We start from the raw sequence: 288,358 nt of genomic DNA, 5'->3' as shown, positions 1-288,358 counted from the left end.
TATTTTAAGTAGTGCAAGTAGGCTACGTTACATAACATACGTAATATATGTAATTTACTGAAGTTATGTCATTTTAACCCAAAACACAATCTTTTACTAAACCTAAACAAATAGTTTTGTAGCCTAAACCTAAGTGACGCCAAGGAGTCGTATATGTGATGAGCTGCATTACAATGTAGAAGTGTTTATATTTAACCTCTTTGCTTGGCAGCGTTTTGGCCTTTTCTTAAATCCACTGGCCTTTTGTAGTGTTAAAGTCTTATCTCTGGATCCACAAACTGGCTTGGAATTGAATTCTGACAAAAACAAATTCTATTAACAGTCTCTCCTTTTGCTCTGTGTGTCTCTCTCGGCTTTAGTAGGCTGTTATCTCCAAAAGAGATTAAGGCAGAAAAAGGCAAAAACAAAAGGAGTCTTTTTTTGGAAGCAACAGCTTCGTACACAACTTCAGGCGACACAACATCCCTGGGTCCTTGTTGAGGAACACGCTGCAGGGCAGCCGGATAAACCATGTCTTTCATTACTTCAGACCAGAACGCTGAGCGCCAGTGAGCATCAGCAGCTCTCCTTCTTCCCAATCAGCCCTCTTGCGAGTGAATGACAAAACCCTGCAGATGGGCAGCTGTAACCCCGGAGCGGAATTAGTTCGAGCTCAGCTAGCACTTAGACCGAACAAGCAATATAACGGGTTCAAATGGGAGGAGCGGGGGAGTTTGGGGGTTGGCTGGCGGTTGGTGTGGTGAAGATGCGTGCAGGGTAATCACAGAAACTCATGGGGGGATTGGAGGGTTGGTGTCAGATGCTAAGACATACGCAGACATGATGGGTACTGAAAGCAGGGCAGCTTGTAAGCACATTTGATCCTCGGCGAGGCTGTGTCAGATCAAGGAGGGGGGGGTCAGGCTCTTGATTGGCAGCTGATAAGAAAGATGTGATGTGTGTGTGAATGACTGTTTAATTTAAATCTGTTGGTTTATCATCCTCTCTGTCTTAAGGTCTTTGCACACCAAGTCTGTGTTTTTCGTAGTTTTTAATCTGTCATCTGATAAAAATATGCACAGACACCTTGCACACTGATGGATTTTATTATTCACAAAACGTGCAGTATAAGACTAAACTGAATTAATTACGTGGGTGCGATGGATAGCTCGAGTCCCTAACGGGACTAATGAATGAATGACATTAGCATGAAGCTGTCGTTTAGCTGCCGAGAGCACAATCCATACCGTCTGATGTTTCCTACATCCTTTTGTTCTGCAACCATCCTCGATTCCAAGCTGCTCTGCAATCACCTGCCACAATCTACCTTTAAATTCCACATCTCTGTCTTCTTTTATCTCTTTATCGCAAAGTGGTTCGTGCTGGGAGACGAAGTGAATGTTTAACATGCCAGTTTGGATGATGACTTTTGCACGGACGGTGGTCAAACAACCCTCTCTTGCCTTCTGACGGATGCGAAAAAACGCAGATAATCGAACCTGTTCCGATAACCTTAATGACGAACTAAGGTTTCGGAGCCGGTGTGTAAACGTGATCGACACAACGTGAGGTCTTATTTATTTTTAAACGCGCGACGAAAAACACAGACTTGGTGTGTAAAGGCCTTTACTCTTAAGCTTTTTTATACTTTTTAAAAAGTCAGCTGAGCATTTCATGGTCTTTTCCAGCGATGCCGTGCTTCATATTCACACTATACCTCACGTCACACCTGGGAGTCACAGAGTTAACTTGAACTGACAGTTTACACGGCCATTTAATAACAGGGAATGTTTCAGCCCCCTGGCTTTCATGAAACCAATTTAAGTCAAACCTGTGCTGACGTGGCAAAACAAGGTTTTAATAAATTGTTTGTAATTACTAAAAGTTAACATTCACTTTCAACAGCAGCATAATTAAAAACCCAGAGGAGGGTTTCATCCTCCCACGGAGCATTTAAATTACACTAAGGGGGACCTGACCCGTGTAATGTTCTCCAGGAGAAGTTAAAGTAACCTGAATAACAGCCTGAGAGAGAGAAGCTGGAGAAAGGCACTGGAATTTGTTCAATGTAATGTACAGCCGGAGAGATGCTTGTGTAAATGTCACAGGTCCATCACCTGTGAGTAAGGTGCATGTAGAAGTTGGGTGTACAAGCAAAAAGAAATCCACTGCTATGTACCTGAGGTGGGAGAGAATGGCAAAAAGTCAGGTTAAAGCAAGCTTTGCTTTTTAAACCATGTTGAATATACAGGACTAGTGTTTAATTGAAAATAGCTCACATAGATCGCTGTGTAAACATGATACTGATTAAAAAGTGGGAGAGAAATTATGTGGAAAAGAGTGATGGGAAACTTAATCGAGTGAATTTCAGATTTTTTTATTTCTTTTTTTGTGTATTTATTTATTTACAAATGTGCATATATATGATGGACTCCAGATGGATATTTTAATTGAGCACATTCAAGGTATGTCTTTATTTTTTACTAAGTTCAAGGCATTTCTAATGAATGTAAAAGAGTGGAAATAAACACATTTATTTATGGGTAGACGGGGCAGACAGCAAAAACAAACATGGAGAATACGAATACGCCATGCTAGGGATTCAAAGATATTGCTGCTTTTTGAAACAGATGATGCATAAACTAATGAGAAAAACTCTTCAGATATGTGAACCATATCTTGCCATACATTTTTTTTTTAGGTAACTTTTTTTGTAGAAGGATGAAGGGAGTTGTGCTAGCCAAGAGGCTATATGAATAATGTAGGTTATTAGCTACCTGTACAGTAGCCTACCTGACAAACCAACCGTGATTGCAGTTATTAATTCAAATGAAAGTATGCAAGAAAAGTTTTTTTCTCTTCCTGGTTTGCTTCCACGTTGTGTAGCCCACGACATATTAAAAGCGCCCAGTGGCATTTTCTTCTACACAAACAAAATGTATGTTCATTCAGTGTTTCTCACCAAAATGCATTGTGTGTATCTCATACCAGCAGTCTTCTTCTTCTCCTGCCTGTTACCGCCACCCACTATCGATTGCCAGAATAGCAGGAAACCAGCGGCAAGATGTTAATTGCATGACCTGCATGCTCATAGAAAATAGAACGCATTCGTACAAACATTGCTCCATTATGCTGCTGGTGGTCTAAAACTCAACAGTCTCAATTCAATAGGCTACCGATGCCTCTACATGACCTACGTAAGTAAACGAGACCATCATCAAGAATATTGGTTATTTCTATATAGTTATTCTTAATGCCTGGAGCCAACACCACGCTGCTGGAGACCCAGGCCGTATTGCTGGGCCTGCTGGGGGGGGAGGGAGACACAGGAGAACCAGAACCAGGACTGTACGGGGCAGACTGTCAGACCCTGCTGCAGTAAAATGAGAGGTTTTCTAAAGGGAATCTGGTGCTCGGAAACACTACCGCTTTTACCACCAAAATCAACACAAAATGAACGTTCGTCATCAGCGGCGCCGAAGTGAGTTTTGAAGTGAGGAGGCCTGCTTTGGATGACATAAAATGCAGTGGTTCCTACAGGATTTTGAGAGATTGTGGTGGGTGACCTCGGACCCTCTAAGAGGGTCGCGGGCATGCTCCCCCGGAAGAACATTTTGTACATATTAAAGTTAGATGCATCAACCTGGAGCACTTTGGGGCTAGATCTATGAAGAACTTGGTGCTCTAGTGAATAATTTAATCATAAAGGTTTTATGGATATGAATGCTGATGGCAAAAAGTCACACAGCATAAGCATGGTAAAAGAGATGGGGCCTCCGCAGCGAGAACTCAACGGCCCCGGGCAGCAGCGAGGTCCGGGCGAAGAGTGCTGTTAAACTCACCGTCGGGCCTTTCAAAGCAGACCTAGAGTCGGTCGCAGCACACCGGACGATGCGCCCGGCGAGGGACAGCCCACCAGTTGAGAAGTGTAAAAAATATTTTGAGTTCATTATGAAACTGTAGCGAGCTGGATGTCAGATGATTTTGATTTAATTTGAATTAGGCTACACAATGGTTGATTATGATTGGATAAAGATCCACAGAACACTCTGCTCCGCCAAATTGCTAAATGTGGATAAATATATTATTCAGTGCCTTTTTAATTGCGCCTCAACCTCATGTTTACACACGTATTGTCGAGAAGAAAAAAATATAGACATGAAGCGTAAATAAACGCTTCAGTTATGGTTTCGTGAGACACAGATGAGACGGAGCCGTGCAGACAGCTGCTGCACAGATTAAAATGAGAGCGTATATCTGTAGAATAAAAAACCCTTCTGACACCCTCCAGTCTTGACATGCACAGGGTGGACGGGAATGATTGAAATGTCTTTTTTACCATGTTGCAATATAGGGGCATATGCGGGGATACAGTGATTAACAACCTTAAAAAGTGGGACATGACCCTTGGCCCCACCCCTGCTTCCAGCGTCAATGTTCCTCGTAGTAGCTTTAATATAAAAAAATACAAAGAGTGCCAATGGTCTTATAGACATGTTTCTGGATTTTTCTTTTGCAGTACCGTAGTTGACCACTGCGTCAAATCGGGAGGAAGGTTGACTCCATAGCGCATTGTCTCCAGCTCTCTTAATACCTCCATTCTCTGGGTATACTCTGCCATCTTTGTTGTGGAACGAGCATGCGAGTTCTCTTGCCTCTCGCTGAAGTATAGGGAGACAACGAAGAGAAGCTGCACAGATTTAACAGTATCGAATAAGGAAGGGTTATTCTAGTATCCAGCTGGGAGGTCTCTGGCGGAAACTGATCATGATCCGTTCTGTGTGCCGAGTAAAGATTTGACGAGCTGTGTTGTGCTGATAACTGATTAGAGCTGGTGAAAGGTGACACTACGCCTGTGTAGGTCAGTGTGTAGGGAAAGACACAAATACCACGGGGGTCCTCCGTACTTAACATGTTTGTACCGAGAAGTACGGGAAGGTACTCTGGATGAAACACATCTGCTGAACAAAAGAGGTCAAGTGCATATGTGCGTGTCTCAATGCAAATACGTGTGCCTGCGTGCACATGGGAAGTGTATCAGTGAGTTAGTTTATCTGTATGAGCAAGCACCTGCCCTCGCAATGCGCCAGCCCTTCACAGTTCGCTGCCTCCTTCCAGCTAATTTCCATCCAGAGGCGTCAAAGCAGAGTCTTGATTATGCTCCATAACAAAGTGAAAAACAGCCGTAATTTACACTCGAGGCTTCCCTGCTGCGAATCATTATCTGCATTCGTAGCATTACACCAAAGGTCACGCTGATTTCTTCAGTCACATGCAGACAGACACACTCCTCCAAATGGGTCACAGAGATTAATCTTCTCCCACTTCCTCATCCACGTCGGTCGCCTCCTTTTGTTGAGCACAAGTGAAGAGCAGAAATTAAAGGCTGCTATCTCCCCCGCTCTGCAATACAACTGGAAGGTGGTTAGTTCTTTCTCTGTAATTGAATTTCCCCTGGGCAGTCAAAGTCCTTTAAACCAGGCCTTTGATTCTTCCATCAACATTGGTGACAGTGTCAAAGGAAAATGGGTAAAAAGAAGGGCCGTGTAGTCTTTTCCTCCGGTTCAAAGGAGTGATCAGAGCCTCCACTTTCTGTGTGATAAATGTGAGGTGTTTGAAATGTTATGGCCCCGGATTTACACAACTCAGCCGGTGCTTCATAACACTTATTACTCTGAAATCCTGATTTATATCTGTTTTCAGGGCACCTCAAGAATGTTTTTGACATTTTCTCTGAGACGAGTGCAAAGAACATTTGGAAACAAATTACTTTATCTCACCTCTCTGGCATTTCCTTCAAGCGGAGGATTCATGACTGAATGCAAGGTCAAAATACATTATTTAAATGTAAAATTGCTTTCTAACACGCTGACAATCTGCTGTGAGTACCGCGGAGTCAACACAAAACAACAGCTGTTTCCCGACTGCTACATTTTACGTGCATTTTACATACTTGTAATTTTGACATACACTGTAAAAAAAACTGCAATTTTACAGAATTTTACTTGTTTATTTTACAGTATTTATTTGGGCACACCAGCTGCCAGAAAATGGCAGTTTTATTTATTTATTTATTATCATAGTGTACGACGACTACAGTGATTCATAAACTGGGGGTCAGGATCCCCAACACACTTTATTCTTTTTTATTCTTTATTATATTCTTTTCCTTTATACTTTTTTCACTTTATTTTTTGGCATCAAAACCACAATAGTTAGGTTTAGGCAAAAAGCTACATGGTTGGGCTTTAAACTACTACTACATTTGTACAGTGAAAATTAAACTGAACTGGACACGAACAAACAGCTGATTGTAACGTGAAAGCCAACCCACCCCCCGTTGCCCGCCTGGTGTCTGTCTTTAAACTACGTCACCACACTACCACCGCACTTTCTCGGAGCATTTACTATTGCCACGGATGGGTTTACATTGTAATTAATGGAATGCCCGGCCGTGACAAAGCCAAACGGATCACAACACAAGCCTGAGGGGCAGAGCTGGATTAATGTAACCCACTAGAAGGCCCCTAAAGGCCCCAATTCCCCCTACTCCCTGTATACATCATAGTCTGTATATAAGAAGTGGACGTAGTCACCGTGACGTCACCCACTTGTTTTTGGACTACTGTTCTGAAGCCTTGAGTTCGGCATATTGGCCGTCACCATCTTGGTTTTTTGGAACCAGAAGTGACATGAAAGGGTGGAGCAAACAATATGTTACAATTAACTTCCATGAACTGAAAACACACTGTGAAAGGGTTAAAGTTGTAGAGACGAACACACGGATAACTCCCAGACCGGACAACGCCGTGGTAGCGACCTGTCAATCACAAGGTAGCCATGCCCTAAAACATCCCCTGCTTTATGGTCTATGACTCTAAATGGGACCATCATTTACTAAATGAACATCATGCTGTATTGAAGAAGACTTGAAACTAGTGATTGAGACCATAAACTCATGTTTACAATGTTTACTGAGGTAATAAATCAAGTGAGAAGTTCATTTTCTCATAGACTTCTATACAATCAGACTTCTTTGCAACCAGAGGAGTCGCCCCCTGCTGGCTATTAGAAAGAATGCAAGTTTAAGGTTCATCCACTTTGGCTTCACTTTTCAGACCTGAAGGTTGCCCACTGGTAAACTTACAGTATTGTGTAGATATTCTGTTGCCTTCATAGTATGAGTATATGAATGATAGTGAGAACACACACATTTCTGCCAAAGTTAGAACAGCTTTGGTTTATTTCAGACTACTCAGAATATGGAGGCAGCTAATGTTTCTGTCAGGTAGGTGGCTTAGGTTATAGGGAAAGTAGATGACAAATGCACCACTTCTCTCTCAGTCTCACCCATCTCACTTCATTCAGCGGTGCAGAGGTTCATAGTGAGATCTGACCAGTTAGAATGCAGTTTAATCAATGACTCCACTCCACATTAATCTCAGCTAATGTCAGAGAGGCTGGCAATAAAAAATGTATAATGTGCCTCGCTGGCCTCACACAATCTCCATTCTCGGCTTCATTAAGTGGAAAAAAAGAGATATAATTCTCATATAGTGGAAATAGGATTTTGATGAGGGATAGCAAATGTTTTTGATAGAAATCACTGGCGATGCTTTAGGCAAGCAAACAGAACGGGTTTTCTATTTGGTGCCCTGCGATGTCAATCTCTTGGGTGACCAAGAATCACATCGGATTGATACTAACTCTTTCTTCTCGCATGCTCGCAGGGTGTTTTTTGCTTGCTTGAATAATTCAGGAATATTTCATCCTCAACTCCCTTTAAATGTAATCAAGCCAGGCTGTAATTATATCCTTCGGAGGACCTTTCAACATACCTTCCAGGCACTTATTGGGAATTTGCATTTGTAATTGCTCGCTCTCTTCCCGCTGTGCTCTGCTGATTTGCAGAATAGCAATAAACAAAACATGTCTTCCAGTGCTTCCAACAGGAAATCAATAGGGAATCCTTCCTTTTAATCATCTGATACTTTGATTGGAAAGAAAAGCAGTTTAATTTTCCAACCGTGGAGCCTCAGCCAGACCGAGCCTCAGTAACCAAAATTCAGGTTTGGTCCTCATAAAAAAACAATAATCCATTAATCAGCAGCCATTTGTCATGTTGAAGTGTCCTTGAGCAAGAGCAATGAACCTTCTCCTCCTCGCTGAGCGAGTTTCCCTTCAGGGCATCAGCTCCTTCTGTGACCAGTTGCTCAACGGTCAACACATTTCGAATCCAAGTCCGTCAAGTTAATGAGCAGGAAAGAATATCGACTCAGTCATTATGATGATCGGCCGACAAATTCTGTCTTGGTAAATCTATATATCTAATGGCGTTTTTGGCGTTAGGCTACTGTTAAAAAGTGACATTTCTAAACAAGACACCAGGCAGAGAGAGTCTTTAGAGCCATGTATTAAAAATGACGTGATGTGCAGACACAGTCTAATGCTAAATACGCCATCAATGGGCAGAAGTACAGCACATTGGAAGCTCTGAACAAATCAGAGATGAGCTACTCTGTGCTGAGAGAACCATCACCAACATCAGACATGTCACTTTGTGGGGGTTCTGTGTGGCATGTTTTCGCCTGTCCACACATATCCAAATTGTTCTAACTACGCGGGGTGGGGTCGGAGAAAATGGGGAACTTTGAGGAGCTTTGAGAATGTCGGCTTGCCGCGAGGAGAAACACGCATGGAGTATAAGAGATCCAAACGTTTCCTCGTCACGATTCCACGTCAGCTCATGTACGTGTATGCGGCCTTCCTTGCGGAAAGCATAACCAAAGCTTAATAGTTAATAGTACAGTTTAAAACAACCAACCCGGAATCTCAAGTACCGCACTAATTTGCCTCCTGCTGTTTTCTGTTCTGATCATGGTGACTACGGTTGGTAAAGTCAAATACAGTAGCTCCAAGTAGCCAGCAAAAGTCGCCACAATGAGAAAAAAAACGCGAATGATGTTGGACGCTTTTCTGCTCTGAGTTAAATTTTTCTCAACTGGATGTGTTCAGGGCGCATCCATCTGTAAAAACAGCGCTAAAAGTGGCACTAGACACTTCACTCTCATTGAAAACAATTTTAAAAAGACGGCCCAGGCTGATAAAAAGTGCTACGTCGGATCGGGGCCTAAAACAATTGAATATATTTGACTTCAGAAGGCAAGTATATGACATCTAAGTTCCAAGGTTAAACTGGGAGCAGACCAGTAACCACACTAGTCAAATGAGTGTTGGGTAAAAAACTAAACGAGATCTATGCTACACATTAAACAACAATATTTAAGCAGTTAAAAGAGAATTACTAATGTAAGAACTGCAGCATAATTCAATAGAATGTCCCCATAGATATCCAGATCTGCTTCTATTCAAGTTAAATCAAATAGCTGTACAACACATGGCTTCCATTCACATCCCTCACATTTCATTTTAAGGAAAGCTAAGTATTCAACAAGCACATCCTCTTTTGAAACAACAAACTAAGTATTTAATTGGATTTTGCTCATTATCATCTCTTATTTTTCATCCTCCCCTTTTCTCTCTGTCTGGCATCTTGGAAATAAAGAGCATTAAATTACCTCGAGGTCCATTTCTCTCCACAGCAGGCTGCAGCTGATGCGTACGGAGCGAGGGGGGACAGGCTGGCTAACCGCTGGGTGATGTGTGGTTTATGGATGACTTATTCTGCGGCTCTCGGGGAGTCTGTGTCTAAGTGTAGCTCCTTAAGGCCCGAATTACCCCTCTGAACCACTAATCAATTTGGAGAGGGAGGGAAAATTAACACAAGGCTCATTTTTACACTCACAAAACAAATCCAAGCTAAACCTGCAGGTTTGAAGGTTTAAAACAACAACAAAAAAATCCATATATGCGCAACACCAGCCTTTTGCAAAGAAGAACATGCTGTTGTGTTGAATTTACCCTATCCTAACTGTTGATAATTCATCATATAAAGATAAATTTGCATGTCAGGTTACTGATCGCAACCAGCGGCAATTACACCCGGGTACAGAAGTGTGTGAACGTCTTCTCTGACCTGTATAAATCATATCCTGTGGCTGGCATATTTAAAGTATTATCGTGCCATAATGAAATATTCAAATGCGGCCTGCCTGCCTCCAGCACGATGGAGCAGGTAAGTCTGTAATGATGACATAACGGCCTGGGAGGAATAAATGGGATTCATAGGAAATGAATCAGAGTCTCCGGGACTCTCGGTGTGACTGATGAGGCCAGAAAGTGGGTCAGAACCACAGGTTGGTTGGCTGCACAACTGGGCCGAGCCACAACGCCCGGGGCAACGAAGGAGAGTCTGTGCTCTTGCGAAAATGGCGCTCCCTACGCCGTTTCCCTCATTAGCATCACTGATTCTTCTGTTCTTTTCTTCGTCTAAAGAGACCAGAGAGAGAGAGAGTGAAAGTCTGAATGAACACCGACCCTTTAAAAACTTGGATCTTTAATAAATTCTCGGATCTCTTTTAAACCTGTACGTTCATGGAGGCGGACGGTGAGGGAAGAATACCTGACAGCAGAAAGTGGTCTCACTAAGATAAACCAATAAGTGACTCATGCATTAAACATGGGCTGCTCAGTTTGGAAGTGGCGTCCCTGAGAGTTAAGGCTTTTAAAGGAACTCATTCCTATTTTAATCACACTGGAGGTTCAATTAATCATTGCACGGTTTAAGGGTGAAATTGATGAATATTCAGTTGCCAAGTGAAACGACTTCTGACCCCGGCTACTTGCGTTGGTTTTAATCATATTCTTGCATATTTACGCTTCACCCGACGGTTGTAATCTCTGAGGAGTGGCGTCATACCACTCCAAGGTTGCTTTTTTTTTTATTTGCGAGACATGTTGGTCTGTTTTCATGGGATAAAAAAAACATCTGAAAATAGAAAATGTGACAGCTCTATTTTTGGAAACAAAGAGGCATGAAAGTAGAATAAAGGAACTTGGCAGCCTTGTGCATATTCATCCTCTGCTCTGTGTGGTCGGAGGACCCTGGAGGCTTCTGGAGAGACGAATAAGAGTATATCCAAGTCTCTGAGAGACGAGACAAATGGCTCTTTAACCAGATGCCGGCCGTGATGTGTGTTTTATGAGGTTCATTAAAATAGCTGACAGTGAATTATCTGGTAATGCCAGTGACATACACAGTTTCACTTGCCACTTCTTTTCTTTGACAGGGAGTTTCTTCATTGGTAACACCCATACAGAACATAAAGACATTTTACAACCCAATCCTTAACAATCCCATAACCACGCATTGTGCGTACCCAGCCTGGTCTCCTGAAAAATTGCGTTCCCATACAACAAACAGCATTTGCAATTACATTTCAAGGGGACATATTTTCTCCTGGAGTACATTTGTATTTGACGTATCAGAAATCTTTTTGATCAAAGTCTGTGTAGGGAGGAGTTCGGAGTGGATGGATGGATGGGTCAAACACGTGACTTTCACCCAGGAGACCTGTGTTTGTGTCCTGTGTGAAACCAAAAGTACTTATTCAACCCAAAACATGATATTTTACTAAACCTATCCAAGTATAATTGTTGCTTAAACCTAAACGTAATTGAGAAGGCAGTTTCGAATCGGCCACAAGTGGTTAAAACACTATAACGTCGATATTCACGTTTGTAGAAATGTTGATATGAAACTTATTTTTTGTTCACAAACGTCGAGATTCGACATATTTGTGTTTTGCAGCAACGTACAATGCCAACATTTTGTACTGGCAACTGTGTTGGCTCACTGTTCCACAGTCAGTGAAAATGGAGACAAGGAAATACACAAGTCAAGTGGCTTTTAGACAATTTTAATCCAACTGTCAAATAAAGTAATTCCCCAGCTCTTTGCCTCCTCATTTCCTCTCATCTCTCTGCTGTCAGCTGTCTAATAACAGCATAAAATGCCCTAAAAATGTATTTATTTATTCATTCATTTATTATCTTTAACGTATCAGAGGCTGATTATTTTATTTTTTAAATATTCTTTAAGATTTAAGTTATATTTCTGTAAGTGTAATCACAGAGGATACGACTCAGTTCAGCTACCCCTGAAAAACATTTATTCGGACATCCAAACAATGATTAACACTACAGGTATTGCCCTAGAAATCCAATTACAACTGTCTTTTTATTTCTTCTTATTACTTACTAACTTACTTATTATTATTTTATTACTTCAAGTTACATCTGGGTCAAACGTCAAACCTGCAGGTCTACCCAGATAACCCACCCACGTATGTATGCACTGTATTCATGAAGTTGAACTGGAATGTGCGATGTGACACGAGAAGAGCAACGGAGAAGTCATACAGAATGAGAATTTATGATGTAAAGAAAGCACTGGAAGGTTATCTGTTTGTTGAAATAAAAAAAACGTAAAGCTTGCTGTATGTCCTTCGCCTCTTGGTTGCAAAAGATATATCTAATGGAGTGCTCTCAATTGCACAAAGAAGTGTTTACATTCTCTAGAGTTTTTTTTTGTCTTTATTGAAAAAAAGAGTTGATGTGCTAAATGGGTTATGGAAACATCTCTGCCGAATAAGTTCTGATGTAAAGAACATTTAAGTCACATGACTGGTCAGCTGTTTCTGCTGTCGGCGTCTTCCTGGATATATGTTTATATTGTGTTCATCTCCACACAACATGAAACATGGCCAATACTAGCTGACATGAAACAACAGTTAAAACTTGCCTAATCTAAACTAATTCCTGAAGACCTCTCTTCATTCTCCTCTCGTAGATGGTTAGATCGGCCAAGCCAACTTGTTTTGTTTCTTGTTTATTCGCTCCAAACCAGTTAATGGAAACCCAATTTGAATTTCTTCTTTGCAACATCTCAAAAGTTTGCTTAAAATTCACTTGACAATCGAACAGAAACACGACTAAAGAGACCCACGTTTTTTTTTTTTGTTTCAGACCTTGAGTAATCAGACACAGAATAATGTTATAAACACTTTAATGCCCATTTAAAAGTGGTTTTCTGTCACAGTCTCTACATGAAACACTTAAAAGAGATTACAATGACATAATGATTACCATGGACAAGTACCCAAAATGTCCATGAGAGACTGTTTGTTAGGATAAATAATGTCAGAAGGGCCAGTTCTTCTGCTGAAGCGTGTCAGAGTGACATAAAGGACACACTATTGAACAAGGTACACGGACTATTAGACCGAAGGCCACAGTCCAGGACATAAATGAGACAACAGACTTTCCGTCACCATTCATATCATTGTAATTGTGTGAAGCCATTCAATTTTCAGCTCTGATGGACTTTCGAATGGATGTTTACCCTGCGCTTTATTTGTATTTGAGAGCATTTTCTGACCACTTGGGTTTAAATACGATATGTCCAAGTGAATCAGGCAGCACGCCGCAAGGCTGCAGCTGTAAGCGAGACTTTTAATAATGGCAGAATAGAATAAAAATACACAGGATTTAATGTTTTTATCTTATAGGCAAAGTAAATGACAAGCTAAATAGACAGTCACATGTGAGTGGTCTCCTCCGACAAAATGGACGGACATTGATCTGCCCTGTTATGGATGAATAAGGGTCGCACTAATCTGCTTACACGCGCTATCGCCCCCGCTGATTAACCAGGGATTAAATATGCACCGGGTTGCACGGTCCTGCACAAGAACATTTTAGCGGGTCACTTTTTTTAAGAGCCGAGCTGAGTATCTCCAGACAGCAATTTGGCGCTTTAGCTCCCCTGGCCACGCTGGCTGAGAAATTAAAGAGCCGGGCGGCTGAACGCTGAAACATTAACAGAGGATCCTCTGAGTGTCTCGCTGGCTGCCAGACACCCTGAAATGCAGATGAGCCCATATGGCTGGAAGTGTGCGGATCCTCAACCAGGACAGGATGGCAGGATGGAGAACACAGAGAGTGGAACAAATACACAGACATCCACTCTACAGGACTTCATGCTCAGCTCCAAAATTTCCACTCGTATCCGAATTCTTCCTGTGACTGTCCATTTCTATTCCAGGAAGCAAACCATAGCCGAGACCAATATGAGCTGACAGCGATGTTGAAAAGGCTCAGAGAGACACTAATGGAAGATGTCATATTTGTTTTTGGACCTACACGTCTTACTGCTTATTTCAAGCACATTTTTGGTTTCACTGCGAGTACACACTCTCTAGGGTTTGGTTGAATTGAGGAATCTCCACTTGAGCATTCTCTCTGTTTCCTGCATCTTGTTCCAGAGCCATGGGCGCCGAAGTAGGGGCGGCCAAGGAGCCATTGGCCAATGTCAACGGCGACCAATAACAGTGCGTTATCCCCACGTGACAACCATGTACGTCTCCACCCATGTAGATAAAGGTTGACATGTTAGGGGCGTATGCTAGCGGCTGTTCTCACCGTTGATCTAGCAACAACTTTGCATTTAGAAATCCCCAGACAATCGGTAGAGATCTCCGATTGTCTGGTATCGCGAGACTGAGGTTAGGAAACTAAAATATTTGGTTGAGGAATTGGGGAAATATTGTGGGTAATGTCCTAAAAAAGGAGCCAACATTACTGGAACATAACATTACTTTCCACTTTGCTACATAAAGGACATATTACTTCCTGCACTGGCAATGATTGCTGCCATTGGATGTAAATTGGATGCACCACAGAATTGTCCAATGGGAACATAATGTTTTACTGATACTGCACTAAGATACTTCAGGTTCTGATTTTAATCTAAATATTTGTGTTATCTGGGTGGGAAATTGTAAAAAAAACAAACGTTATTTAAATGCATTTTCTCTATGCTCTGATCAGATTTGCATTACTTGGAAAAAACAATTCGAAGTGCAACACCTTCAGCTTCAGTGTGAGCGCAGCCGGAGAGAGTCAGAGTGGCAGAACAGCCTGTCGAAAATAAAGTTGTGCTGCACAGGAGAGGATCTGCTGCCCCTGGACACTGTGACGTGTCCGCTCCAGTTCCTGCGTTAAACACTAGTGGCAGAAGTGTATGTGTGTGCGTAGATCTGTGTTAGTGTGTCTGTTTGTGTTAGCGTCCACATGCGTGTGTCTTCACGCACTTGTGGGCCATGTGCATGTGACCCCCTCCTGTTGGTGTGTATGAGTTTGTGTTTGTGTAGGTGATGGAGAGTCCACTCCAGCGGGAAGGCAGAAGGAAATGCATCACTCTAAATAACAGTGCTTAGAGTTGGCAGCGAGGGAGGGAAGGGTTGCCGAGCCTTAGGGGGATAGTAGACGGACAAATGCATCACATGCTCTTTCCACAGTATCCACAGACGGCAACCTTTTTGCTCATGTAAAGACGATAATGAATCAGAGCCGAGATGGATGTCGGCGCGAGCCACTTCCCCTTCGCCCTGCTCTCCAGCCCAGCAGGTGGTCTCCAGCTTGCGCCTGGTTTGTCTCTTGGCCCTCGCTGTAGCATGAGTCATTGCCCTTAACATGAAGAGCAAGACAGATGAAGTCAGGGCGCATACATACGAGCATGCACTAACAAACACACATCCACAGCGCCTCCCCCCCTCCCCCCCATCGCCTCCTCAGAACACAGCTGCTCCCAGAGGAGCTGAGGGTTTCTAGAAGCTGCTTCTCGTCTGCAGCCGCTGAATTTCAAGAAACGAGAGATGAATAAATAGAAAATCAATGGGGCTTCATGGTGCGAGGATGCAGGCCTATTTTCCCAATTAGGGCAAATGTTGCTCCTCGTCAGTGGTGCATATCAGCCCTTTTTGAGCCACCTGACATTCAACACAAGGCCTTTGATGTGTCCAGGTCTGGGTTAGGGTTTGTTCGATAGTGGATTCAGTTTAGCTCTGGACAATATTAGGTAACATCTTAATATTTAAAGGGCCAGTGTGTAATATTTAGGGGCATCTATTGGCAGAAATGGAATATAAGTTTGTTTTCATTAGCGTATAATGACATGAAAATAAGAAAATTGTGTTTTCGTTAGCTTAGAATGAGCCGTTTATATCTACATAGGGAGAGGGACTTCTTCACGGAGCCGACCCCCATGTTTCCACCATTCACGTTTTTGCGTCAGCCACCGTAGTTCTCCTACACGCTTGGCACACGGTAGAAGTTTCTGTTGGTTGCAATCCGCAACCTCACCGCTAGATGCCGCCAGATCTTACACGCTACACCTTTAAGTTAAGCTTTGGACAATTTTAAGTAGCAATATGTATAAATATTTTAATATCTAAGAAATTAAACTCAAAATATATGATATATGATTCATTGGCCAAGAGATGTGTCCTCTCAAAGTAGTGCTGTGATGTTGGATTTTACAGGGACTGTGATAAATGCAAATGCAGATCCCACTGTTCTGATTGCAGAAAAAAGTAAACTTTTTTTACTCAGATTTTATGAAGCTTATGCGTAAATTCAGTCAGGATGACTAGGGGTGCAATCTCATTCATTCTCATTCATTCTGGGTCTCTCTTTCATGGGCTATTAATATGTCAGCTGATTATGGGCGTCTTTCTTTTCAGTGACCAATCAGATCTTGCCATATCTCCCTAAACCAATCACATTGCTGCTGTCAAAAGTTTAAAAACCGTTCTCCTCTATTCTGTTTTCAGTGTGAGCATTCAGCACAAACGGATGCGACCTTCCACCACCCCATCACCTCCAGATTCATCACATCAGAGTAATCCTGCTCCACTTCATTCATCGGATCTGCATCAATCTTCACTAGTAGATCACCAGTGTCTAGACCCGGGGGAATAATCCTACATCCTACTACAGCCTCACTTCCCCCTTATTATTTCACATTGGGTCTAAATCGCAAAAAGAATGTTACTATTCATAATTCGTGCACTTTGTAATAAATCACCATTCAATTCATATGAGTCTCTCCTGATTTTATGCATACGGTGGTGTATTCTTTATTCTATGACAGTTTCCCAAAAATTAGATTAAAAAATCTCAATATATCGCCTTGCTTACAGTATCGCAATATATCGCAATATATTGAATCTTAACCCCTGTATCGTGATACGTATCGTATCGCCAGATTCTTGCCAATACACAGCCCTATTATATGATATGATATTTAAAGAACATTGCTCTTTCTGTTCAAAATAAAGAGGACAGACATCCATACAACTCAAAACTTCTAGTAATTGTTTTTACCAATATGCGTGGAATATTAATATTCTATAATTTCATGTCATAACCGAAATCATTGGTTGAAAAACTAAAATGGAGCAAATATAAATAATAAATTGCTGACAGTGAAAATGGTGTGCGTTATTTCATCAGCCCAGTCTCATGGCGTATGCATGACGGTAATTTGTGAGTCACTTTGTGTGCGATAACAACTCCTTTGTTGCTTTTGGCATGTCACATGTACGCCGTGTAGTCTGTACTGACTGCAATGCAAATGCATCTGCACGAATATGCTACGCTCAGAGCTAGTGACGTAGAATAAAAAGTGACAGAGACTGCTTACAGTGTGCGGGAACTGCCACCGTTACCATAGTTTTGTTGACTAAACATAATCGCCACTATTTTATGGTAACAATATGGCGTATAAATGACGTGAAAAGCCTAAAATGTCCTTTAAATGTGTTATTTATACGCCTTCCCATGAGATCGGGTTGAATTCATACATGTTGGGTGATGTATGGTAGTGTGCTACATCAGAACAGTATGGAAGTGTTATTTCAAAAAACATCCCTTTCCCTGGGATTACAGATCAGCTTGAATAGCTTCTTCTGCTTTAAAGCACCATATGTGAGGGGACTCACTCTAAATTGGCACTGACAAACAATGTCACTGGGGATTCGATTGAGTGAATAATGGAGAAAAAAAAAGATACCTTTCCATTGCCTTTTTTTGTGAAAGTCACTCTGGAAACTTTCCTTGGGAAGAGCAAACTTTGAAATTCAAATGTACCATGGTGGCTGTGTAACAACGCCGTGCGAGAACAATCTCTAAGCACAGGCAGAGACTAGACAGCATGGCAGCTTCCGTCTTCAAATGCTGCCAAAATAATTGAAAGGAGTCCCTCTGAGGACAGATCATCAAATGTTTGTTTTTTACGTGATCTGCGAACGTCGCCAGCTTTAAAGTGGCCTTGACAGGAGCGGGGAGAACACTCCTGTTTTTCCATCTGTGATGCAAAAGGCAGTTCAAATGGCTGCTAAAACACGGCAAATAGCGCACGCGGCGCCGTTGCTCAAAACGGTCCCGAAGCACATCTCTTCAACCGCTCCCAGCTGAGAAACAGTGCACGAGCTTCTGGCCTAATTTCAGGTGGAGTACACTGCAAACGGGCCCATTTTCTGTTTGTAAAGAAGCCCAGATATTCCCCTTCTCCTCAAGGGCTCTTGTGCTACAGCAATAGCAGCATGTGTTTGAACGGCGGCATTACGGCTGTTTTTTAAGAGTCAATTGAAGACGCCCATCAAGGCTAACTACTTGTAATGAAGGCCGTTTCTTCCACCCGGCTTCTGAGAATCCGGCTGTAATCGAAGCTGAAATTGCATTGTTTTGTGCTGCAGTGGTTTTCAAGTTGACTGGGCTCGCTGAACAATGAAGTCATCAAGTGAGCATTACACTTTATAAGAAATCCTTCCAAAAGTGATCTCTTCTTAGGCCGCTGCTCAGTACAGTGGCCATTTAACTCCATGCCATTTCAAATCCAATATGAACCATGTGACTAATAAGCCTCGTTCCCCTTGTCATCCTGGGATAGAGATATGAAAATGACTCAGAATTATTGCTGGTATTTTCATTATAACTGTGTCAATAATGACTAAACCTCGATGACGGCTACACAGAGCCTCAATAAGACACACAGCACTGTCAAGATAGCATTACAAGTTCTCTTGAATTACTTGAAATATGACCAAAGCTGACACACACACACACACACACACACAGTATGCTTCGAAACCTATAGTGGTATCTAGCCATGCAGATCATTTTGTTTGCATTTGTCCAGGTTTTGAGGTATCCACCTCTGAGATTTCTCATCAATACAATGAAGATTAATGGGACTTTATTTATGGTGCTCACAGCATTGAGGAATTACATTTTAAAAAACTCAACAGCAATGTGTCTTTCCCTATATGAAAACTATTGACAGCATGTTGTGTGGATTATCCAGCGTGATGGAAACACTGTTTATTCGAAAGAGAATTAAGTCAATTGGATTGAACTTGGACATCTATCAGGATAATCCACTCCGTCTCAACACTGCTTTCCAGGGTCCACATATTAAAAACAAGCAATAAAACATATTGAATAATAATAATATCAGTCTGCACAGTCTGTCAATCAGGATTTCTGTTTGTATTCAAAGGCCTATAATGTTCCATATAGTGGCTCCATAATAGGTGAGGTGTCGCCCCATGGGACAAAAATATGTAAAGTAGTCAATGGCGAGGGACAAATATGTTTTGATCCTGTTTGAATTGTGCCATGAATCTCACATATGATGAATTTCAATTTAAAATATAATTTTACAAGTCAAGAAAGTCTTAGTTTGTCATAGTACCATTTAGTTTTGCGTGAAACCTGCTTAGTGAACTACATCTCTTGTCTTGCACAATGTACATCACCAACACCAACATGGCCGTTTCCTTTGCACATGTCACTTCCAGAACGAGGGAAAAAGTATAGAAAGAGTTGAAATTCCCTACAAGTCGAAGCAAAAGAACAAGTAAGACCCGTTGCTTGAGTGAGTACACAAATAGCTTCAGTGAGAGAGAAAGTTATGACGTCACTTATGCGACGTTTGGTTGTGTAGTCTCTCTAATTATGTATTTTCACAGTCTTATACTTCAACAGGTTTTGCAGTCAGTGCAATCAGTTTTAACAGATCGCTTGGTTTTATCGTGCAGTATTAGTACAGGTTTCTTCTTCTTTCTATCTTTAGTGTTCACATCTAAATAGAATCAATATCATCGACACAATAAAACACAGACCTACAGCAGAAAAATGGAAATTCATAGCAAGTATACATTTACAAATGTGCAAGCGTGCAAGGGAAGTGCAAAGAGTGCAGCCAGAGTGCTATATATTGAGCATATTAATAGCACCTGGGATGGAAGAGACGTGGAATCTTTTAGTCCTCCTAACGGGGCCCTGAAACGACGTCCTGAGAGCAGAAGCTTAAACTCCCTCAGGAGTGGATGGTCCTGGCTGTACAATATAGCATCAGTCCTCCTAAGGACCTGCTTGTTGTGCAGTAAATGTCCAAGCGCCTGACGCCTCCCTGAAATCTTACTGGCATTTGCACTTGTTTTAATTTGCCTGTTTTTATTTGCTCATTTCTTAACTTTGTTGTAAAGCACCCCTGTATGAAAGGTGCTATAAAAATAAAGTTTAATGATGAGTAAGTAAATAAATTTATAGAATAAGTGTAAACTTGAACTCGAACTCAACCACTGCATTTTCAGGAATATTTTAAGCCATTTTTTTTGTATTTAATCATCAAGTAGCGCGATATTTCCACTCTCTTGCCTTGTCCTTTCCTCATGTGGACACATTGGGAATGTCATCATACAAACAAAACCATAGGTTAAATGTTAATTTAACATGCCGATTATTGTTTCCCCCTTGCAGTACCATGGATAGCGTCACTCGGCTTTGACAACGGACTTCTGTCTGATTGAGCAGAGGCAGAGATATATAGACCAGAGGTCGGAATATATATAATTATTATAGCAGTTGTGTTATAACAGGGGCAATATGATGTATGGATTTTATTTTATTTTTCAAGACAGTTACTTAAGTTCTGTCCACAATGGTGTCAGCCTGACGAAATTCCAAGTAGGATCGAAACATAGTCATTAATAAAATTTGTGACAGGGAGTATAGTGTGCATCCGTTTTTTCCTTATTGACACAATGGTGTCAGTAGCATCCATTTGCAGGAGTTTGTCAGTCATCCTATAGTCTTTCAGAGTCTGGCCTGTCATAAATCCTGCTGCTCTGTTCATTCACTTCCATTCTATTGAGTTGAGGCTGAAAACTGACAGAAAAAAATCTCAAATCCTGGGCAAATAACACCAAATCAATTAGCTATCTGCATGTCCAACTAGAAGTCAGTGAGAACGTGTTTTATTGTAATTTAAATGAGCCAAAGCTCTCCGTTGAACACCAGCTTGACACACAAAAAGCTCTTTGTTATAGAGTCTCATGCTTTCAATTAGTTTAATCAGTTGATTCGAGGTGACTGTCCGCTGCCCCGGCAATTAATGAGAGAGGTCTCAAGAGCTGCTGAGGCAGATCCCGAGGCAGAGCTGTCCACTTTATCTTAGCTTATATAGAAACACAGAGCTCAGACAATGATTTAGTGCCAGGGCTGCTATGAAAGGTCACAGCTATTCATATTACAGTGATAGACCTCCCATAAGACCGCCGTATACTGTAACAATGAGTAACATGAGCGACTGTTGCTTTTTCATCAGCTCGCTCACAGCTGCCTGAAGGTGCGACTGAAGCCACGGTACAGTTCAGCACGGTGTGTGTGTGTGTGTGTGTGTGTGTGTGTGTGTGTGTGTTTAAAATGAGTGTGTGTGTGTTTTAAATGAGTTGATTATAAAGTCTTTGATTACTGTAAACCCAGTTTTCGGAAAAGATGATTGACAGCTCAAAATTAGAACAAATTATTACACCGCTTTGTTGTTTTGATTGCCAAGTGAGCGCATGCTGAGGAACAGACTAAATCCAAAATTAAAGTCTTGGTGATTTTGTTGATTTGGCTTCAAATTAACAGCCAACATCCCACATTGCATTACAGTAAGCAAAAATAAAACGACATGGGAAAAAATTGGCGTTCGAAAGCGTCATTGCACACTGAACTAAAAATACAAACAAAATTTTGTGGAAAAACAAAACAATTATAATATATTATCAAATGCGTGCAGGGTATTTGGGATTTTTGGTCATGTACAGGCTAATGGAGTAATTTTGGCTTTGACAAAAATAGAAAAATTTATTTGTTTCAAAGTTTTACAAGAAGTTTGGTCCTTTGAAAAACATCATTCCCACCAAAAACACTGAAAATGGAAAAGATAAAAATTCTAATTTACCAAACCAACTCTGAAAAACTGCTTTGGTTAGAGGCAGCACTTCATTGCTAATTTACATTTATGTTGCTATGTCTAAAACTTTTCATTAGAAATTACTATAATTAGCTTTTTAACAAGCTGCATCGTGTACAGATACATTTTGTGGAATGTGGTTTTTAGTCACGTGCCAGCAGGTCAAAGTTTTCACCAGGCGCCAAATTTTGAGTCTTAAAAGTGCCTTAAACTTGCATTATTTCTAATCGCCAGCAGGGGGCGGCTCCTCTGGTTGCAAAGAGAAGTCTGATTGTATAGAAGTCTATGAGAAAATGAGCCTACTTCTCACTTGATTTATTACCTCAGTAAACATTTTAAACATGAGTTTATGGTCTCAATCGCTAGTTTCAAGTCTTCTTCAATACAGCTTGATGTTCATTTAGTAAATTATGGTCCCATTCAGAGTCAAATAGACTATAAAGCAGGGGATGCTTTAGAGGCATGGCTACCTTGTGATTGACAGGTCGCTGCTACAGCGTTGTCCGGTCTGGGTGTTGTTTGCATTTTTGTCTTAGAACTTTAACCCTTTAACAGTGGGTTTTCAGTCCATGAAAGTTAATTGTAACAATTTGGTCACCTAAAATTGTCTTATTCAGCGTTCGGTTATACTTAGGTCCACCCTCTCGTGTCACTTCTGGTTCCAAAACACCAAGATGATGACGGCAAAAATGCTGAACTCAAGGCTTCAAAACTGTAGTCCACAAACCAATGGATGACATCACGGTGATACGTCCACTTCTTGGTTTTTACTCTTAAACTTACTGATGTGACAACAGCCAATGATTAATTAATTATTAATCAAAAATTTTAACTTTAAGTTCAACCATGTAAAACATACATTTAGAGTATATTTTTAGAGAATAGAGAATATTTTTAGAGTCAAATAGACCATAAAGCAGGGGATGCTTTGGGGCATGCTACCTTGTGATTGACAGGTTGCTACCACGGCGTTGTCCGGTCTGGGAGTTGTCTGTGTTTTCGTCTTAGAACTTTAAACCTTATACAGTGTGTTTTCAGTTCATGAAAGTTAACATTAACATTTTTGGTCACCTAAAAATGTGTCATTCAGCGTTTGGTTGTGCCTAGCTCCACCCTCTCGTGTCACTTCTGGTTGCAAAAAACAAGATGACGACGGACAAAATGACAAACTTGAGGCTTCAAAATCGTATATACAGTCTATGGCTTTCACTTATCCTGTCCATGGTTCCCAGAGGATGAATCCTGATGACTTCGGTGATCCCATGACTTTTCCTCTAGAGCTGCCATGAGGTTGACATTTGTGGTTTTCAGTGAAATGTCTTAACAAGTATTGGATGGATTGTCATGGACTTTAGTACAGACCTTTGTATCCCCCTCAGGATGAACTGTAATAACGTTTGGTGATCCTGACTTTTCATCTAGTGCCGTCATCAGGTTAGGTTTTCACTATATAGCATGCTGTCTTTAGTATTTAGCTCAAAGCACAGCCTCACAGAGGCACAGCTCGGCTGTAGACTCTTCTTAAGGCTCCAGTTGGTTTTCCAGTTGTATCTTTTCTGAAAATGTATGAATGAATTTAGGATCACTGTAACTTAAACTAATTTTGGAATATAAATGTCTATGTGATTACTGCTAATTCATTATTTAACCAGTAACCTCGTTCTTAAAGTACAACAATGACACACCTAGTCTCTTTATAATATATGAGATCCAAAGATCACACCTCAGGAGAACTGCACAGCCCAGTTCTTGGAAAAACAACAAGCAGGACTAGTAACCAAGACACAGCGGTACCTGATCCAAGCCATATTATTTTCATGCTGAGAAACCAATTATCTGACCTGGCCTGTCAGCTCCGTTACGTCATTTGTTCATTTTTTCTCAGGGATATTTTTTTCTCGTTCGTTTCTGTGTTAGTGTCCGTCAGGTACGTGGACTCAACAGGGCGTAGATTTGATGGCGACCTGCGCTGCGATCCCACCTTGCTAACAATCCTCCTGTTTTTACATGGGAACCAGAATATACTGAATTTCTGACTCACACTGTTTAATGAGGCACTCCATGGACAGTCTGGGAGAAGGAAAAAGAGACTCTGTAATGTGGAGACCACCCATGGATTCCTGGGTACAGCCAGTCACTGCTACAGTGGAGAAATACCATGACTCATTTTTAATGTATTCTTTTCTACCTTGTTTTGGTTTGATACAGTAATTTCAATTAATTACGTGATTTCCTTGTAATGTAAATTTGTTTTCCAATAACTCAAAATAGCAACTAAAAACTAAAATATAAAAAACTAAAGACCATCTTGAAATTGGATTACACCAGCCACAATGCCAAATCGGGTGTAAACTGGGGGGGACAATCCCCACTTCCTACCTTTCGACCTCGGTTCTGAAAGGTGAAGCCAATACGGAAGTGCCTTAAACTTGCATTGTCTCTAATAGCCAGCAGGGGGCGACTCCTCTGGTTGCAAAACAGAAGTCTGATTGCATAGAAGTCTATGAGAAAATGAGCCTACTTCTGACTTGATTTATTACCTCAGTAAACATTGTAAACATGAGTTTTTGGTCTCAATCGCTAGTTTCAAGTCTTCTTCAATACAGCATGAAGTTCATTTAGTCAATTATGGTCCCATTTAGAGTCAAATAGACCATAAAGCAGGGGATGCTTTAGGACGTGGCTACCTTGTGATTGACAGGTCACTACCTCGGCGTTGTCCGGTCCGGGAGTTGTCCGTGTTTTCTTCTTAGAACCCTTTCACAGAGTTTTCAGTTCATGAAAGTTAATTGTAACATATTAGTCGCTTAAAAATATCTTTAGTCAGTGTTTGTACATAGCTTCACCCTCCCGTGTCACTTCTGGTTCCAAAAAAACAAGAAGGCAACGGCCAAAAGCCAAGGTGGCGACAGCCAAAATGCCGAACTCGAGTCTTCAAAACCATAGTCCACAAACCAATGGGTGACGTCACGGTTACTGCATCCACTTCTTATATACAGTCTATGCGTAGTTCCCGCTACTGAAGGTGTCTCCAGGTCCACATTTTGCCATGATGACAAACAATACATGCCACACACTGTCAAGTCTGGTAATTTTACAGTAAAGGAGTCAGTTCTTCTGAAAAGTGAAGTAAAATGCTGCGTATTAGTGTAAAATACAAAGTTTCTATCCAAGCATGATGAGGCGCTGCATCATTTCATGTGCAAACTAAGCAATCTAATTTAAAAGGTTTATGAGGTTTTTTATAGTTTGTGTAAGTTTCATGATAAATGAACCATGACACCCTGTGGAATTTTCCAAACTGCATGGCTGCTCATATGAAATGAAGCCTGTTCTTTTCCCCCCTGCATTTCAGACACATTGGCTTTCTGAACACACAGGTTTTCATCTGAGAGCCTCGCAGTGCTGCCGATGCTCTTTGTGACACTAACAGATAATGCCAGCCAGGTTCAGCCATACCTGCTGGTGTTTTGTTGCAGTTTTCAAATAATTTAAAGAACAGAAAGTTCTTTAAAGATCTGTTTTCTTTCTAATTCTAGTGGACTAGAAAGCAGAGAGTCAGAGAAGAAAGAGAGACGGAGGGGGAAGGTAAAAGTGCATCTGCGCGGGGAGCCTCTTTGAAAAGTTCGACCTGTCGATTGGCAGGATGTGATGCGGGTGTGTGAGTGGCGAAGCGTGCTTCTGGGTTTTAGATAATAGCTGAACTCGGTTCTGAATCAAAGTGTAAAAGCTGCTCGCGCAGTTTTGTCGCAGGCTCAAGCTGAGAGCACTATCAGCTCAGTGCAGACACCTACACGGTCACATTCACACGTCTGCTGGCTTTGACGAATACTGCGACACTTTGTACACACACACACTTTGCTACACACGGAGAGACATTGACATCACATGATGCAGTAAACACTGTTAAGGTTTGTTGTTCCTTTTGCGTCCTTCAAAGACATGCCTCAGTTGCAAACTGTTGCATATAGTATATTACACTGCAAAAAAAAACAAGGAAACACTGTGTAATTGATAAAAAAAGTAAAAAAAGAGTTCATTGTAGTAATGAAACTTCAAGTATTCAACATCAATGTTCTAGAAACATCTTTTTTAAATTCAGCTCAGTTTAGTAGTTAATAGAACATGAATTCTTAAAGGTCCCATATCGTGCTCATTTTCAGGTTCATACTTGTATTTTGTGTTTCTAATAGAACATGTTTACATGCTGTAATGTTCAAAAAACACATTATTTTCCTCGTACTGTCTGCCTGAATATACCTGTATTTAACCTCTGTCTGAAACGCTCCGTTTTGGTGCATTTCAACGGAATTGCAACGGAATTGCGTTGCTAGGCAACAGTTTGGGTCCATGTTTACTTCCTGTCAGCTGATGTTATTTACATACATTGCAACAGGAAATAAACTGGGACACATTTAGAATGTTTATGTTTAAAACCTTGTAATGGTCTAAATATTGTATATTTGTGACATCACAAATGGACAGAACGCCTAACGGCTTGTTTCAAACGCGCAATCTCTGAGTGTATTTCTCCGTATATTGAGCCTTTTGATAGTTTAACAGTATTTATAAAGCACTTAATTGTGCTTTATAATGTAAAAGCCCTGAAAATCTCACTTTTTACAATATGGGACCTTTAAGATTTGATTTCAGGATGTTGCACTCACTTTTTTTAGAGTCAAGAATAATTTTTATCAACACTCTTCAAACTTTGTCAGCTCCAGCTAAAAAATAGATTGAATATCTAACATAGAAAAATGAAGAACACTTACCCTCAAACAAATTTTATATTGCAAATCTTAAATAAAGCAATATAACAACTTTCTTTAATTGCCCTTTTTGCAGTGTGCATTGAGAGTCAATAGACTCACTGATTAAGTTTAAGGATTTTCTTTTGGGCAACGTGTGAACCGCGTCACCTTCGGAAGGAAAGTCTTTCCCGTGCGGGAAGCGAAAGAAGGGAATGCCCTCACTTTATCACTTTCCTCTGTATCTCCCCCGTCAGATCTCACCGGGAGGCCATCTCAGACGACCCCGGACGACTGATCTATATCCCATGAAAGAGGCCGCAAAATAAATGGTATCTCCTGCTCATTTAACAGGCAGCTGAGATCGATGGCTGCCGATCAAAGATGGAGATAAAACAGGAGTGGTCAATTGCTACAGACCCTTTGATGTCGACTCAAGGTCAGCTCATTAAGGCGATGCTTTAAATTCACAGGATATGAATGTTTCTGTTGGAATTTTCAGGAAATACACATGTTGCTCTGAAATGGTACATGGTGATTGGTTGGGCCGCCATAATGAACACTCTCAGTTCAGTTAAAATTACGCTACGCTGTCAACCATCTGTGCTCGCAGGATAGATTATATACCCTGAGGCGATACCAAGATCTCAGTGCAATCAAGACTTCTTCTTACCGGCACCCTGCGAGGAGGCTCGTTTAGCCTCTGTAGAATTACCCTCATATAACATTGTGTGCGTGTTTCATCGTCATTACTTTAAATGGATTGAAAAGCATTCCGGAGAGGGTTTTCCTCTTAAAAGCTGGAAAGTTGTCCCCATTTTATGGCTTGACGTGAGTGGTTTGATGAGTGTGCTGGGAGTGAACTGACCCTCCCCGCTGCCGCGAACAAGACTCCTACCACGAAGCAGCGGAGGAGAAGCAGAAGCTGAATGTCAACGTTAATGGCACATTATCTCTGTGACATCTCATTCTGTCACAAGAGCTGATATGTGAGAGTTAAAATGCTCGAGCACAGATTTCTGTCTTGTTACAGTAAAGTAACTGAACTCCTGGGTTGCAGTCTTTATCTTCCTTTGAGCCAAATGAATGTGGCTGCCTTGGCATATAGGTCATTTGCAGTAGGGCTGGGCAATATGATGATTATATATCATCAAAACGATACAAAATGTTTATTGTATATATTTTTCTACATGGTTTCTATCGCGACATAGCATATATTTATTTCTATTTTCTCTATATTTCACTTAAATTGTTATGTTCATTTTGCACTCAAGATCTTAAAGGGACTGTTTGTAAGAATCAGAAATGCTTGTTAACAGCGACACCTGTGGCCGTGAAGTCAACGAAAGTCAGCGTCGAGCTCGCGCTTGTGCTCGCTCGACATAGACATGAACGAGCATCGCTCAAAACAGTGAGGAGACACACGTCAGCTAAAACCACAATATCACTCTATATTTCAGCTGCTTGGCAGTAATGTTAGCTGACCAGACGAAGGTTTCTCCATGAATCACTCGTTGCGGAGCTCCGTCACTTCACAAAACACGGAGAACCTCTGTTGGTCTGGAGTAGCTGCAGCATTTATTTCTGCACAAACGTCCACTGTACATTCACTAGATATTCTCGGGGCTAAACTAACTATTCTGCAGTGTGGAGTGAGCGTGCGTTCACGTCTGGAGGTGGAGCGAGACAGTGAGAACGTGCGCGGTGTGAGTGAAGGCAAGCAGGCAGCGGAGGAGAGGCTCCGGCCACACGCGAGCGTGCATATGCGAGCGGGCATGTGTCCCGACCCGGTACATTTATACGCTTAAAAAGTTACAAACACTCCCTTTACAATGAGAAAATACTCAGTGCTTTTCATTTGTTAAGTCTTTAATTCACACTGGAGGATAAAAAATAGGCTTTACCATGTGGCTATTAGACTATTTATTTATTGAATTACCGGAAAACACTACATCGCAATAGAAGATTTTAGCCATATCGCCCAGCCCTGATTTGCAGTCTTAATGTGGACTGAAAAAATCATCTTAAAAAGTACAAAAGTTCAATCATATTACAAAATCTTCAACATTTCAAGGTTATGTCTGCGTTTCTGTCATTAGTTGGAGAAACAAGAAACCAACAATATTCTTGTGGTCACTTAGAGCTGAAACCAGAGTTTCACAGTATTGCATTTCTCCCCACAGCCCAACCCTGTCTCCTACAAAACATGTTATTTATACAACGAATTGGTTTTGGTTTACATGATGGTCAGCCTCATACCTTCCTTCTTCTCCAAAGAAGATAAATTGCCAGTGCCTTTGTTTGTGTTAAACTCACTCGTTTCATCTTTCATGTTTGTCTTTCTTGACACCTGGATCACATATGATGTTAATCTACACTTCTACACACAGAGAAATGTGAATCTACAAAATCTACACCTAATGTAAATTTACATAGCTTCTCCGCAGTATGCTCTGCAGCACTTCTTGCGGTGCTGCTCATGAGTAGAGAGAGCCTGATGCTTGGCAATAATATCATTACTGCAGGCTGAGTTCTTATGTTCATATAAAGGTCAGGGTGAGAAAGCACCTCTATCATCACCAAAAGAGTTACAGTACACTCTCTGTTTGGACTGCTCGAGTGCGTCACGCCGGATTGTAGGAAAACAGCATCTTTAAGTGTGAAGAATTGTAAAGCGTGTCAAAAAAGAAAAATGTTAATGTTAGCTGTGGGGCATGCAGAGTCAGCCCCCATTACTCTTTGGCGGATACAGTAGGGGAGGTCCTGCGGTGTGATACAGGAAGCTGTGACCTTTCTAGGAAGCCCGGGCACTAAATCACTGTCTGGCCTGCAACGTTTCCATGTAGGCTAAGATAAAGTGGACAGCTCTATCCGGGGATCTGCCTCAGTGACTCCTGAGACCCATCCCATTAATTGCCGGGGCAGCAGATGCAGGGGCAGTCACCTTTGGTTAGAATAATCTGGATTTCCAGTTTAACAAAAGAGCTGACCCAACAGATTCGCCTGCACAGCTCTCTTGCTCTAAAAAGTTGTGTTCAGGAGCTACATTTTAGTGACTTTAGCACTTCCTAAAGGCTCTATACTGCCTGAATAAGTTCTCAAGTTAAATCAAAAATATATATTGTGTTTTAAAATAAACTTTTGCTTATAAGCCACAACTGAATTCCCAGACTTTGCCTCGTTCTCTGCTTCCCTACCTGGATTTGTTTACTCTGTTTGGACTGACCTTCTGCGTATGACTGCCTGGCTCTTCAGTAAAGACTTTTTGAACTTCACCTTGTGTCCTATGTCTGTTTTTGAATGTGAGTCTCTGTTCAGATCTCCATCTCAATTCTGCCCGCAGAGCCTGAAGATAAACCCAATCCTCTTGTTATACATGCATGACTGAAATGTAAGTGTCTACAAACCAGTGATTAGCGTTTTCCCCTTTATGGGCCCAATGAGGTTCTAAAAATATGGCTCTTAAATAAGGTGTTTGTTTAAAGTCAAATGCACAGCAGTATGAATTCTGTGTTGCTTTCTATTTTCAGCCGACTTTGAAGATGCAAGTGGAAACTCCCTTATTAGTGTGTGCATGGAGATCTGTGCAATAAAGCTCTATTCGTTAATTCAACATTTATAAGCACGTCACAAATGATTTAGGCGTCTCTACGTACACACAAAGGCGGGGCGGAGATTCTTTTTTATACGAGAAGGTAGGTCACCAGCAGAATGTCAGCGGAGGAACAGTGCAGCGCCATGTGTGTGTACGCTTGTGTAGCTTTAAAAAAAAAGGTCGGGCTTTGTTTTTTCACTTTCACACTACATGCATGACAAACCCGGCTTGACATCTGTGAAGGTAAATGTGCCGTGAATGCTCTCTGAATCTCCTGAGTGGCGCATGATGAAATCCCCTCATGTCTCAGGGAAGAAGTGTGTCATGTGGGTGCAGGGAGAAACAACAACCAGAGAGGTTTCTGGATTTCTTTTTTTTCACGGTGCGAGAAGCTTTGCCGAGCAAGTGCCCCATTTTATTATTACTCCTTCCGTGCACCTTTCCCGGGATTCATTGCTCAAACACATAGACTACATGGTCAAAAGTATGTCAACATCTGAACGTCACATCTATATGTAATTGTTGAACATCTCATTCCAAAACCATGGGCCATAATCTGCTGCTATAACAGCCTCCACTCTTCTGGTTTCAGGCTTTCCAACAGATGTTGGAACCTGCTCAACCACAAGAGCCTTAGTGAGGTCCAACACTGATGTTGATGGTGATCAGGTCTGGCTCACAGTCGGCATTCCAGTTCATCCCAAATGTGTTGGATGGAGTTTAGGTCACGGCTCTGTGAAGGCCAGTCAAGTTATGCCGCGCCAAACTGGAAAATAATTTCTTTATAGACTTGGCTTCGTGCACAGGGACATTGTCATGGAAAAACAGCAAAAGGGCCTTCCCCAAACTGTTGCCACAAAGTTGGAAGCAGAGGCAAGCTTGTGACCCCGTAAAACAAAGCTATGTTGTGAACTCTTCATCACAGGTTGCATATGTCTACGATTGTGAGCAGTTCAATTGTTTTTAGAGGCCAGAAAAAGTGAAGTTATCCAGTAATTTATAATAAAAAGCAAAGATTTAAAGAGTTTTTGAAGAAGAAATAGTTTGTTAGTCATCTCATGACCCTTCAGATTTATCTTGTGACCCTTTAAGGGGCCTGATCCCCAATTTGGGAACCTCTGCTCCCTTCAACCTGATATCATGGAAGGTGTATATAAACAGCACGACATTTTAAGGACATTCCGCATGTTATGATTAAGCATTTTAGACTTTTCGCGTGTCATTTAACGCCACGTCGTTACCACGAAACAGTCGCAGTTATGTTTAGGCAACAAAACCACTTAGTTAGGTTTCGGAAAAACATCATGGTTGGGCTTAAAATAACTATGTAACCTGTGTAAAATACATATGTAAACAACATAAGTACGGAAAACACGTCACAAACATCACTAACGTAACTTCAAAATAACAAAACAACACATTGGGACACGAACACCAGTCTCCTGGTTGAAAGTCGGGTGTTTCAGTTCTCTTTTGCAGGAGTAAAGGGGAATTAACAATAGCAGGCATCATTCATTAAAACCACATTTTTTTACATTATTATATACTGCATATTATAATACATAGGCCTACAATATTTGAATATTTGAATGTTTGAATGTTATTAACTGTGCCAGACTGCATTTCTCTCCCGGGTGTAATCAGTAGTGATGTCTAAAAATTCAGCTGTCACCAATAAAAAGAGAGAAAAAGACACAGTGATTAACAGTGACGTGCAGCTTTCATTTGGATCTTCCCAAAAATGATTAAAAAAGACAAACTAATTAACAACTGTCCAAGAAAATCAGAATCATGTTGAATTTTCAATCAGACTGAAGAAAAGAGAGCTCTGTTTTTTGCAGCCTGACGGAGAGTTTGGTTCGGTCCGGTCGAGGTGTTAATGACTCATTTGGAATAAAGTAAATTATTCATGCACTATTGTTCTGCATGTAAACATATCCAGTGTGCTAACAAGACATTTTCCCATTCCCATCTTCCCATCTGTGCCACAAAGAAGCCGCAAATAAGGCTTCCTACACTGACGAGGTTTCTTTGTTCTCTGAAAGGTACGTGCCAGCGTGTGATGAGCGTTTTAAGTCATCTCCATCATGTACACCATCTCCAGAGACACACACACACACGCACAGTACAGCTTATGCTTCATCTGACGGTTGTCACTTTTTATGACATTAATGGCATTATTAGCACCGCTCTGTCATAGAAGAGCGTATATTTATATAAAGCCCTTTATAGAAAAACACCACCCCTCCCTTCCTCCAGAAATATTAAAATGACTTTAACTTTGAGTGGCAGCGAATTAGCATTTTAATGTGAGTCATTTAGCTGTTATCCAGAGTGACTTACAATACGTGCGACAGTGGAAAAAGCGTCAGTTCCTGGATCATCAGACTTACACAAGAGGAAAGGGTCGAGGCAGTGGCGCTCTGACATTCCTGTAACTCTATAACGAGGGAGGGAAACATGGCTGATATGAAAGAATGGGGACAATGGATTACACATCCAGCCTACTATCTTGTAAATTGCATGAAGGAGATAAAGCAACAATCAGAGTGAAAAAAAGGAAGATTGACATAAAGACAGTTTTCAGTGAGCTGTGTATCGGTTTAGAGAGCAGAGACGGGCTGCACAAAGCAGCATCGCTGAATAGGCTTTAGCTACGCAGTTGACAGTGATGATTCAACACAAAGACGAACTGTTAAGATTGACTAACAATGTGGACGGCAGTGCTTCAAGGATGGAGAATGATGTTCTGTTCAAGACCTTCACTTGAATCCTTGTGGATCTTCTATTTGACGTGTCTAGTTAAGCACAAATTATCCAGCTCGTTCTCTTCAAATACTAAATATGCTTGGTCAGGGCCGTCGGCATTCGGTGCCAACGCACACGGCAGCCTTTAGCACTGGTATGATACGCACCAGGCGTTCCATTAATTAGAATGTAAACCCATCTGCGGCAACAGTAAACGAATGAGAAAGTGCACCGGGAGTGTGGTAACGTAGTTGAAAGAGTGAAAAGAGACACACAAGGCAGGCGGGAGATGAGGTGGATGGGTCCAACAAACACAAGGCTTCCATCCAGGAGACCGCTGTTCGTGTCCCATGCATCACGTAGTTAACAGCTGTTCGTTCGAGCCCCGTGTTCAAAACGTTCAGTGTCATTTTCATTGTATTTCGTTCCTAAACCTAACTGTAGTGGTTTTGTTGCCTCTTAAAGTGACGCCAAAGGTAACTATAGCTGGGTTTCCACCAAAAGTTGCCGGAACTTTTAGTCCCTGGAACTACTTTTCAAGGAACTAAAAGGTTCCCTAAGCCCACTGTTGTCTGTGTTTCCATAGCAGCCTAAAGAGCTGCAAAGATTTGGCAAATTAGTCCGCTGACGTATGAAAAAGCAACATGACATGTGACGTGGGCTGCTGGTGGTCACAGCGGTAAACACACTTTGGTTGGTTCTGGTGGTTTTGTTTCACTGTGACGATATGGACGCTCATCCCTGCAAGCTCCACCCCGAAAGCTCCGGTACTTCTAGGAAGTACTACCCCCTGACCAGGGCTCTTTTTGGTAAAAAGGCCCAATAAAATGTCCCCAGAACTTAATTTAGACTCTGGTCACCGCGGACAAAACACAATGACTTCCTCAAAGAGTTCCTAGCTCCAGGGTAAAGTTCCTGCGGTGGAAACGGGGCTTATAGTGGTTTTGATGCCAAAAATAAAGTGACACCAAGGGTTGTGACAAAGCGGCAGTATGTGACAAGTTGGGATGAGAACGTGTTGAATTATCGGCTTTACACATACAAAAAGAGTTTGTTATTTAATAATAAAGAAGTCCTCCAAACTAAATGACAAAAGAAGTTTATCATTTCATAGATTTACCACCAGGTTTCGTTTGGTTTAAGCACAAAAACTACTCTGTTATGGTTTGGAAAATATCTTGTTTTGGGTTTAAACAAGATATTTTCCAAGCCTGTTCCATAAAGCAAGCTTACCAACCAATAAACCAGGCTTAATTCAGTTAGTTTGACAAATTTTTTCAGATGATTCGGTTCCATAAAGCAAATTCAACATAGTTCAAGCTCAGTTACTATGGCAACTTATGCTGAGAAACTAACACAGCACAGCAATGCAGCTCTTGCATACATTAGATATGCTGCTGATTATGTATGCACAAACTAAAACACTAAGTTGTCTCTCCCTATTGCTGTTAGCTGTCACTGATGTTTCATCAGTCTTCATTGTTTCTGGATGTGCACCACCAGTACTATCTGTTGTATTAATATTGAGCTCTATTTTTCATATACAATTCTGCACTGTCATGAAGACAATCACTGACAGTCATTGCTCTACATCCAGTGGTTGGAATTCAATCTTTGAATCTTTAAAAAACAGATGAAGCAGAAATAGCACAGCAGCTGAATAGAGACCTTTCTCTGGTTTGACTTTTAAAGACACACACATACTCTATATATGAAACAGCTGGGGTTCTCTTTTCATCGTCTTTTATTTTTAGAAAAGCTGAATGCAACAGTAAATGGGTTTAATGAAGAAGAAAAAAGCTGCAATTAAGAGCTGCTGATGTTGTTAAACGCTGTAAGTAAACTGTATCTGAGAGATAGACGTTTGTTTTTATGCTGATAACTGTTGAGTTAAATTTTCTATATGATTTGCAAAACAGCAGAATGGTTTTGGTGGAGCAGTGTAGTGGATAAATTGGGTCTTGGGGAAAGATTTTTTCCTTATATTTAGTGTTATTTATTATGATTTTCGTCTTATTTATTACAATCAACTCTGTACACTGGCTGAGTATTTGATACCAGGATCAATTCTGAAAAACTTGCATCACTCTAAATTTTTCTTCTACAGTTTGTATATCTGCTCTGGCATCAGATTTGACATATTTTTTGTTTTTCAATATGGTGAGGGGAAATGATGATGCATGTTACTGGCATGCGCTCACATCGATCCGGCCCCTCTAATTCTGGAGCTCTGTGGGACATCTTATCTCTGTGGAAAGATATTCAGCCACACACTCTGAGTCATCCCCTTCCGTCTGAGCCAGAACGGGGATCAATAACCATCTATCTTATGAACAGTGAGCAAAGTTATGCATCCCGAGCAAACACACCTATTCATAACATTAACGGCAATATAGAAGATGAAGATATAGGGCTTTTCAGCATCAATGACTGAAGACATTTAGTATTACATGTTGTTTATGAAGGAGGTGGAGTCTTACATTCCTCCCAGCCGGGACGTGGTGGTTGAAATATTTTTGTGTTTCAACTTTTAAAGGACAGGTTGTGTTTTTAGTTTGAACTGTTTTTCCTCACTGTTTTACATTCTAGCGTTTTCCTTTAACTTAGTTTTTTTTTTTTTTTTTTTTTACAAATACAAATCTGGACATAAACACTGTTAATAACATGAAGTACTTCTAGAACAATATTGTGTAAAATAAAGATTTGATTTCATGAATTTTTTTAAGGGAAGACACTGAATAATTAAATATCACTGTGAAACTTCCCCAGTTGATGACTTACATTAAGAAAAAAAAAATGTTATCACAAGTTTTTTCGGTTAAATGTGCAAATGAGGCATTATATTATTAAACATGGACTAATTTGCATACATTTCCAGAACAGAAATCTGAACATTGGATAAAGCCAGGTTAAAAATTCTTAGATTTAGGTTAGAAAATACTGCCAACAGTCAAAAAAAAACAATTTTTGCCATGTTTTTAGGAATAAAATGTATAAATCATGAATGATATATGAACAAACCTCTCTGTAAAAAACTTCAGAATATAGATAGGAATGAAACTGGAAAGTTTGGTGGATGTAAGTGCTACTAAAGAAGTGGACATTTCTGGCTCAGAGTCTGAGAAAAAAATAAGAGAAAAATTGTACTACTTTGTCTATTTGCATCTGTAGAGAAATCTACAGTGGCAAATAGACAAAATAGTAAAATAAACACCTAAATGTGTATTTTTGGATGTTTTCTTTCCACTATAGTGTGAAAGAAGACATGTTCTAGAAGTGCGATGACCCCTCCGCTCCGCCAGGTGTCCCTGTGTTCGGTTGCTTGCTGCCTCTTCTTCGTGTTTTGCAGGGCGGAGTGTAGTCAGCTTCATGAGCCACACCTGGTCCGCTGTGGCTCGGAGGATATAAAGTTCACCATCCTCCCACCATCCTTGCTAACACAGCAGCTGTTCTGTTTTGTTTGCTTCAGACATTTTCACACACCCACACTGAGTACCGATTCCTGACTTTCCACGTTTGCTTTGGTCATTTGGATTCTTTTGTAAAATAATGTATTTATTACTTTTATACTCCTTCTGGTCTCCCATTGTTGTTGCATCATTTGAGCCGGGCTGTAACATAGGAGCCCCAAAATCTCAAAATTGACCAGTGTATGAAAAACTGATCTCAAGATATGTGAATGAAAATGGGTTCTACGGGTACTGTGATGTCTGGAGAGGTCGGGAGTTTTTCTCTTGGAGCTTTAGAGGTGTGGGTGCAGGCAATGAAGACAGACAGGCTTTGCTTTCCAACTTAGATTCAGTATATTCAGACTTCTCATAACAGGTCAACTTAATTCTTACAGTCAGCCGGTAGACGAAAACAAAACGTGTATTCAGAACAAAACTCTCATTCACAGTCTTCTTTGCAACACAACAAAAGACCGGCTTCTCTCTCTGTGCACCTCAAACCTTCTCTCCTTCATCTACACTATTCCCTTCCCCCACAGCTCTCCCACCGGGGCAATCAGCTCACACGATTCAGCAGGGCAGCAACCTTTGTCCTGACTGCCCTGCTGACTGTGGGTTCTGTAGACTTTGAGTGGACGCCGTGATGGGTTGTGGTCCTTGCTGCAGCCACCGGGAGGGAATAGAGATGAGCCAGGCCTGCGCAGAATCCATCACCGGCGATCGCCGTGCAACGCATGCCGGTTAGATTTGTGTCCGACTTGATGCCGACTTGTTCTGACGCCATGCACACGTGGGCAACGATAACCTCACGAGATCGAGGCAGCCGCAGTTTTTAGAGCAAGGCTCCGCAGTTGCTCTCCACCGACTGCAAAACCCAGGGCATTATGGGAAACGCCTGGCTCGCGTCTGATCAAAGAGCCGATTGGCTCTTAGTTTTGACAGCAAACACCACGTGTTGTAGAAAGTCACAACTTTCTGTGTAATAGTAATATTTAACGCTAGATTGTATTAGTCTCATGTTGTGCAATGAAGGCTTCATCTGTTAACAAACATATCTTGTGTGGTTGATAATAATAATTATTTTAATAATGAAGGTTATTTATATATAACACTTATCAAAACGAGTGCTCATTATGTGCTTTACAGGGCTAACATAAAAATAATAAAGGATAGAATCCAATGCCAGATACACGCACATTTCCACAGAGATTTACAAACAAATATAAATAAATCCCAACGTGGTCTGAAAACTACAAGTGGCCTACAGATCGGATGTAACAAGAAGTAACTTTTTCTGTGACTTCCTGTAAATTCCTTGAAGGCTGCTCGAAACGACTGGAAACTGTCCGACTTGACCGCAGCTTTTTGTCTCCGCCCCCTTGCTGCTGCCGCCTGATCTCGTCTACTTTCCAGGCGAGGCGCAGTTCATCTCGAACGAGCCTACTGTATCTCCCCTCTGTGACACAACCTCTCATGACATCACAGTACCCACAAGTCTCCCCTTTACAGACATGCCCACTTTATGATAATCACATGCAGTTTGGGGCAATAACTATGAGTGAGAGATGTTGCACAAACCACTGTCAAAAAATAAAGCTACAATGGTTTGAGATAAATCATTAAATTTATCAGGCAAAAAAAACATTCTCTGATTTCAGCCTCTTAAATGTGACAATTTAATGTGCAAACTGAGCCCGCTACAATCTCTGACAGACAGAATAGCGGCTGGGCCCGTTAAAAAGATCTCTAACTCTGATGCATGTATGCAAAAAGAGCCGCAAATCAACATTAAAGGTCCCATATTATAAAAAAGTGAGATTTTCATGTTGTTTTTTTTATTATAAGCAGGCTTAAGTCCTATAGAAATACTGTGAAAGTATTGAAACGCTCAATCCACAGGGAAATACACACAGCCCATATTCAGAAACTCAGCATTTGAAACAAGCTGTCAGGATTTCTGTCCATTTGTGATGTCACAAATGGACAATATTTAGACCCCTTTACACAGATTTAAACATAAACATTCTAAATGTGTCCCAGTTTATTCCTGGTTGCAGTGTATGTGAATGTCATCAACTGACAGGAAGCACACATGGACCCAAGCTGTTGCCTATAGCGACGCAATTCTGTTGAAATGCGCTAAAACGCATACGACAGTATGAGGAAAAAATAACATTTTTTTTTAACATTACAGCATGTAAACATGTTCTAGTAGAAACACAAATTACAAGTATGATCCTGAAAATGAGCACGATATGGGACCTTTAAAGGGGATGAAAAGGACCAAAAATAATCATGCTGGAATATCTTATTTGTCTGCTTTGTTTGGGCAGAAAAATAAAGAGCACCAAACAAGCTCGTCTTTAATGTTACCATCTGCACACGAGCCAGGAGGGTAATGTCCAAATAGGGTATCAAGTGACAGTGAAAGTAATTAAGAAAAGCTCTGAATCATCGTCATGAAACAGGTAATTGTCATTGAGCTTATAAGACACTTCCTTTCCAAAGTCACACTGTTACATCGTGACAGTAACATTGTTTACTAAATAAGTTGTTGTGCATCATTAGGCAAGAACACAATGCAGCATAATGGCAGCCATTTCAGAAGTGACACCCACATTAGGACTTAATTTATCACAATAAAGTCGCTCGGTCACAAGTGTTACATCGTTCTGCCTCACTGAGCAGATGGTTAAAAAAAAAAGAAATGAAGCATCTCCGTGAACACGCAGGAGTCTCAACAAAACTGCAGGATGTGATCCTACTGAAGGTCTCACATTCACCCGATGTAAGTTAGTAGCTGAGTCACATTATAAAAAAAGAATTCTATCACAAAGCAGTCAAATTATCTCCCATCTTCGCTGTCATTTCATTATAATTTCATCCAATTCTGCTCTCCAAAAAGGTCAAAATGATTTCAACAGGTACTGAGGCAGTAGCACAGAAATACAAAAACCCTCCAGGTGAGTCTTTTTAATTCTCAAACTCTGCATGGAAAGATGAAAGGATGCCTTTTATTCTGTGGGAGATCAACAAATCTGCCTTCAGGCAACTAACATGGGTGATTAATTATTATAATAATAACTCACTGCAATAGAAGAGCAGAGCCACGAGGTGTAAAATGAACTCCTATTGTACTATAGACACTATAGTGGAGTCATTTTTCAGGTGATGCTGCCTCTCAGTGAATGTTAAGTATAAAATGAATATTAAAATATGAAGTGAAGGCCAGAAATGTTGGTCATTACATTAAATAATAATAAATAATACATGTATGTTTCCTACAGAATGTATGCTGTGTAGTGCTTCACATTTAAAAGTTTTGGTGATATCCTGTATTTTTATTTTTGCCAACAATCCAAGGATAGACCAAAACCAACAAGAATTATTGTAAAGTGTGTTTTAATGTCTAATTATTTCTCCACACCCTAAACCTCTTTTATCTCCCCAAATTCTCACTGGAGCCTATTAATGCGCTGCTGAAAATAGTCCCCAACAAATGCACTATTTACTCCTGTTTTGAGCAACATTTGCTGAAAACAGTGATCTGCTGTTTTAGGAAATTATTTAGCCTTTTGTTGACAGTAACAAAACCACATGATAGTCCCTGGTTTCAGCTCTCTGAAAGTGACAATTTAACGCATGTCAGTGTTTTATACCATTGTAAATTCAATTTATTAAACTTGGGTTTTTCAACTGTTGATCAAACAAAACAAAAAATCCTTGAGTTCTGGAAACTTTTGATGAGAGTTTTTCACTATTGTCCTATTTTCTATGTAAGGGATAATGTACAGAGAGCTGGTCAATGTTGTGAAGTAAACCCTGACCACTAGTTACTTAAGAAATCAATAATTTGACAAAAAAATGGTCCTCCAGAGTGCGACATCAGAGCTGCGCCTATAGCAACTGTCTGCTATAAAGAAATAACAGACCAGAGAACGCCGTGATTGACCAATCAGAATCAAGTATTCAACAAAGCCGTGCAATAAAAGACAATTAATTAATAATTTCACAAAAATATTGCAGACTTGAATACCAAACATATATTATCATCTTTACATTTGGCTGTCAATGAATCATTCATTTACTAAACCATTACATTTCATTGCATCACACTGTTACTGCACCTCTAAAGGATTTACATCCACGTCCTTTCCATTAGTCCCCTCTTGGTGTTACTTTGCATTAGCTCTTACAGAAACAACAGTTCAATGGACGACCTTGAGCTTCTTGTAAATTTCCACTTTTGTGGCTTTTTTGTGTTTCCTATTAAATACCAATATTATCTAATCAACACTCAGCCGTGTTACCAAATGTTGAAGGGCAGATTTAATGAGATGAAGCCCCATACTGTTCCCATTAAAAAGCCATCATTGTTATTAAAATTTGGACATTTCTGACCTTCATCTGACATCAGACACACAGAAAATTACATTAGATTATAATACAGAGGAGGACCTAGAGACAAGACTGATCTTTTTAGGCCACACCGCAATGCAAAGGCTTAAAATATCAAGCTTTTGTTTTCATTTGACAGAACCGACTTTCCTCATCCGAATCGAATAATCTAAGCATAGAGGGTGTTGTATGCCGTACAGATTGTAAAGCCCCTTGAAGCAAATTTATTATATTAAAACATATAAATACAATTGACATAACTTGACAGAAAAAAAGAATTAAAAAAATTCTCTTTTTTGTCTACATAAGAACATTTACAGTTATAACGTTGTGTCTAATCATAAAGGAAATCAGTGAAATCACCCATCTCAAAAGGAAAAATAGTACAAAAACACAAACAATACTTTAAAACACATATTGGTGTATTTGTATGTGTGGTGAGCAGACAATGAGGCCAGTAGGAAACAGTGTGTGAAAGAATTTTAATGGCCACCAGCTCGTGACAGAGACAATCCGAGAAGCAATCTGAGATCTGAAAAGTAAAAGTAACGAGAAGTGACGTGTGGCTTCTTCTGAAAGGAAAAAGGCGAAGTCGGTGGATGAGAGCAGATATCAGAACGTTACAGACACACAGAACAATCTCTCTCAAGGACAAAAACCTTTTTTTAAAAGACCTAACTAATCATGAATTCATTCTTGAATGTCTACACTTGGACGAACTCTTATAGCAAAGTCAATTTCTGTGAGATTCCTCTATGAAACAAAAAAGCTTTCAGCAGACTCTACCATCAAAGGTCAGATCTAATATATCTGGTTAGTACTACAAATTGGGTTTTATCTTCATAGTTTTATTCTTTATTGATATCGCCGTGCTCGCTGAGATCTGGGAACATTGCTAGAAGTAATTAAAGCTAGAGTTGGTGATATTCAAAAACATGTTTGCAGTCAGTACCGGATACGTGGAGTACAAAATGGCACGCAGAAATCAAGAAAGGGGTTCTTATTGCACGCTAAACGCTTTGCGCATTATCATGGTATTCATTCTCCATATGAAACGATGCCCTACCTGTAGGACGGAGAAGTCGCTTGCTACCGGCCACCTCCAACAAGAAGTCGACTAACATGAACTCAATGTCAGGGCGAATGAGTGAAGTGAAACGAAATAGCGATTCAGTCTGACTATGAGGCCGGTAATAGACAATGGAATTATCCTTTAAGTAACGCAACAATGCTCTCAGTCCATTATTTTTAATGGAACTCACCCATTCATCTCCGTAGACCCACCCACCTCCTCTTTACTGCCATATTAACTCCCAGTATCAACACCGAGCCAAGTGCATGAACATTTTTTGAAGGGCAGGTTGGAGCAGTCGTGGGGTTTCCCACAGCCTGGCACTTTCAAAGACAGAACGCTCTGATTCCCCGCCCGTCAGGAAGTATAGCGCGTGGTGATTTATGACTCTCTGCGCCGAGCGAGAGCGGGTAGAGGGGATTTCATTCCGGCGAGCTGTATGGCGTCTGCCTTTAAACTAATTTCTGCATACCGAGGTACTTTCACTACCTGCGCTTGTGTCATTTTTCTTAATGACTGTTAAGGGGAGGCTGGGTGAGCAAGGCAAACAGGCGCCGCTCCACCACAGGAGCCACCGAGCAGAATATAATTAAGATGAGGGGAGAGGAAGGGTCGGGCGAGAGACCTCGGTAGGTAACTGAATATTCATCGCAATCACACTAAACAGCTCGATGATTAATTGCTTGGCTGGGGTGATTAAAATATGTCTGACTTAGTGGAAAAATCAGAACTTAGTCAAGGGTGGCTAAATCGAGTTTCCCTTGATTAACAAATGACAGCCCTTTGTTCTGGCTGAGAGAGACAGCTGGAGCTCTGAAGGTTTGGATACTTGAGAGAAACAATTTTGCTCCGCTGAAAGAAGAAAATAAATGATCCCTCCGTCTCCCTTTTTATCATCACAAGGCCCGATCTCGGTAAGCCGCAATCTATAATTGACCTCGGGATATGTGATCAGAGCGGCTGAACGCAGGGATAGCCTGTCTTCTGCTGCCTGATTGCCCCGGGCGTCACGGCTCGGCCCAGTTGCGCAGCCAACCAACCTGTGGTTCTGACCCACTTTCTGGCCTCATCAGTCATCCTGAGAGTCCCGGAGACTCTGATTCATTTCCTATGAATCCCATTTATTCCTCCCAGGCCGTTATGTCATCATTACAGACTTACCTGCTCCATCGTGCTGGAAGCAGGCTGCCATTTGAATATTTCATTATGGCACGATAATACTTTAAATATGCCATTGGATATGATTTATACAGGTCATGCATGGTGCTCAAATATTTTTCTAACCCGATGTCTCTGCCAGGAATCAGACTTTCTTCAAAAATACAGAAAAAAACACTTCACGTGTCCCATATATCACGCAGCAATAACAACAAGGGACTCTGACACAAATGGCCCGCTCTTTATATTAGTATCTCTTTCACACAGGCAGCAAATTACAAGCACCCGCAGGAATATATTTCCTCCTTGACTCCGAGTGGGAGAACCTGTGTTAATTTTCTTCCTCTCCAAATTGATTAGTGGATCAGGAGGCTAATTCAGCCCTTGAGGAGCGACGCGCAGACACAGTCTCCCTGCAAGCCCCAGAAGAAGTCATCCATAAACCACACGTGTCAGCCCTGTTGCTCGCTAACTCCCCATCACCCACCGGCGAGCCCCACAATTGCATTCACGCTGCCTGTTGCTAAGGTGCTGTGCGCATTCTCTCCTCGGTAATTAAAAGTAATTGGATGGTGAGGCCTGCTTGAAGAGGAGCAGAGGGGCCGTGGTCGTAGCGATCCAACCGGACTCCATCTGGCATTATGGCAACAAAGGAAAGTCATCAGTTCACTTACTGACACGATTTGGCAGATTCAAAAGACAGACGACTGATGTCAAAAGCCATCACTTGTGAGCGCTTTGTTAAGTGAGCTTTGAGGACAAGCAATACTCTGCTTGACTTTGTTTGAGAAGACTTTATTTGTATTTTAGAAATGTCTTCTTTTCATTTTTCACACATGCAATGTGTGTAAGTATACTTACAGGACTTACACACACTACCCTTGTTGTAATTTATATAATAACTGTACAATATGTAAAGTATGAAGTACGTTCAAACAAATATGAAACTACAAAAGTGCATTTAATGGAGCGCAGATCTCCGACAGGTGTGTCTGCAACGACTGCTGTAATGTTTGATTGAATGAATACAAACCACAATTGTCTAACCCCCCCGATCTAGACCGCAAGTGTCTACTTTCTTTCGACAATACTCGCATAAACGCGAGGTCGATGCCCAATAAACAGACTCTGAACAAATATATTTATCCACATTTTGACACCTAGATTGTGCTGCTCTCTCTGTCCAGAGACCGGTTTGTAATCCCACAGACTCTCCCTTCACTTTTGCTCAGCAGCTGGGAAACAAGACACGGGAACTTCTTAGTTATTGAGGAGTATTTTTGCCGTATTTATTCATGGCCAAACTGTAACCTTCACTGTACATTTACTGCCACTAGACAACTTCACTGTTAAACCTTCACTCTGCCCTGAGTGCCAGCCGCTGTCTCTTTCTCTCTCTACGCACTACCCCTATTGAGCCACAATCATATGCATCAGTGTTGATGGAAAAAATAGATCACGAATATGAGGCTTAGGCATGCAAATCAACAGAGGAATAATTCCAAACTGAAGCAGTTGTTGACCTAATGGCCACTTAGGAGTAGTGAGGAGTCAGCCGTCATTGACGGTATAAAACAGTCAATAAAATGTGTTTTCAAAAAGTGTGAATCACCGCATCCTCGAGAGGTCCTTGAGCTTACAGTCATAAATGAGCACAGAACATATTAGTCTGATGGTGCCAGCAGTATTCGAGATTAGCTGTGGACAGACACAGAGATGCACACGCACGCACACAACCAAATACATAATCTCCTGGTGGAGGTTAATAATCTAAACATGCCATAATGCACGCAAATTTAGAGAGGTGTTGATGTACAATACTATACCAGATTGCTATGAAAAAAATTGTAAACCAAATTTCAGAAGTGACACATGGCTGGAAAAAGTGGAAAATTGTTGGATGGCTCCAGTGTCAGGTAAAAACTGGATTGAAATTATTTGATGCCATGGTATTATTTCCAGTTGTATAATACCAAGCTAGCTTTGTAAGTAATAACGCTAACCACAAGGCCACATTAAAGCACCATGGGGCCTCGGGGCTACGACGTTTTCAAGGCTCTCCCCCCACTCCCTCATCATGACTAAACTATTACCCCGTCCAACCTGCACAAACATCAGCCACGTTCAATTATCAACAATATAATACTTAATAATAATAACTTAATTTTATGACAGTTGCAGCACCAAATGCAAGTCATATAATCATCATAAAACCATAGTAAAGAATACAATATCCATCTCTCTCACACATAATGCACGCATAGTCACGCTGACACACACACACAGTCGGAAGTACCACACAAAGTCGAGCATGTTTTTTTTTTCTACCTGTGAATTTTATTTTTCCTCCCCGAGCCTTGTGGGAACTTTAATGTTATCGGGCTTGTGCATTAAAACAGCTGTGGTGATAAGCTAGTAAATTCACACAGCTGGTGCTACTTCATGTAACATTACACACTGGAAGACCAGCGATCTCCAAGTCGTGGCCCAATGTCACAGGTACTCGAACTGTCTCCCTTTGCGCCCCGTTTGCATCACCAGGTATCCCATCATGCCATATAGTTGCTCACTTATCATTACCACTGAAGGGTGGCAAACTGTTCTGTGCCTCATGAAATCACATCTGTCTTGCTACTTGCCTCCAGTGAAGATATTAACACAAGGAGCAGGTCCAGGCTTCCCTACTTTTCATTATCTTCTGATTTACACACGTCTCTCTGCATTAGCAGCAGGATACTCGTGCATAACAAGCGGAGTTACCGACTCCCAAACACGAGCGTAAAGGCTGGGAGGATGGAGTGTGTGTGTGTGTGTGTGTGTGTGTGTGTGTGTGTGTGTGTGTGGTTGTTATTAAAGAGCAATGTCACAGCTCCTGGCTATTGTGGATAGCATGACTGTAAAGGTAGATGTTGCAGCAGGCGATTTGAGGTGCTTAATGACCCAGGAGTTGCATGATTAATGGAAAGGTTTACACGATATTTCTCCAACTTCGGGGGCCGAGCGCGAGTGGAAAGCCTGGGCATGCCATCTTTTAAGAGCCCCCCGCTCAAGGTCGGCCGAGCCTGGAAGAGGGCCCGCAGAGACGACAGGGCTATTAGTGGAGTTTCTTTTCCATTCTGGACCACTCACACACACAAACACACATACGCAGTGAGGTGCATGCACATACATAAACACACACACCCACGCACACGTTCACATGCATAGTATAAACACACATATCCCTGCACACACTTTTTTACACCAGGGACCACCCCAGCATGGCAGGCACCTCTGGGATTCCTGTAACCTGCTTTGAGGAAGCAGAACTCATATCCCTTGTTAGAGCGCTGAGAGCCGGAGGATGATGGAGTGCAGGTGCGATCAGATTGAGCAGCACGCAGGCCTCATCCTGCTCATTTACCTTCCCTGCCACTATGAAACGCCCCACATAAAATAAACACAACCACACAGTCACACACTTGCACTTTGCCCACGCTCTCTTTGTTTCTTCCGTCCTTACAGCAGCAATCAAAGCTGCTGCTTAAGTGATGTTTCAAATGCTGATTTTTACATTCTTCACTTTAATGGGGAGGTCTGGTTTGAGTGTTGAAGCTACTTGAAAAAAGATTTTTTACACCAACTCCTAATGGAAAAGTTTAGACGACACCTTTTGTTAAGGCCATTATATTAGATTGATCCGAGTGACTTTAGCATTAGGCGAGGAAAGTAAAATAATCAGAGCGATTTGTATTCCACCTCCCCCTCGAGCAAACTTCTGTATATATTTTGTCAGTTTTCTGTCTTTCAGGTCTCTCAGAGACCGACTTAGTTTAACACCTTTTGTGGAACCACTGAAGCAGTTACTACGATGGTGCGAGGAGGGTGATTATGAATGCAAATTCCCAATAAATGCCTGGTAGGCTTGTTGAAATGGTTCTTCACAGGAATAATAATAATAAAAAAAAGAAAAAATACAGCCTAGTGTACCGTGATTACATTTTAAAGCAGTCAGGAATGAAAAATTAATAACTTATTCAAGCAAACAAAAATAACCCCAGAATGTGAGCCCACAGGGTTTTGGTCTATGAGGAAATGCAGATGTGAGTCGGAGGGAATTTCAAGTCTTACTGCATTTTTCTGTCATTATTATACTGGTATATGTAAGTGAATATGAATATACATTAATAAATGAGTGATTTATTAACTTAAAGGAACAGTGTGTAGCGTCCCCAGTGGAGACAACATGTAGGGACAAAAATAAGGCTGCTTTGTCACACCCTTTGGCGTCACTTTGGGTTTAGGCAACAAAACCACTATAGTTAGGTTTAGGACAGAACTACATGGTTGGGCTTAAAACTACTATGTTTGTAAAGTGAAAATGAAACTGAACGTTGCGAAAACGGTACATGAACGAACACCTGATTGTAAAGTGAAAGTGAAACTTAACACACGGGACACAAACAGCGGTCTCCTGGTTGAAAGGTTTGTGTTTGTTGGACCCCTCCACCTCCCCTCCCGTCCGTCTATTTTCGCTCTTTAAACTACGACACCACAGTCACTCCCTTCGCACTTTCTCGGAGCGTTTACTGTTGCCACGGATGGGTTTTAGCATTGTTAATTGTGCATCTCATACTGGTGCTAAAGGGTGCCTTGTGCGCCGGTATCACGCACCGGCAGCCATGACAAAGCCTCAGTATTTGACGCTCTGGGAATGAAAACGGGCTGGTAGTTGCTTTGACTTCAAGTTTGCTTTTCTAAAATCAGGTTTTTGCCTGCCATTACAGCGCGTTCTGTGCTGCGTTAAAACAACGTGGAGTGCAAACGGACGAGCAGACAGCAGTGAGGAGGGAGTCGAGAACGAGGTTGCTGTGATTTATCAATACAATGTTCACATCCTGCAGAAGCAGTAGACTACATAATATCGCAGATGAGAGCAAATCATCTACACTACAAACAATAATCATCAAATCAAATCAGAATCACTGTCAGCGCTTGAGCTTGTGTGACAATAGAGATGACACTGCATCTAGGCTAAGTGATGAATGTCTTCACGCTGAACAGTTTGCCGTTCATCTCAGTAGGATAGATGGACCTCTTCCTTCCCTGTGCGGAGATTTGAAGAGATGTGGGCGCCGCAGATGACCCTCCACAGGAAATCAGAAAAAGAAGACAGAAGTCTGTCATCAAAGCAGACTTTTCTTAGTCTGAGCAGTAAGCAGATGCTGTGGCCTGCTGTTGACAGCACGTTGTGCTATTGCATATTGAGATTATTTTCTAAATAGTGAATAAATAAATGTTTTGGCCGAGTGCCGCTATACATGGTGCTGAAATAGGGATTTAATTCTGGCATGTTAAATTAGCAGTTAACCTTTTGTTTTGTGCATGATCATCATCCCACATGTGTCCACATGAGGAAAAGACAAAGCAAGACAGTAAAACTATCACAGTACTTGATTAAATATTATTTTTTTTAAATGGATTAAAATATTCTTGCAAAGTGGTTAAGTTCAAATTCTGAAATTATTTATTATTATTATATTATTATTTTTGAATAGGTCTTACCAGAAGACTTATGCCAACAGAACTTTTACACAAGAGTACGCTGAGGTGAAAAAAAATGGATCTGACTTGTTACATTTTGTGTAAACTGTGTGTGTATATTAAAATGTTTGACCTTTGGCATAATGTTAGGAATGAATATAATGATCGTCAGCAGGGAGCCCCGGGTGTTTATCAAGACTTCCTCTAACTTTGCTACGGAGGGTAATCACACCTCCGCTCACATGGAAATTAGCCGGAATGAAGCAGTGAACTGCGACAAGCCGATATAATTGACAAGCAGAGCTCTGGAGTGAGCAAAATGTGAAGTAAACTAAGTGTCACTAACAATATGAACTGCTGTCAAAAAGCAGGGCATCTTCCCCCGTCTTGTCCACTGAGGAGGTCAGAGCCCCCACGGAGGACCAGCTCGTCACGCCTCCTGCTGTTGCTATGCAACTATTGAAGGCCGTCTCGATGCATAAACCTCTCGAAATGATTACAAGTTTCAACACGCTTAGTTGAACATATTGGCAACACGACTCAAACAGTGAGATAAAGGAACGCCTCAGTAAAGTAAACTCCAGCATCAGTCAGGCAGAAACGGCTACATATCGTAGTTCTCTCCTCCCGAGGAGACCAAAGCCGGAATGAAGCACTCGGCTCTTTATGAAGAGAACTGGATGTCAGAGGTCTGCCTGTTTGTACTCCACCTCCTCGCAATCTGACCGGACAAGTCTGCGAGAAGAGAGAAAGAGGTGAAAGAGGGCGATCGCTCGGAGGCACGAGGAGGCCTTGAAGGGAAAAGAGCTCGGTGGAGTCAGAGGTTAGCTCTCTCCTCTTACTCTGCTCTTTTAATGGTTGTCAGGATGTCTCGTATCAGGGCGCTTCAAGACAATCAGCACTTTTAATTCACTGTTACAGTTACTCTGCATATACTTCTATAACTACCGCCAGTATTACTACTACTGGGTGATGTCAGAGAGTCCTCACAGCCACACAGAGACAAGTCTAATACCACCACAACGATAAGAGAATTCATATTGAAACACAATTTAGAAGAAAGAAAATGAATACACTGAACACTTTATTATCTCTAACAGTTTGAATAAACTGTCCGAGAGTTTTTTTGTCCTAGAAAGACCTTAAAAAGCCCATTACAGTAGTTCAAAGTGGTGCAGCTCGAGTCCTAACAAAGACCTAAGAAAGTACTGCTACCTTTTTAAATCACTAAATGGCTCTGTTTTCCTTTAGGTCTGTTGTTGTCTCCATGTCTTCTGTAAACCTCTCTAAATTACCCAGTGTGTGTGTGTGTGTGTGTGTGTGTGTGTGTGTGTGTGTGTGTGTGCAGCCTTGTCTTGCCTTACCACCTCTGCTACTCCCTCTAATAATGATCATCTAACCTGCATGTTTTCGGACTGTGGGAGGAAACAGGCACCTGGAGAAAACCCACATAGAGATGCAGAGAAAACATACAAACTCCAAGCAGAAAGGCTGCAGGCGGCCAGCAGGTTTGAACACAGAACCTTCTCTTAACACGGCTAACCAATAACACTGAACCACCAACCCGGTCTCACCAAATTACATATGAATGGCACGGCAATTTTGCGTGCAGTAACAACAGCGTTTGGCTTTTGAAATGTCATTTTACGCAATGTACTGTCTGTACAGACTGCAAAGTAAACGTATCTGCGTGAATATGTTACGCTCAGAGCTAGTGATGTAGAATTCAAAAGTGAGAAAGACTGGTTATGGCAGGTGGGAGGGGCGGTGGATGGGTCCAACAAACACAGGACTTTCAACCAGGAGACCAGTATTCATCATACTTGCCAACCTTGAGACCTTAAATAGGGAGGATTTCAAAATCAAAGCGGGGCATCTCGGGTTTCAGAGACTTTGTTTCCTGCATTCTGGCGACTTTAAAGAATGAACAAAATAATAAGTACACTATAACAGCATTTCTATGTTAAATAGGCCTGCTTTTAATTTTACTTTAAATTCTCAGGAAAGAAAACTGAATAATTCTCCCTTCTGGCGTGAACTTATGTGAATCTCTGGCATAAACTAATATTCATTGGTTTTTATATTCATTCTTTTTTTGGCCTCTGCATGAGTATTTCTTTCTCTTAGTATACTCTCCATTTCTTCATGCTGTGATGTGCCGTGAGCGCAGTTCAAACAGCATTGTGTTGGTCGTGAGCGTATATACAGTATATATATATATCTATGGTCTCGAGCAGTTCCTTTCCGCCGGGAAACAACATTTGTCGTCCGGGTGGAAGCAGTAGAGCTTATACACTCTGTACAGTGCCAGAAACAGGTTGAGATAACGAAAAGGTAAAAAAGGTGTGAAAATGGAGAGAAGCGTGACCCCGGGAGGAAACCGGGAGTGAGCAGTGAAAAACGTGAGCCACCCGGGAGGGTTGGTAAGTGTGGCGTTCATGTCCCAAAGTGTTGTTGACTTATTTTGAAGTTACGTTAGTGACATTTGTGATGTGTTTTCAGTACTTATGTTACGTTGTTTACATAAAAAAATTTCTTAGTTTACGCACTTATTTTAAGCCCAACCATGATGTTTTTCCTAAACCTAGGAACAGACGTTTCACAAAGTTAACTCTGTGGTGGGAAAAGCCTAAAATGCGTTATCACGCTACGTGGAATGTCCTTAAAATGTTGTGCTGTTTATATGCCTTCCATGAGATCAGGTTGGAGCCAAAGTGCCACTTTTTAAAAAATTAGAAGCATGCAAGCAATTTTTTTTTACAGCAGTGCCATATTAACTTAGTAACTTTAACCTTCCCCGTGGGCATGAATAAAATTCCATTTTAAATCTTAAATCCAAGTGCAGAGCTTAGCGCAGTGCCAGGTATATTTTTAGAATTTACCTACTACCAAAAAAAAACGTACTCCAGTTTCTCTGGCAGGAAAAGCACCTCTCCTGTGTGCAATCTTCCTTATTACGTAAATGGCTGTGAGAATCATGCATGGCTGTCTACACTGTGGCATTACTCAGCCATGCTGGAGGCATATCCTGTTAATTTTAATGCACGCCAGCCTGCAACCAGCGGCTCAATCTACTCAGGAGAAAATTACAAAGCCCAATCAATACAAATGTGTCCTACAAAGTTAAATACCAGCTCGTCTGATAAACAGCCACTTCTCCCTGTCATACTGCACCGAGGCAATCTGGCACTACAAATTGCTTCAGAGGGACAGCAGAGGGGAGGAAGGCTTCATGGGAGGAAAATTAGGAATATTTGTCCTCTTTTTTTTTTTTTTAAATGGAGCAGTTTTCCTGTCTGACTCTGCTGATGTTGCTCACTCATCCCAGGTTGTAGCAGTGGGTCATTTAGGACTTAACTTGATGACTGTGGTGACACACAAATCTTTCACATTATGCTGTCAAAACATGTAGAGCTGAGGACGTTCATTATTTTCTGATATTACCTCCTGTGCCCTCCGAGCTTTAATTGGGGTCACATATAGACTGTATATAAGAAGTGGACGTAGTCACCGTGACGTCACCCATTGGTTTAGACTACGGTTTTGAGGCCTTGAGTTTGACTTTTTGGCCATCCCCATTTTGGCCATCACCATCTTGGTGTTTTTCAACCAGAAGTGACACGAGAGGGTGGAGTACGACCAAACGCTGAATAAGACATTATTAGGTGACCAAAATGTTACAATTAACTTTCATGAACTGAAAACACACTGTGAAAGGGTGAAAGTTCTAAGACGAAAACACGGACAACTCCCAGACCGGACAACGCTGTGGTAGCGACATGTCGATCACAAGGTAGCCACGCCCTAAAGCATCCCCTGCTTTATGGTCTATTTGACTCTAAATGGGACCATAATTTACTAAATGAACATCATGCTGTATTGAAGAAGACTTGAAACTAGTGATTGAGACCATAAACTCATGTTTACAATGTTTACTGAGGTAATAAATCAAGTGAGAAGTAGGCTCATTTTCTCAGACGTCTATACAATCACACTTCTTTTTGCAACCAGAGGAGTCGCCCGCTGCTGGCAATTACAAAGAATGCAAGTTTAAGGCACTTCCACATTGGCTTCACTTTTCTGAATCGGATGTTGCCGCTTGGTGCCACAGAAGGAACCTGAATGGTGAGTTTGTTTGTTAGCAGTGGTAATCACCAGCCACCTATATTAAACTATGGGCATCTGCTCCTAGCAAACAAGCACAGACAAGCTGACTGCACATTATCTGGTTAGCAGCGCCAAACAGCAGAGCTAAAGTTACAAGATCCAAACATTTTTCGCTGGTGGAGAACAAAACAAAGCCAAAAGGAGAGTGAAGATTGGACTTGCATTCCTCAGGTGAATCTACATTAGAACCGTTCCATTGTGGCCCTCGAAAAGCTCTCAACTCTGCCTCTGAAAGATGCTTAAAGGAAGGCCTTTAGCTCAGTTACTCTTAATCCTGATCGCAGGGACACAGAACTCTGTGTCTAGTTAATCGCACCTTGGTAGGGACATTAACACAGAAAGCAGTTAAGTGCCCCTGAAATCTCAGGTGTAAATCAACCTGATTTAAAATAAAAAAGCAGACCTCGGGACCAGGATCGAGAACAAAATGCTCCATTTTGATGAGTTGTGGGCTAAAAGGAAGACAGGTCCTAACTACAACAGAACATGACAGAAATCTTGCAAAGAAGTGTCAGCCATTCTCCGGCTCTGCTCAGTTTTAGCAATTTATTATTTCTGCCAGTGGTGCTAGTTAAAACACAAACCCACACTTATATACCTGTCACCAGCTATTTTCCAAGGGATATAACTATTATTCTTCCACCCCCATACAGAATCACTAAAAAGTTTCGGGGGATCTATTAGCAGAAATGGAATATAATATTCATACTATGTTTTCATTAGTGTATAATCACCTGAAACTATGAATTGTTGTGTTTTCGTTCGCTTAGATTGAGTCCTTCATATCTACATAGAACGAGGTTCTCCTCGTTGCTCCACCATGTTGATCCATCATGTTTCTACAGTAGCCCAGAACAAACAAACCAAACACTGGCTCCTGCAGAGAGGGCCTTTCGCGTTTTTACGTTACTTGAAGTCCACCGTAATTCTCCGACATGCTTGTGAAACTGTGTTAGCGTGAGCCGCAGAGTGCAAAACCGTGGTACCGCCAGATGCCGTCTGACTTCCGTTGCTCCTAAAGTAGTGTTATTATGGTAAGGATGGCCTATGAGAGAGATGAACGGTGATAGCAGAGTCTGGCGTTTCGCGGCTCACGTTGTCGCAGTCTTGGAAAGGGAAGAGTGAGTGGAGGGGTATTCAGTTGGTTGCGATCTGCAACCACACCTCTAGATGCCGCTAAATCCTACACACTGTACCTTTAATGTGTAAATTAATTGTGTTGATTTGCAAACCAGTTTACTTGCAGTCCAGGTTAACCCAATCAATAATGAATAACAATAAGTATAGACAATGGATGGATGGCTGGATGGATACAGTATTTCCAACATCCCGCTCAAAGCAGAGGGAAGGGGATATATAAGAGAGGATAGCTGAAATGTATGTTTGTTGGCATCCGCTCAGCTGTGCTAATGTAATGCCAGTGCTTAATGAATCCAATAACTTTAATACACATAGTCTGAAACAGCCTTTTTGCTTTAGAGAAAATGAGTCACCAGTGTCTTTAAACAAAGGAGAAGGTGCACTATATCACCAATTTAACGTATGTGGACACTCAGACTTTGCACCAAAGTGTAAGGAAAAACGTCATGGTTGGGCTTAAAATAAGTAAGTAAATTAGTTAAAACATGTACGTAACACAACTACAGAGAACACGTCACAAACGTCAATAAAAAAACACGTGACAAACGTCACTAACGTAACTTAATGCACGGCTTTGTTGAGTACTCGATCCTGGTTGGTCAATCACGGCGTTCTACGGTCTGTTAATTCTTTATAGCAGATCGTTGCTTCGGGCACAGTTCTGATGTCGGACTCTGTCGGACTGTTTTTGTGTAAAATGATTGATTTCTTAAGTAAGTTGCCGTGTAATATACGTGATAATGAACAGCTAGCGGGTCATTGTTGTAAAATAAACCCCTTCAAACCCTCGTTGGGGTTTATTTCACAACAATGACCAGCTGACTGTACATTATCCCTTACTTGCAAAACAGTACTTACCGTAGCATTTTTACACAGATGTGTTTACGTTGCAGTCAGTACAGACTATATGGTGTAGGCGGAAATCAAGAAAGACATACTTATTGCACGCTTTATCACATTATGCGTATTATCGTGGCATTAGTATGCCCTTTCGTGCAACAGTCTGAATTGTTGAACATGTAATTCCAGGCGCATGGACATTTATCTGCTGCTAGAACAGCCTCCTCTCTTATAGTCCAAACCATGAAAAACAGCCTCAGATCAATATTACACAGAATAATGTAGACAGACTTGTTCCTGCACATGTATATAATGTTCTGTGGGGGTAGATCATGGGCTGAACTGCAATGCTGTTTTTATGTAACACTGAGATGTGTTTGTTTCTGTGTGGGATTGTGCGAGGATGTTTGACAGGATGTGATTTTGTTTAAGGTGCATTGATTTTTTTTTTTTTCCCCCCCATCGCGTTTCTTTTTTTTATTGATGTTGAAATATATCATTACAGAACATCAAAAGTTGAAGAATAAAAAATCTATTCAGTGCGTCCTTTTGTGAGCGTACCTCTTGTCATTCCTCGCTGCACCCACACCCGCCACCCCCTCACAAATAGCCCTTAAACTTCTCTCTCGATAAACCGAGACTCTGCGCTCAGATAAAGGCAGAAGATAAATTAAGAGGCTGCACTTTGTGAGCAGAACAAAAATTTCGTTCTGCAGTTTTTGTATTGCTAAACGTGTCAGTATAGTATTGAGTCAAAGATGCTTTAAAAAGTGAAGCAATTTCTAAGAGAATCAAAAGCTGTAATAAATGGCACCTCCACAGTATTTGGGGCTTTTCAGTGTTGAATCCTGAGGGGCCGAAGGAGGAGCTGAGGGGTTTTAATGTGCACCAGTGCCACAACTGTGAAAGCATCAATAAGTGCCCACGCAGTAAAGCCCTCCTGGGTGTGAGATTGGCTCTATTGATTAGTTTCTCGGAAGATAACATTCTCACTTGTGGACCTGCCTCTTTAAAAAAAATCTGAAATTTAGATCGTCAAACCTCCCATTTTGTTGTCTTATCTTTCCTGTGGGAGAGATGCACATAGAGAAACACTGACATCTCAGACACCACACCAAAATATACCTCTCTGCACTTCAGTGAAGTTAAATGTTTAATTTGCAAAGGAAGAAGCACTTCACAAATCTCATTTAACCGTCTTTTGAGGCTGGTCAGATGTGTCTGTTCCAGAGGCCGCGGTGTGTGGGTATCTTAACGGAGGTGAAATACACTGCTGGGTATCGATCGGTGAGCATGTGATTCAACTTCTCTCCCTGCGGACTCTGCTCCCTCATCGTCTGCATCCGGCCGCATCGATTGGCTGGTGCAGGCAGGCTGGACCTGCACAACAACGTGGTCAACCAGATGTCTGCAGCAGAGAAGCTTTCCCACTTAGCCTTTAACCCTAATTGATGCCTTTTGAGTTTTATTGTCAGCCTTTTGTGCTTTGATTGGATGTCCCTGAGCAATTTATCAAATGCTGTTTTGCAAGTGTTGCTGATATCAGTAAAATGAACGTAAAAAAAATAATCTAAGAGCTATGAGTATAAACTTTTTCTATAGTGTCTAATGTGTTAACTGTTATGAAATCTACAAGGGTTCCACATTTAAAATGTCCGTGATATAAAACTTCTGTGAGAATCAATAAGCTATTGTATTGTTTCATAAATTTATCATGAAACCTAATGAACATTTAGTTTGTTTTGGTGTTATTGATTGCAATGCAATAAAGCTAAAACTCCTTATTGATCACAGAGGCTAATATAAATTTCTAGAGGCCGTGCTCGCCACACCAATCAGTACTTTCTCATTGGCTGAGTCAAACAAACACCTCAGATGTGTGGCTCGTGCAGTGCAGTTACAAAAAGCAGGACACACATCGTTGGTACATATTTAGGCAGTTTTAATATGATCTCGGTGCAGCATCATATTCATCAGAACTTATGAATCATCAGTTATGGTCTAATGCTAATGGAACTAATGCTCAGGTATCTTACAGGATGATTCTGGATTATTACAATTTGGGTCTTATTATCATAGCAATCTTTCCTATTGGTAATAATAACACCTAAAGTTTCTGCTGAGATTTGGGAATGCAGCAAAGTTGCTAAAAAGACATACGACAAATAAAAAAAACAAGATAGATAGTTTGCCATAGTTCTGTGCACACAAGGTGTTCCTGCACGGAATGATTATTCAGTTAGAGTTTGGGCAAGGGTTAATCCAACTTGTTCTCACTCCCAACTCGTCCAATATTGACGCTTGGTCAGTGGCCCTCAGCGTCTGATACCAACACACCGGGGCTCCCTTTAGCGTCTCCCTTTAGCGGCTCCCTTTAGCGTCTATGCGTAGTGAGACACACCTGGCTTTCAACTAACTCCAACGTAAACCCGTCCGTGTTATTATAAAGCCAAAGTTATACTTTCCGCTTCCACTTTAGGCTCTGTACGGACGTCCACTTAGCGTTCTACTGAGCATGTGTGGAACGTGTCCTCACAGCGGACAGTATAAATAGAAATACTAATCATCTGTGGTGTCCGTTGCTGTCCATGTCCACGTCCGTTTGTAAGTATAACCGAGACATTAAGCGGTCAGAGCAACGGACGTAGTATAAAGAGCGAGAAAGTCAGAGTACGGCAGATGGGAGGGGAGGTATCGATAGGTCGAACAAATACACGTCTTTTACCCAGGAGACCGCTGTTCGTGTCCCGTGCAAAACCAAGTCAACCTTGACTTATTTCACCTTACTTTTATATATAAAGTAAGGTGTATATTGTATAGACTTACGTACTATACTAATGCAAGTTATGTAAAAAACTTAATGCTTATGTTACGTAACAAACATACTTATTTTAACCCCAACCTTAATCTTTTCCTAAACCTAACCAAGTAGTCTTGTACTTTTTTGTTTGAACCTACGTTTGAAGTTTATTTTGAAAAGAGACGGCACGTATGTAACGAGTTTAAACTCACACGCTGTCCCTGACACGCCCAAAACTGATGCTCAATTGGTCCCTAGAGCGTCATACTTTGAAGCGTAGGACCACCGAACAAGCATCGGTATTTGACGAGTTGGAAGTGAGAATGTGTTAAATGACTTAACTGCCAAGTTTCCATGTTCCTCAGCAGTTGCTTTGGAGAGTGCAATGTTATCATAGCCAACAGAAATAATGGCCAAAACAATGAAAAAATAAATAAAACCCAAGCTATAATTAACCAAATCCATCCTTTAATAGATATCTTTACTGCTGCTGTGATCGTCAGCGGCCATTAGCATTCTATCTGATGCACATCCAACTACTGATCCTCCTTTAATTTGCTTCCCAGCTTTATCTGAAGCGGCAGAGATAATGCAAACATTTTCGCTTTGTTAATTGAAATCCTGATTAATTAACAGACTGCCTTACCCAGTGTGATTTTATTTTTTATTTTATTTTTTAGGGTTCATATCAGGCCATACAAATCATACATAGAGCAGCATGAAGCAGATTCTGAAACCATCTTGTGTTGCCCTTTTTCAAAACCTGAGAAGCTTCACTGAAATATGGATTGCCTCGTTTTTAAAACAATTTTCTGTGTACTACGGTGAAACAGCTGTAAACAAATAACAATAGATCTGTTGTATTCGCATACCCGGAGGGAGAGGGAAGCTTGTTGGACTAATGTTGAGTCTATAGGGTATCAGGCTCTCTGGGTCGGACTACCAACAAAGTTAGTTGCTGCAGGATACTTTTTCATGTGTCATTATTTCCTTGGACCAGTGAAACTAAATGTGAACCTATTTTCTCCAAGATTGTAGAACCTCTTGGAGGTTCCAGTTGGGAGGAACTGTCCACTTCATTTACTCCTTCCATTTGTTAAGGCTTTTATGAAAGTCACGCACCATCTGCATGGTGAAAACACTGGAAACTTCTCTTAGGGGTGTGATTGCTCCTGCAAAACGCTCGCTGCCTAAGTTGTTAAATGAGGAGATTTATATTGTGGTTCTTGGTCGTCTGTGTGACCTCTGTTGGGTTTCTACCTTGGTGGCTAAAGTTAAGTTGTGTTCTCGGTCAAATTAAAATGCAGTAAGCAGGTTGGTAGGTTGGCACAGGCTGCAGTTTCTTTCGAGAGTCAAAATCTATGGTCCGGCTCTCAGTGAGACATCAGCTGTCAGCACTAGAGGCCTTCATCTGCTCCCTCTGGACTCAATTTGTGCATCATTTTGTTTTTACACACAGAGAGACTCACAACCTCAACCTCACAACGCACATGTGAGCTAGTTATTCCAAATACTGTCATCTCTTCTGGAAATGCCCTGGGATCGCTGTCAAACGCTGAGAGTAATTAGAAATGAAAAGACCGACTCATGAATAAATGACCTGTGGTATTTGTTGGTGACAGGAAGTGGTGTAAAACAAGTAAAATCCAATTAAGGGGGTTAGATAAGTCGTGTTGGAAGTTACATAGCGGCAATTTGATGCAAATGTATGCTGAGTCACTTTAATTGTATCTTTTGGCTTTAAAGATAAACAAGTGATCATGTTTTAAAGGTGCCCCTGTGGAGTTTTTCAAACATTCAGCGTTACTCACCAAATTGATCTAACAAATTTCCTTCCTCATAAATCATTTGCAAAGCCATCCATCTATTCCATATACCTTTGGTGAGTTTAATCCCATAAGTACATCTATGTGGTTGTAATACATTTTGGATCTTAAACCTTATTTTACACACATGGTGTGTGCAGTTGTCAGAAAAAAACTTTGTGAAGTACTAAGAAGTAAGTGCCAGCAGGATGTCAAAGACAGCTGCATGTTTAGGTGATGTTTGAGTGACTGGTGAGGGAGTCTCAGGCATTTTAACCCTGTGTTGACCCATCTGTGATGTCTCATATGTGAACAGTCAGAGTCGCACATGAAGGTGTGAATTGTTGTGAGGCAGCCGGGGCCCTAACATCCCTCGCTGGTGCACTTTCTGAGCAATTCACACTCTAATTCTTCTGACTCTGACAACTCTAACATGAGATATCACACGGTGTCATGTGACCTCAACAACTCACAGGTGACATAAAGGTGTGAGGGAACCACAGAGGTTAGAAAGGTGCTCTTTCTATGACTGCAACATCCTGTTTAGAAACATTTTTGTTATACGTTTTCGTGTTTTTTCTGCTTGCCTTTTACTCTTCATGTGATTCATGTTTTTGTCTGTTTGTCTATTCACACTGGGACCTCCTGACCTCCTCCTGAAAAAGACACATCAGGTAGATCTTGACATTATCCGTAAAGCCATTTCTAATACCTACAGAGGTAATGCTGCGCTGTGCCTGTGCCTCGACTTAACAGCAGGGCTCAGCGTTGAAACCGACAGAGCCTTCGTCTGCCTTCAGAGTTGTCAACCTCTGTCACGTCTCCTGCTGCCATTGCTCACTACACATTCCTTATTCCTTATGCTTGGGCTCAGCGGGAACTCGGGTTTGTGATCTCTTATTTGAGGCTGGAGGTGTCTTCTCCCCGCGACGATGTGGACACATTGCTGCAGGGCTGCCGTGTTGCGTTGACAACACAGTAGGACGCGGGAGGGCCTGAGAGGCGACACTACCGAGGAGAGAAAAGTGGCATGAAAATCAGGTGTTGACGAAAAGGTGTCAGGGGTAATCACTGTTGTTTGGGAGCAAACCACCAGATCCCCATGCTGAAATATGGAGTAGCAGCCCACTGTTCTAGTTGGTTTTATATTCCTGTGACAAGTTGGATGCAGCGAGTCCAGTAAATGTTTTGACAGGGCTTTTGATTTAGAGGAGGCATGCTGAGCGTTGCAGTATGATAAGGGCGCTCGCCTGGTGTTCTAACAAGAGAGCAAACAGATAACACCCCTTTCCCCAAACTAACCATCAAATGATTAATCGCATCAAGCAAAAGAAAATACAACGGTGCACCGCGTCTCATTAACCCGAGGAATGCCCCATCATAACGAGTAATTAACGCAAACAGCAGACAAGCACTGATTGGCTGCCCACTAAGCCTCCACGCATCACAGCGCGCGGCAGCAAACATTTTACATGTAATGACTCAAACTCATCGCGCGTCACGATGTATGTTTTGACAGCGGCAGGCAGGCAAATTGAGTGTACTCTCCGTGTGCAGCGTGATATCTGTCTGTGTACTGCGTGACACCACACAGTCTTTCACCCGTGCTGTGATGGTATGGAAAAAACACGCCATATTTCAACGCAGAAGGACGCTAACGCTGGCAGGGCAATAACAGGATACAAGCCGTTTTTGCTGATGTTGTGGAAATACAATGAAGCTGCAGTTTTATTTTTTTTGTGTCTTTTATCATGTTTGAATTGATAGTTTAGGTATGGTCACATTAATGTGTGCAGTGGGTTTCTTTGCTGTTTGGCCACAGGGATTATTCAGAAAAAAAGTGTTATTTTTGTTTATACGTGATTTTCTCACAACACAATAATCACTGTTTTACTCATGTCCAGATTGATATGTTTTATTAAAATGCTATTGGCTGTAGACACGGACACAGTGGTGCTTTATTAAGGGGAGGAGACACACACAAATTAACTAATAGATATCACCATGAAGCTTTACTTACATTAAAAAAAATATTTACTATATTACAAGTTTTCTGACATTTTATGTTTAAATCTGCAAAATTAGGCATTATCTTATTAAATATTTGCTAATTTGCATACATTTCCAGAACAGAAATCTGAATAATAGATAAAGCCAGGTTAAAAATTATTGTTTCATTATCTTGACATATAAGAGTCAAAGGTTTTACTGAAGAAATCTCTTTTTATCACTCCATAAATCAGAAAATACTGTCAACAGCCATAAAAAAAAAATCCATTTCGGCCATATTTTTAGAAATATGATGTTCTATAAATCAGGCTATGAATGATATATGAATAAACCCCTCGGTGAAACCCTTCAGAATACAGATAGGAATGAAACTGGAAAGTATGGTGGATATAAGTGCTACTGAAGTGGAGATTTCTGGCTCAGAGTCTGAGAACAAACTCATTTAGAGAAAACGGCCTTTAAAGATATGGATTTTAAAAATCCTTACATTAAAACACTACAGGTGAATAGGGTGAATGGGGAAACTTTCCCAGTTGATTACTTACATACTTACTTACTTAATTAAATCAATTATATTTTGTATTACAAGTTCTCTGAAATTGTCTTTAAATGTTCCTTTAAATATGCAAATGAGACATTATTTAATGGTAACTTTTGGTAAATTTAGGAGAAATCTACAGACGCAAACAGACAACGTCGTAAAATAAACACCTAAATGTGTATTTTGGATGTTTTCTTTCTACTATAATCTGAAAGAAAACATCCAAAATACACATTGTGGATGTTTTCTTTCAGACTATAGTAGAAAGAGAACATCCAAAACATCCAAAATGTGTATTTTGGATGTTTTCTTTCTACTATAGTCTGAAAGAAAACTGATTGTGAATGCAAAATATCCTAAAATCTCAAAATTAAGCAGTGTATGAAATGTTTTTGCCTGGGGCGGTCTCCCCTTAACATTCATTTGGAGTTATGATTTTGGCGACCTGATGAATGTAAGTTATATATATCCACTCTCTCTGTTTTGGTCTCCACCAACTGAGAAAAATATCTAGTAACTAACTGCTCCATCTGTCTTCACCAGCTAACTATGTCTGTCTGCCATGCGGTGCTCGGCATGTAGCATTCAGTGGGTTTATCATCAGAACGCTCCGTAGACCCGGGGGGAACTGCACAGTTTGATGATAGTTCTCTTATCTTTCCGTTTGTCACTTTGAGTGACAGCTTTCACATTACACAGTCGTTTCATCCGCTGTTAAAGGCGCCCTGTGGAGTTTTCCTGTTAACAAACAAAAGTTGTGTTTATGTCAGTGTTACTCGCCAAAGGGCATTGTGTGTGTATCCTTGAACTCTAACAAATGTGTTCAATGCCTTTATCTCCTCATAAAGCAAAGCCAATCTTTAAAGTAATTTAAATCCAGCTTTGTTTACTTGCTTGCGGTCTTCCTCTTCTCTGCCTTTAGTGGCGCATATGTATACATCAGCCAGCTGTTGATCAGTAGAATAGTGTGGCAGGAGAGTGTACGTCACCCATGTGCGCACATTATGGATGTATAAAGAGAACTGGATACAGAAAGTTGCTCAGTTTCGCATGAAGCAAAAAAGGTTTGACTTCTGAGTGACAAAATTACCCGGATCTTCTGGCGATCTTCCGCATCCATTAGGCCCATAGAGAAAGCGCAGTAGCGTTTCCTTTAACTCCACCTCCCAGCCCTCAGCTCGGTCTGGGGCTCATTCACATGAACGTAGGAAGGGAAATAACTCTAGATTCAGTTATTAGTGCATTCTACAACTTTTAGGATCTACTGATTTAAATAAGGGCTATTCAAGTGTTCGTACTGGAAAGATGATTTATCTAAAAAAAAAATGATCCGCTAATGGCATCACATGGCAGAAGTTGTAATTCCACCGTTTGGCCACCAGGTAAAATTTGCTTCAAAGCTTTTCCTGGGGGCTTGGTGTGCAAACTTCACAGGGAATCTGCGATACAAATATTGAATAGTGCAGCTTTAAGGGGCCTCTGAAGACAGGGCCACAAGATTATTTAACAATGCGTGACCCACCTTACTTAGTATTCAACCTGATCTCATGGGAAGGTGTATAAATAGCACAACATTTTAAGGACATTCTGCGTGTCATGATAACACATATTAGGCTTTTCCGTTAGTTAGGTTTAGGCAAAAAAAAAAGTAAATCAAACATCATGGTTGGGCTTAAAATAACTATGTAAACGTACAGAAACAACGGAACATAAGTACAGAAAAAACATCACAAACAAACACAAGGCTGTTCGTGTCCTGTGTGTTTAGATTCAATTTCACTTTACAATCAGCTGTTTGTGTCTCGTGTTTACAGCGTTAAGTTTAATTTCCACTGTACAAACTTTTTAATTAATTTTAAGCCCAAACATGATGTTTTTTCCTAAACCTAAATAAGTGGTTTTGTTGCGTAATCCTAAACAATTGTTTTTTGTTTGAATTCACAACGTTAAGCACATGTTTACTGTGACCGTAAAGGTAGTGACAGTAGTGATTGTGCTCTAAGCAGCTAAACTATAGCTTCTTGCTAATGTCATTCATTCATTAGCCCCATTTTGGACTATAGCGCTATCCTTTGCACCCACGTAATTTGTTCAGTTCTGTCTCCTATTGCAAATTTTGCAATAAATCAAATAATAAAACGCATCAGATAGCGTGCAAGATTTCTGTGCGTAACGTTTCTTATCGGATGACAGATTGAAAAATGCAAACAAAGAATACAAACTTGGTGTGCAAAGACCTTAAAGTGACGCCAAGGGGTCTGACAAAGCGTCAGTATGTGATGAGTTGGGATGAGAACGTGTTGCTCCCACCCACCATAAGCAGTCTCTCTAACTTTTTATTCTATGTCACCAGCTCTGAGCGTAGCATAATTCACACGGATGCATTTACATTGCAGTCAGTGCAGTCAAAAGCATGAATGGCGTTGTTATTGCACGCAAAATTACTTACAAATTGCTGTGTCATTCATATTATGCCATTTGGTGGGAACAGGCTGTAGTATTAATGGTGCAAATTCCCTCACAAATTTGAAATAAATCAAATTATTAAAACCCAATGACATGCAGTGACAATTTAATGGAGACTTAGTCATACTTTACTTTTTAATTAAGATACCAAATATTACATTTATTGATTGTAAGAGCAGTGAAAACAGATTTTCGAGTTGTAGCTTAGGAACTGCATATTTTGTGTGCTGCAACGAGGTAGACCTGGGTTCCTCGTGTTTGCTTTTGAGCGACAGAAAATAATGACTGAACTGTAACAAGCCAAACTTTATTTATACAGCACAAACATAACAGGGCCTTGGTGGCCTCACCAGAGATGATCTGCAACATTCAACACTTCATTCCTCCCAATCCCTCTGGAATCCATTATGTTGGCTTCCATTGTTCTGTCACGTTTGCGGGTGCACAGAATTGAAAGGCTTCTTGCCCAGGCTAACAATAGAAAACACAGAAAAAGTCATTCATTTGCTTGTTTCTGTCTGCAGGTGAAAAAATTCTGACAGCTGAGCCGCAGGAAAATATTGACTCGTTGTTGACAGGGTTTTTTTAATAATCGGGTGATGTTTACCAATGGCCACCAAGATTTAGACTAGACCATAAATACATAATACACACTCATTATAATTGCTCACACAGCTTAAAGTTCTGCAATGTTCCAATCAACAAATGCAACAACAAATCAGCACTTGCTTATCAGACATCACCTAATCACAGCTAATCGGCAACAAGATTTAAATGCGCTGATTCCCCTCGCGGCACACGGTGTGTCATTGTACCCGTTGAGCTAATCTTCCCTCCTATCACACCTTTTCACGCTGAATAGAGGTGTTTAATGTCCTTTGTTGTTGTAGAGGATTAATTGCACTTTAGTCTCATTTCATTTAAACACATCTTTCTAAATCTCCACAGCAGACAGAGGTTGTGTTTGAGCAGTGAACTGGCCGCCGTCTGACAATACGAGGCGGGATCACCGTTGGAACGGAATAATACTTTTCGCATAAACAAACAAGGCAACAAACTAAACAGAAAAGCAGCAAACAAAGAAGAGGGCACGTTTGTTCAGACGTTGGAATAATCTGAGCGTCTGTTTCGGTGTGATATGTGGCGATCCAAGAGACTAGCATATTTTGTTTGTGTTTGTCATCTCATTTGCATGGAAAATATGTGTGTTTTTCTCCCTAAAGAACATCTGAGGACATCATTAAATGTTGAAAGGCAGAGACATAAATTAAACATTACCGTTTCATGTTGCCTCAGTTTGTAAACTTTCTGAGAGATTTCATATCATAGCTCCACATCTTAATTACACCCATGTACAAGCCACTCGGGTAAGTCTTTTCTCCACGAGGACTCAACACAGAGCGGATGGAAGTGAAAGTCACAGAAACGTTTGCCAACGCTTGATTTGCATTATGTTTGCACTGAAAATGGAAAGCAGCATGCAACTGAATGGAATACAATTATAACGCGGCCTGATGACTTATTTATTGCTTGTAGAGAAAAAAAAGAAATCCCAAAAACATCCTTGAATGCTCCTTCGCTGTTAAAAATCACGATGCTCGCTCAGTTCTAGGACATATTTTGTGGGAATGTGCTTTTTTATTTTTTTGTCTTTAGTGACTCGACTTTGCTCAGTGAGTTCACTGCATTCCTCATAATGACTTTTAACAACAACCTCCTTCAACCTTCACAAAGTGAAACAGGAACTCACAGGTTCTGTTCCAGAAGTAAGAAAACCTCATTCAAAGTCACATTGATATTTGTAATAATGCTAGTACCTAAAAATCCAACCTTGGAACATAACCTTATCCAACAGTATGTCATATATGTCGGTTTACTCCATATGTCTAGATAACCCTAACCCTATGCGGATTAAATATCACCAGCTCAACAGAAGACCATATCCATGAGTGGGTTGAGGCATAGACCGCAAAAGCAGAGGAGCCAGGGGGGCCGCGGCTCGAATCTGATATAATATTTTTAAGAATAAAAGCCTGAATTGAATCGGTTCTTTTTCTCAAAACGTGTACTTTAAAGGAGCCCAACGATATTGATCAGCGTCACCAACGGCCACTGCCGCATGCAGTTTTACATTTACCCATCGCGTCCATTGTTTATCAACGACGTTGTTTCAGAACCACGGACAGTTCTGTTTGTAGTGTGTAAGACTGCAAATTCATGCCCATTCATTTTGAATGGGGGCAGTGCGTTCTCGGCTGCGGGGTGCCGAAAAGAAACGCAGCGGAAAAGTATAAACAGAATCTACTTTTGGAGAAATGCAACCGGATGCAATGTAACGCTGCTGTGGCTAATCACGTGGCAATCCAGAGCTGTACAACCCAACCATGAAGGAACAAAAGACGTTAATCCTCTTCGCAGTCAATGGGTCTTTATAGTGAGAAAAATAAACTTTCAGTTAATTTTTGCAGCCACTAGGTGGTGCTGATTCTTTTAAATACAGGCTTTATTGCTTCTTCTTTGAACCCTGTGGGCGACCAACTTTGTTTTCCCTTGCACTCCTGGGTAGAAAGCACATTGTTTAGTCAAATCATCTACATCCATCTTCTTTTGGAAACAATTTTAGAAGCATTGTCTGTAAGTAAAGATTTTATAAGATGCCCGTATTTGTCAATGTTTATATTTTGTGTGGATGGCTAGGTTAGGCCATGTTTTTATGTGTTATGCACTATACATTGTTCACCATGTAACCTGTCCTGTTAATGGCTTTCAGATAGCTATATTGGTAGCCAGATATATCAGATAGGCTTCATGAGGCATATAATCGGCATGATGGAAATGTATATTAATGAGGCTTCTCTTACTCATTGTTTCCTTTATTTGCTTTCTCCATTTCAGTTTTACTCCATTCTCATACTGTCAATACTAAATCCATCATTCATTGACTACAGTGTGTTGAAGAAGTCATCTGTCTGTCTAGTTAAGGAAGGGGACTCTTGAGTGGCAGAACAATATACAGTATATGGGATTTTAATATACAGTCTTAGGCAATGTAGCCCAAATTAAAGGTGTAGTAACATCACATTGTAGATGTCGGCATAGGGTTATAGACGTACAGAGAAGTTGAAGAAGTTAGTCTATGAAATGGCATAAATACATACGTATTTTTCTTTAAATTAAAATTAAAATGTGTAGATAGTGCTGATACTCTTCCTCTGAGACAAACAATATGAATTCACCTGAGGATATACCGTTTGAAAGCAGTGAAATTAATTTTTTTTTCCAGTATTTCAATCTAGCACAAGGACAGCTGGCCCAGTAATGTTATGGTGATCTAAGTTGTGGTTACAGAATAATTGCAGACAATACTGTGTCCCTTAGTGGCTCTGAGGACCTCCAGGGCTGCTTGAGGCTGTTCCAGCAAGTTCCAAGAGCAGTTCAATTTCACTTATTAGAAGAAACCATTACGGGGGAGAAAGTACAAAATGACTAAAGATTCACAGCTGCAGGACAAATCTTATTCATATTACTAAATGAGGTTCTGCTGTTGCCATTTGAATTAATAACTGTGGAAACCACCAAGGTGCCCAATTAGATCATCTGTCAAACTCTAACTTTAACCATTTTTGTCACATGTATGCTCTGTTAAAGGCCATATTTATGATACTGTATAAGCGTTGATCTAAGGAAAGACTTATATTTTGCCCGGCGGAGCATTCCTCATCCACTTCTGTCCTTCAGCTTTGAAGTTTAATGCTGAAAACACTTTCATCGGAAGGAGAGAAAAAAAACAGCTCTTTCAAGTGTAAATTTCAGGACCAGGTGGTAATTTGTTAGTTTAGAAAACCACAAACAAAAAGGGAAGGCGGGCTTTCACATAAGACGGCGGAGAAAACGTTCATTTCTGCTTGTGCTCCGTTGTTGATGCAACTCTCTCAGATGGCGCTGCGAAATGAGGAATCACCTCTAATCCACGAGTTGGAATATTAACATAAAAAACCTTTTGGGAGATGACATGAAATCCATTTTTTTGTGTGTATGGCTCATTTGAATATAAATCAAAGGAAGGCATGTCGATGTCTCCCTCTTATGGTACGTGTCTAGAGGGGTGTTCTTTTATCGCGAGGGAATCGCCTCGCTTCCCAGCATTGGACGCTCGATGGGCTGCCAAGAGACACAAGGCACGAGGCACCTGATTGGACGAATGCTTTCCCTCGTGGGCTGCTGCTCCCAAGCCCCCAGGAAGAGCGCCGGTCGTTGATGCCAATTTTCGTAGTGGCCAAACGGTGGTTCTATAACTTCCACGCCCATCACGTAATGGAGGTGGCGAGTCGAGCTGGACGCCCCTGATTTGCATAAAATAGCCTAGACTTCAAGTTTATGCAAATAGAATCGCGCCGCCACGCTACCAGAATGCATTGCATGGCTATTTACATAGACAATTAATGGGAAACGTGGAAAGGACGGAGGCTGTGGACATGTACCATTACGGTTCATCCATTGTGCTGTGGCACCAAAATTCAATGAAACAATTTATTTGCCTAATGAGAATCACAAACGTAACAACCCACAACTGCAATAATTTGTCAATCACAGCATTTACAGACACCCTCAATGTAAACCAGATGCACCTCACACATTTCCTTCCCAAAAAAAAGTGTAGGCGGGTTCAGTGTCAGCGAAGGGACAGAGAGTATGACGTTAACTCTGCAGCTCACACTGTGTCTTCTCTGCTGTCCTGCCTATTAGCCACATGTCTGCTGCAGTCCTGACGCTGTGAGGACTTGACAGGCCCGCCGCAGAACCTCAAATTAACTTAATTTGGGCTCGGATGTCATCCTCCGCAAAGCCGCCTCTGTTTTTCTTAGTCCTATAACCTCTGACTGCTACTTCTTCTTGATGCCCGCTCGGTCCAGGAACACAGCGTGTTTCTCCGAGCCGGGGAGGACTGCAGGCTCTAATGAGGGAGAGGAATCGGCCCGAGCGGTGGCTTTTTAATTAGCAGCAAGGCTCAGTGGTCTCCTCCATTTCCATAGCGAGAAATTATTTACGGATGCTTTTGCTCTCTCGTGTTAGGCTGCCCATTACTGTTTGGATGGCACAAATGACGGGGCGTGGTAATTGGCATGGTGCAAAATTACCACCGAGGTCCAGAGTAATGGTGTGTTTGAGTGCCATTTTGTGCCGCCATGGTCCTTCCCTTTCTTTAACACAATTTGAGAGATAAAAGAAGATTTATTGTATTCATATTTAGGTGTTTAATGTCAGCAGGGAGTAACCGTTTTAAACGCACAGCACGAAAGAACACAAATCTTCATTTTGTTCACTGAAGGAAAACGCTTCCCATGAATATATTGGTGCTCGGCACTCGACCTCAAAGTTTTACCTTCCAAGCTTTGTCTGATTTACTGTTTGGATTCTTTTCCGAGATCAGCCCCACTGTGGGCTGTTAATAAGAGACTTCTCTATACGTTCCGCTGCCAGCATCAGGGGACCGCACCACTCCAGCTCCTCAGCATTGACAGTATGGAAAGTGACTTTCCCTGTGTACCAAAACATTTGTGTGCAGGGACCAATTACACCCAGGAGCCACGCGTCCTTCTCTGACATTCACACACAAACATATGCATCATGAATACTTAACATAAAACTATAAAAATGGATTATCCCACATTGCATACAGAGAACAATCTCAACCAACAAAAAAAAAAAAGCTTTAGCTTCAACTGAACTTCTTTAAAATTTCAATCCAAAGGCAGTCTTTGGTTGTATCAGAGGGGTATATATCCTCAAGTCTAAATACACCAGAATACTCTCAGAGAGCGGCCCCACCCTTGGGACCGGGATTCTTTGAACATTTTTACATAATGGCGCTTGTATTGATTTTTGTTTTGAACTAGAGGGAAGAGTTTGAATAGGGAGTGCTAATATTTTAATCCTGCATTCCCAAGACGGGAGTAGATATGCGGCAAAGAGAAAAACACAAACAAACAAGATTTTGTTCCTTTCATGAGAAAAAAAAAAACTTGAAGAAAAGTTTTTTCATAAAAAATATCAGATGATTTCCGTAGAGAAAACATATCCCCACCTGTTCATCTGCACTGCATTGGAATATAGTGGAGTAATTCTCCTGCACTTTATCCTGGAAATGCACTCAGTCTGTCCACGTCTTAATAGGTTGTTCTTGACTCATGACGTGCGGCTGACAAGTGATCAATTGTTCCACTTAGAGAAGTTTATGGAAAAGTCTGCCAAACAAATCACCATCTAGTGACGAACCAGAGATTGACTGCAAGTTTGCAAACATGGACTCAGTATTGATTTTCACATGAAGAGTGAATTATTTCTCCCACGTCTCTTGTAAAGTCTGAAATGTGATATGAAGGCATTTTGCTTTCTGCGCTCTAATTCATACAAGCAGCCAGAAAGCCCTTTCTTACAGGGAGCGCGATACCCTTTGCCACGGGCCGCTCAAACAGTAATGCGTTCCTTTAGATTAGCCTGTCAGGTACAATGCAATTGACTGGGGAGATTAAAAAGGAGATATCATAGTGCATTATTGATTCGCATGTGAAGAGGGTCACATGTACCACAGTTTATCAGCACCTCGGTAGACGGCCTGGGAATGGGAGACGTTTTTATAAAAGCCTCTGGGGACGAAGGGGGAAGGATTAAAGGGTTACACACAGTCAATTGTTTTCAAGTTTGCGACTACGACCTGTTCCCATTCTCATACCTGATCCTATATTGAGAAAAGTATGTCTAACATGATACATCAGACACTTCTCAACATAAATTACAGTCGAGAGGAGAAGATGCAGGTGGTGGTGGCCTCACATTTACATAAGAGGGCTTGTGGGTGGAAGGTCGCCAGCTTGAATCCCAAAACTACTTGTTATGATGTCACTCAGCGAGGCACAAAGGAAAACTCTACAACCATGATAGCAGCTCTGTTGGGCACAGTGGGCAATCTCTTGGTCTGAAAAGTGACGCCGATGCGGAAGTGCCTTAAACTCCATCAGGGGGCGACTCCTCTGGTTGCAAAAAGAAGTCAGATTGTATAGAAGTCTATGAGAAAATGAGCCTACTTCTCACTTGATTTATTACCTCAGTAAACATTGTAAACATGAGTTTATGGTCTCAATCACTAGTTTCAAGTCTTCTTCAATACATCATGATGTTCATTTAGTAAATCATGGTCCCATTTAGAGTCAAATAGACCATAAAGCAGGGTGTGCTTTAGGGCGTGGCTACCTTGTGATTGACAGGTCGCTACCATGGCGTTGTCCGGTCTGGGAGTTGTCCGTGTTTTCATTTTAGAACTTTAACCCTTTCACAGTGTGTTTTCAGTTCATGAAAGTTAACTGTAACATTTTGGTCGCCTAAAAAAAATGTCTTACTCAGTGTTCAGTTGTAATTAGCTCCACCCTCTCTTGTCACTTTGAGTTGCACAAAAAACATGATGGCGACGGCCAAACACCAAGATGGTGACTGGGAAACGCTGAACTCGAGGCTTCAAAACGACAGTCCACAAACCAATGACTACGTGGTGGTGACTATGTTTACTGCTTATACAGTCTATGGTTGGGCTGTACTTAGCGTAGGAACAGCAGTGCTTCAAGCTAAGTGCTAACATCCAATAGCGTAAATGTTGACGGTGCAACCGGTGCAGTTCCACAGGGGCTCAGAAGCTGTCAGAGTAGGTGGCCCCCCTTATTGAGCAGTGTTGTTGATGACTTTGCAGAGCGCAAGGCCCGTAGGATGAACTTCCAATGGGGGGTTTCTCTTTATTATGGAGTGGATTCAGGGATTTAAATCTATAGCAATGCATACGTTACCTCTCATATGTTTGAAAGTGCGCAGCTACTGTAATCTGTCTGTGATAACAATCGGGTGTCAACATGAGTCCAATGCAGGCTGTTCAATTTGGTGCTTTGGCTGCCGTCCATGGTGCTGATCAAAGGCTGGTTTGCAGGATGGGAGTTGCATGGTGAGCCTCTCCATGGTGGCGTAGCAATTGTCTGCTTTACAATTGTGTGTGTCCGTGCCTGTGTGTGTGCACACGAGCGTGTGCTTGTGTTTGGAGACAAGAAAAAATTGCACCGGGGCCAATCACAATTACATTACGCTGCTGCTAACATCAGCATAATAACATGCTCACAATGACATTGCTAACATGCTGATGTTTAGAAGCATAGACTGTATATGTAGTTCTATTATACAGACTCATGGAAAGTTAAAGTAAGATCTCCTTTCAAATCCAGAGCCTCTGGCAGCGTGACTACTTGAGTCAGAGCAGCTGTCAATCACAGCTGTCAATCTTGACATCTCACACCCTTTTTATAGCATCAAATAACAAATTAAAACCAAACTTATCAGAAAAATTAACACTTGGACATACATCAGCGTGATAACTACCTAAAATGACAGAAACTATCCTCTTAAAAAACTATTTGACATGTATTTTGGATGTCCCATCGCTAACATGGAGGGGGCGGGCTTTATGACCTATACTGCAGCCAGCCACCAGGGGGCAATCCAGATGCTTTGGCTTCACTTTTGGGGAGCTGTCATGTCGTCCGTCTATGATTAGAAGATAGTAGAAAGTAGAAGGGAATAAGCATGTCAACATTTGCTAATTAGAAACTAAACATAAAGTGCAGCTGAGGAACCTTATTAGTTTTGGCAGACCATTTTTTGGTTTTGCATTTGGTCAGAAACCAAAGTACTGGACAAATATGAATTTGACCTAATGATGACACTAGGTGTTAAGGTTAAGGGATCACCAAAGTTATTACAATTCATCCTCAAGGGGGGACATGAATGTCCGAACGAAATTTTATGACAATCCGTCCAATAGTTGTTGAGACATTTAAAAAAAAAAAAAAATATTCAACCTCACAGTGGCTGTAGAAGCAAAGTCTGGGGATCACCAAAATCATTAGGCTTCATTCTCTGGAGTCCATGAATGTCTTTGCAAAGTTTCATACCAATCAGTTCAGTAGTTGTTGAGATATTTCAACCTGGATGAAAGTGATGGACCAACCCATCGATTGACCAACCGACCAATTGACCTATATTGCTATCCCTATAGTGCCACGCAGCTCGCATGGCTAAAAGGATACACTTTCAGATCTTCTAACGTTAGATCTCATCAATCTGTGATCTTCAGTGTGTCCCAGGAGTTAGATTTAGATGAACTGCTTCAGTCTTTTGCCCATTTTCCCAGAACCTGCTACGCATACTTATGTTCCAGTTAGCCATTTCCCAGAATACCTTTCAACAAACAAAATATGTGGTGTGAAGTTGTGTAGGCAGTGGGAATAGCAGAACCAGAATTTGTTTTTCCCCAGTAAACAACACATTGCCTCACTCAAAATACATCTTATATGCTTGTCAGGTCACTGTTGGTGAAAAACAGTGTCGTTACCTCCACCACTATGATGGGTTTGTCCTTGTATGATGATTGAATGTCATTGCAAAAAGGCGGATTCTTAGAATACTGGCGTCTTTACCATTTTCTGTTATTACCCTGCATTTACCGGCTGGAAATATCTCATATCATTTTATTATATGTGATCGGTCAGAGATCAGAATACTACACCACAATACAACTAAATGACATGTATACATTACCGGATTCTGCTCTGGTATGTTGAAATGTTTTAGCGACTTGTTCCTGCTGGCGTTGGTGCCCGTTGGCCGACAGCAAAAGACTTTGGCAGCACTGGGCATCTCTCAGGTGTGAATTTTGTATAAACGCAGAGCTTGTGGAGCTGAAAAAAAAACAGCATGCTGAGAGAACCTTTCCCCTGGATAAATAGAGGCTCTGAAATGTGTGAGAAAGGTCACACACATCTCAGGGGAGAGCAGAGGAGTGTTTCATTCATATTTTCTATGTTCTCTGAAGGTCATGGATGACTGCACATAGGAGCGGGTTAAAGGTGAGCCTGGTATAAATAGCCAGCGGCAAAAGGTGCAAAGCGTGACCTTGTTGTCAAGATGTGTATGCTACTAAAGATAATTAAAATGCTGCGACCCATCTTCAGGTATCGGCAGGGTTTCATCAGATTATTCCCACTGTCCTGTGGCTCTCAGTAAACATTTCAGAAGACATTTTGGCACACAGCTACAAGAAATGATAAAGGAATTACAACTAAATTCGTAACTTGCTTTTCTGTGCAAAGAAAAAAAAAACAATCATTCACCTTTCCAGCACAGACAGACCTGTTTACTCAAGCTACAAAAAAAAACAGTGAGCGATAAATGTGTCTTTGGAAAAAGGTCACACTGGTTGTTTTTTTTAAGCATCATTCCCCTCGCAGGTTTTTGACAGTACCTGGCTCTTTCAAAGGCTCCTTTTAAAATCCTGTTGAGAGAAACACAAGTAAAAGCTAAGTTTGACGTTTACGTTATGTGACAGCTTTACTCTGCATTTAGACTGAAGAGATAACCCCATTCGTCTGCTTTTACTGTACATGCATATTTTACTTTCTTGTAAACCATTAGCCTTTATTCATGGCAGCAGAAACCTTTCTATAATGACAGCAAAAATGTTTCTTAAGTAGAACAAAGTATGAAACAATTATTGCTGCCATGCCTGTACATAATACTGAATCATCCTGCAGCGGAAACATTATCACCTGGGTGGAAAAAAAAAAAAATCAGCTGTGCTGTACATCATGTTTTCATTATATTTATCTATGACATCAGTATCCCCATATAGAGCACCTACGTGACCTCATAACATTGCTCAAGCTCAGCATCCCCATCCCCTTGGTCTTCCATCCATGTTAAAAGCTCAAATTATACTTTCCATGTCCGTGATATCTGCACAGGAGCTGTGCAGACATCCGCATACAGCCCAGGAGTTATGTTCAACGGGCCATCTGGGACACTTGTGTTCATGTAGACACCCAATAGAGTATAAACAGAATTATGTGCACGTCCGCTGTCCTTGTCTGCCCATTCTCTTTGCCAGGGCGTCAAATACAGACGCTTTGTGACAGCCGACGGCGTTAGATACCGACGCTTAAGGTACCCTTTAGCATCAGTACAAGACACACCGAGCTTTCTGTTCATTACAATGTAAACCCATCCGTGTCAATATTAAACACTCAGGGAAAATGTGCCGGGAGTGTGGTGACATAGCTTTAAGAGCGAAAAGAGACACTAAGGGCGGGAGGGGAGGTCGATGGATCCAACAAACATAAGGCTTTCATCCAGAAGGCCGCTGTTCGTGTCATGTGCGTCACGTTACAATTAACTGTTCATTCGTGTCCTGTGTTCACAACGTTCAGTGTCATTTTCACTCTACAAACCTAGTAGTTTTAAGCCCAACCATGTTGTATTTTCCTAAACCTGACTATAGTGGTTTTGTTGCCTAAACCTAAGCAAGTGTTTTTGATAAATTCACAACATTAAGCACATCTTTGCTGCGACCGAAAAGTGACATCGCAGGGTCTGACAAAGCGTCAGTGTCTGACGAGTTAGGATGAGAACACGTTGCCATGTCTGTATATACGTCCTTTAAAGGTGCAGTGTGTAGCATTTGAAGGTGAGGTTGCAAATTATAACCAACTGAAACTTCTCAAGCTTGCAGGAGAACTACAGTGGCCGACGTGAAAACGCGAAAGGCCCCATCTAGAGCCAGTGTTTGGTTTGGTTTGTCTGTTCTGGGCTACTGTAGAAACATGGCAGCTCCCTATGTTGATATAAACGGCTCATTCTAAGGTAACAAAAACACAATGATACTTATTTTCAGGTGAATATACACTAAAGAAAACATACGTATTAATATTATATTCCATTTCTGCCAATAGATTCCCCTAAATGCTACACACTGTTCCTTTAAATATTAAGATTTAAATTTAAAAAATGTTCTCTAGAGTGGATAAATCTGAAAATCTGTCCTCATGTTTTAGTGTAGACGAGGAGAACAGAGCTTTTGGGATGATAACTTTCTGTCGACTGCAACTTTCTCATTTTAAATCATTACAGAGCTGCACACACAGTACAGGTGTTGTCATATTTTTATTTTTTCAGAAACTTTATGATCATAAAAATAGTGATTTGGTGACGTCTTAGAGCAGCAAGCTCACTTTGGTTAACACGTGTCATTTATAACCCCTGATTATACCACTATTTTTTATTTAAGTTGTCTGACAGCTAACAGAAAAATATGTAAAAGAAAAGAGCTAAATCAATAAGTTTCGCTATAGTTAAAGCATCACAGGTGGTGATGATGGGGAGCTGGAGGGGACGGAGAGGACAAAGAGATTCAGCGGTTTTCCTATTGATGGGTGTTCCAGTGTGGACAGCGATTTTAATGACCTGAAAGTGTGTACGTAGTCTCCGACAACTTGAGCCCAACCTCTGTTTCATTTCCCCTTGCAAGTTATCATCACACAGCCGAGGCTTCTATCTCCAAACTCTGCATAAATATCAGTATGGATACGGAGGCCATGTCCTCCTCAGCTAATTAAATCTGTAATCACTCTGTACTGTAAAATAACAAAGGGAGGGGTCGAGGCCGGTGTGAGGGCTGACTGGCGGTTTAAATGAGGGCCAGTGGACTGTTATTTAATAAAGACAACTAATTGGGTCAGAGATCTTTATCTTCGTAAGGGCTACTGCAGACCTGCAAGATGAAAGTTGTCCTGAAGGAAGTCTGGAGAACAATGAAGAGAGAGAGAGATAAAAAGAGGTGCGAGAGAACAACATGATAGTGTTGTCAAGGGTACACATGTGTTGTATTTGGTCTGCGGGGTTTGAAGTCAGTGGTTATGATAGGGGAAGGTAATGGGATTCAGGAGAGATCCGAGAGTGCATCCTAATGGAGGACGCAGCGACAGAGCAGCACAAGTCCATGAACCCTTTTGATCTTGTTCATCTCAACTGAAGGGCTCATCCTGCCCTCTAGTGGAAGATTTACTGAACTACACACAACTCTCATTTCTGTCTCGTTCCATGTCCTGCTATTTACTACAGTTTTAAGCAGTTTTATCACTTCTATTAACCATTAGTTTTTTTTCTTCTTTTGTTTATTGTGGGAGGATTTACTATAAGAGCATACAGATTCATCTAATCCGTCTTTCAGCATCAGAATATTATAAGCATCTGAAATGTCAATGTAATTGCATTCTCTTTGCTAAATAATTGATTTTCTTGTGCAGCTTTGTATGAACACCTGCAGAGTATCATACAAAACAGACCTTCAATTCACGCCATAAAGACACCAAGGTCACATCCTCTTTATATACTGCATGGCCATTTTAATTACAATTCATTTACGGTGGAAATAAATGCTCCGTATAGGGTTTTATGAAATTCCTTTTTCTGTATGTATCTGTCCTTGTGCTGCTGCAACTGAATTTCCCCTCTGGAGATCAATAGAGGTTTATCTTATCTTCTATACTCTGACTGTGAGTAAATATACAATATATACAGTCCAGTCCAGTCAATAAGCCATACAATTTCCATTCCACAACACACAACAAGCCTGTTCAGTTTTTGTTGTGTTTTTTGGGTCATGGTTTCAGTTTCGATTCAGTTTGTTTTGCGCATTAGGGAGAAGAAAAGCTTAACCATTCCAATGTGTTTGAACTCCAAAATATATAAATAGGTAGACCGATTGATATTTATTATGTGAAACCATAACACCGATTTAATACATGAAAAAGGCAGGCTATACTTAATGGTCAAAGTAGGCCTATGTTCAGATAATGACCTCAGTTATGTCTCTGGAACTTCATCAAATAGTTAGCAGGCCTGTATTTAATAGAGGTGCAACGGTTCAATAAGCACAGTTCGGTTTGTACGTCATTAAATGGTTTCATTTTCTTTACGGTTCGGTTTTGCATCCCTAGTGTCTGCGTCTGTTGCTGTACTGTGGATTGTTTCCTCGTTGTCATTCTGCACTTTCTTGTTCGTTCTACCTGTTCCAAAGGAACACTGCCTATAGAGTAAATATTGTAAGTCATTGCTGTGTTTGGTCGCCCCACTTGTCTGTTGTCACAAGTCACCTTTCCTACGCATGTTTTGTCAGTTCCTACATCTCAGCGGCTGTTGTGTTTTTCTCTCCACCCTTCCAGACCCCCACTGGGAACATAACCGCAGGGTTTCTTTCAAGCAAACGTTACACCAGCTCATTTAGACCAGCTCCTTTCACCTTGAACACCAAATCAGCTGCTGCTGTGTTGGATCGGAGTGAAAACCTGCATGCATACACTATTAGTGGCCAAAAGAGACGGATATTAGATTAGCGCTTTTCAATTAAACGTGATATTTCATTTACATTTCAGCACAACACCACCTGCTAATTTCACTGATTCGTAGTGAAAGTAGCTGATGTAGGTTTTGGTTTGAAACCCAGCTTTTATGCTTGTTAGAATTAGCATTTAAATGAAATTTCCAAAGACCTCACTACAGTGCTACACAGTCTTGCCTTTGAGACACGTGAGCTACAGCTGAAAAGTAACTTCAAAGATCTACACTAAATGACAGTTCAATCAGGAGACACTTCATTTAGAGTGAACAGATAAATTAATTATATGGTGCACAATAAAGGTGGAGAGAGTCTTTGGTGATTAGACCACGACGTGATGTAGTCATATTTATGGGGTAGTGATGCGAAGAGAGCTAGCTGAAGATCTGGATGATGGGTTGTGGAGCAGGACTTCTGATGAGCTCAGTGGAAGGATTCTGGATGTGATGAAGACTGGAGGTGAATGGGGAGGAGGGTTGAGTCTGTTCATAGATTCCTACTAAAATAACAACTGACAGTTTTTTTTTAGCCAGGAGAATAGTTTTTTATTTAAAGGGTCATATTTTAAAAAGTGAGATTTTCATGTCTTTTTTTTTATTATAAAGCACATTAGTGGCATCTAGTGGTGAGGTTGCAGATTGCAGCCATCTGAATATCTCTCTGCTCTACCCTCCCTTTCCATTCGTGTCGAAGAACCACGGTGGCTTTAAAGGTCCCATATTATGCTCATTTCCAGGTACATACTTGTATTTTGTGTTTGCAACAAAATTGCATTGCTAGGCAACAGCTTTGGTCCATGTGTACTTCCTGTCAGCTGATGACATTCACATACACTGCAACCAGGAATAAACTGGGACACATTTAGAATGTTTACTTTTAAAATTGTGTCAAGGGTCTAAATATTGTATATTTGTGACATCACGAATGGGCAGAAATCCTGGCAGCTTGTTTCAAATGCAGAGTTTCTGAATACGGGCTGTGTGTATTTCCCTGTGGATTGAGTGTTTCGATACTTTCACAGTATTTATATAGGACTTAAGCCTGCTTTATAACAAAAAAAAACGTGAAAATCTCACTTTTTTATAATATTGGACCTTTAAGGTAACATAAAAAAACATGGCAGGCCCTCGCTAGAGCCAGTGTTTGGTTTTTCCGTTCTGGGCTACTGTAGAAACATAGCGGAGCAACATGGCGGACTCCGTGAAGAGGACCTGCTCCCTATGTAGATATAAACGGCTCATTCTAATGCCGGGCACATACTACATGATTTTGGACCCGATTCCCCCCTCCTGCAATCGTCAGCAAAGCCCCGATATTTTGACGATTTTAAAGATTATCTTTCCAGATATGCCTGTGGTGTGAGGTATGTTAAGAGTGTTTTTTACATGGAAGTCCATCCTGGCCGCACCAATCTCAAATCGCAAACATTAAACATGTTCAATATTTACGATGGGATATCGGCTGTCCTCGGGGTTCCCCGCACGGGAACCCCGAGGACAGCCGATGACGCGGTCACGTGGGTAAGAACGATAGCCAACTGAGAACCAAGCTGACTGAAGCAGAAGGACAACCACCGCCGTAGTCATGGCGGCAGCGGCTAATGCATAGTATTAGTAGTAGGCTAGTAGTAGGATGGAGCTCAGAAATGGAAGACAAACTTGTTAGTTTGTGGCAACAACACAAGTGTTTATATAACGTGTCTCCATGACTTCATCCACCCATCCTTCGTGAATTTTCAGTGCAAAGTAGTACGAAAACTAACATCACTAATTCTTCCTGCCCGCCATTTGTTGACACTAAAGTCACGTTTGAGCACGAGAGATCATCTGTTAGTGTGGGGTGTTTTGGTTGTTTTGGCCAAATCGTTGCTCACCACACACGATAGGAACAAATCTGTTAAATTTATCATAACATGGTGTTATGTGTGGGGTCTCTCACATCTTCAAAATAAGCTAACGAAAACACAACGATTCTTTCAGGTGATTATTCACTAATGAGAACATAGTTATGAATATTATATTCCATTTCTGCCAATATATCCCCCTAAATCCAACACACTAGACCTTTAAATATCAGTCAATCAATCATTTATTACTGACCACATAACCAAGGTCGTTGGAATCTGCTTTCGGTATACAGCATGGTGGGTAAGCTCAAGCTGTCAGTAACATCAAAACATAGACATCAACATCACATTAGACACATGACTAACACAGCAGACATTATCCACATATTACCACAAGACAAAATTCACTGACAGTATTTACAAAGGTTTTAAGGGCAGTACATCTGTCATGGTTAGTGAGAAGTGTGGCGGGGGAAAAAAACTGTTTTTAGGTAAATATTAAGTATTGTGTTCATATCCCACATACCATTTTATTTATTTCTTGCTTCTCGTCCTTTTGTGATGTTTTCTTGGCCACAGTGCAGCAGTAAAGGTGACGAAGGTGGAGGGTTGATTAGCTGGAAGTGCCAGGGGGAGTTTGGGGGCGTCCAGGGTGATGGAGGTGCCCAATTATTTTCCTGTCTGCAATGAGAAGAAGAGGAGGTCGTGACCCGTGCCCTTCTCAGCAGACTGAATGATATGCTGCAGTTTGTCCTTGGCCTGGACTGATGCAGCTCCAAACCTGGCAGTTGTGGATGAAGTAAAAAAAAATTAAGTCAGTTATAACTGTTCAAAACTGGACTGTGAGTGGCAGTGGACAGTCGACTTCATCCATTGGTACTGATGTAACAGAGTGGATGAGCCTCTAAACAGAAGGTTGTGTGTTCAAGATGACTGCTGCATCCATCAGACGTCATAAGCCCACTATCATTAGGAAGTTGAGTGTGTGCACTTTCATGTAATAAATAAATATATAGAGAAAATAATGTGTCACTTGCAGCCTCTGGCAGCCTGAACCCTGAATCCCTTTCTTCACAAATGCCAATTATTGATTCCTCTGAATTAAACATGAACTACTTGTAGGGAAACTTAGGTCGGTTTTAATATTGTGCTACATTTTTATGGCCTTTATGGTATTAAGTACTTCTGAATGTATGGTTAATATGGTATATACAGTATGTGTTAGTGTTGTTTGGCCAGTGTTTTTCTTTATATAAGTGAAAATCGACCTCGGGCCAAAGAATTGAAGTGAAATGTCTCTGTGCTATATGACCAGTATATATAGTGTGAACAAATAGGACTGCAATCTTTATTGAAACTTCCGGTCCTCCACAGCTAAAGTCAAATGATGAGGATATGCTGTATTCCATGAATCATAAAATAATAAGACAATCAGATAATACAAGTGTCAAAGGCAAATTAAAAGTTATTTGAAATATGCACACTGCTCGTTTATAGGACTTACTTGCAACTCTTACAATGCATTATTTCCTAAAACAACTTCAGTTTATATGAAAAAATATAAGCCAGGATGTTTTTCTACACATCCTATTGTCAAATACTGTTCACACTTCTATTATTATTATTATTTGTCTATTATTTTAAGAATTTGAAGAAAAGAATACCTGATCTTTTTACTAAGTAGTTATTTAATTGATGCCTTTATATCTCTCTTAATTTCAGCAAATAACCAATATCTTTTCCTGCACTGCAGATGTTAAATTATCTGTCGATCACATAAAGGAGGTGGGCTCTTTTGTTTGAAGACTTCTTCAAACAAAAGAAGTCTTCAAACTTCTTTTGTTTGAAAGAAATTCAAACAAAAGAAGGCAAAATAAAGGTTATTTGAAGAGTGCATACTGCTCATTTATAGGACTTATTTGCAACTCTTACAATGCATTATTTCCTTAAAACAACTTCAGCTTATATAGAATATAGAAGCAAGGATGTTTTTCTACACATTTTATTGTTAAATACTGTTCACACTTGTATTATTATTATGTGTCTATTATTTTAAGAATTTTAAGAAAAGAATACCTGATGTTTTACTAAGTAGTTTATTTTATCTTATTTTTTTTGTTTATTTATTTTGCACAATTTAAGACTATACAACTTAACAAAAAAAATAAATGAATAATATAAAGTGCAGGAAGAGGCAAAAAACCCACTGGGCTTATCTGAAGCCTCCACCTAGAGACAAGATTAATATAAATAAATAATATGAATACATAATAGTTATTCAATTGATGCCTTTATATCTCTCTTAATTTCAGCATAAATAACCAATATCTTTTCCTGCATTGCAGATGTTAAATTGTCTGTCAATCATATAAAGGAGGCGGGCTCTTTTGTTTGAAGACTTCTTCAAACAAAAGCAGTCTTCAAACTTCTTTTGTTTGAAAGAAGTTCAAACAAAAGAAGGCAAAATAAAAGTTATTTGAAATGTGCATACTGCTCATTTATAGGACTTATTTGCAACTCTTACAATGCATTATTTCCTAAAACAACTTCAGCTTATATAGAAAATATAAGCAAGAATGTTTTTCTACACATTTTATTGTTAAATACTGTTCACACTTCTATTATTATTATGTGTCCATTATTTTAAGAATTTAAAGAAAAGAATACCTGATGTTTTACTAAGTAGTTTATTTTATCTTATTTATTTTTTTGTTTATTTATATTGCACAATTTAAGACTATATAACATAACAAAAAAAATAAATGAATAATATAAAGTGCAGGAAGAGGCAAAAAACCCACTGGGCTTATCTGAAGCCTCCACCTAGAGACAAGATTAATATAAAGAAATAATATGACTACATAATATTTATTTAATTGATGCCTTTATATCTCTCTTAATTTCAGCAAATAACCAATATCTTTTCAATAAATATCTCTTTACTGTGTCTATTATTTTAAGAATTTAAAGAAAAGAATACCTGATGTTTTACTAAGTAGTTTATTTTATCTTGTTTTTTTTTGTTTATTTATTTTGCACAATTTAAGACTATACAACTTAACAAAAAATAAATGAATAATATAAAGTGCAGGAAGAGGTAAAAAACAGTTATTTATTATTTGTATTATTATTATACAATAGTTATTGAATTGATACCTTTATCTCTCTTAATTTCAGCATAAATAACCAATCATTTTTCCTGCACTGCAGATGTTAAATTGGCTGTCAATCACATAAAGGGGGCGGGCTCTCTTGCTTGAAGACGGCCTCTCATTGGATGATACGCGTTACTGGGAAACGCCTTAAAAAACGTATCTTTCCTGTGATTGGCCAGGATTGAGATTATTTTAAGAATTTGAAGAAAAGAATACCTGATCTTTTACGAAGTAGTTATTTAATTAATGCCTTTATATTTCTTAATTTAAGCAAAATAACCAATATCGTTGATGTTAAATTGTCTGTCAATCACATAGAGGAGGCGGGCGCTTTTGCTTGAAGACGGCCTCTCATTGGTTGATACGCGTTACTGGAAACGCCTTAAAAAACGTATCTTTCCTCTGATTGGCCAGGATTGACATGGCAACAAACTACCTGACCAATCAAAATTGGCGATTCCGCTCGTCCCCAAAAGGCAGCAGTGAGCAGCAGCAAGCTCTCGAGCTCTCGAGCTCTTCAGGCAGCGAGTAGCGGATTGATGTGTGTGTTTTCGTGCGGTCATCTTTCTGCTTTTAGCTCTCCTCCTGATACCTTACCGTGTTATCTTTTTACATCAGTCTTTTTGTTTCTTCTTTGGTTTAGTCACACAACAATATAAAGCTGAAGTTGCTTTGTTAAAGGTAAGGATTTTAAAGATTTATTTTCTTCCTCCCTTTCGTAAAAAAAACAAAAAACCTGCACCGGCTCATCCAAAATGGCGTCTGAAGCTAAAAGACACCAACGGTTTAAAACAGAAGCTCGCTAACGGTTAGCTTAACCGTTAGAATGTGGAACGTCAGTTAGCATAGCAACCGGCTAGCCTACTTAGCTTAGCTTAGCTCAGCTGATTTAAAATGGCGTCGTCGCCTAGCTACTCTTACAACTAGTTACAGGAAAACAAGACGTCATGTTTATATGTTTATATGATACAACATATATAAAGTCCAGCAGGTATGTTCATATAACTATTTGGGACTAATGATGGACCACCTGTTATCTTGGAAAGACCACATTGAATTTATTATTTGTAAAAACACAAAACAAAGTATTTACTTTCTTTTGTAAACGAGTAAACAAATTCTTTTTTCTTTTTTTACTTCTGTGATTATGATTGTTTTACAGTTTTGTTATACTATACATGGTACAAGAGTTTGTCCACTACTTTAAAGTCAAACTCTATGAATCTGCCTATTATAATAACATATTAATTGGCTGAAACACCATCGTCTCTGACACCCGACCATGTGAATATCAATTGTTACCATCAAATCGGAGATACAGGATTTAATAAGGTTAGATTGAAGCACTCTTTTGTACATCCTAAAACTAAATATGGAGCCTAATAATCCCAGATCAAATGTGCGTTGAAGGGCCCTGAATATCGTCTTAACTGTGATTGTAATGTTTAAATGGACAGTGTGTATCCTTGTTTTCGTGTCTTTGTCCTTTCTGTGGAGCTGCTGTGACGCAAAACAAATGTCAGACCTGTCTGACAATAATAAAGTATTATCGTTATCGTATTTACAGGAACATAAGACGGTAGTAATGCATATGTCAGATGTCATTTTGGTGTGCCGTTATCTTGCACGGGATGTTAGGCCAGTACCACTCACAAAAAAACTGGCCTTTAAATCCTTAATATAGTCTCTCAGCCATGATGCTATACAAGCCTGCACAGACGAGTGGAAACATTAGCAGCTAACCACGCTGCCCTGCCCCAATATCACTGCATCATGGTGCAGCAGTAACGTTAGGTTTGCATGCTAGCTAGTCCTGTTTTCGGTCCAAATAGCAGGACATAATGTACACAGTCCATCTCGGATGAGACAGTAACACTAACGTTGTTATAATGTGACATGCATCTTCACATCAGAATCAGAATCGCGTTTATTGCCAGGTGTATGAGGTATACACTAGGAATTTGCTTTGGTTTTGTTGGTGCAAATAAGCAGTATAATAACAAAAGAATAGATAAAAACGTTAGAACAAAATAAGCTAATGAACAAGTGATAAATTAAATAACAATAAATAAATCTTTTTGCCATTACATTGTAACTGCAATTTAAATCATAAAAAATAATCTGGATAATACAAATTACGTAATAGTTATCACTTATTATTTAAAAAAAATATCTCTAAATTATAGGGAAATAAACTACATGGATTGGATTGGATGGATTGAATACATCCTATATACACTTACTTTACACTATACATCCTATATACCACTTACTTTACACTATACATCCTATATACCACTTTATAGACTGCACATAATGTACATATTACATTTATTTATTGTACATATTACATTTATTTATTGTACAAACTACATTTATTTATTGTACATATTACATTTATTTATTGTACATACTACATTTATTTATTTATTGTACATACTACATTTATTTATTTATTGTACATACTACATTTATTTATTGTACATATATATATTTATTGTACATATTACATTTATTTATTGCACATCCTACATTTATTTATTGACGGACTGTACACACTATGTTCACCCATTCACTCTGTATCTTTATATCTCTATTATTGTTTTTATCATTTTTGTATACCTTTACCTCTCCTGTGTTTCACTCTGTTTGCTGATGTTGCTGCTTTGACACCTGAATTTCCCTCCGGGGATTAATAAAGGTTCATCTTATCTTATCTTATGTAACTGATATATCTTCACATAAAGGTTACACAACCGTCTGAACCATTTGTAAATAGTTTAAATCAATTGTACTCAAACGTAGTAAACATCTGATCAATGTTGTGACATAGTAGTGATTTAGCAACCTAACCATCGATTAATAGAATAGAATAGAAAGCCTTATCGTCATCGTATTAAATACAATGAGATTCACAGTTGCCACGTATGGTCAGTGCTTTAAAACAAATACTTGATAAGACTAAACGAGGCAGATAAAATATATAACAGGTAAAAACACACACACACACACAGTTATAAAGCAAATAAAACAGGTAAGGTAGATGTAATAAATAAATATAAACATAAGTGTTACACTAGAAGTATAAAATATAAAAATAGATGTAAACGGAGGTAATTGCACTTGTAAAATAGGGTAGGGTAAATGTAATAAATAAAATAAATAATGTTAGCCGATTAGCTGACACACCTTTGCTTTGTTATAGCAGAGCAAAGACGAACACATAATATAAATGTTTTGCTATGTGTTGTCATTGTGCCAAGCAGGCTCATCAATGCTCAACTACTAATTTGTGGTGTGTAACAGATCCTGTTTACAATCAGTACGTGGGTTGATAATTAGATTTGTCATTAGTGGTGTTACAGGCCTATAACAAAGCTCTGGCTACTGAGCTGTTTATCAAGCTAGTCCTTAGATAAATGCTGGATGCCTCATCGTGCCCTGTGTAATAATAGTTAATGATGTAGCCTTATGAATATGCATTGTTTTCCCCACAACCCCCCATGCGGTTACTAATTTGCACTCCCTTTTTCTCTCTTCCTCAGCACCGTTTTCCCCCATCCCCTCCTATTATTCTTATTCTTTTGAGTATTCATCATTGTCAAGCCGCCAAAGTGGAGAGTGTGATTGCAGAAGGGGGTGCTTCTCGTTTCAGGTAATATAAACCAAAAGCTTGACCAGAAAATAACAACAAGGAAATCCTTTTTATTTTTTTATTCCATGGTTAGCCCTCTGCTAGCTTTTTGGGCAGGAACTTCCGGCCTTGAGAACAAAGCAGGATGTGGGAAGGCTCAAAATGGATGTCAGACACTTCTCTTTGGGAAACCTTTTTGAAAAGGGGGGCTAGGTAGACATAATGAGCCCTAAGAGGATTTATGTCCTGTTGTTTGACTATTGGTGGTGGCACCCTGTTTTACAGTATAGAGAGTCACTGTCACACAATGTCACACACCCTGGATTACGTTTCAAAATGACTAGATTGAGGCTTCAGATGCTCTGGGATACTCTATGTTAAATATTTAAATCACCTTTTATTTAAGGTTGCCGTTTTATGGTGCACCTTTTCAATGAGGTCCAGAAATAACTATTTTCATGTTATTTGGCAGATGGCAAATTGGTTTACCGTAGGGCTGGGCAATATATTGATATTATATTGATATTGTGATATGAGACTAGATATCGTCTTAGATTTTTGGATATCGTAATATGGCATAAGTGTTGTCTTTTTCTGTTTTTAAAGGCTGCATTACAGTAAAGTGATGTAATTTTCTGAACTGAACAGACTTTTCTAGCTGTTCCTTTACACACTTAATCATCAGTAATGTGGATATAATGACTATCAAAAATGTCATTGTGCAAATATTTTGTGAAAGCACCAACGGTCAACCCTACAATGTTTTTGCATTATCGATATTGAGGTATTTGGTCAAAAATATCAGGATATTTGATTTTCCCCATATCGCCCAGACCTAGTTGATCATTAAAATGTTTCAAAAATGCCTTGAATATAACTTCACAAGGCTTGCAGACGCCCTGAATATACAAATAATCAGTCCCAGTCATCAGCCGATATGCTGCATTGACTTGCAGTTCAACGCACTGTTATGAAAATTTGAATATTAATAGACCATGATGTCTATGTTCAAACAGCAGCAGAGCAGTCGGTGTGAAGAACAACCTGTTCTGCTTTTCCACTGCACCTGAAACCGTGCACGTCGCCTTAGCTTTTGTGCATCACATAGTATTCAGTTATCTAAGATCATTACAGAAATGTAAGGGTGATTTTCAGTACTGATTACTTCTGATCATTTACACTGCATGATTTCAGGGAAAAGTTCAGCAACATAAAGCTGATCGAACTTGGCAATAATTTATTTGCGAGCATTAAATCAGTAACTCTCAAACTTAGGTTGGTCAATAATACATTCTTCAAAACAATCAAACAGAAGCCAGTTATACATTGCCACACTAAAAGGCAGAGGTAGAAAATACTTGTAAGTTGCATAACAGAAAACCAATTTAGTGATCAAATAATGGATTTATTTGGGGAGCAATTACCCAATGGAAATCACAGATGCATGTGCAACATGAAAAGTGTAGCCTTGGTAACGTACAGTATATCTGTGGAAGATACAACCGACGTACATTAATGTACACGCTATCACCTTAGGCTACATCTACACTAATTAGTTTTCCTCGTCTGGACGGAGATCGTTTTCATTTTAAAACAAAAACATATTAGTGTGGACGTAGCCTTATTTGTGCTGCATTTGGCGTTGCTCTATAGGTGTGTGCATTGTCATACTTGAAGCTGCATCTCTGGCTCTCCAACAACTGATCGTGACAGTCATTTCAAACTGCATCATGCAGTGTTTATTTCTTGAAGCTGTTAGCCAGGCCATTATTTCTAAGTTTGGACACTCAGTTTAAGTCGATAGGTTATTGGTTTTGTGATAACTGACTGACTTGTTTTTCCTGCAGTTATAATACTTAAATAATCTTCCAAAATACAGTGATCAAGTTTCAAGGATACAACCAGTTAATAGTTCAATTTATGACGTAGTATAGTGTTTGTCACGATACTGGTATTTCTGTCTTTGACACAATACCTTGAAAAATATCAATATTCAATGCCATTTTCGAAACCACAGGGACAAATTGACACAACATTGAGGGTATAAGATTTTAGTTTTTTATTAAAAGATGGATAGCAGTGTGTGTGTCAAGCACATCTGGTACCAGTCTACCATCGATATTGTGGAAAATAAGTATTGAAACCATTTCAAATATTCAGTATTGATACTTTGATATTTTTGACAACACTAATTCAGTACAATTACTCTTGTTTCTTATGAGATCAAGATGCAGGCTCATTCCATTTTATGCAGTGTTGCATGAACCTAATTGGTTCCCTTCCTTGTGTTTGCTTCTACAGTGCTTCTTCGGGGGGAGGAGGTGGTAGGGGCGCACCTCAGCACTATCCCAAGACTGTCGGCAACAGGTTTGTCATGTGGAATTTTTCAAGAGGACACTTAATGTGATTTAATTATTGGCACTAGTAGTTTCCCCCACTGCAGAAAAAGTGGACTAGACAACAATTAAAGGGCCCAAATTCCAGGAAACTTTGATTTGAATTCCCAGAAGTCCTGTAACATGATGTCAGCTGCAGATAGCACAAGCATGTTTACCAACCGGGCAGTCTGGGATTATTTTATAACAAAGGGTAAAAAAGGAGGAAAGGCACTGAAACAGTGTACTCACACTTGTTTTGACAGCACAGTTATTTATCTACATCCAACGGGTGAATTTTGTTTAAAGTAAATATGTGTTTTTTTCCTATTGGGGCCCGTCTGTGTAAATTGGACACAAGTTGATGGACCTGGTGGTGCAGCATTTGTAGTATGAGTGTGCAGTCACTTGTAAAATAAGCATTTAAGGGATTAGGTTTTGTCCTGCTAGAACAAGAACTGTATTGCAAGGGCGGTGTATTTTTCTGTACCAGCCAGGATGTCACCAGATTCTCTCTCTCTCGCTCTCGCTCTCGCTCTCGCTCTCGCTCTCTCGCTCTCTCGCTCTCTCTCTCTCTCTCGCTCTCTCTCTCTCTCTCTCTCTCTGCAGCGAGTTCCTGGGGAAAACCCCAGGGCAAAGCGTTCAGAGATGGGTTCCTTCACGAAGCACTAGACGAGATGTCAACTCCAGCAACGAAAAAGAGCGACACGATGGAATCTTCAGGAAAGTGAGAGGGTAAGGTCCAAGCCCGTATACATGAGTTAATTATCCATCCCCGGTGGATACCGGCTAAAAGTTATTATTTTTTGCTACCTCTTTCATAGAAAATAGTTTGCAAGAATTTTGATCGCTTTCTTGGAAAATTTAGAAAACCCACCTGCTTAACCCTTAAAAAATAGACCTCCCGCAGCGGGAGATCACGGTTTGCATGATCCTGTTTAAGTCAATGTAAAATATAAACCATACTAGCTAGAGCATTCATTCTTTTTTGCAACAGAAAGCCAAGGCTTCGGTCTTTCGCATCATCATGTTATATGCTCGTTATGATGTCATTACATTACGTGCGGTACCGATGGTAAAATGCACGGTAGCGCCAGAGTATTGCCCCGCAGGCGGCTGTGGGAGATCGCTGTTAATTGCTGCTAAATCAATGTAAAATAAAAACCTTAATAGCTAGGGCATTCATTCTTAAAAATTCCCAAAAATGTTATCTCAAAAACTAAAAAATTGTGCACAGTTCAAATAACTTGAGTGTTAAGAAATATGTTTCTACATTTAGAAATATTTTGGATCAATATGTTTTGTGTGTTTATTTAGTAATATTATATGAAAAGCCATTTCAGATTTTTGTATTTTTTTAATCAATGACCCAATTTCAATACTTTTGTCTATTATGGTTTATTGACAGTTATATATAATTATATAATTTTTTAGTTTAGGTTGTACAGATTTTAGGGATATGGAGAATTTGAAGTTATAACTTAACTTCTGAAATAAGCAAAAATACCAGAGTAGGCACTGGCGGACCATTTCTATTGCAGAGTTCATAGGGTTAACAGCGAGTGTGGTTTGGCTTGCCAAATTTAATTCATGATTGCCAGAAGAGCTCTCCTGAAGGAAAATGCCAGTCAATTTTTGACCAATAATTTTTAAATTTGGAACAGTGTTTATGAAAAAGGTTACAGCACTTGAGGTCAGGTTGACTTAAAGGAGACATCTCATGAAAAACTCACATTTTCATTGCTTGTGCTCATATATTTGGGTATCTGGACTGCCGACCAACCCACAAACTGTGAAATAAGACAACCCAGTCAGTTTTTTTTGGGCTGCTAAGATCAGAAAACATGTGATTCAACAAGCCATTCAGATTTAACTCCCCTTCCTATGTCACATACAGGCTCATTAGAATATACTGCCCACAGCTTGAGAACTACCTTTGCAAAAGTACACCATATTTTTCTCACAAGCCAATCAGAGCAGCTTTTTCTGGAGGGGGGGCTTAAAGAGACCAGCGCTAAAGTGTTTCAGACAGAGGGTGAATACAGGTTTATTCAGACAGACAGTATGAGAAAGAATGTGTCTTTTGAACATTGAAGCATTAAACATGTTCTAGTAGAAAGCCTAAATACAAGTATGAACCTGTAAATGAGCATGATATGTCCCAATTAAAGACATTTTCTAATTGCTGTCAGAAAATCAAAGGTCTTCCACTGAATCTATCGAAGTCAAGATCAGGAGTTTATCAGTCGTGTCTTACATGATTTTACATTTCTTCATGTAGTCCAACAGGGACATGTTGTGAGTGTTGAATTGCAGTAGTTTTGCAATCACTAAGATGGCATGTGTTTTGCTAAAGGCACTTAAGCCCTGTTCCCTTCTGTCAGGTGATGTTTACAAGTACAAAATATGAAGAGATGACAGAATTCCCTTCAAGAATGTAGACTAGCTGGTGGCCAAAACAGGAGGCATACGTTAGACTCTGCAATCTGAGCTCGGAGAAATTAAGTAAACTACTGCACATGTTAAATCTATGTACAATCATTTAGCCACATTTAGATCAAATTGCTGTTTTTCTTTTGTAATATATACCAAAATAAAAAAAAGGGTAACCTCTGGATCTCCCTCCTCATCATCCAGGGCGTAATTCCTCTTGTTGCTAACATACTTTTCTAAATGCCTGATCAGAAAATCAAGGTGTCTAACATGAACTCACACACTGCTCTCTGTAAAAAGCCAGAGAAAGCCAGAGAAAGCCAACGTGGATAATGAGATTTAGTAAACAAAGCCTTTGGATTTATAAAGCATTATTAATTGGCTCTGTTGCACCGTGTCACAGCAAACAAAGTGATATGCTGCAGCTTTCTCACAGAAGTGTGAAGGAGTGGTTAGGTTGTGAAGGATTATAGAATGGTTGATGGATCATTTTTGAAAGATTACAGCTGAGACGTAATGCAGTATGATACAATAATTGACTGACTTTGACTTAACATTAACTTAAAACAAATACCCAGCTTCAAACCAGCAGTCTTGCTGCTTGGTATTTTTAATGCTCCTGTCAGACTGGTGCAGTGACCATGAACAAACCTGTGTTTTTCATAGGTCTGACGCAGGAAACATAGGTTGCATAAACTTAAAAGTAGAGCAAAGAGAAATAGTTCAGTTGCTCCACTTTGCCTGCAGCTTTACATAGAATCTCCAGAGTAAGCACTTAAGTGCCAAGATTGACTGTGCTTTATGCAAAACTTGTCTGTTTACTACTGTTTGTGATGTCAAATTTGACACACCAGAAAAGGCATACTTGTCTACTAGCGATGGGAAATCATCGCCTATTTTTAGCAGGTTTTCCTGCATTTAAAGAACACGCATATATGCGCTAATTTTGGTGGAAAAAGGGGTGTTGGTGAATGTCTTAAAAGTCATTGAGTGTCAGCCTTCTGGTCAAGGAGGGACTGATCATAAACCCAATAGAGGGAGTTGAGGGAGGGCAACTGGGCAAGTTTTTTTTTGTTTTAATCAGGATGGAATTTCTTTTGCTGAGGTTGTCCTGTGGCACACCACCATATGCAACTAAGCATGCGGGAAAACCTTCTTGATAACAGTATGTCATGACAACAACTCGATCTTGCATAATCGTACTGACTTCCTTATCTCGCCACCTCTCCCTTCCCCTCTTGTTTTTATTTTTCTAGCATACTCAACAAACTCACGCCTGAGAAATTTGACAAGCTATGCCTTGAGCTCCTGAACGCGGGCGTAGATTCAAAACTCGTCCTTAAAGGAATCATCTTGCTGGTAAGAGAACATTTTTATTCTTAAGTCCTCTGCTAAATGGAAATGTATTCATCCACTCTTGGCAGGCTGCTCTGAGTGACTCATTCTCATCCACGTTTTAATGACCTGAGTGGTCCCTCTCTGGTTTCTCCCTCCCTTGCCGGGGTTCAGATTGTAGACAAAGCTCTAGAAGAGCCGAAGTATAGCTCGCTCTATGCTCAGCTATGTCTGCGTTTGGCAGAGGACGCACCAAACTTTGATGGCCCTTCATCTGAGATCCAAACATCCCAAAAGCAGAGCACAGTAAGTGTGGCTGCTCACATTTTGCCGCATAGTTAAATAAATGTTCAAGCCTTGAGTGCATTTGTTCTCCTCATTTATCACTAGTCATTACTATTCTCTGCCTCACTCTTCCTGCAATAAAAGCTGTTTTTTTTCTCTTTATGATTATATTGCTGTCGTTATTAATACCTCCCTGCAACTCAATTGTAAAATGAAACTTTTTTTGCTATTCTAGACCTTCAGAAGACTGCTGATTTCCAAACTTCAAGATGAATTTGAAAACCGTACCAGAAATGTTGAAAGTAAGTTCATGTCTTGAGAATCTTTTAGCTCATTTCATCATCGCCTGTCCACTACTAACCTCTGTTTCTCCTCTCACTTCAGTCTATGACAAACATGACAACCCTCTTACTTCTGAGGAGGAGGAGCAGCGTTCCATTGCCAAGGTCAAGATGCTTGGCAACATTAAATTCATCGGGGAACTTGGCAAACTCGACCTCATCCACGAATCTATCCTTCATAAGTGCATCAAAACAGTACGTGCACTCTCCCCTTTTTTGTGTGCGTTTGAAATTCACTTCCTTTGAAAATTTCGAAGGCACATCAAGGGTTCGAATCAAAAGAAATCCTGCATACCTTCATGAAAACCAGAGTCGAGTACCGTGTATGACCCCCGTCTGCCTTCCTTCTCTCCTTAATCTTTTCTGAAGCTTCTGGAAAAGAAGAAGAGAGTCCAGCTCAAGGATATGGGGGAGGATCTGGAGTGCCTCTGTCAGATAATGAGAACAGTGGGGCCGAGACTCGACCATGATAAAGCAAAGGTAACTGCTCCAGGCTTTTAATGTCACCATAACCATCTGGGGAGGCTGTATATGGTGTGCGGAACATGTCAAATTCAACACGCGGGGACAATTTTTTAAAAGCTTTTTCATAACTTTTTTATAAGTGACTCAGTTATTTATGCTTTTGCATGCAGAAGTAAAACCCTAAAGGTCAAGTTTCAGTTTTATTTGTCATGTGCAACACACAGGTACAACGGTACAATGAAATGTTTAGGATGAGAGAACGGGTCAGCTCAGCACTAAAAGCAATATATTAAAGATTTAAAAAAAAAAAAGCAATTGTTTTTCAACAATAAAATAGGAATATAATGATTAAAAGTAGAAATAAAATGTATATCTACATCAAGTGTTCTGTAAGTTGTAAACAATACAAATAATGCAAAGAAATAAATACTGGATGGATATACGTGGATGACTGGATGATTATGTGCAGTATGTACATGTGAATATGTACTGTATGTACACTTAGTAGGATTTATATTTACAGTGATATACTACAATATGTGCACTGTAAATTATAATCTAAAAATGTGCATTAAACTGTAAATCATAATTATAACGGCAGCAGTGGATATTTGGTGTATGATTGATTAAGTGTTCATCAGACATGACATAAATCAAAAGAAATATAGTACTATAAATAATAATAAAGCTTTAGTCAATAACTTTAAATTTCTAGAAAATGGTAGGGTGGTAAACCAGACATTTTTTGCATTCTGGTTTTGGCTGGCTAGTTTGTTTTTTTTACTCTGCCAGCCTCTTTTCCCTGTGCCTTTGTGGTCCTGCCTGGATCGACTGTCATTTCAGGTCATGGTCTAAGCTCACCTAAAGCCCCACTTGGCTCACAGCCAGTGTTAAATCCTGCTGCCATACTGTACATACAAACTCTGCCTGTCCTCTCACCCCCTGCCTCCTCTCTCTCTCTCCATCCTTTTTCTTCAGTCTTTAATGGATCAGTATTTTGGCCGTATGCGATCCTTAATGAACAACGAGTTGCCCGCTAGAATCCGCTTCTTGCTGCAAGACACAGTGGAACTACGAGAAAACAACTGGGTCCCCCGCAAGGCTTTCATCGACAACGGACCAAAGACGATTCACCAGATCCGTCAGGATGCAGTGAAAGTGAGTGCGGTGAGAAATGATGGTGCTCATTGTTCAGATCGCCCACATTTTGGCATGATTAATAGTTAATGTCCAACATCAGAGGCCGAGGTGTTAAAGGGCTCCATGAATAAACTTGTACCATTAAAACCCTCTCTTCCAAACAAAGAACCAGTTTCTGCACATCAGCAGGCAACCTATTGTGAGGAGTGTGAGTCAGCAGGACATTGTCCTGATGATACAATATGCACAGGATGTAATTAAGTTTCTGGCTTGATAACAATCATGTAGTTTAGTATGGAGTGTGGAACTCCCTCAAGTTAAAGTTAGAAATTCTTGTCGAGCTCTGGGTTGAACTTGTAATCATGTTATTGGACAATTTAATGATCTCTTTTCTGTGTGTTCCTGTAGGATTTGGGTGGTTTCATCCCAGCACCCATGTCTCAGGGGATGAGGATGGACTTCTTCCTGGAAAGCCCCTTCATGCCCAACAGAATGAAACTTGACAGGGAGACTCTCGGGGGATTGGCCGATATGTTTGGGCAGATGCCAGGTATGGGCTTTATTCCTCGCTGTCTCGACCTGCGTAGCCACGTGTCGTCATGTTTTATTTTCGTTTCCATGTTGTCGATGTTCAATCTGGACTCGCTTTTTTAATTCTTACCAGCATTACAAAGCCGGTTAAAATCATTCATTTGCCTAAAGAATAACCCATTTAGAAGTTGTTGTGGTACGACTCAAATTTTGTATCTGTTCAAAATGTACCTTAAAGGGAGATTTGTCAAGTATTTAATACTCTTATCAACATAGGAGTGGGAAAATATGCTTGCTTTATGCAAATGTATGTATATATTTTTTATTGAAAATCAGTTACCAACACAAAACAATAAAAGCCCAACAGGCAAAAACAGCTGTCAGTGTGCTGACTTGACTATGACTTGCCCAAGATTGTAAAATCTCTAACATCATCTTTTTACTTTGCTTACTCAGGCGGTGGGATTGGAACTGGCCCGGGGGTTATTCAGGATAGGTACTCGCCCACTATGGGACGCCATCGCACCAACCCGCTCTTCAACGGCCACAGTGGCCACACCGGCCACACCGCCCCCCAGCCACAGTCACAGTCACAGTTCGACGCGGGGCCAAAGTCTTTTGTTAAGTCCAACCAGGTAATCCTGCTAACAACATTAAAATCATTCAGGCAAACAGTTGATCGATCTCTGTTTCTCTACAAATCCTGAGGTCAAAAGCTTAAGAAAGTGATCCACTTTGCCCATGTTACTTTCAACAGGTTCAGAACCAGCATTTCCTCAACCAGAACCAGAACCACCTGGCCCAGCAGCAGGTCCAGTCCAAGGACATGCCTCCACGATTCATAAAGAAAGGACAGCTCAATGCAGATGAGGTAACTAGAACTAGTTGTAGCTGGGTTGCAGGATATGGACAAAAACATTTTGTCATCAAGCTCGAAGCTTATAATTGCATTTTCATAAAGTTGAAACATCAGCCTCCAGAGACAAATCCTGTCGTTTAAGATATTATCACACCAGCATCAGTGGCTGTATGGTGCAGTCCTGCCTGCCGGTGTTCAAGTCTTCATGCCCAGTGATTATAAAAAGACGCGTTATTCTGAGGAACACAACCTGCTACCAGTCTTTCCTCTACCGTGTTCTCTATCTTTGATATCCATCTTTCTTATCCTCCCTCCACTCCTCCTCCTCTTTTCCTCAAACTGGTAGCTGGTCCGCTGACTGCGATTATGAGATATGAGGGCATGGATGTAGCCGATGTTCAGATTTAAAAAAAAAAAATTTTTTAAGAGCATGTCTCATCTTAATGTATGCTCTGTGTTCATGGCGCTTCCCGGTCCCACAGATCAGCCTCAGGCCTGCTCAGTCATTCCTCCTCAACAAGAACCAGGTACCCAAGCTCCAGCCCCAGATCCCCACCATGATGCCTCCCAGCGCTCAGCCCCCACGCACTCAAACCCCCCCTCTGGGACAGGTAAGAGATGAGCCCTACTCACGGTTTGCCACTAGATTATTTTAACTAACATCAACCTAGATAAGAGGGTAGAAAACAATTAAACAATAGGGAAAAAAAGTGTTAAAGAAAATTAAAGTTTTTATGACGAAGAGCATGTGAAAGGAAACAAGAAGCCTGGCCAAACCCTAATCATCATAACAGGGTTCCAGCGGATCCTTGAAAAGTCTTAAGTCATTGAATTCATGAATCAAAAAATAAGGCCTTAATTGGTATTAAAATGTCTCAAGTCAATCTTTCAAAATGTCTTAAAAATGCTTAGGAGTAGGATTTTTTGACTCTTTTTTTATTGCAACGTAAAATCTCAAAATAATTGGTAACATCTATTTTATAAAAAATAAATTACCAAATGCCTCTTGCGTTAACGTCACGCAAATCTGGATAGCAGAACCAACAACGCTCATATTTTGTTTCCGGTGGGGATGCTCAGAGCAGAAGAACCACTGTCTGCTAGCTTGCTCTCACTGTACCCTGGACGACACGTGGGAAATGCACATTTAACGAAAATTGAGTGTTCAACCAAGATTTCGCAGCACGGCTGAAACCAGTACAAGGCGCTGTATACGAGGCCTGGTGTATTTTATGCAAAGTGTTTTTGAATTTCAGCACGGTTATTATAAAATTGGTCTTAAATTTCATTCTGAGTGGCAATAAAAAAAAGTCTTTAAAAGTCTTAAATCAAACTTGCCTTAAGCTGTAGGAATTCTGTTAAAATGTTATGGTTTATTGGTGGAACTCTATCTGTAATAATCACTTGACCTTTTGGCTCAGCCTCCACAGCTTGGCCTGAAGACCAACCCTCCGCCCATCCAAGAGAAACCTCAGAAGATAAACAAGAAACCTCCTCCTGCCAAGGAGGAGCTGCTTAAAATGACGGTAGGCAAAACAAAAATTGTATGTCTTTTCCAGAACTGCTTCAATATATGAACAATGGGGAGGTTTAATACAAATGTAATTGGGCACAGTAAAACCAGCAAGGAGTGCAATAAAGAGGAGAAATCAGGAATGCAATAAAACGGCCACAACTTACATTTTCATAATGACCGCACCAGTCGGTTAGAAAATGTTGAACGAACCTTCCCAAACCTGTCCTAAAGACTACCATGTGCCAAAAAGGTAAATAATGTAGTTAAAATAAGACTATTGATTTGGAACGATTTCCTTTTTTCTCCTTTTCTTTAGACCTCAGAGTTGGTTTAAATCATTAGAGAATTATTAACTGCTTGTCTTTGAAAAGTAGCACTTCTGTGTCATGAAGAGCATAAATCAGTTTTCATTATTCACATTTGGTGATCAAACTGGCCCCAAGCTCATTTCTGTGCGCTCCACTCTCCACTTCAGGAGGCGATCGTGACTGAGTTCTTGAACAGCAAGAACCTGACTGAGGCTGTGAGCGGCGCGCGAGAGATGAAGGCTCCCAAGCACTTCCTGCCGGAGATGCTGAGTAAGATCATTGTGTGCTCTCTGGACCGTCCCGATGAGGACAAGGAGCACGCTAGCACTCTGATCCACACGCTTCGCACCGAGGGCCTCATCACTGGAGAGAACTTCATGCAGGTAGACGCATCCAGCAGTCCTTTTATATCCGACTCAAACTTCACTGACGCATGTTCTAAGTAAACTGTTGACATTTTATTTCAATTAACTGGACAAAATGGAAAGTATACGTCTCAAACTTTAGACCTGATCTTGTGTAAATAAGCATTAGGAACATACTAGTGTAATCATTACTTCCCAATTGTTTATGATGTAATCTGTATATTGATCTAATTTTGTATTCTCTATTTTTCTCATTATTATTATTTATTTTAAAAATTTGTATTTTTGTTATTACTATTATTGTTATCATTTTATCATTATGTGGTGTCAATTTAGTTTCTGTTAATTTTGTATCTCTAAAAATCAAAAAGTATTAAAATTACAAAGACATAATTGTACTGGGTTACAGTAGCGGTTACTGGTCACTACTAGTAATAATTGCATAAATAAAAATCCAGCACAATATCTCAGGGATTTGCTTAAAAGGAGGAGGAAACAAAACCATCTCACAATTGAGTTTGATGTTTTTTGAATCATAACAAATTGCCCCATAGAGGTAGCTGTAATTAATCTTAACATATTTGTCACTGATGGAGACCAGAAGCGGACTGCATCATTATTCATGCTCTGGCATTTTCCTCCCTCTCTCGCAGGCTTTCCTCAACGTCCTGGACCAGTGCCCTAAGATCGAGCTGGACGTACCCCTGGTGAAGTCCTACCTGGCCCAGTTTGCGGCTCGGGCCATCATCGCAGAGCTGGTGAGCGTGGCGGAGCTGGCTCACCCGCTGGAGAACGGCACGCACTTCCCCCTCTTCCTGCTCTGCCTGCAACAGACGGCCAAGCTGAAGGACCGAGAGTGGCTCACCGACCTCTTCCAGCAGAGCAAGGTCAACATGCAGAAGATGCTCCCAGGTACTTTTACTTTCTTGCTACAAACATCAACATCCAACGGATTAAATCTTTACAGACTCTGCCCTAACATATCCCACTGAGGGGACGGTTGTTACCATTGTGACCTCTTCTGAACACCTGACTTGTTGTTCTTGGCAGAAATCGATCAGAACAAGGACCGCATGCTGGAGATCCTGGAGGGGAAGGGCCTGAGCTTCCTGTTCCCGCTGCTGAAGCTGGAGAAGGAGCTGCTGAAACAGATCAAGGCAGACCCCTCTCCACAGTCCATCTACAAGTGGATTAAAGACAACATCTCGCCCAAGCTTCACACCGATAAAGGCTTTGTCAACATCCTCATGACCAGGTAAATATACAGCAGATGTTTTTCAAGTTACTTTTGATGGAGGCTCAATTTAAGTTCATCAATTAAGTAATGAGCATTTAAGTGTGAGAACAGTAAAAGTGGTTTGTGTTTCAGGCTTTTCTTTGACCAGCTAGTGCCTATAATATAACTATTAATGCAAAATTTGCATTCCCACTGCCTAGGGCTGCAACTGCTAAAGATTATTTAAATTATCAATTCATCCACCCATTATATTCTCGATTAGGCATTCGACCATCTGAAAATGTCATGTCACAATTGTCCTGGCCAAAAAAATTGCGATTCACAACAGTATCCCAATAATCATCAAAAAATTGGGTGCAAGTGCTCCGTCACGCAGACGAAAGTCATTTATTCCATCATAGTCCACTTATTTTTTATCGCTAACGCAAAGAAAGATTGATGCACCCTCCGACTTCGATGAGAAAGGCCCTTCGTGTAATCGACCACTGCCTTGTGATCTTTTCTCAGTTTCATCCAGTACATCTCCCAGGAGCTGTGCATGGCGGAGGGCGATGAGCAGCTGGCGGCCCCCTCCAAAGAGCAGCTGGAGCAGGAGAAACAGCTTCTGCTGGCCTTCAAGCCCGTCATGCAGAAGTTCCTGCACGACCACACCGAGCTGCAGGTCAGCGCCCTCTACGCCTTGCAGGTGCACTGCAACACCAGCACGTTCCCTAAAGGTACAGTACCCCCTGAGTCTGGGGCAATCCACTAGAGCTAGACAGATACAGCCGTTATTAACCAAATATATCGGTTTGCATGCAGCAGCCAAATGTCATGGTAGGTAAATAATTTGGTCATAATTCTTGGTCAAATGTATTAATGTAAACGAATGGATATTAACTGTTTTTTAAAGCACACAGCAGCAACTGGATAAAACAATGATTTTAATGCACTATAACTACCATTTTTCTTAGAAAGGCATTTTTATGCCTCAGCGCCGGCTGTGGCTGGAGGCATTATGTTTCCGCGTTGTCCGTCGGTCCATACGTACAGTACATCCGACCCATTCTTGTCAACATATCTCATGGAAGCAGGGAGGGAATTTATTCAATTTGGCACAAACGTTCACCTGGACTCGAGGATGAACTGGTTAGATTTTGGTGGTCAAAGGTCAAGATCACTGTGACCTCACAAAACACGATTTTGGCCATAACTCAATAATTTATACGAAAACTATGACCGTTTCACAGAAAAGTCTAATAGGATAAAATTATGACATTTTTGACCGATATGGATGTAAAATGCAACTTGACTGGTTGGCGGAGGCAATACAACCGTGAGGCGGTAATTCTAGTTGTCTGAGCAACCAGTGTCTTTTCAGACATTCGCTTGTGACGTCATTGACGCTCCTTTTCAGGCAATCCTCCGTTTGCAATGTCAAACAAACGGATAGTATTTCAAATAGATAATAAAATGCAAAGGGCCGATGCTATCATTCAACGGCAGTTAGAGTGGTGATATGTTGTCAAGATATTGCTGTCACGGATACAAAACCCACACGCAGTGGGAGTGCTTTTTTTGATGAAGTGCCGGGATGGAACACTCCCCAGCGTCCTACCAGAGGAAAACGCTATATGGACACACGCCCTAAAGCAACAAATAATGTTCCTTAAGTGGAAACATTCATTTAACATTTTTTTTTAATCTTTCAACTAAGGCATGCTGCTGCGCTACTTTGTCAACTTCTACGACATGGAGATCATTGAAGAAGAAGCCTTCCTTGCATGGAAAGAAGACATCACCCAAGAATTCCCTGGAAAAGGAAAATCTTTATTCCAGGTACAGTAATGCCATCACAGTGGGGGAGGGTTTCCTCAAACATCCTCAAACATCTTCAGTCGTGGGATTGCTCTCATGAAAAGAGATTGCCATGTTTGATTTGTGTGGCTGAATATCCTCAGCTATTCATAAACATTTTTGTACAAGACTGACGTGATTTCTCACTTCCCTCAGGTCAACCAGTGGCTCACCTGGCTGGAGACGGCGGAGGAGGAGGAGTCTGAGGACGAAGCTGATTGAGAAACCAAGAAGAAGCGTCACGGTGTAGAAGATCGACCGTATCTCTATTAGTACACTCGCCTTTCCTTTATTTAACTCCATTCTTAATTTAACCACTACCACGTGGCACTTACAAATATAAACCGAAAGCTTGTACCTGTAGGGCCTCATGTGTTACCACCCGCACCGCGACGATGGGCTGTGAGGCATCATTTGATCTGTTGCCTAAAGGATGTTTGATTCTGTGTCCTGATCAGCTACATGAATTCTGAAGTCTGGAGTGGCTCAACCATGTGTTTATTATTTTTTTTTCTTTTTGCTCTGACTGAAGTTTATAAGTTTTTTTTCACTGTATTGCATGTTTGTTTTTTTTCATTTCCACTCAGTTTTTACTGAGTTAAACCTTCCCCAGTAGCCTTATTTAAGAATGCGTAGGCTTTCCCCCCTAAATAAATCAAATTAGTGGTCATCTTCGCTAATGCTAGTTAAAAGCATCCGGCTATTAACAAAAGGTGTCGTCAGTGACCTGCTACGGTGATCTTCTGTAAAGGCCCGGCCTAGATTCCCTTCCATCACACTCATGTTATCCTAGCAGAGGGGATTTAAGTCACCAAACAGGCTGCAGCGTGATCCATATAGTGATAATCAAAGACAATATGTGGCATCAAGCCTTTGTCTCAGAAAGTATGACGGATGGCAAGGAGGCTCATTAAATTGAGAGCAAAGCATAAGCTGACATTAAATGAATTAAGATGCGTTTAGTCAACATATGCTTACTAAAAAACCTGTTTACCCTTTTTTTTATTATTATTAATAAAAGTGCTCTTCGTAGTCGCTGATGAGCATCTCCCCTTTTTTTGTGATTCCTCCCATCTGTCCCTCTTTTCTTGTCTTTTATCACCCGAGTGGTTGCAGTACTCATGATCCTCCTAATGTTACAATATTTTAAAAAGTTGTAATCATTGGTGTGCCGCCGTAACGTTTCAAAGTTGCCTGTGTTTCTACCTCTTAGTTAGATGGGCTTTTGTTTAGTTTTTTATTTGTGCTAGGATAATGAAATCTACTAAGAAGAACCTATAGCCCACGCTGATGCTGAAGTATTTGATTTAGACCTGGCCTAAACTGCACAATAAATTCATCGAAGCAGACCTTTCTCTACGACGCTTCACGTGGTTTACAAGTTAATATTTAAGCACTTAAGAAAAGCTCGTGAGTTTCATCTCACCCAGAATTTGGAGTAACGGCGCGAATGTTGCCTGCTTATTTTCAATCCTCAATATGGAATATGAAACGAGTGGATTTTTTTATATTTTCCTGAATTGGCAAAAGCAAACCTTTTTGGATAGGTTGTAATTGATTCCCCCCCTTCACCAAAATAAGTAAGAAACATCGACTTTTACCCAAGAATTGTGCTGACAAGCCATGTTTATGTATAAGGCAATGGATTTGGATCATATTGTAAGGTATTAAAAATTTACTGTGCACCTCCTATTGCTTTAATGTCAATAAAGTCCAGTACATGAGCACCAAAACTAGTTTTCACCTTTATTTACACTGATTTTCTTTACATATCCAAACGTTTCACACTCTGTAACACACTTTGATGACCACAATCTCGACGTATTAACGATGTAAAAAAATTGTTAACTTTTTCTTTTTAGGAAAATGAATTAAATTTACTCTCGTCTTGACCACGCTAATAAGTAAAAACCAAGGTATGATTGATCTGTACTACACATTTTACCAAAGTTATGTTTAAAAAAAAGTACAAAAACATGCCCTTGGCATTAAGAGTCATTAAATGTCTCCAAACAAAACCCTGACAGTAATTAAAACTACTAGAGTTTGACATTCAAGTGACTTTGGAAATTTAGTTACAGTTGCTCAATTGTGTCAGCCCCAGATACAAATACATAGCTGTCCATCTTAAAGGTACAGTATGTAGTATTTAGGGGGATATGGAATATAATAAGTATGTTTTCTTTAGTGTATATTCACCTGGAAATAAGAATTGTTGTGTTTTTGTTAGCTTAGAATGAGGCGTTCATATCTACATATTGAGCGTGTCCTCTTCACGGAGCCGGCTGCCATCTTTCTACAGTAGCCCAGAACGGACAAACCAAACACTGACTCTAGATGGAGTCATTCACGTTTTCACCTCGGCCACTGTAGTTCTCCTAAGCACTTGGCACAGCAAGGAAACAGGAACATTTTCATCTGGTTGCAATCTGCAACCGCACCGCTAGATGCCGCCAAATCCTACACACTGCACCTTTAAACAAGGATGTTGAGGATTTTAAAACATCAGACATTTGTTCAGTTAATACTTGTGAACATCAACCTAAAGCTTGAGAAGTAACCTGTATAGATATTTATATAAATCATCCTTTTTATTCTGAACTGCACCTGGTCACTGCGTTACCCACAATGCAACTGGAGATAAAGGTGTGTTAGGCGCTAGCACTAACTGCTTTTCTTTACATATCCAAACTCTGCATCAAAACGCTTCACACTGTAACACACGTAATGTTTCAGTTGGTTGCAATCTGCAACCTCACCACTAGATGCCACCAAATCCTACACACTGCACCTTTAAGCTTTTATTTAAAGCTAGGGTTGATGATCTTCAAAAACATTTTTATAGTTATATACAGTTATCTGTGACTGTCGCAGGACTATGAAATGATTGGACGCACTACCCGTCTACCTGCGTGCACTCGTTGCTCGTAACCGTAGTCTTCCACAAGCTGCTAGCTTAACAGCTGTGAGTACTTTACGTTCATTATATGTTTACGATAATAATGACCATGGACTTTCGCTCTAGAGTTAGGGACTTTTGGAGCTAGTGCTGCTAGCTACTGTAATTGGAAAAGAGTTGGCAACACTGGGCTGGGTTTTTAGGTTGGATCATTTTTAAGAATCTAGCTTGCCTTTGCTAGTTTCTCAAGATTACCAACCCTAGCTTTAACACGGAATAACACATGATAGAAATAGTCAAATTTGTTTTGTGATCGATATAGGAACTATTGAAGCTGGTAAAAATACATTTTAGATTTATTTTAAAGAGCAGGTACAAGATTTTTTTAGATGGATCCCATCTCAGTATGAAAACTGAGGCAGGAGGAGTTGATTCAGGCTGTATGGTGATGGATTGCAGGCTGGGAGGTTGAGAGAGAGGACCAGAGCCTGGAGGTTTGGAGGTTTGTTTGTTTGTTACGTCATCGCAGCATTTTCAACAATTTCTTTCAAAAATCTCCTCTGCCTGCTGTCGTGACCAAGCAAAGCAGGTTTCACCCTTCTTCTTCTTCTTCTTCTAACGGTCGACTACTCCTGGTCTGTAGGGATCCAGAAGTAATCCACCACCTTCCTGCTCCTGCGTTGAGGAGCAGAGTCGGGTCGCTCTCCTCCGAAGGCGGGCAGCTCATCAAAATGACTCGGGCCCGGATCCCTTCCCGTGTGCGGGGCCGAGACCCTGAACATGGTCCTGAGAGGGTTCAGACAAAAATTAGTGAGTTATTGCATATTTACAATGCAACTGATCTCTTTCAGGGGAAAATCCTTTAAAATGACTGATATTACAATTGCGATATGATTTGTGATATAAGATAGAATGATTATTTTTACATCTTTATTCTCATTTTCATTGAAAAACATTATGGGGATCTGTACCAAACAAAGATTTTTTTTCTGTCTGTAATATATATGTGTAGGCCAAAACATCTCTGTAGCACCACAATATCTAATTTAAAATGGTATTTTGACACACATTTCACCTGTAACAAATATTGCCCCTACTGCAATTTGCATATTGCGATTTTGATAAAACTTTGATTAATTGTGCAGCCCTATTTCACAGTTTTGTTTTTGTAATAACGCTTTTCTTTCCACCTGTATTTCTCCTATTTTTTGTATTAGTATTTAGTATCAAAAAAAGGAAATGGCAACACCTACAGAGTGAAAGGCTTTCACCTGTTCTCCCTCATTTTTCTACAAACAATAACATAAGACATTAAGAGTAATTTAACATACTTTACACATAGGGGCCTCAACCTGTGCAAAACAGAAATAAGAATTGTAAAATTAATACAGGACCTCACATTTTGTCAGTGTTGGATGAAATCTCCATATCTCTGATTATTAGGGGGAGATTTAGTAACATTACCTGTTAGAAGCCGATGGGCAGCACAGTCCTGCTTGGCTAAATAACGGAACTAATGTTAACGGAGGCTCCATTGATTTACACAAGCATTAAAAAAACCCATAATATTTAAATAATGTGAACAATAATGTGTTAAATTCTCCTCCATTAATTGATTTTAAGTTATTAGACCCATAAAACCTCTGAATAATAATGCCAAAAGTGTGCGGTCATCCAACTAAAACAAGAATATTTTCTCAGTTGATAGTTTAGATAGATAGATACAGTAGATGGTTTTTCCACCAGGTTAGTATGATTAGCTGTTTTTAGAGCCTCCTGGTGGCCACACAGCGTTACCTGGAGGAACTCCTTTCAGGCTCTTCAGGACTGGACTCGGGGGTGGAGATGTACACAGGGTCTCCCTCCTGAACAAAATTATATGACACAAGAACTGGTTGCTTTACCATATACGTACATATATTTTTACATTATTAGATGATTTCATGAACCCAGCTGTAGAGTCATCTCACCGTAAAATTTTTCGGGCTGCCGTCTTGATTTTTGAGGATTTTAACCCTCTGATCGCTTTCTGTCATGCAGAGGAAATAACTCTTGATGTTGGCTTGACACTGTTGGGAAAACAAACATAAAATGTACCTTAAATTTGGATTAACCACAGACAAAACAAAGTGTGTTTGCACTGACCACACATGTAATTTGCTGTTCCTGTGAAAACATGTGATTCGCCTTTATTGAGCAGTAATCGTTACAAGCAAATGACCACTCAACTTTTAACTTCTGCTGTGTGCTGACGTTTATATCACCACTCGATTTGACTGTTATCAGGCCATTAGGTAGGCGTTACCGGTCGCTATAAGCATCATAGATGTGGGTCATTAGGGGCCTGTTAATGCCTACTATGTTGTAAAAGTGAAAATGAAACTTAAAAGCAACATGTTCTAACATGCAAAACTGAATGAAATGAAACAAAACAAAAAAGCTTCTTTAGGTTTAGTCAACAAAAATACAACTTCTTTAGGTTTAGACGAAGAAACCACTTAGTTAAGTTTAGGGAAAAACATTGTGTTTTGGCTTAAAATAAGTATGTTTCAAAAGTGAAAGTCAAACTTAACGCTTACAAACACAAAGACAACTACATGTTGTTGGTTTCACACAGGATGCAAAGCCCGGTCTCCTGCGTGGAAACCCTTATTTTGTGTCTCATCCATCGCCTCCAACCTCCACCCCTTATGGAGTTTCACACCGTCTACAGCAACTGACTTCCGCGACTGCTCCTGTCATAATTACTACGGTCGCTAGAGGTCGCTGTTGTCTTCGTTTATAACTCCTTTCAGCAATCTACCATGGGAATAAATGATAAAACCTATTATTAGGTGTAGTAGGCCCCTATTGACCCACATCTATGGTGCTTATAGCGACGCCTAATGCCTATTTAAACCTGCAGTATGCAGTATATTTTTGGCATCATTGGGCAAAAACCCCATAATAACCTTTCAGCATATTGTAATTCAAATTCTTCTGCACCTCCTCATGGCTCTGTTTTCAGGCTTTAGAAAATCTAGCCAGTGATGGGAGACTTTGACCCATCACAGATCGTTTCAGAGAGAGAGCGTTCCTATTGGCTGCTCATTCAATTGAGCTGTCAATCACTCTGAACTCCGATCAAACTGTCAACTTTCTCATTTTACAGCTAAACACTAAACTACAAGATGTTTCTGAAAACATTTTATGTGATAAATAGGCATTACAGTAACAGAATATTGATTCATATTTGATCACTTGGACGACGTCCTCCTTGTCTACTTCAGAGAACACTAGCGTGTGATCAGTTTACTGAGGTGTGATGAACAGGAGATGGATGCTTTCTTACTGATTTGCTCTGCCTCAGAGCCTTCATGTCCTCCTGACCTCTGAACCGGTCGGCTAACTCCTGGTGCTTCTCCCTCCAGCCGAGACACTCGGCCGTTCTCTCCTGCCTCTCCTTCTCAGCCAGACGCCTCTCGGCCTCGGCCTCCCGCTGAGTCTGGTTGGCCTTTTTGGCCTCCTCCTCCGATGCCATCGCCCTGCGCCTCGAATTCATCTCGCTGTGAACACAAGACTGAAATTACATCCCAAAATATCTTTTAATTTTTACCACCGGACTGCGGAGACGTTGTTTTGATTCTTTTAAATTCTTTTACTGTTTTGGCTGAATCTTTTCCTTTCCATTCCAATCTTGTGACTTCTATTTTGCAAACGAACTTCAGCGCAAACTCATCTTGTGTTTTCAAAGCACTCCGTACGTCATGTCTGCACTTGCTTGTCCAAAATGAAAACCATTTAACATTCTCGCGAATACCAAAACAAGCAAGATATCAGCCAGTAAATCAAAGCAACAAGCTATTAAAGAGGGAAATTTATACCTCTTTGTCGTACCTGTGCTGTTTGGATAGATATATAGTAACTAAGCACATCTGGATTTAGGAATTCCCCCCCTTTTTTCCTTTGAAGAATCGCCCAAGATCACTGACACTGCCCAGAGACCACCTATACTCTCGTCCAAAAGAAGGTGAAGACGTGTGTTTGTTTTTTTACTTTTAAGGTAGTGTTTGAAATCCATAATTTCTCTTGTGAAACTTGTCTTAGAGTCAAACCGCCCTTCTCTTCTTTGACATTCATTATTGTTATTTATTCTTCCCTTCCCGCTTCCATCATCTCCTCTGCTTTCCTCTCAGCTCCTCCAGTCAAGCTCTCACTGATCTTCTGTTTTCCCATATACAGTATATATACAGTGTGTAACACACACTCCTAAACTGGGTCTGTCCTAACTCACATTATATCTCCACTGATCTCATAAAGTACTGGTTGGGCTTTAATAATGCTCAAAGAGTTGTTATGTGAAACGCCATAATTGCCACACCAATTGTGAAACTTCAAGGATGCCTTCATCACTCAAGCAGAAATGTTTTTCTTTTGTTACAGCTGATTTTCTATTATGTTTACAGTGTGGCTGCAAACTAAGATCAACTCGGGACATTGCTTTGGGCACTGAAAGTTTAATTCACCCACAACTTAACACAAAAATCCTGCAAAAAAACATGACAGGAATTAATCTTGCAAAGATGATAACTCTAACATTTAGCAGCGTCATCTGCTTTGATGCTTCGGGCTTTGTGACGAACACTGTTTAGATTAGATGTGCAGCAATCCATCTGATCTGATGTTCTTCTTCTAGTGTTACAATTTATGCTCCCAGCAAGAAAAAAAAAGTCTTTTCTGGTATTTAGCATAAATGGAGATCAAGTACTTATGCAGTTAATGTATGATGCAGCAGTGGGTGGTCCCAAAATGGTAGCACGAGATGTATATTCAACCAAAGGGTCTGAAAGACTTCAAAACATTAAAAACAAAATCACTTATCGTAACGTGACGCTGGACCCTCCTTTGACGAAAATCTCATCTCATTAAGGCGATTTATAGTTTGCTGTTATGTGTGGATTTATTGCTTCCTATAGGCGGAGTACGTTCCCACTATATTCTCTGCTGATAAAGAGCTACAATCAGGCTTGACATTCAACCTCGCCGTTTAGCTTTTCCTGTTTTTATATACGAGAAGTGGGTGACATGAAACATCCCTCCTCTGGGCCCTTTTGACATTATTACAACCTCCCTTCTTAAAGAGGTATTTAACCCTACTGGCCATATGGTCTACTCTCAGTTCACATTGTTCTGACTGTGCGCCTGACTAGTTTCAAAAAGCAATCATTTAGTCACTTTAAAGAGACAAACCTTGACCCATCACCTCCCTACATGTTGAGTACTTACACACTGAAACTGTGTTTTTAAGAGTTTTAAATTAATCTTCTTATTCAAGCAGATGCAGTATTCTGGTGCAACGTGATTTCATGGGAAGGCGCATAAACAGCACGCCATTTTTAAAGGACCGATGTGTAACAATTAAGGGGATCTATTGGCAGAATATGAATATAATATGAATAAGTATGTTTTCTTTAGTGTATAATCACCTGATAATAAGAATTGTTGGGCATTTGTTACCTTAAAATGAGACAAACCAAACTCTTTTAACTTTTCCTGCTTGAGCCGGAGTCGATAACGTTACTCGCTCCTGTCACCGCCGCTCTCTCTCTCGCTTCACCACTCACTTCCCACATACACACACTCTGCTCCAGATGGCTCTATAGAGGGACTTTCACGTCGGCCACCATAGTTCTCCAATACGCTTGGCACACGGGGAGAGGCTTCAATTGGTTGTAATCTCCTCACCTCACTGTTAGATACTGCCAGATCCTTGGACCTTTAAGGACCTTTTGCGTGTCACGCATTTCAAGCTTCAAGCTTCATTTAACGGCGTTCTCATTCCCAACTCCCCACATACGGATGCACGGCTGCGGTTTTAAACACGTGATTAATGTTGTGAAAACAAATACTTGGTGAGGTTTAGGAAAAGACCGTGGTTTGGGTTAAAATAAGGACATTTGTTGTGTAAATGAAGTTAAGTACATAAGTTAAGTAGTCAATGTAAATAAGTCAACAGTTGACTTTTATTTTCACGCAAACGGCGGTCAAAGTTATGTGTTTGTTTGACCCATCCATCCACCTCGATCTCCTCCTTACGTGGACTTTCTCGTTCTACGTCACCTGACTTCCGGAGCACTTGCTCTGAGCGTTGTAGCATTGGGACGGTGTGAAATGACACACGAAAAGCAAAAAACAGCATAGCAATAACGAATGAAATGACTTAAGAAATTGTTGTGTTATTCATACGCCATTTGGTAACCAGGCTGTCTGGTGCTGCTGTAATGTAACCGCTGGATTTCACACTACTGTCAGCATAATAATAATAATAATAGTGTTTGTCTCTTCTGAAATGTCACACGTCCGGCAGAAATTTGGTGTACAACAGGGCTCTATCCTCGGCCATGAAATATACCCACTTGTGTTTAATCTGGACATTTTCGTCAGTGATCTGTCTCAGCTTGTGTCGGAGGTCGTCTCTGTCTCCCTCCAGGCTCCTGTTCTCCTGCAGCAGGGCCTGTTTCTCCCCAGACACCCGGTCCAGCTTCAGCTTGGTTTCAAAGTAGCTCTTCTCTGTTCGTGCCACTGAAAGCTGCAGATCAGTGTGCTGCAAGAAGAAAAAAGAAGATGCCAAATGAGTGTCACAGGTCGTAATTGAGTCGATTCAGTCCTCTGATAATGTCATATCCTGTTTATGCCCGGGCTGATTGAGGGATATTGGTGCTGGTAACAGAGAGAGGGAACTCTGTCAGGAAACTGCTCCTAAAAATATTCCACATCCAGTTTGGTTAAAGAGATCATAAAGAGTCATCTGATGTCTGTTGCTCTGCTCATCAATAATATGTAATCCAATAATTATGGAAATGATTATTCACCATAATTTGTTTATTTATTAATTTAAGTCTTTCCTCTCCCCCCCTCGTGATCTGGAGAAACTCACGGGTTCAAAAAGAGAGACCACATCACCCCATAATTTCCAACTTTCCTACCCGGTCTGTGGTACTTGATTTGTTCCAGACTGAAGACGTCTTAAAAAAACGGATCACAAAGATATAGGTCCATTTTTAAAATAGGCATGGTGATTTTCTGAGAGAGCTGGCCACTGTGCTTTTTTAAAAAACGTTACTCAATCTGCAGGAAACAGTGTATTTCTTGGGGAATATTTTCAGTGGTGGATTAATACTTATTTGGTGCTCTTTGGAGCAAGATAGCGTAAGTGGGACTGACTCAAAAAAGAGCCATATCAACATAATGAAGGATCCCTAATGAGCTACAATTTGTATACAACCCACATAATCAGTTCGTATGTAACCCAAGTAATTGTGAGCCTTGGACAAGTGACGTAGTATAAAGAGCGGCAAAAAATAGGCAGAATAGGGTGGAAGGGTGAGTTTAAAAAACACGGGATCACCCAGGAGAACGTTGTTTGTGTTCGGTGTGAAACCAGAAGTCTACACCACTTCCGTAGTTATATTAACCCAAACTATGATCTTTTCCTAAACCTAACCAAGTAGTTTTGTTGCCTAAACACTACACGGGTTGCACAGGCACACTGATCGCTCGTGTTGCTGGACGTTCGTATGAAAACACACGAAAAATAACAAAATAACTTTCCGTAAGATATCACATGAACCGTTGTGTTGTGTGTTCTGAACAGACAATACTTGTTAGTTTGATCTATTAAGTGTTGGTTTTGGTCTGTTTATTGGATTTGTTGACAATAAGAAGAATATGGAATATAACCAGCCTCACTCTTTAAATGCACTTTATAAATAAAGTGACTTGGCTTGACCCTCCGTGCTTCGGTTCTACTGTTACTGTATAATTTGCTTGTTAATGCAAACTGCTGACATTTGGGATGAAGTTGCAGTCAGTGTAACATCCCACCCTGATGGAGTCATGATGGAGCACCCAAGGAGCATATACATTACATGTTGGACTACAGTTACACTAATCGCTGCCTCTAATTATCTCTGTTCTGTCGCTTACAAGTTGTTCAAAGGTGATTGTGCAGATCAGCTGACAATAACTGTGTCAAACCTCCTTTTTCAGCTGCTGCAGTTCCTCACTCAGGCGGCTCCTGTCGGCCTCTGCGGCCCCCTTGTCCCGCTGACACCCGAGGGCCCGGGCCTCGGCTAGCGCCCTGATCTTCTCCGCCTCCCCTCTGGACACCTCTGCCTCGTCTGCGGCTCGTGAGCACAACGCCGCCCTCTGATGGCTCTGGTACAGCTTCTGGTTCAGCTGATGGGGGTCAGAGAGAGAGAGGTGGGTGTATATAGTGTAGTGACTTGGTCAGGAAACAGTAGATGCCTGCCTTTGTTTCTAGATGTAATAAGACTCCAAAGACAGTGAGCTACTACAGTGTGTTAATGGTACTACATGAAACTCCTTTATGTATTTCACTACCTGCATGTTTTTTCAGGCTCTTTTGCAGTTGCCATAAAGTGGCTCTTTTTTTCTTATCTCTGGAGTGACCCACTGTTTAAAACTAAGTCCAGTGTTTGTGTGTACCTCTTTGACTTGAGCCTGCAGCTCCTGGTTCAGGTTCCTGAGGTTCCTCATGGTCAGCTCGCTCTCTGTGCGCATCATGATCCGCTCCATGTGGATCTCATTTGATAAGTACTTGTTTTCTTTTCTCAGATCCTCGCATTCCTGAGGAAAGATGACATTGACTCTGACTGGAGCCGGTAAGAAATTCCTCATCCAACCATCAACATGAAAATTCTTTTCCACACTTAAAGCAAAAGCAAATAATACATTTATATTCTGAATATTGACTCTTTTTTTTTTTTTTTTTTTACCATTTTAGAATTTAATGTTATCGTTTGATTAACATTTAAACTTGTAACCTACCTTCAAAGTTCAATCTTGACCTTGGAAAAAGCAATTTAAAGTGGCAGCAGGCAGAATGTTTTTGGCATCATTGGTTTTCAAATCTATAAAAAACTTTCCTCATATTGTAATTCAAGTGTTCTGAGAGAAAACTAGACTTCTGCACCTCCTCATGGCTCTGTTTTCAGGCTTTAAAATATCTAGCCCGTGACGGAAGACTTTGGCCAATCACAGTTCATTTCAGAGAGAGAGCGTTTCTATTGGCTGTTCTAGAAATACAGATGCACGTGCACGTCCTTTTGGGCACAGCCTGATTCAATGCAGGAGAAGTTACTATCCCGGCATTGGCAACAACTTCCTACACTGCAAAGCAACCCAAAAAAAAGAAGACGGCCTTATCAAAAAGAGTCTGACAATATCGGCGAAGCTTTTCAGAGATGGAGAAAAAAATGTAGCTTAGAATTTAGACTTCTGCTCATGACTGAGGCTAGCGCTGTGAGCTAGTCTCACGGCTACGGTAGCTACGGCTGTATTAGCTCAGGCAAAGCATCATTTTTTCTCCATCTCTCTCATAGTTTAGATTTCTGTGTGAGCTCACCGCGACGGCTACAGTGAGCAGAAGGCTAAACTATCAGCAACATTTTCTCTCCATCTCTGAAACGCTTTGCCGATATTGTAGCTCGCTATAGAGCCTCGAATCACAGTATGATTCAATGGTATTTCTCATAGAATTGCCGCTATATAACGGCATCAGGATCACAGTGATGATCAGAATGATGATTGAAATTAATGACTAGTATTCATACTGGTTAGTGTGTGAAGCATGTGCATAATATTATTGAATTATTATTGCATTTTTGCCCAATAACGCCAAAAATAAAGTGCCTCCCCCAGCTTCAAGTAATTTTGAAAATTCCACCACAAGGTTCATTCAGTAGCTGTTCAAGAGCTTTCGATTATATTGCATGTTCTTCATCAGCATATGGAGTCTGTCTTCCCACCTCTTTAAGTACGACTACAATTCAATGAAAACTAGGCAACCTCCATTTGGGGATAAAGATCATGTGGTATGATTGAAAGTCCCACAATAGCTACTTAACGGACTTAGATTGTTCTCAGCTTCTTAAATGACTTCAGTGACTTGACATATTTTTAGTTGCAAAGCACCATAAAGTATTTGTTTTCCAACTCTCTGTCATATTTAACAGGCTGCAGGTTCTCCACGAGAGGGAGCTGTCAGCTGTCACGTAGCTTTTCCTCACATTCATCGTATCAGTCACGACAACCAGCAATTTCTAGTATTTTTTTCAACACCTCATCTGTGTTGTGGAAACAACCACATGCACAACAACAGCAGACGTTTAATGCAAGACTGGTGCTTCGTAACGCCAACAACACTATGGGCCAGACTTACTAAGGACATATGCAATGTTTCGTTCATGGGGACACAAAAAGGAGATGACGTCAAACCAAAGTGTGGTTGATGAATACACGGCATGTGTTTGAGGCAGAATGTCTCATCTGCACCTGTAGTGAGCTAGCAGTTATTTGACGATCTGCATTGGTGCACAACGAGACCTATTAATATTTATTAGACACGTCCTGTTAGGATATGTTTCTAGCAACAGTGGAGCTGACTAATCTCCTCATTATACATTCTGTTAGTTCTTTAGCACTCATTCGGTTACACCTGGTCGCGGCAATTGTGAGTCACTGTCTCTCACTGTGTCCTGACTTCTTAGATTAACTTCATAATTATGAGGAAACAATAATAATAATAATAATAATAATAATTCTGTAATTGAAATCAGGTTTGGGAAATTGAAAGCAGAGTTTTAAAGGGAAAATAATCTGCATCATTTCTTTCTGTATACTTCTTTTATTAAAACAAGACGTATACCGAACCTTGATTCTTATTAATGTTGAGAGTTCGATGCACATTTGGAACCAGACAAAATTAGATACAGACATTTCAGGCAAAAGATCATATAAGTTATGTTGTTCCAACTCTATTTGTGGTCACATCATTTTCTTTTAACTAAGATCTGACGATATGATTGAAAACAGATAGAGGTAGACTTTTTTACTATACAGTGTTCTCTTTGTAATTGTTAATTGTTAGACTTAACATTATTACTTTAGTTTCAGTTGTACTCACTTATTTTCTCTTATGGGACCATTCCGTAGTAAACCTCTACCGGGACTTTATAATAACCATCAATTATAAATGGTAAATTGAGGGTTAATTAAACATAGTTAATAAACAATGACATGATAATTAATAATGTTTATTAATTAGTATCATTTATATTATTTTATAAGTAGTTTGTGTAATATGAAATAATTAGTTTATAAATTATATATTTCATCGTAGCTGATAAGCGACATTAACAATTACATTCTGATTACACTAATAAACTATTTAATAACAGTTTATTCTTGTACACATTATAACTATATTATATACTATAATAATTATACAAATAACTATATTAAATATTTGTTAATGATTACCAGATGATTGTAAAGATAGATAGAGGTAGATAGACCACAAACCTTATTAAGCACTGACAAACTATTAACTAGCTATCTAAATAATGTTTATAGATGCTTTACAAAGTATTTATTAACTATTTAATTAGGTATTATAATAACTGATTATAATCATCAGTTGCAACTTCATAATAGCCAACCAAATAATGTTTATAGATGGTTTATAAACCAATTATTAACCATTATTAACCATTAAGAAAGTGTTACAAATATCTATGTAATGTTTATAGATGCTTTACAAATAAATTGTAAATTTAAACATTACATAGATACAAATTATTTACAAATAATATCTCAATCATTAACAGATACTTATATATGTAGTATAAAAAATGTTTGCAAAAATAAACTGTTAAAATAACATAAATTATAGCATTACTAATATAATTTTTTTTTAATACTATATATATATATAATTTTATTTTTTTATTATTATTTTTTTATTTATTATTATATTATTTTATATTTTTACTTCCCAGACTTGCTCATCCCTCATATATATAAAAATGTTTATAATGTGTGCAACAATAAACTGTTAAAATAAAAGCATAGCATAGCATTACTAATAATTAAAAAACATTATTATTTATCATTTTGTTGTTTGTTAACAGTATAATAACTGTTAACTAAATTTAATTAGCTATCAATTTACCATTTATAAATTATGGTTATCATAAACTTTACCAAATTTTCCTGTGGGATCACTTTGCTATTCCTGAAACGTTCCTAAAGGAGTTTAGTTGTAATGTTTCCACAGTACCCCTCTAAAATGACCGTGGGAATATAAACTATTTCTCCTACAGATCATCAGTAAAACTCGAGGAATCTCTGAGGATGCTTCTACAGTCTGACTGATCCAACAGACCTCTGCTCACCCTCTCCTCCTCCTCCTTACCTTCCTCTTTCTGACCAGCTCTCCCTGCAGATGGTTGATCTGGAGGAAGGTGCCATTGGAGCTGACGGCGCTGACCGGCCTGACCACCCGTACGGGCCTCCTGGTCGGTCTGGAGAGACCTTTGACCTCTTCCACTGTCCCGTTCCCGAACCGGCTGCCTCTGTTAACGTTACTGCTGCTCATGGAGAAAGAGTTGTACAGGCTGTCGTCTAATGAGGGCCTCCCAGCCGTCTGCAGGTCGGTGTGGGATTTGGCTCTGAGTGACATTTCAAAGCCAGATCAGTGCAGCTTTGTCCAAAATGTCACTAATTGTGATGACGGTCTCAGTCGGGCTCCTGGTTTGTGTTCAGAATGTGATGTGAATGAAGTTCTCAGTTTCACGTCGAGTTCACCGGGGTGGATCCTATCACCGACCGAGCGTCATTCGTTATTCATAAGGTAACATGATAGGACCAACCTGCACGGGACAGAGGCACACAGTCCCTGTGTTGTGGTATGAGGGCACCTTATATCTTTTAAAGTGTGAAATGTAATTCAAATTGTGATATGAAATCTTCACACAGTCATACCACTCAATGTTGGTGACATTTTCAGCAGCAGGGGCAAATTATAAAGGGCCACATCCCCGCACTTCATAGCCAATCTCCAGGTCTTCTCAGGTGGACACAGTAGTGGAGGCAAAGAGGGGCGGGACAGGACTAGTGGGAGACTATGGATGTCTTTTGTTCTGCCTTTATAATAAAGTTGGTATCGCTTTTGAATTCAGATAATAGATACAGGTACAGGATACAATGTGTGAGAGACATTTCTTTGCTATTACTGCCTTGCTAATTGAAAAGTATGAAAAGCCAAAAGTGACACTATGTAGTCGTTTGACTTTGACACTGATCACATCCTGTCTCCCGTCAGTTTCTTTTAACCTTGACCACAATCTTTCCCGAAACTTGGTGAAGCAGTTTTTGGGCCTAAAGCTGCCCACACATGTGCCATTGTTTTCCTATGGGGAGAGAAAACTAGGCGGAAGCGCTACCTTTGGCGTGGTGCACCGCTCGAAATTGCCACAGAGTGAATTATTTCAACTTTGACCTTGGTTGCCGGCGCTGACCTTTCAAAGCGCAACCAATGAGATAACAGCTGCAACTGTTGTTGTTGTCTAAAAACAAGGAATGGCGTTCCCTGCACACTTTTTAAAACAAAGGCACATGATTTCTTTCAGGTTACCTGTTTCATGTACTGTCAGGATATAGCGACCGTTTTATAAAAATAACTTTTTTTAATCATATTTGTCCCAATCTCGCCTACTTCAGATTTAAATATTTTTTCAATGATCACAATCAAACAAAATATAAAAATAATTTAGATATATGGCCTCTTCGGCCTTCCATAGAGACAGCACTTTTGCACTTAATACAGAACTACCGCCTCCCCAGTTTGGTCTCTGGTCTTCCCAGACTTGCTCATCCCTCATGCCACTGTTCAGTAGCTCATGAGCAAGGCACTTCACCCCCAACTGCTGCATTTGAGCTGCTCAGAGACCAACAGAGAAGTACAGAGTATAGCTTCTAGGCATGAATGTTAGTATGGACCAAGGCATTCCTAAAGAACATTCCTCCATGTGTAGATTACATTTAATGATAAAAATGATTTAAGTAATAATAATATTTTTCATTAACTGACTATATATATTCTTTTTTTATGACTAAGAGAAATCGTAAAAACATACATTTAGGAAAAGCATATCATTTGACAGTTCTGAGGAAAAAAAAGTAATCTGTAATTAGCTTTGGATCAGTGACCTCAGAAAAACTGTTTCAATTTCAATCTCCTCTCTTCCCCGAGTATGACTTCCTGTAACGATGCTGCGTGAAGGAAATTGTCACGCTTTTATCATTGAATTATGCTTTTCTCTCCCCGTGGATGAATTGAGACTTATGCCCTTCCTGACCAGGGAAGTGTGACCAATTAGCTTCTCCCTCCTGCTCCTCTCTGTGTTACAGCGCTGTATCCCTTACAACCCCTCAAGCAGAAAGGAAGCTCTATTATTAACACCATATTCACTGAGTCATGTCACCACCGTACATTAAAACATCCTCGCTGTAAGCATGTGACTGTAAATACATCGGCCCGACAGAAAAGATCACTCCTCATGCTAACAGGCCTCAATCACTCCCCCCACGGTCAGGTTTTTCTAAATGCTGGGAGATTAGAGAAGCATGCAGGCTTTTGATCCAAAGGTTCCTGGAATATAACGTCAAATATTAAGCATTAATTGAGCTGAGAATGATGAGGTTTGATTTCAGTGTCAAGCATCAACGTTTTGACATCCATGCAGCTTTAAAAAGCTTCTAAAGTCCACAAATATGTGAATAATTCAATTGCAAAAAAAAAAACTTGGTCAGTGGCCCTACGCTTCAAACTATGATGCTCTATGTACTCCTCTAGCGTCAGTTTTGCACGTGTGAATTTCCGCTCGTTAAATGCATACTGTATTTTAGAATAAACTTTCATGTTCATAGAAAACTACTTAGGAAAAGATTCTGGTTTGGGTTCAAATAAGTTTGTTATATAGTTAATTAGGCTAAAAATAAGTCTTCCGTTGCCTTTTGGTTCACATGAGACACAAACGCCGGCCTCTTTGGGGGGAAAGTCCTGTGTTTTTTGACCCGTCCATTCACCCCGACATCCTCCCTACATGGAATTTATCGCTCTTCATACTACGTCACCTGACTTCCTCCTTTACTCCCGTAAAGGATGAGCAGGGCCACTGACCAAGCTGCTGTATTTGATGACCTGGGACTGAGAGTGACAACGGGTTGGTCAAAACACATCTGGTTTCACTCTGTGTAACCTAAGTTAAGCATGACAGATTGTTTGCACTTGTTGCTGTAATTCACATTCTCAGGTGTTGCTTTTACACAGGAAGGATCACATGAAGAAATAACTGAATGTATTTGAAAAGAAAAAAAATATTTGGAGGAAAAAGGTGTTTGTTTTTACAAATATCATTATTATTTTTATTTTTATTAGTAGTAGTTGTAGTAGCAGTAAACCTATAGCATTGGGCTTTGAAGGACCCTAAAGGCAAGGTCAACAAAATTCAAGGGTTAAAGTGATCATAATGGTGTATGAAGTTAATGTATCCTAATACTTTCAGGGTTGAGGTTTGATCCCCCGCTGTGCCACCCACTGTGAACATGCAAACAGATCAACTGCATGTAGTTTCTGGTTGGTTCTGCGATTGACGTCACGTTGTGCAGCTCAAGATCGCCGGTTACGTGATTGGCCACTGCAGCGTGTCGTCGGGTTGCATTTCTCCAAAAGTTGATGCTGTTTTTGCCACAGGCCACTGCATATTTTTTCCAACACCCCCTGCGCCCGCAACCGCCACAGCCCAAACGCACTACCGCCATTCAAAATGAATGGGAGGACTGGCGTTTTTTCGCTGCACCGCCAGATCTGGTGTGAAAGCAGCCTTACGGTACATTGTCCACCAGAGAGGTAGACGCGCTGCTCCACTCAACTGGCCGCGGTGACTTACCCTATAGTGGAATGCATCTTTTTTTGTTATTTCGTCTAAACAATCCACCAAAAATCTATTTTTGAAAACATCTGCTGAATCTTGTTTATTTTTAGTTTACCAATTTGGTCCAAATTTTGTGAGCTAGACGCGTCGCTGGACGAGTTCATTTGCATAAAGTTTAGATTTTTCAACTTTATGAAACTCGCCGCAACACTACCAACCATGCACTGGGTAACTGCTTCTCCCTCTTTCCATAGGAAATGAATGGAAGGCATTGAGACGCCCTCCGTCACCAATAGACTAGAGAGCAATGTGGTGCAGCAGAAACATTATAGAACTAGAGACCGTATTGCGATGGGATCACACCAGCTGTGACGCCAAATTGAGCCAGGGACGTAAAGTGGAGGGGCCCCTTCCTGCACTTCCTACTCCTCTACCTCCGGAGCCCTTGCTCGGACCACACCCATCTTTACACTCGGCCTTGGTTTTGATCTCAACTACACACCTGTAAAGTTTCATGACTGCATCTTGCAGCAACGCTAATGCATTGACTAAATCTGTCCACAGACAGACAGAAATATAAACATCTAGCAAAGTACTCAAAACCGCTTCTGTGACTCACACACAGACTCACAAGATGAAAACAATACTAGTGTCGCTGTCACAGCTGGTAAGAGTTTAACAAAGAACAGGAGAGCTAGAAATGATTATAGAGACGAAGAGTAAAAGTGGGAAAAAGAGAAACAGGGAAAGAAAACACACAGAAACAATGTGGAGGAAGTTCCCTTTCCGACTAGCCTGTCAGAGCAAACATAGCTCTGGAAGATGCTGGCGAAGCAGAAACACCCCAGACCAGTGAAAACCGGAAAAAAACTATTTTCAAGTATATTGCTTTATCCGTATTTGACAGCACCAGTTTGATAAAGGAGTATGAAGCAACCAGCCAACATAAACTGATCAGCTCTTCAATGTCAATAAGAGGATTATCTCCTGTTTATTCTCTCAGAACACCGGTTAAAGCTAATGTTTCCTGTCACACTGCTTTAATATATCCTGGAAATCCTCAATTTGTTTTTATTTTTAAATAGTTTGAATATGCTGTTTATGTCCTATATCCGTGATTTGATAGCCAAAACAACCATGTTTTGGATCAAACCCACTGAGAGTCAAGGTCTTCCTGTGGATGTGTGTGTTATCTCATAAAGGGGGCATCAAGCAGATTTGACCTCCGCTTCCTGTTTCCTCATCTCATCACATTCGTTCTGAGGCTTTTCCCCTTTTGCGTTCGCTTTATTCGGCTCTTCACCTTCAACCGCTTCAGTTATAGATATTTTATAGAAAACATGGCAAGATTTTGTTTTTTTACTCAACTTTTACTTTTGTCTTTTGCAGCCTTTTTGCTGCCGTCTGACTCCGATCTAATTAAAGGTGAGTTTGTTTTGTTTCTGATGTAAGTGGAGGACCACATTTAGAGCAAATGCTGCACATTTATGTATTTCATTTTGATTGTTTATTTTGCTGGTGTGAATGAATTTGAATGTATGACATTTTTTTTTTAGATATTTCATGCATGACCTTTTATGGTGAAAGGAATATTTTCAGGACGCTCTGACTTCTGCACTCTTCTTCGTTGCTTTACACATGACGATCAAAAAATAATTCTATGGTCACAGTCGGCTAAAAGCTTCAGGAGCGCATGAAATGCAAAGTGATCAAATATCATCATGAGTTAAATGTGGAAAATGTCAATTATTAATTACATTATTATGCTTTGCTGTTGTTGTTATTGTACCCACAGTGCCATCTGTGGCCTATGTGTACCTATATTACTATTTAAGTTAGAATATAGTACAGTTTGTACTGTAAATTAAAATGATTTAACTGTGAAATGACAAAATGAACACAAATCATGGTGCTTTTATAAGCTTTTTATAAGATGTGATACTTTAAATTTACACACGCATATAAAAGATAAGCTTCAGTCCAGAATTAATATTGTTTTTAGTAACAGAACTCTTGTTAAGCTCCGACATGTTGATGTTGCAGCTTTTTAAATGTATGTATTTTTTGTTTTTTTGCACAAAATGTCTACAGTCCCTCAAGGTCACAGAGCTGCAGGAGTCTTCATGCTTATGGAAGGAGGGAAATACACCTTCAACTTCACTGCTGCCAGAGCTGCCTGTCTATTTCTGAACGTCACCATGGCGACAAGAGCCCAAATGGAGCGAGCGGTACAGAGCGGACTGGAGATGTGCAAGTAGGCTGAAAGCATGTGGTGACTGTTCTGGTGTTGTAGAATACTTGTTAAGGTATTGACCAATATGCAGTGTTGGAGATTTCCGCTGATTGTTTTTGAATGATAAAAGTAATCTAACACTGTAATATTACTCAATTATACAGGGCTGGCTCTAGCCCTATTTGTGCCCTAGGTGAAATACGGATTTGGAGCCCCCCCGGCGTCCCCAGTGGCACCGTGTTACGTTTCACTTTCACTTTACAATCAGCTGTTTGTTCACAACATCGTCATATTTTCACTGTAAAAACGTAGTAATTTTAAGCCCCACCATGTTGTTTTTTCCTGATCCTAAGCAAGTGGTTTTGTTTAATTCACATTAAGTACATGTTTACTGCGACCGAAAAAGTGATGCTAAGGGGCATGACAAAGTCTCAGTTTATGACGAGTTGGGATGAGAACGTGTTGTTTTTTTATAAACCAAGCTAAAACACTTGATTTGACTAAAATTTGATTAATCATTTGCACATTATTTGCTATTCTAACAGATTCGGCTGGGTAGCTGAACAGATCGCAGTCGTCCCACGACTTACAGCTGACAAAAACTGTGGAAAGGGCAAAACCGGGGTGGTGCCATGGTACGCAAAGGCACATCAGAAGTTTGGTGTCTTCTGCTTCAATGTATCAGGTACTGTCTATTCACTACACTGTATACTGTATATTCCCATGTGACTGAATGACTATAAACCTTTTGTTCCTCACTACTTGCAGATTTAGAGGAAACATCAAACGGATCAACAGCCAGCCCACAAAGCTCCACGCAGCCCGCCACACTGACAGCACTGACCCAAACCTCAACACCTGCCACACCTCCGCACAGACCAGAAACTGAGTCTCCATCAAGGAAGCCGATGACAACCAAACCCCCCGAGCAGACATCTCTTTCAGCTTTTACTCTCCTCATCAAAGCAACACATTCAACTAGGACTTCCTCCTCCTCCAATACTCTGAATCCTTTCTCCACCCATATTCCAACTTCTCTTTCTCACCTTATCACCTCAAAACCCACTGTCGTCAGTTTAGCCTTTTCTACTTCTGCTCATGCCTCCAGTTTCTCGGTTTCCTCTGAGTCAGTGACGCCACAGCCGACGAGCTCTGCAAAACCTTCTCTGGGAGGTACGTCCTGGTCTCCTTTCATTTTTTTTTAGATTGATGTTTTATGTGTTTTTGATGCTCCCTTGTGACAGTTTTCCCAAGAAGAGGCAACATTCTTTGCTCTACAGTAGTTAGCTTAGTAATTATTTAGAAACTCTTTATTTATTTTCCAGATGTACCTACAGCACTCATCATTCTTGGCGTCATCCTTCTGCTCCTGACAGCAGCAGGCGTCGTGTGGTACTACAAACTGTGAGTCGTTTTGTCACATGTCCTGTATTGCTTAAAACACTGTCTGAAGCAGCTTTGATGAAACATGTAGGATAACGATTTGGAAACAGAAAGAGCTACTTTAAAGAATAAAGGCAAAAACATAATTTGATTTCATCCTGGAGGAGAGACAGAGTTTGAAAACTTGGATGTATCTACTGTCTCTATAGAGCCATTAATGGTTTCAAACTCGTCATCAATATTGACAGACTAGCACTTATTATCTTTATTCTTAACACTTGGTAGCAATGAGGCACAAACTGAATCTGATATATTGATAATATATTGTATTAATCCGTGTATATTGTGTTTTTTTTTCTCTCCTTTTGGAAAAGGAATATTTTCACCTTTTGGTGTCAGGGGCAGCAGAAGGACGACACAGAGACAGAGATGTGGAAGCACACCGACAGTGAGATGGACCTGCACAGTCAGCATGAAGGACAAGAAGATGAATCAGACAGGAAGTACTCCAGTGAGATCACGCTGTGTGTGAATCCAGACACCAAAACAAACTCTTCAGAGTAGCTTTACCATATTTCTGTGTGTGGTGTGGGGTTTTCTAAAGTGGGTTAAATGAATTACAGCCACAGTTTTTTACCTGATAAATTTCAGTAAATGTTTTAAATACATGTCTTTAAATGCTACGATTGGTTTTTAATGTACTTTTCAGTGTTATTATAAATAAGCGCATACATTTTATGGCATAATTTTAAAATAAATATACTTAGTTTTTCATCTAATTGATAGATGTATACAGTATATGTATATGTATGTGTATATATATATATATAAGGGCTGTCAAAGTTAACGCGATAATAACGCGTTAGCATAAATTTGTTTTTTAACGGCACTAATTTCTTTAACGCATTATCGTATATTTTAGTTTATAGCGGGCTCAGGTTTAGTGAAGATACTGGGATCATATGAAGCTAGAAAACCTGAGGAATCCATTGGTTTATATTTATATGTGCTGCTGAAGTTTGTCAGCCGCATAATGCCCTTTTTTCAGTGGCTAATTAACAGTGGTGGAAAGTAACTAAGTAGATTTACTCAAGTACTGTAGGATACTTAAGTACAATTTTGAGGTAATTGTACTTTACTTGAGTTATTCCATTTTATGTTACTTTATACTCCGACTCCACTACATTTCATATTGAATTTTATACCTCACTACATTTATCTGATACGTTTAGTTACTAGTTTGTTTACAGCTTCAGAATGACTGTGACTAAAGACTTGAGTGATTTGAGCGTGATGTGTTGAGTGTGATGAGAGTGGTATCCATCCTCTCATCCAACTCTCGCTAAAGGGAATAAGCGTAGTTCCCAAAAAGCCAAACTATTCTTTTAAAGCTGAAGTAGGCGAGATTGGAGCAAATATGATTAAAAAAAGTTATTTTTATAAAATAGTCACCATATCGTGACAGTAGTACATGAAACAGGTAACCTGAAAAAAATCATGTGCCTCTGTGTCCTCCGGTGTCCTCTGGTGCTCCTAACGGCATCTGCAAGTTTTCACAGACCGGAGGAAAACAACCAGTCAGAGCTGATCTGAGGTCTGCTGTCCAGCTGCTGTCTATGAGAGCCGGCTGTCAATCACTCACCAACTCCGGTCAAACTAGGCAGCGCTGATCAAATATGAATCAATAATCTGATATGTTGATGCCTATATCTCTCCTCAAATGTTTTCAGAATCACGGTTTAGCTGTGAAATGAGAAAGTTTGTGACGCCGCCACCATTGTAAAATCTGGTGAAGGAATGCCAAGTACCGGCCACATGACCGGAGCACAGCCAATAGGAACGCTCTCTCTCTCTCTCTGAAATGACCTGTGATTGGTCAAAGTCTGCCGTCACGGGCTACATTTTCTAAAGCCTGAAAACAGAGCCATGAGGAGGTGCAGAAGTCTAGTTTTCTCTCAGAACACTTGAATTACAATATGCTGAAAGGTTATTATGGATTTTTTGCCCAATGATACCAAAGATATACTGCCTACTGCAGCTTTAAATCAGAAAACTTTGGGTCAGAAAACCCCCCAAAACAAACTATATTAAACAAATCTTACATTTCTGAATACAAGTTAAGTTTTTTGTTATTGGGTCATATTTGCCACTTACTGTTCTGTCTGGATCAGTAGATAAGTGACTTGTTTGATTTTCAGTACTGAAGGGCTTTTATGTGCAATACTACTGTGGCCTATAAACCTGGTTGAAAGCAGAAAATAATACAATGTTGTTGTCTTACAAAAAAAAAAAAAAATTAACAAGATGTTTTAAAAAAGTAAGCTCAGGGGTCTGTCAATACATTTTAGCATAACATTACAAATAAGCATTCAGTTAATATCCTGTGTTATAGCCGTCTCCATCCACACAGCACGGCGGCGCTGATGAGCCTTTTAGTCGTTTGCGAATCTACAAAAAAAAAACGAAGAAGAAGAAGAAGTGCGTCACGTGACCGGAAATCTCATCCACATCCATGCTGATGCTACCAAACACACCAACACACCTCACCGCCTCACCACCTCACCGTGTGAATCTGTGCTCTGCTCAGCGTTAAACGTTACCGGAGGGCTTCGGGTGGATATCATTATAAAACACGCCACAATGCGCCGTCTGAGCTCCGTTCAGCAGAAGATCTCCTGTGTGTTTCTGACGGAGGTGAAGCAGGAACAGTCCGGAAAACGAGACTGTCAGGTGAGAAAGAGGAGAGAGGAGAGGAGAGGAGGAGAGAGGAGAGGAGAGGAGGAGAGAGGAGAGAGGAGAGGAGAGAGAGGAAGAGAAGAGAGGAGAGGAGAGGAGAGGAGAGGAGGAGAGGAGAGGAGAGGAGAGGAGGAGAGAGGAGAGGAGAGGAGAGGAGAGGAGAGGAGGAGAGAGGAGAGGAGGAGAAGAGAGGAGAGGAGGAGAGGAGGAGAGAGGAGAGGAGGAGAAGAGAGGAGAGGAGGAGAGAGGAGAGGAGGAGAAGAGGTGAGAAGAGGTGAGGAGAGGAGAGGAGGAGAGAGGAGAGGAGGAGAGGAGAAGAGGAGAGGAGGGGAGAGAGGAGAGGAGAGGAGAGGAGAGGAGAGGAGAGGAGACAGCTCAGTGGTGCAGCTGCAGAAAGCAGACAGTGATTCACATCATGCTGCTGCAACCAGAGGATGTTAACTAAAGAAACACGTCCTTTTTATCCCCGTAGACACAGAGATAATATGTTAATGATTTTAACTTTGATGCATTTACTCCTCTCATCAGTAATAAAGCATGTTGTGATGCCATCCAGCCTCCTACTGGGCTGTTACCTCAGGAGACAGGTAGTGGAGGAAGTACTCTGATCACAGTGTAGAAATACTCAAGTTGGTAAAAAAACAAAACCATAAAAACTACATTAATAGATAGAAAAAGATTTTTGTTGTTTTTTACATTAATCCTTTGATATTGCAATATATTGTTATTAATTGTTTTTTATTTGTTTTTATTGACAACAAACATTAATTACTTCTTTATTGTTTTTCTTCCATTTACATGCATGTTCTTTTTAAATATCTATATATTGCAATTTGTTTAATGAATTGTATACATGTATATATATGTTTTTGTTTTTATTTTGTTCTTTTTTTAATTTTTATTCATTATTGAATTGACGCTTTGGCAATATTGTTCACCTGACAGTCATGCCAATAAAGCAAATTGAATTGAATTGATAACCGAATCAATATCAGCATGCAACTTCCCCAGTTGACTTCTTTCATTAAGGCAGTTTATTTTTTGTATTACAAGTTTTCTGGAATATTTAAATATGCAAATGATATCTTATTGCTAATTTACATACATTTCCAGAACAGAAATTAAATTAAATTATTAATTAAAAATGAACCTAAGCCAAAATAACTAAAATATGAAAACATGTGAATCACTTGACTCAAATCATGTGAATCTCATCTTCACCATCATCATCACCATACTTTATCATCACTGCAGGAGAAGATCTATTACATCATATGTTATTGTTAAAACATGATTTTGGGCATCTGACATTAGTTTTCACGGTTGGTCAATGGAAAAAGAAAAAATACAAAAGTGTTCGAGGACATTTTAAACTGTACTATGACAGTGTGAGGCTGAGGCATATCTACATTCATGATATAGGCCTGTTACTTTGACAACATTGCCTGTTTTAGTGTCTTTGGCTCTGCTATAAAAAGCACAATGTAAATAAAGATAATTCACTAATTTGTTTATTCATCAAACCCATAAACATGTGTTTGTACTGTATATGGAAAATGCAGCACTTTCAGTGGACTTTTGAATGCTTAATGTGCATCAATTATTTTGGTAATATTTGTCAAACACTCTCCACTCAATTAATGGTTATCATTATTATCGGTTAATCTATCAATTATTTTTTTCCATTAATCAATTGTTTCATCTTTAAAATGTAAAAAAGAAAAAACAATGAAAAATGTTCATCACAATTTCCCAGATATTAAGATGATGTCTTCAGATTGCTTGTTTGTTCCGACCGATAGTCCAAAACCCAAAGATATTCAATTTACAATCTATAAAAACAGCACAGAAAAGCAGCAAATCCTCACATTAGAGAAGCTGTAATATTTGATAAATGATGTAAACAATTCATAGAATATCAAAAATTGTTGATGATTCTCTTGATTGACTAATTGATCAAAAGAATAATAAACATACAACCTTCCATGCTTGACATATAAATCATCTGGGCTAATACGTTATTGATAGAGGACTGATATTAAAATGAGATAATGTAGCCTAATAATTGTGCCTTTTTAATTGATTTTAACCACTAATGTTAAGATGAATGGGTGTAGGGATAACACTTGTAATATAGTTTTTCCAGTTGTTTCCTTTGAACTCATAATGGTTAAACTTCTTTGTCTCTGTTCAGCCATTTCAGGTTGTTGCCACAGAAAACGTGAACCCCGTTGCTCTGGAGGCCAACGTTGACTGTGCACTCGCCACAGAAAAACTAGACGGCACCTGCTGTTACGTTACAGTTCATAAAGGTGAGGATCTCTCAGAATGACATCTACCATGGAAGCCTTCAGTATGCTGAATGTTTTCTCTTGTAAAAGTACAAAAAAGATAATATTTATGCTTGACAGATGGGAGGATTTTTTGCCTTTTCTGCTTCATATTGTGATTATGTTATAAATTGAGTACATGATAAAAAAAGGAAGTGCTGTAGCCTTACTAGCATTGATATTAGTATCCTATTTCTATAAAAAAGGAACAATGAAAGTGAATTGTACAAGTCTAACAACAACCTTAATTGTTAATTTTCTTGCAGTAGAGAGGACTTGTATCCTTCCATCCATCCTCTGAATGCTCTAGGTCTCTAGTTTGTGGTTGTACAGTTTCATGAGGCTGTGATTATCTTAGAGGTCACCACAGGTCATTTTATACAGTGAGGTCAAGTTTCAAAAAATGGTCTCACTACAATGAAATGGCTCCTATGGGGACTAACATCATCACACATGAATACAGTTGGACTCATTGGATCCACAAGAGACTCTTTACAGTGATACCCAATATATGCAAATCCAAGACTGTTTATGGTACCCAGTATGCAGAAATATTCAAATAGACCATATAATACTGTGTCTCTCTCAGTCTGTTACATATAAACGTGGACCTAAACACTTTAATGGCTTTCTGCCAATCATCCTCAATATACTCAGTATCAAGATCTCTCTCCCATTTCTGTGCAGTGCTTGTGATGTCAGCTGGGATGAGAGAATAAAGCGATGCATAGATGGTGGAAATAAAATGGGTGATGATGCCTCTTTGGTGAAAAACCGAATGACGGTTTATGTTTTCCCTGTAGGGCGACCTCACCTCTGGGCTCGACTCGACAGGAAACCCAACAAACAGGCGGAGAAGAGGTTCAAAAAGTATCAACATACTCACCGGAGCTGTACAGGTATTTTAGCCTCCGTTACCAAAGCACACGTTTAGTTTAGTTTATTAGGATCCCCATTACCAACAGCAGCTATTCTTCCTGGGGTCCACAAAAGTAACTGTACATAGTGACAAGGCAACCATTACAACTTATATCTAGGGCTGTCAATCGCTTAGAATATTTAATCATGATTAATCACATGATTGTCCATAGTTAATCGTGATTAATCGCAAATTAATTGCACATTTTTTATCTGTTAAATGTACCTTAAAGGGAGATTTGTCAAGTATTTAATACTCTTATGAACATGGGAGTGGGCAAAAATGCTGCTTTATGCAAATGTATGTATATATTTTTGATTGGATATCAATTAACACAAAACAATGACAAATATTGTCCAGAAACCCTCTCAGGTACTGCATTTAGCATAGAAAATATGCTCAAATCATAACATGGCAAACTCAAGCCCAACAGGCATGACTTTCCCAAAACTGCAGGTGATTATCATAAAGTGGGCATGTCTGTGAAGGGGAGACTCGTGGGTACCCATAGAACCCATTTTCATTCACATATCTTGAGGTCAGAGGTCAAAGGACCCCTTTGAAAATGGCTATGCCAGTTTTTCCTCACCAAAATTTAACGCAAGTTTGGTTAATACCAATGGATCCCTCTAGCTTTAAAACTGAGCCTGCTACAACCTCCGAAATCATGGAAAAAGTTGCATTAATGCGTTAAAGAAATTAGCGGGGTTAACACAAATTTGCGTTAACGCGTTATTGCGTTAACTTTGACAGCCCTCGTAATCACATTACGGCCCCTTTCACTCCAGTATTCAATACAATAATCAAAATACATGAAAATAGTCCGTTTCACTCCAGTGTCCTCAACTCATTGCAAATCATAGTACAGACAGTTTCACTCTACTATCCAAATACAATAGTCAAAATACATTAAAAAAATAGCCTGTTTCACTCCAGTCTTAGGGGCCTCATGAGAGAAACTATAAGATAGATCTTAGATATTCTCTCAGTGTAAGATGATATTCAGGATTTTTAGTATTGCAGACCCGTTTGCTTACTGTATTTAGGAAATAATTCCTATCTTATCTTAAGATAGGAATTTGGCTATTACAGAACCGTGTGCACCCAGTTTTTTAACCAACACGTTTGTATATTACATGTCACATAGTTGCTTTATTTCTACAGGGAGGTTTGACTAGTTTTTGTGTTCTTTTTTTCCAGGTTTCACGTGGATCGTAGAGGAAGATTTTAAGACCGTGCCGGAGACGTGGATCGCAGCCCACCGAGTCAAACATCACAACGGCCATCCGGTGCCTGATGAACATGGACACATTCCAGGTCCTGAAGTTTAACCATTACTCATCAACATAATCTTTAATATTATTAATCAGCAGCTTTACTGCAGATGTGCCACATTAGTTTAACCTCATGGAGGATTTAATCTAACGTGATTATTATAATGTAGCAGACAGTAACACCATTAAAGATAACCAACAGTTGTGTTCAGTTTCCATTAAACACAATGACCTCACCCTTCAGCCCAGAATAGTACAGGGTGTACAGAAGGAAGTCGCCACAGTCAAATTACATCACATCACAGCATAGGATTGTATTGAATTTGGTATAAAATTACCAAATGTGCTCTTAATAAATGATGAATTATAAGTTCCGGGCTTCCATTAAGGACATCCAGTAACGTTTCTGACATTGAACATGTTGGAAATGTTTTTTTTTCCTGTCATCGTGGATGATGCTGCCTGCAGAAGTAGTGATTTGGTCCTTGTGAATGTTCAGGCTGGGTTCCAGTGGAGAAGGACAACAAACAGTACTGCTGGCACTCCTCCGTGGTGGATTCTGGCATCGGGGCGGCTCTCGTTCTCAGGCCCAGCGCTGATGATGAATATGACATGCTAGAAGTCGCTGCGGTCCCGTTGGCAGACCTCCTGGAACAAACGCTGGAGCTCATTGGAACCAATGTCAACGGAAACCCTTATGGTAATGTGATGCTGCATTTTACTTTTAATGTTCATTTAGGGTAGTGTCAAAGGGGGGTCATTTTTGAACAAATAGTTGTTTCAATGCCAGCTTGTGCTTGCCTTGAGTAGGTTGTGCTTTAAAAAAGGGCTTCTCAAATGAAAGCTGGATCCAAATTGGCAAGGATCCTGTTTTGCAGTGGGAGGATGGAGTCAACCAATACCCAAAGCTGTGGCCTCTGTGCCTCTTTATGCTGTTCATCCCAAATCTTTAATGACATTTTTATGTCATAAAAGTCATAGTATAGTATGCCATGAAATAGTTGTGAAAGAAGTCATTTTGTAGTGTGCCATGAAAAAGTCTTAAAAAACAGTCCTATTATAATATGCCATAAAACTGTCATGTAAAAAGTCATACTATTGTATGCCATAAAAATTACTAAAAAATGTCGTGTGTAGTGTGCCATAGAAAAATGTTATTTAAAAAAAGTCATAGTAGTATGCCATAAACAAAGTCATCATAGTACAATATGCTATAAAAATGTCACAAAAAGAATCATTGAATGTCATGTTTACTGGCCATCAGTTTTCTTCCTCCCTGCGTTTGTTGGCACATTACTATGTTTCTTGCATGTTACTGCCACCGACTGACGAGAAATAGTGAAACAGTCGTCAGGAATGTGTAGAACTTCGCCCACGCATGTGCATCCTAGCGTGCATGCACAGTTAAGACAAAACGGGGACCTACTCGTCATAACTTTTCTCTGCTAGTGGTCAAAACTCTCCAAGGTTTTGACCTCAATCATTTTACTTTTTGCCTGTAAGAGAAGCACTGAGTTATTATTTATTTGTAACAAAGTTGTATTGTTCTAACAGGCTTGGGGAGTAAGAAGCAGCCAGTCCACTGCCTGGTGTCACACGGGAGTGTTCGAATCAGAAACCCTCCACCAGTGGACTTCCAGCAGCTGTGCTCGTGGTTCCAGGAGAGTCCAGAGGGCCGAGTCGAGGGTATCGTCTGGCACTGCAACGACGGCACGCTCATTAAGGTGAGAAAACGTACAGTACATGCAGTCCGCAGTGTGCAGTGCATTTTGAGCTATGGAAATTCAACAGATTAAAGGGATTGTTCGTAACTTTTTAAGTGTATAAATCTACCAGGTCGGTTTTCCATTCCCGCTCGCGTGTGGCTGTGCTGTTCAGACTCCCTGTGGACACGTACCATCAGTCTCCAACACAAACTACATGGAAGCACCAAAACCTCAAAGTTGTATCTATTGAAACCCGTCTTGTTGGCGGTGGTCATAGTACGCGGGGGAGACCGTAGCTTTGGTCTCCAGGACCGGAGTCTCTGCTATGCTGCCTTCACTCACACACTGCGTGCGTTCTCGCTCCACCTCTATACGTGCATGCGCGCTCACTACACACTGCAGAAGACTTTGTAGCTCTGAGAATATCTAGTGAATGTACAGTGGACGTTTGTGCAGGAATAAATGCTGCAGCTCCTCCAGACCAACAGAGGTTTCCCGTGTCTTGTGAAGTGACGGGGCTCCGCAGCGAGAAACGTTATCGTCTCCGACCGGGTGCCAGAGGGAGACACTGGCACCCGGTCTGAGATGGGCTGAAGCAGGAAACGCTAGGATCAGCAGTGATTCATGGAGAGACCTTCGTCTGGTCAGCTAACATTACTGCCAAGCAGATGAATTATAGAGTGATATTGTGGTTTTAGCTGACGTGTGTCGCCTCACTGTTTTGAGCGGTGCTCGTTCATGTCTATTTAGAGCGAGCAAGCGCGAGCCCGACGCTGACTTTCGTTGACTTAACGGCCACAGGTGTCGCTGTTAACAAGCAATACTGAAAGTTACAAATAGTCCCTTTAACTAAAAAAAACACTCCATATTTTCTCACTTGGAAAACAGTTTTTTGTTAAATATTCAGAAAATGGTTTCAACACATGACGTGTTTTTAATTGTCTGTTCTGTCTGCAGGTTCATCGTCATCACCTGGGACTGAGGTGGCCAGATGGGGACACCTGCCTCGGGGAGAGGTCAGTGGTCATTCACGTTGACGGGACGATTGGTGAATACAACAATAGCACGGACTTGTTCGCATCCTTCTCCCGACTAAATGGACACTGTTTCAACCGACTGCCGGACATTCAGTTTGACTTGTAAACGCAGTCGGAGAAACTTTACCTTTTTCTGAAGCTCCTTGCCGTGACCCGATAAGTATTTGTCACTTTGACGATAGCTGCTAGATATTTTTTCGCCAATTATTCCAGATGACATTTGCTTTGCAGAAATAATGTACAGCTTTAGTGTAAAAAATGACTGACCAACTGGGCAGTTCTTAGCAACTTGAATTGTTCCAGTAATATATTGTAAATAATGTATATTACAGCTCTTTCATTGATGAGTGAAAAATAAATGACGAGTATGTAAACATTTCTATTTAACAGATTTTTATTTGACAGTCTGATTGGTATAAAAGCTGCTTTATTGACAAATACATAAAAAAATTTCAGAATTTTACAAATATAAAGAAATAAATATGCTACATAGTTGAGTTACATCACCAAACCAAGAACTTAGTATTAACAAAAACATACATTACTTTACTGTTTAAAGGAAAACTACTTTCAGGCTGTTCTAGAGAGATCTTTAGGACTGGACATTGTTTAAGGTTTTCAATAAATGTATGTATTCTTTATTCGAGGATATTTCTTAATATAGGTCGATACCCAGCCCTAGAGATCTAAATTGAAAGTAACCATAAAAGTACATTCAGGTGTAGTTGTAACAATCCTTACGTCATTAAAAGGCACAAATAACCCTGAGTTAACCGACGGACGAACTGGGCAGTTCAGCTTTTACACCAAACCGATCACACACCTTCTTCAGCTGTTCCTCCAGCAGGATGTTCTTCTTGACCTCTAAATTGTAGTTGTATTTTAAGTCTTCAATCTCTTCAAAAAATGTTGGGTCGAAGTTCTCCAGGTCTTTTTTCAGCTTTTTAACCTCAGTTTGAAGTTTTGTTTTCTCTGTTTCGGCTGCCTCCAGAAGGTGTTTGAGCTTCCCGTAGTCTAAGAATACAACGAGAGAGACAACTAGAATGACTGCTGTTCTTCAAGACAGTTTACATCACATACATTAGGATGTTGGCTCTTTACTAGATAGACATTTTCAAACAGACCGTTTATAAACTCTAATCTCTCACAGCTTAATTTGCAAGAAACGCTAGTGTGTTTGGAAGTCTCACCTAGTTTAGAAGATGCTTCACCATATCGCTCACTGTACTCGTTCAGCCTTTGTTTCAGTTCGGTGTTTTCCTTCTCCAGCTCAGTGTTAACCAATCTTAAGACAAGATAAACATGTAGATTTTTGTCAAAAATGACTTTTTTCGACATACTATACTGTCTTTTATGACACAAAATTTTTTCGACATACCATACTATGACTTTTTTTACAAAATTATTAATATACTTTTTTTCCATGACTTTTTCTGACATACTATACTGTGACTTTTTTTCACAAAATTTTACAACATACTATAGTATGACTTCTTATGGCATATTCTACTACTTCTCTTTATGGCATACTATATACAATGAGTTTTTTATGATATTTTTATGGCATACTATATTATGACTTTTTATGGTATTTGAATGGCATACTATATCATGACTTCATGTACTTGCCATATCATATATATATATATATCTCCCCAAAATATATATATATATCTCCCCAAAAAATATCTTATTAACCATATTACCCAGCCTTAATATCACTCAGTAGTCATTAACATTGCACATTTAACGAACCTCATTGACTGGAACTCCTTGGTGAGTCCTCCTCCTGTCTTTGCAGTGGTAGGAAATCTTTTTAACATTTCAACCTAAGAAATGACAAACCCATTATTTAAATACATTCATACAGCACTTTTCAAAACATTGATAACATTTTTGTCACAAACACAACCTGTACAATAAGACTTTAATGTAGACTATTTTGTATTAAAGGAGAACTCCACCTATTTACACGTCAAAGTCTATTTACATGTCATGACTACTCAGCCTGTGAAAACAATTTTATAACGTCTGCTGCAACGTCAGTGAAGTCAACAGGGTTGTCTCAGCTTGGACTTGGATTTTAACACAAAGCCTGTGTTAAGAACTGGGGATTTGTGGTTTGAAAGAGGCAGGCAGGGAGAGTCAAACTTAAGACTATTGAGTTGTGTTATGGGAATCCAGGGAGCTTGTTTTATAGGGACTAAGTCAGGATATCTGCTACATCAAATTCGACCATTATGTTTTTTTTATCTGTCTCTCGAAGTCCCTCAACTTTATGAAAGTGCTGCATTAAATAGCTGGAACACTTAAATAATATCTGTAACTGCAAAGTCTACCCCAAGATCAGGCATGTGTTGTTTTATATGATAGACCCTCTTGAAATGACTCGCATGATTGAACAAAAGCCAAAAGGCCATCCAGTCTGGACAAAATCAGTTTGAACCAACCTGAGCAACTGGCTATTGTTAGAGCCCTGAGACTTTTGTAAAAACAGATTCAAACTCTAACAAATATATTGTACTAATTAAACCTATTAAATAAATGTATTTGAGTAAATGTGTTTTAATACTTGATTCAATGTTTGTATAGGCCAAATCGCAAATCCGAAAAAGTTTGTCAAGAACTGAGATAACAAACCAACAGCAGTTAGCCTGTACTTGAACGTCCTCATAAAATTAAATGCACCGGACTGCTGTTATTAAATGAAATAGTGCGTTAGCCAGTACCGGACTGCTGTTATTAAATTAAATAGTGCGTTAGCCAATACCTGACTGCTGTTATTAAATTAATCAGTGATTTAGCCTGTACCTGATCTTCAAGTTTCCGAATGCTTATCTGAGCTCTCTCCTCGCACTCGTTCACCTCCTTCAGCTGTCGTTTGAGTTCAGAGAGACTGGAGGTCTTCTGGGAGAGCTCCTTCTCCAGCTCCGTCATCTTGTTCTCAAACATTCTGCGGATGTAAGTGAAACAACCACTGGCTCACACTCTGTTAAATGTACTTGTAGCCTAGAGCTAGAGCAATATAACCAACTGTCCACCCAGTTCATTAAATCTTTTCAATTTGTTCTTAACACACACTGCAATACGAAGACTAATGGATAGGATAAAAAAAAGCAGTTTGCTGACCTTGTTACCACAGAGGCCTTCAAGGTCTTACTGTTCGCTCCCTCTGTGATGGGTTTGGATAGAGCGGCCTGCAGTCTCTGCTTTGTTTCTTCCAGCTCTGCCTCAAGCTTCTCGTTGGTCACTTCCAGACTTGCCTTGGCAACTCTCAGCCTCTCTGCAGCTTCCATTTCCTGTAACAGTATGAAACATGCACGGGTGGGATAAGAGAGATGAAAACATGTATTCAGAGGGTTTTATTACTCATGTCATAAAAACAAACATTGCATAAAAGTAAAACTCAGCTTCAGAAAATAAAATTGTGACCAACAGAGTTTTTACCGAATCCAAATATTGAATCTATTTTCTGAATCTAGTGACTAAATGCCAACTTTTAAATAGAAAATATGAAACATTACAATGTTTTTCTTCAGTAACTGCTTTTGAATATTTACATTTTATTGTGGAACTAAACATAAGTAGTCACCCGTTTGATCTCCTTGCGTAGACGTTCATTTTCCATCACTATTTTCTCCAGGCCTTTGGTTTTAGATTCAAGTCTGGAATTCAGCTCAGCTTCACTTTGACTCTTCAGTTTCTCAAAGTCAGCCTAGAAAAAAAATGATATTTAAGGTCAGTTGTAGTAACAGAACAGATAAGTTAATAAACTTAATTTAATATATAAAAGAATGCACAGTATATACACGTAAGACATGGTATGGTCAACAACCTTTAGTTTTTCATTTTCTTGCTCCAGGGCAGCGACCTTGCCTTGATTTGCAGGTGCACTGGATTTCTTTAGTGTGTCATTTTCCCTCTGCACCCTCTCCACCACCTTCTTCATCAACCCAATGGTCTTCTCGAGTTCGGGGACTGTTTTACCACTCTGACCGGCCTGATGAAGAACACATTACAAAATCCCTTTCATGATCTACAGTTGGAACAAGAGGTTGGTGAATAAAATTTCACACGAGATCCCCAGCGGAGTTGCTGCTATCCAATTCTGTGTATTTGTTTCTTATTAGATTTGATATTTTCTTTAAGGTTATGGATTTTTTCCCACCTCACATTTAGACGTGTAGTTTTATTTCTTGTTATTTCTGCGTTTAGTCATTTCTGGGAAAATACTCATGTGTCTAGAAAGAACAGGTGACTTTAAGTTAACATACTCCACGTATGTGTGTCAGCTTTTTCTCCAACTCTGCCTTTTCCTTTTTCAGTGCGCTGCACATCTCCTTCAGGTCTGCAACTTGATTCTGTAAAAAACACAAACACTTCAAATCAATATTGTACTGTATCTTTAAAGTTAATGTCTGGGGTTCTACACATTTTTGTTAAATTGTTTTAAAGTTTGCAACGTTATGATGCTGAAATAAAGAGTTTCATGCTGACAAATTACGTATAGCATTCCTAGAATCGGCACCGTTTTTGGTGAAAGCGCTTTTAAAGTTTTTGGACCCTCATCTTGGTGTGAGCTACAGAGACATTTTAAATTACATTATTTTATAAGCATGTACAGTTTGAAAAACAGGATCAAAGGACCAATATGTAATATATTTACTGTAATAAATCATAAAAAGACCATGATATGTCATCAGAGATTAAGGAAACATGCTAAATTGAAATACTGGCTTCTCTGACAACAACGCTACAGTCAGTATGTTCTCCTTTGAAATCTCAAATCCAGTCCTGAACATCTGTTTTTTTGTTTTGGCCGGTGTGGTCCCGTCCACTGCCCATTTTCGACAACTCGTTGCCACATACATATGAAACAAATTGGCACGCAGACGCAGCCTTCTGCAGCCATGGAAGCAAGCAAACGAACTGGATCAACAGATATCACGTTAACGTTAGAGTCTACCTGACTTCAAAAGCCCCGGCACGTCTCCCTGTGGTCCGTGTGCAGCTGTGTTATCAAGGCAGCGAGTATTTGAGACACAGCTGGTGAAGTGATTCCGACTACTGCAGCTGGCCAGAGGCTAACATGGTCGTGTCTAGAAGGTAATCTTCAAATTGCGAAAACTTGCCCGTACCGCTATCAGTCACACCGGAGGAGCGGACGGGCCACGGCTTCAAAGTTTCGAATTTAGACTGCTGTTACCCATTTTAAACACTAGCTGTCAGTGCTACATATTGCTTGCATAAGGATTATTTAAGCACTGGATGTACTTGTCATTGCACTGAATGAAAATGCATTGGTTGATGTAACTTGCCGTTTGTTTTAAGTCTGTTGTCTCTTATGTGAAATGTTTTATGTTTCTATGTTGTTTTTAACTTTTGTTTTTTAAGTCTGTTATTTGTGTTTTTATGTGGTGCTTGTGTGAAACTTTTAAGATGCCATCTTGTTCAGGACCCCCTTGCAAATGAGATACAAAATCTAAATGGGATTTTTCTGGCGAAATAAAAGGAAAATAAAGGAAAATTTAAAAAAATACAAAGCTTCAGCCTGCTGCTGAGCGCAAAGACAAGAAGTAGTGGGAAACAGCTCGCCTGGCTCCGTCCAAAGGTAATAAAATCTGCCTTCCAACACTTTACAGGGGGAATCACAGGGAAACCACTTCATGCTAAACTAAGCTAATCACCTCCTGGCTCCACCTTCATATTTACTGTACAGGCATGAAAGTGATATCGATGTTCTCATCTTGGCAAGACTACTTCTCAATTGTGGTTATGTGTACCTTTAGTCTTGGCAAGTCTGTGTTGGACTGCTCCAGCTGAAAGCGCAGCTCCAGGTTCTCAGAGGCCAGCTTGAGGTTTTCTTTTTGGTGGTCCTGATCTCTCTGTGAGGGAGTCCCAGTGCCTCGTCCTGAAGTCTGTAGGAAGTAAAAGACACAAAATCAGCCAGGCGAAATTAATTAAAAACCATGATGGGTATTACACCGCTGTGGAGGAAAAGAGTGAATCTTCAAAAAGCGCTAAAGGAGTGTAGAAGGACAGCTTTATTATGAGGTCACGAAACTGTCTCTACCTACACACAACACAGAAACCTTTAGTCCATAACAGACAATGCAGAGAAAAACATCAACACACTAACAAGCCACTTACCGCTCACTTTTAATAACATTTTTCTCTGCAACATCTACTGCAATGCTATCACAACACTACCACTTCAGCTGGGTGACTACAGAAGCTTGGAGTACCTTCAGATATCTAAGCGATCTGCTCTCTCGTTTCCGTACGCGATCATCACGTTTTTTAACGATGAATCTCTCTGGGTGTTTGCCCAGTATGGAGCTGGAGTCCACATCTGGTTCTGCTGAGCAGGACCGTTCTGCATTATCACCCTCTGTTACCTCCTTTGTAGTCTCAACCGCTTCTTCTTTCAGCTCAGCCTGTTCCACAGCCTCCTCTGGCTTTCCTTCTGCGATTCCCACATCATCATCGGTATCATCTCGTTCACCAGCACCCTCTTTATTCACGCTTTCAGCGCCAGTTGCTGCCGCCACTGAATCAGGGGATGATATAGGTGATCCTGGTCTTCCTGGTAGATCCTCAGGCTCGGGCTCACTTCCTTTCGTGGTCCGCGTTTCTTCCTTTTCTTCAACCACATCAACTTCAGAACTAACTGGGTATATATCTGCTTTGGTCTCACCTTCTTTAACATAATCGGTGGTGTCAACATCATCTTCTCCGGTTTTGTCTGCTGCTGTGTTTTCTGCAACATTAGGACTCAATCGCTCTACTTCAGTGCAAACATCCTCTGCTGCAGCAAAGCTGGTTTGGGTTTCTCTAGCTACCTGGCTTTGCTTTGGCTTCCTCTGTTGGTCAGCGGGGTCCTTCACAGCTACAGGGCTAACGACGCGGCTGCAGGAGTCAGCAGGACGGGGTGCTGCATTCCCTTCGCATGACCCATCCGCAACATCAAAAGTGATAGAAGAAATCCCTCTCGAAGCCCAGGAGGAGGAGCTTTTTGGCCTCAGAGGCTATGAATCAGATTAAATCCAGTAAAGGAGATACATAAAGAAAGAGAGTAAAGCATGATGAATAGAGGGATAAAAGAAAATCTGGCTCCTTAAAACAGAACGGGGATACATTATACAGAGGAGGGAAAAATGTCTTGTTCAGTCTAGAGCTGAAACCATTCCTCGAGTGACTCGAGTAATTTGATTTTAAAAAAGTCTTCGTTTAATCGTTTGTTTTTTTGTTAGCATTTCAGAAAATGTTTAGTTAGTTTTAACAGATGCAACATAAGACATGAAAATGTAGATTTTATTAATAAGGAATCCAATCGGTTGTTAATTTTAAGACACGTCTTATTTTCTCTTTTGTATATTTACTACTCTTCCTTAATAAAGCAAAAGCATTTTTATCCGATTACTCGATTAATCTATGGAATAATCGGTAAAATGCCTAAATGCCTAAACTGCCTACTGTACATCCTGCAATAAATGTGAGGTATTCATCTCTATAATATGTATATAGGGCTGAAAATATTTACAATTGTCATTATCAATTAATCTAGATTCATTTTTAAATTAATCAATTCATTGTTTAGTCTATAAAATAGCAAAAATAAAGGAAGAATGCCCATCGCAAGTCCCAAGAGCCAAAGCTGATGTCTTCAATGAATACCTAAAATATTCAATTTAAAACTATATAAAACAGATTATTTCATTTGAGAAGAATGTTTGAATGGATGAACTTCTTACATGATTTACAAATTCCTCAAAAAAGATTCTGTCGATCCAAAACTAAACAAATCGTTCCCACATTGTATGTATCAGCATGTATTCATGTTACTATATGAATTATCAGGATACTTCATTCAAAATCCTGCTCATTCATTACAATCATCATCATGTTCTGCATGTTGATGAGCACTTACAGAGGGTCTTGATGGAGGCTCTTTGGACATCTGGCTCTCTACGGAGTGGAGTCTCTCTTCCAGGTAGCGGTTCCTCAGCGACAGATTCTCCATGGCGTCGTCACGAGGTAAAGCCTGGTGCTGTCTGGGAGGTCAAGTTTTGTATTTTTATAAAAGAGACAAGTTGTGGTCATAAATGGTCAGACAAACTCAGCTTTAAAGTGTATTTCAAGGTATGATTTACAAAACTAGAAATGAAAAGTCTTGTGTAGCAACGCAAGTTGAATTTAGATTTTGTGAAGCCCTTTTGAATGAAACGTGTGGTATTAATAAAATAATATTATTATGTAAATCAGCACATTGTTCATCAATGTGTTTTACAAGTGCAAATAAAGGTTATATGGAAAATAAGTTACACAACTTTATACACGTATACGAAATCATTGTGCACCTGCAATATCTTTAAAAACATTTCTTTGTTCAAAATGCCCTGATTTTATTGTCTTGTTTTGACTTATTTTAAAGACTGCTACGTACTTTATGGTGAGGATCTGTGTCTCCAGGTCTGAGTTCTTCTTCTTCAGCTCTTCCATCTCCTTCTCCATCTCAGTGGATCGCACCCCCACCACCTGATCAGCAGTCACACCTCGACCCTTCAGCTTCTTCTGCAGTGCACTCTTCTCTTGCTCCAGTCTGCACGCACAATAAAAACACAGAGTGGAAATAGAAAATTAGAAATGTAAAAAAACACACCCTGGAAAAAAACTGTTTTTGATATTTTGAAATTTGAAAATGGTCCTGTAGTAGCTTTCCATTGAATTCTGTCACCATATTTACAATTTCCTGATAGAACAAAACAGTAAAGTACACCAACTTCCAAAATGGTGCACTGTCAACATCAGTACATAGTGTATAGTTTACTGTGGAGCACTGACTGAGCTCCCAGGCACCTTCTTATTTAAAGCGCCATCACATTTTGAGTTGAAAATGTGATGTACTTGGGAATTGACAGATAACTTACTATACTATAAAGCTAAACCCTACACCTTCCCTCCTTGACAAATATATCCTCTTATTATTATTATTAGAGCTGAATCGATTATTTCAACTTCTCAAATGTGTGAATTACAGCTTTTCTTTGTTTTATATAATAGTAAATTGAATATCTTATTGATTGTGGGTCGGATAAAACAAGGAATTTGAAGACTTCACCGCTGGCTCTGGAAAATTATAATGTGCTTTTTTTCTTTTTTACAATTATCATTTTATAGACATAACGGTTAATTAAGAAAATAATTGGCAGATTAATCGATAATGAAAATAATCATTACATGTTCCTAGTTGCCTATTGCAGCTTCAATAAGTTATTCTGTCATGTATACAAAGAGCAAGATCATAGAATACAGTGTTAACTGTCCAGTACGATACACAAACTGACCTGCCGTAGAGGTCTTTAAGAGTGACGAGCTGTTTCGACAGGGATTCATTCTCTCGTTCCTTCTCCTTAAGTGAATTCTTCACCTTTTCCATCTTGGACTGCCATTTCTTTCCCTCCTCCCAACGCACAATGTCGCCTTTGGTCTGTCAGACAAACAGGTCGTACATCAAGAGAACGTACGAACAAATGATAATGCCAACGACAGAACTGATGCTCAAACCTTGTCATTATCATCCTTAACATTTTTCATTTCTGCTCTTTTCTCCAAGTCAGACTCGAGCCTCCTGATCTTCCTCTGCAGATTCTCGACGGTTGGCCCCTTCCCATCTGGTTCTGGTTGACTCTAATCAGCAAATACAGAAACAAAGATGTCCTGAGCACCTCACTTTTCTTAAACAGTGAACAGTGGAGGTCGACAGTGGTCCTAACAGGTATTCCATTCCCTTTAGGGCCACAACCCATGGCATCATGTTTAACATACGAGAGACAGTGATGAAGCTAAAGCTTTGTCCTAGCCTCAGACCTCCTATCTTACCTGAACTTGAGAAATCCCAACTATAACTATCTACGTTTAGAAAGTACACGACTGCCTGTATCTTTGATTAGAGTGTGCTGGACTGCTACATATTCTATGTGCAGGTGGACCTATATAGTGCTTTATTTCTATTTATGTCATCCCATCTTGTCTTACGTCTTATTGTCATTTTATCTCATATTTGATCTATTTTGTACTCTATCTTAATTCATCTTTATATGACTAGTGCTCTTACTGTGGCTAGTGCTTTTTACTGCTGCGCTGACCTGTTCTCTCGTCCAAAACATTTCACTGTACCATTGACCATGTGTTACATAAGACTAATAAAGTGAAACTGAACTGAAACCAGGCTTCTCGGCGCCAGAGTTCAGATAGCTTGGGTGACCATTGTGAGGTTGCGTGAGACGCAAGGCTGTGATGTTAAAGACAGATCTGCGACGGAAGTCTGGAAGTCACCAGTTTAAATCCAAGTCTGTCCAAAATGTCATCACTTTATCTTATTCTGTGAAATTGTCATAATTGCCATATGAATTCTTGAGTTACGACCAAAAAACGTGTTTTTTGGTCAGGCAGTTTGGACGTACAGAAGGATGGAAGGACAATCTGAAAACATAATACTTCTGGCCACAGCTGTCGCCGGTGCGGAGGCATAAAAAACAAAGTGCATTTGTGATCTGTACGACCATCAGCAGAGCCCCATGCCTCCTTGTAGGCCTCTCCAGAGCCGGACGTAGCACGACAATCAAATTAAAAAGTAATCGTCATGGCAGTCGATATATACTCATTAATACATGGTGCGGTAAATTTGAAGCATCATTATACGTTTTGAGTACCTCTCAATCATTATATTCCGGTGTTCAAGTTGTTTCCCATCGTCATGGTCATTGCCATACAGACCTAAAAACACTAATGCTGCCATTTTTGGCAGTTATTTTGAATTCAGGACAGAGTCTATGCCATCGTAATTTAGGATTCCTAACTTGGAAAATCCCTAAATTAGGATGGTTCTGTAATGGCTAAATTCTTATCCTATAAGATACGATAGGATTTATTCTAAAATGCACGTAAGTAACATGTAACTGTATTACCAAATATCCTAAATGTCATCCGAAACTGAGCTAAGATAGGATTTCAGACTTAGGGAAGTTTCTGTAATAAGGCCCCAGTACATTAAAATGTCATGCTCGGTGGCACTGGTCCACGTGAATAGCTGAATAATTAAATTCTGAAATCCACTGGAGTTGTTTATCTAAAATATTAGAGGAATGCGAGATTCCATTCTGGGCGCATTCCTCAGTTTATTTTAATTAAATTGTCTGAATGTCTTGCCGTTTGTCCACATGATTTTATGCTAACTGGATGTGTCATGTGGCTCAATCACTTCAAAGCTCAGATAATAGCAACAACAATAAGCTCCAGATCAAAGTCAAACCAAGCTGCCTGCTTCCTTATAAATCAGCAGCTTGGTGTGTTATTCCACGCTCCTTAGGAATGCTAACCTGGAGGGCGCTGCTGAGCCTCCTGACTTGCTGCTTGAGCTCCTGGATTTCCTGCTCTCTCTCCTCCTTTTCAGCCTGCAGGCGTCTCTGTGTTTTCAGACTCCTCTGGAAGTCCTGGTTCAGGCCGTCCACTTCCTCTTTCAGGGTGTTTTCCTGGCCTCTGGCTGCTCTGGTTAACTCCTTCGCAGCTTGAAGCTCTTCGTTAAGTTCTTGCACCCGCACCTTTGTCAGAAGAGGGATTTTCCAATTTGAAAGGATAAGCTAGGTGATATTCTTTAGTATTCTTATTGACAACAAATCCCATGAAAATCCCCAAATCATCAAAGAAGTGATGCTACTATAAAATATAGTCTGTGTATGTGCCATATAGCTCCATTGTTGTCTAAAAATCAATGATGTCAATCAATCAATGAAAAATCAGTTCCTTCATACTACAAACACGGCCACTGAAGTTTATTTTGACACCATCCTGCTGGTGCACCAGATGTGCATTAGTCTGCAGCTGAAAATAGTCCCCTATAAAATGCAGTAGTTACTCTACCTGTATCAATAACATTTGATAAAAAACTACAGTGCCAAACTGTTTTAGAAAATTAACATTTTAATTTAAACTTTATTTATTTAATTTTAAACTTTAAAGTAAATTAAAACTTTGTTTTTGTGACCTCTTTTTAACAATGAATGTCTTCAATAGAAACAAATTGACGTGATGCAGAGGGCCATAGGGAAGTAGAAAATACTGAAGGACTGACTAACATATTGTTGGTTGGTTGGTTGGCTTTCATGTAATTTGTTGGCAATAACAAAAAATACAGAATAACTATCTACCATGACTACTTGCTATTATACTAGTTAGTTATCGGACATTCAGCCCCCCCCATGTAGCCCGAATGGAGTGATCCTTTGTTTCATTACCACATATTTCCGCCACTGCAACGATTCGACTGTGAAGTTGGCAGTCGATCATCATCGTATAGTCGACTATTCGGGGTCACCCCTACATGTGTTACTACTAGCTACTGTTCTGAGACAGATAGGCTGCGACTGCAAATCAACATAGACCAGAAGAGTGTACTTGGTTGCTAACGAGTGTAAAAGTAGGAGGAGATAATATAGTATATATATAGTAAAAAACAAAGTGTGTTATTATGAGACCCACCTTTAGCTCTTTGGTGTGTCTGTCAACCAAAATCTGTACATTGAGGCTCTCCTCTTTCTGTGCAGCGCTGGCGATGACTTGGTGCTCTGCAGCAGACGTCATCTCGGCCCGCAGCTCCAACAGAGCCTTACTGAGAGCCTGAGAACACAGACAGCAAACAGATCCCAGCTATGATAAACATGATGAATACAGTGGTCAGACCTCATTTTACAGTCAATGCACCATCACCCATTTCTTCATGCATTACTTCCTCTCTTCTTCGTAAAAACTTGACAAACAACAGTGTTACTGTATGCGGTGAAAAATTACATAATTTGTCTGAAGTTTTGAGTAATAATATAGAATATGTATCATAAAAAAAAATGCTTTGGGCCCTTTTTGTTAATCATGTAACTGATATCCAGATCCACTAGATCTTAATTGTTACGCAGTTAAAAGGCTGAAAAGAAGCCTTTATTCAAACTTAACTCAAGTTTCAGTACCAGCATACACCGGGTGACCAGTAGGAAAAAACTTCCAGATCATGGTACCAGTCCATCACACAGAATTTATAGCACCCAGTCCACCTAACAGGCACAGGCTCTTTGGACTGGGAAGAAACAGAATCACCCAAGGGAAATGTGCCAAAAACAGACAGTAGTTCCTCATCCTCCAGAAACGAATCTGGGTATTTTAGCAAAGCAACAGGACTAACCACTTTATGATGCTCACCATCATACCGAGGGGTTAAAGTGGGATTTGGCAAGTGGGGAAACCCTTATTGGCCAATCCACATACAAAGCGTTTTTGGAAGCGTTTTTGACGTCTGTTACTCGTCTCAAAGAACAGATGCGATTCCATTTTATTAAATGTATCAATCCACACCGACTCCCTGAGACGTCTCGGTTTTAGACCATTTCAAATGGAGGGAGGGCCAAGCTGGGGCCATATGCAATTTTAGGGGAACCAAATATATCACTGTTACATACCACCACCACATAGGTTTTATCACTGCCCATGAATAATCTAAATATAAATGTGGGGAGAATAATTTAAAGTTAGGGGGGGCCAGAAGGGGGTCCAGGCTCAATATTACAGGGGCACTTGCCTGGTGTAGTGGTGCAACGTGGGAAAATGACTGTGGGGTGTCATTACTTTTGTGATTTATTGAGTGAGTGATCTCAATAGCATCAGCTAGAAGGAATGCCAGGCTGCAGCATTTTCTATGAAACTGCCAATCACATTTATTTACTTATTAATCGAAGGTGCCAGATCGCTGTTCCAGATCGTTCCGGCCCGCTTCAACCCCTGATTATATCACAGACCAAAAAGTAAACTTATGTGAGTGATAAAAAGAACAACCTTGAGCTGTTTCTCTTTCTGTGTGAGCTGTGCTTTCAGTCGTTCCACCAGGTTTTTCATGGTGTTGCTGGGGGAGCGGACGTTGGCCTCCTTCTGGGCTGCCAGCTCAGTTCGGAGGTAGTTCATCTCCTTCTCCATCTGGACCATCTGGCCCGTCTGATCCTCAGTCTCACCAGACAGAGCTTTCACCTGGGCAGTATGATACTCCTCCAGCCTGCAACAAATACCCTCTGTTAGCTTGTTTTATGAGAGACAGATTTGATTAATTTGTGTTATTACATACTTTGAAATACTTTTATCGTGACTTTTAATATATATCTGACAGGAGAGTGGGAAAGTATTTTTGACTTGGCAGGTCCAGGTCATTACTACGGACTGTATACAGTGGGGGTTTAAATATTTCGCCCACCCCCATTCAAATGCCACACTGCACTACTGAACTCTTGTAAGTCTTCTTTAATCTACTTTGCTTTAGCTGCTTTTTATTAAACTTTTAATCTTTTGAATTTCCCCTTAAGTCGCTTTAAGGTTGTTAAAATCATCTTAATCTACACTCTCCGATAGTGTCAGCGTGTTCCATCTCTTCATTGAAGCTATATGGTGCTGAAACCTATTCTACAGTATGGTATTTTAAATTATTCAAGACATTCAGTTCAGAAAAGTTATTCAGGGACTTTTTCAGGCTGTAAGGGTACCTTGTGTAGGGTACTGTATATATGTCCCTGTATTTCAATGAACTTTACTATCAGGCTTTCACACATTAGGTGTAATCCTGGATGAGATCCCAATTAGCCAAGTGCTTACAGTGACATCAGTGCTGGGCATTTCACACACATTGGTTTGTGGACTACGGTTTTGAAGCCTTGAGTTCGTCATTTTGGCGGTCGTTATCCTGGTTTTTAGCCGTCGCTTGTCTTTTTTAACCAGAAGTGACATGAGAGGGAGGAGTGAAGACATTTTTAGGCGACCATTGTATGTTCGCTGCTGATATTTGCAACAATCATTACTGTACCCCCTCACCTAAATAACTAAGATAACAAAGGATTCTGATTCTGTTTTAATATAATCTCCACAGGTGACCACTGGGTCAATATCAGAAAAAAAACTGGGGTTTAAAAAAAGGGATAATCACTTTGACATCTCGTGAGCATGTTTCTTAGCCAGTGTTTCCACGGTGGTCCTCTGTCGCTCCATCTCAGCAGAGGCCAGCTTCAGCTTCTCTGTGACGGAGTAGAGCGAGCTGTCCTGTTCAGCAACTATCTGCTCCAACTCAGCCAGACGCTCCAGGTGTTTGGTGGTTGCCACCCTGATAGAGGGCTTCTTCATCAGTTCCTGGACAGAGGAAGGAGGGAGCATTAAAAGGTGCTAAATTCCATATTCAGAGCATATCTATTGAGGGATTGTCTCCACACGGCTCTCAACATGGTAGCTGGCATGCTAGCAGCTTACAGTGCAAACAATGGCAACAGTGCTGACAGAGCTAACAGTGTTAACCTGGGAGGGGAACCGGAGGGTGGGTGCTACAGTTCTGTGACGACACCGTATGAGCGCAGTGCAGATCGTTGAGTGTGTGTGTACGTGGGAAGTGAGTTGTGAAGCAAGAGAGAGAGAGCAACGCCGGCGACGGCAGCTAGTAACGTTATCGATTCCATCCCAAGCAGGAAAAGTTAACAGTGTTTGGTTTGTCCCTTCTGGGCTACTGTAGAAACATGGTAGTGCAACACCCCATGGAGAGGACCCCCTCCCTATGTAGATATAAACAGCTCATTCTAAGGTAACGAAAACACAACGATTCTTATTTTCAGGTGATTATACGCTAAAGAAAACAAACTTATTAATATTATACTCAATTTCAGCCAATAGATCCCCTTAATTGTTACACAGTGAATCTCATGTCATAGACGAAGCTTGCACCAATGCTGTTGTGGGCGTTAGCTAAAAAAAAAACCCAAAGCTATTTAAATAGGTAAAAAAATCAGTTCACAAAGAGAGACATGGATACATGCGTACCATTGCGGTCTGTTTGAAGCGGTCCAAGGAGGTGTCCGTAAGCAAGTCCAACTTCTGATGCAACATTCTCAGCTCCTCCTGGTGTCTCTTTATCATCTCCTCTTGATCCTGGGATCAACAAGGTTGAGGTAAATGAAACAAAGTTAGAGGTAAAAAGCTAATAAATATTTAATCGAGATTTCTGGTTTTCCACCCATTGGATATTCAAGACATTATAAACCTTAACTCCAACAGACACTGCAACTAATCACTGATAAAAATGTTAATCACAAATTAGCTAATGCCTCTTAAACAGCCCATGGGAATAACAGACTTGTTGCATCCTTGTATCACTGTACCTGTCTGGCTTGAGCCAACTGGTTGTGGTATTTCTTTAGCACGTCCTCTTTTTTGTCAAGTCGACCCTGGAGGTCTTTGATGGTCTGGTGAGCCAATTTGAGGGAAGGTTGATTGTCTGACTGACCCTCTTCATGCTTGGCAAGGTCAGCTAGCAGGCGTTCTCTGTTGGCGGAAGCTGGGAGTCGCAGACGCAGCTCATTGATCACTTTATCCCTGGACACGATGTTCTGTTCTGCTTTCCACAGACCTGCTTCTTTCTCTTTCAACTTCTGCATATGAAGGATTTACCAATTCAAACAACACACATTGCATTTCATTTCATGAGAAATACTGAGTGTATGAATGAGGACTGAATACTATTACCTCATCCAAACTTTTGCAGGTGGCCTGTGTGTCCAAGATGGTGCGGACATGCTCTCTGATTTTACCCAAAGCAAACTCTAACTGATGAGCAAGAGGTAGACTCTGGTCTGGTAGGGATCCTTTACCATCCTCATACTGAAAACAACCAAAAGTATAGTAATAACCCAAAGCTACAACACACCAGCCTGTTTCTGAATAAACATGTTTTACTTGCTGTTAATTTGAACAATTTATTCTGTAAACAATAGTTCACCTTTTCAGAACTGCTTAGAATTTCAGTCTGGTGCTTCTCGTACTGGTCCAGTTGGCGCTCCAGCTCCACCTCTCGCTGATCATACGCAAGCTGGTGTTCTTCTCGAAGCTTGACACGGCAAAGAGAAGAGTCTTCTGCATTACCATGGCATTTACCTTTAACACTACAATACTACTGGCCTGCTTCTGTACTTAAAAGCTCCTTAACAAGTGAGGCAGTTAAAATTGTGAGGTTGTGAGGGCATAAAAGTTTAGATTGTTATTAAATAATAAATAGTGGTGTGTGTCAACTCGCTGTGAGAATAGAGAGCAGAAAGCGCAGCTGGTACCCTATGATCCTAAAATTTGATTTAAATTGATCAATATATCGCCTTGCGTACAGTATCTCAATATATTGCAAGATACTGACTCGCAACCCCTGTATCATGATACGCATCATATCGCCAGATTCTTGCCTATACGCAACCCAACCTAAGTCCCGCCCCGTTTCGCTCTGAGCTCCAATAACATTTGAGCAAGGTTGGAACCCGGAAGAACCTCAGTCAACTTTCCCCTTTCCTGTTATACTTAGATATGCTACCTCTGTTCAAAGGTAACATTACTATGCAAGTCACATTGCATTGGTGTCACAATATTCACGTTGTATATAGTCACATCTTAAGCTGGCTACTGTAAGCAAAAAACGCTAACTAACTAGCTAGCTAACATATAGCTACATCAAGAGGAGTTAGCCTAATGTCAGATCACCAACCATCAGGTTTTATTTCTATGGTAATGTTAAAGAGATTTGGAAAAGGACAGAGGTTGGTGACATGAATTATCGCTAGCCAGAAAAAGATCAAGGCTGACGTTCCTTTGTTTATATTACCTCTGTAAGGCTTTGTGCCGTCCCAAAGTATCTTTTGGTGTTATTTATTTGGATATAGTGTTTAACATCCCAACGGGAAAAGTTACCTGAGTAAAAGCTATCATCGTGAGTAAATCCTTCCATGACATACTGTAGTCCTTGCTGTCGATCTAATACACACTGCGGCACCCGTCTAAACGGCACCCGTCTAAACGGCACCCGGCTAAACGGTACCGGCGTCGCCGTGTTTCTTTTTGTCAAGCTTGTCCGACCTAGTAACAGTAACTAAGGGTGGCGGGACTTAGGATCGGTCAATTGAGACACATCACAATATTGCATTTGTATATAACCCTGATGTGTTTGTCAAGTGTTTGTTTATTCATTTTGAACACAATGACAAACACATTTGTGAATTTATGTCTGCATATTAGATAATTCTTGAGCGTGTGTATGGAAAGTTCCAAGAGTTTTCCTCTCACCGTGTTTTGCTGCACAATATCCTCTTCCAGCGAACGGATGGTTTGCTCCTGCTCTTCTACCAGGTTCTTCAGGTACCTGATCTCCTCCTTCTGGACCACCAGCTCCCTGCCTTTCCTCAGCTCCTGCAGACGAGCTTCTTCCATCTTCTTGTGCCACTCAGTTACCTATTTCAAGCGTACAATTGCAGATTAGTTGTGGGCAATATGTGCCACAGACAAATGAGATCACAAGACTAACTGTGTGTTATTCTACTACTTTTTTAACAGCTGTGAAAACATTTATATCTGTCAATCAACCAGAATGACCTTCTGAGCCCCTTTCACATCCTTCAGTGTTGAGATGAGCTCCTCAAGGCCTCGAAGTCTCAGTTCCACTTCTTCTGCCCTGCCCTCTGCCCTCCTCCTCTCCTCCTCTGCCTTCCTTTTCTCCTCCTGGGCTTTTGCTCTGTTCTCCTGGAGGCTCACCAAGGCCACAGAGAACTTTTCCTGCTGGGGAAGAGGCAGTGCTCCGGCAAACTGCCTACGTAGCGACTGGATGGTCTGCCGTAGGTGCTTGGAGCGATTTCTGCCTTCCTGGCGGGCGAGGAAGAGAGTGCGCTCACTTGCATCCAGCCGCTGTTCAGCGCGCAGCTTGTAGGCCTCCAGCTGTTGGATTCGAGAGATAGCAGCCTCCAGCTTGGTCAAAGCAGCTGACTCACTGAGCTGCAGAGCCACAATGTGCTGGTGGAGCTTTGCAATCAGGGCCTTCTCATCTGACTGTGACTGAAGGAAAGAGATGACACCGTGAAGATAAACACTTAAAAGTATTTCAACCGACTCACTAACGTACGCCAACTGCCTGCTACAAAAACAAGGGTTCTTTGTGTTTTTCAATTAGTAATATTAAGTCACCTGTGAATTGATAGAAGGTATAGTTAAGTATCTGATTGGCGAGGTCTGACAATGCATCAAGTACCTAAAGATGCTCAAGTTTAAATCCCATTCACTTTAATTGTGAATTAAAGGTTTACTGTTTATCAGGCAGTCACCCTTATAAAAGCTTCTGACTTGAAGAGCAACAGTAAAATCTTTTAATTTATTGAACAGATTAAAGAAACGCTAATGATGAACCTTTTCTAAGTTCAATAAAGTTTAAGAAAATGTAAAAACAACAACACTCAGTTACCTGGTAGTCCAGTATTTGTCTCCTCAAAGCTTCTACTTCCTTCTCTTTGGACTTCTGTCTGGCCTGGAGAGCAGAGGACTGCATCATGGCCACATCAGACACCTCTTGAAGCCTAAAAAATAAACAATACATTTTTTACCTTCATATTTTAATAGCAGAATGAACCTAAGTAGCAGGGCAACCAATATAAAAAATAAAAGCAAAAGGAATGCATGACAGAGAAGTATTTTTTAACACTAGAACCGCCAAGGGGTCATTTTTATTAACAGCCCTAGTTATTATCTAAAATTTGTTTTGAACTTTTACCGAGGCCTAATATTCTTCTTCTACATTAATTAGATTATTTAAATGTGTTCATTTTTTTGTTGTTTGTTTGTTGTAGCCTACAGTTTATTAATGAATTTTGAAATGTATTCCTTTTCGATCTGTAATGAAATAGCCTAAAGCAATTGTAAAATTAATAAACCCCATAAACTAAATTTTAAATAGTTATTTTGTCAAATCTTAGTTATTATTTAAAGAAAAAAAAGACCCTTCTGGTGGTTCTAGTGTTAAGGAATGACAACCATTTCATAGTTCTATTAACAGATTCATTCTTGATTACACTGCTGTGACCTTCAAAACATTTATGTTAACTTGTATTTCCAAAGTTATTCTATGATTGTAAATGCAATCTTTAACTAAAAGTACTGTATATCTCATGATAGGAGCATAAATGATCAATCTCAGACTTGCACATTACAAACGTACTTAGAAACCTCGATGCGCAGCTCAGCCTCGGCCTTCTCCAACTCTGCAATCCTGGCTCTGTCGGCGTCGCTCACCGCTTTGCTGATGCTGTCTGCCAGCTCATCTCTCAGCTCCCGCTCCACCCGCTGGGCCTCTACATTCATCTTGGTCAACTGAAGACAAAAGAGGTACCATTGCTCACAGACTGAGTTGTATTACTGTCTTAGGGGTGATGAACCAAAATGTTGAGAAATCGAGGAAAAATTTAAAACATGTTTCCAAAGAGGCTCTAGGTCTGCCAGGTCGACCAAATGCCCTTTAACACCTATCATAACTTATTAAAACTCAGTCACGTAGACCACCTGAGCAAGAGAAAGTCTCAAGAGCATGACAGAAAATGACTTATGTGTTGTTTCCCTTGGCCTCATACCTCTGCAAACTTGGACTCCAGTTCTAAGTGACAGTGACAGTGACTAACTCGTGAGAAACTGGCACAGACTGAGTTGTATTGCTGTTTTTAGGGGTCATGAACCAAAATGTTGAGAAATCGAGGAACAATTAAAAACATGTTTCCAAAGAGGCTTTAGGTCTGCCAGGTGGACCAAATATCCTTTAACACCTATCATAACTTATTGAAAAATCAGTCACGTAGACCCCCTTGAGCAACAGCAAGTCTCAAGAGCGTGATAGAAAATTACTTATGTGTTGTTTTCCTTGGCCTCATACCTCTGCAAACTTGGACTCCAGTTCTAAGTTGCGATCTTCCACCTGCCTGAGGGAGTTCCTCATGTGTTCATACATTTTGTGGGCATGCTCAGCTCTCTGCCTCTCGTTCAGCTCCTTCATCTCCAGGGATGTAATGCACCTGGCGGCAGATACCATCTCTTTGTTGGCCAATGCCTTGTCGGCCTTATCCATGCTATTTTCACCACCTGATGTTAAGGGGAAAACAAATCACGACTTGGGATGAGAATTTCATATTTGCATCAAAGCTATAAAACTGGGATCAAACTAAAATGGTTTCATACTAATTGACTTAAAATATTTACACAATTCAGATGCAACTGTTTTAGTATGTAGCACCGATGATCACTGCTACATACTAAAACAGTTGCATGGATAAGGCGGACAAGGCGTTGGCCAACAAAGAGATGATAACATCGTCATATTGCCCAGCCCTGAGCCATATCCTTGCATCATACCAATTGCATTGATGTTGTTCCATGCTTGCTCTAAAGTAATCAGCTTCTCCTTTGTGATCTCCAGTTCTTTATTCGTGGCTGAGATTTGCTCCCGATAAGACTCATTCTCACTCTGGGAAAAAAAGATAAAAAATATGGTATGGTCAGTCAACGGTTAACAGACAAAAACAATAAAGGTGTGTGTATTGGAGGTGTAGAGAAGATGCTGGGGCGATTCATGTTTTTTAATACCTCCAAATGTTCGAGGTTGGTGGTCCTCTGTATCAGGCGGCTGTCCCTCTGTAGCATGTCTCTGTATTTGACTGTTAGCTCCGTGTACTGTTTGTTAGCCCTCTCCAGGTCTGATGAGGGCACACTATCATCCAAGGCCTTCTGCAGTGCTGCTATCTTATATGCCGTCATTTCCTAAGACAAAACAAAAGGCAGTGCCGTTAAAAGGCCATTGTATGGTGGTAAAACATTTTGAGGGCTGTTGGAGGCCATTTTACAGTGAGAAAAAACATCGTGGTGATCCATTTTTAAAGTCTGATCTAAATTGAGTCTGTTGGTGGAATTGAGCTTTTTGTTTCTCTACCTTGTATCTCTGCAGGTAGCCTATCCTCTGGGTGACAGAGGCCTGCATGTGGCTGCTCTCGTCCCTCAGCTTGCCGTTCTCCTTGCGGAGGTGCTGCTCTTGCTCCAGCAGGGTGACGTAGCGGCGCGTCAGTTTCTTCTCGTTGACCTTCAGCATCGTCAGCTTGCGCAATGCTTCGCTCAGCTGTCTCCTGATTTCCTCTGGGTCCTTCTGGAGGGTGTCCAGCAGCTCCTGAGGGGTGAAAAGGATAAATGCTACAATAAAACTCATCTGTCATGACAGTTTTGGGGAAACCCAGGTGAAGGCAGTTTAAGTACAGCGAAGCAAAGAGGACAATCCATCTTTTCCTCATGCTCATATATTTTTATTTTCTGTATCCATTTAAACAAACAAAACCAAAAGAAACTCTAACACGTGTTTGATTTTATCACAACATGTGCAGACACAAAAGTTTAAAACATATGACCTTCTGTGCCGTCCAAGACTCAAGGGTCTCGCTCATATTTTAAACTACGAGACAAAGTGAGTGGTCTGCCCCCTTATGAGTGTTTCACATTTATCAAGTTAGAGGAAGAAGTTGGACAGACACACAGCAACATTGTAGGTTCTGAACGTTAAACCATCTTAAAGCATTGGGGTGTGTGTAGGTGAATGAGAGGCACATTGTAAAGCGATTAATACCGTATAAACATTTATCTGTCTGACTTACGTTGAATTGTTGGATTTTAACACCGTCCACCTCCTTTTGCTCCTCCAGCTTGTTCTTCATCTCTGTGAATGTCTCTTTCTCCTTTTGCCACTCTGTCTTCTCACTGAGCAAAAACATAATAAAAAAAAAAGGTTTAATTTTACACTTAAGGTTACAAACCAGCTGTAATATGTGAGAAACTTTCTTGTGAAACCAACCTTAGGTATTCTTTATAGAGGAGTCCCTGCTGGTGGCTAATAACAGAAAACTTGTCTTTGTATTCCTCCAGTGTTCCTGCAAGTTTCTTGCTTTTTTCCTCCTTGTTTTTGAGCTCCTAATCAATAGGAGTATAATAAATGTTTAATTTATAGTTGAGACATATAGTTGATTTACAGCTTTTCTATCCAGGTCTTAAGATGGCAGTGAAACTGACCTGAAGAAGTCGAACAGCGTATTCATTCAGAGAACTGATGACCTCGGTGCTGCTGGGCCCCAGGCCCTCCGGGAGGTTCAGAGGTCGGAGGACAGCTCCCCTGCTGTCTGACCGTCTTAACAGCTCCAATTCAACTTCCAGTTGGTTCATCTGACAAGCACACGTAAAGAAAAACAAAAGCAGTGCAGTCAAACCTTTGTTTTCATATCACTAAAAATATAATTTGTCCGTGAAAACAGTTCCAAAGTTTACTTCTAATATCAGAGGCTTACTCAGAATGTTTAGTTAAAAATAGGACAACATCAATCCAAACTGCTAAGCATGAGTCTGTCTTTCACGCAAGAACGAAAGGCATTATGATCCGCTGATTCACTTTGTGTCATTCAAGTAAAGATAATGTGAAACATAGTCCATCAAAGACAGACAAAACTAATTAACAGAGAAGTTAAACAGAGCGCAAAGAACCAGACAATGGAATAAAAAAAGTAAAAGACCCAAGACAGAATACATCAAAGAATAAAGATGAGTTATGCTAGCTGCCTTAAGGAAATGCTTTGATATGAAACGTGACTTTCCTCTTTTAGGGATCCATCAAACATTTTGCTGGCTGTGCTCTGGGAAACACTGTTTCTATTTAACATTTTTTATCATAAGTATTGTATCCGTTTACATATTCAAACGAAAAGTTGAGACACAATTCTGTTGCCCCCCCCCCCCATCTCCCGTTATATGAAACAGAAGCAACACATGTTGAAAACAGAGGAGAGTGAGTGTTTGAAGAAATGTTCCAGCCTTGCTAATTAATCTCAGAGACAGAGAGCATGACAGGCATTACACCACTGTCTCTATAAATCTTCATTTTTTAAATTTCTTAATTTGTCTAGTCTCATGTAAGATATTCGTGCTGTTGAAAAGCCCTGCAGACGGCTGTTTGTGCCACTACGCGTGGGTTGTACCCAGCTTTATCATAACATGCACCAGCATTGTGTACGTTTTTAGTATTTCACTTTGAAATAGTCATCTGATTTAAAGCTTTTTAAAAACATTTTGCCAGAAGAGTGACATGGACCTTTCTTCTGTTTTGAATATTCTGTTGATTCGTAAAAGAGAGTTGCGACACACAGCTGAAAACAGTTTGAGTTGGCCTTAAATAACCAATGTTTAATAACTGCATTTGAATGTGTAGCAAGAAAAACCTGGCAAGGTCAACAAAACTGCTTTGTTTTCTTGCTAAAAGAAGGAATATAGCCAAAACGGGATTAGATGGAAAAGTTCATGTGTCATGTTTAAATCAGGTTGTCTGTCATTATCAGTCATCAGCATCACCTCTGTATGTTGACATAACACAATTTGGATTTACCTTTTCTTTGGCTCTGGCAAGCTGACAGACACTGCTGGTTGCTTCTTCCCGGGCCAATTTCAACTCCTGCCTTAGCTCTTCATTTCTCCCCACCAGCTGATGTATTTGGGACTTGAGGTGCAGGGCCGACTCTGCCTGCCCGCTCATGTTGCCGACATCTATAACCTGTGATATGGGGGATGAGCACAGTTGAAATGCTATTAAAACAAACCCCCAAAAAACATTGGATGACATATAACAGACCCAATCTGTGAAATAGAAATGTTGTCAGTCAGTGTAACGGGTCCACCACTATCATATTCATTTAACATTTACTAACACTTGTTGTACATAAAAATAATTTTTTTTCCTAAAATCACACTGCTAACAGTAAAGATCACATTAAATGGCAACTTTGGTATTTTTCAATCTGTCTAAATGACTATTGGGGACAAATTATTAAATTGGTCCAGTATTGAGGGAGAAGGCTGCAGACGCCAGCTGCTAAACGAGCTGTAATGTAATCGCTTGGGGCAAGTGCTCACCGTCAATATACGTCCACTAAAAGTGCTTGTTTTTGGCTGGCTCTGATTAATATTATACGTGTCTGACAACATAATGGAAAGAACCCTACAGAGAAATGAAACGCTTTTCTTACCTTTCGCTTTGTGTTTGTTGTCAGAAGACAACGGTGGAAACGTGAGCGAGAGTGGAGAGAAGAGTGCCGGTGTTGTCAGAGTTTGTTGTGTTGGAGCACAGAAAGCGTAGCTTAGTGTCATCTAAAAGATTTTCAATGTCAAGGCTGAATATTTAGACAATTTCCACAATGTGGATAGGACGCGAGATTTACGAACGAGACTTCTCCGAGCGAGCAGACAGATCGGATCAAGCGAAAGGTAAGAAAAACGTTTTATTTCTCCGTAGTATCCTTTCTATAATTTGTAGTGGACGTACATTGACGGTGAGGAGTTGCTCCAAGCGATTACATTACAGCCTGTTTAGCGGCTGCCATCTGCAGCGTTCTCCCTCAATACTGGATCAACTTTAAAAAAATGTTGTCCCCATTAGTCACTCAGAAACAAAAACACGGGAAAATCTAGGTTGAAAAATACAGAAGTTACCCTTTAACACTAGTACTTATTATGGTTATTCCGTTTGCATGTGGCGTGCACCTGGTACTTCCTGTTTCTTCCTCTTGTGCTGGACATGTCTGATGCTGAGCCCAGCAGTGTGACATCAAAGTCAAACAAACATCCTCTTCAGCTGTCTCAAATTTAACTTGCCATTTGATTATTTTATGCTGGAAGACAGCACAGCATGATCCACCACAAGTTTGAGTCCTCAACTTTGTGTTGTTTATTAGGTTGCTATGTGACGAGCCCTCTGCTTCATCAACTGAAAAAAAGCCATTAAAATACCTACAGTAGGAGGGCAGTATGACTATTGTTTTCAGCATATGTGTGAGGTTATATTAGCGGGTGGCTGTGGTTTAACAATCTGTACAGGATACGACACCCTCTGTCCTTTACAGTGCGACCCTCTCATCGGATATGGAAAAACACACCCTCAAAAAAAAACTTTTAACAGGGAAAAAAAGAAAAAATGGAAGAAACCTCAGGAAGAGCAACAGAGGAGGGATCCCCCTTCCAGGATTGAGAGATGTGCAATAGATGTCGTGTGTACAGAATAACAGCAAAATGAAAATACAACATAGCCAATCCATATGACAACAATTAATACATATGTGAACATGTGAGAAGGTGGATCCAGGAGGATGTCAAGCAGCTTCTCAGCGTCACCAAACAGATGTGTGTGTGAATGGGTGAATGCTGACATGTAGTGTAAAGTGCTTTGAGTGGTTGGAAGACTAGAAAGACACTATATGAATGCCAGTGCATTTACCATTCATTAGCTGTAGTGGGCTCAATACGCCTTTGTGCAGACCTGAGCTGCTTATGTGAAAACATTTTTGGACAGTCAATCGATTAAAATATTTAATCACGATTAATCGCATGATTGTCCAGTTATTTGTGATTAATCGCAGTTTTTATCTGTTCAAAATGTACCTTAAAAGGGAGATTTGTCAAGTATGTAATACTCTTATCAACATGGGAGTCGGCAAATATGCTGCTTTATGCAAACGTATGTATATATTCATTATTGGAAATCAATTAACAACACAAAACAATGACAAATATTGTCCAAAAACCCTCACAGGTTCTGCATCTAGCATATTAAATATGCTCAAATCATAACATGGCAAACTGCAGCCCAACCGGCAACAACAACTGTCAGTGTGTCAGTGTGCTGACTTGACTATGACTTGCCCCAAACTGCATGTGATTATCATAAAGTGGGCATGTCTGTAAAGGGGAGACTCGTTGGTACCCATAGAACCCATTTTCATTCACATATCTTGAGGTCAGAGGTCAAAGGGTCTCCTTTGAAAATGGCCATGACAGTTTTTCCTCGCTAAAATTTAGCTTAAGTCGCGACAAGCTAGTACGACATGGTTATTATCGCATTAACTTTGGCAGCCCTAATTAAAATGCAGTTCAGTTAAATGCATGTATTATATTACAAACCCGATATTACAGGAGGAGTCGACAAAATAGGCTTTTGTTTTCAGTCAGCTTTAAACACGTAGCCAAGGAAATTTCACAATGTACGCTGATTTGATCAGCGACAAGAGAACAGAACAGAAAAGATGACATAAAAACTGACACAGGTGAAGTACCTGGAATAGCTTATGAGATATTTCGCAAAACTCATAAGATCTTTGGTGATAAATACAGGTCTGAACAGCCAAGAGTTGAAGATGGATAGAGAGATACGGTTCATTTTTCCCTCTGACACATGATGCACAACTTAGGGCTGTGTTCAGTGCTGCAGTTGAATGCTCACGGACTAAAATGGACAAAACATTCAGATGTTTAATCTTTGTTATTTTTTTCAAAATTAGACTGGCATTTAGTGATACATGTGATAAATTTAGTATTTTTTTTATTTTTATAATTAAAGTTTCAAAAAAGATACTGTAGCAGTAAATACTTAAAACTTCTACCTACATCTTTCTGGAAAATAAGTTGCGTATTGGAGAAAAATACAGAGAGACTGTTAGCAAAATAATGTATTAATCTATGTTTTTGTAACCTTATCTTTTATGTTCTATGTGCCGCTGCTGTCTCAGCCAGGACACTCCTGTAAAAGAGATTCTTAGGGCCTTTCTCAAAACGGAGCCTCCCCACTCCCACTGAACTCCGTTTGTAGTCACACTCACAGCTGAATGAAGCACCCTTCTTTAAGCTGTATGGTATAAATACAGGGACGAACTTTCCTCTCTTTGACGGAAACTTTCGTAACGTTTCGTAACCATGGTTTTGTATCAAGGGGATCAGGGGATGTGCAAAGGTTCACAGTATTAAAAATAAAAAGAATATGCAATATACAGAGAAACAGAGAAACAAATAAATAAATAAATATAACATACTCCCATGCTTCTGTGGCGTATTTCTTTTCTTTTTTGTAAACATCTTCTCGTTTTTAACTCTGACGTTTATGAACTGCTTGGCTTTTGCAACAGTCCCTGTAAATATACAACACTTTACAATCAAATGAACACGTCTACCGTTTTCTAGACTGGATAAGGGTAGATTTGATCCTAAATACAATGTAACCTGAAGTTGGTAAATATCCATTTAGTTTGAGCGGTTTACGTTTGTACGGGTAGTTGCACAGAACTTACATTTGTACGGAGTGTGTTCCATGGCAAACACAAAAAGACGTTGCACATGGCCAGTAAGTCCACATCGATGCAGGCTCGCTGTTGGAGGGTTATATAACCCGTTTCTATTCCCCGCCAATTGGTTTGGGATGGCACTTAATACGGCTGACCCTCCTCGCAAACACGCAAACGGAGTGGAAGTACATGACAGACCAGTACACCATGAATTGAGCTCACACTAAAGGGACAAAAAGAGGCATCACATCCTTTGTCCTACGCAGCATCCAGCTGCTTAACAAGCTCTGATCACATGGTCTGAACTCTGCACTTCCTCTGAACTTGCACCTGAACCTGAACTTCATGTCTTTTTCTGATGCTGATGATATTAAGTGCTGTCATATATGATTGTTGATATTTTGATATTTTTTTATGCCTTTTTGTGCCAAGAGAATTTCCCTAGAGGCAACAAAGGTTTCATTCATTCATTCAATCACCCCAACAGAGCAGGGTAAATCTGCCTTTTGTATCATGCCCTGCAAGCCTGGAATGAGCTGCAAAGCAGACTTAACTTGTAATCTTTACCTCTCTTGACATGTTTGAAAATCTGTTTTTACAGAATAATATTGTTGCTTTAAACAAGTGTCCTTATTTGCCTTGATTCTTTTAGCCTGATTCCTGTTTTGGCATGCATTAATGCAACTTGTGATTTCAGAGGTTGTAGCGGGCTCGGTTTTAAAGCTAGAGTCAAGATCATATGAAACTATAAAACCTAAGGAATCCATTGGTACCAACCATGTCATACTAGCCTGTCATGAAAGAGGCTAAATAACGCTCCAAAATTGCGCTAAATTTTGATGAGGAAAAACTATCATGGCCATGATCAAAGGGGTCCCTTGACCTCTGACCTCAAGATATGTGAATGAAAATGGGTTCTATCATATGGGTGCCCACAAGTCTCCCCTTCACAGACATGCGCACTTACGTTATGATTTGAGCATATTTCTTTACGCTAAATGCAGTACCTGTGAGGGTTTCTGGACAATATGTCATTGTTTTGTGTTGTTAATTGATTTCCAATGATAAATACATACATACATTTACATAAAGCAAGCATATTTGCCCACTCCCATGGTGATAAGAGTATTAAATACTTAACCTCCCTTTAAGGTACATTTTGAACAGATAAAAAATGTGTGATTCATATGCAATTAATCGTGATTAAATATTTTAGCCCTAGTTTTTTGTTTTGATGTTATCTATCCCCGTTTTGTATATGAACCTTTTTTACTTGCTGCCCATCTTGACCAGGATTCCCTGGCAACAGGGATATTATATCTCAATTGGACCTTTCTGGTTAAATAAGGGATAATTAAAAAAATTAAATAAAAATGATATAGACCACTTTGAATTACTAAAATCTTGAAAATTAAGCTGACTGAAACCGGTTAGTAATTATGGCAAAAAAAAACATTGTGGCTATAAATTACACTTTAGCCTAAAAACGAATCAGTGTTCAACGTGAGATTTGGTGCACGGGAGACACTTACATTAGCCAACCTCTCCAGACTGGGAATATTGATGGCAGCGTCAAATGGGGTAGTCTCTTTGTTAATCCTCATGGCTTGGAGGACATCTTTCAGCGCACCCTCCAGGTCTCTTTTCACTTTTGACAATTCATCCACTACGAGTTAACACACACAGGAGGGAACAATGTCAGTGAAACTGTGGCCTCTGATGTATTTCATTCCTTTAAAACAAACTACAATAATAATCCCTGCAGAACATATTCTCTTAATCAACAGTACAAATGTCCATGTGAAATGCAAATCAGATGGACAGCAGGGCTGTACTTACATTTGATGTGAGACTGGGTCTTGTGAAGTTCCAGCTCTCGCTCTTTCTTACTCAGTTCTTTTTCCAGGTACTCATTCTGCAAAGGAAAGTTTATCACCAAAAAGGTAGCAATGAAAACCCTAAAACCTTTCAGCTGCAGGTGCAACATGTATTGTGTCAAATGTGCCGCCACAAACCCGATACAGCTCTTATGTTACTTGTATTCTCAAATCAATTTAGACTGATACTTACATGTTTCATTGTAAGATAAAAATGCGTGATGTATAGTTTGAATGCTAATCACAACTCATTAAGTTGTTTTGCATAACACAGTTTTTACTTTCTACTAGATTTACCTGTGTTTTTTTTTTACGTAACCCTGGTAACATGGGATACTCTGCTGCTTTCTTTACAATTTAATGTACGAGTTACAGATATCCATGTAACCATTTCATGTCATGGCATCCTTCTGACATCAGCATCAATTACTAATTCAATAATTACTAGGATACATGACATCCTCTGATTCAGTACTTTTAGCACTTGTTAAATTAAAAGATGATGAATTTAGGAAATATCCATCTATATATTCCACTTCCTTCTTAAATCATTATGCATTTTAATGGTATTCAACCAAGTCTGTCTACATCCTCGATCTAAAGCAGACTACCGTCAATAAATAATGCTCACATAAAATGAAACACTGAACACAAACAACGCATGTTATTGGTTATAAAACACAAAACCACTGTGCTGTGGATAGCAACCAGCTCTAACAGTTAATTAAGTCTGTGGCTTTAACAGGAAGTCGCTCTTCTTTGAAACACTGGGCCATGATTGAAGTTGACATGCGAGAAGCTTACTTTGCGTCGGATCTCCACATCTGTGTAAGTGCTGCTTTGTTTAAGTGACAGCTGTACAGTTCTGCTGGGCCTGACGTCCTCCTCCAGCAGCAAGCTTGACTGTGGGATCCCTATAAACACAGCTGATTGTTAGTAACACTTTAGAAACAGCACAATGTGAACATATTGAATCTTTCTTCTGTCCATATAACAATTTTGAAAGGGTAACAAAATGTTAAAAAGACTAAATATTTTTGTTTTTATTTGCCCACGGTTTGAGGTATCTGCCTCTAGGACTTGTTGGAATAAATGTCTGCCATCTCCCCAATACAATGGAGGCAAGTGTAATGTCATTTGTTTCCCAGGATAACATCAATCACTGTCAACAGCTTTTATAGGAACACTGTTCTTGTAAAGTAATGCTCCTGTTGAATGTTTTATATCAATCATCATCGCATTGCAGCATTGAAAAGTGATAAATGATTTATCTTTTTTATGGTATGAGCACCACAAACAAAACGTGTTATCTCAAAACATGTTCAAACTAGAAACGTGCACTTAGCAGAGAGCAGATTTCCGCCAGGTGTGTCTCCCTCTCCCCTCTAAATAAAGAAGAGTTGAATGTCACTCAATTGCCGCTCCCGGCTCGCTTACAGTCAATATGTCGGCGAAGATAACAAAAACGGGCATTTATCCATCTTGTATCGTACCTAACGTTGCCTAACATATCAGGTGTGGAATTAATCTGCAGATGCTCCGATTCAAAGTGAGATCAAACTTTTCTATGGATGTCAGTTTTGAACCACAAAAAAGGCCAAAATGTGGCCTGCAAATGACTAGGTAAGGCTTGATCACTTGCGGCCTCTACCGGCCCGTTAAGAGAAGAGAGGAGTTAGCAGTGAAGGACGTTAAAAAAAAAATTGTTGCGGACAGACAGACACAGACACATGACCAAACACATGAACCCCCAGGATTAAGCCTGGTGGAGATGTGTGAGATTTGTTTGTTATCACTATTATGTAGACATATTATTTCTTTATATTAATGTTGTCTCTAGGGTGGAGGCTTCAGATAAGCCCAGTGGGTGTTTTGCCTCTTCCTGCACCGTCTATTATTTATTTATTTTTTGTTATGTTGTGTATTCTTAAATTGTGCAAAATAAATAAACATAAACAAAGATGATAAACCCACATATAGCAACATGGTTAGATACCACTAAAGGTAATTGAAAGAAAATGCTTTGACCCAAATGGCAGACATACCGGTATGTCAAACAACAGTGCAGAAAAATAGAAGTTAGGAAAATATTTTTTTTCAGCAATAGCACTAGAGATACAATATCAAACAGACAGATGGAAACACCCTGAAGTAGCCCAAAGTATAAGGTGACTAAAAATGGCAACCATATTTTCAGTGTCGGCAACCAAAAGTTGATTGTTGAGTCCTGCCTTAAGGGAAAAACCATGGCAAAAGATTGTTAATACAATAATTGGTGTTATTCAATTTTTATTCAAAATCTTTGGGTCACCTCTTTCCTTCACCATGTGTCTGATTCGCTTCTTTAGCTCCAGTCTCTCTTCTTCAAGCTGTTCAATCTAGAAAGAAAATCAAGCAGTGAGGTGAGAGGTGCTCAGAAAACATGGTAGTTATAAAAGCAGTGGTTATGACCTTTGTAATCCCACTTTACCTCTTTGGTGAGGACTTGGTTTTCTGCTTTGTACTGCCGCTGTCTGAGATCTTTGGCTCTCCTGAACGCTTTCAGATCCACTTCCTGCTTTGGTTCCAGACCTTGAGCGTCACGACAAAGACCAAATAAACAAAAGTAAAATGAATTGCATTGCTCCAGGTCAGACGGTGTCTAAATAGACCGAGAGTAGCGAATAGAAATGTTTTTAAAAGAACTGACCAAGTTTTTCTCGGAAATCCTCGTTTTCGTCCATGAGGTCATTCATTCTCATCTCAAGCTGGTTGATCTCTTTGGTTATGGCCTCTGCCTCAAGGTCTCTCACTTTAATCTGATTTTTACACTCTTTGATCTCTGCGATGGCTGCTTCCAGGCCATAAATGCCCTGTTGTACAGAAACAGAGCTGTGATTACTCACACACGCCGTCTTTTTCCTGGTCCGCACACTTTTTGTGGACCAGGATTAGACATGGTGGAAGACAAACACTTAGCTTGTGGACCAAAAAAGCGTGTTGATCACACCATAGTCACAGTCATTTCAATGTCTATTGAGAGTGACAATGGACAAGGGGGAAAAACACATAAGCTTTGCGTCTGGAAAGTCTCAACTAATTAGATTTGGATTTTTAAATTCTTAGAAAAAAGCCAAAAGTTAAAAAAGGAGAAAGAGAGGGTGTTTGTAGACTCACAGCCTCATACTGGCTCATGCGGTTTGAAGCCTCAATGAGTGCTTTGTCTTTTTCTTCAGCGTGAGCTTCTGCAAGCTTTACCACCCGCATTGCGTCCGCGGCTCTCGTCTCTGCAGCTTCCAGCTTGTACTTCAGCTCTTCCGTCTTTCTCTGCTGTATGGCCGATGGAAGGCCTTGGACAAGAAAAGGAAATTATTTCTCTAAATGCAGACAAAAGTGAACATCCGGGGCTCCAGAATTTACATGCCAGTCCCTCTTGTTCACCTCATAACAAACATAAGTAACTTTGCAGACTTACATACTTAACTTAAGTTCACCTGTATTTAACAGCCACAGAATTTGTTAAAGCTGCTAAATGCGAGATTGGGAGCATATCTGTTTCCTCTGCACGGCTCTCAACATGGTGACAGCTGAGCCAGCGGCACATAGCTAACAGTGATAACAGTGACAACTACAGCAACACTCCACTGAACCGGCGGGTGGGTGTTACGCTTCCATGACGGTGTTATCAGCTGTAACCTGTAAAAATAATTGATAAGAATTCTGCTTATGGGAATACCCCAGTTTATTCAAATCAAACTATTGTCTTAATCTGATTACTCTATATTTGTGTGCATACATGTAAACCAAGTCACTGTATAGCCGCAAATATTTATAAATTTTTTCTCTATAATTTCACTTGAAACTGTTTTAGGTTTTCAAATAAATGAGAAAATACTGAAGTATTTAATTCACACAGGAGCTTACAAAAAGGGACTTCACCATGTGGTTATTTCATATAGGCTATTTATGTATTAAATTATCAGAAAACAGTCTACACGTGATATCATGATCGAGATATGAAATTACCTGTATCGTGATAGAAGATTTTGCCCATATTGAACCTGCCGTACTTGCATTGCACGAGTGAGAGAATAAAGGCTGATGAAAATGTGTTGTAGTGGTCACAACTCAAATAAGGGAGTGTTAAGATAATTTTGGACAGATTATTGTCTGACCTTAAGTTCATGACAATTATCTTTGGTATGAAGGTTATCAGTTAGGAGTCTTAAGCAGTGATCCACCCACCTCTGTCTTTCTTCGTGGACGTCTTTAGCTCCTCGATGAGCAGCGTGTGCTTCTCCATTTCCCCTGTATACTGCTCCACCTGCTCACTCAGGATCTTGATTTGATTATCTCTCTCTTGGACGGCCTTTAAGACATTCACCAACAATTTAAAATTAGGCGTAAATCATGTGTAAGAATGTGCACAGCTGTAGCCCACTGAATCATCTGCACTGTCATCATTAAGGAAATATATGAAGTGAAATGACAAAAAATGGGGAAGCTGAGGTTGAGAGGAGCAGAAGAGATGGAACTTACACTGCAGAGCTCATATATGACCTGGCCCAGAGCAGCGATAGAGAGATGGAAAGGGAGGACAGGTTGATAGAGCATGTCAAGGCAGAGAGAGAAAGCAGAAAGTAGGAAAAATGACCGATAGATGGAATAACATGACATGACAGGTCAGGGTTTCCCTGCTTCAAAGGACACAAATAAAAGGCATGCACACACAATGACTTTCTGTTTTGTAATAAGTATTTTCGTCTTGGATATTTTAATGATGCTTTACCAAAAATAATTTTAACTCTTGAACATCTTTATGTCTTGCAGCTATTACTGTGATATATTAAAACATAACCACTTACTGTAATGATGTTGTGAACTAAATAAAATTATGCTTTTATTTACAAATATTTCTGTCAGCACACTTCCTTTCAAAAACACATGAATAAATATCAATTCTATGTTAATGTCATACAAATTTATAGTACTTTTTTTCCATTAATAACAAATGTTGTGTTGGAATAGGCTCTGAATGTGCCGACTATATCAAAGTTTTGGGACAAACCTGCTGCAAGGCAATAATGTTGCTTTTGTCCATGTCCAACTGGGCTGAGCGCAACTTTTCCCTCAGATCACGGATCATCTGCTGGTACACCAAAATGTCATCGTCCTTCCCAGAGAGCACTCTCTGTGTGTGAGGAAAAGACATCATGTCAACACAAATGGAAGGCTCATGATGGTCCTGTGGAATAGTTCAACATAGAGCCGAACTTAATGATGGCAAAGAAGTGTGATGATGTGCACATTTACAGGATTTTTAGTCGCAGGAACTAATGAAGTAAATCAAGGAAGTTAAGTTCCTTGAACACATTCCTATTTACGCTCCTGTCATCTCGTAAGAACTGTGAAGTTTCGCCAAATAAGTCCAATAATGCATTTAAAAAAACATCAGCTTTGTTTGAAATAACACAGAGACACAGTCCTCGTCTTAGTAGTACGACGATGATGTTTGAAAGGATATTGCACAGGAGATGTGCAGAGGTGGAAAAGTAGACTTGAAATGCCAGAACACCTGTCTCCAGTGTAGTGACAATCTGCTGAGTGTTTCATAGTTTTTTATTTCCTTTTTTAGTATGTGACCGCATTGATACTCTTCTCTTGCTCGCACACTCCCTGTATTTAACTTTTTTAGTTTAGTTTTAGTTGTTAAATCCACTACATAGGCTGCGTTTCCACCAAGAAGGTCCTGGTAATTTCAGTCCCGGGACTACTTTTCAAGAAACTAAAACTTCAGCCCATCCTTGTCTGCATTTCCATAGCGATCTAAAGACCTGCGAAGATTAGACAAATTAGTCCGCTGACATATGCGAAAACAACATGACATGAGACAAGGGCTGCTGGTGATCGCAGCGGTAAACACAGTCTGCAGCCGGCAGTTCAGTGTGTCCGCCCGTTTCATCTAAAAATCACGGAAAAAAAAAAAAAATGTAGGTTTTGTCTCACTGCGACGACATTTACTGCTGCATAGTTTTTACTGATGCACGTAGGATGAATGAAATGCAGAGGAGGAAAACCGTCTCTCTCCACAGTGAATCGTCTGTTGAGGGTTTGATAGTTATTTATTTGTGCTTTAGAACATAATTGCTGTGAAACAATTTTTTTTCCCCTCTCATTCATCGCCACACAGTCTGTCTCTTCTAACGTTACCGCTCATCCTCTCAGCTCGCTGACCGCTCTCTCTCTTTCTCTTATTTTTCTGTCTTTTTTAAAATGAGTTGGGAAGCCGGCAGCAAAGTTTAACTTAGCCTAGCTTTACTTTTAATGTTATCAAAGAGAAATGCTCTCCCCTCCTCCTAAATCGATACTACAGTACTTCCTTGTTTTATGAATGAAGCGGTACACAAGTTGAAGTAGCGGCGCTGTGTGTGTTTGACCAATCGGCCACGATCATTCCTGCAAACCCCACCCCCACCCTGTACTTTCAGAAAGTAGTACCCCCCCCCAACCAGGGCCTTTTTGGGGGGTAAAATGTCCACGGAACTTAATTTAGACACTGGTCCCTGCGGTCAAAATTCAATGAGTTCCTCAAAAGGTTCCTAGTTCCTGGGGAAAGTTCCTGCGATCAAAAAGGGGCTTTAGATTGTTTTTTAATGTTAATAAAACCAAACGAGATTCCCATGTGATACTACTGGCAACCAGTGCTTGCTTACACTGTGACTGAAGTTGTACAGAAGTTGTGACCGCCTTGTGGGATGTCTTTGATTAATCAGTGACACTCGGTACAGCAAACTTCACCCAGATAGTTCCTGGGCCTTTAAAAAGTAGTTCCCCCCCCAAACAGGGGCTTTTTTAAGGGGGAGGAACTAAAATTTAGAGTCCTGTCCCTGCGGTCGAAAGGTTTAAAATTCTTCTCCCCTCCTTTATTACAAATATCTTTTAAGGGCATCTGGCTTAAAGATATTAACCGACTGTTGAGAGTTGCAGACATTTGATTAACACTCACCTTCCACTCCTCCACTTTGGCATTGACTGCTGCCATAATTGGATCCTCCTCTTCAGTCATGCCGTGAATCTTATCTGTTAGCTCTCTGACCTGCACATTAAACAAACAATCCATAATATATATGAGTATATAATAGCATTAACATTCTTCTTTTAGTATGTGATAACCTTTGAGTGAAATGATAACTCATCTCAGCATGAACTATATATTATACAAACCACACACAGATAAAGGTTGGGAACAGAATACAGGAAAAACAAAGAAGTTCACTGAGGAGGTTCCTTACTTGCAGCTTTGCATGATCCCTCTCTTTCCTCAGCTGGTCCATAATGGAATCCGTCTGCTGCACAACAATCTTCATCTTGTTGTACTCATCTGTCATCTTCTCCATCTCCCTCACCGACTCCTCCAGACTTTTCTGCATCTGCTCGTTCTGTGTCTTCAGGTGTATGTTTTCATCCTCCGCTCGCTAATGGACACCAAATAATAGAATAAACTTAATTTGTGAATGCATATTTTCACATGCTATGCATCAGAGGTGCAAAAAGCAGGTCATAAAAACAGATGAAAGCCTTAAAAAAATGGTAAAATGTTTAATTATCAATTGAAAACAACACTGATCTTGCATGTTTTTGGCAGTACACAGACTTTTTCCCTTTCGCCAAGGTCCTCGGTGGTTCTATATTTCTCAAAGACTAAAGCGTCGTACTATTGCTCGGCTTTCCATGTAATGGTCTGTTAACTCATTCACCACATGGTGGAGTAGATAAATAGATTTCCAAGTACCTGAAGGTCTTCCAAACACTGGTAGAGTTGTCGGTTGGCCAGGTTGAGCTTCCTCTGGGTCTCAGCGTTCTCGTCTTTGGATGAGATCGGTTCTTTCTGGTCCAGCTCTCCGCGATAGAAGTCCACATCCTGCTGGAACTGCTCATTCTGTTGTGGTGCAGGAAGGACAGAATTAGTCTCAGAAAAAGAACTGGATCCAATGCCCTGTGGTTGTACACCAATCTGGAGACACTACATTTGATTATAAACAACAGATTTGTCTTGTGCTTGGATCTGAAACTGTTAGTCACGTAATAAATCATTCAATTGACAGAAAACGAATACGCAACAACTTTGATAATCTAATACTTTTTTCAACACTTTTTGATGAAAAAAATATCTGGTTCCAGCTTCTGAAATATTTTTATCTTATATAATACATTGAACATTTTGGGGGTTTTGGACTGTTCATTTGACAAAACATGTAACTTTGAAGACATTGCCTTGGGCTGTAATGTGCATTTTTTCAGTATTTACTGACATCTTACAGGCCATTATACATCTTATAATGCTGATTTATTTGTATCATGTTTCTACCTTCCTCTTTGGTCTGTATGCTTAGTTATCATATACATACTACATAAACTCTCACAGTGTCTTTACAGGCCACCTTACACTACACACACACTTACACGAATTCAAACCAGGCAGAGGCAAAGTGCGGCTCGCTGTGACTAACCCTAACCCGCACACGAGAGGCATGTTCATGTTTTTCAGACAGGAAGAATTTTTTTGTAACATAGGTCAACATGTCACAGGAGTAACAGGATATCTTTACTGATTGGCTGCGGGTCCTCTCTGGCCGCACTTAACCGCTAAAAGTTAAATTTCTCCCAACTTTTGTTTGGCCACACCTCGCCGCAGAATCAAACGGCAGCAACTCGCTGAGCTCGGGAGCGGCCGCTGCAGCTTTTCATAAACATTGCTTGGCAGCTCGCCGCTGCTCTGGTGTGAATTTGCTGTAACCTTTTATGGAGTTCTATAAAAAGCTGTGGTAAAATAACATAACATGTGCAATAAGTGACCATCTGTAGAGAGATTTTTAAAACATGTACTCCATATACTGGCTCACTACAACTACAAACACGATCAAACTGATACCTAATTTTACTTCACTACCTATATTTCTTACCTTCTTCTTAAGCTTTTTTATCTATGCCAATGGAATGGAAAGCGAGGAAAAGAGATGAATTGAAGATGAAATTGAGATGAAAAGATGAATTTTGAGAAAGCATTCATATGAGCAAATGATGGCAGAGAGTAAGAATAGATGGTGGACAGACTGATGATGAAGCGATTAATGAAACTTTTTTAATGATCTGTGTGATGTAGCGCCAGCTAACACATACCTCTCTTTTCAGCTTCTTGGCCTCATTCTCAGCCTCCTCTGCTCGCACAACCAACTGGGAAAACAAACCAGAGTACAAAATGAAGAAACACAGTTTGAGTTTGACCACACCAGATGCATATACATAAGTTACTTTTGCACTTGGCAATAGCCTTGCTCCAGTGTGTTAACCTGTGTATTAAAGCAGCAGTAGGCAGATTGGAGCAAATATGATTAAAAAAAGTTATTTTTATAAAAACGCATGAGAAAGATAATCTGAAAAAAAATCATGTGCTTCTGTGTCCTCCGGTGCTCCTAATAGCATCTGCAAGATTTCACAGACTGGAGGAAAACAACCAATCAGAGCTGATCTGGAGCCTGCCGTCTCTGAGCAGCTGTCAATCACTCGCAAACACTGATCAAACGGTCGAACTAGGCATTGCTGAACAAATATGAATCAATATTCTGTTACTGTAATGCCTATTTCTCGCTTAAAATGTTTTCAGAAAAATCTTGTTTACTGTTAAGCTGTAAAATGAGAAAGTTTGTGACCCAACAGCCATGTTGAGAACAGTTGAGGAAATACCAAGCACCGCCCACCAGCCGGAGCAAACTTTCCCATTTAACAGCTAAACCTGCCTTACAAGATGTTTCTAAAAACATTTTATGCGAGAAATAGGCATCAGAGTAACAAAATATTGATTCATATTTGATCAGCACTGCCTAGTTTGACCATTTGATCGGAGTTCAGGAGTGATTGACAGCTGCCTTTGTTGAATGAACAGCCAATAGGAACGCTCTCGCTCTGAAATGACCTGTGATTGGCCCAAGTCTCCTGTAGCAAGTTAGATTTTTTAAATCCTGAAAACAGAGCCATGAGGAGGTGCAGACTTCTAGTTTTCTCTCAGAACACTTGAATTACAATATGTTGAAAGGTTATTATGTTTTCTTTCCCCAATGATGCCAAAAACATTCTGCCTACTGCTACTTTAAATGTGTTACTTGTAATGAACCACTCAATTCAACAAAATGTTAGTTTTTAATTGAACATTCTTTGTTAGAACAAATTATTTATTACTTGAGTATATTAAAATATAAATATATGCCATTCAATAAAACCCAATGGCACCATCTCTTTCCATGAATAACATCAAGGGACAAAAATAGCATGTACTTACAAGGACATACCAGCACAACTAGCTAATGTTAGACATTGTGTCAAGCTCATTAGTTAGACCAATTTCTAACTAATGAGCTAATATGTGAAGGTCATTCCAGGACTGAATACTGAATCCGTAGTCCTGTTATATGCGTGGGAATTATGGGTAACGTGCTCATACCTCCTCAATTGTTTTCTTTTCCTTGCCCATTTCTTTCTTTATCTGGGTCAACTCCTTCTCCCTCTGCTCCAGCTGGGTCTCGAGCTGCCGAATCTCATCTCTCAGAAAGCGGGTGTCTGGCCCTTTGCCGGAGTACTGAGCCGTATGGACCGGAAACAAGACAAACAAACACCCAAACAACCCCCACCAAGAAAGCTCTTAGTCTCCCATCACCTCCATCTGTTCACAACACTAATATATGCATACACGGTCACTAACAAGTCCTAAAACAAGGATTACCTTTCTCTGTGCGTGACAAACTGTGGGAGTGCAAAATCGGATTACATACAAACCTTAAAAAAATGAAAATACTAATCGAGTTGAAACTAGAAGTGATGGCTGTGAGCATGCAAGGAATTAGCTGTAATCTTCTTAGGTGCTGTCATTCAGCGGTCACCACAACCAATCCCTTTGTTGCCAGGGTTACACTCTATGATTGGCTAAAAGATTTGGCACTGTTGCCGGAAGTAAAACACCACATTTCCAGTTAGACACATTAATGCTTCTTTTCCACATTTATAATGGTACTGACATTCATCTCAGTGATGAAATGAACAGCTCAATGAGTAACGTACAAAATGTGACATACAGTTTGAAAGCATGCGGACATACAGTGTATAGGCATATGCTGAAAAGCATTACCTTGTAGTCTTGTTCCAGCCTTGACACCTTGGCGAGGAGTTCATTTTCTACAATGCAGAAGACATGACCAATAACGTATACAGCCCTCTTTGTTAGTAAAACTTTAAAAACATTTTGATTACCAAACTCCATCTATGCACTAACCAGTTTTGGCATGCTTCACACCAATGGTCTCGACAAAGTCGGAGGAAATAGTAGCTTCCTGATCCTTAATCTAACAGACAGAGGGAGAGAAGACAATTACATGACAAACATATATTATTTTAATTGCAATATTTTAAGCATCATATGCCCAAAAAATAGCATATCAAGGTTAATAATGTGAAAAAGTTAGTAATTACAAACAAAATATTCTTGCTTATTGTATGAGAGAGATCAGAATATAGCAATAATAATAATATTGAACACCTTCAATAGGGTCTGAAACACTCGGAGGACTTGAATAATGTTCTCCGGAGCTTTATCCTTCACCTCCCATTCTTCCGTCTGCATGAAAAGCATAGTTTAAAGTGAAAAATGGTAAAATGCATAGTCATTTGAACTCATAATAATAATATTCTGATACAGCACCTGCACCAAAACAGTGACAAAGGTGGAACTAAAACATGAAAATATATATTACAGCTACATGTTCAGATGACACAACAATAACTTTCTGCAGATGTAAGGCTACTATATGAGATATCCAGGTCAGCAGTGACCACAGGTGGAATTTCATTCATTCATTCATTCATTCATTCATTCATTCATTCATTCATTCATCCTCAATGTGCAATATCATTTTCCACTTGTGCAATTTTGTTAATAGTCTGTTTATTGTCAATACTGTATATACTGCTCCTATTTTTATACTTCCTTCTATTTAAATGGTTCATAGTTTGTTACACTTTGTTTAGCTCTTTTTTAATGTGTTAGCTGATGCTTCTTGTTTTTCGCTCTATCCCCTTTGCTGCTGTACACTGCAAATTTCCCCACTGCAGGACTAATAAAGGAATATCTTATCTTATCTTATCTTATAAGCAGTGGGCAGTCAAAGGAAAACAATCTGAGGAGTACATTTTGCTGACAAAGCCACTGAGCAAGGAGCTATAATACCCTGAACAATAATCTCAGATCAGCAGGACAGTAGTCTCTCTTTGTGAAAGTAGCCAGGGCTAAACACATAGTACCACACAACTGTACTCAACTTGTAACTTGAAACCAGTTTAGTGGCTGGGCAACTGAGCTGAAATCTGAGCTGTAACGTTAATTGATGATACTGGTGTGAAGTGATGGCAATTACCAAAACGAACATGTCGATGACCTCGTCCAGTTGGTGTTTTTCACATTCAAAGAGACTCGCAGGGTCAATTCTCGTCACTTTATCCCACTCAAGAGCAGCAGGCATCTTGGCCACATGCGTCGTTTGTAAAGATTTAACCAGGAATTGAGCAAGTTAAGTGATAACTAGCTGCACAATGCTAGTGTTAGCTGGTTGGCCAGCTCATTGTAGTCAGGAAGCTGTGGCTAAACATTTGCTATGCGCCTCAAAATGTGCCCCTTTTGGTGAAAGTAGATGGTAAATATAGGCTACTGGTGAGTTAAAACGACGGTAAACAGCCATCCTGAGGTTGCCATGGTGTGATGCTTCGGCTGCTAGGTTACCGTTGTCACTAGTAACAACTTTGTTAGCTAATTGAGCTAGCGACATAAAACTAGTAAAAAAGCGATGAGTGGACCCTTATAGGGGACTTTATTAAACTGTAGAGACACGACGGATATAACGTTACCACTAACTACTTATAAGTCGCGTTTCAACTACTTGGTATTGGTCGCAAACATTTGGCGTTTGTCAAAAAGCAGCTAGCCTAGCTTAGCTAACGCTAACGTTTAACTTGCCCGGAACCTCTGAACCGGAAGTGATAGTGACGATGTGTTGCGGCTAACGTTAGCTCTCATAAGCGGATGCATTTTTTATTTATTATTATTATTTTATGTTGGTTGTATTTCATTTCTATTGTGCTCTTTTTTTATTATTATGTATTTATTTATTTTTTTATTGTGTTTTATTTTTTTTATTTTATGTTGGTTTTGTTTTAATTTCTGTTGTCCTATTATGTTTGACACAGCTCTTTGTTTATTTTTTTGCAATGCTTCTTTTGTATGTAAATGTTTTCTGCTGTTATTATGTATACTTTCATTTTGAAATAATAAAAAATAAAAAAATAAATAAAATAAAATAAGTGTATGAATTCCTCTGAACCGGAAGTGATAGTGCTGATGTGTTGAGGCTAACGTTAGCTCTCATAAGTGGATGAATGCCGCTTGCTGACTTGTTTACACTGTAATGTGAGTAACTGTTCATACTTCAGAGTTTTAGATATCATATCTGCAATCACCGTCTGTCCTTTTATAAGACACAGTAGGTAGGGAATCCAAGAAAGACCTACAAATATCCGTTTAAAAGGGATGGTATCAACCTTAGTTAGCATTAGCTAACTAACTAGCTGCTTTATAGCTAGCTGGCTATGTTGCAGCAGCCAGTCTGAAACTGTCAGAGTAATGCTCTTTGGGGCTTTTTGTACTTCTATATTGCGTCATAGCAATGTTTTATCCATTTAAACACCTCCTGCCATTAGATCTCTATTTAAAGATGGTAATATTAGCTAGCAATGGGCTTTTTGATTGCTGTCAAAGATCCACCCTCCAGTGCTTCTGCAGCCAGATATTACTGAACCGGTTAGCTAGACTATTGGATTCTTCAGCATGTGGGCTAATAATAGCCCCACCCATAGCTCTACTTGTGTGGTATCTGCCAGATATTAATCCAAAATTGGAGACTAGATTAAGACATCCCAATCAATCAATAGATAGATAGATAGTAACTTTATTGATCCTGAGGGAAATTCAAGTTTCCAGCATCACAGTCCATAGTGCAAAACATGTTAGTAAAAAGTTAGTAGTGCAAAGTACAAAAAATATACCAGATATAAAAATACAAGGAGATGAAGAAAATCTGTTAAAGCTGGATATAGTGCAGGGTAACAGCTGTGATACAGGACTATTAAAAAAGTGAATATAGTGCAGAAGAGACAGTTAAAAATGAGTATAGTGCAGGGTAACTCCTGTAGCTTAGTCTATGAAAGTGCACTGTATGCATTATTATCTGTCCTGCAGACCATCCTCCTTTGTCCCTAGAGAGGTGTTGTACAGTTTGATGGCTCGGGGGACAAAGGATGTCCTGAGTCTGTCTGTGGAGCAATATCCCCACCCGTAGCTCTATTTGTCGGGTATCTGCCAGATCTTAATCCAAAATTTGAGACTAGAATAAGACTTCCCAATCAATAAAATAGAAAGATAGATCATATGGGTAGTAAAAGTGTCACCATCACAGATTTCTAAGCCACTATAACGGTGAGTGAGTATTGTGACAAGAAGTATAAGAATATAATAGAAGAACTGTGATTGTTACTTATTGTAACGTATTTACTGTAGGAGGTTGTTTTATAAACTTGCTCTACCAAGCCTTATGGAGAGCTGCATTGTTGGTATGATTGAATGGTTGCAAGTCCAATCAGGAAACTAATCTACAAGGTGCCTGTTCTGCAGGTGTCAGTTTATTTTAAAGGTCCCATATCGTGCTAATTTTCAAGTTCATACTTGTATTTTGTGTTTCTACTAGAACATGTTTACATGCTGTAATGTTCAAAAAAACATTGTTTTCCTCTTACTGTCTGCCTGAATATACCTGTATTTACCCTCTGTCTGAAACACTCCGTTTTAGTGCATTTCAACGGAATTGCATTTCTAGGCAACATCTTGGGTCCATGTTTACTTCCTGTCAGCTGATGTTATTTACATACACTGCAACAGGAAATAAACTGGGACACATTTACAATGTTTATGTTTAAAACCGTGTAATGGTATAAATATTATATATTTGTGACATCACAAATAGACAGAAATCCTAACGGTTTGTTTCAAACGCTCAATTTCTGAATACGGGCTGTGTGTATTTCTCTGTATATAGAATGTTTTGATAGTTTAACAGTATTTATAAAGCACTTAAACCTGCTTTATAATATAAAAGACATGGAAATCTCACTTTTTACAATACGGGACCTTTAATGTATGTCAAACCTCTTTGTTTTCCTGTATAGTGATCAATGACGGCTTTGGTCAGCCATGGCTGTCGTGTCATGGAAGGAGATTTTACTTTTGACTGGACTGGTGGTGGGATGTTACTGGAACAGTCTGTCGTGCGGCTTTGTGTTTGATGATGTCTCAGCAATCCTTGACAACAAGGACCTACGGCCCGCAACGCCTCTCCGCAACCTGTTCCTCAATGACTTCTGGGGAACACCCATGTCTGAGGTAAAGTCATGGTCCATAACACACACCTGTGGTTTATCAGTACGGGCTGACTATTAGTTTACACTCGGTGCTGGGCAATATAGCGATATTATATTGATATCGTTATGTGAGAAGAGATATCGTCTTAGATTTTGGAAAATTGTAATGTAATATGGCATAAGTGTGGTCTTTTTCCTGGTTTTAAAGGCTGTATTACAGTAAAATGATGTACTTTTCTGAACGTACCAGACTGTTCTAGCTGTTCTATTATTTACCTTTACCCACTTAGACATTATATCCACATTACTGATGATTATTTATCAAAAATCTCATGGTGTAAATATTTTATGAAAGCACCAATGGTCAGCCCTACAATATCGTCACAATATCTATATTGAGGTATTTGGTTTTAAAATATCAGGATATTTGATTTTGTCTATATCACCTAGCCCTGGTTTAAACTTTATTGATCAAAGCTGAAGTGGCATTTCTCAAGCATATACATCTAGTTTAAGAGGTGGTTTATTAGCGGTGTTATTTAGGTCGATGAAGTCCAGTTTAATTTGAAGGAATTTATTTGCAGCCTCCTCAGATTTACTTGACTTTAAGATTGATTTGACGTATCACTCAAAAGCTTCACTAAACATTTGTCAGCCTGTAAAGTCACTCGATCCATCAACTGACGGTATATTGTCTGTGTTCAACTACAGGAGCGGAGCCATAAATCTTACCGACCCTTGACCGTACTCACCTTCCGACTGAACTACCTCTTCACTGAGCTGAGCGCAGCTTCCTACCATCTGCTCAATGTTGTTTTACACGCCGTAGTATGTGTGCTTTTCCTGCGAGTGTGCCGATTGTTCCTGGACAAGACCTCCGGCTTGGTGGCAGCGTTGCTGTTTGCTGTGCACCCCATCCACAGTGAAGCTGTAAGTGTTCATTTACAAGGTCAAGGCAATGCATGTATGCAATGTACAGTGTGTTTTGGCAGACAATAACAGTAAATATTATTGTGTTAAATTGATGCAAAACATTCTTGGTATGTTTCAAACCATCAACATGTCAAGACAATCCTTAGTTCACAGGCATCCATCTAAGACTGTGTATTCAAACATTAGAGGAATAACACTGACTATGTCAAGTATAACTATCCCATAGATACATCGCAAAAAATAGAAGAGTCAATACACCAGATCAAACCTCAGTGGTGCTCCTATTAACAGGAAAAGCAAACCTAGTTTTGAGGTCCTACATGTACAATTAGGTGTGTATATGTACAAGCTGTACATGTCTACACTGAATAGGGGAGGGGGAAATCAATCATCTGTTGCTTATAACATCAACACCTCAGCATTGCTCCACCATCCCATTTGACCACATGCAAGAACATTTCAGTTTTTTTGTCTTAACTTTCTCTTACTTTTTTCGTACAGTGGGCCCCGTACGAGTGTGCCACGTCAGATTCAGCAAACGCGCTGAAAATAAATTTAGAAACATATTATAATTTCAAATTGCAGAGTCAAACAGGATAATGTCAACATAATTATGAAGTTTAATTTATATAGGATTTTCAAACTCAAAATTGCTTCAAAGTAATGAAATATTCATCAGTGAAAAACATATAACATCAGATTACACATGACTCTTAGGTCAGGTCTGGACTACTCGTGAATTGCCTTCGTGTCGAAGAGAAAATTCGAAATACGAGAAAATTGGTGAATGCAGCAAGTTCTCATAAATCACTCGTACATGTCACGTACTAACAGCACGTACATTTGTACGAGTGGTTCTTGCGTGAGGCCCTTTGTTTTTGTGATATAAAAAAAAAAAGAATGTGATAGTGAACAGGAGGTGAAAAAACTGCCCACATAACGTATTACTAGGCTAGATCCTGCCCCTTATGGCCTGTTCAACGTGTGACCTTACCTACCTTAGACAGACATCCCCTCCTCCTATTGTGGACTGTGTTTACACAGCATGCTATTAAGTCACTTATAACAGGATTAAGTCAACTCAAGTTACTGCAACTGTCATTTAAACCCCTTCTGTTAATAGAGCAATGATTATCAGTCCTCTTCCTCTGACTATGGACATTGTTTTGTGCTATATATATATCTCTTATAATGAGTTATTTTTTCCGTTTATCATGAATGTTATCGGGACCAAAATGTTTATCGAACTGGATCGGAAACCAAAAACCTTTTGCTTATTGTTTATCATTTGAACTTGATCTCGTTCTCTTCTAAAGGGCCAGTCTGAAAAGCCTCTTCTTCCCCAATTAGGACTTGTAATTCATCCTATTCAACACAGCTGAACTGATGACCAGACAGGCCCTGACCGGAGTAGAAAAACAAAGAAAACATTCTGCTTCTTGGGGTGGAGTGCTACTGTTACACAGCATGCACCACTGCGCCAATCTTCCTCATGGTGTCCTCTAATCTATGCAGAGTCTCTCAGACTTCTTGAATGGAAACAATTTGCCTCACAAATGAGCCCTTAGAGTTAGTCCAGCAAATGCCCTTCGCGTTATCGACGTCTGGAATCTCGCTCTGAACGGATCATTTGTTTTTGAGTTATGCTCCAAGCACTGAAGGTCCCTTCATGATAAGTGCGTACAAAGAGTCCCTGTGTGTCCCCATGTCTTTCTCAGTGTGTTTTTTTTTCGTTATCTGTCTTTTTGAATGGAGACTTCAGGGGGGTTTTTGAAGTATCTCCAGGCATCTTCAAACACAGATTATTTAGTGTACTCCACAACAGTATATTAAGGCTCTAAAATGACCATTAAGGGGAAAGCCCTCACTGAAAAGCTGCGCCCCAACTACTACAGACACACACACAGAAAATAGGATTTGTAGTAATTCAGCCAAATTAACAAACCAAACTGTGGTCAGCCTTTGTACCATTCTGTTGAATTAGCTTTGACGGACTGACAAGACCATTTTAAGGCTGTCTGTAAGCAAATGTACTGCATGTTGCTGAGAATTCCTTGTTACTCGTGAATCCATCTTCCCCTATTATGTGAGCAAATCAGTGTATTAACTTATTAAAGCCACCGTGTAGGGCTGTTACGGTGAAGGAATTTCCCCTGCGGTGATGATGATTTGCTCAACAGCGCCATATGCGGTATTATTGCAATTTTTTGTTGTTGCAAATTTCTTCATTTACACTGATCTTAGTGCTTTTTAAATGAAAAAGATGACCATTTTAAAACGAATGAAATATTTGTTTATTGCTAAATGCAGAGCTAGTGGTGCCTTCAAATGGGGTCGTGTTTATTGTGTTCATGAGAAGAGTTCATATGAACGCCCCCCTCTTGTGGTATTCACAACCTCGTAAGTGTAAAGTTTCTGAAAGCTCCGAGTTCACGAGTTGTGACGTGTTTGTTGACGTTGTCAGAAATGGCGGCGACCATGGAAGTTCATTATATTGTAATTTGTAGTCGTGCATTTTAATTCTTCGTAATTTTATAATAGGTCTGATCCCCTGCGGTTGGCTTGTCAATAGCGCGGCATTGCAATATTGTGATTATTGTGACAGCCATTCCACCGTGACAAATGATAAGTAGCTCTATACCTGTTTAGATAATGCCGTTCTTTTACTATGTTTAACAGCATTCAATGTGATCAAACTAAAATAGTGAATGTAGCACAGGGACATACATGCTTTCGGAGTATCCTTGTAGCAAAATGGCTCCTGCATAAGAAATGTGGCCACCTTATCAAGTGAGCTACTAGTGTAGTGGTGTGGCTGCCTGATCAAGTAAGTGTAGGTAGGTATTGTGATCCTGTTTGTGCAGGGTTTTATTTACAGGTCACCCCATTCAAAGGACACAGTGATGTATATACTAGTTACTGGTTTCAGCTAAATGGGCAGTGGATTATTTCTTCTGCCACCAATTGACAAACATTAGGTCAGTCGGAGAACAATGCATGAGCCTTGTTTGAATCTAGATGTTTACACTCTCCTATCCCCTCTTAAGGGATACACACTCTAGACACAACAGACTTCTTTTGTAAAGTGCTTTGTAGAACATTTTGTGGGACCTTATGTGTGGTTTTAGGATATGTCTATTTCCAAGCACTCAGGCCAGGTTATGGTGGAAGTGAGAATGTAATTTCCTCCACATGAGGGCAGTCATCATATACACAAATGACAGGTGTTGATGACAGAGAAGCTGCTTTATGGAGATATATATACGCTTGTCATCCGCTGAGACGATTTACTTGACTAGACCTGTTTTCACAACTGGATTCAAGGGCCTGAACATGTGGACTCTGCTTAACGCCAATTGTAGACACGTGTCTAATGTTCTCAAAGTGAAGAACGGTGCGTTATTCTGTGTTTTTCTTTACCAGAGGTGTATTTTAGGATTTGGAAACTCTGACACTTTTGACACCTGAGAGCCTGTGGCAAAATATTTCTTTATTGTCTCCCATGGGAGAACTTGTCTTGGATTAAGGGAAATTGCTGCATCAAAGCCAAACATCACAAAACACATGTGAAAATGTGAAACCTGAGATAAAACAGCCAGCAAATTACATAGTCACAAAGCCATTCATTCAGAACCACAACAATTCGAAGGCATACATCTCAAAACATACACTCCACGGTACGTAAATTACAAGCAAACAAGCACGTCTCACTTTACAACATGTAAACACATGATGCAGTTATCTGAGTGCCTCCCTGCCCTTGTGTGTGTCCTTCAGGAGTTGCTCATTGATCGGTTTAACTGAAAGAGTGTTAATTAAGAATGTTAATAACAGTTGTGCTTACAAAAGGAGACCCTGTATCTCTTACCAGAATTCAATAGCACACACTCAGGGTTCAACACACGAGAAGGGTTAGATCCAATCCTGTTGACCTGCCGAAGACTAGACTGCTCAAAAAGGTCTCGCTGTCGAGTAGAATATTTGACCCTTGAACCCTGGAGTTCCAAACCAGCTAGTAATACCGTAACATAAAATGGACTCTATGGTAGCTCTAGAAAAAATGAGCATAATTTTCCAGCAGAAACCAAAAACTCTGAGTCTCTGACGGAAATGGCAGATTCTCACAGAGAACCATAGTGTGCCCGCTAAACTCACTATCGATGACTAGGACCAGGGCTGTCCTGAATACCAGTTTTTGGGCTTCGAAGCTTCAGTGAGAAATAGTCAAAGGTATTCGAAGCTTCGCAGCTTGGTTGACATGTTCGTCTGTCTGTCTGTCTGTCTGTCTGTCTGTCTGTCTGTCTGTGTCTGTCTGTCTGTCTAATGTTGTGGGATTATTCATTATTTCATGGGCTATTTTGGGATTTATAAAAAAAAAATACTGATTTGGAGGTCGATTACCATGGTAACGGTCGAAGCTTTGAAGCATTTGGGTCAGCCCTAATGTGGACCCCTAAATATTTATAACAGCGTGGCATTCATCAAGTATGACTTTAAGATTCATTTACAGTTTAATCTGCACTTCACTGAGACTTAAAATTAACAAATCAGTATGGATGGGCTGCAGTACTAACAGTTGTCACTTTTTATCACCAGGTCACAGGTGTGGTTGGCAGAGCTGAGCTTCTTTCTTCTATCTTTCTCCTGGCTGCTTTCCTGGCCTACACAAAATCAACCAGTGCAGACCACTCCATTGGTAAGTCTAACGTACCTCACCGGTCTCTCACTTTAATTATGTCTGATGTACGAGATGTATTGGGTTCAAGTCATAAAAGTTTTTTTTATGCCTCCGCGCCGAAAACAGCCGTGACCAGAGGCATTATGTTGCCGGGATGTCCGTCCATACCATTCTTGTGAACGCAATCTCTCAGAAACGCCTGGAGGGAATTTCTCAAATTTGGCACAAACGTCCACTTGGACTCAAGGATGAACGGATTTGAATAAAGTGGTCAAAAGGTCAAGGTCATTGTGACCGCACAAAACTCTTTGTTTTGGCCATAACTCAAGAATTCATATGCTAATTATGACAATTTCACACAAATGTTTAACATAATGACGTTTTGGACAGACATGGATGCAAACTGCAACTACACTGGGTGGGCGGATGTATACAACCGCAAGGCGGTAATTGTAGTTTTTCATGTGCCCATCCATTAGGCATTCAAAACAGAGACAGAAAACCAATGCCCAAATTCCCACCTTTTAATTGTGTGATGATTCAATTAATTTTAAGTCCTCTGGCAATGTTACAGTCCTGCTTATTCATTAATAAGCAGTAATAGTCCACAGTCGTGTGAAATGTTCGTGTGAATAAGGATGTTTGTGGCAACAGGAAGGGTTGGGTTAGGATCAAACAAGCTCAGGGCCACAGGCCACTTTGCAGCTTGGTAAATACAAATGGAACATCTATGTCAACACACCTGTTTCTTTAGGTCTACTGTAATTATATCTACATTGTTACGGTGTTCACTGACGAAATTCTAATGCAAAATGTTCCTGTATTTGCTGTGGTTGGTAATTTGTGTTCAATGTACTGGAAGCTGTCACACAGTTAGAGGGTAGGGTTTGTTGTCATTAAATACACCTAAGTGCATTTGTTATTATAATTGCATTCAGAGGAAAATCACTACGGCGCATTGACGCCTTTTTAATTTCTTTAATTTGTTTGTGCAACCATTATAGATGGTTACAGGCAGTAACCATCTATAATAAAGGCCTTTGAGCTTTTAATTGGATTCACATTGAATTGCTCTAGGTCTGGGTCAGTTCTTTGTTCACATTTGAACATAACAAACTGACAGAAACCATGACAGCAAGCTGTAACCGTAACTAGAGCCACACCAATCCTGTTTTTTTTATGTGATATGTGGGAGTATATAATCCACCTAACCCTTATTAAACGGCTTTGTTGAATACTCTATTCTGATTGGTCAATTTCAGCATTCTATTATGTGTTATTTCTTCATAGCTGACCGCTGTTATGAATAACAGACCGTTGCTATGGACACAATTCTGATCTCCATACACAGCGACAGGATTTAGTTTTTTTAGCAGAAGCAATAAAGTCAGTTTAAAATCAAGTTTATCCTTTAGTAAGTAGCTGTGTATTAAGTGGGATATTTTACAATACTCCCTACATTATTATCCCTTACATAATGAATGGGCATCCTGGTGACTATAAGAGATAGGGTTGGCGAGGACCTTTGTTGCATGTTGTTCACCATCTCTCTCCCTTCATTTCTGGTCATCTCTCTGCTGTCGCTGTGTCCAATTAAAAGCATAAAATGTACCCCAATTTAAAAAATAAATAAATAAATCAGCTACTGCCATTTCAGTCAATATTGCTTTTTTTAACTTGGGCTGTCAATCGATTAAAATATTTAATCGTGAATCAATTGCATGATTGTCCATAGTTAATCATGATTAATCACAAATTAATCATACATTTTTTATCTGTTCAAAATGTACCTTTTAAAGGGAGATTTGCTTTATGCAAATGTATGTATATATTTATTACTGGAAATCAATTAACACAAAAAAATAACCCTCACAGGTACTTAATTTATCATAAAAATATGCTCAAATCATAACATGGCAAACTGAAGCCCAACATGCAACAACAGCTGTCAGTGTGCTGACTTGACTATGACTTGCCCCAAACTGCATGTGATTATCATAAAGTGGGCATGTCTGTAAAGGGGAGACTCGTGGGTACCCATAGAACCCCTTTTTTATTTAAATATCTTGAGGTCAGAGGTCAAGGGGACCCCTTTGAAAATGGCCATGACAGTTTGTCCTTGCCAAACTTTAGCGCTAGTTTGAGGCGTTATTTAACCGCCTTCGCAACAACCTAGTATGACATGGTTGGTACCAGTGAATTCCTTAGGTTTTCTAGTTTCATATGATGCCAGCATCTCCACTCCAGCTTTAAAACTGTGTAAGAATTTGCATTAAATGCGTTAATATTGCGTTTATTTTGACAGCCCTATTTTTAAAGCATCACCATTGTTGATAAGGATCCCTTAAATTAGGTTATTTAAGAATCTTATCAAGACAAATCGGCTTATCGGCCAAAAGGTTCACAGATACCGTTAAATCTACAGTATGATAAGCTAAAATTGTTTGTATTTATGCAGGTTGTTGTGTTGGAATCGCCTGCCTGTCTGTTAACACACATTTCCTCGGGCACCTGGCAGCTCTTTTAAGCTGTGTCCCAATTCAGAGGCTGACTCTTTGAAAGATCTGAAGGCTGAAATTGCTCTTCCCTCCCTAATGAGCCTCACTGAGACCAAAACTAATGGTCCATTCAGGAAGTTCTCATTAAGTCCCTAAGTCCAATATTTCAAAGTTTATGACCAAGATGTCGCCCTTAACTGACCAACAAAGAATAAATAACAGTGGGAATTGGGGGACGTTCCATAATGCTGTTTACAGGACGAAATGTGATGTTTCACTTAAACACATGGTGGATGACTGGCAAAAAGTGTGCTTGGCAAATGCAAAATATATCCATATAACTACCATTTCCCTGTAATGATTAACAACATCCTCCATGTTGACAAGAGCAAACAGAGGTTAATCCATTATTTTCACCCTGGCTTTTTTGCATTGGCGTAGCAAAGTTCAAGTGGTATTTACCAGTGATTGATGGCCACTTAAGTGCAAATGCTCGAATGTGACAATTCCCGACTTGACATGTTGATGAGGATTGTCTGTTTCTTATATAATTTGGATCACGAAAATCTGGACCAAGAATTCGCTCACTTTGTATATAATGGACGAACCATTGTAAAAGGTTGTGTAAAGGTTATCTGTTATTTGTGTATATTCTTTCTTTCAGTTTGGGCTCCCATAGCTCTGACCGTTGTTTTAGTGGCTGCAGCGACGCTGTGTAAGGAGCAGGGAATCACGGTCGTCGGCATCTGCTGTGTCTATGAAGTGTTTGTTGCGCAAGGGGTAAGGCTCCAAAACTTGGTCACTCTGTTCCTTTTGGTCACACCTGCTACATGAAAACATGGCTGGCTTTTTGCTATTGAGTTAGTTTTTAGCATAAATTTAAAGATAGTGTTAACAAGCAGTTGCCACCTGGATTAGGTTATGGTTAGATAGTATATCAGACAGATACATATCTAGCACTAAACAAGCCTTAACCCTCTGAACCCCATGCACTTTCAGGGTGTTTTTTTGCTCCTGTCACATTTTACTCACTGCGGCCTCGTTTTTCACAGCAATATAGAAGTCCTGCACTTCTATGGAAACACAATCGTGGCTAGAACTAGAGAGAACTTAAATGAATTTTGTGAAGTTGAATTTCTTTGATAATGTATTTTACATAAATAGGAAAACACAATACATAATTTTTCCAACTGGCCACAAGTGTTACCAATATTGGGGGGAAAATTGAGGCTCCATGTGCTATACATATTGAACCATTTACATTTTTTACAACCTCTACTTAACAACCTTTCCTTTCAAACCCGACAGCGGTTTTGGGGGTTCGCCAAAGATCACTATTTAAAAAGATTGAATAGCCTATTTTTGTTGCTACTGAGTACGCAACATTCTGTTTAAACCTGTTATTTCGGCACAGTTGCAGATAAAGATCAGGCTACGCTAATATGATTAGTAGTAGACTATTTGTAGAATTAGATTATAGTGGTGCGTAGGATTGTTTCTAACTCGTGTGATCCAAACATTTCCAATAACACCAGAGCGTTATAAAGTCCAAAAGTCAAAATGTTTTGAGAAAAGATTGATGTAATCATTTCAAAAATTGGTCACATGTTTTTTATCTAACAGAATATTCTGCTTCAATCCATATTTGTTGGCGTTTAGCCTTTCAAAAACAATATTTTGCTCTCGTTTACCAAACATGAAGGGAGGCCTGCAACTGTAACGGGGCGGTCTAGCAGCAATCTAACAGCATCATAAATTCTATTTATTTAACCACAATAACAAAAAACACACTATTATGGTAAGTCGTTACAAAAAAAGATCATATTATGTATCTGCATGCGCTTGGCGAATTCGTCATTTTCAGAAGAAAATGAAAGCGACGAGATATGTTCAATAAAGAAAGTTGATTTAACAAAAAAAGGCTAACTCATTTAATACACTGAAACATGGGGAGGAGAGGGGGGGCTTCAAGGAAAATAGGTTGAGAACCACTGATTTAAAGTATAAAAAAAAGTGGAATTTAAATCTGAAAATATGTCATAACCATTAACACTATAATGCTGAGTTGACCCTTCCTTCCTGTGTTCCTCCTGTTGCTGTTCTCTCAGTTTACCTTGCCCATGCTGTTGGACACACTGCGGCAAGTTTTGCAGGGTAAAGACGGTTTCCCCTATGCTGTCCTGCAAACTCTGCTAAAGCTCATTGTCCTCATCATCAGCACCCTGCTGCTCGTCATCGTCAGGGTCCAAGTCATCCAGTCCCAGCTTCCTGTCTTCACCAGGTAGGCAGCATTATCCCATTGGCAGTAACAAAATGCTGCTTAAATTGCATTTCAGTCTTACAACCTTTTAAAGTGTTTTTCTCCCTGCTTGCCAACTACATTGTTTTGTATTGGTGTATCGGGAATTGATTTTACAGATCAAATACACTAAAGGCTTACATTTCACAGTCATTTTTATTGCTACGAACAGCGCAATGTGATTATTTTTAGGGCAATTCAATTAGTTTTTAGTGCATTGTTGTTAAATCTTAAAGTGTGGACAGTTTTTACAAGTCTAGCACTGCAGCTGCTGTATCTTATCTGCACAAAAGGATAAGACATTTGTAGATACTAACGGGCAGTGGAATGCAGTCAAAGTCATGATTTGAATGTAAATGGATTGCAGGATTATATAAACACATTATACTAGCCGGGGTTCTTTATTTATTCCAGATTATGTAATAGTTTACATAATGTCTTTTTATTTGATTAGAGTAGAAAATCTTCCCATGGCCACTGACTTCCTGCTGCAGATGGATGTTATTTACAGGCCGAGAACTATTTTCTAGTGCACACAGTTCTGCGTGAAAATGAATTATACATACTGTACATACATTTGCATTGTGCATGTGTAGCTCTAATTCCTTGATCTCAAATGTTGAAAGCAATCAGTTGCGAGGAGTTCAAAGGCCAAAGCCACAGCAACCTGAAACCAACTAAAAATATTCCCTGTAATCCTCTTACATGTCAGTGAATTTAGAAGGAGAAAATCTAGTGTGTTTTTATTTTTTTGAGTTTTTTTTTTAAGAGTTATGAGCATCCTAGCATATATACGGTTCCCCCTTGACTCATGCCGATATCCCCGTGAGGCATACCAACGTGGCATGTGATTTATGCTGTAATGGGATATATATAATCTGTTGAGGAAGTTAACGGTGAGATTGTTATCACTACAGAGGAATTTTATCACTAACACGATAGGTGCACATAGCTGGTGGAGAGCACAGGATCTCCTCTCACTCATGACACCTTTTGATTATGACAAAGTACAAATCACAATGAAGCTGAGTTGCACTTATACTTAAGCAGGTCATAAAATAAAAACACGGAGGCTCCGTAGTCTGAACCAAGACGAAAACAACTCCATATTTTCCACATTGTCTACGGCAGCGCATTACAGCTTCACTCATTCCGTTTCTATCTTTCACAATAAAAGCCCAACTTAAACTCAACAAAACAGCTTACAATAGCGTTGGGTGACAAAAATACTCCCTAAATGGTCATCTGCCCTCGCAGCGCTGCTGCTCTTGGTTGTCTTTTCCAGTTTATCTTAAGGTTAAAGTTTTCAACACACCTCTGTCCAAGTGAAGAGTAAAACTTTCATGCATAGTAACTAGGGCTGTCAATCAATTCAAATATTTAATCGCATAATTGTCCATAGATAATCATGATTAATCTCATATTTTTTATCTCTTCAAAATCACATATCTTGAGGTGAGAGGTCAAGGGACCCCTTTGAAAATAGCCATGCCAGTTTTTCTTCGCCAAAATTTTGTGTACGTTTGGAGCGTTATTTAACCTGCTGTGTGACAAACACGACATGGTTGGTACCAATGGATTCCTGGATTCTTGTTTCATATGACTCCAGTATCTTCACTCTAGCTTTAAAACTGAGCCCGCTACAACCTAAAAATCGCAAGTTGCCTTAATGCGTTATTATCGCATGAACTTTGACAGCCCTAGTAGTAACGCACGCACAGGCGCTTTGGGGTTGCCGTTGACGACAACATCCAACAAAAACACTGCCCACACTGACATTTATGGGCAGTGACATTTCAGCAAAGGCGCCACCCGTCGGTGTTTGCTCTCAGCAGCTCAGGTTCTGAAGGTTGCCCGTCGGCCATATCCTTCCCGCTGCAGCCTCTCTCATTTTTTCAGCTGTATACTCTGGCACTAATAAATACATCTGAATATCCGAGTCCATACGTCCATAACATCCTCTGCACTCAATTTTTGGGATGCCATCTTCGCTGTTGGAAACGTAACTAGTTTGCAATACAAGCAAACAAGACAAAGGAAGTTCAGTCCCCAAAGAAATCCAAGCTGAAATAGCAGCCTGTAGTTCTTCCTTGACTCCAACTACATCACTGTCACGTCAAATGATGGCACTGGATGCAGGAAGAACAACAGATTTTGCGGTTGCGCCCCACAGAACATCTGCAACAACGGCAGGCATTTTTCACACCATATCCCTAACTCGGATAGATAGAGAGGTTGAAAATCGGCTAATTTTACCTTGAAGACATCATAATGTACCATATGATACTATATTATGTTAATTAGGGCTGTGTATTGGCAAAAATATGGCGATACAATACGTATCATGATACAGAGGTTACGATGCAATATATTGCGATGCCATAAGCAAAGCGATATATTGCGATAAATCTAAAATTAGGAGAACTGTCATAGTTTAAAGAACACACCACTATATGCATAAAATCAGTTTAAAAAAAGTTTACTTTATTCCATTTATTTCCGTCCCCGCCGGGGATCAATAAAGGTGCATCTTAATCTTAATTGATGACGTGAGCGGTGAGAACACGACGTCTATGGCCAAATGTTAATAGGTTTATTTGATTAAGTGTTGATCGAATCTTAAACTATTTTGACATTGTCTGTACATGATTCCACACAGACTCGACCCGATGGCATTCGATCGCAAAGATAAAATTCCAGACAATTAGCCTGGATGTGCTAATCCTCTAGCCGTAATCCTAAAGATGACGCCAGATTGTCTGAAGAATTTCTGTGTTCGAGCCATAACAATACTGCATATTTAGATTATCACCATCCCGGTTCGGGATTAGTTGCTAAAGAAGTGGTCGTCTGAAACAAGTTTGGACTACCTGCTTTACCAGAGCGGTTTAGATACAAATACAGGCTGGAGGTGCTTAACTTAAACATCGAAGAGAGACGGACCTACGAGTTAAGGATCTGGGGACGTCACTGGCAGTTGTATAGACAAAACATGTCCATCGTGACTGCAGGATAAACTGTCTTCATTCACATTTTAGAGCGCTGTCTTTTTTTTCTTAGATCAAATGTTTTCATTGTAGGAGCCTTCACCAGATGGGTTACATATTTCTATATATATATGATTACAGTTGCGTTTATAGTTCAATTCAATTCCAATTATTTGTCTTGCTAGTAATGGGGTCAAAGGACGACAGTGTATGTCGTTAGTTGCTTGTCTGCACACTAGTGGAGAGTAAAATACAACTGCTACTGGCCAGACAGCCATGAGGTTTTAGAACGGATATTCATTGTCACAAGTCAGTGGTTCCTAATGACTCTGAAGACCCTCTAATCAATTAGGAGTGCCACAATGAGGTCAGACTTTCCTCTTGACCAGAAATTTGGTCCACGACCAAGTGTCGTAAATAATTAGTGTAAAATGACGATTGAAATTTGCCGTGGACGACATAATGGTCACCAGAAGATGGATCCTAATGTCTGAGCCCTGACATTTCCTTTAGTGTAATGTTTAGGCTGATTTTTATTATACACTACAAAATGTAATGGGGCAGATTGCTATGTAATTTACAACACATACATTCATGCACTCCGGAGGGTAACCTCTTTCCATTTTTCATTATCTGCGCTTTCCTCCATCAAAATACAATGCAAAGTATCTCATTATTCAATACGAACATTGATAAAGCGCATTCTCAAGGGAATGATAGGCCTTTTTTCGTTTTAGATGGCCTTTCCTTTAGCATTACTATAGAGAAGCACTGGACTGGTACAGCATGTGTATACTGTACATGCTGTAGGTCTTTTAAAAATGCAAAACATTGAGATTTCATCTCGCAGCCGGTGTTGTTGGGATTATGGTTGCTATGGGGAGCATGTGGGCTCGCCATGATGACAGAGAGAACGAGGGAATCCTGTATTAGATTAAATGTAAACAATTGTAAACGGTAAAATGCATCAATCTCTTGCACTGGACATGAATATGACATTTCTTTTGTTGCCCTCCTGAATTATGAGAAGATGGATATAGAGATACATATGTTCAGTATATGTATATAGGTGCTGTTTTTTTGGATCTACATAGATATAGTGCAGTTCCAGCCGTGCAAAACCAAAATCTGTAGATTTGGTATATAATAGACTACGACAGATGTTTCTTTTATTTAAGTTTAATTAAATTATATTTATCATTTTCTTCTGCATTCTCATTTTTTTTTTCCTCACAAACATCATGCCAGTATATACCACATGACACATATTTTACCCTCTCCTGCTCCCACCATCCCATGCTTTATTGATCAGACCAACTTTCTTCTCTGTGTCCTCTCTTGTAGATTTGATAACCCGGCAGCAGTCAGCTCCACTCCCACAAGACAATTGACTTTCAACTACCTACTTCCTGTGAATGCATGGCTTCTGCTGAATCCCTCTGAGCTCTGCTGCGACTGGACTATGGGCACCATCCCTCTGGTGGAGTCCCTCCTAGACCTCCGTAACCTGGCCACCCTGGGGTTCTACACTTTCCTGGGCCTGCTTGCTTACCACAGCCTGCGCTACAGAAACAGCTCTGCCAAGACTGTCATCATGGTGAGACCATCTTTTATACCCAACAGCAGCATTGCTACACTAAACCAAAGTCGCGCACCATAAGCCATAATAAATATAATTTGAAGCTGAAAAAAAGATTCTTTATACCCTAGACCATGTATAGGATAATGTACAGCGAGCCAGTGATTGTTGCGCAATAAACCCTGGCAGGGTGATGCAGGACCCCGACGTGAAGGGGTTTATTTCTCAACAATGACCAGCTCGCTGTACATTATCCCGCTTATAACACAGCTAGTTAAGAAATCAATGATTTAACTGCGTCCATAGAAACAGTCTGTTATACATAGCAACAGTGTGCTATAAAGAAATAACAGACCCCAGAATGAAAGTATTCAACAAAGCCGTGTAATAAAGGGATGTTAATAATTAACCGTTTAACTGTTTTGACCGATTAATGTCATCAGTTACACAGTTAAAAAATATTTAAAACAATTTAAAAAAATAAGCTGTGCAAAATTGGGAGGAGCGGCTTGTCACTAAAACGGCAGGTCCACCTTAAATGAACCTGGGCCAAAGTTGTCGCTAACTTCGGGGCTAACCCCTTCACATTAATCACAAACAAGTCACGGGAACTTGGCCTGGGTCTTGAGGAGTAGCAGCATTTATTCACCAGCAAATACCCACAACTGTGCACACACTGCACTGCTACGTTCACAGCTATAACAATACTGCTGACTTCATGCTCACTGTAACACACACGGCGTGCCACTGGACTCGCAATACACTGTTAGAAACCCTGACAGAGCACGTCAGGCAGACACAATTCAGCTAATCGAATCAACTAATTGATGCGGTGGAGACTTATTGGGAAAGTGGCTGCATGTGTTCACAACAACGCACGCAACATCGTGGCTGCTAACTCTCCCGTACGGGTGAACTGGGGACTCCGTTGCCTTGTTTTGTGCGTACACTACAGCTGGCAGTGAATTATAGATTTTACCATGTTTGTGCATCAGGGTATTGTTGCAGCTGAGCGGCTTGTTGGCACTTCAACCACAGCACCCAGCATGCAAGGCACTGATCTTGTCGGTTAATGATTGGTTAACGAAGGCTGGCTATCGGTCAGAAAAAAAAATTCTAAATGAGCATCCCTACTTGGACACCCATGAACAAAACCTCATTAAAACTATGTGTGTAAAACTAATGTTAAATTTTTTTCCATCCTTGTTAATCAAAATAGGGCTTGGCGAACTTCCAATATTTTTTTATTGTGCATTACTCTATGGAGCTTTCACTTGGCAGGTTCTTTTTTCCCACCATTTCTAAAAAGGGTACATTCACTTTGAACTACTCAGATTTGGTTGAATAGCTTCATTAGCTGCAAATAGTTCAGAAAATGAAAGAGCTCCTTTTGTGTTTAAAGGAATAAATCGGGGTCAATCAGGGCAAGAAACTCGAGCTAAAGTGGTTCCTCATGTTCACCAGCCACATCCATCCTTTTACACACACTGCAGATAATTTAACTTTATCCAACTTAATTGAGTATCGGATCAGAGCATTTTTAGCAGATGCTAAAATTGACAATTTGTGTGACGCACGCTACATTACATTGTTGAATCACTATCAGACAAAATAAGGATTGCAGAACATGCTTGACAGCTTTATCATTAACAAATCTAAAAACATTTCTTTTTTAATTTAGCAAACAGAAGAAATTAAATGACAAAAAATAGGACAATATATGTCAGCACAAATGGGAGAGATAAAACATAAGCTCTTACGTGAGCGAGTAGTGATTGTTCATAGTGGCACACAGAAACAAATTAGCATCTGTTGTGCAACAGGCCCATGGCTCGCTTACTTGAAGGTCAGTAAACTTCCTCACAGTATTGCTCTTAGCTTCAGTTTAGAAAAGGGCACCACAAATCAACACAAAATAAACTGAATTATGAGCGTTGCAGTGTTTACTCTGGTTTGCTAAGAGCATTTGGAATATGTTGCATAACAATATCATACCACATCAACCTACTTAGCTTTAGTGCAAGGCTGCCAGCTGTCTCACATAGAGATTGATACACAAATTGTTTTAGTGCTGTCCACTAAGGAGGCCTGCTCTGAACTGCCTTTTTCCTACCTATGGTGGCTGCTGGCTGTGCACTCGGGCTACGACTAACAATTATTTTTGTTAGCAACAAATATTCTGGTTATTTTCTTGATTAATAATTTAGTTGTTTGGTCTATAAAATAATATAAAGAGAAACAAATTATTAAAGGGCCAGCGTGTAGCAAATAGGGGGATCGATTGGCAGAAATGGAGAATAATATTAATAAGTATGTTTTCTTCAGTGTATATTCACCTGATAATAAGAATAGTTGTGTTTTTGGTACATTAGAATGAGCCGTTTATATCTACATAGGGAGCGGGTCCTCTTCACGGAGTTCCCCATTTTTCTACAGTAGCTCAGATCAGTGGGGCACGCTCACATGCACTAGCATGCACTAAAAGCACGTGTGGCCAGCCCGGCTATGTCAACAAAGCACAGAAAAGCTCAGGTTACAACACACACAGTGGGAGAGCAACTTCGTTCTCTGCTCAGGTAGACATTACTCCTCTATATCTGTATAGAGAACCTTTAAATGAAAACCTGATATTTCAAAATGTAAGCTCTACTCTACAGTCAGTTGTTAGCTTGTGAACAAGTTGAAAACTCTTTAAAATCACCTTCATCTTGGTTTACACTGCAGTTTTTTTGTCAGATGTTGTTATTGGACCTGATAAAGTCTTTGATGTTGGTAGTAAATACTTCATAATTTGTATAGCAGTGTTCTCCTTCAGAACATACAAAGTGGTTAAGTCAACAGGAGATTAGCAATAATGAATGTCATAAATGGAAAATATTTTTTGTATATGTTAACGAGTTAATACGGAAGTACGTATTTTAATAATTGGAATAAAAAAATGTCAAAACGGCAAACTAGAAGCATGTGCCACTTTCACGTGCTTTAACAAATGAGGCCCCAAGTCTCTACACTACATCTAAATCACACTCCATAGGACTTTAAGCTTACGGATGGATTCTCCATCAGAATACTTGACATATTATATGACATTTACAGTATAGGGACATTATGACATTTATAGGGAAATAAGTAGGAGGCAGTGTTTTTTTTCCAGTCACTGCAATTGAAAATAAAGAAGTTAAACTTCCGGTTCTAAGTGAGTAATAAGGTACCTAAGTATATATTTATAAGTAATATGAATACAGGTCATTATTTTCAGTTCTCACCACTTCCCCTGCCAGAATCCCACATAATCAGCCATGTAACTCCCACAGCAAGACGCTATTTAATAACCAGATCACTGTATAAAACGTGGATTGTTATTTCTTTTGATTGCACTGATTCTATATATAAAAACGGAAAAAACCCTCAGGCTCCAGCCTGTGCAGGAGGATGAACATCCTACAGTATCATATCTGTTCTTGGCATCAGATCATTACACGCATGCTTCCGCCAGCCTGAGTAGCCCCTGCTCATATCGGATTTAACCACTGAAACATCACGTTAGTTTTGGACGTAGCTGCTTTTTTAGAATCTGAATCTAGGACCGCAACATAATGATTATCTTGATTAATATTGAGTCATCCAGAGATAATTGTTTAATTTTAATGAATAAATCCTTTTGTCTATATATGTTTAAAAAAAATGCTTATAATGCTTTCCTAGAGGCAGATGTGACCTCTTGAATCTGCTTGCTTTATCTGAGCTAACACACAAATATTTAGTCTGCTATCTTAAATGACAAAGATCAGCTGCAGATCATCACATTTAAGAAGCTGGAACCAGAGAATTTTTTGTCAGAAAATATACTAAAATATTTAGTTATATTTTCAAAATAGTTGCCGATTAATAATATGTCAATCAATTAATTGACTAATAACTTATCTCTCTCCTTCAGGCCCTGTCTTTCATCGTCCTGCCTTTTATTCCTGCGTCCAACCTCTTCTTCCCTGTGGGTTTCGTCGTGGCAGAGAGGGTCCTTTATGTGCCCAGTATGGGCTTCTGTGTTCTTGTTGCACATGGATTCAAGATCATCTCACATAAAGGGTGAGTGCTCGTCCAAAATGATATTACTTCCTTAAATATAATAAAACTTATAAAAACAATCAAAACAAATTACTCACAGTTTTGGGGCAAGTCATAGTCAAGTCAGCACACTGACACACTGACAGCTGTTGTTGCCTGTTGGGATGCAGTTTGCCATGTTATGATTTGAGCATATTGTTTATGCTAAATGCAGTACCTGTGAGGGTTTCTGGACAATATTTGTCATTGTTTTGTGTTGTTGATTGATTTCCAATAATAAAGATATACATACATTTGCATGAAGCTGCATATTTGCCCACTCCCATGTTGATAAGAGTATTAGATACTTGACAAATCTTCCTTTAAGGTACGCTTTGAACAGATAAAAAATGTGTGATTAATTTGCGATTAAATATTTTAATCAATTAAGAGCCCTAGTTTTGATCTTTTGATTAAGCGTATCTACATTGATTGATCAAGGCTCCCAGTCTGTCGGTGACTTCGCCTGTTTCACTCCAGGCAGATTCCCCTCGCTACCCTCGCTACATGAAAACTTATTTTGGTTCAGTGATTGTCTGCGGTCAGTCAGCCTGGTGAAGGCAGGTCAGCGAGCCGCTGTCCACTCAGCTCCCCAGGAGCTGCTGCTGACAGACGGGCGGAGACGTTTACGGAAGGCAGAGTCGATGTGGATTGGATGACAGTCCCCTCGATTCACAGTTATACTACCTCCAAAATCACCAGGCTCTCTGAAATGTTAAATGTTAGCAAATTGAAGTCTTTATTTTATAGTATTACCAAAGAAATACAATTTGAAATTCTTTTACATTTTCCTTTGTAGACAGCTGAAGAAGATTTCCTGGTTGATAATCGGGGTGCTTTTAACTACACATGCAGTGAAAACTTTCAACAGGAATTGGGACTGGGAGTCAGAATATACTCTGTTCACCTCTGCCCTGAAGGTAAGCTGGATAGACAATTAAGGCAGCGTTTGACAGCGCGTCTTGCTTTCCAATGTTCCAAAGTTAGAACAAATCTTTTGACACCTTCTGATAAAAGGCAGGATTAAACAGTCTAACGGATGAGTCTTTTAATGGATAGTGATGAATCAGTCATTTACAAAGCAAGCTTCATGTCATGTCATGTCATGTCATGTTTCTTAATGTGTCTGCCTCTTCAGGTCAACAAGAACAACGCCAAGTTGTGGAATAATGTCGGCCACGCTCTAGAGAACCAAAACAATTATGAGAAGGCACTGCGGTACTTTCTCCAGGCCACTCGTGTCCAGCCAGGTAAGAAACCTAAATCACGCATTCGTAAATCATTACGATATTTTGACATTTTCTGGATGAAATGATCGTATCACACATTTATTTAATGAAAAAACATCTGCCGGGGCTTGTCAAATTCCAGGTTAAAGAGGATATTGTGTGATCTTTCATGCTTTGCTTTCAGGGGACACACAGTGGGCTGATAATGTTGTCAATACATCACCTGTGTGACAGAATCAGGCTTTTGCTGTCTGTTAATAAACTGTTCTGCCAGTAAGGGCATTTAGATAAGTGAGATGACTCATTTTTCCCTGCAAGTTCTAACGGAAACTTGAGGAAGCTTAGAGAGGTAAAATATGCAAATTAAAATGAAAATGATGTAGTTAGGGAAATTATAAATGTTTAACACTACACATTGTACTATCACCTCAAAATTGCAGGGATATTGTGTCGTATTAAGTATTTTTGTTTCCACCCTCTGTTAGTTAAGTCTTTGTGACTCTTAATGTATAAAGTGACTACACTCTTGATAACAAAAGCTAATGTTTATTGTTCATGTATCAGTAATAGCTTCTGCAAATGCAGTTAGTGTTGAAAGGTGTACCGATACTAGAAAGGTATCGCAATACCCTGCTGTTAAAAACGGTACGACCCCATTTTATTACTGGTACTTTCAATTATCTTATGATGTCGATGTGCGACAGCGGGGCAGTGTGTTTGTGTAGCGCTCTGTTTTAGAGGACAGGGTTTGAGGTTCCCGGGATTTAGCTAGCGCTAACCAGAGGGATGGAGTCAACAAATGAAGTTGAAAAGAAATTTAAAACAGATCATGAACTGATCGCCGGCTCTGTATCAGCAGAAGTCCCTTAAAAAAAAACAAGGAAAATAATAACGCGGCTCCAATTACCGATCAAATGTATCGATAAATATAGATTCACCATCTTTTCTGAATCTGTACAAGCATCTTCTGTAATTCGGCAAACACATAATCTACCAAAGAGCACGTGTCTAAGTATTATTTTACCGTGTTTCTCAGTAACGTTAAATGGACGTAAAGTAGTTTGTTGGCAAGAGTGAAATTTTCTTCACAAACACCACTTCGACACAACACAGCGCTTTCTACAGTTACGGTGGTGTCTTCCTGATTTTAGCAGCTTTTCCCTCAACTTCTCACAGAATTTCATCTGAATTTATTATCATTTCATGGGATTTTGTTTTGGATGCCTCCGGCGGGGCCACTGTTTTACCAAAACAAAAAAAGCCTTATTAAACGCTCTTTAATGAGTGATATCTGGTTGCAAATATAAAGTTAACTTTTTTTTTTTTAAAGTAATACATTTGAACAATTTTAATTAATAAAAAAAAAATGATTCCTATTTTTCCATTACTTTTTCTTATGTTTCAGATTTTTGCCTTGGTATCATTTCAGTATTGAGATATTTAGGCAGGGTATCATGTCAAAGTTATAATTTTGGTACAGTGACAACAGTAAATGCAGTGGCTAGTTTTCCTATGGTCCACAATTAGGGCTTCACAATTAATCGAAATTTAATCGAAATCGCAATATACAATTTTAAATTACATTTTGACGTGCTGCAGAGATGTCCTGGCCTTCACGTCATATTAGAGAGACTTAAGAAAACATCTTTGTTTGGTACAGATCCCCCCAAAAGTCACACCATAATCCTTTTAATGTTTTTCAATAAAGCTGAGAATAACGATACAAAAAATATCATCCCCCCTAATATCGCAAATCATATCGCAATTGCAATCTCAGTCAAAATAATCGCAATTTGATTTTTTATTAAAAATTGTGCAGCCCTATCCACAATGGAACAAAAAGAAAATGGACAAGAAACGTGTGGGCGTCAAATAAATAAGAAAAATAATGAGACAAGAAACATTTAAAACAAGACTTAACTATTACAATAACCAAGGAAGGAATAAAATACAAAGCCAAATTAAATATAAAGCATGCAAAAAGGAGTGCAACTGAACATGTGAGAGGGTAAAATCGAGTCGATTTTGCAGGGATCTCAGAGACGATGAAAGAGATGACTGTTGGAATTAAACTTTTGCTTCGAAACACTTAACATCCTTCTAATTCCATTACAAGTCCAGCGGGTGTTTGTGTTGATATTTTTGTTTTAGATCGCCATTTCCCTTTCCAGGAACTTCTCTCCACACATGATTAACATCGGGCCTATTGTCTGATGACCCATCGCTCCGAAAACCTCATGACTGCATGCACCTCACGAACCCGTACTAAACTAATATTTCATTTTGATCCATTAAATGTGCAGTTAGAGTAAGTTCAGCCTCTCCCAGTATTTCTGTTTTGCTTCACAGCTTAGTTTTTTCAGGAAGCCTGACACATCACCACTTTTGCCGGTTCACCGCCCAAGAGTGTTTCCCCAAAGATTACCGGTGTAAACACATTAACCCGATGAGGATTTCCTGTTATGCTAATCATCAAGCATCAGCTCTGCTTGTCCTGACTGACCCCCTTTCAACGCTTCACTTTTTCCTACTGGTTCCCAGAAGGATTTATTTTGCTTCTTCTGAAAATCATTTTTCTTTTGAATACAGCATTAAGGTTTTATTTCTCATTAAGTATACTTAACATTAGTTTAGCTTATTTGTGGAAATGTTAAAACATGCATATCTCAGCCTGTAGTTGATTTTTTTTGTTGCCTTTTCTTATACTCCATACAATGTTTCTGCAGATGACATTGGTGCTCACATGAATGTTGGAAGAACCTACAAGAACTTGAACAAGTCCAGGGAGGCAGAAGATGCCTACTTGGTTGCCAAATCCCTCATGCCACAGGTATCTCATCATGTCACATGCAAAGCTCAAAGGAAACACTTCTTCATTCACCACTCCTACTCACCACAATCCTCTCCATTCATATTTGTTTCTGCCTTGTATGCACTTATTATTCCTGCTGTGGCCTTAAAGCTTGTTGTAGGCGAGTTTGATCCTCAACAACTACAGATTTTTAAACATATACATATCTAATATTTAACTATATGATGCAGCTAACATTGATTATGTTCAAGAAATTTCAGTTTTGCTCGTACAATTTGCAACATGTGATATAACATATAACATAATATGCTGGTGTGTCAACCTTGGAATTTCTTTTTTTTTAATCTAAGAGGCAGCTTCCTCCTGGTTTACATCACCCAACTGAATAAAACAGCATCTAGATTGAGAGCGGTGATAATCAGGGGGGGGGTTACAGTTACGAGGCACGTCACCCATAATTGGGACAATGACCGAAGATGGAGTCAGCACCCAAAAATATAGGCTGTATTCGAAACCGCATACTATACTAGCAGTATGTACTGATTTGGCCAAAGTATAGCATGTCGTATGCAAACAAAAGCCAAATCCACTTCTGTTACAAACATTGGCAGCGAATTGAAAATTTGCTCCAACGCTTTCGGAGTTTAGACGCTCCACAAAACGTCGGGGTCACTAAGGGGACGGTCCGCCTGAGCTGGCTGGAGCTCTCTAGAGACCGGGTCTTGTAGACAAGAGGCTTTTATTTCCTTGTTGACGGATGGTTTGCTTAAATATCACTACACAACGGTCCGTTATAAATTTAACAGGAACCTGTGGTTGTCTGCCTTCTTGGAATTGAAAAGCTCCACAACCGCCCCGTGGGCGTAGCTCGCTCGAGAGATGTTCAGTCACGTTCACAGACCGGCTACAGAGCAGCAGGCAGTGGAGAGGGGAGAGGCGAGGGAAAGAGCTTCCTCTGATGGGGCAGAGAGATAACCTGCTGAGACAACATGACTCTTTTTAGCATTACTCTAATATCTGTAGGGAGATCAGTCCACTGTTTTCTTGCTGTAACTGAAAAAGCAGTTTGATTAAATTTTGTCGGGCAATGTTTTAAATTTACCGTCTCCCTTCGTTGATGATCCTGTTTGTCTTACTTAGTTTCATACTGCATACTACTTAAGAACACAGTATGTACTGTAAACTGCATACTGTGTTCGTCAGTAGTAGCCTGAATACAGCCATAGTCTACATTACAATCTAGTCTCTATTGGTTGAATTGTTACACTCTTAACACAGCTCAGAAACATATGTGACTATTTGGCAACACTATGATTAGACAGATTGTCATCAAACACGTTGTGGTCGACCTTCCAATCACGGACTTCTCTGTTGACCACTCGTCAGGTTATCCCTGGTAAGAAGTATGCGACACGTGTGGCCCCCAACCATCTGAACGTTTACATAAACCTCGCCAATCTGATCCGGGCCAACGAATCGAGGCTGGAGGAGGCCGACCAGCTCTACCGACAAGCAATCAGCATGAGACCGGACTTCAAACAAGCCTACATCAGCAGGCAAGATTTTTAACTTTGTACTAATCAGATGATTTACCAACCTTTATTCTTTCCACACAAATAGGAATACAATAACTACACATGTTGTTCAGTTTGTTCTAACTGTGGAATATTAGTATTAGTATAGTATTGCTTGATTGTTGTCCATACTGTATATACGTATATTCTGACCTTTAGAGTCACACATTAGGCAGATCTACGGTGCTGTCATACATTTATTGTTGTGTTGGCTTTCTTCTCTAGCACACTGGAGCTCCATTTTCACTAAAATGAACATGCAATGCCATTCAGACTCAAATGTGGTGAGCTGATAACTGTTTTGTAGTATTTGCACTTAAATCAGGTAAGGTGGAAGGTGCTGTTGGATATTTTGTTTCATTTCTATTTAAGTGATAGTTAATTAACTACAGGACTGAACGTTTCATGTTGCATGTAGTCACTACGTTTTGTTAGACACAGTTCAGTTTTTTAGTTTTTATTACATTCTTAATTAAACAAAAATGTGCATAACATGTTAGGCTTCTTATTTACCGTTTTCTTAGCAATCCAAATTCTAACAATAACCAAAAGTACACTGACGTACAGCCCCATCTAAAACTGACTATCAATCCACATTATCCAGAAAGAGTTGCAAGATACCGAATGATTAATCCAAAAAATCCTGGAAATAACACACAAATTCTTGAATTTAAATTCAATACCCTCTTCAGATCTTTGTTTTTTTTTGTTCTTTCTACTCTGTATTTAGGGTCTGTAATACGTGCTACTGTGTCTCTAGATTCTCGTTTCTAGTTATCACCTGCACCCAAGCATGACAAAGAAAAGGTTCCTTCAGTTATTTCTCTGGAAGTGGACTTTGATTGCCACAGAAAACAAATATGAATAATATTGAAAATTTACAGGCTTTACTGTAAATCATCCATCATGTAAAAGATATTATTACCACACTCTGGTAAATGGATTTGCATTTCTAGTCTTCTGACCACTCAAAGCGCTTTTACACTACATGACAGCATTCACCCGTTCACACACACATTCATACACGGAGACTGCCAGACAAGGTGCCAACCTGCCTATCAGGATCACTCGCACACTGATGGCGCAGCCTCCGGGAGAAATTTGGGGATCAAACCACCGATCTTCCGATAATTAGTGTACGACCCGCTCTACTTCCTGAGCCACAGCCGCCCCCTGACTGACTCCCGTTTTCTTTCTGCGTGCTTTTAATTTGTTTCTTCCAGAGGGGAGCTGCTTCTGAAGATGAACAAGCTCACAGAAGCCCGGGACGCCTACCTCCGAGCCTTGGAGCTTGACCGCACCAACGCAGACCTGTGGTACAACCTGGCCATCGTCAACATTGAGATGAAGGACCCGTCGGAAGCCCTGAAGAACTTCAACCACGCCCTGGAGCTAAACCCGCACCACAAGCTGGCGCTCTTCAACTCAGCACTTCTCATGCAGGAATCTGGTGAGTGATGTCTGCCAGGTTTGCAGAGAGGAAGTGAATGGATCTAATCCAGTCTCCGGCTGGAGTTAAAGAAGGGGAAAGTCCCCACTTGAGCACTTCTTTAAGGCCCTTATCGGCCTTATTCAGTCCAACTTGTAGGCACAAAGGAAATAACCTGATGTTACCTTTAGGGTGTAACCAGGTGCTTAACAATTGGTCTTTATGCGGCAACGAACCCCGTGAGCTCCGGCAGAGAGTTCACGGCCAAGTTTCTGTCAGGTCACGCTTCATTGACTCGGTGACGAAAAAACCCATTTAATAAGCAGTTATATTTACAGCAGGTTTGACTGTAGGTTAAGGCGACTTATGTTAGCTTTTCCACCCATGTTTCTTTGCTTTTGTAAACCTTACCGCAGTGTTCATGCACTCTTTACTACCAGCACATTCCTGCTGCAGGTTAATCCGGTGTGTATATACACAGGAAGAGTACTTTGTTGAGGCAATAAACATCAAGGATCACAGTCTATTTCATTTTTTTCTAACTTTTTTCAAACTAAATCGACAGAGAGGTGAGTCATTACGTTAGCAATATTTCTTGTCGACAGATACATGTTTTCCTTTTCCATTATGCTCACCTCAGCGTGACTGTGACCGGTCAACCTTTTGATATGTCAGCACAGGTTTTTCAGTGCTGCTTCATCAATCAAAAGGAGTTTCTAAGAATCGTTTTGTTCCACCATTTAAAAAAAGTGACATCTACTCTTAAATATGATTCATAAGAAGACTTTTTTTTTTTCTTTTCTAAATAGCATTACGCAACATGCTCCATGCTTGCCAAACTCATACAGCATACTGCTTTTATTAGTTTTTACAAAGGATGTATCACAAACTTTAAATTATTCTCTTCAGTTGCAGTCTTATAAACACAAGTTTTTTTTTATTTTTTCTTGACTCCTGAAAACATCTGTATGAGGTTGTATTATAGGCATAAAACATTTTTCAATGTGGATAAAGAACACATGCAAAACATCACATGTACATGCTATATGATATATTTTTTTTCACAGTGTTCTCTGTAGCTATTTATTTGTTTATACAAATAACAAAGGGGTGGGGGAAAAAAATTGATTTACCCATGTATTGCAATTTATTTTTTTCTTATTTTGAAATTTTTTTTTTAATGCCAGAATCGATATATTTGCTTCATTTGAGTCTATGCGGAAGTAGAAGGAAGTTACATCTTTTATTATTGTAGTCTGAGTAACGTGACGTCAAATCCGTTCCTCGCAGCACTGCAGACTGTGTAACCCTCGCGGCCAGTACAAGCTCTCTCAGAAATGCTTTGCAGACATTCTGAAAGCTCTTTGAACGTCCAGAGCTGGAGTTTTCTGTCACCTAATTCGTCTAACTTTTGATTATTTTCAGCAGCAGGTGGCCCGGTGCACACAGATGTTGAAGTGGGCTGAGCTCCAAACATGCCACAAATTATTTTCTTCTCATTACTCACATTCGTATTTCGGCTTGTGTATGTGTTCACTTTTCTGACTCACACCAATTGCCTCTAGCAATTACGGAGTTGGCCAACTTTATGAGAAGCTTAAATTAAATTCTCAACTGAATTCTGAAGGTTCTGAACAATAGCAGCGATAGACGGTGTCTCCCTAAACCTCGGTAGTTGAATGTTAAAAAATTAAATGACACCGCATCTTCTGTTTCTTCTTTCTGTGGCAGGTGAGCCGAAGTTCTGGCCCGAGGCCAACCGTCGTTTCCTTACCTACGTGGAGGAGGAGCCCGAAGATGCCAACGGCTACTTCAACCTCGGCATGCTGGCCATGGATGCAAATGAAAATGCAGCAGCTGAGCGCTGGATGCGTAAAGCCATTGGTTTGCAGGCAGGCTTCCGCAGTGCCCTGTTCAACCTGGCGCTGCTTTACTCTCAGTCCAAACGCGAGGTGGATGCGCTGCCTGCGCTGGACGAGCTGCTGCGTCACCACCCGGAGCACATCAAGGGCCTGATCCTGAAGGGGGACATCCTCATGAACCACAAGAAGGACACACGCGGCGCGAAAGCCTGCTTTGAGCGCATTTTGCGCATGGACCCCACCAACGTGCAAGGAAAGCACAACCTGTGCGTGGTGTACTTTGAGGAGCGCAACCTGCCGCGTGCAGAGCGCTGCCTTGAGGAAACGCTGGCCCTGGCGCCAAACGAGGAGTACGTGCGCCGTCACTTGAGTATCGTACGAAATAAAATGGCAGCCATGAGCGCAGCGGGGCAACCGCTTACTGCTACTACCGCCGCAGCAGGGGGAGCAACCATATCGGCTAAGGAGGAAGAGCCAAAGAGCGTTAAGGAAGGGGCGGAGGAGGTTGCTGAGGTTGAGGAGGAAGGGAGGGGTGCTGATGCTGTTGGAAATGAGGCTGGGGATGAGAAGAATGTGCGGAAATCCTCTGCAGAAAGCCTCGGAGGTGTGGGCGTGGACCAATCAGAGTCTTTGGACAGTAGCCAGTCTGACAAGCGGACTAAGGGTAAGTCCACTAAAGAGATTAAAGATATAGAGAAAAAAAGGGCAGCTGCCTTGAAGAGACTAGAGGAGATTGAGCGCATATTAAGTGGTGATTGACATTGTTATAATTTATAGCTGGACTACTTTTATAGAGCTCTTTAATGCTCCAGGATAAAACTGCATTTCCCCCCTTAGAAATGTGTAATCAAATGTCATTTTACTCCTTTTGATTTATTCACTTGATCGCAGGCTGCTCGGCATGGCCCAGTTGATTTAACACTAATCATGTAAAGAAGGGAAATGTTGATCCGCACACGAAACTCATGTAACAATAAGCACAAAGCCAATTGGGGATAAATCTATTTAAAGCTTATGGCAGATGCCATTGTGTGTGTGTGTGCTTCATCTGAATGTGATTTCACATATCGTAGATCTGCAGTATAAATAATTCTTTTTCTATGTGTAGTCATTGTTTATCACTGGATTTTTTTCCTCACTAAAGATGTGACTCACGCCTGTGTGTTATTGTTTTTAAAAACAGAATGATTGTATCTCGGACAATTAAAGGAAATGACATGTTCCCCAGATTTCCTCAAGGCGGGATGATATCTGCAGAGTTTGGGGCCTCAAAATAACCCTCCACTCCACCGTACATCAACACCAGGCTTCTGTTCTGTTGCAGCAACGTCATCTAATCTTTATTGATCTCGCTCGGCACTTCCTGCCACTACATCATCGGCCTCTGCTCACAGCTGCCTTCACCTCAAAAATCACATTGGGATCCCATCTACAGACTATTATCTCACTCCCTTTGTCACATTACCCTTTCACATCTCCACGGCTGTCTCCCATCCTTTAGACACAACAGCCACATTAAAAGATGAATGCTCTTCCTGCTCGTGTTAGTAAAACCGCCTCCTCACCCCCAACACACACATCGCTTTGACCAGGACAACAACCATTCAATGTGACGGTCAACAATGACGCACGCTCTTCCTCAGCATCAGGCTTCATCATGTGTTCCTCATTTCCATGTTCCTTCCACTTTACAGGGGGGAATTTTTCACAGCGCATTTGCAGAAAACAGATCTCTACATTCATCCCGCTCCACGGTGACGATGTTGTTTTAGCTTACTGGCACGGAAATAACACTGGGATGTTCCACATATTCAAGGTTTTGTAGCCTTTGTATTCACTTTCTTCAGCTTTTACACTTGTGATCACTCTGAGGCAAAAAATACTCTGCATCTCTCTGTAGCTACTTCCGTCATCTAAGCCTGCTGAGAGCGAGTACACAAACTAAAACTTGAACAGAAATCAGACATGCTCAAATCTCTTCGCGCTGGTTTCCTCAAGACCATAATTAAACCCAGAACCCGATGATTAAGACCCCGATCAGACCGAGTGTGTTTTAGCAGCCTGGGGTGGCTTTATGCAATTGTTTTCAATGAGATTGAAGCGTTTTGCGCGCTGCTTTTGCGCTGCTGAGTGCCTCGCGTTTTTAAAGGAGTGCCCTGAACGCCTCGGATTAAAAAAAATTAAATTAAAGGCAAAAAGCGGCCAACGTCTTTAGTGTTTTTTCTCCTTGTGGTGACTTTTGCTGTATACCCGGAGCTTTATGACTTAACCAACCGTAGTTACCATGATCTGAACAGAAAACAGCAGGAGGCAAATTAGCGCGGTACTTGAGATTTTGGGTAAGTTGTTTTCATTAATTTAAGCTCTACTATTAACTATTTGGGTCGCGTACAGTTCATGGTTTGCCAAGCAACGGCAATATTAACGTTACTGTCGGCGTCTAGACTGCATTAAGTGGGTAACATAATGCAGGAAATGCAACATTAATATTTTCCTCCGATTTATTATAAAATCACGAAGAAAAACAATATATTAACTTATTATGCACCGAACAATTAACTTCCATGGCCAACGTCAACAAACTCGTCACAACTCGTGAACGCATAGCTTTCAGAAACTTTCCACTTACGATGTCATGAATACCACAAAAGGGGGGCGTTCATATGGACTTTTCTTGTCAACACGGTGAACACGACCCCATTTGAAGGCACCATAAGGTAATGGTAGCACTCATTTACTGGTTGCCTAGCAACGTATAGAGTAAAAAGATGCAGCAAACTGCAAAAAACGCTGTGTCTGATCGGGCAACAAAAAGGCACTTTGGTGCGCCTCGCGTTTTTCACCTGCAAAACCTAAAACAAACGATTCTCTGCTCTGATTGAGAGCACGTAAAGAGGCCAATAACTGACTTACCAAAAATCACTTTTGTGACTGCACAGATGGTTTACAGCGTCGGAGCCCTGATAGTCATGAACTCAAGTTGTGAGCAGACTTGTGATTGTAGCTGTGAGGCAGGTCAACAATTCAAGTTCAATAGATCACACTCAAAGCAAATTAAGTAAGAACTATTCCTACTCTACGAGCTAATTCTAACGTCTTCACTCTGATGTTCCTGTTTTTGCTTCACGGTGCAATAATTTGTTTCAGACCCTCTGCTCGGTGCAATTCTTGATAGTGGAATTACAAGACTGATTACTGTATGTTAGCAGCACTGTGGTGGTACTAAGGAGCCTTGCTATGCATTGACTTTGTTCAGCCCTGAAATTCTATGTACATAATATTTACAGTGTTCTTGTATCCGGTGTTATTTATTATGTTTATATTCACTACAAATACTGTAGTTTTTGTTTGTTTACCACTTACAGTATGCTTTAAATCCATGGTGCATTATTTTGTCTCTATTAATTTTCAATATGTGTACATGTCAGAGATGTTTTCAATTTTAAAACAACAGAGCCATGTCAGTGTTAAACATGTATGACATAATCAATATCAACTGTCTGCCCCAAAAAGTAGGTACAGCTTTGAACAAGGAAACATCCAGTTTGCAACATTTTCTGTTTGACCTCGTTTTGCTGAGTGGCTGGTTTTTTGTACAATTTAAGATTTTCTTTTTTTATGCAATAACCCTTGGTGGTGGTGGTGGGGGGGGGGGGGTCTAGGTTATTAAATAAAGTGAGATGACAACTCATTGCTTTTGTTTCTGCTGTGTCTGATTGCAACATGTTGGTCTGCTGCAGAAGTACATGCATCATGGACTCTTTAGTGCATGTCATACCACGGGGCACGCTGCGCCATCCCTCGCAGAATGTCAAGCCCAGTGCCAATCCAATTTGATATCCTAAATTGAGTTCCAAATTGAAATCCAATGTACCAAAAGTAGGCTGTTGTTAGTCTCTCTGACCAATTTTCGATGTAATGTGATTTACAAATACACGGCATCTAACGCAGCTATCTATCCCCCTTGACATGATTTGACTTCCTTCCTGCACTGGTGCTGTGTCTTTGAGGAAATGTACAGAAAATTAAAAGGGTTTTTTGTTTGTAACAATGTGTTCACTATGCTCTATTTACAACGTCAGAGAAGGCTGTAGATGTAGACGGAGTAAAGTATTGCTCCAGGATAAGGAGTTTTAAAAGGTCAGGTAAAAGATGCAGCGGGTAGAATTAGAGAAAATGTGATTTAAACAAGTGGAGGAAAACAACCAATCAGAGCCGAGCTGGAGCAGCTGTCAATCACTCGCAAACTCCGATCGAACGGTCAAACTAGGCAGCGCTGATCAAATATGAATCAATATTCTGTTACTGTAATGCCAAATGTTTTCAGAAACATCTTGTAGTGTACTGTTTAGCTGTAAAATGAGAAAGAGAGAGTTGTTGAATGAAGAGCCAATTGGAACATGTGTAAGTGTTCTTGGGCAAGATACTTAAACCCAAAATTTCTCCCGAAGGCTGCGGCATCAGTGTGTGAAGTGAGTATTTAGATTAGATCCTGATGGGCAGATTGGCAGCCTCTGCCATCAGTGTAGGAAGAAGGTAGGAGAAAGGCGCTACATAAATGCACATCATTTACCGTTTAAACGTCTCTTTGTGACGGGGTAATCTTGGGACAAAGAGGAAAGATGGAGCAGCCGATCTGGTAATTACTTTGGAACAGTGTGAGAATGAAGCAACACAGGAAATCAAAGTGAGAACGTGTCAACCCTGTGAGCCGAGCCAGAGGCTGATGCGTCAGCTTGACTGGAGTAGAGTGTAACTGTCAAGCAATCAGTCACAATGCGCCTTCAATGCAGCGCGATGTGCTGTCGGCCTGAACGCCTCGCTTCGAGGCTTCTGCTGTCACACATACCTGCTGTTCAGTTATCATGGAGATGGAGTGTGTGAAATCATACTTGCCAACCGCGAGACCTTAAAAATAGGGAGGATTTCAAAACTGAAACGGGGGGGGGGTGTGTGGGGGTCATCCCCCAATAAAATATGAGTTTCAGAGACTTTGTTTCCTCACATTCTGGTGACTTTTAAAGAATGAAAATAACAAAATAATAAGTGCACTGCAATCACATTTTAAGTTAAATAGGCCTACTTTTAAAATGTACTTTTAATTCTCAGGAAAGAAAACTACTACTGACTAATAATTCGCTCCTCTGGCGGGAACTTTTGTGAATCTCTAGTGTAAACTAGGCTAATATTCATCAGTTTTCATTCATTCATTCAACCACTTTTTGCCCTTGCTTGAGTATTTCTTTATCTAAGTACTATTTCCATCTCCTTCCCTCATCCACTGATTTTCTCCACTCCCACTTAAAAGACATTGGGGAATTTGTATGTATAGTCATGGGAACCTTAAAATTTATTACAACTATGAACACAAAGGCTCGGAGCCAAAGGGGCGCAAATGCCATGTTGGGCAAATATGAGTATTATATATCCAATGAAAGCTCTCAGTGAGATCTTTTCAGTTCCAAAAGTACACAACTGAAATGACAACGTGTCAAAAGGGCGTTAAGTTTTGACATAACAAAGCATCATGGGTAGAGCATGCTAACAACAACACTTGGGCTTGGAGCCAACGGGGTGCAAGTAAACATTTTAATCAGACTTGAATCAGCTGCTGTTGCCATGTACTTAACATAATATTTGATTTAAAGTAATAAATACCTAAATAAATATATAAATCCGCAACTGAACATCAGACTCAAAGTAATAGATACATCAATAAATATATAAATCTGGAACTGAACATCAAACCCAAAGTAGGCCTTATTAATAAGTAAGGGATAATGTACAGCGAGCCGGTCATTGAGCTACTGAGCTACTGCCGTCCAGTAAATCTAACCCCGAGGCTAGAATAATGTGTTGAAGGTTTTTTTCATGGAGTGCAGAATTCAAACTAGGATATCTAAATAATAAATAAGCCTATTTAAAACGTAATGTGAAGCATTGTGCATTTATGGCTGGACCGCACCGAGTAACATGTAGCGCAAATTAAATTGTTAAGAAGTGTATGAATGTGCTCGGTAAATTTAATGCCAATTTCTAAATTAGATTTAAATGTTTCATGGGAACTTTGGTGGCTCTGCATTTCACAACTCTTTAATGAGTCCAACCACCAAACGTTCTCTGTAGCTTTCTCAGTTTATACAAATACGAGACTGATTGAAGCCTGATCTGACGTGGATGTTACAAACCTTCTCAGGTCACTGTAGGTGAAAGGTGGAAGGTAGGGTGTCTGCTGGAGGTCTGCAGTCTAGTTTCCCAGCAACCGACAAACAGTAGCTTTGCTTGTATGGTGAAAGGTCGCCGTTGTCACCCCTGTACATTTACTTGACCTGGTACCTATGACCCCTGTACACTTGTAGCTCATTGATGAGGCCCACAACAAACAACGCAGATAAGCTTATTTTTGGATGCAGACCATAAATCATTCAAGTGTCAGTGAAGCCCGCCAACTAAGAGGACTTTTAAGTCCTTGAGCTAACACGCCTTCTCACCTTGTCTACTTTAACGCAAATTTTTCCACCTGGATGCTCGGCTCCGTTTGACCCTGGGCGATAAATTTCACACTGCAACGCAAAGACAAAGATCTCTGATCGCTGTGTGAGGCAGAAGGGTGCACAACAAACAAGTAGTGCGATCAGAGATAAAACTGAAAACATGTTTTAGTTGTTCATTTATTACATTTCTATTTTGTTTTATTATAAATTTTGTATGTTCATTATTTATCATTTTATTTATATTATCTATTATTTGATTATTATTATTATTTATTTATTTATAAGAGGGCTCACACAACAAAAACAGCTGTGTTTGGGGCCGTTCACATGCCGCGTTGTTGTGCCCTCAAATCCATTGTTTTTGTAGACACGCGAGAGCCAGCGTTTCCCATGAGCCTGTTTTTCATGGCGCGACGGCTGTGTCCCGTTAAACTTCTGAAACGCTGCAGCACGCACCGCATGTCATGTGACGAGGAACAACCAAATCACAGCTGCCAGATATCTTTTGTTTCTTCCACAAATATCAGTCTACGGTAAATATATGTGGGAGAAGTTAATCATTTTAGTGCAGCGCGGCTCAGAGCTTTACAGCTGTCCCACAGTAGGCTTGCACAGTAGTCGGTGTTACCGGTGTTTCACGGTGGTCGGGCACACACCGATTACATAACTTTGCCACCTCCTCCCCCGTCGTTTCTCTTTTTTTTACAGAAATAAAATCCATTTAGTTCATTTTCCCATATCAGCGCCGTGTTATCAATACATAGTCGGACGACGAACGCTTCAAACTGTAAATGAAAGTTTCTGCTCCGTATGGAGTCTCAGCATGGAGTCAGATTTCACACACATCACGAGAGAGAGTTGACAGACAAGATGATGGTGGAGGATTTGGTGTCAAAGCGAAAAGCCAAAGCGCCTATTTGGCAATATTTCAGATTTAAACCAAATGCTTAAAGGGAAACCATAACGTTAATGAGGTGAACGCTGTGAGGAGGAAGGAGCGGTCACAGCCGGTGTGCTTGGCGGAGCAGCGCCGGGTGGAAACCTGCGGCCCCGCAGCGAAAGCTGGACCGTAGAAGCCAGACACACAGCCACCCGACGATAAAGATCAAAGTAAGTCATCTTTTCTTGTAAAATGTCCGGTGTGATCGGTAACACCGTCACATCCCCCTGTCCCACGGACCATTTGACTTGCTTCACCCTTTCCGTCCGAGGACGTCACAATATCTGGTTGAAAGGTCAGTCAGACTGACAAATCGAGCAGTAATGTTACTGTGAGAGTTTTACGATGCTGGAAATCCATTTATCTTTGTTTTGACTTTGTTTAGTTTAGATAGTGAGGCTTTTACTGCTAAATTACCGCAACTTTGTCATTGTTATCGCAGCACGTAGGTTTTGGTAGCGACAGGCTGCTCCACTCAAAGTGTGTGAAGGAGCGCTATCGCAGGTCCTTCCTTCCTGCGGCTGTCAGATTCCACAATCAGCACTGCTCCCAGTAGACCACGTACACACCAAAAACTGACAATAACTGCACAATACTGTACACTGGCTGTCTATCAATACTACTCAACTTCATACTGTGCAACACTTTCAGCTGCAATTTCATTCCAATTGTGCAATTGTGTTAATAGACTGTGTATTGTCAATACTTTATATTTTGTACCAATTTTTAATACTCCCCTTGTTTATATTGTTCCTATTTTTATATTTCCTTCTACTTAAATTGTTCATATTTTATATGTCTGTTTACTTTTGTTTAGCTTTTTTTTTTACTTGTTTTTACTGATGCTTCTTGTTTCCGCACTATCCCCCTTTGCTGCTGTACACGGCAAATTTCCCCACTGTGGGACTAATAAAGGAATATCTTATCTTATCTTATTTTAGCACCAGCAGGGGCGACAGCAGCGCAACCTCCCAAGCACCTTGGGTAAAAAGGATGAAAGCGGCACGGCTGGCGTTTTCCACGTGTTTTTAGACACGGCATGTGAACTTTGGGTTTTGGAGTGATGGCCGGACAACTCATCATGAGTTGAACTCTGGAAAATTGTAATGGCCAATTTTTCATTGTTCACTAAAAACAAGTAAAGGAATAATGAAAATAAGTTGCCCTAAGGACTTCTATTGCAGATCAGATAACTGCAGAGAAAATAGCAACAGCTCAGAAAAAAGCAGATTCATCATCGTTCCAAATGAAGACAAATGAAGATCACGACCATCAAAGAAACAGATGCTCGCATCAAAACACTGCGCCATATCATTAGATATTTTCCTGCCTTTGGTCGCTTTGCAGATGTAATAAGAATCTCACAGGACTGACTTCAAAGAATGTGCACTGAGAAGATGCTAATGCACGCTGACAGACACTTTATTTATAGCGTGCAGAATGCCACACCTTTTGGAAAATGGTAATAACATCCATTTTAGACAAAACACATGAATCATCCAAGTGTTTCTCTCTCTTTCATCCTACTGTATGTAATGACAGGTAACCATTGACGGAGACTTCCATGCTAATGAAACACCCTCAGTCACATTATGAGTGTGACCGTATCACGTATGTCAGCACAACAAAGCTGTGGAAACAGCGTTCCTGACTATGTGATTTTTCTTTCTGTCTCGAGTCCAAATGTCACAGAGTGGAATGTCAGGCATCTTCACATGGTGCCCAATAGTCTGTCTCACTGAATCCCATGAAACTATAATCAACGAAACACGCCGCAATTTAATTTACCCAAACGCCAGCAAGACACAGGAAGGCTGCCCGCACAAACAGATAAGGATTTACTCTCCAGCAATCTATAAGAGAATATCATAAACATAATCCATATTTCAGCACTTTCTTTTGTTTTACTGATAATTCGTCTACTACTACAGATAAAACTGTGCATTGCTCTGCGTCTGTTATTGTAGGCTACTTCTATCTTTATGACTTTGAAAGTGATGACCTTTTTTTCTTCAAAAGGACTGTTTGAGGGTTTAAAATTGATTTTTAGATAAATAAAACGGTTGGTGTTAAAGTCCAGATGAAATAAAAAAATGCCCTTTAAACCCTTTTAGATCACGTCCCCTGTTATATTGTGAACCTGTTTAACAATATGTGCACAAAGAAATTACAAAAGAGCAATCGCTTCATATTTCTCCAATCTAAATCCAATCATCTTACGAAACCAATTTCAACCAATAATATCATGACATCCATCCATCAATCAATCTGCAACTTTTAGCAACAAGGGAGGTGTGTGTGGAGCATAGAAATAAAATAAAAGTAGAAAACTCATTGAACTGTTTGCTGTGGTAATTTGACTAGTACAAAAGAAAATAGTGATTGTTGTTAGTTGTTATGGTGACAACAAAATATGTGGTTGCAGAGAACGACGCAGCTCCCGGAGACGGCTGGCTGGCTAGTTAGCTGGTCCCCTGGCGGAGGGACCGCATAGACCCGACGCTGCCAAACACACTGCTCACAGAAAACGAGCCATTTGTGATTGATTCATGCTTTTTGAAACATTATTTTACGATTGTTTTAAGTTTTCCTCATCTGTTTCACAGTTTTGACAATTCCTCAAAGATAGTCATCTAATTTGTACTTTAGCCACAGAAAATAAATGCTCCCGATTGGTTGGGCGGTGTCTGAAGAATGTGCCTCCAAACAGCAGATTTTCATTATGAGCTTATTTTCATTTAAAACTCTTGTTTTAATCACTGTACTAGATTAAGTTGTCATTTCTTCATAGAAGTTCCCAGAAACACATTTCTGCACCGGATGCACAACTGGATGAATATGAAAGACAACATATTTTGATTAGATCGATAAGAATGTGCCTCCAAACATCAGATTTTCTTCCCAGAAGAAATGATATTGATTATTAGAGATTCATTGATTTTAGCAACAGCATATTTTTATTTCACTTTCACATTAAAATAAACAGAGCATGCTTTCACTTTATGCTGTGCTACATCCCTGCTAATGTACAAATTAGTGCTGCACCATGTTGGGAAAAACTGACATCGTAATATTTTCTAGTATATTTATAAAATGCAATATGAAAGAATACAGAATACTCACCCTACCCTTTTGTAGGCTACAGTTTAAAGTTAAATGCATCAATCTGGTGCACTTTTAAGATAAACAATTTTGTGCTCTTGTTAACAATTTAATCACAACACATTGGTTGTATAGATATGAATGGTTAACGTGACAGGCTCCGTGTTTCAAGATGGGTTGGGTGTGTTGCCGACAAAAAGCTGAAAATGCCTCTGATATTTCTTCTCACTATCCAATTTAATCTGTAGATATTTTTAAATTTAAGTTGGTTTTATTGTAGCATATATGCAATTTTATATGTGTGCACAATTTGATTCATATCAATAGCTACATAAAACGTTTTTATAACCAAATATACACTTATGTACAAACTGTGTGTCATATGTAGGCCTAATGTATGTAATGAAATGCTTTTGAAGTGGGATATATTACCAAGATATACAGTATGTATAAATATATAAATATATCATGCAATGATGATTATTTAACTGCTGAATTAGGTTATTGGTACCTTTTTTAGTCCAATTCAGGCACTGGTCTACCCTCATTGATATAAATGATAGAGACAAAATTAGGGATGCACCAACACTGACACCGGATCGGATATCGGGCCAATACTGACTCAAAAAGCTGGCTCGGATATCGGTGACAATGGGGCCAATCTATTCCATTCATTTCTATGTTTATATACTATATACTGTATTCTTTAATTTTAATTCCTGTTTAAGTTTTGACCACTTTGATGGTGGATTAAAAAAGTTTAAACTTTAAATGTAATTCCTGTTAATTTTTTTTTTTTTTTTTTTTTTACTGTTGTATGATTTATTATTTTAAAAATAAAAAAAATAATCCAGAGTAAATGATATATATATATATATATATATATATATATATATATGAATTTAACCTTCGCAAAGTGTCAGCTGGGATCGTATATGCAAAGCTTAGACTCTTTTTTGAATCAATCTTGATTCAGATTTTCACATGCACATTAAAAAAATTACTATTGCATGTATTTCAAATACATGACTTACACACTGCTCTCATGTATACTCCTTGTCATACAACTTATTTAATTACTACAAGTCATTATACAGCTTATCAAGCTTAGAAACAAAAGCAGCCAGACCCTGTGCACAGCTCAACCACAAATCAACCACAACGACTACTGAGAAGAGCAACACTGTGGAGGTGCATCCAGTCAGAGCTCCAGCAGACTGTGTGTCCCTGCTGACTGCAGGCTATTAAACAGCAGCCTCAATATATACTGTATACAGTACAGGCCAGGCACACTTTAACATCCAACAAATGAACAGCCAGTAAATTATACACAAAGCCACAGCAGGCATTTAGCCACCAGTAAAGCCTCAGGAGCCACATCAGACAGCAATAAAAACAGGGTTTGGGTCACGCTCTTTGAAGCGGCCATTATTCTTAGCTTAATGGAGGTGTAGTGGTTTTTATCCAGGCCTCCAGGGCTTTCTGTTGTCTCCACCTTCCATGCAAAGCTCCTCAATAACTAATATCATTACCAACACTGACAAAAACTAGATAACATTTAAATTCTACAACGTTGCTAAAGGTAGTTAATTGTTGACAGTTTTACTGTGGCTTGACTTCAAAAGTGACAGTCTTCTTCTTCTTCTTTGAGGCTTTAATGGCAGTTGGCACCCAAAGTGCAGTCTTCTGGTGAGGCTAATTAGTATTTGGTTAATTAAAGGCTACAGCTTCACACCTTTTCACTGGAGGCAGTATACTGACACACAGTAACACTGCAGTCCAGAGGAAGCGCTGTTTCACTCATTTAAATTATATATATCTATATATATCTATATATCTATATAGATATATATATATCTATATATATATCTCATTTAAGTGATATATATAGATATAGATATATCTATATCTATATATATCTCATTTAAATGAGATATATATATCTATACATATTTACAGTAAAAATTACTAACGCATGTTAACGCAGTTAACGTTACTTATTAAAACTATACAACAATATATATATATATAAAAAAAAAATTTTGTTTCTATTTTTTTGTATGACAATAAAATATGACTATATATACATATAGGTATATATATATATATATATGTATATTATGGCATGCCGTTTAGGAAATTATTTTATATTTAATGTGAAATTTGAGAGTATTGAATGAAATCCTGAGAAAATGGAACGAAATCCTGAATATATTGAACGAACGCTGAGAATATTGAATGAATGAATATATATATATCTATATATGTATAGATATATATATATATATAATATAAAATTAAAAAACATGTATATATATATATACATACATGTGTGTTTTAAATTTTTATTTAGGAGTTTTAATAAGTAACGTTAACAAAATAAAATGTAGTTTCTGTTTTTTACATGACAAATATATATATATAGATAGATATAGAGAGAGATATCTAGTTTGAATAATAAGTGTCAATTGCCCTGCCTTGGTTCCTCACCATAAACGCCACTGCATTTTAGGGGTCCAGCCTTGTTGTCCGAGTGCAAAACAAATAAAAGTAAGGCTACGATTCATGCAAATCCTCACTACAAAACTATTAAGGGATTGAATCTATTTATATGCCAACAGTAATTTTGTTAATATAATATTTTGTCAGTGTAAGATGCTGCTGGTAAGTTGCAAACTTTATGTCTTTTCAAAACAGAATTACAATTTACAAAGTACTTAATGGGAGGGAAAAAAAGAGGAAAGAGGGAAGACAATAATGAAAACAATGAGAATTGATGAGAAGAATGAAAAGTGTATAACCCACAAAAAATATATAAAATCACTGAAAAGATGCCTTAAAATCACACACACACACAAAAAGTAAAATCGTAAACCTAGAAGGCACACATACTCAACAGGATAACCAGATAAGCAGCGTCTTCCTTTTTTACGACATGGCATACTGTACACTGTGAGGTGTGTAGACTCAGCAGAGGAAAACATGACATAGCCTGGTCCCTTTTATAAAAGAGATAGTGCATCTCAAGCCCCCTCCTGGTTTAATTAACGGTGAATTATTTTGTTACTTTGAGACGCATACATGAACACAAACTAAACTCTCACTTGTAAACTGTTGCATGTGGAAACCTGTTCTGAAAAGACTTGTGTGGCTTAGTTATAGGGGATTCTTTTAGAGAATTACAGAAAGAATTTGGCTTTAGGGTGAAAACTTTGCATCTCTCCAACGTGTCAACTTCTGTCAAGAGTCTGACTGCGAACTCCCTTTGAGTTTTAAACAGTGTGGGGCAAAGTTTAATTTCAAACCCTTCAGGACACCAAGCTCGCAGGCAAAGCGTACCTATGTATAAGTTGAGACGTACATTATTTTCATATTAAGCACATGAAAGAGCACTGACACCACATAAAAAGTCCATATGGATTTTTTTACATGGTGTCTTTCATGTGCTTAATGAAAAGTTTTGATTCAACACAAACTGTTTGTTTTTTTACTTTTGCCATTTGCCTACAACTGGTAATAAAAGACAGACTGTTTAGGTTATGACATCAAACCAACCTCTATCACTTTAATTGTGCTGCAACATGACAGCTCTTTCCTCAAAGGAAGTGCTTGTGAAGCTGCGGCAGGTTTTATAGCAGGCCCAGGAGCAGGATGGGACTCACTTCCAGCCTGAACGTTAAACAAGCCCATGGGTAGAGGAAGGGCGAAGGGAAGTTTATGTTAGTATTAAAAATAAACATTCTAACCCCTGTGTTTGATAATGTGACAACTCCGCAACAACAAAAATACACTGACACTCAATTGAAAATCAGCCAAAACTACTTCAAGAAATCCTCGAAAAAGAGAAACTACCACATTTAAAAACATGAGAAGTCATCACATAGTTTTAGTTTCCGAGACTGGAATGACGTCCAAATCCATCTTGAGTCTTAATATCTTGTATATTCTTTCTCTAAATATGTGAAAAGAATCGAGATAATTTTGTTTCCAATGGGAATAACATTTCTGGGAAGAGTTTTCATTGGAACTGTTCCTTCAGAACTACTAGTACTTCCAATGAAAACTGTTCACAGTGAGGTTTGCGGATTATCCTGCTTAAATGGGATTATATTGCTGGAGTGACACATTGCTGCTGAATAAAAACAGCAGAAACCTCTGACTTGGATATCTGAAAACCTCAGCGAACCAAACCAAAAGTGTCTACTTGCTGGTTATTTTATTTATCAGGGTGAACAGACCCTTTAACCTTTAAAGGGGACATATTATGCTCATTTCCAGGTTCATACTTGTATTTTGGGTTTCCACTAGAACTTTAATGTTCAAAATACACATTATCTTTCTCATACTGTCTGTCTGAATTTACTTAATTTTCTCATTCCAATTGTCACGCCCCTTGGCATCACTTTAGTTTTGGCATCAAAACCACTATAGTTAACGTTGGCATCACTTTAGGATTAGGCAACAAAACCACTTAGTTAGGTTCAGGAAAGAACTACATGGTTGGGCTTAAAACTACAACGTTTGTAAAGTGAAAATGAAACTGAACGTTGTGAACACGGGACACGAATGAACAGCTGATTGTAACGTGAAAGTGAAACTTAATGCACGGGACACGAACAGCGGTCTGCTGGATGAATGTTGGACCATCTACTTCGCCTCCCGCCCGTCCGTCCGTGTGTCTCTTTTCACTCTTTAAAGTACGTCACCACACTCCCGGCTCACTTTCTCGGAGCGGTTACTGTTCCCGCGGATGGGTTTACATTGTAGTTAAAGGTCACCTATTATGCAAAATGCACTTTTCCATGTCTTTTAAACATCAATATCTGTCCCCAGTGTGTCTACAGGCCACCATAGTATCATAAAAGACCACCCTCTCTCTTTTTCTCCTCCTCCGTTTGTCCGGAAATGGGTGCAGAAAAAAAAATCGCTTTTTTTCCTTCTCTTCTGACGTCATTAGAGAAATGCAAGCCATGTAAGGGTTTCCTGGTCGAACCAGAGAGAACCTTCAGTAGCTGACCCCGCCCCACAGCGCGTCACTGTCTCTCCTCCTCAACCTAACTTGAGCAAAGTCTGCAAGAACCAGCAGAACAGGCTTCATGTACTCCCATCATCTAAATATAACATGTTCTTTCACAAAGGCTTTATGTAATTACACTGTTTAAACAGATGATATTTATATATTATATATATTTGATGTCATGCATGTAGCAGAATACAGGTAGTAAATAGTGACTTGTAAGCAACACAACACATTTCTGTTTCACAGTCAAACTTTATTTGAGTTGACAGATGACAATATTAATTATTCACAGCATTTGTAATCATCTCACCTGTTAGTTAGTTATGTTAACATGGTACAGGAGAAAGTCTTCAGCTCTGGTAAACTATGGTAAGCTAAGCTCCGGTGGTCTGTAGTCATGGTAACACAGAGATAGCTACTACTGTAAATAATATACCATTACTCTGATCTTCCATACATTTATCTTTTAGCAGAAATAATGAACTGACTACTGTTTCACATCTTCTATTTTCCACCCTGATGGTCGCTGTGTTTACACACCGTCTCATAGCGGTAGCATGTAGCTAAGGTTAGCTCTGTATCTCCCATCTGCTTTCAGCTATCTGCTCTCCTCTGGGATGATTCTGTCGGTCATTTCTCACAGATGGATCTGTAAAGACAGACGTAAAACAGAGTGTATGTTTACGGTTTACAGAGTTGATGCATGAGGTAAACACTGAGTTAACTAACAGAGCTATAAATAGTATTATTTACCTGAGAGAAACCGTCAGGAAAACCTGGAATCTGGACCGCAGATGTTCATCATGTGTCGCCGATTTCTGATCAGATTCCTCCGGTAACGTGCGCTGGGTGAAGTTTCTGGTTTATAAACTTTAAAGTGGTTTATAAGCTCTATTCTAGCTGCCTCTCCCTCCACTCCTATCTCTCCACTCGTCTCTCTCTCCAGAGCTTCTCCGGGAGGGAGGGGGAGGGTGACGCTGTTGTTGAGGAAGTTTGATTGACAGAAAACGCTGACCAATCAGAGCAGAGTGGGAGGAGACAGGCTGTGAATCAGTGGTTTTCAGACAGAGGCTGAATTAGGCTCTGAGGCAGGCAGACTCAGGCTGCAGTATGAGAAGAATAAAGGGTTTTTTGAACATTGCAGCATGTAAACATGTTCTAGTGCAACATTAAAATACATCTATGAACCTGGAAATGAGCATAATATGTGACCTTTAATGGAACGCCCGGTGCATCGCATACCGGCGCTCAAGGGTACCTTGTGCGGCGGTAACACAAGCCGACGGCTGTGATAAAGCGTCCGTATTTGACGCCCTGGGAATGAGAATGGGCTGGAATATACCTGTATTCACCCTCTGTCTGAAATGCTCCATTTCAGCACCTGTCTCTTTAAGACCCCCACCCAATAAAAGCCCAGTCTGCTCTGATTGGCTTGCGATGAAAATATGGTGCACCTTTGCAAAGGTAGTTCTCAAGCTGTAGATACTCAGATGGGAGGCGGTATATTCTAATGAGTCTGCATGTTAGGTTTGGGCCGGTGTAAAAAATGTCAAACTGGTTTGATATTCAAGCCAACTCTACTGCATGTGACATAGGAAGGGGAGCCAAATCTGAATGGCTTGTTGAATCACATGTTTTCTGATTAAGGCAGCAAAAAACTGACTGGGTTGTCTTATTTCACAGTTTGTGGGTTGGTAGGCACTCCAGATACCCAGATGTATGAGCACAAACACTGAAACAGTGAGTTTTTTTAACACAGCTCTATCAGCTCAGTCCCAGAAAGACTCAATATTGTTATTATAGCCTACAATAATCAGCCCACAATACTGTCGGATCAGGATTGCTTCTGATTCTCTCGATAACAACTGAGTGGATCTGTCCCTAATTTAATTTGAGACGATTTTAAAAAAATCATGAGAAAATTCATTTCCCACAAAATTCAAGACACATTGCTTCATTTAAGTCCCAAAAAAATTGGAAAAGGTCTTGTTGACATGGCTATGTGATTAAAAACAGGATTCATGTGTCATGAGTGTCTGCTTTCTGTTTGACACTGTCATATATCCAAGTAGTGCTTCCTCTATTGCTTTTCATATCAAAAACTTTTGTGGCGGCAACAGCACAACAAAAACAACATGTGTTTGGGATTATATTGAGTTAAACTAAATTCAGTTCCCGTTTTTGATTGTCCTGATGCTCTTCGTTTGTGTCCCACCCAACGAGCTAGTTAAAGTAAATGCACTACTTATTAGTTTTCTTTGGAAAGAAAAAAAAAAGATTTATTGTTTTTGTATTATGCAACAAATTTACAAACCACTTTTTCTGAATCTCTACAGTCATGTTCTTTTGGGGAACCTGAGTTTATCAGGGAAAATTATGCGTTCTGCTGTTTGTGTTCCAACAAAGTGTTTTGTAACTGTCATCCATAAATTATTGCCAATCAAGTTCTCAACCCATCCCAAAAATAACTGCAGTGACATCAAGAGTGATTCTGAAGACAAGTATGAGTCTGTCTGCGTTTTTTTAATTCGGTATATCAATCATTCAACTGCTAAAATTTGAGTCAGATATGTACACAGGCGAGATTATTATGTATTCACTTGGCACACATTGACTGAATCAAACTGTGGGTGGGTGAAAAACATTTAAAAAGAACAGAGGCAACATGTCATCTGTCAGACATCTGGGTCTAGACTTCCACATTCCACGTAAACACAAGCCATCGCAGACATGCATCTGATTACTTCTATTCATGCCTCTATAATAAGCTACATTAATAAAGCAATATTCATACTTTCTTTGCAAATATTTTTTGAGGTTCAAATGGACAGGATGATACGTAAAGAAGTATCTTAAAAAATCAGTTTTGAATCAAAGCTTGCAGCAGCCTGTCAGACAGAAATGAACCACAAATGAGACAGGTAACAAAAACATATTAAACCACAACATTGTTGTTGTTTTACCTTCCAAAATAAAATAAAAATCTTCAGTCTAAGATCCACAGATCTTAAGAGACATGGAAAACGTTATTTATATACAAGGCAAACATGATACAAGACGCAGAAACTTCACATTTCAAGATTCAGTTTTATCTATTTTTTTAGAAAAGTTAACTTAGGATTTAGAACAATAAAAATGCTTTATTGAAAAAGCTTAGTTAGAAGACTTCAGTTAAGGGATATAAATAGTCAAGAATGTCATGAACATACAAACTTATTCTACAGAGTTTGTGTTTCGAAGTGCGGTATGAATGGATTCTTGTAAAAGTAAAGAGAAACTTGATGGAGAAATCATGAAATTAAGGGACTAACCTGAGAGAGACCCTTCAGGATATAACTTCACATGAAAATGCCCACCACCTTTGATGGTGATTGTTTTTCACCTATGCATATATCACATTGAGCACATACTGAGAAAATATTAATAATAATCAATGATTACAAGCAGCACAGTTTTCTAGCACTTCATCTTGATTTCTAAGGGCATCCCCACCGGCCCTCAACCCCCTCGCCTTCAAGCTATGCTTCACCTGGATATGCCCTACAAGACCCAATTAAACGTAAACATTTACAGGTTTAAAGATGCAATAAAAACATTAAGTATAGTCTTTTAGAAGACATTTAGCTGTGGAGGTAAACTTTTAATGGGTTTTTTTGAGGGTGGAACCTCCCGTAAGAGTGGAACACCTAATTGCTCGGTCGTCAAATATAAATTACAGGGATAATTTACAAATCAATAGGGTGGCACCCGCTGTAGGTGGAAAGACTGCAAAGAATTGGATCAAAAGTTCGAGCTGTCTTTTCTGATTTTAAGATGGCTTGGCTGTTGGCATTCTTTTGAAGGGACGGGGATATGTAAATGGGGGAGCTACAGGGAGTTCCCTGGAGACAAAACAAGCAAACAAACAAACAAACAAGTAATGAGTTCCTTTTGTAAATGGAGCTGCTTGGATCTCTGTCACCCTGATGTCAACCAGCAAACTTTATCCTGCTGTTAACCCCCTGAGAACATCCCGACTGACTTTACTGTCTTTCAGAGGCTGGAGCAGGGACAGATATCAAATTAAATCATGTCATACTAGCTTTTCGAGAAGGAGGCTAAATAACTGGCAAGCGAGGAAGAACTGGCATGGCCATTTTCAAAGGGGTCCCTTGACCTCTGACCTCAAGATATGTGAATGAAAATGGATTTTTTATGGGTACCCACGAGTCTCCCCTTTACAGATATGCTCACAGCCATTTCATTGTAGTGAGACCATTTTTTAAAACTTGATGTCCCTGTAAAAAATGACCTGTGGTGACCTCTAGGATAATCACAGCCTCATGAAACTTTACAACCACAAACTACAGACCTAGAGCATTCAGAGGATGGATGGCTTTCCTAGCTAGATTGATGATAAGGGGGTTTCTGAGCAGTTTCCACAACAGAAGTGCTCGCCATCCAATGACCGAAAAAAATGCAATTCTTGCAGAAATCTCAAAATGTCAAAAGTCTTTGATATCAAATCACAGCATGGCTTTTTCTATGGTGTTCCTCAAGGTCTTGGTGTCTTAATGTGGTATTTTGGAGAGATTATTAATAATTTTTATCAATTCTCCAGTGGTAAAAAAAATGGTTAAATTTAGCACCAAATCTGTGTAACAAATCAATGTTCATTTCTGATTTATGACTAGAACAACTTGACACACAGTGCTCAGCTGCATCTCAAATTAATCTTCAGGTTCTCAGCTTACAGATGATGTACACCACTTCTATGTGACATCTACTGTTGACCTGCTATCTCCCCCTAAAGACCCCCTGTACCCCCCTAAAAAATACAAAAACGGGTCTATTGTGGGTCTCAGAGGGTTAAAAAGGCCCTAAAGCCTCCAGGAGATGACCCACAATGACAGAGGGATTGATTGTCATATTTTACGCTCTTGAATCTGCAATAACTCAATGTCAGTCTCTCAAGAGATTTGGGGCCTCAAGTCTGATGGGCAATTATGGTTTGTTGAGTGGCAGTATCAGCAAATCAGCAATGTTAATGGAGTGTAAATACAAATAAAGAGCTGCAGTGGTTAACGTTATCAGTCGCTATAAGCACCATAGATGTGGGTCAGTAGGGGCCTACTACACTACTAGTAGGTTTTATCATCTATTCTCATGGTAGATCACCGAAACGGGGTATAAAAGAAGACAACAGCGAGCTCTAGCCACTGTATTAATTATAACTGGAGCAGAAGCAGAAGTCAGGCGCTGTAGTATGGACAGCCTGAAACTCCATATGGGCTGGAGGTCGGGGGTGATGGACGTGACACAAAACACAGTTCTTTCACCCAGGAGACTGGGGTTCGCATCCCGAGTGAAACCAACAATGTGTAGTTGTCTTTGTGTTGACAAGTGTTAGAAACAACACTATCACTCTTGCAGTTAAATTTAATAAGGACAGTTTGATTTGTGTATCAGTGTTTCCTCTTGGCTGTAATTACAGTCGAGTTTGCCAGTTCGTTCAGAGCATCCCATCCAGAAGTTAAAATGTTTGCCAGTTGGCTGTCAGAGGTCGAGATGCATTGGAAAACAGGGACATGCTGTCAGCAGGATATTTATAAAACACCCACAACTTCTTCTTCCAACTGCTCCTGTATCAGCTACAAACCTTCAAGACAACACTGAAGGGAATGAAGACACAGCGCAACAAGTGAAGACATGTGGACTCAAAAGACCGAAATTGAAATGTTAATTAAGGTAATTATGTAATTTAAGAAAAAGAGAATGCAACGAGGGCTAAATATAGATAGATACACTCTTGAACAAAGAATGCAATGTGTCTCCAGCAGAGGAGGTAAAGTGACAACCTTTCCTGGGAGGTACTGTATGTATTTCTGCCGACAAATACCTCCTTATTGAATGATTGGCGTACTTCACATTAGAAAAAGAGAAGAGTGTCTCTGCAGATTTCTAACCTACACATGACAATTAATCGCAGTTCAGCAAAAAGTAAGACTTACTGTGCTACCTGCTGGTTGTGAACAGTCACTATAGTCAGGTTGAATAAAAAATAAAATACGTCAGCATGCTAACATGCTCACAATGACAATGCTGATGTTTAACAAGTATTATAATTCCCATTGTCACTATGTTAGTTTAATATATTAGCATGCCAACATATGCTAAGTAGCACTAAACACAAACTACACTGAGGCTCTTTGCAGATGATGTGGTTCTGTTGGCCTCATCAGACCATGACCTGCAGCACACGCTGGGGCGGTTTGCAGCCGAGTGTGAAGCGGTCGGGATGACAGTCAGTACCTCTGAGTCTGAGGCTGTGGTTCTCTGCTGGAAACCAGTGGATTGCTCCCTCCGGGTGGGGAGTGAGTCTTTGCCCCAAGCGAGGGAGTTTAAGTATCCCGGGGGTCTTGTTCACGAATGAGGGTAAAACGGAGCGGGAGATAGGCAGGCAGTTCTATCTACGTTCCAACCCTCACCTATGGTCATGAGCTCTGGGTAGTGACCAAAAGAATGTTACCGCCAAAATTAGCTTCCTTCGTAGGATGGCTGGGCTCAGCCTTAGAGATAAGGCGAGGAGCTCAGACATCCGGAGGGAGCTCGGTGTGGAGCCGCTGCTCTTTCACGTCAAAAGAGGCCAGCTGAGGTGGTTCGGGCATCTGATCAGGATGCCTCCTGGACGCCTCCCTTTGGAGGTTTTTCTGTGCACGTCCAACTGGTAAGAGGCCCTGGGGTAGACCCAGAACACGCTGGAGAGATTAGATATCTGGTTTGGACTGGGAGCGCCTCGGGGTCCCCTAGGAAGAGCTGGAGAACGTTGCTGTGGAGAGGGACGTCTGGAATTCCCCGCTAAGCCTGCTAGCCCCGCGGCGACCCGGCCCCGGACAAGCGGAAGAAAATGGATGGATGGATGGATATACAAACCAAAACAAACTATTGTATTACTTTGTTGCTTCGGGATGCTAAGATACTGATATCGGTTTGATACTGACTCAAATACCTGGATCTGGTATCAGTGACTATGGGGCTGATTTATACAATTCACCTCTATGTTTATATACTATATACATTATATAGTGGAATTTTGGTTCCCGTAATTTTTGACCAATTTGTTAAAAAGGTTTACACTTGAATTGTAATTCCTGTTCATTTTGAAGATTTTTTTTACCAAGTTTCTGGAGCATGATTTATTATCTTAATGATAAAATAACAAATCAGTAAATTTATATTTGTTGTTACATTTTGTTTTATAAAGTTAGGAAAGCAATGTTTAAGTCAAGCCTACTGTGGCATATTAGGACCATTGTAGATAAACACTTAACTACTAGGTCATCAACTATAAATTAAACAACTAAATAAAAAAAGAAAATTACAGAGCCGGGGGAGGGGTTAATATTCCAAGAAAATCTAAATTAAAGTCATACATTTATGAGAAAAAAAATTATATTCTCTGAGATTATAAAGTCATAAAATTGCTAGCAAAAATTCAGAAATTTGGGAGATTATAAAGTCATACATTTTCAAGAAACAATTAGGAAAATAGTGGAGTACAATACAGAGGTAATGAAAAATAGTGGGGTATTTTATTTGTGTTAAGGAACCACATTGCTTCAATTTGCAAAGTGTGATCATCCTCATCACATCACGGCAGGTTAAGAAGACGTCTCTCTCTTCCCAGCAAACTCTAAAGACCACCATAATTCACCATAATTTGTGGTTCAACACAAGCAGTCATGTTATGTACCTTTTCTGTGTGATTTTCCCATCACACTGACACACTGACAGTTAAAAGCATGTGTAACTATGGTAACGCAGTGTGTTTGGAGTAATTCTAAACGGTTGGTTTTTAGTGTGACATGCCTTCGGGTAGTCATAAATTTCTCTCTACTTTACTGTAACTTCAAAAATATTAGTATTTACTTATGTTCATAAAAGAACATACAAGGAACATGAAAGAAAACATGTATATGTATCTTTCAGGAACTCTACCTCGCTCAGTTTTCCGTGTTTTTTTCTCGTATATTTACGACTTCTATAATCTTAAAATGTGTGAGTTCTTTCTTGTAAATTTGTCACTTTAATCTCAGAGAATATTGGAGTTTTTTTCTCGGAAATGTATGACTTTAATCTTGGAAAATAAGAGTTTTTTCTTGGACTATTACCCCCCTCCCCTGGCTCTGTAATTATTATTTATTTTACCTACAATACAATACTAATACGCCATCGTACAAGCCTGATGTTGCCTTACACATAAAATAATGATCCCAGTCTCTTTCACACAGTGAGGCATACAGCTTACTAATTAAACACTGGTATCAGATTGGTACTGGGTATTGACCAATACCCAAGTGTATCCCTACTTCTGTGTGTATATATGTTAGTATGGGCCTGTGTGTGTGTGTGTGTGTGTGTGTGTGTGTGTGCGTGCGCGTGCGCGTGCACGTGCACGTGCTGTCTGGCTGCATGTATACTTTTGCACTTATTATTTTCTTTGGTAACTCAGTACTTTGGTTATTCTTTTTCATTTATCTGGTTGTTTTGATGGATACATCTATTATTATATGGAGTCCTTTCACAGTTTGTATAAATAATTATATATGTTTCAGGTACCTCCTGGTAAAACAATGAATTCAGCACCTATGCCCTCTGAGCCAGCTATAGATCTGGACAACAGTGGAAAGATGTATCACTCTAAATCTGATCATGTGATGGCTGGACGGATGATGAAGAACTGACTGGACAGGAACAAAAGGCCTCGTCTGCACAGTGAAATCACTTATCATTTATTGCCGGCCATTACGGCATCCAACCCACGTGATACATCTGTTACTGGTTAAATGTCAAACTATTAAAAGCTAATGGCTATTTCAAACTGTTGTGACTATACTTGGCAAGATATGCCTGGCTGAAGTGCCATCAGGCATGAAACTCTGTCTCTGGAAAAACTATTTTCTATAGTGCAACACGGTTCAGACTGCCAACAATCCTCTAATGGACAGCTTAGCCCCTTTCTCAGATTTGGAAGAAAAGGTCAGGGTCTTTGACTTTTCGACATAATACCCATGAGACTGTGACTAACTAAATAAAGTCAGCGGGTAGTTGGAGTCTCGAAGAATAAAAACAATATGATATCACACTGGCTTTCAAGAGGCTAAATAAGTACTTACAGAAGGGGTTTCCAATTGTAACTATGGCTATGTTCACACTGCAAGCCTTAGTGCTCAATTTATTGCTCAGACCAGATTTTTTTTGTTTGGCTAGTCACATTATTTTTTTATTTTTTTTTAAATGTGGCCAAGATCAAACTCCAGTATGAACTGGTCACGGTCCTGAATTTACCCGCATAAGAACAATAACAAAGACGCCACACACAGTATACGCTGTTGTACGGAAGTAAACATGGAGGCCACACTGAAGTCAACGTTTAAGGTTTCATTTATAGGTTGATAGCCAGCAAATTTGTGAGCAGATGATAACGATTTCACTGTCCCTCAACTAACCGTTGACTCCATCACAGCTGCCTTCCAGGTTTCTACTCACAGAGTGACTCCCGCCAGCGCAGAATTGTGACAAATGTCGATATAGAGCAGCGGTTCCCAACCTTTTCCTTAGGGGACCATTTTTCTATCATTGAGTAAACAACCCATGACTAAGTTATATATTTTATGGATATTTCACATTGTATTCAATGCCTAACAATAACAATAGAGAACAACTGATAAACTGTACAATTAACCCAAATAGTTTACGCAATAACTGCAGGAAGTTTATGTAAAACAAACAATTTGGATGAATTTTGAGCAGATTACATCCTGTAAATATTGAATCATATATCAGAAATTAGTTTTTCTGTTATATTTAGGAACTTTTAATACAATTATGTAATTCTAACAATCATACATACTTATTAGGCTTATTTTTTTATGACAAATTCAGTGTTTTCTTCTTCCTGACGCTTGGCCATTGATCCATTAGCGCTTTGGTTGTTTTATCTTTTCTAATGCAGGATGAGGTTGTTCAGCAGAGAGGGAATGCTCTGTGAATATAACTTGTGTTCAGGTCTCCACCGTGCCCCTATCCTGTTTCTCTTTAATAATAATCTAAACAATTACATTTAGTTTTCTTCACAGAAATTAATGAGATGCTGAGATATAGTCCAGTTGTATATTTTTTAAAAAGTATAACGTTTAAAAAAGGGTCGGGACCCCCAGTATTGGGAACCAGTGATGTAGAGTGATGTACAGACGTAGGCAAAGTTGTTGGTAACGTTCCGTTAAAGAGAGAAAAACCCACAATGGTCACTGAAATAACTTGAAACTGACAAAAGTAATAATAAATAAAAATTCACTGAAAATGAACTAATGAAAATCAGATATTGTTTTTGAATTATGGTTCAGCAGAATCATTTAAAAAAACAAACTAATGAAACTGGCCTAGACAAAAATTATGGTACCCTTAACTTAATATTTTGTTGCACAACCTTTTGAGGCAATCACTGCAATCAAGTGATTTCTGTAACTCTCAATGAGACTTCTGCACCTGTCGACAGGTATGTTGGCCCGCTCCTCGTGAGCAAACTGCTCCAGCTGTCTCAGGTTTGAAGGGTGCCTTCTCCAGACTGCATGTTTCAGCTCCTTCCACAGATGTTCAATAGGATTTAGATCAGGGCTCATAGAAGGCCACTTCAGAACAGTCCAATGTTTAGTTCTTAGCCATTCTTGGGTGTTTTTAGCTGTGTTTTGGGTCATTATCCTGTTTGAGGACCCATGACCTGCAACTGAGACCAAGCTTTCTGACACTGGGCAGCACATTTCGCTCCAGAATGCCTTGATAGTCTTGAGATTTCATTGCACCCTGCACAGATTCAAGACACCCTGTGCCAGATGCAACAAAGCAGCCCCATAACATAACCGAGCCTCCTCCATGTTTCACATTAGGTACAGTGTTCTTTTCTTTGGATGCTTCATTTTTGCGTCTGTGAACATAGAGCTGATGTGACTTGCCAAAAAGCTCCAGTTTTGTCTCATCTGTCCAAAGGACATTCTCCCAGAAGCTTTGTGGCTTTTCAATATGCATTTTGGAAAATTCCAGTCTCGCTTTTTTATGATTTGGTGTCCTCCTCGGTCGTCTTCCATTAAGTCCACTTTGGCTCAAACAGTGACGGATGGTACGATCTGACACTGATGTACCTTGACCTTGGAGTTCACCTCTAATCTCTTTGGAAGTTGTTCTGGGCTCTTTGGTTACCATTCGTATTATCCGTCTCTTCAATATGTCATCAATTTTCCCCTTGCGGCCACGTCCAGGGAGGTTGGCTACAGTCCCATGGACCTTAAACTTCTGAATAATATGTGCAGCTGTAGTCACAGGAACGTCAAGCTGCTTGGAGATGGACTTATAGCCTTTACCTTTAACATGAAGGTCTATAATGTTCTTTCTAATCTCCTGAGACAACTCTCTCCTTAGCTTTCTGTGGTCCATGTTCAGTGTGGTACACACCATGACACCAAACAGCACAGTGACTACTTTTCACCCTTTAAATAGGCAGACTGACTGATTACAAGTTTGAAGATACCTGTGATGCTATTTACAGGACACACCTTAGTTTAATATGTCCCTATGGTCACATTATTTTACATCTTTTCTAGCGGTACCATCATTTTTTGTCCAGGTCAGTTTCATTAGTTTGTTTTTTAAAATGATTCTGTTGAACCACAATTCAAAAACAACATCTGATTTTCATTAGTTCATTTTCAGTAAATTTTTATTTATTATTACTTTTGTCAGTTTCAAGTTATTTCAGTGACCATTGTGGGTTTTTCTCTCTTTAACGGAACGTTACCAACAACTTTGCCTACGTCTGTAAATGTCGAATGAATTCCGATATGACTGTTCAGACTGTGGTTGCATTGCATAAAAGTCTGACCTGTATCTGATTTAGGACCACATATGAAAGTTGCCCAAAGCAGAGTTGAAAAGATCAGATTCCATGTGATTTCTGCTTTTCACACTGTTAGGAAAAAGACACATCTGAGTCACATATGTGACTCAGATGTGATTTGAGACACCTTTGCCTGCAGTCTGAACATAGCCGTATTTTTACCTTTTATAGGCTGTCATGAGTGACCTTAAATGGGTAAGCAGATGCACTGTTGATTTAGGGTTGAGTTATGTTTGAACCTGCAGAGGAAAGAAGAGTGTTAAAATGATTGATTCAGGGTTCTGGTGATCTGTTGTTCACTTCAAAGAAGTATCTGACTTACTTTAAGATGAGCTGGTAAAGTAAGGGTGTTGTAAATACGAGAAAAGCCATACCTGTCCTTCAAAGAACTATTTGACTCACTTTAAAAGGGAAATTTCGCAGATTTTCAACCTTACCTCCATCTATGCGAGTGTGAAAAAAAGCCTGCAGTTGTTACTAATGTTCTGTTTGTCTCTGGGGCGCAGCTGCATAATCTGCAAAAGCCCAGTGACACAACAGTGACGTACTTGGGGTACGGAAGAAGTACGAGCTACGCATGAAAGTTTTACACCTCACATGGACAGAGGTGTGCTGGACACCTTCTGGAAATTTACAGGCTGTCATTTGTGATCTTAAATGTGTGAGCAGGTGCACTGTTGATTTAGGTTGAGTTATGTTTGAACCTGCAGAGGAAAGAAGAGTGTTAAAATGATTGATTCGGGGCACTGGTGGTCTATTGTTCACTTCAAAGAAGTACCTGACTCACTTTAAGGTGAGCTGGTTAGGTAACGTTATCGTAAACATGAGAAAAGTCATACCTGTCCTTCAAAGAACTAGTCACTTTAAAGGGATAGTTTGGGTGTTTTGAAGTGGGGTTGTATGAGGTACTTATCTATAGTTACTGTAGATAGTAGATTAGTAGATGGCGGTTGGCACGCTCCCAGTTTGGAGAAGCAGACAGGAGTACCAGCACGGGAGCGAAACAATATACTGCTGTGGATGGGGGCAGCAGCTAAAACAGATTTTACCCACCTAAACGAAATGCTCACCTAAAAAAAATATCAATATCAGTCTAAGTGTATGCTATATTTAGAATATGTTCTGATGGAGAACTGATAGGAAAGGGAAACATATCTTTACTGTTTTTGTCAACGGTGTCTGGCTTAAGTCTGGTGGCTTTGGAAGAGAGCATAGATAAGTTTCACTTTCAGTTCAGTTCCCCGTCAGTAAGGGCTGTCTGACAGCAAGATAAAGAGGTGAAAATATTCTAAATACAATGTACACTTAAAGCTGATATAGATTTTTTTAGGTGATCCTTTTCTTTTAGGTGGCTGAAATACGTTTAGCTGCTGCCACCGTCCAACGCAGTACATTGTTTTGCTCCTGTGCGGTAACTCCTGTCTGCTTCTCCAAACTGGGGGCGTGCAGACGGTCATCTAGTGTAGGAAATACACAGACTATGGATGGAGTGAGGAGTACTTTATACAACCCCACTTCAAAACACCCGAACTATCCCTTTAAGGTGAGCTGGTAAGGTAAGCTTATCGGAAATATGCGAAAAAGCCACACCCGTCCTACAAAGATTACAGATTGTTTGAACTGTGCTGCACTAGAGAAACTCTTTTTTTTAAAGTAGTTATAAAAACAACTAAGCCGTAGCCAGGGAATGAGGTGACTGTCCTCACTTCACTCCCTGCTGAAAATGAAAGAATCTCTCTTGTTTCATTGCAAAATCCCCCCTTTTATTCCTTCCGACAGACACCCTTTATATTAAAACATATTCAAGAATAGCTCACCCTGTGTTCCCTTTTGGAAATTCCTCTCTATGCACCGTGCATAATCACAGCTTTTAATGTATTTTTTTGGGTGGTTTAAATAAATCTAAATCTAAATCTACAACATATTTTATGCTGCCTTTGTGAATCTAATTTTTAATATTACACAAAAGGTTGGATAGACAGAGTTCACATGTAATCTTTGCAACAGGTACCGCAATTTATTTTCATTTTGTGAGAACATTTTGTTCAAACAATTTGTAGTGCAAAGAAAAAGAGAGCTGGTGGCTATAATAATTCCTCCAATCAATAATAGCGATGCCGCAATAAGCAGCGTTTAATTGCGTTGTTTTTGAGGTGCTTAAAGAAACATGGAATGTCCACAAAAACCCTCATGAACTTCTACCGGTCCACAATAGAAAGCATCTTAACTGGATGCATACTGGTATGGTTTGGCAACATTACATCACATGACCACAAACTCCTGATGAGGACAGTGAAAACAGCATCTAAAATGATTGGATCACCGATACCACAGTTACAGGACATTTACACCACATGCTGCAGGAAGAAAGCACCTTGTATCATGCAGGACACAAGTCATCCAGCATTTAGTCTTTTCTCTTATCTCCCTTCAGGGAAGCGCCTACAGAGCATTAGAGCTCGGAGACAGATTTTACCCTCAGACAGTCAGAATACTGAACAGTAGCACTAAATGAATGCAGAGCTGTGGATTGTTTTATGGATGTTTTATAATTTTATTCTCAGGTATTTTCTTATTTATTGTAGTATTTATCAACTGTACTATTTATAGATTTTAAGGACTGAGAGAGAGCCAGGGTAAAATGCATTTAATTGCATTTCACTGTACTTTTAAATGCATATGACAAATAAACTTGAACTTGAACTATTTCAACATACATATGTCATGTAACACTGAATTCACACCAGAGCAGTGGCGAAGAGCAAAGCGCGGCCGATACGGCAAGCTGCCATGCAATGTTTATGAAACGCTGCGGCTGCCGCCTTGATTCTGCGGCAAAGTGCGGCCAAACTAAAGTTGGGAAAAGTTTAACTTTTAGCGGCGAAGTGTGGCCAGAGGGTACCCTGCAGCCAATCAGTAAACGGATCCTGTGACACATCGACCAATATTACAAAGAATTTCTTTCCGCCTGAAACACATGAATACGCCTACTGGCTGCAGAAAAATGTAATTATTGCGGCGAGCTGCACTTCGTCGCTGTCTGGTGTGAATTCGGCGTGAGTGTTATGTGTTATGTAAGGGATAATGTACAGCGAGCAGGACATTGTTTTGAAATAAACCCCGACAGGGCGATAATGCACCCCTACGTGGACCCCGGCTTACATCGCCCTGAAGGGGTTTATTACATTATCCCGCTTTTTACGCGGCTACTTACTTAAGAAATCATTAATTTGACACATAAAAACGGTCCGCCAGAGTCCGACATCAGGACTGCACCCATAGCAATGGTCTGTCATACATAGCAACGGTCTGCTATAAAGAAATAACAGACCTGTGATTGAAGCCGCCATCGTCAAGTGGAACGATAACCCCTGATCTCGTAAAGCCGGTCAGTACTTTGATTCCCATTCCTGCTCTAATGCAAAGTCAAAGTGCAGCTCTACTCAGCAGACATATGATTCAGCGAGGGAGAGATTAATGGCAGCCCCTGAGGTAAAGGGCAAGGCTGAATGGACGTTGGTATGGGATGCACATGTGTGGGATTAGAGCTGGATGAAAGTAGGGAGTGATGAGAAGAGATGAGTTATTCAGTGAGGAGGAAACTAGAGAGGTGATGGAGGAGTTAAAACGTTCTAGTGTCCATTTGATGAAGTGATTCAGGATATTGGAGTTCACTTTTATGCTCCTCAGCCACACTCCTTTCTGGCTTGACCCTGAATATATTTACAATTCATTCCTAATCTTTCATATGAAAATTGTTGATAAATCTAAACGTTATATGATATGATATAAATCCTTGATGATTTACCAAAACCTTACATTTGAGAAGCCACACATTTCATTACTTTGTATTCATGTAATAAATATACAAAAATGTAATTAGATGGTAATCTGCTTTTAGTTATAATAATCATCTGTTTATAGTGATCAATTTGACCCGGAAAGACGTGATCACTATAAGCGGTTTTGACTGTATCTCGACAACTGTGCGATGGATTGCTGTGAAATTTGGTACACCCATTCATGGTTCCCAGAGGATGAATTGTAATAACTTGGATCCCCTAATTTTTCCTCTAGCGCAATCATCTGTTGAAAATGCCATCATCAAAATACCTGCAAAACTCATGATCTTCCTATATCTGTCACAGGTGTACTTTCTGTTTAGTGCTAATTAGCAACTGTTAGCATGCTATCATGCTAAGCTAACAGGTTAAACTTGGTAAACATTATACCTGCTAAACATCAACATGCTCGCATTATCATTGTGAGCATGTTAGCATGCCGATATGAGCATTTAGCTCAACTACAGCCTCACAGCATGGCTCGAGACTCTTAAGTCGTTATTATTTACATTTCCAAAAAGGAGCCAACTGGTTCAATAAAGGTGAACTAACAGTTAAAATGTTCAGATAATACCACATTTTAGCACTGTGTTGAAGTTTTTAAACATGGCCTAATACAAAATATAGATTTCACAAGTTTTCTATAAGTCCCGTTCATCACTTGGACTGCACAAACTGTGCTGTTGTTGACCCGAATGTTAATGTACAGTATTAATTTTCACTGGCAGGGTCTGTGCAAAGCAGTAACACAATAATGGGCTTTGGAAATGAACAACAAGGCTGACTGTCTTTGAGTGGTTTCAATGTGATTCTGAGATGTCCAAAGGATTTTCTATAGGTTACAGCTAATTCAACCCAAAGAGCAGCCCAGTCGGGAGCTGTCTTTAGCGAGATAAGAGAAATCCTTTCTACCACAGGCCATTAGTTTGATTCCCATTCCTGCTCTAATGCAAAGTCAAAGTGCAGCTCTACTTAGTTAAGGAAGTGAAAAAGTCACATGATTCAGCGAGGGAGAGATTGATGGCAGCCCCTGAGGTAAAGGGCAAGGCTGAATGGACGTTGGTATGGGATGCACATGTGTGGGATGAGAGCTGGGTGAAAGTAGGGAGTGAGGAGAAGAGATGAGTTATTCAGAAATTGTTGATAAATCTAAACCTTATATAATATGAGCAAATCCTTACATTTGAGAAGCCAGAACCAGGGAATGTTTGGCATTTGGGATTGATGATATCTGACATAAATGATTAGTTAGAGTATTTCTACATTTTTTTTGTTGCTTCATTTTCTGTCCACTTAATTCATCAACCGATAATTTCAGTCCTGCACATCCTTGCCAACCCTCCCGATTTTCCCAGGAGACTCCCGTATTTCATCACCCTCTCCCGGTTTCTTCCTGGGGTCAAAATTCTCCCAATTTTCACACCTTTTTTTTTTCTTTTCGTTATCACAACTTGTTTCTGGCACTGTACAGACTGTATATAAGCCTTACTGTTTCCCTCCCATACGACAGTAGGGCTACACCTAATGTCATTCCCCTTAGAAAGAACTGCTCACAACACAACACGGTTGGAGCTTGCCGCACATCACAGCGTGCAGCGCCCGAAGTTGGGCTTTGCTCGACGGAGTTAAAAGCCGTCGTGGTGCGATGCAAGCCGTCGGGTTTCAGAGCGCAGTGGTGCAGTTGTGTCTTAAAGGACCTTCAGTGAGTGAGAGACAGAGAGAGAGAAGGAGAGTACTATGAGAAGGAAATACTCAAGCGGTGGGCAAATTTTTTTATAAAAACTGATGAATATCAGTTCACGCCAGAGGGGTGAATGACTCAGTTTTCTTTCCTGAAAATTAGTAAAATTAAAAAGAAACGCTTGTTAACCTTCCTCCTGTGTTAGCTTTCTGTTACCATCTCTTATGTTAACGGGTCGGTTTTGACCCATGTCTTAAATCAGCTGTAAAATACACTAAAACAATTATCTATCATCCAATTTGTTTCTCATCTCTTGGTTACCTTGTTAGGCTTCCTTATCCATGAAAATATTGGTTTTAATATTTTTGGTGTGGGCCTCTGGGCCTTTTCTTTGTCAGTATACCCCTCGATTTCAATTAAAAAAATAGTAAAATGAACCTCAAGAGAATCATATAAATAAATAAAAGGTTGTTGTGTTACCTGACTATTACTAAGGGGTATTAGAACACATCTCTTTTTTTTTGGACAATATGAGACAACAGTGGTGGTGTCTGTAAAAGCAAACTTTGAGGAAAGTGGAGCCCTGTCCTTCACCTGCAAGATTTCAGCAATAAACAAAATTTATGTGGTTCTTTTATGCATTTAAAACCTAAAACGGGTCGGTGCCGAACCTAACACAAGAGGAAGGTTAACAGCGACACCTTAGGCCATTAAGTCAATGAAAGTCAGCGTCGGGCTCGTGCTTGTGCTCGCTCTAAATATTCATGAACGAGCATCGCTCAAAACAGTGAGGCGACACACGTCAGCTAAAACCAAAATATCACTCTGTATTTCAGCTGCTTGACAGCAATGTTAGCTGACCAGACGAAGGTCTCTCCATGAATAACTGCTGATCCTAGTGTTGGCTTTTCCTGCCTCAGCCTCCCGACCGCGGGCGGAGGAAACAGGGAATACACCGGCACCCTGTCGGAGACGATAACGTTACTCGTTACGGATCCCCGTCACTTCACAAGACACAGAAAACCTCTGTTGGTCTGGAGGAGCTGCAGCATTTATTTCTGCACAAACGTCCACTCGTCCATTCACTAGATATTCTCAGAGCTACGAAGTCTTCTGCAGTGTGTAGTGTGCGCGCATGCGCGTGAGGTGGAGCGAGCTGAGTGAAGGCAAGCAGGCAGAGGAGCAGAGGAGCCGAGTACAGCAGAGACTCCGGCCCTGGAGACCAAAGCTACGATCTCCGACCGCATACTACGACCGCCGCCAACACAGTTTAACAGACAGGCTTCACTAGATAGAACTTTGCGGTTTTGGTGCTTCCGTGTAGTTTGTGTTGGAGTCTGAGTCTGAACAGCGTAGCCACACACGAGCGCGCATGGGACACCGACCCGGGTGATTTATACGTGTAAGAAGTTACCAACAGTCCCTTTAACAAAAATGCTGTTGCAATGTACTTAGTATTTTGTTATTTATATTCTTTAAAAGTCACCAGAATGCAGGAAACAAAGTCTCTGAAACTCTAATTCTTCTGGGGTAGGACCCACAGATCCCCCACTTTGGGTTAAAAATCCTCCCTATTTTTAAGGTCTCAAGATTGGCAAGTGTGGTCATGCATGTTGCTCTGTAGTAGAGCAACTGACGAGGTTTGATTGATCAGTATGATAAATAATAATGTTGTAAAGATTTGTTGTAATTAAAGGCTTGTGTAACAAAGATGACTATAAAGCACTTAAAACCAGCAGTCATTGAAATATTTTGACCCGTGGCTGTGCAGTCTGGTTTCATGACAATAACAGAGTGCAGGCCTCTCTGCTCCAATTTCTTCTTTACTAAATTCCCACCATTGTTCTGGCCCAGAGTGTTTGTTAAAAAAAATCGGACCAGGCCAGTGACCACACGGCTAAATATAGCTTTTCTCACAGAGCACAAGGGGCTCGTTTGAAAGGGAAGTTGCAACATTTAGCCCATCCTGTCTCTTACTGTATATGCTAGACAGTGTTATACAGTGCAAGTCAAGTCCTTCTTTAAATGTAGCAGGAAGTGTATGTAGCAGCTGGTCCCACATGGAAGAGTTCAATCTTAGTCATCTCTGCACAACAGATGGGCACAGACTACACGGGTGCAAATGGTTTACACGATCACAGTCCAGATTTATTGCATACTTATGATCTGTTAACCTAGGGAGGAGGCATCTCAGAGAAGAATTCAAGATTGATATCAAATGTGAAATGAGAATTAAATGCACAATCTTGCCTAGTAATGGTTATATAATCCTAAAAAATAAGTTGTTTATACAACTGGAGCCATGAGATTTGCAAGACTGTCATTTCTGCTCACTTCTTCATTATTGTTGACAAAGTTTTCAAACTACAAACACCTAAACAGACCAGGAAAAACGCAGTAAACAATACGCAACTGCTTGCATGTAATGGGTGGCAGTACACTCTGAACTAAATTAAATTCTGCATATTTGCACCCCCGCTGTTGAATGTGATAATATGCAACAGACATGGAATGAGACATAACAAACTGCAAGAGGAACAGCTCTGTAAATTCGATAATAACCTTTCAGCATAATGTAATTCAAGTGTTCTGGGAGAAAACTAGACTCCTGCACCTCCTCATGGCTCTGTTTTCAGGCTTTAAAAAATCAAGATACTTTGACCAATCAGTTCATTTCAGAGAGAGAGAGAGAGTGTTCCTATTGGCTGTGCTCCAGCTGGTGGGCGGTGCTTGGTATTTCCTCAACTGATCCCAACATGGCTTTCTCATCTTACAGCTAAACAGTACACTACAAGATGTTTCTGAAAACATTTGAAGTGAGAAATAGGCATTACAGCTACAGAATATTGATTCATATTCTATCAGCGCTGCTTAGTTTGACCGTTTGGTCGGAGTTTACGAGTGACTGACAGCCGACTCATAGATGGCAGCTGGACGGCAGACTCCAGATCAGCTCTGATTAGTTGTTTTTCTCCGGTCTGTGAAATCTTGCAGATGCCATTAGGAGCACCGGAGGACACAGAGGAACATGATTTTTTTTTCAGATTACATGTCTCATGCACTACTGTCAGGATATAATGACTGTTACTTGAGCCTGCAAGTAACATAGGAAGGGGAGCCAAATCTGATTGGCTTGTTGAATCACATGTTTTCTGATCTAGACAGCCCACAAAAAACTGACTGGGTTGTCTTATTTTACAGTTTGTGGGTTGGTAAGCACCCCAGATACGTAAAATGTATGAGCACAAGCACTGAAAAAAGTGAGTTTTTCATGATATGTCCCCTTTAAAGCTGCTCTAATCAGTCAAACGACTACATATAATGGGAAAGTGGTCGATCATGATGAACACAAAGAGAAAGAGAAGAGAAATTTATGACTTGGCTATGCAGTTCCCCTCCCTTTTTTAGCGACTGCCAGCTCAATGAAAAGTTTTTATTTCTCGCAATTACTGTTCACACCGCTTTCATCGACCTCATGTTTCCCGGCAGGGAGGTGTTTTCAGCCAAAAAAACTAATAACTACAACCTAATAAACCCACTATACACTACGTTCCCTGCACCAAACTGCAGACAAACAAAGTAGGCAACTAGCTGGTGAACATGGTGCAACTGCTGCTGAAGAGCCAGATGTTCAGCTGCTGCTGAAGCCGGCGGATAGCAGCTGACGGTGCTACCAGCACTAACAGTGAAAACAACGACAACGGTGCTGACAGAGTTCACCTGAGAGAGAATGGTCAGGACAGCGTTATCAACAGTATGAGCGCAGTGCAGAACGCCGGCCATGAGCTAGCCAGCGGTGCACATGCGCTTGCTATGTCTCCATTTGCGTACTTCTGTACTTACACTTGCTATTTTGAGTGCATAAGTGCGTTCACACTGAGAAGTATACGTCAAAATGAAGTCCACTCTCAGTGCAGTGGTTGCCATTTTGCTATGTAGCGTAAGGGCAGGGGCCATTAACCTATTTTTAAACTTGTGAAAATGGTCGGCGAGGAAGTTGCAGCGGTTGCGATTGAAACGGCCAACACCAAACTATACAAATTTAAGTTATACATGTGGTTTATTTTCACTAATTACCACTATACTGTAGTCAGATAGAAGCCATTATTGGGTTAATGTATCTGTCTGAACTGAATTACTTGCTTGTTTTGTATGTACAATTTATTAACTTAATCTGAAATGTAGTGAAGTAGAAATATAAAGTAGCATAAAATGCCACTACTGACAATACACGATAGATTGACTATCTAAAATGAATTTCTGGGTATTTGTCTAAATGGCATTGGGGCCTCATCCATAAACAATATAGAGTAATGCAGTCGAGTCCATATGGCCAAATGCAGGACAAGGACCTCAAGCACAGTGCAAAGCCCTCAATAACAGCCTCATTCAGCCCACTGTATTTGTGCAAAACGCAGGATGTGAACTAGTTTAAGACTGACAACTGCAGACAATCATTTAATTTCTCTTATTAGGAAAGTATGTTGTTCAGTAAACCATCAATCGAATGTGTAATCCAATAATTATGAAGATTGTTCATTTCCAGGGACACATGACTTAACTGCATTAAGCTTTGATAAAATATCCCTTGAAGCCATTTCACATGACAAGAATCAAGTGCTGCATTCAGTGTGTGAGGTAGGACGCGGGCACGGTGATGAATCTCCATCACGGAAGTGTTGCATGAAGGAGGGAAAAGGGTTTTGAATATATATTCTGCTTGTTTAGCTGATTTAGAGTAAGTAAAAAACATTATTTGACATGAATCAGTTATGGCAGAAAGTTAAATATTGTAAACTCCTGACTCAGGGAACAAAAACATCTCCATGCCAGAGCCTTACAACACACAGAGCTGTGGTTGGGCAAAATAAGCTGGATCCAACATTGAAACAGTTTCAGTTTTCAGTGTTGTAAACATTGAAAACAGGATGTCTGGATGCTGGAGTGGAGAATATCCAGACATGAGAATGATATGTTGATTTATGGATGCATTTAGAAAAAAGGAACAACAAGCGGTCGAATGAAGAAAATGTATAAACAATGACATTGATAGGAATCAGTTCGGTAGAAAATCCAGCAGACTCCAGATCAGCTCTGATTGGTTGTTTTCCTCCGGTCTGTAAAATCTTACAGATGCCATCAGGAGCACCGGAGGACACAGAGGCTCGAGATCTTTTTTTCAGATTACCTGTCTCATGCACTACTGTCAGGATATAGTGTTTTATAGAAATTATAATTTTTTTTTTAAATCATATTTGCTCCATTTCTAAATCACTGCAGTGATTTACAGTGCAAGCACATTAAATTCATGGATGTCAATGTACACTACACGGGAAAATATGTGGACACCTGAACATTACAGCAACATGTGATTGTTAACATCTGCTTTAACAGCCTAGACTCTTCTGGGGGAGACTTCTTTTTACAAGAGTTTGGAACCTGGCTGCAGGGATTTGCATCCTTTAGTCACTGCAGTCAGCCAGCGATGTCGGACGATAAGGTCTGGCTCCCAGTCGGCATTCCAATTCATCCTAAAGGGTTTTGGATGAGGTGGAGTTCAGGCCAGTCAAGTCTTTTCCAACTCTTTTGCCAGGCAAGAATTTCAATATTAAGCAATCCTGGAAAACTATGAATTACATTTAGTGAAAATGTTTCCTTACATCCAATGACAAATTCTTACTTTTTGTCATATCTAACACAACGTATAGTTAAGGTTAGGGAAGGGTTGTGATTATATGGCAAGTAAACTATGTTTAAGGTGTGGGTAGGGTTAAGCAACTAAAACACCTGGTTAAACGGTGCTAAATTTTAAATTCAGAGCATAAAAAAACTATTGTCTATGTAAAGATATAGAGGAGTAATGTCTACCTGAGCAGAGAATGAAGTCACTCTCCCTCTGTTTGTGTGTTGTAATCTGAGCTTCTCCTTGCTTTGTTTACGTGGCCGGTCCGGCTGTCATGGTCGCCGCCCTCCACTGTGCTCATATGGCGGTTGCCGCTGGTAATGCCGTCGCAGAAGCGTCGCGCCCACCCTCCATTTACCACCCGGGTTAACACTGTTAGCTCTGTCAGCACTTTTGCCGTTGTTGCACTCTTAGCACTGTTAGCCGCTAGCCACCGGCTCAGTCGTCACCGTGTTGAGAGCCGTGTGGAGGCAATCCCTCAATCATAGATAGGTTATGCTCTGAATTTGGAATTTAGCGCCATTAAGGTCATGTTTACAATTTATAAAAAGACAGACGTTAATTGCAGATCTCTAACGGGAGGCAAACTACATAAAGGGCACTCTGATTGCTGCATTGCCGCTCAACGTTAGCACTGGGCGACGTGGGCGTAGATCTTGAGGTGCTGAAACGTCCAATATGAGTGTAATTTCCGGGGATATTGGGCAATCATCCGCATAAAACTTGGAATGTTTCTCTTTATGGACCTGGCTTTGCCATTTTGTGACAGGAAAGGGCCGTTCCCAAACTGTTAGCACATAGTTGGAAGCACATTGCTGTCTAAATCGATTATCTTTAGTTTTAGTTTTAAACATTTTCTCCTTAATTGGGACTACGGGGTTCCTATACCAGCCCAGACCATGAAAAATAATACCGGCGTGTGCCATACTTTTGTCCGTAGTGTATATTTTATATTACACGGTTGTTAAAACTGGTACCAGTCATGGAAGCACATTTGATCAACTTACTGGAATTGTGAATTTTAAGTAACAGAACATGAATAGAACTAATAATCATTACGATTGTAAGATTAAGATTATAATCATTAAGGTTCAAATGCAAGTTTATGCAGTGTATAATTAGCCTGAATGACTGATCATAGACTGTAATAATAAAATCATATTAATGACTGATAAATTGTCTGCCGGCATAACAGTTTTATGGCTCATGACTGTGTCCAATTAGTATTTTAACATCTGTATGTAATTTGTAATTTAGTAAATTGATAATAAAATCAAAGTGTAACATGTACGAGCTCCCCTGCTGGTAATTCAAAGCACATGGCACCACCCCAAAACCGAAATAATCCTACAGGGTTGTTATAATGAAAATTGACTTACATTGCATCATTAAATGCACACAGGAAATTGCGCTCATTAAACAGCACTTGCTTAAGCAACTAAAACTGTGTTTGTCCCTTACTGCTGGAGCTCCATACGGTCTTAACAAGAAGTAGGCTTCAATCCAGCACACTTAAAGAGTCGTGTCCAATCCGCTGCTGCCAAACAACGAGGTCACTTCCTGGCTTCGCCTTCCTAACTGCTTGGAATTTTGCATGGAGCTTGTACAAAGGGCAACATTGAACTCCATTGGCATTAATGTATTTACACAAACTGTACTGTGTGCTAATCAATGAGACATTTGAATGGAGACCGCTATCTACAGTGCCCAATTTATAATGCCTCTGGAGTTTTGAACTCAAAGCTATCCACTTGTTTTTTTAGCTGCGATCCTCTGCCCCGAGGAGAACGGAAATAAAACCAACCTTTTCAAATAAGATCCTCATTATTGTATGATCATATGTCTGACAGCTTAATGAATCAAGCCTTTATTTAAAGCTATAAATACGTGATATTACTCTCAGGCTCTTTGGAACATCTTAGGTCAGGGTTAAAACTATAGACCTTTTCAAACTTCATGACATAAACATTCTAAATGGGGCCCTTTGTATTTGAAACGTCCAATCAGTTGTTGTAAAGAAGCAGTGATGTAGGTTACCAAAGTACGCTAATTGAAGCTGATCAATAAGGTCATGGATAATGTAAACCCTAGCAGTTAGCTGTGATAAGTTTGACAATAGCTGAGGGCCATCAGACAGCCCTTTCTGACGGGGAACTGAAGCCATCGTCTTCAAAGCTACCACACCAGACTCCATTCACAAAAACAGTAATTTTACCTCACAGAACACGGGAGTTGCTGGTCTACCGCTGCATCGATCCGTTAGTTAAGTTTGTGTTATTGTGTGACTTTCAGATCTGAACTAACATGGCGTCCACAGCCTTACGTTGCTTTGCTTCCTTGCCGATACTCCTGTCTGCTTCTCCAAACTGAGAGCATGCCGACCGCCATCTAAGTTACTGTATGTAACTGTAATACACTGAATATAAGGATGTATATATACACTGTATATGTAGCAGCGTCTTCATGCAGAAACCTACGTCAGGTCAGGTGGGAAAAAGTTTTTAGAAGGGCTTGGGAAAATAGCATTTTGACGCTAAAACATACGTACTTTGACCAAAATGTGAATGTTTGGATTAGAATACATAAGGAACAGCACTGAGAAGCTACAGAATGATATAAAAACATCATGCCCCGTCATGCAGTAGCTGACAGGTAGTAAACTTGAACCAAAGCTGTTGCCCTGGCACCAGAATGGCATTGAAAAGATCTATAGCCAGATAAACCTTCAGCCACACACGGATGTTAAGTCTGCAAGTCTTAAATATATATTCAATTATTTTTTGCAGTAGCAGATGAAGTCCATATGGTCTGCTGGACATACTGCATATAGGCCTATATATCCTTAATCCCAGATAAGATTTATAAGAAGCAAAAGATATTACGGCTTTCTTTTCTATCCCAAACCTTTACTTGTTTCTTTGTTGCTCAAACCACATAACAAATGCAAGATTATTTAACAGTGGAGCACATGTTTAATGATTTTCATAACAAATAAATCTGGGATGAATGACTCAACTTGTTTCATCTTCCAATGACTAATGGGAGGAATGTGTTGAAATGAGCCGATTTTCGCAGCGGACATTTTTGTCTTTCAAAGCCTGTTTGTGAGATTTACCATGTTGTTCTATTTGATAGATCTGTTGATCACTTGCACATTCTCAAACATCCAATAATGACCACTAATGGCCATTTGAAACGACAGGAACTCAACCAACCGGAACGTAACATGTAGCCACTATCACAGGTTTTGTGTTTTTATTTCCACTGGTCTTCCTCTGCTTCTGGGGTGACTTACTGGAGCTCACCACTGGAGGAGGTGATACTTAAAGCTGCAGTGGATAGAATTGGGGCAAATATGATTACAAAAATATATATATCCTGACAGTAGTGCATGAGACAGGTAATCTGAAAACAAATCATGTTCCTCTGTGTCCTCCGGTGTTCCTAATGGCATCTGCAAGATTTCACAGACCGGAGGAAAACAACCAATCAGAGCCGAGCTGGAGCCTTGCCGTCTCTGAGCAGCTGTCAATCACTCGCGAACTCTGATCAAACGGTCAAACTAGGCAGCGCTGATCAAACATGAATCAATATTCTGTTACTGTAATGCCTATTTCTCTTCTCAAATGTTTTCAGAAACATCTTGTAGTGTACTGTTTAGCTGTAAAAATGAGAAAGTTTGTGACCTGGTCGCCATGTTGAGATCAGTTGAAGAAATACCAAGCACCGCCCACCAGCCGGAGCACCCATCATTCAAGAATTCATATGTTAATTATGACAATTTCAAACAAATGTCTAACAGTATAAAGTGATAAAGTGACGATACTATGGACAGACATGGATGTAAAAACTGCCGCTACCGCCAATTTATATCTGTATACTTTCTTGATATACTGTTCACTGCAACATGATCACCTCAAAACACATCCCCGCTACAGTAATTGTCCACATGATGGAACCATCAAGTCAGTAAGTTTCAAGTTCATCAGCCAGACTCAAGATGCAGCATGCATTCATTTTCTCTAAAGGACTGGTCCTACCAAACATTTTCAGAATCCTTCAGTAAATTAAGGTGGACCTGACCCAGAATCATGGACTTAAAGGGGACATAATATCATGCTCCTTTTCAAGGTTCATACTTGTATTTTGGTCCTGTTCTATTTAGTGTGTCACAGCCATTCCAGTGAGCCAGCATGTACAATACCGGGGCCCTGGCAGACCTGATGTATCGGGGCCACAATTCACATTATTAATTACACCTATGTTAACCCTGCAGTGACATGTAAAAATGGCTGCTGTGTAAAAGGCCTATTCTGCAAACTATATCAAATAAGTTAATTTCTTAAAAGGGCTCTGTCACGGGTTAGACCGTGCCCTGTAAAGGAAGATGCAACGCACACACACTGTAACGCCACCTCCATCATAATATATTAAATCAAGCCGGCTTGGAGGTGTCGGGGTTAAGTGTTACTGTAGCATCAGTACTTCTAAATGTCGGGAGACCCGCCGACAAAGTAATCAATTTCTTAATGGGGGTCATAGTGATACAAAGTAAAAATGTATTATGAATTACACACAGGCATAAGTATTAATATTGAACATTTCCATTTATTGTAAAATGGATGTTCAGTAAATTGTTTGTCACCCTTTCTTCTCTGCTGTAGATGCGCTCCTTGGTTTAGACCTGGACTGCCGAAACCGAACAGGAGCGTACCAATAGCTTATGTAAGGGGGGTTTCCAGAGAAGGTACCAAGTACAGTAGAGTTTGAGGGGTGTTTGGGGGGGTTGATAATAGGCAAGGTAATTTTAATTAGTTTGAATAATTACTTGCCTCAAAATGTTATATTAAATGGTTTATAATTTAATTCTAAATTATGTCCTAATTTTTGGACTGGATATTATTATGCTGTTGTTTGATAGATTATTAATTATTATTTGTTTTACTTAGTAGGATCCAGCTTCATAAAAGAGGAGGCTGGAATACCTGGAGGGGGGTCAGTGGAGAGCAAACCTCTGATGAGAGACAAGCCATATTGTAGAGCCGCAAGGGCCCAACATTTAAAGGGGCATAGCCTAGGCTGTATCTTGATATATATTTTTGTCATTTTGCTTATATATTTCATTATTTTGGATGAACCTGTTTCCTGGATGCCAGGCCTGCACTGTACCTATTTTTGCACTGGATTGTTGGTTTCCACTAAGTGTTAATAAATACACCTGGACTGCTTAACTGGAATTTTTCTCAGTTTTTACGCCTTAGCCACTCGGCCAACCTTACATGTGGTGTCAGAAGAAAAAGAAAAAACAGGCAGAATGCCTCCAAAAATCCAGCAGACACGGCAGCAACAGCAGCAGCAGCAGCAGCAGCAGCAGCAAACAGACATGCCTGAGGAAGAGGGGGCCACAGGGGGAGCTCTCAAGGAAGCCTTCCAGCCCATAGTGGACCCAACCACTTCCCCGGAGGCAAGTTTTTTGAACCTGGCCAAAATGTTTGAAACTTTCATGCGGTTTCAGTTGGAGAGGGAAACGAAGCAGGAGGAGCAAAATGCAAGGCAGGAGCATAAGCTCAGCATCCTAACCCACCAGGTTGACCAGCTCATGGAAACAAGCACGTCACAGCGGCCATCATCTGGGTCAAGTAGGGTGCCAGGAGGAGAACCAAAGCTTGGGAGGTTGGAGGACTCCGATGACATTGAACATTTTCTCACAACTTTTGAAAGATTGGCAACTGTTTACAACTGGCCGCGACGAGACTGGTCCATCCGACTAATTCCCTTGTTAACTGGTAAAGCAAGAAGTGCTTTTGTAGCTATGGACCCAGCTCACACTCAAGACTATGACGGACTGAAAGAGGCAGTGTTGAAGAAATATGAAGTAAACAGAGATTCTTATCGGCAGCGCTTCCGGGCCTTGGACATGCCAGCAGACGAGTCCCCTCAGGAGCTGTATACCCGCCTCAAGGACTTATTCTGCAAGTGGGTAGACTTCGATGCCGTCGGTAAGGAAGACATCTTGGAGAAGATCGTCCTCGAGCAGTACCTCAGGATCCTCTACCCAGAGGTGAAGACCTGGGTCAAAGAACACAATCCTGAGACAGCGGCAAAAGCGGCGGAGCTGGTCGACATCTATGTCTCGGCCCACAAGAGTCCAGGGGCCTACCACTACGCTGGACTGCGCCAGGCGAGGGGTAAGTCTGAGGTAATGGTTAAAGGGGGTGGTCCAGTCACTTTCTTTCCTAGTCAGCATAGACCTAGCAGACCAGTGTTCCAGGAGAGTACAAGGAACAAGACTCAGGTAAGCGACAAGCCACAGGTGGTTTGTTACAATTGTGGTGAGTCAGGCCATACACGTCCAGTTTGCCCCATTAGAAAACACAAAGCCACCAGTCTCTGTTATGTCCCTAGACCTGAGTTAGTTGTTCCCTCTGAAGAGCAGTCTCCTCTGGCCACAGTGCAGTTAAATGGTAAACCCCATATAGCTCTGTTAGACACAGGATGTTCTCAGTCCCTTGTTCAGTCTCAGCTTGTGCCGAGGGAGTTGTGGACTGAGGGAGAAACAGTCCCAGTCATCTGTGTCCATGGACATGAGGAACAGGCCCCTACAGCTGAGGTTTACATTGAGGCTAAAGGACAGGTTTACCTCATGAAAGTTGGTATTGCCCCAGAATTGCCCTACCCCATCCTGCTAGGGACAGATCTACCAGTCCTGTATGACCTCATCCATGAGAGCAAGGGAAGGTTTTGTGGTGCAGTTACACATTCTAAAACAAAGCAGGTTGCAGTTGATCAAGCTCCTGAAGCACCACCACCAGTGGGGTTAGTGACACAGCTGGCAGAGCCATTCATTGCACCTGAGGCAGGGCCAGTAACAACACCCCTTCCCAGAATACCAGAAACTCAAATGGACACACTACAGTTATTACCGTTTCAGGGAGAGGAGGTTGAAGTAGGGCCCACAGTCACACAGGAGGACAGATTGGAGAGGCGCAGACAGCAAGTGTGGGAACTTATGCCGCAGCTAACAGAGCAGACAGGGCAAGAACTGTCAGGCCCGGAGCTACAGGTAGAGTCGTTGCCCAGTGACCTTGCTAAGCAGCAGCGTGAAGACCCCACTCTGGTACACTGTTTTAAGGAGGCAGAGAAGGACCCCTCAATTTCTTCCCTCAGTGAGCAGTTGCTAATTGAGAATGACCTTCTTTACAGACAAAGTGATGTTGGCAGACAGCTAGTCCTTCCCAAGTCCTGTAGAGAGGAAGTTTTAAGGGTAGGTCACACAGTCCCTTGGGCTGGTCACTTAGGCTTTATGAAAACCTTTATGAGGATCTCCAAAAGGTTTTACTGGCCAGGGATGTACAGACAGGTCAAAGAATACTGTAAAACCTGTCCAGTATGTCAGTTGACAGCAGGGAAAGCTACTGCCCCTGTACCACTTGTCCCTCTTCCTGTCATTAGTACTCCATTTGAACGCATAGGAGTAGATGTAGTGGGCCCGTTAGAGAGGAGCAAGGCAGGGAACAAGTTTATTCTGGTCATTAGTGACTATGCCACCAGATACCCTGAGGCTTTCCCTTTGAGAGAAGTGACAGCTAAGCAGGTAGCCTCAGCCATGCTGAAATTCTTTTCTCAAGTAGGGATTCCCAAGGAGGTGTTGACAGATCAGGGTCCCAACTTTATGAGTCGCACACTCTCGCAGGCTTACCAGATTTTAGGGATTAAGAGAGTGAGGACTACCCCCTACCACCCTCAGACAGATGGCTTGGTGGAGCGTTTCAACCAGACGCTCAAGGGAATGCTCAGGAAGTTTGTGTCAGAGACTGGAAAGGACTGGGACAAATGGCTGCCATTTCTTTTGTTTGCGTACCGTGAGGTCCCCCAGGCCTCAACGGGGTTTTCACCTTTTGAGCTGCTTTATGCCCACCAGGTCAGAGGTCCCTTGGATGTGCTCCGTGAAGCCTGGGAGGGGCCTGGGAAACCAAAGGACATGAACATAGTCTCTTATGTCCTGGAGATGAGAGAGCAGCTCATGAAGTCCACAGCAATCGCCAGAGAGAACCTTCTCCATGCACAGGGGAAACAGAAGGAATGGTACGACCGGTCAGCCAGAAAACGAAGTTTTGAACCCGGTGAGGAAGTCCTGCTACTGTTGCCTACATCAGAGCACAAGCTGTTGGCAAAGTGGAAGGGGCCCTACCAGGTCAAACAGAAGATGGGTCCTGTGACGTACCAGATCCACATGCCTGATCGGCGACAGCCTTTGCAGACTTTCCACATTAACATGCTCAAGAAATGGCATCCTCGTCCTATTCCTTCGCCACCAGCTATACACTCTCTATTCATCAAGGCTGTGAGGGAGGAAGAGGAACTAGTGGAGCAGTACCTACCAGGACCAGAGGGGAAGCCACAGCTGGAGCTGAGCCACCTGGAAGAGGAGCAGAGGAAGGAGCTCCTTCAAATCTTGCCCCTGCACCTGTTCCAGGAAACTCCTGGCCGCACAGAACTCACCCACCACCACATCATCTTAAAGGATCCAAAGCCCCTTCGCCAGCCTGTCTACAGGGTCCCAGAACGCCTGCTTCCAGTGTTGAAGAGGGAGATAGAGGTGATGAGGGAACTGGGGGTTATTGAGCCGTCCTCCAGTGAGTGGAGCAGCCCAATCATCTTGGTTCCCAAGAAGGATGGCACACTGAGGTTCTGTTTGGATTTCAGGAAGGTGAATGGCATCAGTAAATTTGACTTGTATCCCATGCCGAGGATTGATGATCTGGTGGAGAGGATTGGGGGTTCAAGCTACATCAGCACTCTCGACCTGTGTAAGGGCTACTGGCAGGTCCCCCTCAACCCAGAGAGCAGAGAAATCACAGCATTCAGAACACCTTTTGGACATTTTCAATTCACTGTCCTTCCCTTTGGTCTTCATGGTGCCCCTGCTACTTTCCAGCGGTTGATGGACAAGGTCCTGGCAGGCACAGAGTCGTTTGCGGCAGCCTACCTTGATGACATTGTGGTGTTCAGCGACTCCTGGGAAGAACATCTGAGTCAGCTGCAGACAGTATTGCTCAAAATCAAAGAGGCAGGCCTGACCATTCGTACTGACAAGTGCTCTCTGGCCAAGCGAGAGACGCAGTACTTAGGTTTTGTGCTGGGAAAGGGGGTAATCCGACCACAAGTGGGGAAGGTGGAAGCCGTCAAGTTGGCTGAGAGGCCCACTACCAAGACTCAGGTAAAGTCCTTCATGGGCCTGGTTGGCTGGTATAGTCGGTTCATACCCTGTTTTTCAACCATCTCGGCGCCCCTCACAAACCTCACCAGGAAGAACGAGCCCAACAGGGTGAAGTGGACAGAGGAATGTGAGGAGGCCTTCCAGAGCCTGAAGGACTCCCTGTGCAAGGGGCCCCTTCTGAAAAGCCCAGATTTTGAGAGGCATTTCACAGTCCAGACGGATGCATCGGAGGTTGGCATTGGAGCAGTGTTGCTGCAAGGAGAACCAGAAGACCTCCAGCCCATCGCATACATAAGCAGGAAGCTCCTCAAGCATGAAGGCAGATACTCTGTGGTGGAGAAGGAATGTCTTGCCATCAAATGGGCGCTGGACTCCCTGAAGTACTACTTGTTAGGGAGGAAGTTCACCCTGGAGACAGACCATCGTGCACTGACCTGGCTGAAAGACATGAAGGACACCAACTCCAGAATCACTAGGTGGTTCCTCGCACTACAGCCGTTTGACTTTGTAGTCCATTACAGGAAGGGAACGGAAAACTGCACAGCGGACTTCCTTTCTAGGACTCCACAGGGGTCGTCTTCAGAAGGGGGGGGAAATGTCACGGGTTAGACCGTGCCCTGTAAAGGAAGATGCAACGCACACACACTGTAACGCCACCTCCATCATAATATATTAAATCAAGCCGGCTTGGAGGTGTCGGGGTTAAGTGTTACTGTAGCATCAGTACTTCTAAATGTCGGGAGACCCGCCGACAAAGTAATCAATTTCTTAATGGGGGTCATAGTGATACAAAGTAAAAATGTATTATGAATTACACACAGGCATAAGTATTAATATTGAACATTTCCATTTATTGTAAAATGGATGTTCAGTAAATTGTTTGTCACCCTTTCTTCTCTGCTGTAGATGCGCTCCTTGGTTTAGACCTGGACTGCCGAAACCGAACAGGAGCGTACCAATAGCTTATGTAAGGGGGGTTTCCAGAGAAGGTACCAAGTACAGTAGAGTTGGAGGGGTGTTTGGGGGGGTTGATAATAGGCAAGGTAATTTTAATTAGTTTGAATAATTACTTGCCTCAAAATGTTATATTAAATGGTTTATAATTTAATTCTAAATTATGTCCTAATTTTTGGACTGGATATTATTATGCTGTTGTTTGATTGATTATTAATTATTATTTGTTTTACTTAGTAGGATCCAGCTTCATAGAAGAGGAGGCTGGAATACCTGGAGGGGGGTCAGTGGAGAGCAAACCTCTGATGAGAGACAAGCCATATTGTAGAGCCGCAAGGGCCCAACATTTAAAGGGGCATAGCCTAGGCTGTATCTTGATATATATTTTTGTCATTTTGCTTATATATTTCATTATTTTGGATGAACCTGTTTCCTGGATGCCAGGCCTGCACTGTACCTATTTTTGCACTGGATTGTTGGTTTCCACTAAGTGTTAATAAATACACCTGGACTGCTTAACTGGAATTTTTCTCAGTTTTTACGCCTTAGCCACTCGGCCAACCTTACAGGCTCTATGTAAGAATCAGAAATTGCTTGTTAACAGCGACACTTGTGGCTGTTAAGTCAACGAAAGTCAGCATCCTGTTGCTTGCGCTCGTGCTCGCTCTACATAGACATGAACGAGCATCCATCAAAACTAGTGAGGCGACACACGTCGGCTAAAACCACAATATCACTCTATATTTCACCTGCTTGGCAGTAATGTTAGCTGACCAGATGAAGGTCTCTCCACGAATCACTGCTGATCCTAGTGTTAACTTCCTGCTTCAGCCTCTTGACCGCGGTCGGAGGGAACAGGGGAGACACCGGAGTTTTGGTTGGAGACGATAACGTTACTCGCTCCGGAGCCCCGTCACTTCAGGAAACAAGACACTGGAAACCTCTGTTGGTCTGGAGGAGCTGCAGCAGTTATTTCTGCACAAACTTCCACTGTACATTCACTAGATATTCTCAGAGCTAAACTAACTCTTCTGCAGTGTGTAGTGCGCGTGCTTGAAAGTGAGAGTGGAGCGAGAGAGCGAGGTGTGTGAGTGAAGGCAAGCAGGCAGGTAGAGTACAGCAGAGACCAGGGCTACGGTCTCTCCTGTGTCTTCTGACCGCGGTCGGGAGGCTGACGCAGGAAGAGTTGACACTGTTTGCAAGACGGGCTCCGCTAGATATAACTTTGCGGTTTTGGTGCTTCCGTGTAGTTTGTGTTGGAGTCTGAGTCTGAACAGCGTAGCCACACGCGAGCGCGCATGGGACACCGACCCGCAATGATTTATACGTGTACGAAATTACAAACAGTCACTTTAATAACTAAGGAATGCTTTAGAAATGAACTGGAACAGTTGACAGTTACCAACTTGGTTTCTGTGATGACTTTCCCGAGAAACCAAAAAATACATAGATGCCAAGGAATGTAACCACGCTGCTGGACTGTTATAAGAAATGGCTGATGCTGAAAAAGTAAATGAGTGCTGACTCAACTGTTTGACAAAGAAAGTGACTCATCATACACCAATTCAATCATTCAGTTAGTCATTCATCGGGTAATGTGTTTCAGGTTTGTTCATGTGTGCTATATGGTGCCTCAGGACCGTCCTCAGAGGAACTGGAGCTCGGATCTGTCTTGACTTCTGTACAGAGATTAAACAGAGGGGTTCCCGGAGATGATCAGGTTGACATGTGACTGAGCATTCCACTGTTGTTTTTGGTTTCTGCAGGGCGAAGCCAGGTGAAGATGAGTGATAATAAACTCTGGCATATGCCTAAAGGTGCTTTCAAACTTTGACCTGGTTACTGTACTACAGTACATGGCAACATGATCTCATGTCTACTTGTCATATTTTGCTGCTTGGGCAGAAGCCTCCGGCAATTTGCGAAGTATCTTGACGCAGAAGGTTCGTGTGTGGTTAACGTTGTATAACGGTCACGGTTAATGCTGGGAAACGTGGCTAATGTTGTGAAACAGTGGCGTTTTGGTTTAGGTAACAAAACTATTTAGTTATGGTTGGAAAAAACGTCACAGTTCGGCATAAAAATGAGTACGCTTATAATGTAACATAAGCTGCAGACGTAACGTTATGTGATTTAGTGGCATTACGTCCCGTGACATAACGTTGTCAGTAAAAATCACTCAACATTTGGTTTCACACGGGACACAAACGCCGGTCCACTGAGTAAAATCCTGTGTTAGTTTGACCCATCCTTCCCACCCACTCTTAAACCAAGTTCACACTACACCTTTCAAAGTCGTCAGATTGCTGTACTGTTCACACTACACAACATGCTGTCTTGTAATCAGGAGTCTTTAAGTCGTGGTTTTCACACTACATGACTGACCGGAGACAGGAGGTCACACTGCAAGATCTTTCACCGGGAGGAATCCCCGATGAGGTCTCCAAACTACATTTTGTCACGAAAACACACGTGAGAGTACACGGTAAATGACATCATACCTTATACGAGACACATGCTGATGTTGTATTCACAAAATAGCCCGTTTCCTCCGGTTTCTACGTCTTTTTTAACTATTTCTTCCTCTATGTGGAACAACAACTTTGCTCCGTGTTGCAAATGCAACACATTCAGTAAGTTCCTATTGTAATAGGTTTCCCCCTCAACCCGTGTCTCAAGCTCTCAGTGGCTGTAGCTCGTGGCCGGAGTCCCCGACAGGTCCAGATATTTAGCATGCTAGATATCTGCAATGTGTCTGTGAGGCATCGGCTCACGTCGGTGAGCCTCTCGGTTCGCGTCGGTGAGCCTCTCGGCTCGCGTCGGTGAGCCTCTCGGCTCGCGTCTTTGAGCAGTTCCCACATGACGCTTGAGTGCCGATGTGCGAGCGACGAGCCAACAGCGGTTTGCTTCTGATCTGGGGCTTTTGCTACAAAAACTTTCGGGGAGTGGAAAATCAGGGTTAAAGTTGTGTAGTGTGAAGTAGGCATTAGAAGACTCTTAAATACTACGTCCGTTACTCTTAGTGTCTAATAATGATGCAGATGGGTTTACATTGGAATTAGCTGAAAGCCCGGTGTATGTTATACAGATGTTAAAGGATGCCTTGTGCGTCGGTATCAAGTTGGCGAGGGCTACACTGCCCGAGTGTCGGTATTTGACCAAAACCTTGACTAACATCATGAGGGTCATACCCCAACGTTGAGCGTCTCTGCTTAACAACTGAGAAACCACAAACACACACATTACAGTCATTCGCATTCAAAAACACTGGGATTTGCTAATGAACGCGTGCAATCAGTTTCATCTTCTCAGACACACTTTCATTCTGTGGCTGCCCATGTGACACACAAACACACGTCAGAAACCTTTTATAGGCCCACATAATGGCAAAGTGGTCATGCTAATTTTATATCAATTGGAGAGCTCATGCCCTGAAGTTGAAAATAAGTAACCACAGTAACTTAACAAGGGGCCTTGGTCTCATGTTTTACTTTGTGATTGCAGCTTGTCCATGGAAATGGAAACATTTACTGATGTTTTTAAGGTAGTGTTTTCTTTTGTATTTCAATTATCAAGATGGTTACACAACACTGTTCTGTTTTGAGCCAAACAGTTGCTTCATATATGTGGCTCCTCTCCCTGTTTGTTGTTTGGCAAAAAGAGCTCATAGAGCTTTAATTAATTCATGCCTAAGGCACCGGCATACATAGCGGTTCTCTCTCAGATCAAACACCACTAATTGTGGGAATTTGAAAGAAGCACCTCCGTTATCTCCTCGGCCCGTCGATGCCCCAGGCAATTAGTCATAACTGTCAAAGCAAATCTATTATCAAAAAGATTCATTGGCTTCACAGGGAAGCTCTTTGCATTGATAATGGATCCCATCTGAGAATGTTCAATTCATCAAACAGTAGATTACACACACTCAATCACCTGTTCTCTTCTGAATACCTCAGCATATTAAAAAAAAAAAAAAAAAATACAGTAGTTTTCCTCCCATGAATACACTTTAAACTCAACCCACAACCATTCAAGAAAACAGCTGTGATTGAACAGCTGAGTTCATAACGGTATGTTTCGCTTTATGGGCAGATTGCATGCAAAACGTGACAGAAAATTATTTTCCCAGATAGCTGGAAGACCAGGGAAAAACATATAAGACGATGCCAAATTGACAAATTTAACGTTCAATCTAATTTGAATGTGTGCATGTTTCCATATTCCTTACAATACTTACTGGTGTCGTGTGATGAGTGCAGAGGACAGGAAGCTATTTAAAGGGGACATATCATGGCTGCGGTCGAAAAAGCCTTTTTCGCTTAGGAAGGTTCCTAACGGAGTGAAATGACCCAGAAGTGTCTTAAGTAGTAGCCATGATAAAAGCTGTTTGAATTCTCTAAATACTAAGGAAAGGTGCTTCAATGCTTCCTTTCTTATCTCCTTTAGCAGAGGATACACTGGAGCATCCTTTACCAAAGGGAAGGAAATAATAACATCCCACAATTCCTTCCGTGCGGCCGCAACTTTTAAAGCGACGCACCATTCATGAAAACAAACGATATGCTTATCTTGCAATACATTTTCATACAGTCATACACTAATTGGGATTCATGTTGATAAATACCAGTGGACAGTAAAAAACATTTTGTTTCACTTCATTTTTATTTATTTATTTTGAACAAGTAACAAATAATTAAAAAACTAAACAAGAATAACAAATATAATGAACAGTAAAGATATAGCAAACTGTCAATTAACAAATAAATACTACATCCGAAAGGGAGTAGGAAGAAGTATACATTTAGTGGTTCTACACCTTCTCCATAACACATAAAAAACATTATTATTTATCATATAACTTTTTGTGATAGCCTATACTGTAGGTTTTTCCTTCAACCTTGGTAATGAAGTGATATTTTTCACCGGTTGTCCACGTTAGGTCAGATAATCCTTTATTATACGTTGATAAAGTGTTCCAGCAGCAGAAGGACCTGTGGTATCTCTCTTTCACACACCACGGGTGAAGTAGCCTGTCACTGAAGGCGCTATTTAACAACGCACGGGGAGAGCGTGCGCCTTTTGTAGTCCATCTTCAGAACATTGTAGTTTCACCAGAGCAGACCCGCGTCACTAACGTCCGAAGGCTTATTAGAATTCACTACCCCCCCATCTCAGTATCTCCACCCACAGCTTGAGAACTACAAAGGTAGGTTAATTGTCACAAAATTCAGCATGTTAAATCTTGTATCTTGTAATTGCTGTGACCACAGCTGTTTACCCCACCCGAGTTCGAAACATTCAGTGCCCCGCCGCCCCTTTGATGTACCCTTTGTAGGATTCTTGTGTCTTATTGTCTTACCTGTCTTGCTGCAAATGCCAATTGCCCTCCGGGGACAAATTGAAAGTTGAAGTTGAATTGGGCAGGTAGATGTGGTAGGGTAACTTGAAAAGGTGGAGGAGGTAAAGCTGTGTAGCAAACCAGCAGGAGGGACAACCTGCAGGGTGTTAATAATAGAGAGCAGCAGGTCAGCAAAGGGTCGCGGGAGGTTTATTCCAAATGAAGAGCGCATGGTAGGAAAAGGTTCTATAGCGTGATGAGTTGGACAACAAGGAAGCCTGTCTGCTGAGATCTTAAAACATTCAGTATTTTACAACCTAGACCTTATTTTCCCATGTGTTTTGTTTTTAACTGACTAATAGGGACAACAATTCCTGAAATTGGTCCAGAGAGAGAGAGAGAGAGAGAGAGAGAGAGAAGGTTGGATGATGATTGTGAATCAAGAAGTGCGTCAGATTAGCAAGTATGACGTGGGGGCAGTTATGAAGGGGATGAAGAGTGGAAAGGTGGTTGGCCCAGATCACGCACCAGTGGAGGTTTGGAGATGTTTGGGAGGGATGGCAGTGAAGTTTTTAACTAGATTGGAAAGTGAGAGGATGCCTGAAGAGTGGAGAACTGGTACAGATTTTCAAGAGTAAGAGTGATGTGCAGAGCTGTAGCAACTAGAGGTATAAAGTTGATCAGCCACAGAATGAAGTCATGGGAAAGAGTAGTGGAAGTTAGGTTAAAAAGTGAGGTGATGATTAGCCAGCAGCAGTATGGTTTCATGCCAGGGTAAGAGCATTACAGATGTTTGCTTTGAGAATGCTAATGGAGAAGTCTAGAGAAGGATCCGATTACATGAAGGATCGGCTCTGAGTCCTTGCTTGTTTGCAAAGGTGATGGACAAGTTGACAGACGAGATCAGGCAGGGGTCTCCGTGGACTATGATGTTCACGGATGACATTGTAATCTGTAGGGAGAGTAGGGAGCGTGATGAGGAGACCCCGGAGAGGTGGAGGTATGCACTGGACAGAAGAGGAATGAAAGGCAGTGGGAGCAAAAACTTGTGAAAGTGTGTGAATGAGAGGGAGAAGAGAGGAATGGGGAGGATGAAGGAGTACAGGTGCCAAAGATGGATGAGTTAAATACTCGGGGTCAACTGTTCAAAGTAACTGTTGCAAAGGGCAGACGAGGTAAATTAGAGAGTGCAAGCAGGGTGGAGTGAGGAGAGTGTCAGGAGTGATTTGTGACAGAGGACAGAGAGGTACCAGAAAGAGTGAAAGGGAAAGTTTAAAGGATGGTGATGAAGGTACATGTCCACACGGGCGTTTTTTTATCTCGAGGGATCGCTTCTCTTCCCAGCATTGGACGCTTGATGGGATGCCACCAGACACAAGTCACCTAATTGGATGAACACTTTTCCTCGTGGGCTGCTGCTCCCAGCTTTCAAACCAGAACCAACATGGCAGCTCATTTGGAAACTTTCTTCTATTATGTTATGAAAATAGTTCACCAAAATGTGTTTCTGAAAACATTTTAATGCGAGAAATAAGCCATGCACTTGCTGAATCTGTCTTTCTTTTAGATCATATGGATTTTAGATATAGAGCGGCTGTACCTTTATCCAAAAGGTTGGAGATTCGATCCCCGGCTCCTACAGTCTGCATGTCAAAGTGTCGGTGAGCGAGATACTAAAGCTACTACCCGGGCGCTTACAGCAGCCCACTGCTACTAAAATACTTAGGATGGGTTAAAAGCAGAGGTCAAATTTCATGTTTGTACCTGTATGTATATGACGAATAAAGGTTTCTTCTTCTTCAACAACGTTTATTTTAAAAGTTTCTAGGGAGTTTCCATAAGCGGCGAGTTGCGCCGGACTCCCCTGATTTGCATTAAGTAGCCTAAACCTCAACTTTATGCAAATAAGGAGCGGGCGACATGACGGTCCGTCTCTCAAATGGTAAATAGTTGCTTACGTAGACAATGAATGGAAAGCGTGGAAAGGACGGAGCCTGTGGACATGTGGACGGAGCTTTATAGATGTGGTTAGGGAGTACATGCAGGTGGTTAGCGTGACCGAGGAAGATGCAGGGGACAAGAAGAGATGGAAACAGATGATCCCCTGTGGCGACCCCTAACGGAAGCAGCCCAAAGAAGAAGAAGAAGAAGCTGTAGACGGCAGCCACTCACAAGCTGTAATGTATTCCTATTGGGGCAAGTTGGTACCATCGTTTAGGTCCACTAAAAGTGCTTGTTTTTGCCATGACAGGCTCTGATTGTTATTATAAGTGACAACATTATGGAAAGAGTCTCGCTCAATGAGAAGTCTCGCTCTGAAATCTTGTGAGGTGAAATGTTGTCATAAGACAGGCCTATTCAATTTGCGGCCCGTGGGCCGAATCCGGCCCTTTAAAGACCTCAATCTGGCCTTTTAACTCATCAGCGTTACCACTTATGCTATTGACACTGTTACGGATTTAAATAACCTACTAACATTCAATGTTTTAGTGTTTTGATTATTAGAAGATCATCATTTTATTAGTAGGCTAATTAGTCCATTCATTAGTTATGTCTTGTTAAGCACAGAAATACTTATTTTGTTAGAAAGATTTAACCCAGGCTGTTTAAGCAGAGGGAATTTGTTTAGGAGAGTCAAACTGAATGAAAAAAGATGTTAAATGCAATATTGTGTTTATTAAAACAACAACCTACTAAGATAAAAAATGTGTAATGTCATTTTAATTCCTAGCTTTGCAGATCAGACATATAGGAAATGTAAATGCCTGGCCCCTTGGCACTGGCTTATTCTATAAAAGTAATTGAATAGGGCTGCTGTAAAACAGCGGTGGAATAGTGGAATACATCCATGGTGGAAACACGAGTGGCAGCCGGGCAGAGTTTGTTGTGTTGGAGTACAGAAAGAGTAGCTTAGTGTTATCTAAAAGATTTTCAATGTCATGGTTGAATATTTAGATGATTTTGACAATGTGGATGAGGTCTTTGAATTTGATGGCCGCTCATATTTATTTGAACCAGAGTATACAGATATTCAGATTTCACAACAAGACTTCTCCTTAAGCGGGACTTGAACACAACAACAAACTGTCACTTAAAATAACAATCTGAGCCTGTCGGTGGCAGAAACAAGCACATTTAGTAAACATAACATTACATAAACGCTGCTCACTTCCTCTCGCAGCTCATTTTGTGGCTGCCCGTTACGGCGTTCTCCCTCAATACTGGTCCAGTTTCAGAAATTGTTGTCCCCATTAGTCAGTTACACATAAAAACATGGGAAAATAATAATATAATAATTAGTGCATCATGGTTGGTAATGACAAAACAGAAACTGGACCCAGATGCAGACAGTAGTAAATCAGAATGATTTCAGTGATCTATTAAATAAAGCTTACAGTGTCCAAATGAAGCAGTAGTTCCGTCTGGCAGGTAACAGAAAAATCCAAGGACCGGAAACAAGGAAAAAAACAGGAACACAACTCATTCACTGGGAAAACTTGACACTAGGAACAAGGTCTGAAGAGCTTGATCAATGACAAACTGGCACAAGGACGAGGGAGCACAAATACTGAACACAAATGGAAAGCTGGGTGATGATGAGGGACAGGTGACAGCAGGGCTAACGATGGACAGGTGAAAACAATCAGGGCGGGGCAGACAATCGCAGAGGTGGGAAAACACACAAAGGCAGGAAGTGAAGTGACCTGCAACGAAAGAGAAGGTGAGTATCAAAATAAAACAGGAAACATGAATGAAAAGCACAATCCCAGAAAACAAAAACCTCTAAATAACTGATCATAAGTCCAGTCTTTACAAAAAATCGGAGGGAATAAGAGCCGTCTACCCGATCTCATGGAAGGCGTATAAATAACACAATATATTAAGGACATTCTGTGTGTCATGATAACACATTTTAAGCTTTTCGTGTGCCGTACGCCACATCGTTACCTTGAAATGGTGTGCGGTTATGTTTAGGCAAAAAAAAACTGTAAAGGCCGCAGTTAGATTGAGAGGAAAAGTACATAAACTAAGCAAAATGTGTACGTAAACAATGTAACATAAGTACGGAAAATACTTCACAAACATCACTAACGTAACTTCAACATACCTCAACACTTTCGGATACGAACACCGGCCTCCTGGTTGAAAGTCCTGTGTTTGTTGGAACCATCCACCTCCCCTTCCACCCACCATAAGCAGTTTTTCTGACTTTTTTATTCTACGTCACTAGCTTTGAGCATACCATATTCACATATATGCATTTCCATTGCAGTCAGTAGCCTATAGATTACATGGCATACACATGACACGCAAAAAAGAAACAAAGGCGTTGTTATTACACGCTTCCACGTCCAGATCACGTGTTGTTTTGTCAGCTACCTGATGCATTTTCCTGAGAATTACACAATACTCAGCAAAGTTTGCCCAACATAAAATTTAATTTATGTAAGCTCCCATGCATTGTAGCATGCATCCTATAGTTCATTGACTATCCACTGGCCATTTACTGTGACTCTGCTCAAACTACAGAGATTTAGCAGCTGCAGGTGAAACAGGTGAAAGAGTGACGCTACTTGGAACAAAACTCAACAACTGTCAGGATCTAATTACATGCAAGAGAGAGGGAGAGCTTGAGTTGTGTTTGTCTGATGAGTTTGACTTCATCTTTTGACAACAAGGAAGCCTGATTGATGGGATTGATACGTTGTTCCTCATGGGAAATATCTCAAAGCGCACAGATAATTAGCATCGTTGCTTTTGGCCGTTGCCAACATCACTTGTGGTTTTGTCAGCATCAAAAATATATTTCTCTGAAAGTTACGCAACACTGGGCAAGGTTTGTCCAATATAAAGGCTGGCAAGTCACTAAAATGTCATTAAAAGTGCTATATTTTAAATGCAAAGCATGTGTCTTGGCTCCACACAGCTCTCAACATGGCAACGGCTGAGCTGGTGGCTCGCAGCTTACAAACAACAGCAACAGTACTGACAGAGCTAACAGTGTCTACCTGAGGAGGAACCAGAGGGTGGGCTCAAGAGGTGACTCTACTTGGAACAGAACTCAACAATTCTCAGAATCTAACCACGTGCAAGAAAGAGGAGTATATGAGTTGTTAAAGTGATTGGCAGATTACTGTAACAAACTAGTGAAAGATTTATGGTCGTCACCTGTGTAGTGCTGCCAGGTGAATTCTGAAAGAAAGCAAATCAACATGTGATTGTCAAACAGAGTATTGTATTGTTAATTTGTGTGGAGTTTGTTTTCTCTGCGTACTCCGGTTTCCTCCCACAGTCCAAAGACATGCAAGTTAATTGTTGACTCTAAATTGCCCGTAGGTGATACTACATACTACTGACGAATGCAGTATGCAGTATACAATATACAGTACATACTGCATACTGCGTTCCTCAGTAGTATGCAGTATTCAACGGTTAAAGTGATGTATTTAGCAGTATGCTAGACCAGGCTTAAGACCAACCAGGACCAAGCCTTTAAACCAGCTCTTAAAGCACTGGACAAAAAAAAATAACTTTGCACCACTATTGCAATATTATCAAAAACTACAACTTTGATTTTGTTGTTTATGTTATGTTTGTTTACTTTATAAGATACTGCAGGTTTTAACTATTTATTCTAACAGCTCATGGTGAAGTGAGACAAACAGGATCATCAACAAGGGGAGACGGTGAATATTTAAAACATTGCTTGACAACATTTACGTTACTCAAACTCCTTTTTCAGTTACAGCAACAAAACAGTGGAATGATCTCCCTACAGATGTTAGAGAAATGTTAAAAAGAGTCATGTTGTCTCAGCAGGTATCTCTCTGCCCCGTCAGAGGCGGCTCTTTCCCTCGCTTCTCCACTCGCCACTCTGCTGCTCTGTAGCCGGTCTGTGAGCGTCACTGGCCATCTCTCGAGCGAGCTACGCCAACGGGCGATTGTGGAGCTTTTCAACTCCAAAAAGGCAGATAAACACAGGTTCCTGTTAATTTATAATGGGTATTTGTGTTGTGATATTTAAACAAACTATCCGACAACAAGGAAATAAAAACCTCTTGTCTACAGACCGGTCTCTAGAGAGCTCCAGCCAGCTCATAGCGGTCTGTGAGTGTGACCGCTCGGCTGGAGAGGTGGCGACCCCGGCAGGCGTTAGCTAGCTGTCACAACGAAAATGTTGGCGCAAATGTTTCGATTTGCCATCTAATATTGTAAAACTGTCAATATTCAAAATCTACAAAGTTGATTTATCCCCTCAAAAATGTTAAGAAGCGAATTTAGCGAGTACAAGAGGTAGACTGGAGATTTTTTCTAAATCAGTATGACATCCCGGTACTGTAGATTTTGCTTTTGTTTGTATACTGCATAATACATTTTGGCCAAATAAGTACGTACTACTTGTATAGTATGTGGTTTTGAATACAGCCTATGTGTGCAACAAATTAAAGAAAAGAAAAAAAAATGTTTTCTTCTTTTTGAAAATCAGTTTGCATGTGCCACTGAGGTCAAATGATCAAATTTGGCTACCGAAGCCAACGTTCGTGGGAAAAATAATGTCCCATACTGTTAATTTGATTGATGTTCGAAGGTTTCCCAACAGTGCATGTTATTCAAGTGAAAGGTATCTTTGTTGTTTTTGCCACATGAGTTGTCTACACCATTATGGGTTTTTCAAGGAGTTCTTGCCAAGTCATTGCTTATTTAATCTCCCGCCGTGTAATCCCCTGCAGATTAAAGTGCTCTGATCTCCCGATGATGGATTTAGTGTTCCGACTTTCTGGGTACTCCTCTGTCCTTGTGCATTGTGTGCGTGGGTGTTTGTGTGTGACTTGTAATTGCCAGCTCAGCCTGACTCACCCACCGACTGACTCACACAAACACCTGACTTTGACAAAAAATATGTTCGTAGCCCCAGGTGCCGAAAGTGAATAGACATGTAACTTTCAATGAATGTGTTTATCTGCAGCAGTGTGAAAAAGGAAAAAAGTCTGAGAACGATCAGCAAAGGAAAATTACTGATGCTTATTTTTTAAATATAATGAATTGCAAATGATTCTGGGGTGCTTCAAAGACGTACTGCAATTTGGTTTGAAGTAGCTAAGAGTAAAAACTGACATCAAATAAAAAAAGGTTTGAAAGTCATTTGATGTCTATGTTAAAACCTGAATGTCTAAATTTGGTTTAAAGGTGACGTTTCTTTTCGATATCTAGGTTATATAAATCTTTCTTCTGTTGGGACCTGCTCCTCTGTTTCTGTTGCTTAATGTCCAGCAGGCCAAACTCTATTTGTAATATCACTGCTCCTAGATTTGTTTAATTTTCCACACCTTCTGTAATGCCCCTTAGAGTCCATACTACATTTCAAAACACAGCCTGGTGTTCTTTCATCATAATCTTTAGAGAACATTTATGCTCCATTCAGTCCAACACTGTGGCGCTGGTCAAACGTAAGTTGAGATGACCAGGTCAATACGGGGCTTTGGTCACCAGCCATCTCTATTCAGGAGATAAATTGAATGATATTGATGTTTAAACAACTCCGGGATGTGACTGAGAGATAAAGGGTGCCGTGTGAGTGTATGTAAAACTGGGGCCCTATCTTAACTGTTTGGTAACTGTGGTTATTAGGGTTAGGACCTGATTTAAGAAAAAAAAAGCCATTGCAGATGAACAGTTCTACAATAGTGGAGCAGCTGAGCTGAAATATTCCTAACAATCGTGCATTTTACGTTAATGCAACAAATTTGGCACGGACGTAGGTTTATATGTTATGAAAAGATATAAACATTGGGGCGCTTCAAATTTGGCCCCTGAGGGCCATGGCAGCCATTTCTCAAAATGGCCACCAAATAGGCGCTAAATATTCCTAATTGCTGCAGAAAACTGATTTTATGAGTCTTGATGAGTTCCAGATTGACTTATCTGCCACAGGTGTCACTTTTAACAAGCATTTCTGATTCTTACAAACAGTCCCTTTAAGGCTCAAGTTTCTGTATCTTAACTTTTATTTGCTAATTATTCTGTGTAATTCTGTGTAATGCTGTGGTTTAGCAGTGAAGTATATGGGACAACACTGTACACTGTGACAGGTTTCTCATTGAATGTGTTCTGTGAGCACCAGCGTGAGGAATCGTGCTTCATTTTAGTGAGAAAATTGAACCTGCTTTTACTTTTCTATCTGCTCTTTTCCTTATAAATTCCCTTTCTGTGGTACAGTTGGTCATTAATCACACAAACAGTCCATTGGGATGTTTTAGTTATTTTGGTTCCTTGTTATCTGTCCTGATTAGGGAATTTCGACTTCGTGTTTTGTGAAAAATCCTCATTTATCCACGTCTATTTTGTTCGTCAAGCATGAAAAGATGCAAGCGAGCTTCCCATGCTAACCCAGAGAAGTTGGACCTGCATATCTTAAAATAAATGTTGAGAAATTTTGAGGAATTTGTTGGGAGGGAACATGTCAGGAGGGTAAGTCGGTAGAAAGAGCTTTTAATCAATCGCTGCTCTCTTTACAGTATCAAATAGTTGAACTTTTGGCATTGAATGTTATCAATAGCTCATTATTTTCACATTGACATAGTTAATGGGTCAAGGTGGTAAAGAAAATCATCATTATCCTCATTAATTGCCAGATTATAAAAGAAACATTTTCCATCTCTCGTGTCTCTGCCCTTGTTTTCTGTCCTTCCCTGTTTGTCACACAGTGTTTAGTTGTCGTGATGGTGTTTTTGTTCCAGAGTGAACAATGCCAGCGGCTGACCTTTAGCCGTAAGACATCGGCTTTAACAACCAGTGAAGTCTGCATGAAAGAAAATTAAAAATCCCAAACTAATCTTTGAAATCAAGATTCACCAGTGTGAGTTTACAAATGTCTCCAAAAGGAAAATATAATTTAGTGAATTCCCCACTTTTTCCCCACAACTTCATTTATTCCACAGCATGTTGTTATGTTTGTTTAAGATGGTTAAAATTTCTGCAATAACATCATTAATAAACTGCAACTGTCAAAACATACCATGGGTAAACCGAATAAAATAAAAGGAGACTTGCTTGTGTTTGTGTCTAAGGGCGGTTTCACAAACAACAGAAGTCAAATGACATCCGGAGAGAACATACAGAATGACCAACACAGTCTCATGGCAGTTCATGAAATAGTTACGGAGTTTAATCTATGTGATTTGTGTATATAGACACAAATTTCCCTTTTTTTTCGTGATGCCCAGCACGACTTTCAACACTGTATTTTTCGTGCTTTTTCCTACGAAGTTCCGCTCTGGTCTTTTCAAGAATAAAACTACGTAGCTAAGCTTAGGAATAGATCGACTTGGTTAGGCTTAGGCAACAAACTACTTAGTTAGGTTTAGGAAAGTATCGTGTTTTGGGTTAAAATAACTCCTCAAGTGTCGTAACTCCCTGCATAGAAGTGGCATCTCTTGAGATGAAAAAGACTAATTCGCTGCTCCGTACACGCCCCTCAGCAAATCATTTTTTATTTTATTTGTTCCCCTTTAATTTATACACTGTGAAACTGAACTAGACTAAATAGAAAATGAACGGAAAGTATCAATTTCAGTCTGCTTCGTACCCGCCAAACGGATATGGCTTGTGAAAGCGCCCTTATAGCCCAGGGGCATTTCGGCCTCAGTTCAGTGGCTTGGCACTGACCCAGTGATACATACACAGAATTCATGATTAGTCACAAACTGGTGAGCTGTTCAGGCCGTGATACAGCAGCAGAACATTGTTCAATTTGACCATTGTCACTGGGATCCTACCACCGACTTGTTCAACCCCTTGTTTCAGTTACTTTCTGTGGAATGCGGTGATGGATTTTCTCCAGTAGCTGCTTTTAATTTATCTTTCCGTAGAACATTGTTCCAATGCTCCGGAGGATCATCATGTGCTTTTTGGCCCAACATTAGACAAGCAAGCATGTATTTTTATCACGGAGCAGGGATTGCTACTCTGACATGAATACCTCAAACTCCTCTCTGATTGGAGAATCATGAATTCTCAACTGTAGCCATGGAAAGAATCCTGCAAATGATGTGTTATGTGTCTTTTGGGTTTTCTCCTGTTCTATCCAGTATTTGTGTGGCCTCAACAGTCCCTGTACTGGACATCCTGTCTTGTTTTTTTGATTTTCTTTCTATTTTTAAATCAGGATAAACAACACTTACCACTTCAAATGAGTGTATTAAACTGTATAACAATTAACATTTTTGTCCCCACAAAAATCTGTTCACAAAAACCACATTATGGGGACTCACCTCCCATTGGGTGGGGACATTCAGAGCATCCTAGGAAATATGTTCATATTGGACAACTCTGAACGTCACGATTTGCATCACAATTTGTGCCCTTTATGTTGTGAGTGTGGAGGTCGGGTGGTTGGATGGGCATGTAGCATTTAGACTGGATTTTGTGTCCCGTCTCATACCTGCAATTAATATGTTTATCAACTCTAACCACAATGTTTCTAAGCAAGGGTTTTACTGTAGTTGCGTAACCCAAACGATGCCTTAACCAATGTTTATTTGCCATAGCCACAAGCTTTCCCTAACCTTGATCATACCGTAGTTGCCAGTTTAAAAACATTTGGCATTTGATATTAAAAAATGTTGTCACAGAATCATTCAATATCAACATACCTGTCTGCAGATCGGTTTGGGTAATCCCCAAAATGTTAGAGTTAACGGAACGAGAGCCATATATCACTAGGGCGGGGGGACATCCTCAACACCAACTACAAGTTTGATCTTAGTCTTTAAGCCATCTTAAGTATTTAGGGGCAGTGGTCTGCTTTAAAGCGCCCGGGGAGCAACTTTTGATGTCTCGCTCAATGACACCTCGACATGCAGACAAAAGGAGCTCAAACCACCAACCTTGTCATTAAAGGAACGACCCGCTCAACCCCCTGAGTCACAGCGCCTTAGTCACAGTTATTATAAAGTTAAGGTTGGGCTTAGACATGTAGTGGGGATAGGTAAGGTCAGGGTTCATCTCCAAGGAATGAATGTAAGACAACTTAATGTGAAAAGGAAAAAAATTGCTTTAAACCATAGACTGTATAGAAAGATGGAAAATGCGTCTCCACTCTCTCCACCACATCGTACAGAAGCGAAGCCAAAATATCCCAGATCTACCATCTTGGGTAGAGCTACCATCTTGACATTGGATGTCATTTGGAGCCAGAGTCTTCGCAGCAGTGATCGGGAAGTGGAGCCACGGTATCGAGGTCCCCCGCCCAAACCGATCACGATCTGAGCACGGCCGCAGCTTGTCAGCGAGAGAGACTCACAGCTGCCAATCATGACATCTCACCCCCTTTTTATAGCATCAAATAACGAATGAAAACCAAACTTATCAGAAAAATGAACACTTGGACATACATACAGCGTGATGAGAACTACCTACAATGACAGAAACCATGTTTGTGAAAGAATTATTTGATGTGTACTTAAACTTTTTAGTTTGGCCCCTGTCCCAGCCACTAACATGGAGGGGGTGGCATTTATGACCTATAGAGAGGGGAAGTTCCTCCCCTTTTGGTGGACCCCATGGGACCTTGTTTCATAAAAAAATACGTATGGTAGTCAACGGCGAGAGATAATTAAAGATAATTTGCAAGTCAAGAAAGTCGCAGTTTGTCGTAGTATCATTTAGTTTTTTTTGTAAAATCACTCACTGAACTACATCTCTCATCTCGTAAAATATACGTCACCAACAGCATGTTCCAATCCGCGTACTTCTGTACTTTCACTTACTACTTTGAGTGCATAAGTGCGTTCACACTGGGAAGTACAACAAAATGCAGTGCGCTCAAAGTACCCGGATGTTGTACTCAAAACGGTCAGATCGTTGAGTGTGGAACGCTGGACACTTTCCACACTCAACTGTCACCATCTTGGCTATGTAGCGGAAGGGGCGGAGCCACGACCACTATTCAAACATACGTAGATAACAGAATAAAACAATACAACACGTAAACATACCGGTGCATTTTCAGCCAACAGGAAGACACATCGTAGGCGTAGGCGACGACGTTGGAAACGTAATTTCCACTCTGCTTTCATTTTTTTTCGGAAGATATTTTGGCGGGTAGCGAGCCGACAAATATTGCGATCGTCATTTCCGGTCAGTACGCCGCAGAGTATTCGATTTGAGACGACCCTACCCCGCTGAAATTTACGCACTACTCAAGTGAGCACAGAGTGCAAAAAGTGCACTACATTGAAGTGTACTTCTGGAAGTACGTGGATGTGAACACACTCCAAGACTAGCTAGCTAATTTAGCTATGACCATACACATATGAAACGTTATCTCCTGGTCTTTTTATCAGCCGGGAAGGAAGTTTATTGCTGAAATGCACCTGGGGAGTCGTTATTTAACTTCTACCTCAAAGTTTTAATGTACATACACATTAGGCTTGTAAAACACATTGTATTCAACAACCTTAATTATGTTTAAGTGGACTTGAGTTGATAACTTAGTAGAAAGCTAGTTTTGTACCTTTACAGATACAGCGCCTGGACATACTGTATATTACATTCTAGACGTTAGCATCTCCAAGTCAATCTGCCAGATGATGCGCTTATCTACAGTATTCATTACATATTTTTTGTGCCACATCTGAGAAAGAACAGGTGTCTTTCATGTCATAATACTAAAAGAGGGAGGTAGCTTTTGTTTGCATTTTTTTGTCAGTTAGCTTTCAGTATTATCATGTTACCCCTTTGAAATCTGTCAAAAGGAAGACTGAATAGGGAAGCGGCGCGTTACTCAAGTCTAGATAATATGGCAACACCCATCCAACTCCTTTTGTTTGAAGCATTTGCAAATAAAGTGTCTCGGGGGGAACATTTGGTTTTGGCAGAACTATTTCATACTTTAAAAGTGTGGAAAGTGTACAGGCGTTCTCCCATTTGGGGTTATTGTTCACGACTATTTAAGGATAAAAGCTATGACTTTCGGGGTAACGTGCCTAAAGATGCTTGAATGCAGGACAAGTGTGAACGCATGAATATAATGTATGTCTCTGTAACTCTGGGTAAACACAAGAATAAAGCCAGAGCAAAGCATATTGTGCGACGGTATGGAAGCTTCTGTGTGGTTCATTTATCCCACTCTGATTAAAATAACAGCTCACCAGATGGTCTGATCAAACCTACGGCAGCCCTCGTGTGGGGGCGAGGCGATGACCAATGTTCCCTTCGGAGCGGAAACACGGCCGCATAGAAACGGGATCCTCTCCAGAAATAAAAGGCTGGAGTTAAGTGATTCATCCTCAAGTAGAGCTGAACAGGCCTGAAAGCAGCATTCAGGAGCCACTGAGTCACACTGTGGCGGGGTGACCTCAGATCAGATGACGGGGGCTGGAATAGTCGCGCAGTCTCACTCTGCACCGAGGTGACACCGAACAAGAGCTCTCAAGGCCCCCTTGTCTGGCCGATTCATCCACACACAACCCCCCCTCCTGCCCTCGGTCGCCTCCTCCCAAACAGGTGATCCATCTTCCTCGGTCACTGTCTGTCCGTCTCTGCAGTATTTTGTTCAGTCTCCCGCTCTCTCTGCCGAACCATTTCATTCACTCTGGTCACATTTCTAATCCTAAGGCTGGTTTATTTGTAAGGGACTATGAGATAGTGCTGTGCTATATATCTCAAATGACTATCATAATATAAATAAAAAAGGTTTTTCCAATATCGATGTTTATCACAAGATGACAAATGTAGTCAAAATCACCCATAAAATGATCTAATATATGTTAAATCTTGTGAACTGTTTTCCTCTGTCATGCCAGCCCGTTCTTGTTCCCAGGGCGTCAAATACAGAGGCTTCGTCACGGCCGTCTGTGTGTGATATCGCCGCACAAGGCACCCTTTAATGCTGGTATGTACACACCGGGCGTTCCATTAACTACACTGTAAAGCCATCAGCGGCAACAGTAAACGCTTCGAGAAAGTGCGCAGGGAGTGTGGCGACGTAGTTTAAAGATCGAAAAGACACACTAAGGGCAGGCGGGATGGGAGGTGGATGGGTCCAACAAACACGAGGCTTTCATCTAGAGACCGCTGTTTGTGTCCCGTGCGTCACGTTACAATCAGCTGTTCATTCATTCATGTCCCGTGTTCACAACTTTCAGTTTAATTTTCACTTTACAAATGAAGCAGTTTTAAGCCCAAACATGTAGTTCTTTCCTAAACCTAACTGTAGGGGTTTAGTTGCCTAATCCTAACGTGACGCCAAGTGTAACTATCGTGATTTTGATGGCAAAAATAACAAAAAAATCTTTATTTCTATGGAACTGAAAAGTTTTAAAATTCTGTCAGTTTCCAAATTTAAATTATAGATTTAACATGTTAGATCATATCATCCAAATTCGACTCCACTTAAAGTCAATCATATTAAAAAGCTGCCCCTGCCTTGAGCATGGAAGTTCATTCTTGACCTTGGGATCAGTATGTGAGACAAATTAATCTCAATTCAAGATCCATTTACTAGCTTTTAAAGCTTTCAACCATATCTTATGGTTCTTAACCGACCTGTTCTCACTCCCAACTCGTCAGAAGCCCCTCGGCGTCTGATACCGAGACACCACGGCACCCTTTAGCGACTATATGGGACGCATCTTTCAGCTAACTCCAACGTAAACCCATCAGTGTCACTATTAAACAGTCAGCTTGTTCAGGAAAAAGTATGCAAATTAATCGCACAAAAAAGATGCTGCCGATGTGTAAAGGGTTTTGCTTTTGTTACGTAACTTACGTACTAAACTAACATCACGTAAGTTACGTAACTTATTTTAACCCAAACCAAGATCTTTTCCTAAACCTAACCGAGTAGTTTTGTTGCCTAAACCAAAAAACAAAGTAAACCTACGTTGGAAGTTTATTTTGAAAATAGACTGTATGCGTGTCACGAGCGGAAATAATTCCATACGCACAAAGATGTACGAGCTCTAAACATACAGGATGTGACTCACAATCCAAAGTTATCGAGTGCGTTTCCTAACATAGATCCCCGGCTTCCATTCATAACATAATTGTGTTGTATCAGCATCAGCAATATCATTTTGTACCATCTAGTCTGTACAAAGAAGCCAAACTGGGTGCAGCAGCTTCTCAAACATGCTAATGTCACCTACTTTAAATGCTCAGCTAGTTTAAGACAATTCAAACTTTTAGTTTGAGAAAGTGCTGCTGCTTCTTTTGCTCCCAGCCCCTATTTCCCGCTCTTGACATCCATCATCTGAATCAAATCTTGAACTTGAATGGCAAGCCGTATCTGTAATGGAAACTAAATGGTAAGTGGACTGCATTTACAGTATTTTGCGCTTTTCTACCTTAATGGACAAAGTGATTTACAATGGCCTCTCATTCACCTATTCGCACACACACTCACACACTGATGGCGACGGAGCTGCCACGCAAGGCCCTGGCCTGCCCATTGGGAGGACCTTGGTTCAGTGTTTTGCTCAAGGAAACTCGGAGCTGCCAACCCTGTGATTAGTGGACCTGCCTCCTGAGCCACAGCCGCTTCAAAACCAAGGCACAGACCAAGTATAAAAAATGCCTTGCACTTTCTTTCATGTGGAGCCACATAGAGTAAATGCCAATGATGAGACAAATCAAATACGGCATTTGGGCATGATAATCTCAAGGATTAACACAACAAAAACAAGATATAACACAACATCCCTCTAAAAAAAATAATTGTTTAACTCAGATCTAATTAAAAACTCAATCAATTAAATAAACTAAAGGGAGTTTGCCCATACAACCTTACTTGACCTGGTGTGATCGGTGGCTAAAGTTGCTGACATTCCTGAGTCAGTTTGACAGTTCTCTAGCTGTGCTATTGTTGAAATAAGGTTTAGCATGTCACAGATAAATATCACAAAAATAAAACAAGTTGTAAACACACCTTACCTCGCCAGTAGGCGCGCTTGATGTTTCCTGCTTGTGGACCCATTGCTCTCAGTAAGGTCGCCTAGTGATGATGCGTTACTCAAGAGAGTCATGGGAAATGAAGGAAAATTCAACGTGCCATAATCCTGCAATTTTCACTAGTGGCCACAGTGTCTTCTGTTCACCAAAGGTTATGCATTTTCAATTTATGCTCAAATTAAAAATGAAAAAAGGTTAAGATTCCTGATGCATAATCAACAGGCAATGGGTTGTGGCAGGGAAACATTTTCACAGAACTGGTTGCACACTGAGACTTAGGTCGGCCCGCATTACCGTCAAGCATCATCTTTTTTTCTAGTAATTTACTGTCAAAGATCACCACTCCATTTTCAAAAGCCTGTATTGTAAAAAAAAACTTAATATGACCAATGACAACATATCACGTCATTTCACTTTTTTATTGCTTGCAAATATCTACAGTATGTGTGTCTGTATGAAATAAATCAGGCTGTTATCATTCACTGTTTGTACTTATACCTACGGACAGTAATGAACTGTAATTCGTATAAACAGGGCTGGCCCTAGCCCTTTTTGGCGCCCTAGGCGAAATTCGGATTTGGAGGGTTAATGGTTTTAAGACAAAAATTAAGATTTTTATTTTCATAAATAACTGTATTTATTATAATATAAATAAACAATTGGTACCTGATATTGTTGGCTGAAAAGTGTTTAATCAGTTTCACTACAATTTAGTGTTACAGGTGTGAAAAGTGTATTTCTTTAGTTATTTATTTGTTCATTTGTTACCTCCATGCAGAACATGAGGAAGGGTACCCACCAGCATTTTGTTTTTATAATTATTATTATTATTATTATTATTATTATTATTATTTTGGCACCCTAGGCGACCGCCTATGTGGCCTATTGTGTGTTTCTGCAAGCGTGACACGAGGCGGACATGAAATGTATTTATTGTATGAAACAACATTTTGGGTTAAGAAACGTCAACATTCATCGTATCCTGTGATTTGCAGAAAACATACAATGCCAACATGTTTTCTGGGTTGGGGTTGCGATACGCTCGATAAATTGAACTGACTTTGTGTGGTCAGGAAATATTCTGCTGCCTGTTTTATTTATGGCAATAATGAGATTCATTGCCATGATACCAGAGGTCAGTCCAAAAGTTGAAAGCACAATGTGGAGGAGAATCAAAGTGAGGAATTCAGACCACACCCGCAGTAAATACATTAACTTGTTTTTATTTATAGTCTGAACAGGGGCTGTAAATGATAAGACTGATTGCACTTTTTTTAGTCGGCAACCTGTAGTCTGCTGGCTGGAAATAGCCTGTGGTGACCGGGTTACACAGGTGCTTTGTTTACGTAAACAGACAAAACCTTAACCCTGTATGGCCTGTAGCGGCTCATCTCTGAGTCTCACTGTCTGTCCCTCTTGCTATCTCTCTCCGTCCCCTCTTCTCCCCCCCTCCTAAACCTCTATCTCTACCTGTCTCCTTCTCCTCCTCCCTAGCTCCAGTGCTACTGAGGGAGGGGGGAGCCTTCTCCATTTCCCTCCTGCCCAGAAAAATCAATATTGGGAGGCGGCCTGAAAGACCTTTCACAGGAGTATTACAGCACAGCCCGGCGCTCCGATAAGCCTCCTGTTACGTCCTCTCGGGACGGGGCTGGCCAGGCCCGCGCTCCCCACCTGGGGGGGAAGGCATTCTCCTCTGGCCGCAGGGAAGAGCGCCATAAAGGGCAAGACGTGGATCACAAGTCTATTGGTGTGGGCTATTAGTAACCTTAGAGCCCCTGACCTGTGACTAGGGTCCTGTGCTGATTCCCACACACACACTCACAGACAGAGTGGGAGGGGACACGCACAAAAAAAAAGGACAGTTTATGACGATAAAGAGCTTTGTCATGCACTCAAGAGAATGGATAATACGTTGTCTAGTGTGTGTGTGTGTGTGTTGTTTTTAATGTATGCGGCAGCACAGTAGAGCAGAGAGCATTCATTGCCTTCATGACGCCCTTTCACCGCCTTTGCCTGTAATGACTCTGTTGTTGCCTGCCCTCCCATACACACACACTCACACACTGGCTCGTGCACATAAACACCTGGACGCACCTGCAAAAAAACTCACACCCTCTGTCGTTACTAGCGTGATTCACGACGACACAAATGTGAGAAAATTGTGCACAAACAGAGCGGCTCAATAATCAAACGGAGACACATGCTGCCACATGTTTACGGGGTGGCTGAGAGTTAAAAAGTGGTACAATTACATCACAGCAGTTCTACAAGTCCGACCAATTGATCTCCTCTGGCATTCAAGAAGCGTTCACCCTAATAACCCTTATGCTCAACTTGTACTAAAAAACCCTGTTTTAGACTAAATACTTAAACTGTTAAACTCAAGTTCATTTTAATGGCATGTCTGAGCCTGCCAGGCATTAATGTTGGCACAACATAATAAACCTTTCATGGCAGATGTCTATTTAACCCGGAGAGACTCGGCGCAAGTTGTTTAGCCACATAACGTCTGGGCTGTTGAGTGGATTTCGCAAATATTCATGACTAAATAAGCAACATTCAAAGTAAAAAAAACATCTTTAAATGTTATTTATGAGGCGTTTAACACTCAGATTCTCAGCTAATGTGATTTGTGTCAGTGTGGTTTGATCAGATTTGACTGACAGGGACCAAAAACAGTAAGTGGCACCATCTTTTTCCAGCTGAGCCCCGCCCGATGCAAACCAGTGAGATAATCTTGAAGAAAAACACAAATACAGTAATATCTCGTGTGAAAATAACCTAAACTGCTCTAACTCTGGCAGAAAAGTGTGTGTTCGTGTAGGATCCGGATTGAGAAATGACGTGTTTCGTTAGATGGCGTCCCTCTGTAAGTTACCTTCACATCAAAACGAGCAATCAATGTCGCAGATGTTGACATGTCACATTCCCCCCAAATTTGGTGTAGTTCTTCAATAAAAATACTAACCTTTTTTCATTAGACATTTCTGTATTATACATGAATATCCCGGGAGAAATTCCTTGAGGCATTGTCTGAGCAGTGTGACGACGTTTCATTGTGTTTACTCTCCATTTGCTTGTAACGCCGGCAGTGAAGGCTTTCAAGCTGTTTGCTACCACTCTACAGTTGCATTGTTATTTCTGGAAAGGATTCACAGTTAAATCCGTTTTTCCAGTGACTCCACTTGAACTGCTGTTTTGTCAGATAGAGTCGTTTGCTCTTAATTATTTTTCAGAACAGTTATCTAAGCCAGAACTGGTGGAGAAACACGAGGCACATTTATCTCCGCCTGAGACAAAGCACAAACAATTTTTTTCAAAAAACAAAAAAAAACAAACCCCTTTCAAGTCGCATTCATGGGTACATTAGGGACAGATCAATCAAGTGCACCCACACAAAGAGCCAACACACTGTGGTCCAAGTTCAGCCGGTTTACAGTCACGAAAACAAAAAAAAAGCTTTTTCGGTTGCTAAATGATTTTCCTACATCAGCTTGAGCAGCTGGGAGCCGTCTGAGGGGAAGGATGGGAAAGAGGAAGCTCCTGGCTGTGAGGTATTAAACAAATTCCCAGATCCTGTCTGCTATGCTAGAAGCCCACGAACTCAAGAGATTTATGAAGCACTTATTATTATTTCCATTTTTTAAGGAGGGATCTTGTTGAGCATGCATGTTTCCTTTTCACAGCCCTGCCTGGATTCGTGTTCGTACAACACCTCTGACACACCTGTCGCCGTGGATACTAACTCAAACTTTTACTCTCACATAATCTGTTGACATCAATCTGCTGTATTTTACATGTTATCTCTCAAGGCCGAAGTCGATTTTTTTTTTTTTTTGCCATGCTTCCTTGTTCTGTTTCGTTGCAATCCTGACCTCCTGACCCAAGAATCTGTAATCAGCTTCCTCTTAAAGCACTAGGGGAAAAACCGAAGTCATGGACTACGGTCGCTGCCAGGACATAATTATTAAAGTGCAATCGAATCACTCATGGTCATGGGAGTGCCCTTTGAACCAATCATCTGTTCTGTGAGATTCACTAAACTGGAACGGCATGATGGAGGAGAGACCTGTGTGACCCTGGGAAACAGCTGAGCCACACGTCCGTATACACGCCACCGGGCTGAGGTCAGTCGACTTGTTTATGTCCCGTCGCACACAGCACGTAAAGGCACGCTTCGGTGTGCCTATTCAAAATGACACAATCGCACATTCATCCCAACATGTCCGTGAACAATGGACTTGTCGCGGCCTTCCTGTTGTTTCCTGATAGCAAATGACGAAATTGTAACATTGGTCAGTGTGATGTATGTCCTTGGCATCCACAAAAAACAGTTGATAAACCAATTCTATGGAAATCTCAAACCACTGGCCAAGTGAAACAAACAAGAATCTGAATGCTGAATGACTCCTGTACAATGTCAGCACCAAATATATTAAAGCCATTATGTGTCAAATTTGAAAATTATGTCATCCAGTGGCAGACAATTTCTCCAAACAAAAACTTGCCCCCCTGTATGTCAAAATAGTTTGAATAATACTTGAATGACATGAAGAGTCTATAAGCAGTGGCAGTAAATGAAGCAACTGTACCTGGTGAACAGTTATGACCAAAACGCCTCTGTGTCTTTAATAAAACTTGTGCTTACAGCGTGCAGAGTCCACCAGTTTTTGTCTGACAGGCATGCATTAGATTGAACATTATTATGTGAATACTGAATTAAAGGAACAATTTCAAACAAAAAAAAAAAACTGTTTTTGGACCAAGTAATAATTTCCATCCTCTGGTCTCCCATTTACTTGCACCATAACAAAATTTAATTGTATTAGCAAACGATGCAGAGGAACTGGTACAAGCTAGAACAAATACAATCCTCTATCTTCTATCCATTTTTCAACTATAACACTCTAGATATCCCTCTAGTGTTGGTTGTGGATGTGTCGGGGACGGCGTGTCAGTTTCCGCTCGTAACATGCATACAGTCTTTTTTCAAAATAAACTTCCAACGTTTGGTTTAAATAAGTACGTTTGTTACGTTAAATAAGTATGTTTTTTACGGAACTGTCATTACTGCATAAGTTACGTAACAAAGGTAAGGTAAAAGAAGGCAACGTTGGCTTGGTTTCACACGGGACACCAACAGAGTGAAAGTCCTGTGTTTGTTTGACCCATCCTTCCTACGCAAAGTTTCTTGCTATTTATACTACGTCAGTCGCTCTGAGCATCTAATATTGACACGGATGGATTTACATTATAGTTAGTTGAAAGCCCGGTGCGTTGGTATCAGACGCTGAGGGGCAGTGACCAAGCATCTGTATTTGACAGAGAGAACGGGTTGAAAATACATAGGCTCAAGAATTGAGCCTTGTGGTATGCAAGGCAAAGCATTCCCTTTGGCATTATTGCTTTATTAAAACATGTTCATGAAGGAGCTAAAAACCCATGCATTATATGGTTCCACGCTTCTGGGAGCGTTGAAACCTTCAAGGCAAGCGATCCTGTCTTTCTTATCTAATCAACCTGTCAAAAAAAACACATTATTCTTGGCAGTCTTTTTCAAGCAGTCAAGTGCTAATAAGACTTTAATGCTCTGTTCACACTACGAGGAACAAAAGCAACAAAACGGCCAGCGTGGCAAGCTATATTGTCGACAGGTCGCTGTTGAAGTGTTGTTCAAGCGCTCGTTGACATTGAGATGGAACAGAACAGGGTGAAACAAAAACATATGATTGGTTGCCGCTTCACCGCATCATTGGAGTGCTGAAAAAAGTTGAGACAATGGGTGCGTCCGAAATTCCCTACTAACATGCTATTTAGTACACTAAAACAATAGGTGAGATTTTTTAGTATGTCCGAAACCTTAGTATGAGACCAATAGCACGTGAATTGCATACTATTTCCAGTGAAATATTACAGTGTGCAAACACTGGACGCCGGCATATACAGTATATCCCACAATGCAATGCGGTAGTAACGACAATGTTCATAACAGACAATGGGGGACAGCTCTGTAACGCCAATAACGCTTCAATTTAAGTGCAAGTAAAAGATTTAATTTTACTACAGGTGTGATATATAGTTTTTAAAGTCAGACTTTGTGATTCTCACAAATTATCATTTGTTTGCAAGGTTGGTACGGGTCACCATGGTTACGCGTCTCCAACCGGCAAGGAGGCTTCTCAAGAAGTGACGTGGTAATTACAGTTCAGTGCATCGGAAAAAGATATATACTACTGTTTATTCACGCAAAAGTAAGTTGATCGACACAACACACATATTGGGTATGTAGTGCGTAGTGTGTGATTTTTGGACACAGCCCAGCTCAACTTCGATTTGTGGCGCGGCGACAAGTGTCGGGCATCAGTTTGAAAAAATTGTATAGCCTCTTGCTGTGTTGCTCATAGTGTGAACACAGCATAGCGAGCACGTTGCTGAAGAGCACAAGCTTTTCTTGGACACAAGTTTTCCCCCAAAGCTCTGAACTGTCATTTTGTGATTTTAGAGACAAAAAGGTTATTCTGAACAACCATTTTCCCCCACCTTTGGTTAAACTGCTTTTGCCTTTAAATGGCTACAAACACGCAGTTTGAAGCTTATAGATTTCTTTCACACCTGCCTCTGCAGACATGTATGGGGACTGTAATTACCCTTGGTAATTACAATCTGGAACATTGCCTCCTGAAGGGCCCACTTTGAAAAAAGACGCACAGATGCTCGACTCCTGAACAAGAAACAAACCAATAAAGAACAGTTGGATACGTGTACTTTATTCATATCTCATATATGTTTCTTTACATTTATACAAAAATACAGAAAACAGTAGAGTTTTCACCCAGAATACCAACCGGGCAATAATTACATTTGCTTTTTGGCACCCAGACTTATTTCCTGCCTAGAGCCATTTGATTCACCCACTGAAGTGGGATGGATTGGATCACTCGAGCCCGAAAGCACTGTTCAGGATGCAGCTCTGCTCACTCTCAGACCATACAACAACCCACATAGGAACAGTATTTAAGGGCAGTCATTCTCTCGACTAATGCATGAAATTGCTTGGATTCTGGCTTCCATGCATCAGACATACGGACTGTTTGTGGCTCTCGCATAGACAGGAAAATGGGAGACCATGTTATTTCTTTTTTTTTTGTTCACAGCTTAGACCTGTTGCAGCTCATGATATTCATAGACTATGTATAAAAAGCAACTTTTGACAGAGTATACCTTTGTTTGTTAGTCTGGTTGTGGCTAGACTAGCCTGTGTCTCTGTCAGAATACTGGGGACTACACATAATAGTCTTCATGTAGAGAAGCGAAACCTAAAGATGATCGAAGTGAAAGTCTCAGGTCTAGACTGATAATATGCTCCAACATTGTTCAAAAATGCATTTTTGCATAGAATTGGCTAAAAGCTTTTTAAATAACAGTACTTTACCACACCACTAATTCCAGATATTCCTGCTAAAGGTACTGTTGCTGTGGACTATATGAACACCAATGTGGTATATTTTTCTAACACAGACTCAGCTCTAAACTGCCATAGAGAATATGGCACAGGTAATACTAATAGAGTGTTCTTCAAAAATGCATTTTTGAATGAATGAAATTATCTTGCAGTTCAACATTAACAATACTTTACCACACCAAAGTATTCCAGCTATTGATGCTGAAAGGTACTGTTGCTCTGAACTATATGAACACCAATGTGGTATACTTTTTTTTTCCACAATTTTGCACAATATACTCCTCCTAAGTCCCAAATACACATGAAACAAGCAGAGTTACCAGTTGAACTGTTTCCTAAAGGTTACAAAGACTAAAATGGACAGAAATGTCACAACCACTGCAGTTTATTCTGCCGATAGAGTTTTCACATACTGAAGCACTGCTTTTCCAGAAAACCGTCTTCCGAATCATAACTGGGCACAGGTCAAGCCAACTAAACTGTCATGAGTTCATTTATTTGGGGATCATATGTGTCGGGTTATTGTGGTGAGATTATTCTAATCTGCGCTGTAATGATCTCTCCACTTTCTGCTACCACACAGAAACATAGACAGGCTTTTGAACATTTACACACGGAGTCAATCACACTAATCAAACAAGGCACAGAACCAAGAATGGACATGGTACAATGTAAGACCACAAACATGATAGAAATACTCAAACTAGATATAGAAACAGATGTTTGTGTCCTGCCACTTTGTCATTTGTCAGCTATTCGCAGCAGGGCGGCCTGATGGGAAAGGTCACAGCCAGCGTGCCCTGTTCACACTCCTACCTCGTTACTGATCGTCATTAATGATCTCCATAATTATAATAATTAATACCTAGAATCCATTACTGACCTACTTTACTTTGAGTTGGGCACGGCTTTGTGGGAGTCAACCCGTTTGGTATGATGGCAAACCATTTTAACATTCATTAGCTAGACTGGATAATCATTATGGATATCCGCAACGTAATTTTGCCTAGTCAATGCTTTAATTCATCCATCCATCCATCTGCAACCGCTTATCCCGTTAGGGGTCGCGGGGGGGCTGGAGCCGATCCCAGCCGACATTGGGCGAAGGCAGGGTACACCCTGGACAGGTCGCCAGTCCATCGCAGGGCTGTATTCATGATATCTGTAATTACATTTTGACTTGTAAGGCTGTATTCACACCAGATCTGGCGGTTCTGCGAAAACGCCAGTCCTCCCATTCATGCCGCAGGAAGAGCTGAAAAAACACTCAGCGGCCTGCGGTGGAAAGTTGAAACAGAATCGACTTTTGGAGAATCGCAACCCGACATCACACCAAGCATATAACCGGCGATCCAGAGCTGTACAACCCAGCCATGAGGGCACAAAAGATGTTTATCGTTGTGCAGTCAATGGGTCATTACCGACACTTCCACACCACCTCACATCCCTGCGGCAAATCGCTGCAACGCCTGATCTGGTGTGAATGCAGATTAAAATCCAAACTACTTCTTCCATTCATGTGTTTCTCATTACACATATCTACAATTCAGTTGCAGATATCCGCAATGTGAATGTGGCACTGCGATCATTTGTTCGTAGGTCCTCAAGTGTGTCTGGAGACAATTAATATACAACAACCCTGTAACTTTCTACCACGACTCTCTAGCGAACGAAGCTCTCCTTCCTCTTTCCGTTTCATGGTATTATCGACAACAGCAACCGCCAATGCTTCTGCCAACACTGTTCAAATGCTTTGCTGGTGCCAATATCCAATCCACTAGTCGTTTGAGATATCTGCAACTATTATTTGGACTGAATTACGGATATCTGCAATTGTCATTTAGGATTCGTGTGACGAGTCGAGTGTCGTTTTCAGTGACAGCACTGCTGATATCTGTAATTCAGTTCTCACTAGTCAAAACTGAATTACAGATAACTGTCCTTTGGACTGTGAGAATGATGTTATAGATGTCTTGAATAAAAATTCGGACGAGTCACAATGTAATGACAAGTCAAAATGACGTTGTTAATATCTGTAATGTTGATTCTGGATGGTCAAACTTAGCTAATAAATGTTAAAACAGCTTGCCACAGTTGAGATGTTTCTTTAAAACCGTTGCCTTTCTCCTCACAGCTCTGATAAGATCTTGTTATCACCGAGGCAGGGAGCACCTCCAGCTCCTAACTTATCAGATCTGAGAGTGCAAAAAGGAAAGGAGGCAGGGAGGGGCACATTAATTTAATATTGTAATGAGCCTGAGGGGCTTCTGCTATTGCTATAATTACATACATGTGCATTGAACAATCTCACGCCAACTGTTTGGATTTGACTACCAGTAAATGATTTCCTGCCCTTCACATGGATTTTTGTACACTGGAGAGAAACAACTCTAAAATATCACCACGCTTCTTTAAACAAAAAAAACAAAAACTTTTGAAAGTTACACCATTGTGCGGCAGTTCAGTATGTGAAGGAGATGACAGTGCACTTCCTTTGACAGTGTATTATGGCGCAACTTTAAGGCAAAATTGATATTTAGGTCTGCATGGCATTCCCATGTGGCGAGCTTTGTGGATCGTGAAAAATAACTAAGGTGCATTTCTGCAAATTTCATAAACAGTGGTATCATCCTTCAGCATTT

General features: G+C 40.4%; 6 protein-coding genes, 1 long non-coding RNA gene and 1 other non-coding gene across 18 annotated transcripts; 5 read left to right on the top strand and 3 right to left on the bottom strand.

Annotated features, from left to right (window-relative positions):
• Positions 1-84,219: 84,219 nt before the first annotated feature.
• Positions 84,220-104,147, top strand: eif4g2b (eukaryotic translation initiation factor 4, gamma 2b). Of its 2 annotated transcripts, none has more exons than XM_074633695.1 (21): positions 84,220-84,435; positions 87,300-87,409; positions 89,690-89,755; positions 90,373-90,498; positions 93,453-93,555; positions 93,706-93,837; positions 94,052-94,118; positions 94,201-94,352; positions 94,527-94,637; positions 95,601-95,780; positions 96,171-96,312; positions 96,750-96,928; positions 97,051-97,164; positions 97,635-97,763; positions 98,574-98,678; positions 99,144-99,359; positions 99,995-100,253; positions 100,392-100,596; positions 101,086-101,294; positions 102,275-102,396; positions 102,571-104,147. In XM_074633695.1, the coding sequence occupies exons 8-21, from the start codon at positions 94,269-94,271 to the stop codon at positions 102,634-102,636; spliced, it is 2,121 nt and encodes a 706-aa protein (XP_074489796.1). In that variant the 5' UTR covers positions 84,220-84,435; positions 87,300-87,409; positions 89,690-89,755; positions 90,373-90,498; positions 93,453-93,555; positions 93,706-93,837; positions 94,052-94,118; positions 94,201-94,268; the 3' UTR covers positions 102,637-104,147. The 2 variants fall into 2 exon arrangements, with proteins under 2 accessions (XP_074489796.1, XP_074489795.1); XM_074633694.1 differs by having other exon boundaries at positions 84,239-84,435; positions 95,601-95,789.
• On the top strand, positions 97,358-97,535 carry LOC141767161 (small nucleolar RNA SNORD97). The gene has a single exon (XR_012593814.1). It is a non-coding gene; the product is annotated as a small nucleolar RNA SNORD97 (small nucleolar RNA).
• A 947-nt stretch (positions 104,148-105,094) lies between the features above and the next one.
• Positions 105,095-113,935, bottom strand: LOC141766670 (uncharacterized). The gene is made up of 7 exons (XM_074633693.1): positions 113,801-113,935; positions 113,330-113,530; positions 111,709-111,896; positions 108,645-108,858; positions 107,284-107,382; positions 107,111-107,178; positions 105,095-106,099 (listed from the first exon to the last, which is right to left on the bottom strand). Exons 1-7 carry the CDS (start codon positions 113,888-113,890, stop codon positions 105,940-105,942), a joined length of 1,020 nt encoding a protein of 339 aa, XP_074489794.1. The 5' UTR covers positions 113,891-113,935; the 3' UTR covers positions 105,095-105,939.
• Positions 113,936-122,333: 8,398 nt separating this feature from the next.
• Positions 122,334-125,380, top strand: lyve1b (lymphatic vessel endothelial hyaluronic receptor 1b). Its single transcript, XM_074634355.1, has 6 exons — positions 122,334-122,517; positions 123,184-123,346; positions 123,871-124,010; positions 124,094-124,498; positions 124,651-124,729; positions 125,083-125,380. Exons 1-6 carry the CDS (start codon positions 122,433-122,435, stop codon positions 125,270-125,272), a joined length of 1,062 nt encoding a protein of 353 aa, XP_074490456.1. The 5' UTR covers positions 122,334-122,432; the 3' UTR covers positions 125,273-125,380.
• A 1,834-nt stretch (positions 125,381-127,214) lies between these two features.
• Positions 127,215-135,086, top strand: rlig1 (RNA 5'-phosphate and 3'-OH ligase 1). Its single transcript, XM_074633692.1, has 7 exons — positions 127,215-127,438; positions 129,639-129,756; positions 130,578-130,673; positions 131,894-132,010; positions 132,467-132,667; positions 133,522-133,691; positions 134,631-135,086. The coding sequence occupies exons 1-7, from the start codon at positions 127,349-127,351 to the stop codon at positions 134,814-134,816; spliced, it is 978 nt and encodes a 325-aa protein (XP_074489793.1). The 5' UTR covers positions 127,215-127,348; the 3' UTR covers positions 134,817-135,086.
• cep290 (centrosomal protein 290) lies at positions 135,087-177,680 on the bottom strand. Of its 8 annotated transcripts, XM_074633683.1 has the most exons (54): positions 177,068-177,680; positions 176,194-176,271; positions 175,930-175,999; positions 175,786-175,832; positions 175,105-175,239; positions 173,787-173,840; positions 173,570-173,590; positions 172,399-172,545; positions 171,899-172,081; positions 171,613-171,702; positions 169,675-169,797; positions 169,146-169,166; positions 168,852-168,975; positions 167,784-167,956; positions 167,317-167,479; positions 167,098-167,198; positions 166,939-167,005; positions 165,432-165,541; positions 164,590-164,665; positions 164,283-164,416; positions 159,033-159,197; positions 157,673-157,822; positions 157,458-157,573; positions 157,261-157,363; positions 156,552-156,782; positions 156,209-156,382; positions 155,978-156,089; positions 155,502-155,707; positions 154,797-154,948; positions 154,047-154,158; positions 153,188-153,643; positions 152,882-153,046; positions 151,557-151,664; positions 151,304-151,438; positions 150,940-151,209; positions 150,602-150,709; positions 149,724-149,923; positions 148,592-148,805; positions 147,251-147,388; positions 146,092-146,313; positions 144,278-144,400; positions 144,058-144,200; positions 143,157-143,312; positions 142,641-142,764; positions 141,553-141,738; positions 140,494-140,628; positions 138,985-139,071; positions 138,546-138,710; positions 138,303-138,425; positions 137,840-138,009; positions 137,522-137,663; positions 136,466-136,539; positions 135,901-135,995; positions 135,087-135,724 (listed from the first exon to the last, which is right to left on the bottom strand). In XM_074633683.1, exons 1-54 carry the CDS (start codon positions 177,170-177,172, stop codon positions 135,480-135,482), a joined length of 7,527 nt encoding a protein of 2,508 aa, XP_074489784.1. In that variant the 5' UTR covers positions 177,173-177,680; the 3' UTR covers positions 135,087-135,479. The 8 variants fall into 8 exon arrangements, with proteins under 8 accessions (XP_074489784.1, XP_074489788.1, XP_074489786.1 ...); XM_074633687.1 differs by lacking the exon at positions 141,553-141,738; XM_074633685.1 differs by lacking the exon at positions 169,146-169,166.
• A 335-nt stretch (positions 177,681-178,015) lies between these two features.
• On the top strand, positions 178,016-209,801 carry tmtc3 (transmembrane O-mannosyltransferase targeting cadherins 3). 3 transcript variants are annotated; one of them, XM_074633681.1, is made up of 15 exons: positions 178,016-178,113; positions 179,925-180,138; positions 180,828-181,046; positions 185,646-185,745; positions 188,890-189,005; positions 190,334-190,506; positions 194,856-195,108; positions 199,028-199,176; positions 199,994-200,114; positions 200,333-200,444; positions 203,150-203,253; positions 204,622-204,791; positions 206,033-206,259; positions 207,970-208,764; positions 209,329-209,801. In XM_074633681.1, exons 2-15 carry the CDS (start codon positions 179,950-179,952, stop codon positions 209,346-209,348), a joined length of 2,748 nt encoding a protein of 915 aa, XP_074489782.1. In that variant the 5' UTR covers positions 178,016-178,113; positions 179,925-179,949; the 3' UTR covers positions 209,349-209,801. The 3 variants fall into 3 exon arrangements, with proteins under 3 accessions (XP_074489782.1, XP_074489783.1, XP_074489781.1); XM_074633682.1 differs by having other exon boundaries at positions 209,284-209,425; XM_074633680.1 differs by lacking the exon at positions 209,329-209,801 and having other exon boundaries at positions 207,970-209,012.
• A 51,767-nt stretch (positions 209,802-261,568) lies between these two features.
• LOC141767115 (uncharacterized) lies at positions 261,569-267,277 on the bottom strand. Its single transcript, XR_012593777.1, has 4 exons — positions 266,412-267,277; positions 265,699-266,007; positions 262,325-262,460; positions 261,569-262,163 (listed from the first exon to the last, which is right to left on the bottom strand). It is a non-coding gene; the product is annotated as an uncharacterized LOC141767115 (long non-coding RNA).
• Between the last annotated feature and the right edge of the window lie 21,081 nt (positions 267,278-288,358).

This window comes from Sebastes fasciatus, chromosome 4 (genome assembly GCF_043250625.1).
Source record: "Sebastes fasciatus isolate fSebFas1 chromosome 4, fSebFas1.pri, whole genome shotgun sequence".
In the NCBI taxonomy this organism is placed as follows: domain Eukaryota; kingdom Metazoa; phylum Chordata; class Actinopteri; order Perciformes; family Sebastidae; genus Sebastes; species Sebastes fasciatus.
Note: the sequence above shows the minus strand (reverse complement) of the source record. Positions and strands in the feature narration are given on the sequence as shown.

What these genes read in the sequence shown, in the direction of transcription:
- eif4g2b (XM_074633694.1), top strand. Translation starts at nt 94,269, where the DNA reads ATGCTTGGCAACATTAAATTCATCGGGGAACTTGGCAAACTCGACCTC. An exon ending in AGGAGCTGCTTAAAATGACG is followed by an intron (nt 98,679 to 99,143) that starts GTAGGCAAAACA and finishes TCTCCACTTCAG; the next exon opens with GAGGCGATCGTGACTGAGTT. An exon ending in GTCAACATCCTCATGACCAG is followed by an intron (nt 100,597 to 101,085) that starts GTAAATATACAG and finishes ATCTTTTCTCAG; the next exon opens with TTTCATCCAGTACATCTCCC.
- LOC141766670 (XM_074633693.1), bottom strand. Translation starts at nt 113,890, where the DNA reads ATGGAGCGGATCATGATGCGCACAGAGAGCGAGCTGACCATGAGGAAC. An exon ending in TGCAGCAGCTGAAAAAGGAG is followed by an intron (nt 111,897 to 113,329) that starts GTTTGACACAGT and finishes TTCTTCTTGCAG; the next exon opens with CACACTGATCTGCAGCTTTC. An exon ending in GCAGCCCGAAAAATTTTACG is followed by an intron (nt 107,179 to 107,283) that starts GTGAGATGACTC and finishes AATTTTGTTCAG; the next exon opens with GAGGGAGACCCTGTGTACAT.
- lyve1b (XM_074634355.1), top strand. Translation starts at nt 122,433, where the DNA reads ATGGCAAGATTTTGTTTTTTTACTCAACTTTTACTTTTGTCTTTTGCA. An exon ending in TGACTCCGATCTAATTAAAG is followed by an intron (nt 122,518 to 123,183) that starts GTGAGTTTGTTT and finishes AAATGTCTACAG; the next exon opens with TCCCTCAAGGTCACAGAGCT. An exon ending in TGCAAAACCTTCTCTGGGAG is followed by an intron (nt 124,499 to 124,650) that starts GTACGTCCTGGT and finishes TTTATTTTCCAG; the next exon opens with ATGTACCTACAGCACTCATC.
- rlig1 (XM_074633692.1), top strand. Translation starts at nt 127,349, where the DNA reads ATGCGCCGTCTGAGCTCCGTTCAGCAGAAGATCTCCTGTGTGTTTCTG. An exon ending in TACTCACCGGAGCTGTACAG is followed by an intron (nt 130,674 to 131,893) that starts GTATTTTAGCCT and finishes CTTTTTTTCCAG; the next exon opens with GTTTCACGTGGATCGTAGAG. An exon ending in TGAACATGGACACATTCCAG is followed by an intron (nt 132,011 to 132,466) that starts GTCCTGAAGTTT and finishes GTGAATGTTCAG; the next exon opens with GCTGGGTTCCAGTGGAGAAG.
- cep290 (XM_074633683.1), bottom strand. Translation starts at nt 177,172, where the DNA reads ATGCCTGCTGCTCTTGAGTGGGATAAAGTGACGAGAATTGACCCTGCG. An exon ending in GCTTCAAACAGACCGCAATG is followed by an intron (nt 149,924 to 150,601) that starts GTACGCATGTAT and finishes TCCTCTGTCCAG; the next exon opens with GAACTGATGAAGAAGCCCTC. An exon ending in TGAAGCATCTTCTAAACTAG is followed by an intron (nt 135,725 to 135,900) that starts GTGAGACTTCCA and finishes TTGTATTCTTAG; the next exon opens with ACTACGGGAAGCTCAAACAC.
- tmtc3 (XM_074633680.1), top strand. Translation starts at nt 179,950, where the DNA reads ATGGCTGTCGTGTCATGGAAGGAGATTTTACTTTTGACTGGACTGGTG. An exon ending in CAGTGCAGACCACTCCATTG is followed by an intron (nt 185,746 to 188,889) that starts GTAAGTCTAACG and finishes TCTTTCTTTCAG; the next exon opens with TTTGGGCTCCCATAGCTCTG. An exon ending in CTGCCAAGACTGTCATCATG is followed by an intron (nt 195,109 to 199,027) that starts GTGAGACCATCT and finishes TCTCTCCTTCAG; the next exon opens with GCCCTGTCTTTCATCGTCCT.